This window comes from Synchiropus splendidus, chromosome 3, assembly GCF_027744825.2.
Source record: "Synchiropus splendidus isolate RoL2022-P1 chromosome 3, RoL_Sspl_1.0, whole genome shotgun sequence".
In the NCBI taxonomy this organism is placed as follows: Eukaryota; Metazoa; Chordata; class Actinopteri; order Syngnathiformes; family Callionymidae; genus Synchiropus; species Synchiropus splendidus.
Genome location: NC_071336.1, coordinates 25,369,845 through 25,622,506, shown reverse-complemented (window position 1 = coordinate 25,622,506; position 252,662 = coordinate 25,369,845). Strand labels below are relative to the sequence as shown.

Sequence of the window (252,662 nt, the reverse complement as noted above, 5' to 3'; positions counted from 1 at the left end):
CAACAGAAAACAGGTAAATACTGAACTTTTAATACCGCAATTTATGGCAGCAATAATGATCCGTTTTGGCTCAGCCTTGTTTCAGGTAAATAGCTACTGTATGATGCAGATAAAAAAAGGGAAAAAATATATATTTATTTTATAAATATATATTTATATATATATATATATATATATATATATATATATATATATATATATATATATATATATATATATATACAATTTACAATAAAATATTTCTATTTCAGTACATTTATCTGTTGAAATCAATGTGCACAAGTTGTGGCATCCGATTCTAAATCAATCTTGGCGTTATGCATGGACATTAAACAATATAAGGTTCTCAGCCGTCATTTAGAGAAGGAGCGGTAGTTAAAGAGGAAAAAACTTGAAAGACACAAAACCACAATTCCACTAATTCATCTACCTCTGTGTCCCATTAAGAATCTAATTGAGCTCTTTTGCGGGATTGAAGTGAAACCCTCCCTCTTTTTCACAAATTAAAACAAATACACAATGTTCCCAGAAGCACCTGCTCGCTCTTAGATGTTCAGAGAGTCAAAGCTGAATAGAAAATAATAAACAGAAGAGCGGCGTCTGCTCGCTCCTCGACGGTTGGCTTCAGCTGTGGATCGCAGCGCTGATGAATCGCAGCTCACTGGGACCTATGTGATGATTACATCGCCTCACCATGCCTCTGACCTCCACAGCACTCCATTAACACTCAGATTAAACACACACATTCTGTGCGTGAGGAGGCAGAGCGCTGATGAGGAGGTGAATTACCGCTGTTCCGGTTTTTTAGGGAGTCAGAAGGCACATCTCCTGCACCTTTGTTTTCATTTCATTTAATCCAGACATGTGATCTGATGTTTTCCTGCCCTTGTTTTCATATGCAGCACGAATAGGAGAAGGGGTCAAACGTCCGTCACTGAGGAGCGCCACGCTTTACATGCCACAAAGACAGAGAAGGAGTGATTCAGAGACGTAAGAACCTGAACATTTTGGGCCATTACCATTCAGTAGTCCCTTCGTTTTTGAAGGCGATAAAAGCTGAAGGGACAGAATAATGAGAGAAGCAAGAAATGAGAGATTAGAAAGGCAAAAAGAGAAAGCAGATTAATGGGACCCTGACAGCACTGAAGAGTAAGACCAGAACACACTGTGGAAACGGCACCGTCTGATTGGACTGGGGAGGTCCGCGTCCTTTCTGAGGTCAGATAAGTGCTGGTCTCTTCAGTCCACTGAAAGTCATCGAACAGTGCTGATTTAGCAGGAAATTGAAAACATATTTGCGATGATTTTGTTAGATCATTGAAAAAAATAAATATATTTTCCTTCACTTACAGCCATTAAGGGTCATGGGGTTATTAGGCATTCAGGGCATTCACCTCTGTATTTTTAGACAGTAGGAGGAAACCAGAGTGCCAGAGGGAAACTTAACAAGGACCCGAACCAAGAGTTGCTTCAAGTTGGATTCAGACCTATAACCGTCAACTTGCTCTGCAAAATGTCTTTACTTATTGGCATGATACTTCAGTGGCTCCTCATGTGGCTCAAGAGGAAAATTACCCACCAAGCATTCAGCCAACAGAACAGCACAACGTTCTTGACAAGCTTACTTTGGTCTGAGGAGGGATTTATTCAAGCACATTAGTTTGGTGGAGCTACAATTTGACTGTCTCTATCTCAAATCTGCAGCTCACCGTCAAACAGTCACGGCTTCCATTGATGCACCCTCAAATTCTCTGCGACCAATTTCTTTGCGAGGAGTATCAACAGTTGTGCTCCATATGGACACAGAGCTGTAATTGTGGCTTCCAAATTCTGTGTATTTCAAATGGCATCACTTAGTGCCAGTGCTTTCTTTGGACCAGACGGATGCTTGTCAAATATAGAAAAATGTAAGATTTATGGCCCGAGCCGAGAAATGTTGACAGGCCCTGAGCTGACATGACTTTAAATTATTTATTCCTGTGGTACAGCCCCACACAGCGACATCCAAAAGGGTAGAATAAATTCACTTTGGAGCACCAGATCTACAGTTTGAAAGGATTGAAAAGTACCGGGGATGTGAAGTTTTTACTTGCATTTTCAGGGGCCACACAAGCAGCTCCTGGAGAGTTTAAAGGACGATAAATATTGATATTATGGACGGTAAAATTATCGCTGTAGAAGATTCTAGAAAGTTTTCATGCCTTAAATAACCTTAGTAAATATGGCAAATATCATAAATGTTACAGGCAAGCAGACTAAAAACATTGCTCTCCTGACAAATCTTGGGCATCTACCTATAAAAGATTAACCCTGGTTCCTAAGGTGTCATATATAAACACTCCAAGGAACCAAGGGATCCGATTCAGCCATCTCTTTATGATATTTTAGAGAAGACCGCTGAGGGGACTTGTGAACGGGAACCTGCTCAGGATTCCTTTGATCGAACCTTTTGAGTTATGGCAGGTTTTTCTGATGACTGAATTTACGTTTGGCGAGTACTTAGCGGTTGTTATTGCTCCTCTGACAGTGATGTTAATGCAGCCAGGATCAAGTAGATCACCTCTGACCACTAACAGGTCTCTCTAAAGGCCATTAAGAACTCTCAATGTGGTTCAGGTGAGGATCTTGACCGGTTCACCATTAAAAGCCCCCCCAAAATCCTAATCCTCCCTCCTTCTTTTCCTGCCCCAGAGAGAGCAGCTGCTTTTACTCTTTCAGGATGAGGAACAAAACATCTTTCTTCTGCTGGTGTCCTCCACCCTCACCTCCTTGCTCCTCCGTCTCCCTCGCCGCGTCTCCTCTAGCGTAATTATTATTTGAAAGTAGCGTCTGAGAGCCTGTCCGTGTTTGGCTAGGCCTGCCTCACTAACACCAGCGGAACACTAATACAGTTTGACTTCTGCTTCAGAACTCTCCAGGAAGACATCAGGGCCCCTTTGTTCTGACTGTCTCCCTCTCAGACAGAGGAGGAGATAAATGCGAGAAGTAATGACCAGCAGGGGGAAGAGAGGGGGGAGAAACTCGGACCGTTTTTAGAAACAGCAGGGAGGGAGAAAGCATAGGTAAAAAGAAGAGACTTGGAAGGAGGTAAGTGAATGGCGGAAGGTAATGGAAACACGGGAACGTGAGGATGAAGTGAGAAGAAAAGAAGAGTCAAATTGGTTTCCTGTGAGCAGGTGTTTCCTTTTGTTTCCTACACCAGGATGTCATTTTCATCTCTCTCTAAAAAAATATTGACTAAAGATAGAAAAATATCTGGTTCTGGTCACTCTCTGGGTGAGAAATGTCAAGCTGTTCAGATGACGCGGCAAAGAGTTCAGCCATTCCTGGAGCACGTCCACCCTGACGTTAAAGCTTACGTGAATGGATCCACCTTAAATTTGATGAATCGGGTATCAAATATAAAAATGTTGAATTAATCCTCAGATTTGAGTAGACACATTTTTATTAAAATCTCACCCTAAATATCTACTGCGCAATTAAATACTGCAGTACAAAAAATACATTCTAAAACCACAGGAAGACTCACTAACGTACACAAAACAGTTGAAACACAAGGCAGAATAAAACCAATAAAAGGTCAAATCAGAAAAGGAAACCGCAGAAGTAAAAGAACAAATAACCCTTCACTTGAATAAATAATGTGAAGATACACATGCACAATAAGGAATCTATCTATCTATCTATCGGAATATATATTCAGGACATATATACAGATCCAGTAAAGCCCAATAGAAAACTTGAGGGGGAAAAGTCTCTTCACCTGCTTCAGCACCTATGACTTGCATGGCAACCAACAAAGTACATGGAGGGATGAGATGAACTTATACAGTGGGTGTCGCAGTAACCCTAAAATACAGATCGATTAAACAAAGAGTAATCCAGTCTCGCTGGTCGATCCAGAGCCAGAGGTGAAAAGAATCCCTTCCTGAGTCCTCTTTCACGCTTCCTCCCGGAAAACCAGCGACGATAACCAGCAGGTGGCATACTTCCCAACTGATGGTCCCTACCGGACTGGCGCTTGTTTTAAAGTTGTTGGCAACAGAAACACTGGAAAAATGAAAGAAGATGTGTTTTTTCCCCCCAGAAAAACAGTTGGCCATCAAAGGAACCAGCATCTCCTTCTAATGACAGATCAAAGTACCTTTTGCCAAGTTTCTGCATCACAGCTAGAGTTTTTGAAGCATCTCTTCCAGATACATATAGAAGTTTTGTGTATAGAGTGATAATGGTTTAAACGTGGTTCAGGCTTCTCTCTCTTGAATAGACTTCATGATGGCAGTGAGTCGTTACTGGACTCCAGATCATCGAGGGGAAAGTCCAGCATCAAAGCAAAGGCTCAGGCAAGCAAAGGTTGTGAACGTCCATCGTTCACAACCTTAGAGCGTCTCTGACACCACAATGTTCAAGTCCATTGCAGTGCTGGTTCAGTCATCCATTCACATACTCACTGACACCTACAGCTATTTTGGAATCGCAAGAGAAGTAGTAAAGTGAAGTTGCCCCTCCCTTTGATTCCAAAGACAACATGCTGTGAAAGAAAATGGCCGACGCAGCCAAATGGTATGTCCTGTCCAGGTCGTCTTCAGGTAAGTGATACCCGAACGTTGTAAATCTGCTGAGTTGGCGAGGCCCGGTCACGAGAGAATTTTGTTGAGGTTGACCTCTTGCCACTAAACTACTGATTCCTGAGAACTAAGATAACAGCATTTTAAATCGTTTTTATTTTCACTGGGAGCACAAACGGTCGTAAAAACAGACCCCACAGATTTTACTATTGTGGCCGGCACATGTTACTTACAGTTCCACGCTACATGATACATCAACGTCGAGTCATAACGCTGACACTTTAGCGCTAAAGAGGAGAAAAAAAAGGTTCCCGAACAGTAGCCTTTTGAGCGTTGAGTAAAAATCGACAGCTGTAATCGGGTGACATTCAGCTTGAAGCTGTCAAATGTTTGAAATCTAATATGTTTTTCAGCAAATTCTCAAGGTTGTGAACGTCCATCGCAGGTCCACCGTTAACAAGGTCGTCTAATTGCGAAGCTCGGAGGACTAATCAGTCTGTCCGCGGGCCCCGCACACACTGACGTGGGGCTTTGAGTCCACCTCTCAGGAGGACTGTAGATCTGTCATGCTGCCAGACGGCTGGACTTTGGACGGTGGGCATTTCCTTCTTTCAGAGGGTTTGGGCTGAATCATTGCTCCGCTCTTTCAAGCCCTGGCTGCCTGTAAAGCGGCCTCTGCAGAACATCACTCAATAGCAGCATGTAGTCCGCCGCCAAAAACCTTAACTGCTCCCCGAGCCACCGCAACACCCCTCCCTGCCATCAACACCTGAGAACACACGACACGCCGGCTCGACCCACTTCAGCCGGGGTTTTTTCGGCTAACAAGGCCCCAAGCATCTCTTTTCTTTTCCCGACACCTCGCTTGTCAGGTGCCCATTTCTGACCTCATGCTGCATTTCCTGAGAAACACCTTCCAAAAGCCATCGCACGTCGGAGTAAAGCTAACTGTTAATAGTTGGCAAAGTTGAACCTCTTTATGGTTTGTTTGTCTTAAGGCCCGGCCACATGGTTTCTTTCAGGAGAGTCACGGTTGCTTTGACAGTTTAATGTGTTGTGCGGAGCAGATCTGTCCTCCGTCCGCCGGACAGGACCTAAGAGCCTCGTCGTCTTCCTGCTCAGCGCATAATATACTGGCATCCTCATTAAACCTGTGGCTCTCTGTGGGAAATCACGTCACTTCTTAAAGGGACACGACCTTTACTCTTTCGTGCCGCTGCTTTTTTTTTTTTTTTTTGGTGTGTGTTATTCTTCCTTCGCTGGGATGAGAGCAACGCCTGCTCCCATTTACTCCGCTTTTATTCCTCTCGCTCCTGATTGTGTTTGTTTTTTCCATCACATCAGTTCCCATCATGCCTCCCAGGTGGGAAAACTGGCCATCAGCAGTGCGGACGCGGACTTGATTAGAAACACAAACAGCGCGCGGCCGGCGTGTGCGCTCCGCGAGCAGACCCCGCCGTATGAAACCCAATGACATGGTGTCAAAACACGGTGTGAGGAGTGCGCCGGTTCAAGGGTTATGAACAGGCTTCAGAGAATATATTGCACTCTCATGGCCAGGGTCTGGTCCTGCTGCGTGTTGATATAGAGACGCCAAACCCTCCAAACATGTCAACATGTTTCCCAGAACACAGCAATCACAATGAGATGTCCACATGTCTGCTACAAGGTCTCCGCAGCGAGAGGCCATCAGTGAAAGATATACACCCTGTCAGCTGCGCGGGTTGCAGGGGAGCACTTGTTGCATTAATGAGCACAGCGCTGAGTCTGGTCAAGGAGATTCATGACTTGTCGATACGCAGCCATGACGCCGTCCAGCTTTCATTGCAGCTTATGTCTTAACCAGATCGCTGAGCGCTAGCTGAGATGCTAAGTAAACCACATGGTATTTATCCAGATATCATTGATTTACAGGTTTTAGTTTGGAAATCTGAAGAAAAAAAATATTCGAAATGAAATCTGACTGACAGAGCCTATTTTTTTTAAACTTTTCCAAGGCACAACACTAGAGGCTCAAGAGTTGTTTTGGTGGGTGGACATTTGAACGTGCAACTTGGCCCGCTGACGTCACTCTGGGACGCAAAAGTCCACTTGCAAATAGTCAACACTTGATGCTTTGGGACCGAGAACATGTTGGTTTAAGATCGCCCACATAACTCACACAGAAAATTAGGAACAGGATTAGGAACAGTCAGCTTTCTCTCGACCCAGAGTGTAGTTTCAGTTTATTTTAAATGAATATAAGTCGTCATCTTTATTTTGAGCTCAATAGCGGGTCAGACTGGAGTCATCAAATGAGGGTCTGTAGTATATACAATACAGCTAGAAACAGACAAAAAATAATACGGGTGCAGCGGTGCTGCCTGTGCCGTAGGAAAGTCAGTGGTGCACCCGGCTTAAATATACATGAGGATCACTTCTAAACTAGTTGTGAAAACGGGGTCTTGCATCGAGACTGACAGGTGAAACAAACTTGGTAATGTTCTAAACCTGAATCGTGAATTCCTCACATCTTTTATTTAGATTAAAGCGCTCAAAATGCGCCGGTTTCACCCGACAACACAGTTCGTCTCAGCTGCTGCTTCTCGTCTCCGGTCCTCCAGGAGATCAGCTCTGTTGTCGGAGCTGCAGACACAGGCGAAAACAGCTCATTTTGAGCGCTTTACGGTAAATAAAATGCCTATAATTTCATCGGTTTGATGTGATGAGGGTCAATATTTTGGCAGCATGACGCTCTTTAGCCTGTAAAAATCCATATCTTAGCCGCATCGTTGTATTAGCTGCGGGGTTTAGACCGTGGGAAAAAAAGTAGCGGCTTACTGGTACATGTTCTCCGCGATAACCAAAGGATTCACACATAAATGATTTGCCTTGACTTTCAGTCACATGCTCGTAAAATAACCTGCAACGTCTGCCGTCGATGTTGTGTAACCAAAATGGGTCTAGTCTTGAATTAAAAAGCCATTAGCGTCGGCTGCTACTTGACTGAACCCAGCTAGGCAACTCAGGAAACTCATTTGGCTTTTTCAGGCTGTAATTTTTCACCTCGAGTCGTTGCCCAATGTTTCTGACAATGGATAAGAGTTGGAACGCAGAGGCAGTGATGAATAGAGAGCTTTGCTTGATATTGTTAAAAAACAGAGACAGCCATGACCGAACGGGTCAGAAAGCAGAGCTTGCTTATAAAATGTTGGACAGAGGAACACGCTGTGTTCAGTGAAACGTCAAAACAATCCGTCTTCCATTGCTGGTGATTATGTATTTGTATGTTATGGTTCAAAAACCGTACATGACGTATACGTTTTCCAGAAGCTTCTCTCGACTCCTGCCAGAGGAGCTGCGTCATAAGCTGCCAAGATGACCTCAACTCTGAGATCAATTAGTCTGGAAAATGATGGGCCAATTAATTGTCCCGATTTAGAGATCTTCCCAGTCATGGAAAGGTCGGAAGAAATGAGGGTCTCAGGTGTCGCGGGGGTCCCCGAGTTTGCCCCAGTGGCCTAGCTTTTGCCACTCGAATGGAACTGCTGCGGTTTGGATATTAACAACCGGTGACCAGGACCTTGTAACCCACTTCCAGTCGGGTCAGTGTGGCTACTGCTGCTGGGCTCCGGCTCCACAGCTGGATGCTACGCTACATTCCATTGGAGTGTTGTATGCTTGGAAGATGGAGAAACACTGTTTTGCTACTTACACTTGCGTGTGTTGGATGTTACAAAACTGAACTTACTTGTTTAAGTATCACAGCTGGAAATCAGTCAGAGTCGGAAAAGAAAAGCAACAAAGCTGGCTCTCGCAGGCCGTAACGTCAGCTCACATTCATCTGCAACACATTCAGGAGGGTCCAGTCCGTGGATGACTTGATGTATAATTTTCATATCGGAGTGGAAAACCTCTCAAAGTAAGAGTTCCATTAGAGAATTTTACCTCAACTTTTCTTACCGGTTCAGGACAAAACCTTCCAGACAGTCCCAAGACTGGTTCATAAAAATATAATATACAACTTTATATTAAGGGAGGCAGTATATAACTTTAGTTTAAACCAGGCCGTGCCATCAAACTCTTGAACCTCCCACTCAGACAAACATCACCAAACCACACAGGCCTTGTCAACACTGCTACCCATCTTTTCTCACTGATCCCTTCCAGCACTGTTTTCCAATGAGGGTGCTGTGAAGACGAATCAATTTCAGGTATCACAAACCACTGAAAAATGATGGATTACAGAATGAATGGATTGAGGAGAAATCGACAAACATTTAGAGGAGCCAAGGACGGGTGGTGATCTGGGATCAGATCTGTGGAGAGGTGCATGCCACATGCACCACTCTGAATGTGGCTTGTACCATATTTCAAGAGAATCATATCAAGGAGTAGACTTGTGTTTATGCTTGGCTTCTCCTTTGAGCGTGCGTCTCTCAACCCCTTCCTCCGCGTCCCATCCGAGAGTATGTTATTCACAATGGCCTTTTGCAGCACCTTCGCAACCGAACTGTGATGTCAATATTGCCAATAATTGTTGCTGGTCTAGCACGAATCTGTGGTAGTTGTTTTGGATAACTAGAGTGAAAAGCTAGAAGGATGAGGCTATAACTGGCGGAAACTGAGACGCAGAACCGGTGTTTTCAAATCTGGGACTGGGACTTTCAAAAATGCATGGTTCTCCTGACTGAAAATGGCTGTTTCGTGTGGATGAACAACCTATCCGACACAGAACTCGTGGGGATATGACCAGCTCCGACTCTGGACAAGGTTTGTGGTCACGACTTGCGAAAAATGATACACAAACAAACCCTGTCCATGGGAACAGAACTGGACAAACCCCTAGAATAAAGGGGCCATTGAAAATATAACCATGAGCAGTAGTAAGCCTGGACACGAGTAACTGGTGAGTAGGTTTTGCGGGGGAATTTGAAATATTATTCTGTAAAACATCCATAAATCTCCAACAAGGAGGTCATGTGATCATCTACATTTCACTGTCTCTGTCCATTTGCAAAATAAAGGATGGATTTAAATCACATTTCCAAGATATGTTGGTAACAGGAAGATACCGCCACCTGATGTCCCATTGAGCTCACTGCGACCAACAGTATTTCAAATGCTAAATAAAAGTATCAAATTATGTGGATAAAATAAATGGACGGCAAAAATGTTGGGTTAAAAAAAAGACACGATTAAGGAAGAACTCACAATTCAACTGGGCGGAGTTCAGATCTCTCAAGTACTTTTCAAGTTTCTTCTACTTTGATCGTGTCCTTGTCTGTCATTCGTCCCTCTTTTTTTACAGAGGAAAACAAAAGACTCCATTCCCTCTTACTGTTTTTGTGTGAACATGTTTCAGGAACGCTAGTGGTTTGTCCTGAATTTGGGGGGAAAAAAGGCGAATGAATCAAACACGGATCAGCGCCGAACTCTCTTAGATGACAGTTGAGATCCAGCGTAATTAAAAATGCTTCAGCGAGGAGGCCGGCGAAGCTCGGGGGAAGGCTGCAGCGAAAGTTTAAGAAAATACAGGTGGACAGCTTCAAGCTGACATAGTCAATGCCTTTGTGTAGCCTCGGCCCCTGAACCCTGCTTTAGCTCCACATATGTCACAGGAATTTTCAACACCCTCCAGATGAACTTTTAACCACCGCATCTCATTTGCCAAACAGTTTCATGAACCCTGGTCGTGTACAAACGTGCCACCCTGAATTAAAGGCTTCACTTTCTCGTCGGCTTGATGTATGGTCTCGCGATGAGCATCACTGAGAACAGCCTCTCCAGGCACCGTGTCCAGAGGACCTTTGCCTTCAGACATGAGGTAATGGCTGGATAATTGGAGCGCGTCCACATGGCGGGCGGACTCCCGTGCCTGTCTGCAGTTCCTGCTGCCTAAGTTCAAGGGCACTTAGTGCGGGATGAGGAAAACAGAGCGGCATCTCTGGTTGGCTCCGAGAGCTAAGCCCTGGTGATGGCCTGAATCACCACATGAAAGGCCGGCAGAGCGGAATGCCAGGAGGAGGAGAAGCCAGCGGAGAAATGATGAGAAATCTCAGCAGGAGCCTGAGATCCTTCCGCTGTACCAGGCTTTCATGCTCAACACGGACAATTTGTCAAGTTTCAGAGGCACAGCGCCACTTTGAGCCTTGTTCAGGAAGCCTCCGAGATCACGTCAATACATCAAAATAATTACAACATATATTGTTTTACAAGACAAGGACAAGTATTTTATGTGTCCCTCAACTTCCCCAGCGAAATCAACCCTCCCTCCCCCCCGCTGTTAGACAATCGTTTAGCTAATGCGTCATTTTATGGACCTGGAAACAAACACATCAAACGGTTCTGAAAAAGAGCCGCTCACGGGATGTCAAGCGCAATTAGGGCAAACGTTCGCGGCCGTAACTCCCGACAACACAAACCTCGTGGATTAGACAATTAAAGCCACTAAACCAAATGAGAGCGGCGGCTTCCACATCTGAGCTGCAGAAACCATGGCGGAGCTTCGCTCACACGACACATGACGAGCCTTCCGTGGAAAGACAAAGAGGAATGAATCCAGAGGAAGAAGGAGATTTGTTACCTTAAACCAGTTAGAAGCTGCATTTAGACTTTATGAGATTTATGAAAGCGGATCCGTCCTCGCTGCTGCCTCCATTAGCCCACTTCTTCATCTTGAATGTATATACAGGAAGGAAATGTTCACACGCTGTATTTGGAAGTGTGACATCATTAGACCTCCTAAGTATCCTGGCATATGTGGCCGGGCTGCCCCCGTGCCATCAGTTTTCATGTCAGGGGACAATTCTGGTGGACATCTGGGAAACCTGCTTCAGTCTTGAGGAACAGCGTTTGAGCTGAAACGTGCTGGGGTCGATGTCGAGTCTCGGAAAAGAAAACTCTTTATGAGGGTAACACTTTTTTGACCATCTTCAGATTGGTTTACTATTGTGGATTGCCTTGAGTAACACACCCAGTCACATGAGGGGACCTCAATCTTAGACATGGTTCAAGCTGAGGGATGGACAAAATGCACATTTATTTCAACAACAACTGGCAACAAAGAGTATAAATAGAAAGTGATACCAGCTTCACAATTTTACATTTACAATATAGTTCTGTGTGTGTGTCATAATTGATGCTGATCTTTATTTGCAACTTTAGTTTGCTGGATTTGGTTTGCAGGCCTTGCGTTTGACACAGGCTCTTTGCAAACACTATGTTCATGATATATGCTTTTAACACAACACCCCTGTTCCCCACCTCAACGTCTTTCAGCTAGTCACATATACTTGTTTACCACATCCCTGAACCTCAGTGGTTCAGTCCGAATTTTGCCTCACAAGTCCCCTGTCTCTCCTCTCCACCTATCCAAACCATGTTACTTTGTCTCCAAACTTCTCAACATGACACTTCTCACTGTACACCAAGTGTGACGGTTCACTAGTGATTTGGGCGTCCTCTCCAGGGCGTCTTGGTGAATCATGAATTTCAGGAACGGCACAGCATTTGTTGATAGAACAACTGCCGGGCATTGAAACGCATTAAAGCTGCAACCCTGTTGCCCCAAATGTGTCGCATCGCTCCCCTTCCATATAGTGATCTGGCTGCCTCGCGTAATCGCAGCTCTACATTGAAATTCAACCGAAAATCGAATCTAAAATCATGTATGGTGTGAACTGGCAGAAGAGCCTACAAACCCCTGAACATCCTGGCAAGTCTCCTTTAAAGTGTCCCTTTCACTCACCTCTCTTCACCTCCCTTAATCACTCTGGATAGTGGCTCCTAAATAAAAAAAAAAAACTTCTATTCATACTTTAATTCCAGCATACTGACCTGGAACGACCCTCATCTAAAAACTGTTAAGTGTCTTATGCTGCAAAACGTACGTAAAGTACCTCAAGTCACCTCAAATTTCTCTCTTCCACAAACAAGTTCTTTAGCGAACAGCTTTACTACATTCTTGTTGTGGTCACAGTCACAGACCGATGAGGCTTCGAAACGCAGCGCTCCTTCACTTTCTTTCCTGCCATCTGATCGATGTCAGATGCCATTAAGGAACATTCTGTTAACAAGAGGAAATGTGAAGGCTGAGCCACTTGATTTGGGAAATTCATAAAACCCAAATCTGGTCAGTCTTCCCCAGAGCCCTCTTTTACCACCCTCTGCTGACTCCACTCACTACCGTTTTAGAAGAGTCCAGAACGTCTGAGTTAGTCATTTGGACGAGCGCTCCCCACGACACACACACAGCGGGGTTCAACCACCTCACCTGCTCAACTCGCAGAGACTTCATCAAAGCGAAAGCTTTACTTCTACCTATGTTTTGATACAGAGAATGCGACAAACACTGGAGGGGGAGGAGTAAAATCAAATACAGATGGCGCAAAGGTGAGAAAAACATTTACTTCTCTCTGCTGATGTCAGTCACGAACGACGTCAACTCTTATTACACAACTGTGAGCTGCACACTGAACCTCAGCGGGGCAGCAAAAAGAACCAAGTACTTCCAGAACAAGTCAAATGAACACAGACTCTCTTTAATACAAAACATAGCAAGAATATGCAAATCCATACGACTAGTAAACAGCATCCCATTTATAGCAGGACATGAAAAGAGCTGTACGAGTCAAACGCCGAGCAATAAAATAGACGCTATAGTAAAAAGCTGGTCGGCAGGAATTTAAAAAAAAAATAATAATAATTTACTGAAGTGACTGTATGCCCTTTAGTTAGTGTGCTATTACCACTTTTAAAACCCTGACATTAAAAAAAAAACAAAACAAGTTAAATAGAGCTAGAACAGTGGTTTATGGCTACATTCAAAGAGTTAATTTTGGATTCTGAAATGTGCTAATGTTATTCAATAGATTTTTTTTAATGACTACAAACTTAAATATTTAAAATGTTTGGATATGAAAATAAAGATATGAGAGAGTTGATTTAAAATAAAACTGGAAAAACGATATCAGTCGATATGCCTACTGGCTGGACTCGATGAACGTGATTTAAATCCCATGAAAGTTATAAAAAAATCTGTTTTTGCTCTTCCATTTTGGGAATATTTGTGCAGCGAGAAATAATACTCAAGTTAAAGTTAAGATCTTGTTCTTGGCTTGATGATGAGTGAATATAAAATCGAATAAAACAACCATTTAAAATGGAGTAAAAGCTGTGTTTGGAAAATACTTAAGCTAATTTGTTTAGCGTCCTGAAGTTTGAAGCGAAAGAGAAAACCTTTTAGTGCAACAAGAGACGGACAACAACAGTTCTCCAGATCAGACGGATGTGGAGAACGGACGGACAGTTCTCCGGACAGATCCCCAGTTCTTCCAGACATGATGATGATGAAGAAGAAGGAAATATATTACTTTATTTAAATAAAACTATTCCCCTTTTTGTACCTGATGTTTTGTTTTTGGAAGAAAGTATGTAACAAACTTTAAAGACAGAAGGCAAACGTGTTTTCTTTCCCTCCAGACGCTTGTAACAAAGAATGTCAGTCCCTTTGGTTCCTACAGGTTTGATGCTGAGCACACAGGTTGGCAGGGAGGCCGATTTCTCGCTCCGTTCTCTGGACTTGTGACCCAGAGCGAGATTAATATCCACGTCAGGACTTTCCTGATCCGAGTTCCAGACCGCAACGCGGGTCTGCATCCAATCTGATGGCTGGTCAGTGAGCGCAGACCCTCTGCTCTCATCACAACACAGTCTAAATAAGTATCTGCACTTGCAATTTTCTGCTTCTCAGGAGTGAGTCCAGCTGACCGGAACCCAGTGGGTTTCGCTCTCTACTCTCTTCAGCGCCAGCCGCAGCTCGCCGAACGCCTCGGTGAGGTCGTCGTTCACGATGATCTTCTCGAACAGGTGACCGTACTGACTCTCCATCGTCTTGGCGCTGGCCACCATCTCCTGAAAGTCCTCCTCCTGTGGACAGAGAAGGAAGAGGAGGCCGGAGAGGCAAGTCAAGTTTGGGCGGCAGAGAGAGAGAGGGAGGGAGGGAGCGAGACGCCACACTAAATGAAGAGCTGAGATAAATGCACAAAGCGAAACACAAATTACACAGGCTTTTACACACAAATAAACATGAAGCGGTCGAGGCTGAACCACTTATGACATGGTCGCCACACTTGAACCCGGACACTCTAACCTCTCTGTCGAAGGAGCTGACCTCAAAGAATTTTCTAAATTTCCTCTTTTGAATACAAATAAGCAGAAGACCATCATTTACAGCCACACAAAACATACTTTTGTGTAGTGCGAGGACAGAGGTCAACGTGAACCTGCAGCTCACTGGAGCTGGTTCTGAGCAGCCACTTTTCTCAGGCCATGTTGTTTCCAGTTTGGGGCAGTAGGGGGCTCGAGCTAATCCCAGCTAATAAGAGTGTAAGAGTAAGAAATCCATGGCGCGCACACACACACAAAGTCTAATTCCTTATGTTTTGTGGGGACATTTCATTGACATAGTGCTTTCCCCAGCCCCTCACCCTAAACCTAACCACCCAAAACAAATGGCTCACCCGAACCAGGACTCTGAACCAAACATAAACCTATCTTCATTCTCAAAATGGGGCGTTGATTTGTGTGGTCTGCTCAAATGGTCTCCACAGAGGCTTTATGGCCCCCCACAAGGAGGTGTTTAGTTAAGAATTGGTCCCCTCGAGGAAGAATAAACCAGGTGCACACATACCTATGGACAATTGAGATGAGCCAAACTCAAGGCATGGGGGCTAGATCCGGCCCACCAAGTACCTTGATGGAGCCCATGGAGCTTTCAATTCGATGCAAATTTCAGCAAAAGTTTAACCTGCAACACCTGTCCATATCACCACCGTGACGCGATGCTATCCAAAAGCTATTTTATTTCATTTTTCTCTGAAAGCAGAGGGGTGTATATCTCTACAGTTAATCTATTGACTGAAAGCGCAGCCCATTGTTTACGTCAACAGAAGCAAAATTAGCCAAAAGTAAAAGTACATTTATTGTACGGCGATATGCCTTGAACTAGGTTTGAAATCATCGAAACTCAGTTTGGTATTGGACTGAGGGAGGAAACCCAGGCTCACACGGGGGAGAACAGACAAACTCTACAAAGAAACAACCAACTTTAAGTTCGCTCCAAGCGTTGCCTCAACTGGACTGACACCTGTTAACCTCAGGCCATTATGGTAAGCATGGAAAAAAAAATCATTCCCTGAACCAAGTTATCACTTGGCAAAGTTGCAGAGAGCGACAGTAAACATTGTTTTAACCCAAATCCCAAGCTCTTAAACTAGACATCAGGGGCTGAAAAAGCTGCGCAGGCTTTGATCAGTTGGGTAGCAAACAAGGAATTGGGAGCCCAGTCCTCAGAGGTCTGTCTCATTCTGCTGACTGAAGATACTCTGATGTACTGTACACATGACGGTCATGACGATCAAACTGACAGCATGTGTCTCAACCAACTCTGGCTTGAGTTTTCTGCTGGTTTTCTGCCAGGTAATGGATTAGTCGTGCAGCTCAATGAAAACTCTTTTCCCTCTGTCACTCAGAGGACGAGTGTCCTGGGTTCAGACACTCTCCTGACAGTTTTAGCAGCCGGTCTCTTGACAAGTTGACAGCAGCAGGTCAGACCGGTCGTCGCTCAGTCGAGTCGTCGCCTGCATTGAAGCTGCTTCACATTTACAAGTTAACAGTGGTTGGTCGAAACAAACCTGCATGGCAGGTGGAGCGTTCAACTGTTATAAATGAATCTGGAAACAAAGATTTGATGCCGATTGAAGGGAACATGTTGACAGATGGGAGAGCGGTTTTATGCTCAAACAATAAGTACCACGTCATTTCTTGGACTATGAGGGGATTGGACTGACTCCAGACCCTGGATTTTAGTGATGGGCTGATGAGGCTTCATGAAACAATGTCCGCATATTCAGAGCTGCTGTCCAATGAGATCTGAGAATAAGGAAACGGTTTCATGAAGCCTCACCAACCCATCACCACCTGTTTCTTGTTCAAGCGTAACAGTAGTCTTGTAATGAGTTATTGTTTTTGAGTTGCTGGAGTTGCGGATCTAGCCAGCAGTTAAAACTCATGCTGGTGCAGCTGTTGTTTTGAGAGGACCACTTAGTTTTTTGACTTCTCAACTCCACCTAAGTTGTTTTTCGGTCAAACGATCGTCCCCATTGAAGCATCGGAATTCACTCATCATTCTCATTACGGACGCGGCCCTTAAAGGTGAGCACGACGTCCAACTTCTGGAATTCAATTCTTGGCATTTTTGAATAAATCTGGAAAAAGTGTTTTCAGTGATTTTTCCATGTCCACTGGCAGGTTTCTGCCTCTGTCTCTGTTCAAGACGTTCCAGCGAAAAGAACATTAATCACAGCAGGACGCAGGCCGACCCAGGAACTGAGATGGAAAAAAGCTTTTTTTTGAAAGAGGAGAAAACAATATGACTGATGGATGATGAAATAAAGCTGCAGATAAATGAGTCTAATGAAGGCGGAGGAGACACGCGGACGTGTGCGAGCGAGTCTCTGGCTCGGGCCCGATCATGATCGTCAGATGGCACCGACGGTGCAAGAGAGCAAAACTCCAGAGTCTCGTTCAACCTCCGAATCTATCTGCCTAATTTCCACAAGAAATGATGCGGCATCTTGTTTCTGCTGAAGTACTTGCACTCCGGCGATAATCAGCTACCGAGCGTCACACTGTTTGTCTGCTCCTTCTCGGAATCCACTCGATTGTTTTTATGGTCTGGGGTTTACTGCGCTTTACTGGGAGTTTTACCGAGATCCATTTATGAGACTTTTGCCGATTGACGGAAAATACTTTGCAGCAGGTATCCTCATTAATACAACAGTATATGAGTTGTCCTGCAGTCAGACACAAACATACACAGCAGAACTGAAACATGTGACTACAAAACGGCGTTCAATTCTAACTGGAAATGTTACGTACAGTTTCCAAAATTCTATATTCCTGCCGACTTCCAACATTCTTTTTCAACGTCTGCTGTGTTTCAACATTGCAAAGGAACGACGTGGACATATTATAATAATTGTGAGCTCTTGTGTTCGCTTGATGAACCCCAGAGGAAGATGGGAAACACGCAAAAATGAGCGAAGAATAAACCATTAACTCTCAACAATGAAATTCACAGTAATGAGGTCATTTTTTTCACGGGAAGGAAATACACCAAGACTCATGTTACAGTTAGTGAAACGCAGGTATGATTTCCCCTGGCGTTTTTGGCTCATTAGAATAAATTAATAGCTCATTTAAATAAGATGACAATGCTACAGGACTGATGTGGGACAATGACTTTTCTGTTTGATGTGTCTCTCTAAATATGTGGACAGAAAAAAATGAATCTCCCAAAACAAAAAAATTATATATATATATATATATATATATATTTTATTTTTTTATTTTTTTTTATTTCTTTTTATTTTTTTAAATTAAGTTTTTTTTTTTTGAAAGATACATTTCAGCGACCCATGTGGAAATGGAAATATGATAAAAGTGAGTCTCATATAAGATTTAATTGTAAACATAAGGCAAAATAAATATTTTTAAAAATGTTTCAGCTCATTACAGTAGATACAGTGAAAGGGCTGCAGAAAATATGTGGTCAAAATGAAGATGGAATAAATAAATACATAAAAATGAAACAAAAAGATCAAGTGAATAAAGATCAAATAAATAAATAAGTAAAACATTAATAAGTAAAACAAGACAGACTAAATAAATACAAATATTATGGGTTTATATTCCCATTAATAATGACAGATGCTCCACAGACCTAAAACCAACTACCAATCGGAGACCTGACAGATCCAACTTTTACTGCTCGGACTTTTGAGCAGCTGTTTATGTTATGGCTATAAAATCTTTATTTATTTTGCTTGATGAGCATCCGTGCTAACCTCAGAGCGCCACATCCCAACAACAAAACAGTCAAGGTGCTGTTTCAAGAAAGGTACCGCTGATCACCGGGATACTAATCTGTTCCACTGCCCGCGGGTGATGATGTTCAGGATTTCGCAGCCTCTTTTTCTAATCCCTTCCAAGTCCAGTTGGGGTCCTCGTGGGGAACGACACCAGCTGACTTCATGTCTGGAGAAAGGGCTTTTAAGGTTCTGCCGGCGAATTACAGAGGTGAAGTTCTGGACCGACGATGGTGGGATTGGGTGGTAGCTCCGCTGCCAGCTCGACTTGAGATACAAACAAATGACCGAGCGTAGTGAAGGAGGGAGAACCCTCTTTTGCTCAGCGCTTCAGTTTCTAATAATGACTTGGATCCAGCTCCGCTGCAAAGTTGCACGAGATCGTTGTGGGGTCATGTTATTAAATAAATAGAGCGAGGAGGGGGGAGGGCGGAAAGGGGGTTAGACTCACTTTATGAACCAAGAACAAAGAAGGAAAATCAATATTTAAATGATTTTGTGGTTCCCCTCTGAAGCAAAGAGCCGATCTATTCAAACAACAGGCCGCCGCATCCTCCATGACTCGCCTGGAGAAACTCTCATTAAATCCAAAAAGGGATTTGTGGTTGATCCAACGACGGCTTTGTGGGATCAATAGACGGGCAGATTTAGCTTGAAGCTTTACCTTTCATTGTGTTTTAAACCCTTTTTATTTAGTGACAAACTTCCACGTGGCATAATAGAAACCTCGCATCAGGGAATGATCTTCGCTGGAATTTTTCTTATTTCAATCGTCTCCCTCTTAATGGAAAATAAATGCCCTACTAGTTAGTGTATTTGAACAACATAAAGGAATTTATAAGACATCATTTTTTGTATTTTAAGTAGAGGTGGGACAAATTAATGTAACAAATTATACGTTTAAGAATCAATTGCGCTTCAGTGACTCTCAGTACCTGCATGAGGAAAACCTATCAACTCCAGAAAACACCTGACAGAGCCGCGGAAACAAGAACACATCTAATGGTTCTCATCTGGATGCTGAGCCGGGATAAACCCGCTGTGTTAGATGACCTCATCACCCGCGTTGTGAGATTTACATCGAGTCAATTATCTTGCCGATATGAGCTCATGACTTTCCAAATGGCGATACAATCTTTCGTTGGCTGACACAAAACGCTTTTCTGGTGATAAAACATCATTAAGATAATCGGACGTATAACTGTTTTTCCATCACTCGTCAGCCCATCTGGCACTTCAGTATTGTTTAACACTATGATGTGAGTCATGCTCATATTGGAAGTGACGTCCCTGAAGCAGAAAGTCAAATCTTGTTGTTGTTACTTGTTGCAACTCACCTAGATAACCTCGTCTTCACTCACCGTGAAAGGCTTGGCGGTTCCCTTGTCGTCCTTGCTGGAGATGATTTTACCGTTCTTCCTGGTCTCCCGCAGTCTGTCGATGGGCGGCGGCTTCACGAACACCACGAAGGGTTTGAACTCCGGTGTCCTCAGGTGCTTAATCGTCTGCGAGAAGAGACACATCTTGAGGTCCATGTCCCACTTTCATCTGCAGCATCTGGCTCTTCACTAGGCCAGACTGCAGATATGTTCTGAGCCAGTGTGAAGACCAACGGATCTTTCTCTTTATTCGAGAGAGTAGGAGAAGACACCAACCTTTTAAAAACCAAATTCATATCATTGGACTTCGGAAAACTGCATTACTTAGACGGTCTCAGTCTCTAACAAGTTAAAGCTACGTGGACAATCTCATTCACCATCTCCTATTCGTCTTTCCTTAAGCATATTTCGAGAAAGCTCCACGGCCATTATGGTTCTGAGTGTCTAAAAAGATGACAGTGAAGCTTTAAATAGACACTTTGAGAATGGGGGTGCTTTAATAAAAAAAAAAAAAGAGGGTGAAAAACCACACTCTTCTGCCTTGATACTGGATTCCTCACTGGGGGCACACAGAGGTTACAACGGGTTAGCGGTGGCGTTGGGTTCAGGGCCTCTCGTTCTGACACCACATTCGTGATTCACACTGTGCTAATCGCTGGTGGCTTCTTCTACCATAACCGAGGGGTCCATACCGAGAGGGAGGTGCAGGAAAGGAGCAGAAAGGAATGTCCGTAATAGTAGGTGGGAGAATGCCTTGTGGTGTTTGGTGTGAAATTATGTCAGGAAAGCAAGCCTGCATTGTCAGAAAGATATTATACAAGTACTAAAGATAAAGTAAATAGCGACATAAATGAAATTGGATTTGTATTTTATCTTCTGTGGCAAATTGCCATCATGAATTAAATCAAGGTTTGGCGCAGCACTTTAGCAGCATTGAGGCCCCTAGACTGGCACTTATCAGCTGTTTTTGTCAACATATGGTGAAGTGTGACATGCAATGTCTGCACCAAAGACTCCACCCTTTAAGGTAGAACATTAAAAAGAGGACCGACTAAGATATATGAGACACCCCCAATATTGGGACGGAGCTACGTGGCGGCCAACGGTGGCTATGGCCACCCCTGGCATCTCCCCAGCGATCCCACTTGCCGCACCCAGTGGCGGTAATGAGCATGGGCGAACAGGGCAGACGGCAGGGTTGGCATTTTGGCACAGAGCATTATTTATATATCATCAGCGCATAGTTAGATGAGACGGTGCGTCACCTCCAGTAGGATTGGGCAGTCGGAAAGGCAAAGCTGTGCGGCGCCTAGGAACAGCTCACCTCAGTGTCAACGAATGGAGGGAAAAGGACTTAGTGCAGCACAGAATGGCACTACTTTTCACAATAATGCTGGACCTTAACTGTCGTTCAAATGATCATGTTATTTTCAATACAGACCTACAACAGCTTATTTTGTATTTCATATTTTTTCCTTGCTTGTGGATAAAGACTACAGAAATGTAGTTATTTAGTCTATTAGTAAATTATTGTCAATTTATTCTGTTCTCTGATGTCATTTTTAAATTCTATTTGTTTGAAAATGTTATTTTTTGTGTGCGTATGTGCGTGCGGGGGGCACCCCGACAAAAAAGTTCTGGCTCCACCACTGTTGCTGTGCTTTATGGGACCTGATGTCTGAGTGACAGGAGTGCTTTTTTGCAAAAATATTGGCCAAGATTTAAACAAGTCCAGCTTGCTAAATAGTGCTTAATATTATTTATAATATAAATGATCTGTCCTTGCATTTCTGTTGTAATTCACTGGTTAAATAAATATCCCAATATTAGCCGGAAAAAAATCAGAAGAAGCAAGAAATGCTTTTCTTAAAACAAGACATTTACTTATGCTCAAGATGCTGACGGATTTTTTAACTTCCGACAGAAAATAAAAGTCTTATAAAACCATTCTATCTGACGTTTATTTGAATAGAACCTGGGGTTAAGGTCAAAGGTAAAGCAGAGTAAACAAGAGGGACCTCAGTCATCAGACGCTTGCTGTCGTGTTACAAAATGTGGCTTCGGGGTGATATCAACCACAAATCACAGTTAAGTATAAGGCACTTTCCATAATCATGTATAACCTTATTAATAAATAAGCGGCCATAAACGGAGGCTGCAGTTGCATTCTACTCGCAGTTCTGTTTGTCGACACTAATCTGATGTGTGACTCATGTCGTGTAATGGGCTCATTATGAGGGCAAAGACTGATGACTACCATCTTACACAAGCTCCCTAATATAAGCCAAAAACCTCATAGCAGACCCGATCACATGATCTTCAACCGAAACACGAGCAGAGGGCTGCAGGCCACAGCTCCGGGTCAGGGTGGTTTTAGCTAATGCTGCTGGCTTCCTGCGTATCATACAGAGCCTGTTGCCCAGCAAGGCACGTAGAGACCATTTGGACTCGACCTGGGTTAATGGGGAATCCTGCTCAGGAGATTTTTGAGGGCTCAGCGACAAGCTGGCCATTTGGGCAAAGTCTGATCGCCACCACCCAGGACATTTAAGCCAAAGAGGAAATCTCGGAATAGAGGAAATTAGCAGTAATTGCTCCCTGAAATGCCCCCTTTTGAAAAACGGCTAACCCAGAGAGCAGCCAAGGTCTGAGGAAAGAGTCGGACCAGCGGCGGCAACAAGGGCTAAAAATACAAGCAGGTGATGGAGAGAGAGGGAGAGAAAGGAATGCGGAGAAACGGACGCAGAGGAAAGGTTTGTGTCACTCACATGAGGCTGGACATCCAAAAGGCACACTTTGTTCTTGGAAATGACGGAGCGTATGGAGTCTAGACTTGTGCCGTAGTAATTCCCTTTATACTCGCCATACTCGATGAACCTGAGAGGTGAGATGGAAAGAGATTTATAAAATAAATGACAGAGAAATTTTCCTCGGCGACGATACACAGCAACTCAAAATGTGTCTTTATCAGAAATTCCCAACACTTCTGAAATTTTGGCTGGACTGGAAGCTGAATTGAGGGGTCGCCAGGAGACGCCGTGTCCACTGTAGCTACACATCCACGTCAGGTGAAGTTAAGCTACTGACATTTTCCTCTCAAGGGTCAGCCTCCGCCACCTTGCCTTGACTTATTGTGCATCCGAGCCACACCTCCTATATCACATCCATAAACCTCAACAGTTGTCTCACTTTCATTCTTTTTCCGGTAACTCCACTTACAACATTCTTCGTAAAACAGCTACTTAAGTAGTACTTATTCCTAATAATCAGTATCACTTAGTAGCACGAAAGATTATTTCATCAGCTGAGAGATTTTTAATTCCAACAGTCATGGTCCTGAACTGACTGTCTAGCTACTGAACTGCGCAGAATCTGTACTCATTTAACAGGAAACAGTCAGAACAGAGTGCAATACTAGTTTTCCTTCTGATTACTGCAAGACACATTATGTAAAAAGCATCTTTGTAGTTCAACACCAACTCCACCTTATAAAACTGGTTTTCTCTTGGAAATATAGAGTCTTTCCCATCCTTAGTCAAATTCTTCCTTTCCTGGGTCAACTTTTTTGGTGTTAACCGCTTCCACTTGCAAGAAAATGACTTGTCGAGGAGCAAAACTTGGTTACGATAAGGACATCTTTAGCGGTGATCTACTTTTTGGGGTGCTCTCAGCTAGCTGTACATACAAAGCTCAAAAGGGCCACATAGAATAACTCAGTGGGAGTGATCTAGCCTGAGGGCCTTGCGTTTGACATGATCTTCTGTCCTCATTAATATGTTGATGTTGCGATGCAAGCAACTTTCCATTTGGATATTCAACGTTCATGGACAGCACAGAAAGCATCAGCGGTGTATGACCGTCCAAGGATTTTTGTTGCGTGTAACAGGCTAGTCGAGCATGAGTGGAAATGGATCCATGGAAAAGAAGTGATTTAGTTCTTCAGATGGCATTTGTCTGGGTCAAAAGGACTAAGAGCAAAGACGAAGGAAACAAACACAGCCGCAGAGCAAGGAAAAAGAAATTTGCGTCAACTGCGCAAGAAATTTAAGACTCCCCGATTTCATTAGAAATGAGGTCAATGTCTCAGCAAGGCACTTAACAGCACCTTGAAAAACTTTTATATAAGGGGCTTTTGCTATTTTCTGATAGCTCATGAGAAATCCACGCAGTTTATGACTTAACTGATTTTGTTTTTAAGATTAAGACAATTTTGGGCTGTTTTCCATTTCTATAACTGCCCTTTCAAATGAATCCGGTTTTGTCCAGCTTGGGGAATAAAACTTGCACCTGATGATCTTATCCAGGGAATTGCCACTGCACTAGAGCGAAACCCACGTACTCAGCTAAAACAAGGTGGGTAAGCAAGCAGCAGCGGAACAGCAAAGTGGAAAGAATTCTTACTAATAGGATGGTGCTCTGTATTCATGACAGGCTGCCACTGCGACTGGCATGTGAAAAAAAGGTCGTTTTATAGTAATTGCCCATGTAAGAACGTTTAATTCAGCTTTTTTTGGGAGCCAGGATTAAGACTCAAGGAAAGAAACACTTACATTTAGTTATGGGAAATTCATTTAAGGGCTTACAGTAGTCTGTGTTTAAAAAGTCACACCTAGAAGAGACGGCGGAGAGATTAGTTTGTGGCGTGCAAATGGAGGTCTGGCCGGTCTGACCAGAGTGAATGTTGCAGATGGAGAACAGGGCTTCCCTTGGGAAAGTTGTTCGCGCTAAACACATGTTGTCGCCGCCCCAAATCAGAGAGCATTTATTTAGCGCTTCTGCTCAGGGCACATTGTTTCTGCTGCATGCAATGAAGCGTAACGCAAACAAGTTCATCGCACCCTACGTCTAGTTTCCAGCCTTGTAATTTCAGGATGGAGTGTCCCACGCAAGCACCCCACATCACAGCTCTTCGCACACCCCTCCGACTCCCTGAAAAACATTGCATGCCTTGACCTTCACCGCAACATGTCCTAATTATATGGCCCCCCTTTCCCATCTCCTCTCAGCATGCTCTGACACTCTAGATGCCCTCACCACCACAGGCATCCCTTGTCACATGTGTTCGACGTGTTTGTGTGCAAAGATCTTATCGTGCCAGAGAATCCGCTCCCTTTCCATCCAGTGTGTAGCAGATGAAAGGCATCAATCAGTCCTTTCCTTGACCGAACTTCCACTTCAATCTGTTGGCCAGAAATGTCAAAGCGTATCGCCATTGTGACTGGACTGCCAGAGCCCGCCCCGGCAGAGGAGGAAGCAGAGGCAGGAGACCTTGGGGCCAGTGTCTGGAGATCATTTACCAATCTTGGGCCTGGCCCTGTCAACACCAGCTCACGCTCGCTTACAGACAGACACAGATGACAGGAGGGAGCTGGTGTTTTTAGAGGGCCAACAAGTCCAGGCCCGGTCGGGCGGCTACATCGCCTCCGGTGGTTTCAATAGTAAAAATGACAAATACAGATGGCCATAGATCGATTTGTTGTACATGAGACTTGATGTTTTGCAGATCAGATTACATAATGTGATTACTTTGTTAAAGCACTTAAAGCAGCAGAAATCCGACACAATTCTGAAATTGTGTAACACAAGCTGGTCAAAAGATTTCACAGTGGACCAAAATCTATGTTTGTGTGAGAGAATTTAGATTCCAAAAAAAGGAATAAAAACAAATCTCTGGGGTTAGACCCATTCTAAAGATGTCCTGAAGACCACGGCGTCCAAACAAGGTTGGACTGGAAGCCTGAGACAGTTGTTTGGCCTTCCAAATTCAGACTTTTATATCTACTGTGCAGAAAAACAACAAAACCTAGCATTATAATAGTGCCCAAACTTTCCAATGTGGCTTCCAAATGTAAAAACAAAAACAAAGAAAAAGGTTTCAGGATCAATTTTTCATCATGGGAAGGATGTTGATGATGATTTGTGATGGGCTATTGAGGCTTCATGAAACAGTGTCTATATTTTCAGAGCCCACTAAATGGCACTCTCGGCTCATAAATATTTGGATTTAAACAACCATTTCAATGAAACCTCACATCAACCAATTGCACCTGCTGAACTCTGAAAATGAGGACTCTGTTTCATAAAGCCTCATGGAGGCCCATTCATGCTCGATTTTACCGTCATGCTTCCATGCAGTCTTTGCGTTGGTACTGCTGTTCACCAGGGTAAGCAGCCCAGAGTCAAAAGTTTAACATCAAACTCCCAAACCGAGTTTTGAAAACGTAGATCTTACACATAAGAGAAACAGAATTTCCACCATTGTTAAGTCTTCTTCATGTCTCATTTGAGCTATGCATCAGGTAGTAACAGCAACACTGCTGCCACCGCTTCCAATGGTACTGCTCTGTTTGGTCCGTCTCTGTAAGCTATGTGGGAACATGCACAAATACGGACGAAATGAATGCAGAGCACGGACAGAAGGCTCAATCCGTATCTGGAGCCATACGTAACTTGTATAAATGGGCTTTGAGACTGTCTCAAGTGACTGGTATTGAAAGTAAGGAGGTTATAAGCTGGGGAGAAGAGAAATGGAAGTCAGTGGAAGTAAGACGAAACAGACCAGGGGGATCACGATGAATGAAGAGGAGAATGTAGGCACAATGGGACAGTTGGAATAGAGTGTCAGGGATTATCTGTCACAGAAGTAGCATGAGTGAAAAGGACAGTCGAGAGTCCTGCCATTATGTATGGTTTAGAGGCAGTAGTGCTGACACAGAGGTCAGAGGTAGAGATGAGTGTCTTGAAAAGTGATCATGTCATGTCTAAAGGTCAAGTTTTAAGTGCTTTAAACCAAAGCGGTTAGACTTATTCGAAGATAAAAGATAGCTGAACGGAACGGATGTCGAGAGGGAAAATAAGTCAGAATTGGGCCAACATAAAAATTATGGCAATAATTTGAACACCAAGTCATATTTCTTTAAATTCCATTTTTAAAAATGAACTCATGCTTTAATATAAGGGGGACATCTTGGGATGGAACACAGCAGAGAGTTGGCGGACAAGTGCAGAAGCCCTCTAAATCATACGGCTCTTTTCCACCACGACTGTGACGGACGGTAATTACAGCGAGAAAATATTCGACTCTTCCCGTTGCTCTTCGCTGTTGTGTGTGTTTTATGATTTCTGTTTCCAGTTCAACTCCACCAACATTTGTTTCTTTTATAAAAAATATTTTCATGCTATTTTCACAACGCTGTTTTTAATGAGCAATACACTCAATCCGATGCGTAAAAAAGCCCTTTTTAAATAAAGTTTTATCGACTGATAAGTGAAAGGAGGGTGAAGAAAACATCAACACTTTTTATTATGAAAAATGAAGTCACATTTTAAGTGTGTTGAGCACAGGCTGGTCTTACTTGTTGTTGTGAATGTCAGTCTCAAAGAGATGTTTGGAGATGAAGTGGTACTCAACACCGTCGCTCTCTTGATTCTTCTTGGCTCGACTGGTGTCTGAGAGAAGGAGAGGCGGGGAAAGAGAAGAGAGGGGGGAATGATTACCTCAAACGCAGACCGTCTGCCACATAGCTGGGGTAGTACCCAACTGACGTGAGCCCCTATTAACATGACTGGGAGTCTGAAACACAGCAGCACTGTGCCAACCCTTGTATGGATTATTGTGTAACGACACAATTAAATACACAACCTGCAGCAGTGCTTGGACACTTAGCTGACATGCAGCAGAGGTTTACTGGTTCTTATTAAATTTGTCTCCTGTAACGTGGCTGCAGGAACAGAAGCCGGAGCTTTCGCTGACACTGCTGCATGGTAATTGAGTTTGGTAGCTCCGGTGAACATCAGGTCCACACATTACCGTGACCATAAAGTATAAAGACTTGCAGTAAACTGTGAGGTGTGCGGGCCAACGCATTGCATTTTTCACAGAAACAGTTTGTGTTCGTCGGTTGAAGTGAAGAAAGAGCAGAGCTGAAAGGTCATATCCATGGTCAAAAAGTAGGAAGCAGTTAGATTGAGTTGACTCCTCCCAGAGGCCGGACTCTCCTGTGGATCTAGACTGAGAAGCTCAGCCATCCGTGAGAGGCACAGAGTGGAGCCATTACTCATAGAGAATGCCTCCAGGAAAGCCCCAGTATTCCAGGCATCACCCACTGGTAGGAGGGCTAGGGCCTGAACCAGGACCCCCTGAAGAGGTTAAGTCTCTCAGTAGACCTGGGAAGGCGTTGCTGGCGCTAGAGCAGGGTGCCAGCTGGAAGATTCAGCTGGAAGAAATACACAGACGAACATTGAACTACCATGTAAACTGAACATAATGACACCGCCTTAACACAGCAGTCTAGTGTACTTCAGCAGTGATGGAGAAGCTACTGTGCAAGGGTAGCTTGTAAAACGACATGTGGTTCAGTCTGGTAGAAGTTTGAACAAACTACTATTCTGTCCCTGAAAAGAGGTAGCTTGTAAAACTACATCCAAAAGTAACAATGGAAACTACGTTCAGTAATTTAGTCACACTTTTCAATTTCCTTGTACAACATACAATGACAATAAAGTATACATCCATCTTCATCAAATTAAATCAACATATCGTAAAGGTGAAAGAAAAAAAATCTTTGTGAAAATGCCACTGTCATTACGAAGTTTTTCAAACCCACAATGGCACACACCTGCGGTATAAAAGGTTTGACAGTTGGTAGAGTAGCATAATGGTTGAAGGTGGAGTGTAGACACGCAGTACAGGGAGGATGTTTTTGGGTGAAACATTTCAGTCATTCAGTGAACAAATGAATGACTGTTTTTTTTATAAAACATTAACACTCTCCTGTATAAGCTGAAACGGCTCGGCCCGAGCGCTGCGGCCCAGACAATAGCAACTTAATAAAAACTATGCTGCCGTCATTTATAAAACATTTATCTTGCCCGCCGACAGCCGTGAATTTGGCGACGGTCGAGAAGAGGATCAATGGTGTTTCTGATTAGTACCAGATGACAGCAGGAGGAAAAATGTGTCACAACTGCCTTGTTGTAAAATAACATGCATTTAAAACGGCTCAGATTCAGACGACGGAAGCCAAACTGTCCTTTGGTTGTTTAAGCATTACGCGCCAGGCGTTTTGTGGCGGAGGAGATAATTGCAGATCAACAGAAGGTGCATCCGTTCATCACACTCTTCATGGAAACTATCAGTCATCTTGGATGGAGCTCAAAACGCCTTGCCCCCAACAGAACGTCTCCTGATGTGTCAGAAAAGGCTGGTTCATATTTTACTGTGACAACTCAGTGGGGCGGAAAAAAAGAACAAACCCCAAACTCCTCACCAGGGCCAAGAGCCGGTGGTCTCTTCACATGAGCTAAAAACTGGGTGAGGGTCTCAGAATTAATCTGAAACAACAGCAAGTGCTAAACACATCCATGTGTCCATTGGCACCGGTCAAAATGCGAGAGAACGAGACTTTCCGAGTGTCTTTCCTCTCCATGAAAGGCAAGCCGGTGCCCTGCCTCCTCTATCTGGGTCACAATCACACCGTCTGGGACTTTTTCAACACAGAGTCACTGATTGTATTTGAGCACATAGAACAGGCTCCGTGGAAAAAGAACATCAGGCAGAATTCATTTTATAAAAATATATCATCCTAAAACCACACATCCCAAATACAGCTGTGAGCGTCGCTTTGCACGCACGGAGCGGAATGATACTCTACTGTTGTGCAACAAGATGGAGCTCCTAAATTCTACTTCTAAAAATACTCGATTACATTTGGAAATAACGTCTTGATTCCAGATTGGGCTTTGAAACAAGTTATGTCAGAGACAGGAAGTCAAACTACTTAGAGTTTGGCAAAAGCATGGGGGAAAAAAATGTCTCACTTTTGAATGATGTGGATGATTGCGATTCACTTGACAACATGTGGACAGTAGAGTACCAGGCAACACTTGACAGCCAGATGTAACGTCGAGCTCAAGTGCTCTTAAACACATCGCTGCTCACCACATTTATTTTTCAATTTTATTAAAAGCATCAAACTGCATGCATTTGTACTTACTGTTTCATTCTTACTCCATTCTGGCCCAATTATTTTATTCATTATTTAAAGGTAGAATATCATTTTTTTCATATTTTACTGACACAAGTTCATAATTTTATGTACACAACAGTGGTGAATGTATTTATTTATTTGTTTTAATCTTATTTTGACTGTTGATTATACTCATGAAAATTGCTTGAATAACAATAGGAAAAAAATGTAATAGTCATAATTTTTCACAATCTAATTCAGCCCCATCTATTGAAGTGGCACCCAGCAGGGATGAGTGAATTATTTGGAATTTTTTGGCCATAGAATTGCTAAAAGACACGAGTCAGTGCTTTTGTCAGTCATTTAACATTACTGTGAATTTTTGCAGTGCTTATTGCTTTATGATGATAAGTATGAAGTACTTCACATAGTTACAATTAGACATTGTCACTCTTGGCATTATATTATTCATTTTTGTTGCTGATAGACAAGTACAGTGTCCAGGTGGCTTTAGCTGGTGTGGTAGTACTGAGCAGCTGAGTGGTCTTTCGGATTGTTTTCCAATATCAGAAAGTTATTTAGAGGTCTCTAGTATCAGGTGTGAGTTTGGGTGGTCCTATTGCAGAGGGGCTGTGGGCTACACTTGTATGAGCGCAAGGTCTCGCTTCTCTGCTTCTAAATTGAGGAGTTGTGGTAGGTGACACCATATTCCATCAAATCAATGGCCTTCAAACTGACTCACGTGGGATGGTGACGCTGAAGTGTTGGGGCTCACAGATCAGCAGTTTTCTCTTGAGCTCGTTCAACCCGACGCCCGTAGGACCTGTAAAAACAGAAAAACAAAAGCAGTCCACCAGTGTTCACGACTGAAATGCAACTCAACAATAAACCTTTTTCTGTTGTGTTTTTGGCCTGGATGACAAAATACTTATGTATTTTGGGATGCAACATCGATCTAAATTGAGCAGACCCGCATCAGCCTGGACAGGATAATCGGTTACAAGTGCATCGCTGGAGATGCACTGCGTGAGCAGGCAGCACTTGATGGGCCTTTCAGATTCTTAGCATGCCTCGCGTTCTGGGCAGGCTCCACAATTGTGCTTTGGAAATGTGTTCCTCCAGGCAAATGTGTTTAGCAGGCCGGCCTCCAAAGACAAACGGACAAAGAGTTCGCTCATTGATGTGGATTTATGCTGTGAGGATTACCACGGAGAAAATCTCTTTCGCATCGAGTGTGGTGAGCCGTCGGGTGATGAAGAACCGGATGAATATGTGTGGACAACATGGCTTTTTGGGTAACGCTCTGACCACTACCAGCTCATGTAAAACAGAAAATCTCTTCCCACTCTTCCCTCCTACAACAAGTAACAGATGGTTATGTGGGACTGTTGGTGATAAAGCTGCTTCCCCTGGAAGTCTCGAGCACTTCATTTTTAATTCAAATTCCCCCTAACCTCTTTTAGGTGATGCTGCTCAAACCAACCAGGAGGAAAGGGATTCATCTCGACTTGACCAGAAGAAGAAATATGCTTTTGTATCGAGTTTCAGACTGTGCCAGGGATTCCTCTGCATGAGAACACAATCTTCACCCACCCACATGACGCAAAGCAGAAAGACGTCTTCAGAGAGCTAAAGTCTGCCAACATGGCCCTCCACCAGCTCTTTAACAAGGAGAACCAGCACCACTGGGTCCTGTCCGTCTGACCCAAAACATGCCACTTCTTTGTGTATTGTTTGCTTTTTTTTTTTTTTGTAATACCTGTAGGTCACGACAGCGATGTGCCAAAGACATGATGTGGTTAAAATACCCTATGAACATAACATTGCTCTAACTATACAGGTCTTGACCTGACAGGCTACTGTAGATTTGTGGAACAGTTGGGACACCCTTTCTATAAACCAATGAAATGAAACCAACCTTAAATTCCCAGAAACAGTGCCACTTATAAGAATAAACAACTGTCGAATCAGAGAAGTGTGAATCCTTGAAACACAATTTATCAAATGTCTAATTTTACATGAGGCGAAGTCAAGATAAGATCTTGGCCGGTCTTTCACTCGGACCTCAGGTTGTGCTGACTCCTTCATGAGTGGGCACTGCTGAACCACAAGCTCTCCCAGACGACAACGTTAAAACATGAGGAGGTGGAGAGATGCCTGATATGAAATAACACTGAGGACGTTGTTCCAGAGCCAACCAAAAAAAAAAAGGACCCCAAAATGGTTTAATTCTGGTCGAGCAGTTCCTGAGAATAACCGAGGCAAAGTTGAAAGGAAGTAGCAGAGGAACATAAAGCAGACCTCACCACTGCTTTGTTACGTGCAAAACGGACCAAAGGCTGCCTCCAAATTACACAATTTAATTAGCAGTATTTACATTAGGAGGACATGCTAAAGAGGCACGGAGCAAGTCGGGAACATGGCTCGGTCTAATTTGAGAGCAGCCTCTTGAGCTAACCAAACATGGCTCAATCAGGACGTGAGCAGACAGTGGACCACACATCGGCTCCAACACTGTGAATGTCAGTGGTGTAACAATCGATAAGAGTTGCCGTGCTCCTAAATCCCTCAAAGAACAAACACTCTTGAGCAAAGGAAGACAGGCCCGTCTCAGACATTTTGGACCGGTCCTCTCTCAGAACAGTTTTCCACCACCTTCATGTGAGCTGAATCCAACTCCAGGCTCATTGGCACATACAGTAGTAAAGCTCAGTATAGAGCTTTGAGAGGCGGCCGCCTGTGGCTGGTGTTAACAATCAACTCGCCTTAAGAAATTGAAAAGACGTTGAGAGCAAAGTGCCATAAATGAACGTATTAAACCTGACTGATTAATGTGCAGGCTGCTCTGTCCATTCCAGCGGGTGCTAAAAGTATAAATGGCCATGTTTTGGTTGATTGAGTTTTCACGTTGGGAAGTTCATTTGTGGGCTCTGCTAGATTTAACCCCGCAGGATAATGCGGGGCCACCAGGACCTGAGCCTGACTCAGACATAGAACAAGCATATGTCATTATAAAAGCAGGAGAGGTTTTTAAAATACACGCCAGGTTCAACTGCTCAAAACCATGTCATGAGTGAGTCAGAGTGAGATAAATTACTCACCTACTAAAATGACCAGTCTGTGCTTAGCTCCGCTCTGCCTGCGGTACTTGGAGACTTCTTCGTACGTGGGCACGTCAGCCATGTCGTACATTTCACTCTTCTTGCACTCGTACATGGACTTGTTTGTTTTCTTGTCCCTTCGACTGAGACGGAAGCTTCTCCTGAACCCAGCTGCAGGACAGAAGGAAAGAGAAGACACACTAACATTGAGCAAGCAGTGATTGAAAGGAGCACGTTCAATGAAGTCTAATCTGAAGTTGTTGCAGTGCATTATGGGCCTTTTTATGCCAAGTCTTTGATTGAGGACTGTATGAAAATGGTAAGGAGCACCTTGTACATACGCAAACACTTCTAGAGATGGTTGAATTTAGGGACAGCAACATGTTCCTCCAACACCAAGGCATTGTTCCCCACATTTTTTGTTCTTAGAACCATCTTCTCATTTCACTCAGAATTCCAGCGGATCAGTGGGATGGATGACACCACCATCCATCCCCCTTTGGCCATCGATAATAACAGGGTTCCCAGCAAGGGGGTGTCGGTGCAGGGTGAAGAGCGGCAGAGTGCATTGTATATCCTTGACAGTTCTACTTAACAGTCTACCTTGAAAGTCTGAGGCTTCGACTGACAGGTGATGCACTGTTGACATTGGGGGTCACACTTCACAACATGAAAGAAAAGACAACTCCCCCTAAACTGGGAAAATTCCAGCCTTGTGGGGTCCCTACGCCGCCAAACCGCTGGTGAGAAGCTTGAATAAGATTTAGCTTCGGTCAGATCGGCAAATGCTGCTTACTTATATGAGCGCACAATAACGCATCATCTGCAAAATACTCTAAGAACTAAAACAGTTCCCACGGCGTGAAAGCTGCTGCACGTGTGAATGAGCTCAGCATTTCAAGTGTCAGGGCAGTGGCCTGGTGTTCCAGGTGAGCTAGCCCTTTGACCTCCCACTATTCCTGCTCAAGACATACCACAGAATTCCAATACCTCGGCCTTTCACCTCTGACAAGGCCCATGTTGTGTTTTGAGCTCGAACCATGAGGAATGACCCATGTCTCAACAGTCATACCTGGGGCTGACGTGGAATTTTATTCCATAAATTCCATGACAGCAAAAAAAAAAAAAATCAACAGCAAATAAGACTCAAGACTTTTTTTGGAATCACAGCACGTCCAATACCAAAATCAGGTGGCATGACAGTGACATTCCACAAGAGCTACACAGTGCTCTGAGGATGAGTTGCAGACTGAAGGTAAACAGTCTGCAACTCCTCTTGTTATTCTTCCAGTGATCCTTAATAGAGCTCTGGACCAAAGTTAAGTTACAAATAAAACACACGGTAATTCCTTGGAGCACAATAACGGCGGTTTTGCATCAGCCAGTGTATATGTAAGTGTCCACACGTGCCAGTGGACTCAGTATAATGTTACACTGCACCGTTTTAGGGCAGACTTTGTTCCACTGTGGGCAAGTTGTGGCTTACGTCTACTGTGCCATTCCTCCTGTGGTTAATCCACTCATTCAGCACCCTCCTCCCGCCGCCCCCCCACCCTCGGAGCATTACCTCCACCACACTGTGGAAAACATATACCACCTCATCTGCATTTCTCGAGCAGAGACATCAAACTTTGACCAACATCCACCAAGGTTGACATCATTACAATAAACATTAAACGTATGATGGAAATGATATCCTTTTGAATGTGGTCCATTTTGTGAAAGTTTAGACCCAACCTTGGTGGCCGTTGGGCTTAAAGTAAGCACAGAACTTGCTAATTTGGTATAAGAACAGTCATAAATCCCGTCTCCTGGTGTATGACAAGCTGTCATCTACATCTGATTAACTTAACAGGCGAGGCAGGTGCCCTGGGTTCATTTCTTTGGTCCTCCGGGTGGCACTACAGCCAGACAAACACCACACGACTTCAGCATTTTTAATTCCACCAAGTTAGAAGCAAGAGTGCAAAGTAGACACAGTGGCTGAAACTTCACAACTCGACTCAAAGAAGCCCACTTTGCAGATTCTTCAGAGAATGACACTACATATCACGATTCACAGATCATGTCCACAATTCTTGGGTAACTGAGAGTTGGAGTAGAACTACTTCATTGCTGTGAATGTTCGCAACCTTATAACGTTTCCTAGAACAGTCGTTCAGAACAGCAAAGTGTTCTCCAAGGAGCTAATTCACTATTCACAACTACTTCAGTGTACCTTGCTGTCCGAAGGGGGTTTTAGGCTCCATCACACAGGGATTACCTAGAGACCACGACTACCTTTTGTGGTTCACACAAAGGCAGCTTTTGGGATTCAGTTCAGTTCAACAACTATTTAAGGGTTTAAGTAGAAGCTCTGCCAAAGGTACAGATTTGTCTGTGTTTATCTTTCATGAGTAACATAGCGGATGTGTCTTTTTTGCAATTTTGGTGGTATTCTGGAACATCATCTGCGAAAAGTATGGCTCTTTGTGATGTCAAAAATACAAAATGACATTGTAAGCTTTCATCATTCAGTAATATTTGAAAGATAAACAAAACTCTTTAGGTCTATATTTTCTGCATTGTTTGTGGCCCAAGGCTGTTGATAGTCATATCAAAACATTATATATATAAATAAATAAATAACCTTTATCCAAAATGAATATAAAATGATTTAAAACATTATTTTTAATTTAAAACATATTTGAAGCATGTAATGTCTTGGTGTAATTCCATTTTGCTATGTCAATCCGTCCGGATCAGGAATGAACGGAGCTGAAACATAGTGGTTGATCTGTGTTCCTAGCCTCACCTTCAGCAGACAGCTTTGGATAGTGGCGACTGACAGAGAATGTGTGAATACAAGCAGACTAAACAAGATATTTCGCATGGTTCCTGTGCTCTCTATTCGAGATGTGGCAGAGCATGGTCATCAAGGAGAAGCTCAAAGTAACAAGGTGGAATGCCTTCAGGTTGACCACAGAATAATGGGGGGAAAAACAAAACCTATAAGACAATCAATTCCTCAGTTGTCTTTAGATAACTGATATTCCACCAGGGGAGATTGAGAAGGTATCTTCTGTATGCTGCACATCCTCCAATAGGTGATGGAAAATTGAACTTTAAATAAATACAGATGATAATCTTTGTTCAGGATTCACTGGCAACATCGACCAACGGATTTACATCCTGCAAACATGAGAAAAGACAGCAACAGCGCACAGCTATTTGCTCGAGCGTTGACACAAAACCATCATGAAAAGACCTACAACGTGCAAAAGAAAAGCTGGACATCTTGTTAATCGCTTCACCACACCTGAATAACAAATGTGAACACAGTAAAAGACAAATGATGATGAAAAATAACAGATGAAGCCAAACGACATCAACCAATGGAGGTCTGAAAGCGGAGAAGCCTGAGAACAATACAAGCAGCAGGTCCTCCAGATGTCATGTGTAGGCGATCGGCGAGATGACAACGGGCTTGAGAATGAAGAACGGCATCTTTCCGGCTATCAATTGTTAATTGGTGTTGAAAGCAGAAAAACTAACTGTGAGGATATGTGAAGTAAAGTCAGAAAAAAAAATCAAGTTTCCCCCTCTTTTTGATAAACCTATTTAAGGTGGTAAATTAGACGAGATTTAGTGCTGCATGTCACATCAGGCTGAGGAGATCTTTGCACCCACCACAGCACCTGCGCAGCCTCTGGAACACATCTTAACAAGCGTGTGTTTAACTGGACTCAGGTGCATTGCTGCAGTCCAGAAGAAACCGGTGAAAGTTCAATAGTGTCACATCTGAAAAATCTGCTCGCAAGCCGACCGCTGTGCTGAACTCCTTAGTGTTATCTGGGGAGAACACGGTCTGGGAGCAGTTTCCACTGCCCCCGCAGTACCTGGACAGCAAGTGCAAGTGTTGCAGACGGAGGAACAACTCGGTGGACCTCTGGCTTGAGGAGGTCTTCTTGATTCTCCTACCCCGGAATTCTTTGGGCTAAAGAGTGCCAGGTCTTTTTAACCGAAGATGAACGTCCACTTTCCGGTTTGTTTCATCACGAGGCACACACGTCCTCCAAGACCCCTGATAAGCCCGATGTGCCGTTTACTTCAACCATATGCCGGATATTAATTGAAACGTATGTAATATCAGTCATAAAAATCAGGTCTATTTTGAAGAGGAATTGGGGAAAAACTTAGCAATGTTGGCTCTCGCACACCCGCAACTAAAACCTTTAACGATTAAACCTGCAGCCTCGTGAACTCATCTCATTCCGGACGTACAGAGATTCCTGTTTTTTAAGGCTATTTATTTTTTCCGAAAACCGACTGGGGATGGTTTAAGGATGCTGATGGATATTCCATGGCCTATTTGTTCAGGTTCCACCATTTTCTAAAGCTTTTCGACGCTCTGAATGGCGTCCAGTTTTCCTCTTGGGTGTCCAGAGTGTATCCGTTGAAAACGTGAAGGATTAAACTAGCATCACCAAGGACACCTTGGACTACACGCAACCAAGCGAATGCACTGCTCTGCCGGGGATTTACAACACTGCTTCACGATATATTTTTTGAGGTCACCTATTATAGATGTGCTTGAGAACAGATTTTTTTTTATTTTCTAACATTCAAAATTTGAGAACACAACTTTATGATTCATAAACTAGCTTATATATTGTCAATAATTAGTAATTCTGATGTGGTTTAAAATGAACCTTTGGTGACCAAGTCTGGGTCAGGCATAAGAAGACACTAATAAATACTTCATAATGATTCATTACAGGGTAATAAGCTACTGATACACATGCAAAAAAAGTAGTCTATTTATGGTAATAAACATTTCCTAATCTAAAGTATGACCTTGCAACATAAACACAGAAGTTATGTTTGTATTTTTCACTCATTTCAACCCCAACTGCAAAGATCTAAATCATTTCTATTGCAGATGAGACAAAAAAGTATGACACACATACATACGTCTTCCTATCTTAGTGAGGACTGTCATTGACATACATTAACATAATGCTTTCCCCAGCCTCTCAACCAAAACCTAACCATCGAAAACAAATGGCTAAACTTAACCTTTACGCTTAACCAAACTAAAACTCAATTATAATAACCGAGCTATTTTGTAGTTTTAACCCTCAAAATGAGGCTTAACAAAGCGAGGACCAGCCAAAATGTCCTCACTCTGTTGATTAAAAACTCATACAGCTTCTCACAAAGACAGAAGTACAAGAACACACACACACGCAAACAGTATATGTTTATATGTTTTCTGGGGACATTATACTGACCGTCATGGTTTCTGTGGATCTCACCCTAATCCTAACCATCCAAAACAAATGGCTAAACTTAACCTTTACGCTTAACCAAACAAAAACTCAATTATAATAACCCAGCTGTTTTGTAGTTTTAACCCTCAAAATGCAGCTTCACTTTGCAAAAATGTCCTCACTCTGTCCATTAAAAACTGTATGATGTAAATTCTGCATCACTCACTCATATGGATTCTATGCAGTTTCTTTTTTTGGGACGAGAAACTCCGAATCATGCCATACTTGTCTTATTTTTTGAGCATAATTATCGACTTTTATTGGACTGTTGGCGAAGAAAATATTGAAATCTGAAATTATTGAAATTGATTTTGAATGAAAATACAGGATGTGTAATTCAATTGTAATATCACTTTGAATCCAAACCATCTGGATCCTTTTGTGAGGCATGAGCATGAATGCTATTGCTACAACCACATGCTTTCCTAAAGAGGTCATTGTGATCAACGATATCTAAAACGTGAAAATGGTAACAGATAATTAAATAAATATACACCAATGACATTGAGTTAAAATTAAAATAAAAACATATGTGTAGATGACAAGCATGGTGGACTGCTTTTTTAATCTGTATCCTATCATAATTATTGATCACAACTCTGGAACATTTTTTTTTTAATTTTCATGTTAGCATAAAAAACAGAGTTGCCTCACACTGGATTTGAACCCACACCGCTGCTGCATTTATAGTGAGCAACCAACACCAGAAAGGGTTAATCTCGGTTACACACTGAGGCAGCATTTGGCAATAGACATCACAGACATTGCATCATTGATACAGGCATGAATAAAAAACATCTCAAACTCTTGGGACAACAACTGCCCACCACATCCCATCGCCTCACTTATTTCCCCAAAGCAACCTCAGGAGCATTACAAAAGCATCAGTGAGTTCTAGGATTTCAAGCTGTGAGGTGAAGGGCCAGCCCTAAATCACACAACCACATCCAACAGACCGGGAAGCCATGATGCAAATGCTCAGAGAGAAGATGTTATTATAACTCGCTTTTTTCCTTCTCCCCTCGAGATTTTCTCATTTCACAAAAACCTCATTCGGGGCTGCTGCAGCTCAAAAATGCTACTCAGCTGGATGTTGTTTGGTGCAAAAGAAAGAAAATGAGATCAGCGACTTGAAATAGAACGAATGGAAGCAGAAAGGCCAGGCGTGATGGAGATGTAGAGGTATGCAACACAGAGCTTCTTCTATAAGAGATAAATATGCAACAGTAGGACACGATGACCTTTTGCCCACACTTCATTTTCTCATCGTTATTGTGTGTTTGTTTATTGGGATTAATGATGAAATTGCTTGTTCACCTTTAGATCTTTAAAAAATAATACATACATTTAAAACTTTTTCCTCATATTTGTTGATTTATAAAGAAAATCAAGAAAATTGATCATGTTTTCCCCTCTTCATTTGATAAAATGGTATTACTATCTTTATTAATCTAATCATATTTTGTATCAAAAACAGACAAAAAAAAGGAACAGTTTTAAAGTACAAGTCCCCATTAGCATGTATTAAAATTGTGAATGTAATTCCTTATTGACAAAAGAATTTAATAAAGAATGATTTAAAAAAATAACTTTTAACTAGTTGGAAAGTTAAACCGCTGCATTAAAAAATGGGTTATAAAGCGGTTGATCGGTTGGCGCCAAGACCCGTTTGGTACGATGATGCTAAAGACAATAACACCACCGACTGTGTCAACTATTGATACAATGATGGGTCAATCTTGAAGTACAGAAATGAAGACAGAGCAAAGGTTTGTCAGAGTCTTCCACGCCGCATTTATTACTTTTCCTCTATGGATTCCCTTATTTAGATGATGGAGGTCGGGTGCCTCTTCCCTGCAAAAGGGGGAGACACCCTGGAAAGGTTGGCACTCCATCCCCAGGCACACACTGACAACCACTCACATTTTCAAACAACTTAGAGTCATCTATTATCCCCAGTTTTGGGCAGTGGGAGGAAACCAGAGTGTTCAGTGCAAAGAGAAACTAGAGCTGCTCCAAGCTGTAATCGAACCCACTATTTCTTGCCATGACACTGCAGTATTAACCACTTGGGGACTGTACAAGTTAATGCCAAATCATGTTGAAAATCAAAGTCACCCAAAACAATGTGAAGAGGAACCGATGACCACATGGAAGGGTAACCCTGTCATTTTGGGGTGAAGTGGTGATCATGGCGGAGATGGAGAATGAAAAGACAGTGTGTCTCACCTAGGTGGAATCCGCTACTATAGTCGGCATCCTCTGGTGATGAAAGGAAGAAAGAGACCAGAAGAAAAGCACAGCAAGATGTTAGAAGAGAGAAACAGATACCCAACCAGTGAATCCAAAAATGAAGGAGAGACACAGCTATTTTCGGAAAATTCTACACACAATACACAGACAGAAAGAGACAAACAGAAGTCGCCGCAGAATTAAATTAGTTCTGAATGTTATTCAGTGAAGTCAGTGTCCGCTGTCATTCTTTATTTTGGGAACATAAATAACATTTCAAATAGGATATCCAAGTACTCAATTATACGAGTGAGCTAAGACTGGATTACGGGAAGACAGGAGGGGGTTCTGCAACACACACCAGCTGAGAAGACACGTCGGGGTTAGAGGGAGCAACCAGCATGTTTAGAGCCTAATGTGGGAAAGCAAGCGATGACTGGGATGCCATCGACTGTGAGGAGCGACACGAGAAGCGAGGGGGTAAAACCAAATCACAAGTTAGAGGGGGGTGATGACGGGGGCTACTGAGACGAAGAAGATGTTTACACCTACCAAACTCTAAAGCCACTTCATCTTTGAAGTCAGAGGAAAGAAACAGAGAGATGTGTTTGAAAATTGAGACGTTTCATTGAGTGCCATTCAAATAATCAGAGCTCTATATGGTTACAGCTAGAACTCAAATACTCTAGCTCAGTCACCCCAGGATTTTGAGGGCCAACATCAAATTCTGGTTGATATTTCTTAAATCTTTCTTTCTCTTTAAGTAATCGCGTACTTCTTGACTAATATAATGTTCATTTAACAGCGCCTTACACCCATATACTGAACTGTGTTCACAAATTCATGGTTTTTCTTTTGTACGCTACATGTCATTATGAACGTGATCAATCGTTTTGCTGTCTACACAGTCTAGTTTTTCATGGAAATATTTCAGTAGGATTGTGAAATGTCTTCAGCTTATCCAAGATCAGGTTGCTGCCGATTGAGGCCTGGACTTTCCTTTTAGTTTGTGGCAACACAATGCAGTGATGCAAAAAGATCTGCTCTATACAACAATGCTTAATAATTCAGATGACACGTCGGATTAAAAGGAAAAAACTAAAGAAGCTTCCTCGCGACAGCACTTGGTATCTTCCTTAAGGAGTAGGTCAATCTCAGAATCTCAGAACAGAATCTCTGATCTGACTTAATGAGCTGGTTCTCTTGGCGATGAATGAGTGAAGGAGATGCTGAATGTAGCGATGGTCAGATTTGTCGCATTTACCTGCCAGTATTTATAAATATTTCGTTTTTCTGTGAATACATTAGGAAATATTGAATGAGTTGCATGAGTCAACAGAACTCAGACGCCGTGAAATCCTGGTGGGACTGAGAGCTGCTACTTCTAAATCTTGTTACCCAGTGAGACGCCGTGCGCCGAACAAGTCTGAGACGTTCCAGCTACATGGAGAGAAACAATGAGATTCACAAGCAGTTGCAATATCGCAGTTCAGATTAAAATACTCAATCAGTTTCACTTGTGAAACGACGTCCAACGAGCACGCTCCAAACAGCTGCGACTGTTTCGAAATAGTAGCCGAGGCGGGAGCTGGCTATGTGAATTTAATTTAAGAACATTTGGAGACACTTAGAGATGGCTCTTGCTCCGATTTCTGACAGGGTTTCAAATCAAAACATGGCTTCATAACCATCCATCACAGTTTGCCTCTTGCCTCGCAGCACAGACACGGAGGCTTGTTGAGAGACGCTCCGAGACGGCGACCAGCCAAAACAGCAGTCAGAACTGATAGCTGCAGATGTTGCTTCTGACAAGAGTGAGGTGAAGTGTGAAGACTGATGCGTCTGCGCTCATCCAACAGTGTTCTCCGAAATCGACACGTTCTTCCCCGGCAAGTATCAGATTTAAATTAGAAGCAGGACAAGATTGTGGTTAAGTAACTTTGAGAAAATATTGAACAAGAAACGCCATTTACTGTAGATAGAATTTTGGTTAGAAACCATGGCACCGCAAGAAAAAGCGCTTGGACTTTCATTGCGTTTAGTTTCTCTTGGATTGTTCACATTGTGTTAATAACACTTGTTGAGTTTCCTGCTCATGAGCAACTGAAACATTGGATGTGGATCTCAATCTTCTTATGGGGAACTGAGCTTGATCTGTTAAAAAAATGTGAGAATAATGTATAAACTTATATATAGGAATAAAATGTTTCTCCTCAGGAAAAGTGCAAGTTACGTTCAAGAACAACTGAACAATGTCAGAGGGATCTGTTTGAACAGGTTCTACACCACAGAAACCACAAATGGAAGATCAGCAATATCAGATGATGCATAGCTCAGCTTTACTCAGTTGATAGATATTTATTGTGGACCAAACACATCTGCAATTCCTAAGGTGGCCAAAATATAACACAGCCCAAATTCCCTCAAAACAATATTAATGACTTGTAAAATATGTGCTGCAGTTTAAGTGCAGGAATGTCAAACCTGTGACTAGCAGGCCATATACATTTCACAGTACAATTACATGTTGTCTGTGGCATAATTAGATATTGCTTTTATATGGCCACTCGTTGAAACCACCCATTATTCATGCTGAGATTTTCCAAGAAATTTAGAGGGGCCCATTGTGTTTTTTTTTTTCTCCAATTCGAGGCTCATATACTAGTGGCAAGTTGCTTCAAGTCAGTTTTTTTTTTTTTTGGAAAACACTTGCATTTCCCAAGTTATACTGAGTTTGAGTTTGCAAAATGGCTGCTCGAAAGACGCTATGTTGCAGATCATATCTGTGAAATGTTTGCAGCACAGGGAGAACTATATCTCGCTGGAAAACTCTGTATGAAACCGCCCTGAGGAAGTCGCACCATCAAGTCTGTCGACGTGGTAATGGAGGCATTTATATACCTCAATCCTTCTTAGGTTACGTAACATAAATCTGTAGGCCAACTGATCGGGTGGAATATGACAAATTGGTCAGATTAAATTAAAAAACTAAATGAGTATGTGCTCAGGTGAGGCTTCATCTAGCTAACACTAAGTAAAGTTTAAGGTTAAAGGTGAAATGACCTGCTGGACGAACCATTTCTACCAGCCAGTGTCTGCGATTGAGTTTGGCAGCTTTTTGGACAATCCATCCTCACGTCGATGGTGCGATATATTGATGTTGGTAAGCGAATTTTTTTTTTTCCTAAACTGACGACAAATCAATTCCTGGACGTCAGTTGCTATATAACCCCTGAAGTGGCTGTCCTCCTTATTTGACACCAGAAATGCACAGCTGTTTCAGGGGCTTTACATTTCAACTGACCTGTCCTCATGTGTGGAATAAAAAGAGCACCATCCTCATGCTAGACCTAACTCAAACCTCTTTCTTTCTTTCATGTGACACTCTTCCCAGGGCGTCCCAGCGCTGTGGAAGGCGGAACAAGTGCTTCAATTGAAAGACTAATACGCCAACATGTAACGATGAAGGCTGACTTTGGCATCAGAATAGGGCACAAAAGTCCAATTCCCAAAGTCAATATATGCCATGGGAGTGAGGATGGGTTGCCTTAGACGAGCCGTGGGAGGTCGCAGCATCAACCTGCGAATCGGCCGCAAACTTCACTGGAGGCGAATAAAATCACTTTGCTCACTATTAGAAGTGCTCAAGGTCCACGCCATTTTCTCCAAACTTCTTGGTCAACTTTTGATAAACATTGCCTCCCAGATTGGTGCCAACACTCTTTTACCCAATTACGTGTGTTATATTTAAACAACACCCCTGGAACAATAGTAGCAGTGTTAGCGTGGGCTGGAATTGTTGCCTCACAGTAACTTGCCAGACCAGAACATGGGAAGTGATTGTTGTGGCTTAAGACACAGTAGTTACTGCGGCCAAAGACAAACCTAAAAGCAGGGACAGAAAAAGCTTTAAGGATTAGTTTGACCAGGCTTCAGTCAGAAAGTGGCTCAACAGGATACCTCAAAAAGGCCCCAAAACGTACCATTGTGATAAAATCGGTGTGTTTATTTGGACTTGAACAGAATATTTGGCTGATATGAGCTAGCAGCAACAGACTTCTCAGTGCTGCCTGGAATCACAAACAGGTAGCTCTTGTACTTCTAAATCTAGTATAACTTAAATATATGCCTCGCTGAACTTCAAGTCAGTTTTGTTCAGTGCATTTTTTTCTGCCAAAACTTAACTATGACTAATTCATGTGTGGCTGAATTTGGAAACTGTTATTGTTGTTTCCAACTAAGCTATTAGACCATGACAATAGAATTTGCATGAACAGTCTCCACTTGTTGTTCCGTTTACATTAGAATCCACTGAAGCGGTGTGCGGAAAGCCAACTTTCCAAACGGTTGCCACTGGATGAAGCACTGCTGATATTAAATTAAGGGCAGACGAAACTGAGGGACCACCCCAAACACGCACATTGTGAAAGGGCTTAAAATATAAGATGATGTCATTCTAATGAGCATCCGCAGACACATGGTCTTCTCTTCGGACGGACTTGGTGAGGTCATTTCTCTCTTATGAGCAACCTGTGTCTCTCCTCTGAGAACATGGGACCTCGTTGGAGCCAGTCTGCTGTAAAATGCTTGTAAGGGAAACTTCTAGTTCATGAGTTTAAAACTTTTATACCTTTGTCAGTAAAGGACGCCACCTTTTGGGGAAGCCACTCAAACTCCTTTCACTACATGTTAAAATAATTCTACCCATCCTCCAAGGTGTAAAGAGGCCTACACCGCAGAAACCTTCTCCAGCTCTTCCAGGGGACCACAGAGGTCTGCCCAGGTCAACTTGGGGACGAAGACTCTAGGTTTAGCCCTGGAGCCGCCCATCGTTGGACATACCCGATTACCTCACCGGTGAGACATCCAGGAGCCATTTTCAAAAGGTGCCCAAGCCAGACGGAGGAGCAACAATTCCATGTTGAGTCTCTCAAGGATGAGTGAACTCATCACTCTCTCTTAGGGAGTGTTAGCCAACCAACAGAGAAAAGCAATATTGGCTTCCTGTATCAGCGATCCTGATTTTTCAGTGACTATCCTAAGTTTGTGATCATAGGTGAGAGTAGGAACTAACAAGAGTAAGGTGAAGAAAAATTGATAGTTGTGCCGCCTCTTCACCATGGCATACGCAGTCCTTAAGAGTGACTAAACAATCTAAGACCTTTAGGGCTGAAAGAGTTTCATATCTCATTATTCATGTTAGTTATGTCGTATATATCAATACGATAAAATATGATTATAGGTTTAGTGAAATCACGTTTTTTTTATAATTATTATTTCTATATAACATTATTATGATACAAAAGGATGTAGAAAGTCAGATGTTTGCCACTGGCTGGATTTAGCAGGAAGGAGGAGGTGGTGAATGGTTAGCTGTAGTTACCTGTACATTGGAGGACAGGTGCGAAATTGCATTTGCCACAGCTTTACATCCAGGACAAGCGGGCTGATTTAGTGATGGCAACATCTTAAATGTTCATATCTGTATATAGACAATAACGATACATTATTGATATGGCGATATTTACATATCTTGATATCGATACCATAACAATCTTTAAGCAGTAGCCTTTGTGCACGTCAAGATGGATCTTTTCCTATCCGATCTTTTTCCCAGCCGGTTTCATTGTCGATTCCATTTTCACAAGTGCTCTGTGAAAATGGAAGTGTTCACCGAAAAGAACGTAGTGCACGTGCTTGGCTTGTATGTGGTGTTTTACTGGTGACGCAACAAATACGATGGCAGGACGCATTTGCATAACAGCGCAAACAACGGTTAAACCGTGTGACTGTGATCACAAACAAAGGTATTACTGAGTAGCTGAGGATGGTGTCTTGAACAGATCTGTGGTCACCAACTAAATTCTGAACCCAGACTAGCAAGGAGGCAACCAGCATGACTTTAAATCAGTTTTGATGTGAAGCTGGTTTGAGGAAGTAAATGTGAGCTGCTGCTCATTTACTGGTCATTGCAATGAAAGAGCAGAAGACTTGTTGTGTTAATATTTCCACTGAGGTAACCAGCTGCTGCTATACTGAGTCTGCTGCTGCTGTTGTGTGATGACAAAAGAGGACGCTATGACATCATCAGCTTAGAAAAACAACTTGCAGATCTGCCTTTGTGGATCCAGTGAGTGAAAACGCCAGATTTTTGATGAAACACACAACTTGTGCTGATAAGACCAGCTCTGTCTCCCTGTGGATGGGGCCTGAGGCGTGAGACAGAAATGCTCTTAATAAGGATGAAGAAAACTAATGTTTAAAACGCATTAAAGAAGAGACTCCCAAAAACCTCAAGGTGAGTGTTAAGCGTGTCCATGTGTTTTTGGCAGGCCGCAGGACCAGATCAGATAATCAGACAGTGAGGAGGATCGCATGTGGGATGAAGAATCAGACTGGAGGAAGCCCAGAGAGCCTTCGAGAGGTAGAAGGAGCAGATGGTTGGAGAGCAGCCAGCTGTAGATGGAAATGAGCTGAGGGGCGGAGAGGAGTCAGGTAGACCATGACACCTCAGATGTAAAGTAGTTGATATAACCTCTGTAGGTGACTCATAATTGGCTGTTAGCAGAAAATAGATCAGACTTTAAAAGAGCAGTTTCATAACTGGGAAATCTATCTAGCTAAGCACTACAGATTATTTATATCTCAAAAATGTTAGCCACAAGTGGTCATGGTTAAGCAGCGCTTGTCTCACTTGCCCGCCAAGACCAATATTGTTCCAGTTTAGGCAGGAAACACAGAGAGAGCGAAGGACCCCTTTCCTCAATCAACACCTCTTTTCTGCGCTCTGTAACAATGGAGCCTGCTCAGCGTCCTCTGCGTTTGTTGTACTTTATGGCTCTGAGGCCGGAGCCAGGTCCAGCCGTTCGCAGGACCAGGAGCCAAGCTCTATCTCCCTCCATCTCTCTTGACACAGCAGCGCTGCTGCACGGGGCCACATCTGCTACTGAATGTGACCCGTGGACTGCTTTCTCTTTCTGACTGTTCCCCCTTCCAACTGTTCATAACTCCTTTCACACTTGTCCGTTTCCTGTGTAACAATTGGACTTTGATTTTATTTGGTTTAGGAATTACAACACACAAAGATGGAGACATTTGGGGAAGAAACATTTTCCACTTTACTCTACTTTAGATTGCCCGATGGATTGCTGCGGAGTGTTAAGAGCTTAAAGGCTACTCTTTTGAATACGACCTCATCTAAAGGGTGGAATTAACAGTTTTGATGAACCAATTATTATGATCTGAACTGGCCTGATGCACTTGCAGAAACCATGACAGTCAAGAGTAGAGCAAAGGCCTTTCCAAAACAACCCTGACCATTGTGCTCACAGTTGCGTTCACCATATACTCATGTTCAAGTGTCACAACTACAAGAGTCTGTTGCCCACACCTGAATAAAAAGGGCCGATAATCAACTCAACTTTCACCTGCCAAGCAGCAATTTGGTTTGTATATGGTGGGCAGCAGCTCTCGAACAAAGTGGTATCCAGCTGGCACGCCGACTGTGCGTTATTGTATTACTGCCACGGGCTGCCGGGAGAATTGGATGAATTAAACTCCCTGCCAATATCTGCTCCGGGGAGAGTTTAGCCAAACCATAAATAGCTATTTTCTGTTACGTTCCTGCTCGTATTGATCGCATTCTGCCATGAAGAGGACGAATATGGATTTCATCATTAAAATCCAATTTCCTCCAAATTAAATTTGCATACCTACGGCACTCACTACGATTGTGCTCATTCAGTTCGACTGTCATCCAAGTAAATGTCTTCGGTTGTTGGAAGAGCTGAGCAACTCCCAGCCTAATATCCAGAAGTCAGCTTTCAATCCCTATTAAAGTAACCCGACGCGATGGTATTGATTATGCACCCTTCCAGTTTCTTATGCTTATCCGAGGTCGAGTCGGGAGAAGTCAAGGCAAAGAAATCCTTTTCTGGGACACTTCTTCCAGCTCTTTCACAGATAATCTAGATCCCTCCAGCGTGTCCTGGGTTTGCACTGTGGCCTCCTCCCAGTTGGACAAGGGCCAAAGTCCCTTCAACTAGATTCTGTCAGTGTGGTTCTACTCTGAGCCTCACTTGGATGGCTCAACACCTCACACTATCACTTGTGGAGAGTCCTGATAGTGCGACAAAGAATTGGAGCTTGTCCTTTAGGTTGCAAAATAAAATTTCTGCTCAGCTCTTTCTTCAACAGCACAGACCGATGTCATGACAGAAGATGCTGTACTGATGAATCTGTCGATCTCACGCTCCATCCAGGCTGTCACTCCACCCTTTCCTTAATGGGAACCATGGTCTCAGACCAGAGTTGGCCGTTATCGGAACCACTTCGGAGGGCTTAGCCAATAGCCAACACCACCAACACAGACAGAGATGGCCGCCTTTTGACCACTAAACCCTGTATCCAGGAATTGTGATCCAGACTCTAGTCTCATAGGGAACCAATATGCCAATGGCCCCTTTCCACTGTCACCGTTTTATGTGATTTCACCTTTTGGATGGGTTCTTCGGGAAGGCTGACACCATCTGTGACATCAATGGCATCTGACTGGCCGTTGGAGTGACAGATCATCAGAGCATAACCACGACTGATCAGAATCAGCGAATAGAAAGACCATATTTGAAATCTTGAAACGAACGACCCTCCCACTTTGATAGAGAACTTGTTCAAAAGGAACCACTGCTGTGTGTAGTCGTACCGCTTAGAGTACAGTAGAACTTATTATGGAAAAGTGCCGTTAGTTAGCATCATATTTGGGCACTTCCCACCTCATCTATTGGATATAAATGAATCCCCCCACCCAAAAAAAAAATCTTGGCCAACAAGTTGATGTCCTACATCTTGATCTTGTAGCAACACTTCACAGTCAAGTAGACTTTTTATTCGGTTCCCTACGAACCCGCTGAACCTGAAGCATGTTTTCATTCGCCATATTTTTCTTGTAGATTACCGCCTTGAGACAGACGCCCTCCGTTGGCTACTTGTTTTCCTCTGCTGGAAGCGAGCCCTTAATGTAACACAACCGTTCAATATGTAAACTTAAAATACCCGACAGAACTGCGCTGACCACCTCCGAACTTAGCCACTCTTCCTTCACATTCATGTCCTCTGCTAAAATATGGATGTTGTCATTTCCTGGTTATGTTCGACCACAAAGTGCCATAGATGGAGTGAGGCATCCAAATATACTCGCGCAGTTATGTTCTCTTTGTTTTATTTGAACGCTTTAGGGCCTTTTATTACTAGTTAGAAGACTTAAAACCCCATCACCCTTTTCCTTCCACCATGGGCACCATGTTGGAAAGAAAATGGTTTAAGATGTGGTGGACCAAAGATCCCAACTGTTAGCTTTACTGTACATCATCCTAATGTTCAGTCCTCAACTCATCTCTGCCTTCATGCACCTGCAGCAAGATGGCAAAGACTCTAGGATGGAGCAGTTCTATTAAAGCCTGAAGTGAATGACTATTATATTATACCAATTGCACGATGCCGATCTTAAAATTAAAATGTATGAATGATGAGTTTTGTGGCGACAACAAGATTGTCCGGTCCGAAACAGAAATTGTTTTCACCAACTACAAGTCTTGGAGATTGGACGGACAAGTCTCAGTTCATGAAGAAAAAAATACATCCATAAGACAAGTGCCCAACTGGTAATACTTGAACTGTCAAAAGGAACACGGAGCTATGTTCAACTCTGTATACAGCGATCATGCTGAATGGTCAACTACTAACTAATTCAGCTTTCTGAACTCTGAACTATAACTGTTAGCAGAGAGAGATGACAAGAAAGCGTGTTGTTCACTGGCCTGCTTAATGATCTACCTTAAAGGGCGGAGTCTGGCTCGACAGATGTGCCAGTCATTCCGAGACAGACTTTACTGGCTGTCAACGGGGGGAGACAACCCATTGGGAGGTTTTGATGTTGCCATCATATGGAACCGGCTTCTATTTCATGAGTAAATGAAGCATAATAGAACTGTTCCGGTCCCTCGCTGGTAAAAATGTGCCGTCTACATTCTGTCCTGTTTCATGCTTCCGTAGTTTCCTTATTCACGATGAGGAAGCTGATCGAGGCAATTGTTTTGCACTTAATCTTAAATATATATCCACTCTACAGTTACATTGCTAAAATACAAGGGAATATATTGCTGTTAATAATAATAATAATAATGTTATTATTATTAGAACCTAGAAAAGACATGCAGTATGTACTAGAATACTAGATGAATATGGAGGGAAATATTTTTTCATTTAACGTCCTAAAGCGTGCTGAAATACTTCACCGACTGTTGATACAGATATGGACCAATCCCGTTTCAGCGCAGTTGGAAGGGAACCCCAAATCCGCTCTGATACATTTTGCCACCCATGAAACTACCCAGACAATCGCAGCCTGCAGTCCCTGTGTGAAAGTTGTTTTGTTCCCATGGACCTACTTTTGTGCAGCTCTACTTACATGATCGCCTGCTTGAGTTTCTCTGAAGAGGGAGGGGAAGAGTCGCCGCCGGCCGTCGCAGTGCGAATCTCCTTAAAGTGAGCAGAGAATATGCAAAGACAGTTGAAATAAAACCATCACTTTCACAGCGGGGGGAAGTCATAAACCACTCTCAGCTGAATGAGCACGAGGCTTCAAATAAACGAAGGACACTGGTGTTGACACAAATGTGGTGTTTGTGAAATAAACGTTTCTCTCTCTCTGCTCTCCTTCCATCTTGTGTGTGTCTGCGAGTTTTCCTTCCAGTCTGCTCTCGGACACGGCCAAAGAAACTGCCCCAGCCTCGGCAGCTCGCTGCTGCGCCGAGCGCGACCATCCCAGCGCACACTGATGTGCGATTTTCCATCCCGTTGCTGTCCAAAGTGGATCAGTACCAACGCTATCATTTTCTGTCATTACTCATTCAAAGCCAGACGCGGCGCAGAAATCCAGACCATCGTGGAGAAAATGGGGTAAGGGAAGGGAGAGGGTGAGAGATTTGTGTTTGTGACAACACTTGGTTGGATCGTGCGCAGAAGCTGGGAGGAAATGAACAGTTTGTAGCAGCTGGGGTGACGTCTTACCTCTCCTGGAACTGCTTGGATGGAATGAGACCGGCACGGGGGTTGGCGTCACCTTCGTGTTTGGCCTGCCACCACGTGGGATCCTCTTGGCTCATGATCTGGAGTATAGAGCCCTTTTTAAAGGCCAGCCCGGCCTCTCTACACGGGATGGCGTTGTCCTCTTTGGGGTCGTAATCAAAGAATGCCTTCATAAAAACCTGGCAGTCAAACAGAGTCAATTTTAGTATTTTTGGGGGTAATAATACAATGAGAAGAATGCAATACAATACACAATGCATTTCCCTCTTCAACACTATTTTTATTTATTTATTATAAATGTGTATTATTACTCTTGATATTCTCCAACTAAACTTCAGTCTTTTCTTCTTTTGGAATTGCATCTGCAATGTACTTAATAAGCTTTATACGTAAAGTTTTCTCTGCCGTGAAGTGTCCAACACTAGCAAGCGAATCCAGCAGTCAGGACTGAGTCACTAGAGCAAAACAAGATGTGCTGCAGAACTTCAGGGACATGACTGGTGAAGGAGCACACTGCCCTGGCACGGCCTCAGAGTTCCACTATCCAGGAGACTTAACATGCTCAGAACGACTGTGCTCACTCATTCTAAACACAAACACGAGTGTTTTTAAGCTCGGAACAAACCGATGGTTAGACAGTTGCTCTCTGTCATCAACCGGCCTGGCAACGATGGTGTCGGAGAGCTCATCGACACAAGAGATGACTCTGTCATGGAAAAATCCTTTCCTGTTGTGGGCGGCGGGTTTCAACCTAAAGCAGCGTCATGATGAGTCATGAGTTCGGCTCATGAGGAAAGAGCTGACTTGAAGAAAGTGTGCATGTGAGTGTGTGGGAGAGGCAGGGATAATGATTGCTTTGTAGTTCATCTCCCTTTAAGATACAAGACAACTTTACACCTGAACCCTGGGAACATCACATCGGCACAGCACCTGATGAAAGCATTTGTGATGATAGAATTGATGAGACCACTTATTCAGCATGTAAGTGGTCCATCATGTCCTGCTGTAACTCAAGTGACAAATGACAGCTGAGCCTTATACGGCTGTAAAGCTGCCTTTGATAGACGAGTGTTTTGAGAATAGGGGCTGTGGGCCACGATGGATGACACAGAGGACAGAACCATACAATAATGATTACAAATAGTGATTTGAAAAGTATGTCAAGATCCACAAAGGACGACTCCACCATCAAAAATCGGATTCATGCTAGCACCGACATGTCGACCCCATTCTCTCACCCCTATTATGCCACAAAGTAATGCTGGCAAAAAATAGTGACCCACTAATAAACTATTAGTCCATCTTGTTTCCTCAAACTACAGCCTTCAGCTTGAGTTTTCGGCCGTAAAAAAGTATTGTCATTGAAGAAAGCTACCTCTGACACATTTGATTTGAGGCAGCAAGAAGCCGGTCACTTCCATGTATTCTGAGGTTGTGCAGTCATCCTTACAAGCTGACAGAGACAATATTGATATCATATTTTTCACAACATTGTGACTCAGAAGAAAAACAAATGCACCTACAAAAACATTATTGGCACCAATTAGCACCAAACCATGAAGAAAAGCCGAGTGGATTGACACAGTAATTTTTTTTTTGAGAAAATGGACTGCTTAGTTTTGAATTCTTTCTTTTTATTGTCAGTGTTATTTACATTCATTTGCTGAATGATATGTAGTAAAAAAATGAAAAGAAATCTAGAATATTAAAAAGAAGCTTTGATCTTGCTAATTTTTTTTATAATCCAGTTTATTTGTTTAAGGGAATTTGCAGGAATGAACAACTCAAAGACAGACACTGTTTGGATCAGAACGGACCATTTTGTAAAAACTCCCCCTGTCGGCTTGAATGATTGGTGAATGAATAGTTCTATACACATTCTATTACATGTCAACTTAGTAGGTAATGATGGCCTTGTTTGGCGTTCTATTTAAATCACATCTAGCATGAAATGTGGACCTACTTTTGACTCCTTGGTTGCGGGCTCCTCCTTGGCACCAGGTACCACCTTAAATGTGATGGCCCCTTGAGATTGGGCCTGAGAAGAGGGAATGAAAAGGTGGAACGCATGTGAGGCACAGTTTTGAGCATGAAGAGGCTGCTTGGCAGAAATACAAAAGTCAATGTGGGAGTCAAGAGTGATCTCCTGTTTTGGAGGAAGAGAAGAGACTTCCTTCTTCAGGTCCCGTCACCCCCTGGGGCAAAGAGCTTCATATATTTAAACTCCAACAGGGGGACGGTCTGGCTGACTGCTTGTGGTTTAAAGGTTTGGACACAAGCTGCTGGATGAAAACAGCATTTGCCATCACAAACAAGGAATTTACAGCACAGGGAGTGGAGCTGAACCTCTGGAAGGACGATGAAACGGCACACACAACAGAGACACAGTGACAAAGGAGGCTTACAAGAATACGAATGATTTCCTCAGGCTTTTTGTCATCCACTGGAATTCCATTGACCTCCTTCAACTCATCACCAACATGAATAAGTCCTGCACATAAATGCTATCGGTTAAAATGCGTCAATTTTCAAAAAATGAAAAGTCATGAAAATACATGTTCTATTGTCAGTTTGAATTTTTGATTACTTGTCTTTGATGGAACAAAACCATTTAATCAATTAGTCACAAGATTAAAAGATAATTACAGTTTAATTACATTGATCTATTAGTACACACTGTAATGATTGGTTACTGACCGCTTCTGTCCGCGGCTCCGCCTCTCATGATTCGAGCCACGAGGATGGCTCCAGTGCGTTCATCCTGCTTTATTGTCGCTCCCTGAAACAAACGGATGAAGAGAATGGTATTCAGAAATGTGGTATACAAACACAGTAATGCACAAGGGCCAATTTGTAACAAAGTAAAATAAGTCTAAACAGAGCGCGCTTCAGTGCAGTGTGATCCAAAGTCTACAATAAGTATTCAAGTTTTCAGTTCCTTTAAAGTGTTGGGCAGCGAGAACAGAATTGCCGTTTGCAATGAGTGTCCAAACCAAAAATCTAGAGCCTTCGGTTTATAGTATCAGCCTGTCATACAATGGGAAATTGAGCTACATTCTATTATTATTTATTATTTGACAAGTAAAATCAGAAACATAAAAAAATATATATAACAATTATTAAATCATCTAAACATAAACTGTCTTTGACAAACATGTAACATGTAAATATGTTATGTTCTTGACTATTTATACAACATTTTAAAAAACAGTCAAAGTCTTAACCCTAACATTGAGTGTTAGTCGGCTTCAGCCAAGCATTTAAGTTTCTGTTCAGCTTCGGCCTCATATATCTTCTATCATCAAAAACATCATCATCAAAATCCCTTTCATGACAACATTTTCCTGAGCACTTCTTGGTGAACTCATATCAGATATCTGTTGAAAGATCAAAAAACTAAAACGAAGAAGAGTAAGTAAGGCAAAGAAGATGACGTAGTTGAAGAGGTAAAGAAAAATTTGAGTGTATTTCGCATTAAAGTTATGGATTATTGCTAGACAGAGATATGTTTTAACAAGAAAAACACCAACAAAAGCTGTTGATATGATAACACAAGAAGGCTCAATGAAGACACACAGACAGACACGTATGACCACATCTGAACCCGTCTTCACCCTTTATGAATTGCAAGAAAAACAGAAATTATCAATGACGTGTTCAGCCCTGATGAATTTACCAGCAAATCCGAAAAGAAAATAAGGGGCCAGGAGGTGCCAACATGTCAAAGTGTCTCTCGACACACCATTTCAGGTTTAAGGTTGACAGATGACAGGCAATCGCATCCTGACGTATGGTGTCCTTCTGTCTCCAGTTGGAACATTCAAACCACACGGATGCACCGTCTGGTCGCCGCACAGTTTATAATGGCTGTGTCTCACCCTACCTGCTATTCCAATCATTACCAAAACTGTTTTCATTGCCGCTCAAAGAAAAGATTCGCTCATCCTGCTCCGCAGATGTGCTTAATTTTCAATATCCCTTTCACCTACCAGGTTAGGCTACTGACGTAAAACAACGTCTCGCCATGTGTCAAGGCGCTGCCTTTGACAGGCCGTTGGCTCGCCAGCTCTGCCTGCTTTTATCGCACCAAGAGGAGAGAGATAGCAAAGTAGTCCCACTTTAAAAAATACCATTATAGTGTCATCTCAACTGTTTGCACAACCTAATCACACCTAATGGTTTTCCTCTTGATAATGAGTTCCTCAAGGCCTTGGGGCATAGCCGGGGATGAAAACTAGAAAAAACAACAGGGTTTAATGATGAAAATGGTCGCACTCTAATAGAACAATTGGGCTCATAAGGAAACACGAGAAATCAAAGGGGAAGAGACAAGAGAGGAGCTGCAGACGAGCAGACAGAGTGATGCTGGTTTCTGAAATGGGCTACATGGACTGACAGACAACAGAGTGCGGGATCTATTACATCCTTCTGGTTAACCTTCTTTAAGTTGGATGATGGCCAATGGTATTATGAATGCTTTTATTGTGTCTCCCAGGATGTCTGGTGGCTGGTGGCGGTCTGAAGGCTAACAAAACACGAGAGAGAGACGGTCCTGAACTCTGTAATAACAGTATGGTTTCGCTATAAAACTTGCTCTTATGAAAGGTATACACTGTGCCATTGAGGGCAGATGAAGGACGGACGATGGGAAAGGCACGCGGTGACTTCGCCGCAACGGGATCTCATGTTGTTCTGTGTTCAATCATAGGGCTTGTTGTGGTTTAACTTATCCACCTGATGTTGCGGGCTTTATATTTGAGCCGCAAACAGCATGGGCCGTCAAATAACCGGATGGGAGTCACGCTTAGTTTTGGTTGTTGACCCATGGGGAGAAGAAATCTGAAGACAACACAAGGGTTTTTTTTGTCACACCTTGGGTCTTTCAGATGAAATTCATTAAAAAGCCAGCGATAGAAAGACACTGGATTATTTTATTTCATTTTTTTTTTAATCTGACCTACTGCTGTCCGACGTGATGGGACAACAAGGGCCAGCCAAGACTGCAGAAAGGAAAGTTTGGGATCATTGGAGGGGAGCGGGGGGCTCTGGCAACCTGCAGTCTGGAATCAGAAGTGGCAAGGAGGCCAAAAAAGCTGTGTCTGATAAAAAACAAAAAAGGATTCCAAGATGATTGTCTGGCAGAGAACGCGGACTGGAAGGTAAGTAGAAGACCAGACCAGAGGAAAGGTTTGTTGAGTTTTACGAAAGAGGACACAAAGGTCAGGCGCTCGTGCTGGAGTGGCTGTATGGGCTAAAATCCGTGGACTGTGATGATAATAAAATAAATAAAGACAGGCAACCACTGGACAATCAAAACATGTCCACCAATAATAATGAATTTTAGTAAATCATTTTTAAAATATATATTCATTTGGACCCCATAATTCAAATCCATCAATCCCATATTTGGTTGCCATCAAAACCTAAGCCATATTGTTTTGGCTGTTGTGCTGTATGCTCACTCCCTTTCAGTTTCATCGGTCATCTATTCTTGTAGCTCTCATTTCTTCAAAAGAATCTCCAGGGGAACCTTTGCTGTAAAGCCTGTTTGCTGGGGAAAAGGGGGCTAAATTCAACCCCATGAACTCTGCATCACCTTCCGCTCAGCCTCAATACCCTCTGGGTGTGATCATCAGCAGCCGGCCATACCTTGCTACTAATGAGAGAGCCGCTGCTCGAGTTAGAGAAATACATAAACAGTAAGACTAGAACCTGCAAGATGTGCCAGTGCGGGGGCCAACATGGAGATGAAGGTAGCGGGTTTACCTTCTTCAGGACCAACATAGAGCCAGTAGTGATGCAACGAAGCATTAACACATAATAACAGTGTTGTGATTGAGATGCTTGTGACTGCTGGGGCATGGAAACTATTTCGGCCTGAGTGTGCTGCAAGGAAAAGGTGCAGGAAGTCAAAAGGGGAATGAGTATGTCAAGTATTTGGACAGCAGTGTTTATGTGCGCTCACCTAGATATTAGTTGGGCTTTTGTATTATGAAACTGGTGCCATACCTGTAATTATAACCTGAGTCACCAAACCACCACGTGACACATTTGGTGGAAGATGACGATTATCATGACGTCTTTAACACCTTTCTTGCAGGAACATGGGCGTTCATTGCTGAGACGAAGCGAACAAGAGTGCTAAAACCTCACCTCTGCTGTACTCGCAAAGCAACAACTCGATCAAAGCTTTGAAACTCAAAAACAAGTGAAAAATTGCCCAACATTTTCAGCGAGCAGTACCAAGACAAGACCCCTGTAGATTGAAATAAGAAAGATGCTGATGAACACAAGGCAACTGTCTTCTCTCGTTGGGTGGGTTCAACACATTCATGCTCCCAAGGCATAAAATATTGTCAGTTCTCAAGGGAACTTTTGCTGTGATGCTGTAGTCAGCTGCCTGCTTTGCAAGTTGAAATACGTCCAAACGTCTGCAGTGTTTGCAGACATCAAGGGCAGTGTGTCACATAAAGGATGGCGGGCTCTTGGGGTTGCACTCCAATAGCTCAGGCTTTTTAAATCTGACGATCAAGTGAGAACCTCTGTCCTCAAGAGAACATCCCACAGCTGTTTCACCTTATCCAATACATTACTATTACTATTGAGCCTGAGCCTGAGCCTGAGCCTGAGCCTGAGCCTGAGCCTGAGCCGACATGCAATGCACACAAAATGACACAAGATGGGCAATTTTTAATACATAAAAAAACAGGCTTGAGTGTTCGTAGCTCTCAATTTCTATGTGACTAAATCAGGCACCAATTTTCTCTATTACAATATGGTGCACTATTACTTTTTTTCTTCAAAGCTAGCAGACCAATGATTCAAAAACTGTGAGAACCAAGTCCAAATCTATGGCACTTGACAAACATTATTTCTCCCACCAAATTGAGAGCGACAAGGGAAAACAAACTGGAGCAGCCTGCGCGAAGGGTCCGATGTGTTTTGACACAATGTCACTTAACTGCAAAAGTGTAACGGCGACAATAAACTTCTGCCCACCGCTGTGTTGACTGGTGTGTTTAGAGGTATAAATAAAAGTGTAGTGGAAACACATGCTGCCGTTCCTCACACCAGATGTGGGCCATGGAAAAACGAAATACGAAGTGAGAAGGGGGCCTCCTGGACAATAAAATACCATTACATCCAATCATATCTGGTGTGAAAGTGTGTCATTTAAATTTACCACATGGCGCTGGCAAGCTCAAAACGAAGCTCTGGATGGCATCACAAAATGAAAATAACTTTTATGATGAAGCAAAAATACAACCGTACTGTACGGTGTAACGGTATAAACACTAAAAACATTTTAGATTGACATTAAAACATATCATTCATTTAACAGCTTGTCTTGTCTGAAATTACTCTGGAATGTTATTTGGGTTGTAAAGTGTGGGCATCAGAAACTCAACGTTCTGACGATAGAAGACTGATAGACTTAAAATCTTGAGGTTTCCAGTGTCACTATAGCACTGCAGCACAACTAGAGACTGAAAATCCAAAACATTCTTATTGACTTGTCCATGACTGTACATGCTTATTACAATGATCTGGAGTGTGAGTTGTTGCAGTGCATTATGGGACTTGAAGTACGAATGGTGGGAAAATGATTGACAGGCATTGTTGAATCATGGAGTGCCCATGTATATCTATGACTTCATGATGTAAGAGGACCCACAAATGGTCTGCACTACACAGAGAACCATCCTAAGACAGTAGTTTAGGGGCTCTAGAAATAACCTTCAAGCCCAAGGCCCAAGCTGCCTTTTCACCTGTTTTATGAAATCACTTCTGATTGCAACCAATAAAAAACGCCTTTTCCAGACAATCATACTTTAAAGTTTCCCTTGGATCAAGTTTCTCTTTGTGTTTTTTTAACCCCGGTCTTGACCCCTGAGTTGTAACGAAGGAGTACGCTGAAGAAAAAAGGAAAATTGCAGACCATTATTACGATAATTACGGTAAGCAGGAGGGATTGCAAGGGAAGCTGCCAACTAATGTAACACAGACGGCCCTGTGATGAGTCGGCTCAGCTTCGTTCGTCCTCTCTGTTTGTTTAATGTTGAAGTTTCACCTCGCCGATGTTTTTGTGTGTGTGTTTGATTCCATACTGCCCACACCAGGCCATCTCAGTGGAAGATTTATGGCCATTACACCCTGTATGCTGTCTACGACATGAACATACACAAAGAGACACTTGTGTACGCAAAGGTAATCCCTGCTGGGATTGTTGGTGTTTTTCCTGAAGTAATCCAGAGCAAAGAAAACAGCACTTTCACATGTCACAATTCATTTCCAAAATGTGCGAAGAAAGGCGGCCACATCGGAGCACGAGACCTGCTGCTCCACAATGCCCACATTCAGTCCAGCGGAGTGCAGAGAGGAAAAGAGCGAGGATGTGTGTCCGTGTTAATGATTACACATGATGGAGAAAAGAAATTTTGTTTAAGAGGGCCGTGAGATTAGCAGCTTGGAAATGTCTCAGATGTGGCTTTTGGAGGACACAGTGTCCGTGTTTTCACATTCGCAACTCAGCAGGCTGTAGGGCAGCACTGCAACTAGAGAGACTAATAAAGATTTTATAGACCAGCACAGATTTAGCTTTTTTTCCACTTTATGATTTGGTGAGATATTTAAGCTACAGTCTAAATTATAGTGTTTCACACAACTATCCAAAAGTTCTCATGAGGATAAAGCCTGTTAGCTTGAGAAAAGCCAGACAATGGAGCAAAAAAAAAAAATCTAAAACATTGTATCTGACGACATAAGATGTGACTAGTGAGGGCGCTCAGATTTTCGAAGCACGCAGACACGTCATTCAACACATTGGAGCACATGTTGCACCTTCCGTAGTGTATCCCGAAGCCTAGGGCCGTAAGAAGAAGCAAGACAGAGGTTGGTGTTAGTCTTACCCTTAGAAATTGACACAGTCTCAAATATTATCTTGAAAACTCTTGGAAAAACTAACCACACAAAGTCAACAAATAGCAGAGAACGTGTTCAAAAACTGAACAAAAAACAAACCATCGCATCATCAAGTTAATATTCAGAGTACCTTGAGAGCATGACTTCTGACTGACTTCACCATCAACACGGGACATAAAAGTCCACTTGAAAATAGTTTGGGAGCGAGAATGGATTACCTCAGTGTAGCATGATCAGAGTGACACAATAAAAAAGCATTTGGTTTTCCACCAGAACCTTTTTAAAAAATAGCAATCCACAAGGCAACTATATATCATTGGAATGAGTGGCTCACTTCTATTTCAACTCGTCTTCATATGAACAAAAGTTTCTTGGCATTCACGTACGTCTCACACACAAAACAGCACTCGACTCAAGCCGTGGGTTTTTCGGAGGCCAATTTAGCTATGGCCATTAACGCAATAGCTGTATGCAATATTAGCTACTGGCTAAAGACTGTTTCATGGCATGAATTTATATCTGCGTGTTCATATTTATGAGTTCACATCTCCAGACTGGTTGTGACTGTGCAAGCCACATGACTCTCTGGCTACGAGTGCAAGTCATCAAGTCGTAACCATGGTTCATCTCTTAACTCATGGAATCTTTACAAAGTTAAAAAGAAATGTTTTTATTCTGCTGAATTCCAGCAGAAGTCTCGCAGCAGTTATTAATCATTTAATAAAAAGTGTATTTTTGGCTGTACCCTATTTGTGGACAAATGAGGCCCTACAATGTACTTTGCTTGGCCCTCGTACCCTGGCCGATTGGCTCCACTGCGTTTATTTAAAGGGTGAGAAGTGCTGATATGATCTTAAATTTCCAAAAACAAGCTAGAATTGATTTGTAGGAAAGCAGATCAGCCAAACAAAATCATGTATCAAGCATATTCAAAGAGAAAAGTGATCCGTATCAAACATCTGGTTCTGTGGATGGGGACCGATCATTTTGGATTCAAACCCTGTGAAATGCACCCTTACACTGTGTGTGTGGCGGTGTGTAAATCACGTGCTTTTAAGCCAAACCAAACAAGTCTAACAATGTGTCTGAACATCAGGACCACTCCAGCAGCTTCAAGAATTAAACCTGTATGTCGCAAATCCACGCCAGACATGATGATTCTGGCATTAACCTGCACTGAAAAATCAATAAATACAAACTCAACAACGATGCAACATGCCACATAATAACTAGTTTCAAACAGAACCCCTGCCACCATCGTCTTTATTGCGAGAGAACAAAACGCCGCCGTGACACAGATGAGAACGCTCATTCTGGCGACTGCCAATTATCGTGTTTGTCACAAATCAAACTGATCACAACCATTTTCTGACCGGCCACAATTATCAGCTCCATTTATTAAATAAAGAAACTGGCCTGACATCAATCTCGCATTTGGCACTCGGACAGTGGTAATATCAGCGCAGCAGATTCAAATTGCTTTTTGTGGCGCAATGATGAGAAGACCATCTGATTCAATCTAGTTGACGTGGTGGCCAGATCCAAAAGTAGTAGAGCTGTATTGATTGGTGCGAGCGTTCGTCCAGCCGGGATGCAAGACACGAGGAGTTTGGCCAACTGGATGGCAGAGAGCATGCAGTTTAGATTTTCCATTCAGTTGAATTCCATTAGGAGTAATGAGAAAACCAATTGTCGCTGGAGCTCCAGAGCATGAACGAAACAGACATCAGGGAGGAGGGATCTGACACGACGCCTGGCTACACGAGAGAGGAACTGACGGGACAATGACGGACAGTGTGTCAAATTTAAGCATCCCATTATTGACTTAGACACTTTGATTGTTAATCCAGAGACCTCAACTGGATCAACTTAGTAAAGAGAAAAGGCAGATTTCCATTTTATATTGAATCAGACATTAGTATTCCTCATTTCATTAGGCATTTTTTAGATTTTCATCCAGATATTCCTGAAGATTTTACCTTTTACAACAATAGAGAAATGCACCTCCAGTTGCCCCCTTTCTCAGAAGACTATCAGCCCAAGTGTGATGGACGACCACTCCATCAACCCCAACATCAACCACACATTTAGAAAAAATACCCTTATTTGGCTGCTTATTTTAACATCTTACTCCTTCTATCGTGACCCAAAGTCCCTGAACATTAATGAGTATAGTGAGGAAAAATAATCTGGAATTTTATAGAGGTTCCCCTTCTGACCAAGCCAAAGCAAACTCACTACCGCCGGTCAAAATCGAATTTTATGCCTCATTACTCAATGAATGGATGGTGCAATTGTTTAACAATTAGATGATTTTTATTTCGAGACAGGCCACACCACAGTGAGTGTGTGCTACGGTCAGGGTGAAGGTGTCCTTGCCACAACCATGTTTAATGAGTGAAATGTTTGTTAGAATCAACAATCTACATGATAGTAGCCTTTATAAGATGGTTTTTCGCCCATTCTCTGCTAGACTTTCACCGCTGAACGTCAAGTATATCACCAAACATCAAAAAGGAATAAATGAATAAAATAAAAACATAAAAAATATCAGGTGAAAATACATTTTCTGCTGCTTGTTCCAGGTATGCCAAGAAAAACAATGTTTTTTTCTGCATGTCGCTATGTAGCCACTCCAAGAAACACACAGAAACAAACAAAAGTAGTTTAGATTAAAATCTCTAATAGTGATTCACCTTGTACTTTTGCCTTCAGTTGGCGGGCAACCGTTAAACACAACAATGAGAGATGTTTTATCCACTTGGAAAGCTTTTAACATGGTTTATTTTCTGACTTATGGGTCAAAATGAGGAAGCAAATCCATTTTTTAATATAACAGGACAATGTTGTGGCCATCCACTTTCTTCAGTTCGACTTTTTGTTCGCCTATTCTCAGGCAGTACTGCTTCGTCCAGTGTTTCCCATGTCTCCCCAGGACTCCTTCCAGTCACACATACAGAAAACGGCTCACCAGGGAGGTGTTTAGGGAGAACCTGCGAAAGCCGCCTCAACGGGTTCAATAGGGAGAGGCAACGGTTCCAGAAACAGAGAAACAAATTTCTATCACTAGCATCGAAAACTAAACAAGTGTATCAGTCAACCACAAAGCCTGTCTTCTGGCTCAGCTGTCTTTACCACCTTCTCATGACTGAAGACGCAGTACGGATCGGTCCTGCTACACTGGCTGGCCACAAAATGAATATTCTGTTGTATCTTACCTTCAGTTACTGCATACATTTAATAATTCTGATCTGATAATTGTCTGACCCCCGTGTGAGACCTTCTCCAACACATCCAAAATATTGACAATTGGGCTCAGGTCTGGACTGTGGAAAAATGATGGTTTGTGCTCCACTCTTTCACAATTCCAGCCTGTTCAATTCTGGCATTGTCTTCTCGGAATAGGCCTGTCATATCCATCGATGGGAAAACTTGGTCGTTCAGGTGATCATTAGTGAGTCGCTTGGACCCAAACCTCAACCCAACAGGAGACTCATAACTATTTGCTTAGTTCAATCTGGGTGGCAAGTTTTTTTGGCCAAAGTAAATGTTATGTAATGTTTTGAATTAGATCAGCAGGTTCAGACTGAAATGTCGATGAATACATTTTCTGTCATTTAAATCAAGCGTCCAAAAATGCAATCACAGTTGGAGAGAAAAACCACGGGACTTTTTAAAACTCGGACAAAGAATAGAGATATCAAACTGCGAGCAGGGGTTAAAAGTGGAAGTCAAGAAAACCGAAAAGGAAATTAGACATAGCAGTGCCAGCGGTAACAATGAAGTTTGAGCACTGTAGAATGGACATGACACGCAGAGTACAGGGCACTTCCAAATCCACTTGGTTCAGATGTGATAGAGAATCTCACATAATGAGAGTTTGTAGTAAAATGTACCGGCTTCAGCAAGGATCTCTGCTGGGCTCGCAGTTCAAGTGGCCGGCTCATTATTCTCAGTTTCTCTTTAATGATGGATGGAATGACAATACTTGGCGTGTCAGCCAGCCAGAGGTGGAGGGGTAATGACAGAAACTCAACATTTACCGGCATATTAGAGCCACGCAGAGCCGAAAGCAACGTGAAATGAGCTTTTGAGTTCAGCACTCAGTCCAAGGGGAAGAAAGTTGGCGAATCACAAAAGCAAATGAGTCCCAGCACGAATGTTGCTTAAGATATAAATCTTATTGTAGTACGCGGATACAAAAAGAACATCTATATCTTACACAAAATCAAAATATAGAGTAAGAACTTTATTGTATGGAATCTGGAGTATCACCTTAGGGATCTTCCAAGCAGTCCATTTAGCTGAGAAATTGAGATGTGACCACTAGCAAACCAGGATATGGTCAGGTCAGTCTACTGGGAGTGGTGGAGTTGGTCCCTCACTTCCTGCAGAAAGGGGTGTGATATTTTTCTCAAGGCAACTCAGAGCACTTTTAGGATATTTCTAATTGATGATCCTCAAATATCGTGATAATTGATTGTGCAACATTGCATCGATATTTTGCAGAAAAATCGCTTGACTGTGTGTTGTCTTGATATTTTAAGTTGTCTATATTGATATTTAATGCATGGATACTAGATGCTGCATTTGAGGCTTGTTTAATACGTTTTATCAGAGCTATTTTGTATATTAAGGGAGCAATTCATTCCATCGATGGACTGTGAAATCTAACTGAAAGTCTACCTGGACTCAATCTACAACAACACTGAGTGCGTCCTCAGCTTCACAGAATCTGACCTTATCTTGACCCAAACACATAATAAACCTTTCAGACTATAAACGAAAGGCGAGCCACAGTCCAGAACGAAAACATACAATTCTCACTTTCTATCATGGCACACGGATACACAGTGTCACACGTTGTAAACGTCAGTTTAAGATATCTTTGGGAGCCAACACGGGAACCAACTTGTGTAATGGAACAACACCAACAAGATGATTAAGGTCATCCATTGTGGTTTCACAGACTCCGGACCAATAACAGACTCAGATGAGATCAACACAGGAAATGCCCCTAACGGTGCCGGCGAAGAGCGAGAATTCCTACCAGCCACATTAAAACACTGAGCAGCTCCGTGGAACATGCACAAGTCAGAAACCCCAACGCGGTTTAGGTGTGTGCCACTTTCTCCAGGGTGTGGTAAGAGAAGTGCACCGGACTGGAGCCAAGACGGAGGTTAGGGTGAAAACCGCAACTTGAAAATAGAGCCAGCTGGGGCCAAAACATGTCCGGTCTAGATCAAACAGAGGCGGGGCCACGACACACAACAAAGTGCAGTGATGACAGAACGGGGTCTTCGACAGGCCATTCAGGGTTTAGGCAGAGGAGTATTTGAGTGTCACAGAGGTCAGTGGTGAGAACTCACGACAGTGGAAACATTCGAAAGCACGGGAGCACATGGCAAAAGCGTGCCTGCAAACCAAAGGCGCCCCAATTAGGTTTGAAGGGTTTGCAGAGGCCCGGAAACCAAATATGACTGAACAGCTTACAACAAGGGAATGCATGGAATGACTCTGAAAGGAGGGAGCAGATAGACATTCTGGATGGTAAACCCTGAGAAAATGATCGGGTCAGTCCGCCACTAAAGAGTTCAGGCCTTGGACTGAGAGCTGGATCGCTGACACGACGCCCGTGGAGATCTGACACGCGGCGCGCGTTACTGTGACAGAGTCGGACAGATGAGACACTCAGACTAGACAGACTGAAAATACTTGACCGAGAGCAGGGTAATTGTGGTGGAGCTGGGACAACTGGAAGGTTGTGGGCTGCACTCTGACATGCAAGAATGCTAACAGTATGTTATTGATGGGACAGTACATTTTAATCCATAAAACAAAGACGAAATTAAAATGTTCATTAAAATTATTCAAAAAAAAAATTAAAAAAAAAAAACACTTAAACATGTTTAACTAAAGAAAAACTGTGATCAAATTGTGTACGGGAGACAGCACAGCCCACATTACACACAATCCAGATACTATTTTATTGAATAAGCTTAAAGATACCGTCAAGATTTGTTCAATGAAAAATAACCTTAAGTCGATGGGGTTTAAAACACTTCACTACAGCTACACTGCGTTTAGACTGACTGGATCAGCACGCTAATAGCTACACCCAAGCCCTGTGGTATACTTTTTTGAGGATAAACTGAAACAAAAAGGAGAAGCAGAATGATTGCTCAAAAATGGAAGCGTATGCTTGGCTTCTTTTTCTGCAGTAGTTGATACCTCAAATTATTTTAACAATTCTGTGATAGTTTTTTTTTTTTTTAAGGAAAAGGAGACTTACAAGAGGCTCCTTGTTCTTGACCAGCCGTATGATCTTTACAGAGTCCTCCTCCTCGTCCAGATCGTCTGGCAGCGGAGGTAGTTCAGGGTCGAAGTTCTTCCGGGCAACTGTGTCATGGACTTCTAGAAGGCTCTGGAAGAAAACAAAATCTGTTTCACTTAAAAACAAAGCACAAGCCAAGCAAATCGAAAGGAGAAACATTTTTATTTATTTATTTTTATGAACTGGCCTTTCAACAAAAATGCAACTTTTCAGATTTCAATAATTGGCCCGCAGATATCGCTAGAAATCAACCTGCAACTACGACCTACATGGCGTGTTGCGTCACTCAACGATATATCATGAACACCGTATTGACACTGTCCAGGAAAACGGGCAGGGCACATGCCACATACTTGAGCAGCAGGGTTTAAGTAATGCAGTTCTCAGAGGCCTTAGATATGTCACACATTCGCAAGTGAACATAAAGATATGAGCAGCAGACAAGAATGATGCTATTGAGACATTTTTTCAAAAAATATTTAACGACTCCATGTCCTAAGCTAAGAAAGAGCTGGACGTGTGCTTCTGTTTCCGTCAGCGTGGGGAGAAGAAGTGAGAACATCTTCTCGACCACTTGCCAGAAAAGAGACAAGACGGGAGGGATGGTGAGAAGAGGAGGCCGTGAGTTTTATGACACGGGAGCTCGCAGCAGCGTTCAACACGCTGCTAACTGGAAGCAGATGAGAGGAGGGGATGGCGCTGGGGGTTTGTGGCTGGGTTCCATTGAGGCGAGTTGACCACGGCACAATTTAGTGATAAGTTTGAGACCACCTAAGTCTCAAAGTTAAAGTGGGGGTTCAAGCACAGGTCAAAACCAACTCTGCAGGTCGGTAACAGTTGAAAAGGTAATCAACGGCAGCAGAGTAAAACAAGTCCTTAGAGAAGAATCACAGAAGATTTCCCTCCCATCTTCTGCCCTGACCAGGCTCTGGAGATGGCTTATATCTTCACCTTAGAAAGCCTTCAAGGAAAGTGCTGACTTTTTAAGAGATTTATAAAGATCACTTCATAAGATCGCTTTTCTTTCATTAGAAAGAGGAAAATGCATTTTTGATCAACTAATTTTCACACAAAAATTTATCATTTATCTTTTTTTTTTTTTAAATGATAAGAAGTGCAGGGTTTCTAGCGGGTTCCCCGCAGCTAACGATTTTGCGTCAGGAATGAACTTCAAAGGTCAGACAGCACAACACGAGGGGGAAAAAAATGAATCACATTACTAGTTGCAAATAAAATGAACAAATGTCCTGAAATCACATTTGAAGTTGCATTATGTCCGTGAAGGCGCAATAACAGCATTATGTAAGAATGCTTGACATCATTGATCCTATTGATAAATGATGGGGGGGGGCGTGGTTTAGGGGCCGCTACGTATTCCCATCACTTGAACTTGAGAGTTGCAAGCCACGGAACAGGAAGAAGCAATGCCAGCGTTGGCTATAAAAGCTTATACAACAAAGCAGCCAAAGCAGAAGACAGATTCTCACCATAGGGAGAGCGGATTGCATCAAAACAGAAACAAGCCCAAACGGTCTCTTCTGAAATGAAGCGGATTTATGAAATCTAAACTGATCTTATGGGTTGTCTCCATGTGACGCTGGATAGGAGATAACAAACGACGACCCATCAGTTAACTGATGCAAGTGGATAGCCTTCTGCTAACTGCAGCTTCAGACCATTGCTGTGGTTTTAAGTATGCAGTTTGAGGGGTGTAGGACTTTAAACGCAGTATTGGTGTCATTGAATCAGTACAGAAAGCTGCACACGGTACAAGGCTGTTCAATGAGACCCTTACCCATGTGGATGAAAGATGAGTTACCTACTGCACCTTTAATGTGGCTCTTTGGGAGACTTAATTCCCCACCATTTTCCAAAGGGAATCTCAAGTTAACACCCTTTAGCGCGGTGCACCTGACAATAATAGCCCTCGCGAGAAAGTAGGTCAGGAAAAGTCATTCTTTAAGCCACATTTTTCATTTCTGGCACCTTTCTGAAATGTATCATCAAGACTTTTAGGTTTTAAGTGTTCAAAGACAAACAGTTGTTAAATTCTGGGTAAACTGTAGTGAAAAATTTCCCCGGAAAGTAAATATACTTTAGCAGCGCAAACATACTCGTCTTTAATCCAGCATGTTTTCTCAGTGTTCCTCCCTCTTTTCTTCTTGTTTGCACTTCAGATTTATTGTTCGTGAGATTTCCCTGAAATCTCACAAGAAACAGATTGTCCATTTCTCAGAAAAATCCATTCTGCCTTTCATCTGCGCTGCACGTAAACGCGCACGTTAAGTTGTAGCGCGCGTCTGGGGATGCCATCAATGCGGTATTGAAGTATTTTTCTGGAAGACTGGAAACCAAAACTGTTCGCAGATGAAAATGATAAAAGCAAAGTGAACGGCAAGTCCAAACCTGTGCTCAATAGAATAGAAAAGTCCTGATCTGAGAACGGTGTCAGTGCGTGAATGAAGACTTGGCAAAGGTTGTTTCCACAATAGCTGTGATCTGGCATTTCTGGACCATCAGAGTAGCCGAGACGGCTTCATAATCAAGTTACAGACGGTAGGTTGGAATCTTCCTGCGTTTAAGCTGCTTTATATCTTCTTCTGACTTCGCAGAGCCAATCACTCTCACCTGTTTTTGCTTACTCTTTCATTCGCTGAATTTTTTAAGGAAATGTTAAAAAAGGAAGGGCAAGATGGGTTAAGGTGGAGGACCCTGACTTGCTGTGGCAATCCCTGCTTAAAGTTAAAAAAAAAAAATAAAATCTCCCTCAATCTTTTTCGACTGCAGATGGAAAGCAAAGTGCTCAGAGAAAACAAGGTTAACCCCAAACACAAGGGTGACGTTGAAAAAGTCAATGGATTTTCTGCCGTCGTGTTTTCGTCTGATGCAGCAGATATTTTCTACCTTCTGCTTCTGCTTTCTAGTTTGTACTTTTGGCATCGACTTAGACATTAACCAGTCACAGACAACGTGGCTGCTCTGGAAGGAGAAAATTATTAGTAAAAATATGCACTACTTGTGTTTGGTTAAATTCAGATTGTGTCAAATTACGGGAGACAACTACAAACAACTGCAGAGAAAACAATTCTGCGGTTGATTAGCTCACTGGATAGCAACACGGACAACGGAGTAGTTGCTGATTCTAATCCTATGTTGGTATGAAGAGGGACGAGGCGGACCCCAACAGACAGAACTTTACTTGTGAGACAAACTAGACATAACATCTTTTTTTCAATATGGCAGCTCAAAGACATTAATCTGAATGTGATTCATCTGGACTCACTATGTGTAGACATTATTCGCATTTTACTGTGAAAGAGCGGTGTGAACATCAGACACATCATAACCCACGAACGTGACTCTGAAGTAGTCAACGGAGGTCGAGCGTTGGCCTATTCTATATGACACTCGTCATAAACTAAAAGACAGCTTGCCTCTTTCAACACACAAAGTACTGCGGGATTGAAGATTCGCTCATGACCAGGTAGATGACAACCACTCTGTTCTGCTCCATTTACCAGTTCTGGGGGTTAAATTGAGACCTCAGTTTCACAACAACTCCATGTTCCCTCCACAAACGTATCTGGTGGAAATTCAGGGGCAGATTTGCAACGTACTGGGTGATGTTTGTGAAACTGTCTGCTGTAAAATGTTTGAGGCGTGTGAAGACTTCTGTGCCGCACGTCTTGAATAACCAACTTAATCAACTAAGCCAGGTCCTTAGAGCAAACGCCAGTCCCTAGCCCTCACAAAAACCTTCAAGGCAATAGCCGCCACGAAAAAAGTTGCAAAAATATGTAGGTGTCGCTATTTAAGCAGTACAGTTTGTCTTTGATGCCATGACTCATTGTGGGTTATGTGAATAGACTTTCATGGGTTGAGTTCTGGCTACGTAATTGAGATCTGTAGGCAAAAGGAGGTAGTCATTTAAGATCCATATTTGGTATTTTTTTAAGTATATTTCATGGAAATGGATGAACATTGTTCATTCACACTACAGTGTATGTTAGGGTGACACTTTGTGTTGCGAATACTGAAAACAAATATACTAAATACTCTGAAAACATCCATAATATGCGATAATATGCAACCATAATATGGCCTGTTTAAATATTCCAAGATCAAATCGGTTTCAGCCTGGTAAAGACTTCTCTCTGAAGGTCGAGCATGTATGAACGCCCCTCTCCATGTTCACCCCAACCTTTCCTCCACAAACCATCCAGCCAGTTTCCCCTTTCCCCATCCATCACGTCTAATATCCTCCATCCTCCCATTGACGGTACTTCCTTAACTCTGGCGTTGCACCCCATCCCGACTACACTTCCATCCACGGTCGTGCCCAACAGCCCCTAACAGAGCCACGGCTAATTCCTTGTAAAAACATTCTGTGAAGGCGCAATAACAGCTGTATGCTAATTGATCTAATAGAGAACACGTGTCAGGAACATGGCAACTGAACAGGTATATAGATTTCCACCAGTCAGCCTCACATGCCATTCTGCTCTGTGCATATCTTTCGATCGAAGACAAGAATCACCCTTATCTTCCATGTCCAAGATGAGTGTATTCTCATCAGTTATAATGGTGATAGCAGATGACCCATCTTAGAGCTTGACTAAATAAACCAGCCGGTCTGTTGGTGAACTCTCTTCGTCTGTCGTTGCTCTGTGCATATTTCATTTTACGCTACAGCTTTCCTGGAGGGAGGACGGCCCCCCACTGTGAGGTGCTCAGGTTGGCTTCAATGGCAAATGCCCATCCTCTCTTACCCTTGACCCCCAGCACTCAGTCTCCATCCACTCTGGCGGAAACAGACGGCTGAAATAATTGGCACTTTCATCACTGTCAATATTAGTCTTTCTGAGGGAGGCTAATAAGAACAAAGTTGTTTATCCATGTGCGAATGGTAAAAGGGAATGTTTGCGGCAGAGGGAGAGAAAAGGAAGGCGGGTTTTTAAAGAGCATGATTTATATCCCCACCCTCGGAATGGATCATTTCAGCCATAATTAAGAGTGATACAGTTACTGTTGCACAGAGACGCCATTCAAACACGGCGGCCATCTGCTTGCGTTTTACACCCCCGGCTCTGTGATTTACACAGAGCTTGGCTGGTATCAAATCCTCTCGGGGACAGATGGAACCAGAAACAGCAAGTTTTAATAATAGTGGGTTCTTCAAGCATGCTGTCTGCCGTTTGGAGACAACCGGGCTTCGGTCCCATGTTGTGACTGTTAAACCTCTAAATCCCCTCGATCCAAAAGTTTGTGATGCACCATCAAGAGGTTCAGTCACCATGGTCACAGATCGACTCATTTAGATTTGAACTGTTGGTGCGTCCATTATTTTATGTCATGACACTGAGCAAGAAAAAAAGTCTCTTTAAGATTTTAAATTACCTATACTTTTTCAACAGTGCCAACTTGTGTTTGATACTGTTCATACTCAAAATCACAAGAATTATCAGGCGTTTTTCTCATTGCATAGCCCACCAAGAACAGTTGAGTGGAAGGATGCAACTGCAGTGGGAAACAACTCAATGGGCCATTAAATGAAGGTCAACATACTGATGAAAGAAAAGTTCAGACGTCAAAAATCAGGGGCCAAGTCATATCATGAGGTGCTTCAAATATAGACGGTAATATCAAAATAACATTTATCACTCATTTACATCACAATGAAAACTTGCATGTGGACATAATGACTCGCTAACATTTAAGAGATCAGGACTCCTCATTTTTAGTCTTAACATTGCAACCAATTCATCAGCAATTGTTGGCGTAGAAGGAAGGAATTTAGAGGAAAGATGGGAACGTGATATATATTTGTGCTTAAAGAAAAAAAAGTCTGACTATAGAGACGCAGACAGCTAAAATTCCACTTTCTTATGTCCAGCTAAAGGACTGCCGGAGACAGAAGGTCAAGAAATATAAATAAAAAATTAATTCATCAGCAAATGACACCACGTCTTGGACTGAACAGTGAATTCTTCAGACTATTGAGTGGACCAGGGGGACCGCTGCCACCTTACTGCCACACTTTAAACCAGAAGCTAGTCGTCTACCTCCATCAAGGACGTTACTGTATGTTTTTGACTTGAAAAAGTTCTGAATGGCTTTGGATGACATTTGTGCTGGCATCTGGATGGAGGATTTATTTTTGTTTTTGTCAATGGGAGACTGTGTTGGCGGAGGAATGACACTGCTTGGCAGTATTTGCGATCCCTAAGTGCTTATTTAGTTATGATAACTGGAGTGGTGGAGTGTCTTTTGTAAAACAAGGAATGAACCATGGGTGACGTTGTCATGCTCGAGTAACAAATGACAAGGATGGCAGAGCTCAAGATGCTTCGAATAGCAGTAGTACAACGCTGGACTGATGATGAGATGAAGCTGTATGTCACACTTCACAAAACACAAAAACAGAAGTGACTGCTTTGGGGTTCCAATTTCTGATGGAGAACTCAAGAGTTCCAGTGAGAACCCTCATTGCCACACATGAAAAAAAGACTCGTCGGATTAGTTGGGTTAACTTGAACATGTGAAACCAAACTACCTTTGTTTACTCTTAGATTGGCTCATTTTATCTCGAAATTTCATTTGAAATGACAAATTCACAGTGTTCTATAACTATGAAGCACAAATGAGATTTATTGTTTGTCTTAGCTTTAATCAAAAAACAGGTATTTCACAGTTAATCCAGTTCATTTGTAAAAAAAATTGAGATCACCAGCTTCTTGTCTACTCAGTTTAAGCAGCGCTGGGTCACGGATGAAGTTTCAAAAGTAAATATACAAGTAAATAAACTGTTTTTTTTTCTGGTTGTTGCCACTAAAAGAATTATATATTACATGATTACTGGATCCATCCAAATCCCTTCAGTAGATATAATAATAAACTTTATTAAAACAATGTACGTAGAAAAATATTTGGTGGTTTGCGTGTGAAACAACTCCCATATTCTCACCTTTCTTCACCCGGCAGTTGAACCAACAAAATTCCTGATCACGATCGACTTCTCTTTTGATGAATCGACTCTGGAGACCCTGAATACCGTTACTATCCGCTAATTTAGAATAATAAATGCTCGGTCTGTGACACAGGCCGGCTTCAAGGGGAGCGCAGCCGTCATTTTCCGGCGCATTACACTCTGGGGTTGACATAGACAAACTACAGATGGAGTCCCCGTGTAGCGTAGTAGGAGAGCAGAGGTGTGATGGATTCCAGCTATTCATCTTCAAGATAGCCTGTTTACACTACAGCAGCGATCACATGTCTACACGTGGGATTTATTCAAGTTGTCTTGACCTCATTCTCTTCATTTTTTCCTGCATCAAACGGTAAACAACCTCTGATTGACGCTGAGATCTTGGATGCACCTGCAAGTGCGTGCTGCAAATTAAGTTGTTGTTCCTGGCAGAGTGATGAACCTCCTTTTGTCCCGCCGTCATCGACGCCCGAGTTATGCTTTTGAAAAACATGCACATTTATTTTGAGGCCGTCTGGCTAACAAGGTCTCTGGCAGCAGCCTGAAAGGGCGAGAGACAGAACAGGGTCTGGATCCCACTGCGATATTATTTAGTGCAGTGTCGCCAGCAACAAACAAAGAACAGTGTCTGCAGTGACATGATGGGCTTCTACAAAGAAGAGAAAGCATTCTTGACTCACCCTGACGTGTTTTTTGGCCAGAATCTCCAGAAGCTCTTTGATTTCTGCAGTGGCTGATTTCTCTCGTAGCACCTCAGACAACTGATGAAGAAGAAAGACTTTGCTCAGACAAAAATATTTACAGTTCATCAGGAAGTTTATGAAGATGAAGTCAAACAGGGCTCATGATTATGATTCATTGCCAGACATTCTCTTTCGGGGGTGATAGTTTAGAGAATGGCCAGAGCCAAGCCGGACTTCTTCAGAGTCCCAATCAGATATTTCAACTGTGTTGTATTCGTTTCAGCCATGATAAGCTGCTGTCGGCAAAATCATCAGCGTATCGCTGCGGAAAGATTTGGGTTTCTTAAATGATCCCAGAGTCACGAAAAACAGGGGTCAGACGCAGCGGGTTTTGAGGAGAAAGTCGACTAATACAACAGATATTTATGACTTGATAGTAGGTTCACCTCATGACGACAAAGGAGCTACCTCAGAAGATTGATGCGTCTCACTGTTGTCAAACTTAAGGGTCATGGGTGCAATCTGGGCGGATGAGTGTTCATATGCGGCCCATTACAGCAGGATACGAAAAGCCGAATCATATCAGTGGATTTGTTATCGCTCTTCTTTTCTTTTCAAGGCTTTATGCCCTACAATTACATTTAGATCATTTTTGTCTGGATGTTGTCGCACGAAATTGTGAATGACATTCTGCATCCAAAGGAAGCACAAAATCTGTGAACAAATACCGGAACTATCTTATATATAGACTCCGCTGGCACTTACTTTAAACAACTACCAAGAGTTTAAAATGTAAATTAAACTACAATATACATTGATACCAAGGGAATAAGCTGACAACAGGAAAGGAGACGAAGACATGTCACAAAGAAAAAAAACAAGCAACAGAGTGACGCAAATGGCTTCTTGCCATTTAACTTGAGACTCCATGTTTGCAAGCATAAGAAAATGACTTACTTTTTCACCTTACTTATTGTCAAAATCTGCACATTATTTTTCAGTTAACCTTTCACCAAGTAACTCTTTCCAAAACAATAGGCACAAGAGCACTGGGGTTAAGCTGGACTTCATGAATGATAAATGTTTGGTCATTCTGAGACAAGCGACTGCATCTTAAGCCCCGGCCACACTCCTCTGTCGGCACCTTGATTTATCGTTGATGCTCCTGGATGTGGTCGGAGCGTGCAGAGGAACGGCAGGCTGAGACACATAAAGCTTTGTCTGTTGCTGAGCTAATGTCAACTGCAGAACCATTGCCAGAGGAGAACACAAGCCGACGTGCATTCAAGTGTTTCTCGATGGCTGTGGGGAATTATTACAGATTATGTTTTAAATGAGGGTTTTGCACCATGAACACTGCCCCAAAGTCAAGGCATCGGCTACAGACTAGACCACAGGAAAACATATGTAATAAATCAAGACACTTCACAGTAATAAGTTCAGCTTTCTATCCACTTGTTAATACTTAAATCTTGCAACAAGCATCAGAAGTATGAGGAATCTGTGTGAGATATAATATACAAATAATCACCCCAAATTCAGTTTTCTCTTCAGGATTTCAACTGCATTCTGATCTCATATTTTAGCTGAAACATCATGCCATTTTTAGAGGGGAAAAAAAGAGTGGACCGCAGAAATGATTTTCCCCAATTTTTAAGAACACAGATACCTAGCAGAAACCCTTTGAAATATCAGTGAAATTATCTTAAGAAGTTTCCTTAAGATTGGCTTTATATTTTTATACTGTATATTATATTTACCAACAGATATGCATCCCATTCCTCCTCAGGGGGAGCATGAAATAAATTGAGTGTCAAGAGGAAAGGAATTTAAAAAAATAAATATATAAAAAATAAATAAATAAAGTAAAAGAAAAAAAAGAAAATAAACTCTTAAAATGCCATTTAAATGGAAATAAAGTGTAATTATGCCAGGACGTGAGACATGATGACAAAGATATATACACTTTGATTTGATCCACATTTCATTCAAATATAATTAAAAAAAAAAACCTTCAAATCTACCTCTGTGGAACAGTCCTTGCACAACATACTGGTAAGAGGAAGCATATAGGGGTCAACATAAAGGTTTAGGATTTGAACATTGTGATGGCCGGTTACATTGCAACAATCTCCCTTCCAAATTATGAACAGTTGAAAAAGTTAAACATGGTGAACCAGGCGCAAGGAAGGCTGGCCTGTACGTAGTGATGATCTGATGAGGCTTCATGGAACAGTGTCCTCATTTTCAGAGCCCACCCGATGGCACTCTCTGCTCTAAAACCATTGGATTTGAACAACCGCTTCAAATGCCATTCCGAGAGTGACACCAACTGAGCTCTGAAAATTAGGACACTATTTCATGAAGCCTCATAAGCCCACCACTGACTGTATGGTCCAATAGAGGTGTACTGGAGTTATTTAATGATGGCAATGAGAAGGTTCTGGTACATGTCTTTAATCTTTTTCATGAGCTTTAATTTTCCCACTTCACCACTGCAGTTGTCATCAGAAGAACAACAACATTAAACCTCATCAGCTCTTGGCGGCTCCGACAGTGAAACAAAGAAGTAAACGCTGGGACTTGCAGTGGGGGTTCCGTGTTGTCATCACATAACAGATAATCTGACCAGGGACGTCTCCCTGAAGAGAGCGCTGCTCCTGACAGAAGTTGGAAAGATCTACAGTTAGTGTGACTGACGACTCAGGTGGGACAGGAATAAGGCAACAGGGGTGATGTGGGGGTGAATTGAGGGGATCGGGGTGGGGGGGTTAGGCAGGACGCTCCGTCACTGAAGTCGGCAACTACTTTTTATTATTTCCATTAGTTTAGACCGGTGTACGGAAACCAAGCAAATGAATGGTCGGGTGAATGCAGTTCAGGCGTCCACGTACACAAGGGCCGAAGAGAAAGTAAGAGAAGAGCCAAGACAAATAATGCATACGAGTTCCACCAGTCAGTCAGCTGAAGACCAAACTCTGGCACAGCTTCTTCCACCTTTTCACCACAACAGTATTTACAGCAAGAGATGGACAGAAAGCTGTATATTTCCAGCGCCACTGTAATATCTGCTGCAGCAACGCAACATGGAAAATGAACATCTAAGCAGGTCCTTCCTGCGAGAGGAATCAGACACGATCTCCGACCCAGTAATCCGTTCTAAGTCAAACAACCACTCAGCATCATGCGTGGTTTACTTTTGCCATCTTCATTTTGCCGCTCTACAATTCCACATCAAACCAAAGAACAATGTTAGCAAATTAGAACAGAACATCTTTTGAAAATCAAAGCTATAGCTAAATATTGAGAACGAATGTTTGCAGCAGTCATAGTTATAACATGCAGTTTCAAATAATTTCACACACACAAATGTATCCAGGCCAGCAGGCTGTTCTCCGCTTCCGGATCCAAAGGGTGTGCCTCAAGGCTCCGCTTTAGGTCCAGCCTTGTTCACAGTTTGTGATAACTAGTCCGTGTCCCATTTTATGATGGTAATACACTAATGGTACATGAGATATACACGTGCAGGTACAAAGGTTCTGTTTTCTTTTAAATTCTCCGCTCTGTCTATATGAGCCAACAGACGGACTTCAAATTGGTATTGGTATCTGACAACTCCTGGAGAATTCAGAACAACAATAAGGGAGAAGAGAATCAGGTCTGAGGTAACTATTAAATTCTGTTTTATGCTGCCATCTTAGCCAGGCCCCACTTATTTTTAACATGGCTAAAAGATATCAATTGATTGAACATGCAGGTGTATGTTTTTTATTATTATTTGCAAAGCAAATTCTTGTTAGAAAGCACTCATTTATTCCTGCAAACAACAACGGTAGCGAAATTCTTACCTTTATTATGACATTCACCAGTCAAATGCACCACACAAACTGTTGCTGATCGTTCTATATCTTTAAATCGGAGCCAAGTGGCGGCACCTAGCGGTTCTTAATGGTATCGTCAGGACAAAAATTACCAGTATATGGAGTAGAATAACTTCAGATGAGGGTTTAATGAGCGGCCACTTGATGAGCGAGAGAGTGAAGATGAAGGTGTATTTCAGTCCTAATGGCCTCAGTCGAGAAACTCCATACATCTGCAGGCATGTTTTCATAAACACTATTGATTGTCTTTCCCTTTCGGAGCAGTGGCAGTCACCTGCTGTGTGAGTTAGACAGTGCAGTCGGGGGCAGCCGGAGGTTACAGTGTCATTTTATGTTAAGCAATATTTTAAGCCTCCATTACCTGAAACCTGAGAGCAAAATGAATTTAATCCAACGGTATATCTCTCCCTCCGCACTTCGGTCCTGAGCCGCCACATCAATAGCCTTCCACTGGAGCAGCGTCATGGGTGAAAAACAATCCCATTTTAAAAATACTCTTCAACGCTGTGGTGGTGAAGCTTTTTTTTTCATGTTTTTCTTTTCCAGGGTCCAGAATGTGGTGTGTAGCAGCAGACTTTGATACACCATCACTGGGATGTATCCTGGTACCTGATAATCCCATGGAGACAGTTTGTGGGGCATTTACCAGGAAGCATAAATTTGAAAGTCTGTAATTTGTAGAGAATAAGAAAGAAAATCTGGGGGAGTGAGGTCAACGGCTTTGTGCCGCAAACCTGGGGGCAGCCAACAGGGATCCTTTCTACGCTGCTAATTGCTCTAATATGGTCTTGTTTTGGTCGATGCTGCTGAGATTCGAGACTAAAAATAAAGCATGACAACAGAGATCAACCAAGTTGACCTTTGCGTCTCACAATTGGCATCTGTGGTGGTTTGTTTTTGAGGGTTTGTGTGCACCTCAACAAAGTTTGGAGCTTAGCATTGGCTTCTCATTTAAGTGGTTAAACTGAAAGCTACAAGATGGTTGAGACTTAAACCTGAATAGCCACACCACCCAGACTCAAAAGAAACAATCAAATCTTCATTATCTTCATGACACTTGTCATGAAATATAACTTATATAATGGATATATTAAACAACAATACATTAATGGGCCTAAAATGGACTTCTGCTGTTTCAGCGGGCAGCAATTTTCGGTCATTGGCGCTGCAACATGCATGTGAAAATATGAAACATGACATTCCATATAGTTCTGAGGTCAACACAGATTTCGAAAAGTACCCTGTGGAGCAGCTTCATCTGAATAGCATCGATTCTCCTCCACCTTAAATTCCATCAGACACAATGACGAAATTTACATTTTTTTGGTTCAAAATGTTTGTTTTTATTTAGGTTCTAATTGATCGAATTTAATTCATGAGCTTGTGTTGCACTGCATGACAACTTGTACGCTCTATTTTGACTGACAACCTGACCCACTCCGATATTTCAGGTTCCATCAACTGTGCCCATTGTATTAATTCACTTGTGTATTGTGTCCCATGATGATTTGTTTGCTTGTTTTGCAAGCTAGAACACTGCGATGCCACCAATCGGCCTGGCATGTGTAACTGCAACAAGCACGAGTGACTCTTTAACTCATGAATTTGTCATCACGACCCTTCACAAATGCAAAAGAATAAAAATAATAACCTTTGGCTTTTGATCTCAGGAGGGCAGTACATAAAAAAATATATAAAATTATATTTCCTATGCTGAGGATAGGATCGGATTAATAAAATAGAGCTGCAGCAAAATATATTGTGCCCATGTTTTGACCGACAATCTGTAGGGGTGAGGGTGTAAAGTCAGTTTTAATGTCAATCGAAGATGTGACGATTTTATGATTCCAGTTCAGAGTTTGTTTCATGAGTCAGTCTCCATGCTGAACCCCGCTTTCAAAACCAGGTAAGAAGAGCTCCTCAGGTATTTTTAACCTTGACGCACCACTGCCCTTTCTACGGCGCAGACAGCACCACTGCACTAGCGGCTTATAGACCGGTGCGGCTTCTGTATGTTCAACATCATTTGTGCTTCTTAAATGTAGTGGGTGTGGCTAATGTTCAGGAGCCCAGAATTTATGGTAGTTTGTTCCAATAAAAGTATTTCAGTTGTTTATTTATTTTGAATAAATTACGACAATTCCTTTTGCACTTTGAAATAAATGTGTGCGTCTATATGGGTCTGTATATGTGTCTATATGGCAAACAGATTTATCCCTCTGTATTTAGTATTGTCTTGGTGTTGGTGTTGGCCTTGACTTGTTCTCAGGCCCTCTAAGTTTTGGTCTCAAATCTGTTTAGGTTAGGTGAGGGGTCTTGGCCACAACACGACCAAACATGTTTCTCCCATATTGTATCGTAACCGTTTACCATGAATAATCCAGCCACTATAATAATGATCACTTGCTTTCAACCACAGGACAGGCAAATGTCTCCACAACAACATGACCAGGAGAGCTGAGAGAAATAAACTTCTAGAGAACATAACGTATTTTATTTAGAGAAATACAAGCCCCATTTGTAATTATCCGGAATCTAAAAAAAATTTAAAATGTAATTATCTTATTATGGGACCTTTACCAATGGAATGTGCCGTAAACAGAGTTGAAATACCATGTGTCTTGAACAATAAATGAAGGTAGAATAAATACTCACATCATTGGACAGAGCAGTTACGTTGTCCAACGCGGGAATGGGTTTTCGTGCCTCATAGTTGCGCAATCGCTCATGGATCTGAAAGGGCAAATTTCATTTATTAGTGCGTGAGAATGAGAAACAGGAGGATGAACTACGAAGAGGAAGGAAGGTGTCTTTAGTGGAAAAGCATCCCATAGCAAACACGTGGTTTTTCTGCAGAACACACCGGATCGTTTTTAAGTACTTTACATGACTTAGCTTCTTTAGAAACTGTTTTCCACCGTGCAACCGATATACCCGAGTGGCCCTCTGAGTAGCCCAAATCATTTCAACAGCCGGGGTATATTGGTTAAACATTTCCTTATCGGCCTCAACGCGGCCTTGGTATAATTGCGAGAGACAAGGAAGTATCTCTGGAGAGTTACTAAAACGGAAAGTAAACCCAACTGATGTGTAACGTTTACTCATTTAAACACACAAGAACACATCATCACTCAAACGTTGATGTATGGAGCAGAGAAGGGATCGCTTCCACATACTGTACACGAGCGCCCACACACTCGAACACTTGCCCCGGCCTACACACACACACACACACACAGACACACACGAGAACAGCCCATCCATCCTGTTTGTGATTTAGGCCCAGCTGTGCGAGAATGCACTGACAAGCTGCAGGCTGCTGTCAGCCACCATCAGCGGACAGAGAGAGACAGATCCTCCGACAGCCAATCCAGAGTGTCTCAACACGGCGCAGTGGATCCTAGCTGCGTCACATCTCTGAATGACTGATATTTGGTCTGCAGCCGGCACTTCCAGCTGGACGTCCGAGAAAGCGTTCCAGTGTGCTGGTGGAACTGGAGCAACTGTGAAGATCACTGGCCCCAGCGCACACATCCGTCAGTGACAAGTTGCAACAGATTTATCGGCAGAAGGAGACAGCGCTGTCAGACAGCAGGCTGATTCAGTTGTCGCAATTAAAGCATCTGTTTCACGTTCTTTTTACAAAAAGCCTCATTGATACGAGTATCAATGCTAACTGTGCAGTGTCTGAATTCCCCATCGTGATGGATTGTGGGACTATTGGAGTCTCAGAATTCACTGACAGACACATGATGCACCCAGATGAAAACCCCAGCAGCACTGCTTTGACAAACCCGGCTTCACTCACTCACTACCTCTACTGTTTCCCCGTTTGTCCTTTTGTTTTTCATCTGGCAGCTCATGGGTTTGAATTTGTCATCTGTTTAGAGATTTTTTTGTATAGCCAATGATCTAGTGATGTAGGAAACTTCCTTTATTTTTATTTATTTATTCATTGCGTTTTCAACATTTCATTCGTTTCCATTTCTGTCAACTCACTGCAACGGCCAGCTTTGACTAAAGGGGGAGACCGGACTCTGAAAACGCACCTTTGAAGGAAGACGACCAGGTAAGATGCCTACTTTCAAGGAAGTGATGAGCTCAATGGGGCCTGTGATGGCAGGAACTGGCTCAGTTTCAAGTTGCAGACTCAAGCAAGTGAAGCCAAGTTTTTCACTCTTGGTTACTTGAAGGCCAAAACTTGTTTTTGAATTTGTGAGGCTCATAAACTTGTTCATTTCCAGAGAGTTGAATGCATCTGAAATCCTGATTAATGACAGACTCTGTCATTTCAATAGCTATTCTGAGATCCTCCATCCATGGGGCAAGTTTTCTTTTGCTTTGGTTGATGTGTAGCCAAGCGTGACCAGCAAAGACAAGGCTTTGTCGTCATCAGAAGAGGAAGATTCCTCCCTTAAAAGGAAGACAGTTAAGGACAGACAACTCATTCTGCAAGTCTACAATCCTGTCCAGAATCCCGCGTTCCATCATACTTGCTCTTGCTTTTTCCACATCCTCTGGAGATGACTGGAGACCTATTACCTCCGAAGTTAACAATGAATTTCAGTATAGGAAACACTGATAAAGAGACAAGGTAATATATATTGGTACCATCCATATTTGCAATGCTTTTGAAAGACTTGTCACTCTCTATCGAGACTCGAACTCCAGCACACGCACGCAGGTATTGGTCAGATTTCAAATGCTGAAAAAGGGATCGAAGTGAACAGACTTCACACAAAGCTGTGCACTTGCAATGCAGGTGACAGCCCCAACAGCTACTTCAGTTTGTGCAGTAGCTATCCTACCCTTTATTATCTTGCCCACACACGACAGTAACTGCATATAGAGTCCATACTGTATAAGCCAGATTTCCTTTATGCAAGAAGGATTTAATGGTTTTTCTATTTGGGTTTTATGACCACATTGTTGGGCACAAAACCAGCAGTGCTATCATGGTTTTCACCACAGTCCAAACAGTTCATCAGTCTTACGATTTGATCACAGTGAATTTTTTTTTTTGATGAAACACGCCTCCCATGATTTGCATAAAGCCTGTCTGTTGTTTTTCCAGTCTACTTAAACTATAATGGTGAATCCATTTTGGCTCAACTTCTTGACACAGTCTAGTGTGATAAATTATAGCCTGTAAAAAAGTGGTGAACTGACCAAAAGAGCAGTCATGTTTAAAGGTCAGCCTAAGAGGTTCAAATCCTTGTGTAAAGCCGACATTACAGAACCATAAAACATGGTGCATTAGGCATGTCGCGATCTGCTCAGGACCTAATGGAGTAAAATGCTTGTTCGATGTAGACCCCAGAACAAGACATTTGGATCAGGAATCGGCAAAAGACGGTGAAACACAGACGGCAGACATTTTCAACCGGAGAAAGACGTGTGCATAAGTACCAAAGAGGCTTGGGACCGAGAAAACATTAGCTGGAAGGATCTGAACGCTTAAGTGGTGCAGTGTTAAAGTGCAGTCACTGTGTTGTATGTTTTATGGGATCAAATTAGAGACTGCCATTCGCTTGAAATTCCTGGAAATTTTTCTCCTCATCTGTTTAATTTCACATCACCACAACATATTTGAACAGTTACTCTCTACTGTTCCCAAACAGCTCCACCCTCGACTGAAACGTGTCCTAAAAAAGGACAAACAGGACTTTCGGTGACTTCATCTCTACTCATTGTCAGCTAAAGAAAACATCTGAATTAGATGGATGACGCCACCAGCACCTTCAACTTTCAGACTGTAAAGTCGCAACGTTAGTTGGTGAACTGAAACGGATTTTAAACTTATCACGACATATTACATAAGTTAATTTTTTGCTGTGATCCCTTTCAAAAATAATAAGGACAAGAAAAGAAATAGCATACATTTCCGACAGCCCGATGTCTTGCACAGGGAGGCGGCTAGTCAAACAATAAGCCAGCAGTTGCACCCTAATGCGGGACCAAATCAGTCGGGCAGACCTTCCGTAGATGCCTTTAACAAGACCCCTCAAACTTCCTCATCTGCTCAACATATAGCATGCTCCCTCGTCTTTAGAACCTCCACCAGTGGAGCAAGGAATGTTGGTCATTCGTCACCACTCCTACGCAAACATCCAGTCGGCTGCAAGGATGTTTCAGGTGGCACCATGACTATTTCCTGAGGGAGATAGAAGGAGTGCTGGAGTATCAACAACAGGGTAGCAAATGGGTTTCACCAACATTCTGATTCTCTCATGTCTGACATGGTGAGATTGAATATATGCTCCTCAATGAGCAGGAGGATGGAAGCTGTCCACGAGCCGAAAAAAGGCCAACCACAAGCCAACTGAGAGCGGAATCTAAAGACGCACAATCGAGTTTTGAGAAGGAGAGAGGACAAGTGCAGGGGAAACGGTGAGTTAAACCAACAATGGTTCCCTTTCTGCCCCATTATGAGTGACAGGAGGTAGCAGGGAGACATCCTTATCACTGCTCTACCACTGGCGGATGTTCCAGGATTAAGCACGTGAAACATTGTTGACTGGCAGTTCCTGGCTGAAGAAGCTGAATCTGACCACAGGTGCATCCAGCAGCAATGCCGAGAAGGCGTTTCCGCCCCCTTGTACCGACCACTACTAGTATAGTCACTGCCTTTACTAAACATCCCTCCGTCCAGTGAGCTAATTTCTTAAACTTATCAGAGGCCCGTTTCTGGAAGCAGCAGTCTTGATGAAGGTTCCAAGAACGCGTCACCCGGTGAGTCAAAAACATTATCTTCCTAATTTTGACAACGTCACCTCTAGATTGAAGCTTCCGGAAATACCCTGTAGACTTCCCCAAAACACAAGGTGAAGGACATCAAAAACAAAAATACATGAGAGAAATATTTTAATGGGAAGGGACTGGAAGAAAAACATAACTTCAACTTCCCCTCTATTAAGACAAAATACTTTGAGGACCCAGTGCTGCAGGGTGAAGCATCAAAAGGAATGGCCCTGAAAATATTCCAGTCATTAAATTCAGTAATTTCAAACTCCATCCACAGTAACTCCTTGATCAAAGAACATGCCAGAGTGAAAAGAACAATGACAGTCTTAGGCATTGATTGTCATGAGGTTAGGAAACGTGAATACCCTACACACCAAGCCAAACAGAGAGGAGGCAGAGTTTGGGAAAGGAAAAAGAGGAGAAAGAGCATACCGGAGACTAGGGCTTGATAGATGGAGAGCTGTGCTGATGGAAGGAGAAGGAGAGGCCTGGAGATCACAAGGCTGGATTGTGTTTCTCCTCAAGACTCTGGTTATTGTTGACTGTCCAGAACATTTTTCGCTAAACAGTTTAGCCGGACGGTATTTTTCTCACATACATTTGTGCGTCGTCTCACTCTGAAAAGATCCATGATCAGGTGTTCTACAGGGGTTCGATATGATCCAATATACAGGCAGTATACAAGGTATGAAGGTGACTGAAACCTGTTTTCAACTGTACAAATATATAAAATGTCATAAAAAAAAACATTTATCTTATCTTAAGACTAGTTAATTAAATTCTTCCTCCTGCTCTCATGACTCAGTCACATGAGCACTTGAGATTGGCAGATACATTGTGGAGAACGCACTATATTTGAACAACAGACACGCATGACCAGATCAAAATTCCAATGACCACCAGCCCCAAATATCCGCAGTCAAATACCTCTACTGCTCCAGATCAGAGCTTAGAGCTCTTGAATCGATTGACTGTCACTCCATATCCATGCCGTTTTATGGAACAAACAAAAACATGACCCAACTTACAGGAAGCTGCATAGATCTTGGAGAAATCGTTTTTTTTTCTGTTTGCTGAAGAGATTAAGGTTAGCTAACAGGTGACTTTCAGCTAACCAGCCAAGATTTTGTGGGTGTCGAACCAGTGTATGCCTGTTTTAAATGTCAGAAATCTAATGTAGTATTAACATCTGGGTGGTAACATCTAAAGATGTTACACTTTCGCCTTTCAATAAGATGCCACTTAAAAAACATTTTAGCAGGCCACATTTTAGGACACTAAACCTACTAGTTACACACTGTACCAATACCACATTCATCTCAGCGAGAAATATATAGCAGTAATGTCAAGTTTTGGGGAAATTTTCAGAATCAGATCAGAGTTCCTAAAATATGCAACAATCCCTAGTTCCAAATGTTATTCAATTTTGCAATAATAATAACTAAAGCAGTAGCTATGATCTAATAAAAAGACTTTGTTCACAAAGACAAGTGACAGGAGTCATTGCTCTTCTTACTTGTCCCAAACGGCAAAAAAACACCTCCAAAAAGCTGTGGTTTCAAGAGGTTATATCAGGGTGTCATATGTAATGGGTGCACGGTGAAGTGGTGAGAAGGTCTGAGCTAAGCCTATGAAGTCTTTCAGTAACTCTCCACACACAGCAGGGCACAGTATCACTTGTTTCCATATTCCCCATCTACTCCGTCTGCTTCACGACAGCCCTTCTGGTTTCACTTTAGGCTTCATTGCATAAGAAATCCAGAATCAGGGTCACCTAAAGTGACCTGGAAAACCACTACAGTCATATGACAGAACTTTTCCTTCTGTCCCAAAATAGACTTTTTACTGATAGAAAGGGCAAAAGTTGTCTTAATACCTCAAGATTTCCAAAGGCCATTACTTCCAGGGTGCGTCGACGATAGTTTTTTATTTAGTGTTGAAACTTTAAGAAACGCTATTTTTTAAATGGTATTTTCTGATGAAAAGGGACATTGATGCACATCCAGATCTCAGAACATGTATGTTAATGCGGGTGCAAAGCCACTGTTGGCCTCTCAATGTGACGCAGTCACAGGATATAGAGCAAGTTTGTGACTGTCAAAGGTTGACGCTACTACAGGCTGAGTCATTAGACTTGGACCACTTTGTAGCCAGTTATTCATTGGATACCAAGTGTTGGTCTTTATTGAACACAGACTCGCTTGTCTGAAAATGAGCTCATTCATCAACATAGGTGAAATTTTCCATCAAAACAACAGTGGCAGCCTAAGATGCCATCAAAACGCTTCCGTGTGGAGGAGACAAACTGGCGAGCGCCCATCAGTACTACTGCGTAACAAAGACACAAGCGCCAAGCCTATTAGCGACGAACAGGAGCCCGACTTAGAGGAACACTGAGTGACCACAGAATGAAGGATTTCGAGACTCGGCTTAAGGCCTGTTGACAGAAACTTGGGCTGAAATGGGAGCCCCACCTGAGACAGGTGGAAATTGAATATTGTATTATATTTCCTGTGGCTTTTTACAGCACGGCGACTTGGCAGAGTTTGAGTGAGTGCGGGGGAATACAGTAAAGAAACTGTCGCCTGGACTGTGCAAGCAGCATTTCCAGTCAGCTCAATGAAAAGTCTGCAAGGTAAGATGATACAGTGATTCCTGTCTATTAAAATGAGATAATTCATTTCAGTGTTATCAGAGACATGATCAGACGAGGAGTCAAGCGTGAGGCTACAGGCTTCTTCAGATCAGAGCAGACAATGAGAGACAAGAGACGTCTGGTTGAAATCAGACATTCATTTTCTGTTGCTTTCAATGTGAAACATAATGACTGATGATCCACAAATATCCAGGTGAGACATGAGCACTTCCATATGGGAGATTCAGGCCGCAGAAACTGTCATATTAGCATGATGAGTGTGTTTCTGCACTCTGTCCTTTTGTCTGTAAAGAATCCTCTTCGCAGCAATTTGAAATCGAATCTGTGGTGCATTAGAAGCCATGGCTTTGGGGAAAGAGACGATAAAGGTTTTATTAATGACGTGCCATTGATGTTAGCCATGAACACATGAATGTTGGTCTTTGCTGTAAGGAGAGACGCTTGTTCTGTACGACTGTGTGTTTCCAGGTCTGCCCGTCCGTCCGCTTGGCTCGCTGAGCGACAGGCTGGCTCGTGTCTCAGGACCAAGTCGAAAGCAGAGGAAACGCACAGTTCTGCTTGTCTGGAAAGGGACACTCTGCTCTTGTCTGCGCTCTAACGTGAGGAGACACTAAAAGCGGCTCGCTTTCTCACCGTCAAATTTCAAGCGTAGACAAAGGCAACCATCTTTGATGTCTCGTTGTGACACCATGATTTCGAAATCGCAGGCGTGCGGAATGACTTCTTGTCCAGCATGAAGCCCGCGTTTGTTTGAGCGACCTGAGCCGTCACTTTAGTTGGCTTCGGCTGCATTACCTGAAGGTGACGGTCCAAATTTGTAATCAAACCCAATGAAGAAAGGTGCTGCCTCTTAAGTCGTTGTGACGCCCAATCAGGTTTGGGTGTAGTCGGACACTAACATTTAACATCGTGGGTTGTGTCTGATCTGTGAAGCGTATGCCAGACCAGGAAGAATAGGGGGGTGAAAATTGGCAGGGACTGAAGAACAGACTTCAAGCAAGGTTGTAGTGTACCATATTGGTTTAATCCTGAATAAAACCTGTTGTTGTTTTTTTTCTCAGGACGTCACTGACTTACAAATACATAGCATAAAAGAGACGTGCGCTTGCATTTAAGCCCCCGTAATATATAACATTTTTCAGAATCTCTGCAAACTGAGCCCTCTTGAATCAAGATCAGAAATCTAGTCAGATCAAATATTAAATTCAGTTTCTGAAAACACATTATATGATATTTCATTCATTCGTACGGAGGTCAGAACAAGTGTAAAATGAAGATCATGAATATCAGAATTTAGAGCACCAAATGCAACGTTTTTCTCTGAGATATATATATATATATATATATATATATATATATATATATATATATATATATATATATATATACTTAATTCCTGAACCGAGTATGAGGAGATGCTTCTGAATATGGAAGCAATACTCACAGCCTGATAATGAGTAATGAATTTTGGGAACAGACCAATTACATGTATGTAGACTATTGATTTGTTTACGTCACAGAACCTAAAATAACCATCTATATCAAATGCGCGCAACAACACCTCACCAGGGCTACATTATACTACATTACACAGTCCAACAATTTCTATTAAAAAAAGGACTGTAAAACTCTTTATTTTATTTTTTGTAAAATAGACAAGAGAAAAATGTTTGTTTGTTGTTTTGGTCGGAACGATCAAATCAAAGACTGCATTTTTCCAAAATAGTATATTGAAAGAAATCAACATCAATTGTTAAACCTATCGACACACAACACTTTCGTACAGTCACACCCACATTGATTAAGGATGGATGGGAGATTTTGGTTAAGAATTATTGGTCAAAATAAAAATAAAAAATAACAATAAACCGGGTATATTTACATTTTGAATACATTCATACATGAGCAGAAATAAAGTTCAATAAAGACAACCGTTTATGGTAATGCGAGAAGACTAAGTAATTCTAAGTATATTTAAACTTCCATCAATAACAGGATAAAAATATGAATAATGGGAAAAAAAGATATCACTGCTGGCCTGGACAATTAGATATTGCACCAACGACTGCCAAACAAAACAATGTAATTGCTCACGTGGTCAGTTTTGTCGTTTTACACTGACCTCCTAAAGGAGAGATAAATGTTGCCAAAAGGCCACATTCAGCCCCGTGCCAAACTTTGCCCAAGTCTGGACTGTATTTTAAGTATTTTCTTTGGAGCAGAAAGGAATGAAACGCTAACCCTGTCCATCAATTGCCTTCCTAAAGTTTCTCCATTTTTCAGCCATTCATAACAACTTCAGTCTCAAATGAAACCCTCTGATTTACTCCAGCAGATTTGAGGGTTCAGCTCCAGCATCTGCGGTGCTCCCTAGTTCAGCGGCTTTTACATGCTCACGTTAGTGTGTAACAACCCTGGATCCAGAACAAACGGGCTTTCACGAGGGAGACTGAAAGGGAGCGGATTAAATTCCTATCAAAAATATTTGGTCTGAAATCTCTCTGTAACAAGTCTGATTAGAAATCGACTGAGAAAGGGGGACAATTCACCGCACAGACCCGGTGTCTTTTGAGGAAAAGGAAACAGAGGATGCGTCTAAATTCCAGTGTCTGTATTAAACTGAGCAGATTTATGTATGAGTCGAAGCAGATATGGTATATTTAGCCGGTTGATTGTTTGAAAACAAGCTGATTCAAAGCAGAAAATCTCCTCTGATTCCTCTGGCAGCAGACAGAGACAAAGGTACGCTGCAGCGTGCAGTAAATCCTAAGTGAAGATGAGCTTTGGACAGACAGACCCAACGTGTTAAACTCATTATCCACGGAATAAAGTTATCAACTGTTCTCGTCTTCCCCACAGACTCAGAGCTATCTGGCCGAACAACAGTACATAACCATCGACGCTGGCTGGGAGGAGGTCGAACGTCTGGGTGGGTAGACAGTTGGAATGATAATAAAGTCTAATGATGTAAGAAGAAGACTGGAATTAGAGATTGTGATTAGGGCAGCGTCGCATGGACGTGCATACGTGTGTTTTTATGTGAATCAGAGACGTCACTGAATTAAGGGGAGCGTAAAAGACATAGCTCTGCTCGGTGCCAGATGAAGAATGGAATAGTTTCTGGCAAAGAGCAACACCCTTTGTGCCAAGAGGTCTAAATCTTGAAACTTGACTTGACTGTAGTCAAAGAAAACACCAGGCAGAAGACGAAAAAAAACAAAAAAAACACTTTTGTGTGATTGTTGAGAACGACTAAGATAAGTATGCATTATTTTGTTTACCTTTAAACCTTTGACGACACACATTTGGACTAAAACTCGGACTGGGAAGATTAATGCACTAGAGTTTATTAAAGACGGGGCTTTGTATTGGCCGGTATGTTGCAATACGAAGCATATCCCAATATAGGAGTAGCGATACGTTACGTTATTGAGATACATTGCAATACTGCAAGTTCAGCAATACATGCTAATATTTGTTAACAAGCATCATCATTTTAAGTTGATAGTGATGAACTCAGTTTATCTAGATTTTCAGTTACGTTTGTGGAATCAATAGCTCACTTAATAAAAAAATAACTACAGTGTACAGAAAGAAAATGTTAGTGTTATTAAGCATGTCACAAATGGAGCACTAAAATATGTATTTTTGTTTATATAATGAGGTCAATTATACATAGATTTTCTATATGTTTATATTGTAGGAGTGCAAATACAAAACCTGAAGAGGTCGCCCATCGAGAATGCTAAAAGTACATGGATGGACCTTAGGCCGATTAGACACTGCAACACTAGAACTGCAGATACGATGAACAAATTTTAGAGTGGACAGCTCCCCAGAAAATGAAGACAATTCCTTACTTTGACAAGGGACTGGAGACTTCGCTCTCCAAACATGTGATGAAGGAAAGTGTTGTCTTCTGGTTGGTTGACATGATGCTGGAGCTGGGAGGGCAGAGCGGCCAGCAACTCATACAGACCTGGGACAGAAACAGAAGCCAAGGGTTACCGAAGAAAAAGTGTGGATCAAACTTGAGTCTGAAGTCAAGTTGGAGCCGCTCCCACAATGAAGACGGCTCAGACTGTGAATAAAACAAAGAAGCTTTTTCATTCCAGTTTAAAAGTGCACTGATCTAGCACATGAATAATACGTTTCTATTTCTGATCAGGTCTCTGAGGATTTCGAAAGTTTGTCAGGTTCAAGAGTTGTTTGGAAGAGACACACAAATCCTAAACGGTCCTTTCCAAACCAAACAAAAATTCCAATAGTCCAAATACATACAATGTTTTTGTATGATCTGGCTCAAATATAAGCCAGCCCAAATGGGTTATCAAAAATGTCTACAGTAATCCAACTGTGCCGTACTTGAAACTCTTTTAACCAACATGTTAAGGAACTCTTCACATCCAGAGCAGCGCCATCAAAACGTCAAAACAAAGTGGAGTGGCTTGGCTAGCTCAACGGGAGTGTCTTTCATCAGAGGATTTAGAGAAATTGAGGAAACACAGAGAGAAAACATGGCTGCGCTGAGAAGAATACTTAATCTTAGACAGAGATGGATAGAAATCAAGCGTTTAAGGAATGGCATGAGTGTACTACTGGCGTTAGTGTGTATTAGCAGGTGAGGGTATTTCGGATAACAGCCCGAAGGAAAACAGATCTTGTTCCTGCATGAGCCGCACTGGTCTATAAGCCGCGGGTGCAGCAGTGTTACCTGTGCCATAGAAAGGTCAGTGATACACCCGGCCTAAAAATGCATGAGGATCACTTCTAAACTAGGTTCCGCCACCACAGCCAGTCTCAGCTGCTGCCTCCCGTCTCCGGTCCAGGAACCAAAAATGGTGCATTTGGAACGCTTTTCGGTAAATAAAGCGCCTGTGATTTCATCGGTTTGATGTGGCGAGGCTCGACCTCTTGGCAGCATGAAGCTTGTTTGCCCGTAAAAATCCATATATTAGCCATGTCGTTTAAGCCGCAAGAAAAAAGCATCAGTCCGGAATTTATGGTCATAACTTCTACGTTGGGTTGTCATTACATCAACATTAACCTTAATAGATAGCAATATTTGCCCCTACGCTGAGAAAAAAAAATCATGGGTAGAACCCTGAAGCATAGTGCCCCTCTGAGTCTCAAACAAATGACCATTCACCATCACATATTCAGGACCATAAATTTACACTATGAGCTTTGAAGTTTACTCTGGAAGGAAGCGTGTCCATCAAATCCAAAACACATGACGAAGAAACAAGTCCAGCCATCACTGGGTCAGCGCAAACTTCTTGACCTGACGAAAACAGCTTTTTAGAAAAACACCATGAGCTAAACAAGGACTCAGCAGAGCTGAAATTAAATTCAAGAATGGATGAGTGAAAGTGGATGAGCCAGAATGAGACCACAGCAGTGGTAAAATATCTTTGTGTGGACACTATAAAAAGAGATAGAACTTCATCCAAGCCAAGATGTACAGTTGCATGAACAGATCTGTAATATCCGTAACCGTGTCCAACAAAGACGGAGGGACTAAATAGGAAAGGGATGAAGAACACAAAGGAAAGTGTGACCGTGCCAACACTTGACCACGAAAGGGTGGACCGCCCTTTTTCTTGCACTGCTTGTCTGGCTGCATTTGATTTGTTTTGGCCAGACTATTCTGGACCCTCTCGTGTGGCGGCCGTGTGAAGCGGATCTGGCGATGTCTTGTAGTGGACCACTTTATTCAGTTGTGGCTCAAACTGGATCAGCCCGGCGCAGAGGTCTTGAAGTCAAGCATGTTGTTGTGCAGAACGATCTTTGGAGAAACCAGCAGGGCCAGAGCCTTCAAAGCTTTCCCTGCAGAGGAAGTCGGCGCTTCGTATGCCAAACAGCAATTCTCCTCACACACCCACACGTCCACTGTGTTCTGTGTCCTCAGCCGTAGAACAACTTGACAAGAAAGCCATTATGTGTAATATACATCAGATTGATGGTTCAGTATGTCAACAACTTCTGGGGAGTAAAACTAGACAGCAGTTCTTGCTTGGAGCCCGTGTTCAGGGCAGAGGGACCGCTGGCAGAAATATTTATCACCATGTCCATAAATTTACATGGCGGACAGAATGTCCAGATGCTAAATGGGGGTCAACTTCCATCTTGTAACCGAAGAACACATAGAAACATAAACAGTCGTGAGAATGAACTTGTTCGGACAGAGGAAATGAACACAGGGTTTTGACTTCATTTCCTCCTCTATGCACCTTCTCCAGGTGCTGAATGAGTTAGTGACACCCATTGTATATCTTCCATACATACAGAGGGTACTATGTTTTCAGGGTTCGCCAAACAGCAGGGGGGAGACATGTAGCATTAAAAATTGACTGAGGAGCTTGTTCATGAGTGAAATGATCAAATAAATCATTTGCCATATACTTAGCTGCGATTACATGCACACAAAAATGTTACAGAATGGAATAGATTTTACATTCTCGGGCTGCATTGTGAGTGTAGATTTGGTTGCTTTCGGCAAACATCGACAGACCTTTTTAAGGGGTTTGTCCTCATCTACTTAACTAGCAAATTAAGAAAAACACAAGCAAAACAAATACTTGAGGAAGTTTAAAAGTGCACAAGAAGGAAGGAAGGAACTTAAGAAAGTATCAGAAAACCAAGTTAAATGATTTAGCTGCAAGGTTCACAGCTCTTCTACTGGGGACGGCACAGTTTTTGGAGGTTCCTGCGACAGACAGCAGAAAAGAGAAAGTGTGCGCATTAGTCAGCAATGACTGAAGGTTAAGAAATAAGACAGAATCAAAAGTGTCCTTCTTTAAAAATCCATGAACTTCAGTGCATAAGACCTGCTCTTGTTTAACAGATTTGTGCGAAAGGAGAGAATCCAGACAAACTGAGAAGAAAGATGGATGTAACTGAGCAGAGGCCGAACAACAGGAGAAGAGCTTTAGCTCGGCTGTTCACAGCCAACGCAGGTCATCAACCCACGTTCCCCCGCGTGGCTTCTATTCCATTTCAAAGTCTGCTCACGTCACACTGGCAGGAGTCAAAGATAGTCCTGATTAAGTGTGACACATGCAACCAGACATTGAAAAATCGTGAACTTGTGATGTATTAGCTCTGGAGATGCTCTGATCTTGAAACAACACACAATGTGTCTAGCAGTGTTTCTGCTCAAACAGCAGAGAACTGATCTCAGTTCAAAACCACAACTTCCCTGAAGTCAGTGGCCAAGCTGTTTCCCCACATGAATTGACTTTTCAGTGCAACCATCATTGATTTTCCTTCTTTAAATAACTGCAGCTTAACTTTTTTACCAAATTACCATCGAGTTGTCCAGGTGCATTCAAGCATTGCTGTGATCTCATGCACATGGACACTGGAATACAAGACAAACATAACATGGCAAATGGCCTTCACCTCACCAGAAAGTCTGAGCTTATTTTAAGAAATGCTTTCGCCTTGTTACCAGGACATTCAACCCACTTACCGCCATATCATTTTGGTCATCTGCTTTTTGATCCAATTACATTTTATTACGCATGCAAAGCTTCCAAGTGCTACACAGTGCACTCCATACGGAGTACCAGAGATGAATATTTGGTCCTAAGCATCAGTCGGACCACATCGATTTTGTCAAATCAGGTCTCATAAAATTGAATGGACAAACTTCTTGCTCTTGAGAAGAGCCTTAGGTTCAGACAAAACCATATGTGGGAGAAGAGGTGGTCCCACAAACAGGACCCATCTTGCACAGTTTCCCTCAGGTTCAATAATCGCCTGGTTCTCCGCTTGGAAACTTTCAAAAGGACCCAGGATTCTCCCCAGCATTCCAGCAAAGCAGGGGTCCCCCTCTACTGGGTGCTTTTTTGTGGTGGACCAGTACAACTTACAACGTCAGTGCTACCTCATCGTCAGTCAAGGAGGACTCCTCTCTCTAAGGACCACTGTCATAAACAAGGACAGTGAATGGAACCTGCCACCTCTATTCCATAATGAAATATCTTCTCACGTGATCTTAGACAAATGATAAATCCCTCTCTCGTCATTGTGTATGCACTCAATCTTTCCATTGCACAGCGCTATTTGGTTGGTATACAGCATTGCTAGTGGGTTAATTCGGATCCGAAACACACCTTAGTTAGAAACAACCAAACACACACGTTTTTCCTACTTTAACAAGTGGTTACACGGGGGGCGCAGTGATGTTAATTTGCCACCGTCAAAGTGCAGTGACGTTACATTGCAGAGATGTATCGACACGTCTAAGATTAGGAAAAACTGTGGCGTGTTCCTTTAAGAACATTCGCCAGCGTTCAAGCGCCACTAGTCCATGGCCAGCTAATTAACCACCAATTACATGAGATATATTTTATTAAATCGACTTTTGAGTTGCTGTCTGGATGATTTAAAAGTGAATTATTTTCCCTTCTCAACCTCTGACACAAAGTACAAAGTAAATAAAATAGTTTTCACCGTAATCCGGCTGCAACACAGTGATACAGGGGATAATAGTCGGCAGTTCATATTTAGGCCAAAGATCTATTTCTTTCAAACCATGAAAAGAGAAATTGTAATGGGAGAGCAACCATAAACCACTATGTGGGTCCTGGTGCCACAGCAAACTCACAAATTCTATGGTGGTAAGTTGGAAGATGAGAAGGAATAGAAATAAGACATAAAAATTAGCATGATGTTTCACTGCTTCATTCAAGGCCTCAGAGTTTGGCAGGAGACTTTTCAGAGCTGTTCTAAAAATAAAAGGCTGCTGTTTGGACCCGTTTGAAACTGGCAGAGGATAACTTGACTCGAACATGACGACAAAACACACGCACCGCACTGACTGATGTCGGCCAAAACGTTGTTGAGCAAGACTTCATTGGAATTAGAACGAAGAAAGAAAATAAAATGAAAGGGGCTTTGGGACACTTGGGAGGACGGTAGTGAGACCTGTCATGACGAATGGTTCAGACAAGAAGACATGATGCAGAATTAGGTGCGACAAAGTGAGGATACTGAGTTGGTCATTGGGAGTAACTAAGAAAGGACATGATCGAAAATGTGTATGCTCGACAAGCCAGGTCACATGGAGAAGTTTGAAGGCAAAGTTAGGCCAGATGGCTTGGACACGTGGAGAGGAGACATAGCGTTGGACCAAGAATGTTGGAAAGGAAGACAACCAATGAAACTTGTGGATGTGGAGAATGAGGACATGAAGTGGATGGAGATGACTAGTGCAGATGAAAAAGACGTAGGAGGAGGACCAAAGACAAAGAGGAAGATGGTGCATATTTTGCTTGCTTGATGACAAGATGCTAGTCACACAGTTCATGCAGCTACATTGTAAAAGAACTGCAGAGGAAGTAACTATAAAATGAGGGCTAAACAAAAGATGAATCTATAAGCAAATAGTTAAGAGATGAAGAGAACACATGATCTATAAAATGTTTTTCAGAACCATGATTTAGTCGTTTGTGTGATTTGGAAGCAAACACGAGAGGATGTCATCATACTTCAAAAAGCGAAAGAATTATATGTAGTCAAACAAATAAAAGTCAAGACTCTTGTCTCAGTCAAACTTATTCTCTCTTTTACATCTGCTTTTGTGGACTTTTTATTCTAAGATGTGGAATTTTTCCTGATGTAACTGGAAACAGGGAGCTCTTCCAGAGGCAACAAATCCAAGCTTTTCAGTTCGTGTGGCAGTGAGGCAGCGACCAGCCAAAGACTCCGAGTGACGGCTAACACCAATACGTCCTCCTGGTGAACGGAGGCAAAGTCCTGGAGGATCTCTTAAACCGCCCACAAGATAGCCTCGTTCATTACACCAGATACTGGAATAAATATAGGCTCGGTTGACATTGGGAGAAATTTACCAGACTATTTATGCATTAATCTCACATCAGAGGATGTGTAGGTGGAAACAATGAGTGAAATACTGGACTATTGGAATATCTGTATCATATTAGGTGCTTTCATTAGAAAAACATTCAACTAGGGGTGGTCATAATCAGACAGAATCAAATAGCTGGACTCGCTCATCCATCACTCCGGCACAAACATGCTCACGCAGCCAATGAGTTATCAGCTCTGGTAAACGCGTTTGTCCCATCGCAGGATTTCCATATGTTGCCTTTTCATGCGACTTTCGCCCACATAGTCCACAGCTGCGCCAGGTTGAACCACCCTTATCTTTAAATGCCGCAATGGGACTATAAACCATGATAGAACACGCAGGTAAGGCTTGAAATAACACTGTTAATGTTAATAAGGTCAATAAAAGGACACTGGCTCTTTGGAAGAGTCTGTGCGCGAGGTTTCAATCCAGGCTTAGGCTTGCGTTTTAAAAGACACCATGCAGCGTTGGTAAATGGATGCACTAGGGAGAGCTCGAAAGAGAAAGCTGGACAGGTTGATGGTATCAGGCAGCAGTCAGTAAACTCACTTGCAGGTCATTCACCAGCACATTAGCAGTAATTAGCCATGACGTACTCATAAAAGTTCTGCGTGCTGGAGATGTTTCGGAAGAATCTCAAAGTCAATTACGGACGATAACTGTCAAAAGTCTTAGTCCACTTTGCGAGATAAAGTAAAACTGTCACAGGACATTACTTTAGATCAGTGGTTCTTAACCTTGTTGGAGGCACCGAACCCCACTAGTTTCATATGCTCATTCACCGAACCCTTCTTTAGTAAAAAATAAAATATGATACACTAACTGCAGACTAGACCGAGGGGTGGACCTCTGCGGCGGAGGCTCCACCGAACCCCTGAGACCGACTCACCGAACCCAGAACCAGTGCTTTAGAGCAACAGTTCTACGTGTAGGGTGTGTCAGTCCCTAGTCAGGTACTGGCCGGATTCAGGAAACAAGACTCACATTGCAATGTTGGCGTAACAACACAATATATAATGTAAATAAAAAAATCCAAGCCACTGTGGTGCAACACAGTTTTGAACATCTGAATCAGTGTGGCATAATTGCAGAGTTTGAACAGTTGAGATGAAGTCAGATCAGGTACATGTCCACATGTCCTATATTGAATGAAGTCCATTTCGTCATGACCTAGATCTCATGTCCATATACGAGGACAGAAATGAGAATTCATCAATGAAGAAGTTTACTTTTAGATTAAAGCAAATACACTTGTGTCGAGCCCTTACTGTGAACAAGACAATCCCCCACTGTACCGAAATACTGAAGGCAGAAACAGCTCACAGAGCTCTTCAGGAAGACGTATCGTGTGGTGCGGCAATCTGGGTTTGCAAGGCTGACAGTTCCTGAGTGGGGACTGAAATATACTGAGCTGATCTGAGCCAACAGAACAGAACTTCGACCGACCATAGCAGCAGGTAGATAACCCACTAAATAGCAGTCATTAGGAAGAAGCCCGCCGGGTTAGATATGACGGAACCGTACCACCACGTTCCGGCAGGGTGTTGCTTTAAAGCAGATAATAATAGTAGTTAAACTCCAAACTATTAACTCATTCTAAGGAGATGTTCCTTTAATTATTAGTCTATAATTCAAAGTTTATTTGAAAGAGTGAGCAATAATGGATGAGGGCGAGGTGGTGCGATCTTACATGCACCCTTCATTTGTTTTACTCACGTGTTTGCTCTCCAAACACTCCAAGAATGACCTTTTTAAGAGCACTTTTACACACTGCTGGCCAAATCTAGTGATGAAATAGGAGTGCTGCTACTGAAGGATAGCAGCAGTAATTAACTTTTCCCTGTGATGTCCAAACTCTTAGCTCATGCTTTATCTGGTGTGTGTTTGAATGTGGTCAGGCTGGTGTTGAAAAGTCGGGCGATGGCAGGGCTGCTGGAGGAAAAGAGAGGTGCTGTCAGGATGTTGCAAAGTTTCTGTGATTGTTGGACGCAGACTCGTGACAGGAGAGTAAAAGATTTACAGATAGTGGTTGGAGTGTGACTACCTATATGCAGACTGTACTGGCTACATGATCCAGGCTCGGGTACAAAGAGACTCTTGCCCTGCAGAATTGGTCGTGAACGGAAAAAAAAAGCAACCTACAAATTACAACTACGAGGACACTCTCCCTAATCTGGGGTGGTCTTAACTAGGATACCTTCAAAGACTTCCTGGATCCAGGAACCTGGAAAGCCACCCAAATTTCATCATCTGGTCCTCGTTTTGGAGAATCCATTGAAACCCGTTCATGACTTTTTCAGCAACATCTCTTAATAGCGTTTGCACCCACGGTTGCTGCAACACAATCCGTGTATCATTTGTTCATTTGTTTTTCATAATAAAACCAAAACTACAGAAACGAAAAACAAATGAACGAATGATACACGGATTCAACACATTTGATTCATCAATATCTTATAAGCATTAAATAATAAGTGATAGCAATGAGCTCACTCGGGCAGCAGGTGGCAGTAGCGGAACACACACAGAACAAGTGTTGAAGAAAGTAATGCAGCTCTCAGAAAAATTGATGAATCCTTCAAAAAGTTTGTGGTGCCAGATGGCAATCCTGAACAACACCAAAACCAAAATGCAATAATCTTTCAATCGTTTCAAAAATGTTATTGAAATCAAGCCGTCTGTTCTTCAATAATTTTGTGTAAAAACAGTACAGTTGCAGCAACAGTAGCACCCATTAAATGTGGATCAATTTGCAGGACGAAAACTGCAGCAGACCTGAGCCTTCTTGAGGCAGCATCTTCACAACAGTCAAACTTGATGAAGAGAGTCAGCAAACTTATGTTGGCTCTCACGAGGAGTCAAAGTGAGTGCCTTACGTACACGTGACAGCAACAGGTGACCTTTTAATTGTTATTACACTTTCGAAACATACATGCTGTAATTGCACGTGAGATTCAAATGGCTGGGGGAAAATATGTTGGGGCTGAATATATGGACAAAATGTCATATTTCGATATTCATTCCAGATATCTCGATTTCAGAATGATGCGAAATGACAATGGATTTAGAACCACTTTTTTTGTGCAAAATAAAAATAATTCAAAAGGAAGTCGAATGTTTGCCCTTGGTTGTCTTCAGCTGTCAATCAATGGCAAGTAAGAGACGATATTGGTGGTTGGCTGATCTCTGCAAAAGTGATGTTTGCCACTGCCTCAGCCTTACATGCAGGACAAGCGGGGTAAATTGATGCAGTCAGTTTTGTATTATTAATAAATTTGAATGTGCATATCTCGACATAGATAAGATAATGATCTTCAGCACCAAAATGTGTATCTCCCAAAATCGGAATACAGAGGTCAAGGCTTCCCAAAAATTTGGTGATGTCCCAGAAAACTCTAAAGAGCGTCTAAGAAAGACAAGATCCAAAGAGTAAACATGTATAGAATAAGGAGATTAAAACAACATACATAACTGTGTTGGCTACCACACTTAACACAGCATCAATTTGAAATGAGCCACCGTCAATGAAAACTCACTAACCAGAGACGAACTGTCACTCAAGAGTCCTAAAGCTACAAAGTTCTCGATGAGAACAACCAGTTCTGGCCTGTCAACACTCGTGCCAGTCAGCGGAACCGTCAGTCTAGCCAGAATCATTAGGGACTTCAACGATGATCCGGGGCAAATTTCACCAGCACACCAACACACCCCGAACTTCACAGGACCATCACGAAAGAATAAGCAGAGATGGGCCAGAGGAGACTTTATGCGTTTTATTTGGAAACCCAAGTCTTTGCCGGTAATTGCCTGAAATGACGCTAACTGTAATTGATGGTCTGGCCTTTTACTTAACACAGGCCTGCAGGATGACAGGATATTTGGTAAGTCTTTTAAAAGTCTGGCGGCACAAACGCACACATTCTTTATCCATCAGGGCGGAAATCAATGTCGTCCTCTTTTTGGTCCCCTCCGTGTCCTGCACTTGTTGGGAGGTGAGCGTGTGTGTGAGGAGGTAGCAGGCCATTAGACCGCAGCGAGGAAGGAAAGTGCTCCTTCGGGGACGGGACGGGATTTATCGCATTAAATGACTTGACATGTTTCTTACACACGTTTGGACAGAAAGAAAAGAGATTCTGTTCAGACTATTTTAATCAAAAAGTGAAGCGGTCAGACTGCGACGACGCTCCTGATTTCCACTGTTAAACTTCACTCTGTTACACACGATGCATCATGGAACTTTTGCAGCAGGGTTATAGATCACAGTCCTGGCTGAGTGTCTGATACCTGGCTCGTGGCCGGGTCCCGTGGCCAGGGCAGGCATGACTCCTGTCGGCTGCTTCCTGGTTCCCCTCAGGCTGTGGAAAATGGCAGTGGGGCGTCAGGATTGTGGAGCCCACAGCAGCTCTCCTCAAACACCGACTCAATCGTTGGACAGGGTTTATGCCATGGAGAGCTGAAAGAGAAGCAGATTTTAGGACCTTCTTGTCAAATTGTGGGACAGACAGATTCACGTGCGCGTCCATCGCCACGAGTACCTGGTTGCCACATCAAATATCAGCATAACTGTCACAGTAATTATAGTTTTCCATCACAAAACTGAAGAAAGATTGACTTGTGTGACTAGCAGTCGCACAAGTCAAGCATTGCATTCACACCTTCTGCACACAAAATCTACGGTACATGATGACAGAACATTCTTAGTTGACGAAAGGCGCTTCCAACTACGCACTTCTCGAGTAAACTGTGGCACATCCGGCTATGTGTTAACATGGAATGCGAAGGCAGAATAACAAAACAGACCACATGATGTTAAACTATCCTATTCTATCATGTCGGTTATAATCACTACATATATCTGTCACACTCCCTAAAGACAACAATGCTTCAGATCACTCACCAGACAGCTAGTCATCTGTGTTACAGCAGTTTAGAATAATAGTTTAACATCATATCACTCTGGAGTAAGAGACAACACATGCAGTAGCACCCTAGAAATCAACTATATCATGGTGAAATTTAGTGTTGTCTCCAGGACTGAAATATCTGAATCTCCTGTTGGGCAAGATTCATCGCCACAATATCCTCATCTTCAGAATAATATTTCTCAGTGTGAGACAATTATTGACTTCCATTTCAGTTTGAACGGCACAGTTGTGCTAGAAATGTCAATGGCCGAATTCGCAGTCCTCCGAGGGTCCCCTAAATTTTGAGTCCAACTATGGGGCCAAATCCAGCCTACCAAGTCAATTCGTGCAGTCTGCAGCCGCAATAAATGCATCAAGCTGAAGTGCACACAAAAATACGATACATTGACTGACAAAAAAATAGCACTTCAGAATTTGGACCCATGGGTCAGTTCACTCCTGAAAGTGCTTGTTGTGCAGTACTTCCAATGTTAATGCCTTGGGCGCTGTTTCCAGATACCATGAAGGAGTCAAGACGACTTGCATTCAAACAAACAATCGCTGTTATTTCATCTGTTTGCACTCAATACACTTAGATATACACTTGAAGTCATGTTGTGACACACGTTTGTTATGAACAGACCATTTATGTTTGCTTCTTTAGTTTAATATGTAGTTAAATTATTGTGCAACAAGACTTGAAAGTATCTATAAATAAATAAAAATGACCCTCTGTTTAATGTGTAAGTAAGCAGCCCGGACCTGGGGTCAGGAGGTGGAATTCGGAGGCATTGAGTTTTTTCTGATGGCACTTTTCAAACACCTGCTCTTGGTGAACGTCCTGCTGAAGGCATCCGCTATTGCATTTCGACTGGGCTCCGAACAGGCATCGTTGTACCGAGAAGAGATCTGACAGATTCATAAAAACACAGATTTGTAAACCAGATTGTTGGTCATTTGCATGACTCTAAAACACAGACAGAGAAACTGATAAAAACCCTTTGTGCACTGGTCCGTTAAGACGACCGGCAAGGATGTAGCGGGGCCTCGAGCGTTGACCACAAAATTTCTAAACCAGGCCTGTTTGAACCATGGACCGAACCCAACGTCCTCACGCCAAGACGACTGATACACAATAAATCTGTGCAGTGTTTCACAGAGAGGGCTATAGTTGCACTCCTGTCAGATGGCTTTGTAAGTGAAACGACAGACTTAAGTAAAGACAGGTGAAAGATGAATAAAAGAGGGGTGGGCTGTGCTGCTACATCACTCACTGCTCTTTGGTTACAATGAAGGACGAATGATAACGTACTCCCTCATCCGAGTGTGCCTCTATCTTTCCGTTGCTCCACCGGCCAAATAACATGTCACCAAAATGTGAACACCTGGGACCTTTTACAAGGTGCAGAGGGACCATGAGCGTCCCAGTTAAAGAACCGTCCCCCACTGTCTGTATACTTTTACCACGTCTGCTCTCATCGTATGGTATCTCATGACCATGGGTGAGGAAAGGGACACTTTGCCATGTGGCAAAGCAAGTGTTTTTTTAAGGGGTGGTGGTGATGTTTTTTTTTTTTTTTTCAAACCTCTGCTGCCATCTAGTGACCACTCTCTTCACTGCAGCCTGTTTTCCTGAAAAAGACCTGAATGTGTCACAGATTTGGTCTGCATAGTCTTGTTCACGGCATGAAACTTGAGGTCTGTAAAGTATTTGATGAGAAAATAGCCGAGGGTGAGGGATGGACGGAACGGTGAAGGAATGGAAGCAGGGAGGTGTTAGTGACTGTTGTTTTTGCCTTCTTTTCAAAACACCCATGTGTTTTACGCCGGAGGGGAGCCGGGGCAGAGCAGTCCGACTCTCAGCTGGACGCTGATAAAGTTAGGGAGAGCAAACACAGGGTGTGTGAGGAGGGGCAAGAGACTGACAGTGGAAAACACAGAGCCGGGACGTTTCCTCGGGCCAATCAACAATCTTGATGTGCTTTGAGTTTGTCTCCGTTTTTTACTACTTTTGTTGCTCGACTTCCTCCCAGGAGTGGGCTGGATTCTGATTCATTGAATCAGCCAGAAATTCCAAGACATGAAAAGAATTTGAAGAGAAAAACACGCAACACCTCAAAGCTTTCACCTCGGACAGTGAGTTCTGTTTCGGCTGCACAATATATCACTGAATTATCTCTAACACGAGATGAAAAGTAATCCGATCAGAAGTCCATAACCTTCTTCAGACACTTCTGTCGAATAAAGCCAGAAACCAAGGTTATGTTCACATTCCCCATTGATATTTTTGTCTTTTCTTTGTCATAATAAGTGCAGGATATAAATCGTGCTTTATCTGTGGTCGCCCAAGGACATGAGGGCTGCATATAGTTGATATTGTGAAGGTCACAGTTATTCCCTTTTTAGTCACCTTTACTCGGCTACAGGACTGTTTAAGTTCTCTGTAATAGTACACAACTATAGACAGAAGAGTCTAACAAGTGGCCAGTTCATGGAGCTTCATGAAGCAGGATGATTTTCAGAGGCCACTGATGGCACTCTCTGCGCTTTGAACAATGAATCCTGACTGTTTTTTTTTTTTTTAAACCAAGAGCGCCACCTACAGACCACTGAAGATGATGATACTGTTTCATAAAGCTTCATCCGTCCATCTGACGCCAGACACAATCATCCAAACTGTCTTGTTTGAGTCATTTTTCTTTCGTGGAATATGATTTCTTATGTGATGAATTGAAGCACTGTGATATTCTGCTGGTCGACACCCTGAGTTGGCAATCTTCTTTTACCTCCTCAAAACAATCTAAATGAACAACAACACGTTTTAAAGCCACAGCCATGTAAAAGTTGTAGTGCTCTGACTGAATGCTGGAATTTTTGCTTTTGTTCTGATGGTCCTGAACGCAGCAGAAGTATAAACAATTGTTTTGTATTATGGAATTTCAAAGACTGATCATCGCAATGAAACCCAAGCCCCAGCAAGAAGCATTCAAAAACCGTATTAGGAGATTTAAACTGAAATAAGCCGCCCCTGTTAGTGGAACACTCGTTTGACTTTCGGCCCCTCTGGTTAGTAAATGCATTTTGGGAGCTGGTTTGGGGCAGCTGTGCAGACAGATTGGATGTTAAATCAATTTGTACTTCAGCTTTTCAACATCACACTGGCTTGTAAGAACCACAGCGAGCCAAGTCAGACAGACGTAGATGGAATTACAGCCACACACACGCACGCTTCTTGACACAATCATAAGAGTATAATTACAGTGTATCCAACTGTGGTCAACAAGAACATTCATTTACACGTAGCAGCAGAGCGCGGCTACGTTTCAATGGTCTGTGTATAATTGCAGTGTATTAAATAGAGGTCCAGGGGAGGAATGTTCACCCACAGGACATTCCAAATGGAAATAATGTTTCATCCAACGGCTAAAAAAAGTATGTGCCAGTATGTGGACTGTTGGCTTTTTCTGTTTCTTCAGTGGAAAAAAATATTATTGAGTAATTTCTGCTTCTCAGCAGCGCTGCCAGAATCTCACCACGCCGGTTCTTATTAAGCGTGAAGGAATTGATGCTGGCGGGACAGGGGTTATGTTTTCAGGCGTGTGCCATATGACTTTTCAGAAATTGCAGTTGGACTTACAGGGACTTAATATTAATGGTGCCTGGCATGATTGATGGGTCTGGAATGACTGACAAAAAGAGGAAGAAGCGATGAGATGGAAACAGATCCACGAGCAAATGTTGAATAAATCAACTTCATCCCATGAGATATTAAAAAGAAAACATGTCAACACGAACTTTTTCAGCTTTCCAGCCTTGAAAAAAATATTTTTTGAGAGGGTGTGGGGAGTGGTTACATGTTTCGTTTTTATATCATAAGACAGAATTATGTTGCTCATGACATATTATGCATTTCCATACAAATCTGTTATGCTTTGAATGTGTGCGCTTGGCACACACAAGATCTGGTTCGGTCAGTGTGCCATCTCCACAGTGATTTAAATATGGGAAGACACCAAAAAACAAAACTGAAATTTTGATTTAATGCCCTGAACGGAAAGTTGTTGCTGACCATAGAGTGATGAGTTGTCAGTTTGAACAGGATGTGGAGGAGAAGCTGGACCTCAAACCACAGCTGCCACTCGAAAGGGTGCTCTAGATACCGCTAAAGGAGGAACAGGCTGACATGCAGTGGCCTGACCCCTGATGGAAAAAGACCAAAGAAGACGAAAGAAAATGACTTTTGAAGAATGTTGTAAAATATTCAGCGTGCAAAAATATGAAGGGAAAAGTGCCTTTATTATTGCTGCAATTCTCACATCATCCACCAGGGTGAGCTAAAACCCATGGCTGAGAGAAGTGTTCCATTAATCAAGTTCTTAGGTTTAGAAAAAAGTGGAGCCCTCAGATGGAAGTTCACGCCCAAATCCACATTCAATAACAAGCATGGGTGTCAGACAAAACAAAAATAACGTGGCATAAAATCAGTCACAGATAGATTTTTTGTTTGCCAAAAGCACAACATTGGAAGAGAAAAAAAGGATGATTCAGGGCAGATTTATTTTCACTCCAAACCAGTGAAGTGTGGCTCACTGGAGGATCCTAAATAAAACTGTCAACTACACTAGCAGATGTACAATGTCCCTGTTTAACATGGATCTGACAACAAAGCTTTACATCATGTCATACAAATCCAGAGACGGAAGAGAGTCGTGTTAGTGAATCAGTATAAAATAAAAGCATAAAATAATAACTTGCTCCAGTGTAACTCACAATTCATCATGAACTGTAGATGTGGAGTTTAAAGTGGTGTGTTTCTGTTGCTGCACTGACTGCTTGTATACATGTTTAAAAATAAAATCTACAGTCAAAGCACCTTCCAAAACAATAGTTCTCGTAAGGCTCCATGGACTGAATGAGTAGTCGTCCAATGGTTGTATTAGGATGCCGTTTTGCTTTGACAATCCTCCAGTGACGTGTTGTGCTAGGTCAACACAAAGAATCCTTTAAGTTCAGATTCTTTTATGTATATCTGTTACGGCTTCCTTTAAGTAAATAAAAATAACTAAAGTGGTGAAACCAAAAACGAAACTACTAAAATGCATGAGGAGTGTGGAGCTAAAATACCGCCTGGGAGATCTGAAATAATTTCTCCTGCACATTCAAACACAAAATAAATATGGTCAGAAAAGTGTCACAAAGTCAGGCGAACAATCTCTTATCGAACAGCAGAACTTACCGGATCTTGACGGCCCTGGCTTCATAGAAATCAGCAGTCGGCGCTCCTACTCTACCACATGCAAACACAGGCTGTGCTGTGCAGGAAGTGACACGCCCACCAGGTGGATCAACTCACCTGACCAGACTGGAAACTCGGGTTCTTTTTCTAAAAGGGTTACGACGCTCCACCCTTCCCACACCTCACTTCATCTCTTAGCATAAACAAGTGGAGGACACTCATGAGGGGGAAACATATTTTAAGCAAATCTTTTAATAGTTTAAACAAATCAGAAACGGTGTCTTCTGAATAAACACGTAAATCCTGTCGAACAGTTAACAAAAAACCCAAAACAGTGACTATTTTTGCAGAAACAGTAACACATTTCGGTCATGAATAGATATGCTAAAGCCTACTTTAAGCAAATAAACAATCAAGAAATGAACTAGTAATCTAATCGAAACAACACATGGAATGTGGTGGCCTAAACCTCCAGTGACAACACAACTATTTTATTACCTAGATTATATATATTTTACCTTTACATTATGACCTTTATTGTTTTAAAATGAAGTTAAATACTGGAAAGAGTGCGGTCATGTTTTATGTCTGTAATGACAACATCTAACCACTGGATGGAGTCCTTGAACCATCTATTGCTTTGGCTAAACTTGAAATAACGGCACAATTTTTTTTCATTATTTGCCACTTGGCTTTCTACCTTTGTTTGTCTAGACCAGCAACTTGCCCCTGAAGTACAGCGGGATTGGTGGCAGAAAACGGATGAATGAATTTAGCGAGGAAATATAAATCATGACCATATCTTCCTCAGATGCAGCCACACCAGATGTAGCGGGTCAGATGTGTTCCTGGTTCCTCATCTCACCTCTCTAGTTCCCGTGAACACACAGCAGCTCTTTGTGTCTGCAATCCATTAACAAGGGCGGACTGCAGTCACCGTCAGTCATCATCTGGTCATCTCTCATTCATGATCTCTTTTTTTTTTTTTAAAGCAGTGTGTGCGGTCCTCTAGTGAGTGAATCAATCCAGGACGTGCTGAATGCTCAGCACCAGAAGTCAACAAAAGGACAGGGACCAATGGTGACAGGAGGGCGACTGCTCAAGCCAGACAATAAATATTGAAGGTTTACATGTTTCAACTTGGCACTTGGAAATCTTTGTAGTTGTTTATGCTTCAGGCAAAATGTACACATCCATTGTTCCCATCAACTTAACTTTCACTGATGGAAAGTAAGCTAGAAATCATTCATAATTGAAGGGAAGTGGTTTGATTTGAATAACAATAGTGAGGTCAAGTGTGACAAACTAGTCAAGGTACAAAAATATGAGGGCAATGCACTTCAGAAAGTAATATAAATCAGCAAATATTTGGCAAAAGAAACATTAACTAAAGGGGCATTATTAAAAGAACATTGCTTAATTAAATAAGAATCAGATGACATTCAATAATGTATTGTTTAATATATTTTTCTTTGTCATGTGCTTCATTGAAGATGAGCTCTTTCGAGGTGGAAGAAGAGGAGGTGTTGCAGCTCTCACAGACTGAACTAGTGTGTGACTGTTTCTTGTCCCAGCGTCAACATTCCTCCGCATTCAACTTTTTTTGCCTGATTTTTTTGCCAGATCACCTGGGTGGAGGTGAAAAATACGAGACTACAAATATCGAAAACCATAAAAAGCATGCACAAAACATGAGAAGCATTTCCATCATGGCTACAAGAACCATTGAGATTCATAGATATGGTGACGACATGAAGAGGATGCCACAAAAATAACTAGTAATAAAACAAGAGATGGGCAGGAGACAACAATGCTAAAACCTTTATTAAAGGCTCCTTTGTTGATGCTGGTGGCCCCCTGTTGTGGCACACAAACATCCTTTGTATGTGCTGTCACTAAGCAGCTTATGATAAAAAGCAACAAATGACTTGACACCACCGAGGCAGCCAAAGAAGAAGCAAACGAAACGAAGCGCTGTTATGGTGAGGAACCGAAGCCTGGTTGAGTCACAGCCTCCTCGTTTGTGATCCAGAGTTAGTTAGTGACGGCGGCTGATTCACAGCAGGGGGGCGTTTCACTTTCATCCTCATGAACAGTGTGACTCATGGTTCTAACGAATCAAGCCAAAAAAAAAAAAAACGAGTGATGGAGTCACTCAGCCGACTCATCTGTAGTGAATAAAAATACCACAAAACCATTTGCAAACTCCTGGAATGACTCACCTTCTTTCAAGTACATGATCTAAATATCAACAGGCCACAAGATAGCATGACGCCATCCAGTGTAGAACCACACAAGAAGTCCTGCCACCAAACAAGCGTGGAAACCTCACCCCCTGCCTGTCCAACCATTCCGGTTGGGAAACTCCAAAGTGCTGAGAATCTTCAATGCCACTCAATCCTTTATCTTTTTTCTTGACACAGAGTGCAATATTTCAATTATTTGACCTCAAATATGCAATTGATCTTTTTTTCCTGCCAAAATAATTTACATTTCTGCCGAGTTGGGAATACAAATTGGACTTACTAATTCCAGTGCATGCGGTCAGAAATTAAATAAAGTTATTATTATATATATATAAATATATATATATATATATATATATATATATATATATATATTGCCACTCCCGTATCATAACTCAAGTATCTTAATGGGTATAGTATCATGAGGTTCTCGCTAATGCCCCTACTACGAGAGAGAATCTTTGTAGCATGTCAGCCTCTTTCATGGCCAGAGCTCTTTCGTCAAGTCTCGTGATCTCCTAGGTCGGAATCCATAGCCTTGCCTTTTGGCTCAGCTCTTTTTTCACTTGTCATTTAAATCTCAGCTAGGTTAACAGTGAAGGGGAAACACTGCCGGTAGCGAGCATGAAACAAGTTCAACATTCGAAAAAGCCTCAAATTTAAAAGAAGTTGTGGGGTAATTTAATTCTCACAATGATGCCATGATAGTCGATGAAAGATTTGTGCAGTGTGTCATAGTAGAGTAGTGTGTTGTCTGGTGTTTAAATAAAGATAATTGAAAGTATGAAGTCATAGCAGCAAGAGGCTACTGATCATCCATTTCTAGTTTTTAACTCGCTAAGAAACGATCGTACAAACACCACACACACACTAATTAAGTTCAACTTATTCAAACTCAAGACGTAACCTGAATCTAACCCTTCTGTGAACCTTTTATTTCGACTCTTTAACCTCAAACATTTTGACCAATTCTCCCAGGACAACTACTCAAGACTGATGATCCATCCATAATGAAGCCGGCCTTCTCAATGACCCAGACATGACCTGAGACCAACATTGGGACAGATGGGCTGCAGTGAGAAACAGTCCCACAAATGCAGCATGAGAACCTCACACGCCATTGTGTTATGACAACTGCCACCGACCACATCAGCAATAAGATAAGAATAGTGAATCACAATCTCTTATATGATGCATGTGTACTTATATATGCACTTATGTACATATTGAGATAAACAATATTTGGCCCACCACATGCTCTTGTTTACTTGCAAAGACAATTGATCAAAGAAGCACTTTGTGCATTTGTGTGAAATGAAATTTCCCTCATCAAAATCCTGAGGGGGGACTTTTTATATGTTTTTTTCTGCATTGTCATGTTTTTCTGACTAACATAGAGAATAATAACTTCACTAACAGTGTGGCCCATTAGGGCAGGGTGGACGCCCTTGAGAGGACCCATCCTTCAGTCATGACAGGTTTGTATAAAGCATCTTGCGATCATGGCTCAGCCAAATCAAATCAAATTACACATGCTTAAAAATATAGTTAAATCACAACACACTCCACATTCTTTTCATTCATTGTGTATCAATAGCTGTCTCTCATTTATTATAATGCCACAGGCTCGAGCCCATCTCACTACACTTGAACCCAGGACCTTGAAATGCACTCGATTATTCATAATTTCCCACATGGAAAACACTCCAGCAGTTCCGCAAAATAGCAAGCCACATGATTACATTTGTCCACATTTTAGAACATACACAAAACATACTGAGAACGCAGGTTGAGTCGCCTCACACAATAAGAGTTTATGTACCTTTTAAACCATTAAAAGGCTAAAAAATAGATAACAAAAGGCCATAACTTTATGCAACACACTTTCATTTCAGATATAAAGTTTTGATACTAGAAACTTCACTCAATGATTCCAAAGGCTTGCACTGCTTAAACTACAGAAACACGATTCTATCAACTCATGAATCATTAAAGCGGAGGACAAATTAGACGTGTGTTCCTGTGCTGCGGCTCATCACATGAAATTTTAAACGGGCGAAACACGAGACACAAAAGGCTGCGGAGTTTATGTGTTTAACAAAATCATTACGGATTAATAAGAAGAGGAGAGGCGACGTATGAACTTCAGCGCAGCAACAAATTAGCATCAAAAGTGACTGGCAGGAACAGTGAAGGGGCCATTTGATATCCAACTATGCTATATTTACACATGCTCCGTGCCTGCTTTATAACTTCATTAGAGGTGGTGGACTTCAGCCCACTTGACAGCTCTGTCACTCAACATGAAACAGATGAGTAAGACTGTAAACCATTTAAAATGGAACCTCCAGTGCTAAAGGCTAATTACATGTAGCCTCATTCACGCTATTTGAATGGAGGACAGTGTTGCACTGAAGTTTATGTCAGGAGTCAAACTTTTCCGTCCCTGCCTATTTCTTTTAAGACATCTCTTGTCGTTGTTATATTTTACAATCATTATTTCATATCCCATGCTATGCTTCTGAAATAATAACAAATAAATGTCAATTTAAGAATTCCACTTATGCTCCTCATGAAGTCTTCAGCAGTAAGTGGAGATGCATTCAGGGAGCTCTTTCATGCCTGCCCGGGCTTGAAGATATGGAAGCGATACCTGGCTCTCGTCCTGGTGTTCCGTTGCAAAATCTGAGGAAATACCAGTCGTCCTGGGTGGATGTGTGTCTGAACAGGTCTGAGGTAGTGAAAGATGTAAATGATTTTTGTATTTTGGAGCTGTACAACAAGTCTGTTTTGCAGCTAAATATGAATGACAAGTGTGTTAATTTACTCCAAGTAATGAGTGATGCCACAGGAATTAATGACAAGAACTAAATGATGAATAGGATGAGACAGAAACCACTAATTTTCTAATTGTTTTAATCAGATGGGCTCCGTGGAGACCTCAAATTAATTACAGCAACAACTGAACCGACGCTCTCCCTCTATAAACGGAAAATGATTATATCTTCCATTATTCAAACAATAATCGCAACAATTAGGTCCACCAATTAACACATTCCTAATCTCCGACTCGGAATTCTCACTTGGGCCGTCACCCTGTTTGCTGGTATGTCAAATCATTTTGCATACCTCTTGGCTGCTATTGACCGGATCTAAGGGGGGGGTAATACAATGGCTCACTGTGTTTCAAAGGGTTGTGCCACAAAATGTAAATGAGTCACATAAGTGAAATGCCATTGGTCTGTAAGTGAGGAGCACTGAATTGAAAAAACCCTAAAAAACAGGAAAAATGTCAATTCAGCTTGAGACCAGTGGGACAGAACTTGCTAGCACAACATGAAAAGTAGAAGCCTGTAAGAAAGGGACTTGGTGCTGGTCCCTCTCCACCACATAGAGTGACAAATCCTTAAGGGTTTGTGGATCCAGAATTGCATCCAGAATGACGACAAACTGCACACGTTCCTTCAAAATCGTCAACATTTCCTGAAATTTTCATTTAAATCCGTTCCCATTTTGCTAACAGACAGACCATCTGTTCTTAATGGGTCACTCCATGAGCACCCCAACCATCACCCCCCCACCCAGTCCCTACAAACAATGAGTGTTCTTCAAGTGTAACGGTGTCACTTGCATCTGTACTCCTGTCCAGCCTTGGCTGGCATGTCAGTGAAATTCAAGACGTTTGAAGGTTTTAGATTGGAAAAAAAAAACTGAATCAGATAAACAGCCGATGCACACAATATGATGTGGGTTGAAAGCGGAGGGTTTAGTCAGGCCATGGGAGCCAGTGACTGTGGGTGTGAGAGAAGAGAGCTGTTAAAAATCATGGCATTAGATTTCGAATGATTATATCATGTATTTCAACTGACTGGTCTTGAGCAAGAGTGCAGTAGCCGCCATTAAAACCTATGTGATCTCTGGCAGAATCGCACTGGCACCTGACTACAAGATAGATTCTGTAATCCTGATCCGTTAGATAGATTCAAGTTGTAATAAAAATAAAGAGGAGAGAACTGATTCAAGCTCATGATGGTCTCCACCAGCTGTTAAAGATGATGAATGAACAAATATCACGTTTTGTTACCAGAGTTACATGAAAGTTGATTTATTTTAGTGACTGCTGTGGCAGTCACTCTAGTGACCAGCAGGGGAGATAAAGGATACGTGCAAGTAGGTTTCAGTGGCGCTAACAAGGACGCGAGCACGCAACCATGGCAGTTGTCGCCTAAAATGATGTGCAGCAGAAGAGGTCAAATCACTCTCAACACTTAACTCAGTTACGGTGACTTCCCATGATGTTCGGCAGCCTAGTCAGTTAATCAAAGATATAAACAAATGCCGCCAAGATTGAGGCTAGTCACATCAGACCAATGAAATTACAGGTGTTTTACTGACATGAAGGCATCAAGTGAGTCATTTCCGCCCTGGCCACTCCTCCACAGCGCAGACACCACAGCCCGTCTCTGCTGCAGCGTGAAGCTCGGCACGGAGGGGAAGTTGCCCAGACAATTTGAGTGCGTCAGTGTTGTCGAAGATGGTGTAACTTTCATTCAATTGATATAATTATAGTGGCAGAATCCCGGGACCACTCTGTCATTCCTCAATCAGCATCTTATCATATATATCAGCTTCACAGATAAAATATGACTAATATGACTAATAACTGATTGACTTAACCTACTTGTAGATCAGCTGACAAAGCAATAGCACTTTATCCTATTACAGGGGCCTATAATCAAAAGCAAAAGGCGATAATGCCCCAAATCCTCTCAACAATGGCATTATTATATTTACAGGTTGGCAATATGTCGCTATAATTTAACTTGAAACAAAACAAAGGAGATATAAAATGAGAATAATCATAGCAGTTGCCGCCAATCATCAATATATTTTACAGCAGCATTCAAAGTCAGTATTACACCACAGTGACTTGCCTTATCGGTGACATTGTTCTGCGAGTTACAAACACATAATACTTGTCTGTTCACTGGACGCCAAATTGTCCAGTCTTGAGCCCCATGGTAACCCCCCCACCCCATCACCACAGACATAGCTACTCTTTCTGCCTTCTCTTTTGATGCATCTCTGTGGTCGGTCGCCAAAGATAAGGCGGCACAATAGAATACAAGAGCTGCTTTGTGCCAGTCATGACCAAACCCGGAAGGCCGGGAGGAAATCAGAGGAACACAGAGAGCATTTCAGGAGCAGGGATCGTGTGAAGGTGTCTGAAAGGTACTTTGGCCTGAACACTTGGTGGGCTTCCCATCAGAAATCTCAGTCAATCTCCAAAGGTGGCTCATTCTTTCAAAGGCCTTGCCTAATGTGTCTTTTTCAGACCTTCGCAAACGTCTTATTTAAGGGGTGCAGTTCTCGAGTGACAAAGTACACTGCCATTGCCAGTCATGTGACGAAATATTGACAAAAACAACAGTCATCCCATTCTCATTCCCAAAGTGTCAAATAGGAAGCAAAAGTCACTAGAAGATGTTGATGTAAAGAAGTAGAGTAAAGTCAACCTCCAGGTGCTTCAGTGAAGTAAGAATTTTCCTTTCCTGTGTCATGCTTCAAGTGGGAGAGTCGGGACATTCTCGGGGGAGAACGATCAGAAGCCTACTTGAGTATATCACTGCAGATGTCACTTGGTGTATACATTGTATGTGACTTGGAGTGCCACCCCATAACTAACTGACTAATAAGTTCAACCTCAATCTTCTTTTTATGTGATTCACAAACCACAGCAGGTGGGAATTGTGCTTCAATTGAAAGCATGATGCATTCCATGCTGATGGCTGACTTCTGCGTCAACATCAGACATAGAACACACTGACCATGGCAATAAATTTGATTCTGATTCTGACTCTGAAAAACACACGCCTTGGGAGTAAGAATGTGCTGCACCAGTACACTGAGATTTCCCCTTCTATGCAGTTAAACCACTAGGTGGAAGCCCGAAGGAGCTAAACTCTAGTGTTGTTGCGTAATTCAACATTATTGTGATATAAATCAGTCACATTTATTTGTTATTTACTGCGACGGTAAGGCCAATCGCTCCATGTTCAGAAAGACCCATGGAGAATTCGCTCCCAACATATTAAGTCAAAACGACAATATTTCAAACCAAAATTGACAATAACAAGTATAACATTAATGAGCATTACTCCCTTACTCATCTGTTCCATTATATGAACACAAAGGGAAGAGTCATTTTGCTGGCGGACCATATGCTTGCTGTTATCAAAGCTTGACAGTCCAGCGTAAACTAAAAATATGACGCTTTGATTTAACCACACACCGAAAAGTACCATTTCAGGCCATTCATTTCCATGGAGGCTGCTCAGCAATTAGTGGTGGTAACTGTGTAAGCAGAGAATCCGTTCCCGTCACACACCAGCACCAGCAGAGAATCCCGACTGCCGTTTACGTTTTACGGGAGCTCTTTAATAACAGGACACACACCAAATTACAAGTGTAGTGAACATGATACCAGCGGCACTCTTCGACCCACATATCAATGCTCACCCAAGGAAAAAAGCAAAAAGCCATGGTAACAAAGACAAAAAAAAGAGTACATTTAATGATCTCGATTTTAAAATCCAAAGCAAAGCCACAAAATTCAACCACTAAGTAGGTGAATTAACATGACCCGGTCATACTAAAGAGTTACTCATTCATACTTAGCAGGGGGCATTCCCTGTTAAATGGCTCTAATTGGTCTCAATAAGCAGAAGGGGAATACACACAGTGGACCTATTAGGCCAACCACGAATGAATGCCTGTCGAAAGCATGCACACACAAACATGGAGGTACAAAAGACTGTGCCCATGCTTTCAAGCAGTGATGCAAAACTATGCACTCACACAAACATAGGCCTCCTTTTTTGCCTCAGAGAACATTCATGTGGAGGAGTGAAGAAAGGAGGTCATTGAGGAGGCTGATGTGTTAACAAGCAAACTAAAATGCAGAACCAAAAGGTCTGTAAACAGAGGAAAGCTGTTAGAAATGCAGCAACAAGTGTATTGAGCTTACCTTGCTCTAACTTGAATGCACTAGGGGTTCAGAGTCTTTCAGTGGAACAGAAGCCCTCCAGTCCACACCACGAGTGACCATAAATTAAGATGATCAGCAACATTCATCAGTGTCTGAGGTACACCAAGGCATTCTGAAAGATCCAACCTCTTGTCTCATGTGGCACAACTCAATGCAGAGGAGGAGCCGTTCTACTCAACTCACGCAGATAGAACTTTTATCGGCAGCTTGTACAGTCGTGACAGTCTTGTTTTTTTGGACATTGCCACAAGAATGTGACACATCAGCATGGGTAGTGATGATGCAGCAAATCTTGTGCTTTTGTCTTTCTTCTCTAAGGTAGAACACAATGATTTTCACTTCTTTCATGTCGACATACATTTGCACATGGAGGTGTTCTGCACCTGATTCACATTTTATTGTTTGTTTGTTTGCCTGGAAAGCACTTTAGTGTATGCAAACAGAGTAACTCCAACATGGACAAACAAAGTTCAACCCAATTTCCAGGTTAGAAATGGGCTAACTTAGAAGTCATTTGATATTGGGGGTGTTCTGTCAGTTTGTTTGGACTTGCAAATGCCAAAGGGATTTCCATTGAATCCATTTGCCATTACCAAGTGAGGACACACAAGAGGGGTTGGGTGTGTGAGCAGGGATTGCTACAGTTTGACAGATTTATGGATTCCGTTCACTGCCTTTATAGTTTCATTATTGTTACTATAACAACAGTGTCCTCTTTACCGATAACTCTGAATAGATCCATTTAGACCACTTATCTACCTTCCTTCATTGACTTTCTCTACCAGTTGCACCAGCTGTCTCGCAAAAGGGAGTGCCTGAAAAGACTAGAGTTGTCGAAACCAGAGCATACAGACATCAAGCCCAAGACCAAACTCAGTCCAGAATACAGCACCCTAAGTCGACTAGTCATATGGGAGCAAAAATGTATTTCTTACCACAGAAGAAAAACTGATTTTGTTTTCTAAATAAAAAAGATAATTTAACAAAACTAGTAGTTTGTACCATGTTTGTTTTCTCACTTCAAGCTGCTAGTTTTTGGCAAAGCATGTAAAGCAATTTTGAAGTTTTTCCAGTCACGTGATTGATTTGACTTCAGTTTAATGAGGTCAAAGTGGGCTGGCTTTTACAATATTACATTACCTGCGGACAATGCATTTCATGTCACACAAATCACTTGTCTTTACTGCAATGTTTGTCTTTTAGAAGTACATTCCCAGTGCACCTTAAACATCAACACTGGCTGTATTAATATCGAACGCCAGGCCTCAAGACTTCCAGAGAGGATCTGTTCACTGTCCAAGAGTCTCACAAGCCCATGAAAAAAAAAACACCCAGCAGGCAGATCAAGTAACAAATACAGTAATGCAGTACTCTGTACAAAAATATTACCAAGCACACTTGCCAAAGACTTGGGAGTTCCACATGAGGGTACAACACCGACACAAGCCAGCAACAAACGGAAAGGCAAGTGCATTGAAACTGCTTATGAATAAATCAAGATTTGACAGATGACCTCACAGTTCTAAAACCATGTAAGGCTATACATCCTCTCCACCAGCTGACACATAGGCAGCTTGTTGCCCGAGTCCGATGCTGTCCTCGTTGCAAACATTTGAAACCTTCATCACTACTGATGGTGGGCCATGGCAGTTGCTTGAGAATGCATGCTTCATGTATCTGCACAGACAATAAACAAGCACACACAGCAGGCTTTTAGCTAAGATTTTGGGACAGGGTGTCCCAATGTCCGGCGACCACTGAGGGACATTTTTGTTTTTTTCCTGATCCACAGACAATTATCACCGAAAAGCCAGAAAACGGCCAAAGCACTCCTCAGATTGAAAGGCTTTTGGTACGTTTTGTCAACACTTGTATAAAGCTTCGAACTCACTAAGGTTTCCTTCCAGACAACAGCATCAGACATTTCATCAACAACAGTGCTCTTAGATTGCAGCATCCAGTGCCATCTAAGTGTCACAACCTGCAAGATTAGATGTCATATATTTGTTCAGAAATTCAATGAGTCACAGCAGCCAATGACAACAAAGACACAAAAGACATCCAAGACATTAAAGATACAAAAACATTCACATATCATCAGCATAGATAAAACACAAAGGTACAAAAAAAAAACATAACGGCGAGACTTCACAAAAAAACAATAACAAAAATGGCGTCTGCAATGGCATAATCCAGGGCCCACTGAGGAATGAGAATCTGTGAATTTTTATATATTTAAGCAAAATTACCAGGAGAAAAACAGCCTTTTCATGGAAAGTAGTATGATGATAACGATTATGGCACGATACAGAAAGGTTTGGCGATAACACCTCAAATCAATATCAAGATAAATCGGGCTTGTTCCCCTCAATAACGCTAAATGCACAATTAAGTTTTCACACACACTTTGCATTCTGCGTTCTATTGCTCAACATCATCTTTGTGGAACCTGAAACATGTCCGAACAACCAATGTTGGATTTCTTTTTGGAACTAACAGGATCAACTTCGACTACTGTTACTTCGCCTACACCCGTGTCAGCTCGCCATTTCCTTATCATCTGTTTCTCCTCTTACTCTGACTGGATGGAGTCACGGGTCTACACAAGCATTAGCCCATCTTATAGGGGAATGAACATTGCCTACCAGAACACACAGAACAAAGACATTTATGTTCTTTTTACTAAACTACTTTCCACCACAATGTGAGGTGCCACCTGCTCGAAAATTCATGTGCATGAAAAGGCATCTTCAGCTGGTGTCAAAGAACGTTTCAAAGCAACCAATATTGACCGTCTGGTGTCTTCTTTTTTCAGCGATAATTCCAGAGCAACTGCTCTAGCATATATCTTTTATATTAAAACCAACTACGAATTAACTGCATAAAAGATAAAACCCCTTTATGTACACACACAGAAAGGTGTGATGATCGGCTTCGACCTGATGGATTATCATTAAGGTACCGTGTGACTGGTATTGACCAATCAAGGTTGGCGTCTGTCCAGTGTGTTGCCTCGTTTAGTGTTATAGGGCTTTCGTAAGTGTAGTTAAGACTATCGTAGCCCAACAGAACAAAATTATAGAACTGTACAAAGTCCATCTGACCAGTGGGAGCACTGTTTACTGACGCAGGAAACATACACCTATCACAGCCAGCATCCCAAATTGGCCACATACAGTATATGAGCATCCTTGGTTTGTACTTGGTTTTGACAGTTCTGCTTCACATGGCAGCAAAACCATTTTGACTGTTTTCAATAGCAGAGTGCAACCTAAAAGTGATATACAATGCAACCACTTACAGTCAGTATCTGGTGTCTGTAGACAGCTAGCTCAGCACTTCCCACCAGCTTTCTGCAGTGGCTTGCAGGTTGTCAAGAGAAATCCAACACCATAGTTGGACCAGCAGGAACCAAGCAACTCGGCATCTCTTGTGATGATGCTCATAAAGCAGAACACTTGTGCAGATCCTACCAAGTGCATCACTCTAATCTCTGTGTCTAGGATCAGCTGAGCAGCAGGTGGCTCACAAGTCCATTGCAAACTCGCAACAGAGATTAGTGATGGCGATTATACTTGGAGAACAGGATGGATGGATAAAGGGATGGATGAACTGAGAGCGAAACCTGGAGATGAAATGAAAAAAAAAGATTGCCCACATTTAGAGGTTCTACAAAGATGCCAGATTTAAATGTTATTTATCCCTAATTAAAAACAACCCACTAAAATGGCTGTTGAAAGACTTGAATATTTTTATCAAACCTGCTGTAAACGTGGCTGTAATAAGATTAGACTCTGGCAGCAGCACACTTGTATTCATATTTCATTTGATGCCAAGTTTAGCTATGGCTGGTTGCTGCATTACGGCACCTCAATATGTCAGGAGGCGGCACTCACAGGAGATGAGAGAGCACTCAATGCTTGAGAACAGAGAACTTCCCACTGTGTTACTGGAATTGGCATCTTCTATTAAAAGAAAACACGACATTTCATACACTCAGAACAGTCCATTTATTGATGACACTGACTGTTTTGCATGCAGGAACTGAAACTCAAAGCATAACCATAATACCAATATGCATTAATATATTTGTCAGTTTAAAATCTGTTGGTTTCTGAGCCGGTTGGTTTAGCAGTCTCGCCACAATTACCTCAGACAGAGGGATCATGAGTGCTTACCTGTGAGAGGAGTTAATCCTTCCAATCGGTCAGCCTAATTTTCTCTAGCTAGCTTGATTGTTCTTTTTTTTTTTTTTTTCGTATCCTTGTGTTTTTATGTATCCGGATTCTCTGTAGACGTCTTTGACTTCGATGTTTATTGTTTATATTTAATGTCTTGGGCTTCTTTTGTGTCTCTTATCTTTGGCTACTGTGACTACACTGCGCACACAGAAATAATTCATTCAGTGTGTTCAAGGAAGGGGTGAGTATCAGCAAGAGCCTCACGATACAACAGTATCACAATACATCACAATATTGTGACAGTCTGGGATAGCCTGTTTAATAGATGAAAACATGTTTGAGTCACATCAGCGAGCTGCTGGCAGCTAGCAGCAGCGGCTAACATGAATGCGGGCCACGGGACAGACGGGAACTTACACGTTTAATGCAGGAAGTTAACAACGAACAGGAGCTTTGTGAATCTGTCGGTAGTTATCATGATAAATGTGTTGTCGGTGTCGACTGTGGTGCAGCCAAACTCTTTCCACCGGTAGTTTAGAGAGGGACGTTGGTTTTCGAATGCTGTAACGCACATGACACTAGACTGAAACTTCATTGTGACCTTGCGTGAGGAACCACAACTCAAATCTTATTGACCCGCTACCCTCTTCAGCTACTGTGTTCAGCGTAATTCAATCAACAGGACAAGCGAAAAGGTGAGCTAAGTAACCAACATGCCATGAGGAAGCACAATTCCGTGTTAGCCATGGTGAGCGGACAGTCATTAAAAGTCAAGCTTGGATTAAGAGCCTTAAACCTTGGTGCACAACTCTTTGTAAAGCCTGGAGATAATAGCCTTGCTGCTGACGTGCACTTTCTGAATAACCTCTTTGGCATCATCAGGCCCTGACAGGTCCCATCAACACGCTGCTGCAGTGACACGGAGCATTCTTTTAAATCAGCAGGTTGCTCGGACGGGTTCTCAGGGTTGAGCCCTACGGAGTCGGTTCCCACACCTCCCTCTTTCCTAGTCAGTTAGCCAACATGCCAGGAACAAAACCTTGGGAATGCAAGCTATGCAGTACTCTCAGCTTAAGACACCTGTTTAGACGGCCGACAAAGAGAGAGCCCTCGAACAAGGGTCCGCAGGCAACCCTGCTCTGACCTCGTCTGACTTCTACCCTGAGAAATAACCTGCAAAAATCAAGCACACACAAAATGTCAGACCATCTCAAATAGAATCACCAGAGAAAACGCTAGGGGGCACAGGCGAAACATAAAAACTGTTCAGTCATGCACTACTCATCTCAGCTTCGGATTTATTGCTGGTATAAATGTGCTGTTGTTGATATATTTGCATAAAATATTTGATTACTTGCTGGTATACTGACCACATACCATACAGTACTGTATTTTCTACAACGACCATATTTTTTAACAAGTAAAGACGCTATTGAATTGTTTAATTCTTTTGTTCTTTTTGGTTTATAATGACTACAACACAGCACAGAGCTAATCCCAAAACTGCAGGTTCATCGTTGAGATATGGGTATAGTTTCTGAATGATTGGTGGGATGACTTTTTATTGACACTACAGAGTCAGAAATATTAAGCTCAAATTCTGTTTTTTTTTTAATTACATGGCATATTCTGTTTTGCTCTGCGAGAATACCTTGGTTTTCTTAAACTATCCAAACACAAAATTTGTTCAGTCTAAAGACAATGGATGCATTTCTCGCCACTGTATTTCAGAGTTCAAGTTTAAATTAAACTGAAACCAATATATGTTGTCCAATTCTGACCAAATATTTGTTTATTGTCCCCCACATTGTAGGTCATGTATAAGCCATAAAAACAGAAACTCCTTGCTTTGTTTATTTGCAAAAGCTGTCTAAGCAATGCTGAGTTATCCTGAGGTTTTTGTGGTGCGGTTTTGTCATCTCATATTACTAGAAAACACATGTTTGCTTCTCAGTGAGCTGCTGTAGAAATGCCATAATCTGACAGCAAACATTCCAATGAAATAAAAAGGGTCAGGCAGAGGGCATGTGGCAAGTAATGATGTTTTGTGATAAAATTTCATTTGGATGGCAACAATAATCAAAACTACTTTTAAAACGGGCTTTACAAAGGCACTCAAAACAAAAAACGATGCCACTCGCAAACTCTTTTCTTTAGGCGTTCAAGCCAACACCAGCACAACAGAGTAATGAACCAGACAAAAATACTTCTAATGAAAGTCTCCTGAGAGTCTCACTGCCCCCGACAGGAATGCAAAAGCCTCCCATTTTTTTCTAGACAAGCTTAAATGAAGAACTGGGTTATTCCCAGAGAGATGATACATCCAAAACATGGAGATTTAAACAAAGAAATGTCAGGGCACTTCTTTATTAACTGCAACCAAAAGGCAAAACAAACAGAACGGCGACACTGTGGAATTATTCATGAGTAGTTTTATGAAAAATAAAGAAGCAAATTGGAGGGCGTTGGAGACGATTGGACACCAGTGGAGACAATGCAAAACAAATGACTGGGGTGGAATATAATGGAGGGTTGCGGCACTGTTGGTACAGTGACAGCTCTGTTTCACCACCCTGGGCTCTGCAGGGCACAAGGGGTCAGTCCTCGAGCTGACCGCATGGAGCAGTGTACTTCCTGGACCGCGGGAGCTTTTTGTAAGGCGTTAGGGTTCGGTGTGTCACCAGGAAATGTTGTCAATGCGGTTAGTGAGCATGTTGTATGTCACAGAAAAATCACAACACATGGTTTTGCAGTGGCACTATCTCTTGTTGTGGACTCGGAGGGTGGCAGTTTCAGCAGCTACGCCCTCAATCAGAACACACGAGGGGAAGATTTCTTGTATTAAATTCAGGAAGTAGGTGCATTAAAACTCAATTCGGCGATGCGCAAACAACCACGAATATTCAAAGTTCCATGGCAAGATAGCATGAAGGTTGTATGGAAGTTGGGCGTTGAATTCGGGCATGCTCCAGGTACTCTCAACTCAATAGTAAAGCGCATTACAGTAACATAAATCCCTACATTACTGCGAACCATCCCTCCGTTTTTAACACAGTAAGTTAAGTTATGAAGAACATACAAACGTTTTTACTCACTTTTAATTGAAGCTCTCGGCTGGTCCGCGAAAGTCCTGTCTTTTCCCACATGAACGACTTTAATTCCTCAGTTTCGCCTCCGTGATTTGCTCCAAAATGCCACTTTCCCTCGCTCCGATTCGGCGCGGCGAGGAACCGAACATAAACCTTTTAAAATGATACGCCTCCGCCGTGGCACTCTCAGAAACGTGCTGATTCAAGACCAGATAGTATGTTCAGATATCTGGTGTCTGGAGTGCTGCTGCGTTCAAGCAGAACTGGTCTGGGGTCTGTTTAGGGACAAAAAACGTCTAAGCCGGTCGTTCATTCGTTGATGTCGAATCAAGGCGGGGATGTGAAGTATTCCGGCCCTTTCATTGGCTTCGGATACTGTCAATCTTGATACAGCCCGCCACTCATTGGTCACATCTTGTTGCGCCGGTATTATTATTTTTAATGAATGTTCAATTTCCCAGATGCAGTCTATGATTACGAAAAAAAAAAAAAAAAAAATATATATATATATATATATATATATAGCACCTCAACGCCTATGTTTGTGACTTTGTACATCTGCGGACGCCAGGGAAACAATCGTGACTATTACTCATCTTTACCTGCAGGAGACACCTTTCTAACTCGAGATCGTTTTTATTTGGAAATTGGTTTCGTTTATCACTTTTTCTGTGCATTTTCATGTACTCTCTCCTGTGATTAGTATTTAACATTTGAAATATTTGGGTTTAGCCCTGATTTATCTGCACGTATACCAGATCATGTTTAAATGGTTTAGTGATTTATTTGTTTTAAAATTTTGTACGATTTCCCTTTTTCTGAATCAATTTAAGGTTGATCTCATAATCTTATTATTATTGTTGTTGTTGTTGTTGTTGTTGTTGCTGCGATTATGAATAATAAAAATAGTATTTAGGAGGTCGATCTAAAAATAAAGACAAAAAGGAAAGAGGTAGTTGTGCATTTTGGTAACATTTAATTAAATTAAAATGGGGCTTGGACTGTGTCAGAGAATGCATAGATATGCGATGACAATAGCGGGGCTCTCTTTTGTTCCCCTTTGTCCACCAATTAATAAGTGGTGTGTGCTGAACTGCTGAAACACGGCTCCTTTGTCCTCATCCTGCGATATACTGTGGGATATATTGTCTGAGAACAATGATGAGAACCCCATGACAGCCGCTGAATCACGATGGCCACTTGAATAATGCGGACTCCACGGTGTATTCTGGTTCCTGGTCAGTGAAACACACATTTTCTGGGAAATATATAATTATGCATGTGTTTTTTTAAGTCTCGTCGTATTCTTCAATTGTCTTAGAACAAATATTGTTACCCCTGAATATCTGGCGCTAACAGGTTCCCAGTGATGCCCGAGTATCGCCACTAGATGTCAGAGTAAAACAAGTTACTGACCAGAGTTTGACTGGCCTTGTTTACTGGTAGGTTATTTTTACGGGATGCGGGCAAATAAGATAGCAAAATCCCCCTGTTTTTTTTTTTTTTTAATCGTGAATCTTAAAGAAGCGATCGGAATTGCGCACTTTAATCGCTTATGATTCAGCACCTCCAAGTCCCGGATGTTGCCATGGAAAAGGGGGAGGCAAAAGTGGTTTGCTAGGAAGGTTGCCAGATTGTTGTAAATACGTAAGCATTTTTTCTTCTTTTTTTCTGGAATATAAGGGCGGATTTACCACTGAGTTGTCGCATTTATAAATCTAAACTACGTTCTAAAAATACAATTGAACAGAGTTGTTACTTTTATGATTGTCCTTGCCATGTGGATTAGCGCCACTAATGGCTTATCTGGCAACCCGCGGCGCAGCACTTCCACTGCTCATCCAGACCGACTGTGTGTGCGAGCTGGCTGGGATGGACTGAGGGAGGGCGCTCTTTCAACTATAGCTCCCTCTTGCTCTGAAACAAGCTAGCCCGATATAATTGAAGATTCCAGGTCTCTGAATCAACAAGACAACAAAGTATATATTTTAGTCTTTCACAGCCCACTCCAAACACACTAACACGGCATTGATGGTAATGTATGCAAGGAAACAACCGAGACTCGGCGATGGGTAAACAACTATTTTATTCTGATATTTCTCATGGCTACGGCTTGTCACTCCGCCATTTTTGCCTAAATAAATGTCACTAAACAATAATGTATGTGTTTGAGCCATAGATTGTTGTGTTAACTAGTGTTTTGTTCTGTGTATTCGCAGGTGCGACCGAAGAGATTCTCAGCCCTATCAGGTACTACTAGATTAAAATGGACACTCTAGTTCAGGCTTCTGGGGAGCACAGCAGGCCCCAGTCGGTGCGGAAAATAAAGTGAAAAGTACTCGGTCGCACGCGAATAACCACCTCAACTGTACGAAATGTGCATCAATTCAGGCTTCGTGTGACAAACACGACGTTCAGCGAGTCGTTTCGTCGAGACTTACGGTCAAGGAAACCTTCGAGCCGAGTTTGATGTTGATCTTAGCACGTTAGCTTACTTGCTAACTCGAACGATTAGGGCCTGACCGCAGTCTGACACTAAATTGAAATAGCAAAATAATATGATCACGATAGATGAACAAGCACAACGCTAATCTTTATTTATTGTGCCGTTGAAATAATGGTTAACTAACTGAACTTACAAGGTGCTTGTGTTTTGATTGCTTCAGTGTAACTTTGTATTTGTATGTAATGGAATACACCTAAAATGTTTAGAACTATATATTTTGTCAAAATGCCCTACATAAATAATTTTTACACAACGCTGTGAAGATTTGTGCACTGTACTTTCACTTGGATAAACAGTAATATCACTGTCATTACATGCACACTGATTTGGTTCTTTCTAGTTTTTTTAGGGTTTTTTTTTTTTTTTAATAAAACGGTTCAGTTTGGCCCTTTTACTGGCGCATACTAGATGATTGGTTTCTCCAACAGACTCTCAAATACTCATCCAAGAGCCATCCAGGAGGTGACCATCGACATGACAAGATGCGAGACAACTCAGATGTTATTCCTCCCTGCAAAATGCTCAGGAGGTCTGACAGCCCTGACAAACACCTTGACGGCACCGGTCACAGCAGAGCTAAGGCTGTCCACGCACACCGGGCTAGGGACAGAGATGGAGGTGAGATGGGATAATATATAACGTTTGTCTTGGATGATGAGGCTAAAGTGGTCTTGGAGATGTTGGAGAAGTTCTCCATAACAAGTACAGTATCAGCTAAGGTTTGTGACAATGCAAATTTGAAACAGACCGCCTCGTGACCATTGTACGGATTCAGTAAATAACTACCATGACATGATCGTCACAATGTAGTGAACAAAATCTGTTGACCTAAAATGAGGCATTCCAACATTGAATAGTTTGAAGTACAATTTAAAAAAATTAAAACTGTCAGCAAATTGTTTAAAAGATACATCCAGAAGAATACTTGTGAAATGGTTGTGATGTATTAAAATGTCTTAACCCCAGTGATTGCCACATAGTGGTATAGCTGAAGTAATAGCACAATGACTGCTGCCCTACTGCACTGTCGAAAAATTAGCTTTTGTTTTCAGTTGACGAGGGATTGGGTTGAAATCTGTTTTCGTCATCGCTCACAAGATTTCTTATTTTTCAAAAAAGTATGAGAACAAATCACTGACAAAGTTTAACATGGCTTACTCCAAATGCTACCATTACACGAAATGTCACTAATTTTTTATTTTTATTTTTATTGCAGCCATTGCTTAGGTTATGTTTACCATTAAGGCCAATGTGTTGATCAGTAATTGGGCATCAAGTTTGGCTGATAACTGAAAGGCCTCTTGTTCTTGAGTCGGTACAGTTGCCTTAATGATTATATGAATGCTACTATTACTTTAAAATGTCGTGTTCAGTGAGACCAACAATTACACTGGCAGTGATTAAACTTGTTTGTGTTCCAGCTGGTGAATCAGATATATAGAGGTATGCGTCTGGAATGTACTGCGCACATTAACTGGATGAGTTGTTAAACATTCTACAGTGTTAAGTGAAGCATGTCGACATTGTCTTTATGTGAGAACTGCGTGGACGAATGAACACGTGCAACAACATATTCAAAATTATTTGCATTTTATGGAATGAAAGCAATTCAGTTCAATTTAAAGGGCTAACTTGGTAAAAGATTTGTGAGATCACAATAAGAAGAAGCCTGTGAATTTGTTTAATGTTATATTTGTTTTTGAAAAACACTTAACCAGCAAAATTCTGGCCACTATCTGTTTGGAATTTCTGCTTCCAAACTGGAACAGAGACCACTTGTCGCCTCACTAGGTCTGGGTGGGTAGTGGTGTGACTTGCTTGATAAAGCTGCATCACTGCATTGCAGGGAGTTTATTTCTAATAAATGTCTATATTGCGCGATAGTGGCAGCGTAGAGTTGGGGAATAGTGGGACGCAACACTTCACTCAAAACCCCTTAATATTGAAAGGAAAAACTTGTGTCAGTATCTATGAGCAGAAACGGAAATGTGGGTATATTTTGAAAAACAAGTTGTGTGTAATGAAGGAACCATTTTCAATTCTGTTATTTGTCAATCAAGAATTCATTGTGTCAAAGCAGCTACAGACTATTCTGTGGCTCTTCAGAATGCCAGTTGTTTGAGTTGAGTGTTACTTATTTAACCATAGTGTGTCTTGTGCAACTGTGCAGCAGCTGGCAAACTCAAGCTCAAATTCCTGTAGCATTTGGAAGCACCACAGCAAGATAAAGGCGGTTGTTGTTGCTCCTCTGACCTTAATTGCTTTTCCTATCTGGAAAGTAATGTTTCTAATGTGTGTTGTTGCAGGTACCAGTCATTCACCACAGGAAAACTTGCACAACCACAGTAGTCTCCACAGTTCTAATTCACATTCTAACCCCAGCAAGACGTCAGACACGGTAAGTTTGGCTTGCTGTTCTAATTGATTCTTCCACACGTCTGTTTTTCGTGCTCGCCGAAATTACACACATTATTGCCAAATCCAACAATGATTACTGTTTTTCAGGCAGTTAGGGAAATGGGATGCACAAGTTGAGCATTACTGTTGTGCAGTAGTTACTGCTGGTGCATGCTAATTACCAAATGGAAAAGTACAGGCTGATCTAAGGATTGTAAAAAGAATCAATCAGTCTTTTAATACTCCAATCGCTCTCTAATGATGACTGCAACTGCAAAGCTGGAAGACGATCGACAATGAAAACCACTTACCGTGGGTAAAGTCAGTGCAGCAGTCAGAAGAAATCCAAAGTGGCAAAGCTTCAGGTGTTAGGTGACTTCCATCCATCAATGTATTTTATGTTCAAGCACGTCCAGGCTGAGACACCTCTAAAGCATCAGTCTGTAATCATGGACAGTGTCAGCGGAGTTGGAATGAAAGTAGACATGCTTCCTTGAAAGAACGTGATTTAAAGTCGGCAACAAAGCTGTGGTTTGAGTCTTCAGAGTACATTTGTTCTGTACTTTAAAGAAAAATGTTGAAAGGAAGATGAGGGTTTTTAAATTATGTTTCATTAATTTTGAGTAGGATTATAATAATGTGTTGCACACTGCCAAATGATTGCTTCTCAACCCAGTGGAATTGATGGCAAGTGGAATAAGGCTGTCGCCGGTCATTTAAAAGTGAAATAAAGATGATCTTATCTAATATTTGTTTTTCCACAAATTGTATTTTTATGTTTCCCATAAGTTTTCCTGTACTCTTTCACTGTCAAAAACACATTTTTTAAATAAATAACTTTACACAAAGTCATAAATTTAATTGACATTAACTATAGTGAAGTGACGACAATAACTTGAGTACTTCTCCGAACAATAGATATAAGTACTTCAAAAACAAACAGGGACTAATACTGTAAAGTCAGTTGTTTCAGTTACTGGACAAGCTAGCCCTTGTGAACTACTCTCCATTTAAGTTTCCCACCTGTCAGAGACAACATGGTTGACAGTCATTCAAAACAAAACTACAATTCACCTGATTCATAGAAGTCCTGAAACAGTTTCTACACGTTACAGGCAGAAGTGATGATCCTTAAGATGACTAATCGCTCCTTTAGTTGTAGTGATTTTACTTCTGCAGTGTCTCAACTGTGTTAAGCAGAATGATACACTGGGCACTTCATTTATCCACCACAGCAGCCGATTACACTTGAGTGAATGTTCATATCCACTGTGAATATCTCCAAACAAATGGATTTTATTAGGGCTGGGTATCGATTCTAATTTCAAGAATCGATTCGATTCCGATTCTCATGACTTAGAATCGATTATCACGATTCGATTCCATGCGATCCGATCCAATCTCGATTCAGGTTAGTATTTAAACCATTTTCTGAGCTGTTGCCATAATCACATGACAAGTAACGCAACGTATTAATACTAGTATCATATTGACATTCAACAGGAAATTAATGAAGGATTCATAGTAAATGATAATAAAGATATATTATCAAAATGAAAAAAAGATATTCTCAGCCACTGAAAATGTAAACAGAGTGCTGGTTACTGACTTCACAGCAACCTGACGGTCATTGGTCAGTATGTAAACAGTTCTCTGTGGTCTGTAGTACGTACGAGTAAGAGCTTCCACTCATCATCAATATAGCGAGTTGTCAGATTCGTGTAAGCTTGCGAAGATGTCCACGTATCACTTGTAATGCCCACCCTAACTGCTGACTGAAGCTTACTTTACACGTTTTCTTTTACTGACTGCTGCATGTTTGGGATAACAGAGGTTTGCGAGACACCATACCGTAAAGTTATTTTGACAGAGCGTGCAGAATTAACCGGTAGTGGTAAAGTTCGCTCGAGTTTCATTTGTTGTGGCCCGGTGGATGGCTTGGAAAGGAGCTCTGGGTGATGTCGCATCACGTGATTCGTGAGGTGGGTCATATTTCCGCAATACTGCAACACTTCCAATACCTCCATTAGGCATAACATGCTAATTGCCATGCTTTTGTCGAGCGCATTTTTGGTTTGGTTGCGTCTGAACCCAAAATGGTGCCAGACCATTGCTTTGAGTGTTTCAGGCGTTTTCACACCCGGCACGTTGCTAGTGTTGCCACTGTGAGGAGGCATGTTGTTTTGACTTTGGTGTCCCAGGTGCGCGCCTGCGTCAAAGGGGTTGGACTTCACCCGGAGAATATGTGTTAAAACGTAAATTAATTAATCCGATCTTTGGACCTACGAATCGATTTTATGGAATTAATGTACGAATCCATTCAGAATCAGAAAATCAATTTTTTTAAACACAGCACTAGATTTTATCGTTTGTGTTCCTGTGCATTGAAGATGAGGGGCTTAGTCTGTGTAGTGGGTTGTTGTGCCACCCAGATTTGCTTCCCTCCATGCAGACGTACATTCCTCTCCCACTCAAAAACAACTCGTCCGGCAAATGCTGTATTTTTTTGTCGGCTCAATCAAAATGTTAATCTTTACATTAGTTGTAATGATGGTAAACGTGTCATTTATAATGGCACCTTCGGGCTGGTCTCGGTTTGTTTATCAAATATATATATATATAAAGAAATATCTAGAAAATATAGTTCTGTCCACCTTCAGCAACAATATATTCAAATTAGATTTCAAGCTATTGCATCAGGCGTCTTTGTTTCTCTCTTGCATGTGTGCACACACAGGCTATTTTTGATCTGCTGATTTGCTTCTATTTCACAGCCTCACGAGCCAGCCGATGACTGGTCTGAGCACATCAGCTCATCCGGGAAGAAGTACTACTACAACTGTAGGACAGAGGTGTCCCAGTGGGAGAAGCCCAAAGAGTGGTTGGAGAGGTAGCTGCTGCCACCCAACAATTTGTCTGGTCATTTGAATATTCTCTAATTGGCTTAAGTCACTCTCATTCTCAGAGAACAAAAGCAGAAGGAGACTACCAAGACGGCAGTTGTCAACAGTTTCCCGAAAGACAGGGACTACCGAAGAGAGGCCATGCAGGCAACAACAGTGCCGGCCTTCACTGGTCTTAGTAAGTTCTTAGCATGTCTACTGCAACTTATTGAAATGAAGCACATTGACTTTATGCTTAATATTATGAGATTTATTAGGTTTAACAACTGCTGTTCTGGTTTGGAGACTGATGGATTTATGTGTCTTTTGTGTTACTCGACGTAGTGTGGTGACGTGAGACAGGCTTTCATCCTGACTAAGGGTGTAATGATTGCCGGTGTAAATGACATACCGTGGTAACCTTTGTGACAGTGATACAGCATCTTTTAGAAATAGCCGGCAACCAGGATATCTCACTTCACCAATAACTCTTGGTGACTTCTTATTGCCTGGGGGTGGAGCAGTGGTTACACTGAGTTCATCATTGGAATCTGCTTCAAATCAATATATAGTGATTTTGTGTTGATATCTGGTAAAATAAAGGCCAGACTTCTCAGGTTCGTGTGTGTGAGGTAGCGGAGTGATCACGGCAGAGTGTGAACTCTAGCTGCATGCATTACAACAGACCGAATATGTTTATTTAAGTGCTTTATTTAAGAATGCAACTCACGGACCTGCTAATGCCTGAGCGTGTCTGCTGCTGAGTGCATTGAGGTGACGATGTGCTCTCTTGAGCTGGTGTCAGCATTTGTGACTGCTCAGCTGAGTCGCTGTGATCCCTCAAATCCAGTCTTGCCAGCATTTTCCTCCAGTCAAATATATGACATTAAAATGTCGCCCCAGTTGATTAACATTTGAACAAACAAGGACATCAAGACAATGGCTTTAACCATTGTTCCATCATTCTGCAGTATAGAAGAGTTTCATCACTGACTGTGGTGGTAATGTTGGTTTCTTGTGTCTGTGATGGTTCCTCAAAAAAATAAATAATTACATAACATAATTTCATCTGTTTCATTTATTCACGGAAACAAGTTAAAATATGTTCAGGGTTCAAATTAAATCATTTACAGTGCAGTGTCACACTTCCTGAGTAAATTTAGGTTCTTTTGTTTTGTAAATATGCACAGATATAGACTTTGTATGAATAATAACAGCATTCACATTTTTAACTTCTAACAAAAGATCATAATTTTGGTCTGATCTAGTGCTTGATTTCAGTCAGTTGCACTTTAAAATTGTCATTTATTTTTTTATTTTTGATTTATTTCCATCATGCTAATATCATAGTAGTTCAGACTATGAACTCTGATGCGGACCGTGTGTGTGAGGAATCAAACAACCTCATACAACATTTGTAGTTTTTTATTTTTATTTTGGGTAACCCACGCATTGAAAGACTTCAGGCATTAAACGGTGCGTAATCTCATCTTAATTTAGTCAGCTCCAAGCCACAGCACAACTGTTGGGTGACAATGCAGCTGATCAGTTTTAAGAAATGAGTGACTCTCCTCATGCTCAGACGCATGACCCGATCCAATGAAACGAAATCTGAAATATCTGAAAAAAAATAACCCTTTTCTGATTTGTATATCGCTCTGTGTGCATCTCTAAAATATTCGTTGTTCTCATAACCCCTCAAATAAAAATATATATCTTGTATATATTCTGTACACGTCATTAAAATAAAAGTCTATATTTGGAAGATGTGCTACATACATGAATGTGTGAAGTCATTTAATTATTTTTATTTTTAATTATTACTTTCAACACCTCAGTGACCTTTAATAAGCAACTTGTTAATGCACTTTGTGAAGTCCATTCCCAGATTTGTATATAATAAGAAGGTGGAAATTATATCACAGAAAATGGTAGGTTTGAATTTTGGCGGTAGCGAGATCTGTTGCTCAACCAGTGGAAAAGTTAATTGTTTTGATTTATTCAGGAATATTTTTAAAACTGGGAACCTATTGCAGCTACAACTGTGTTCTGCGTGTTTGTTGTGTACCGAGTTTGAACCACTGTCTGCTAGCATGCTGTTGCTTCAAATGAAAAGGTTGCACATGAGGGACTCAAAAGGTCATGGTGCCACCCATCGTCATGGTGACAACATTGCTCAATAATTTGATTCAGTCTACGCTGAATGTTAATCAAGATAAGAGCTGTGGGGCTTATTGCTTTTCAGCTATTTTCTGCATGGTAATGTGGTCGGTGTTTGCAGTTGCATACCTAGGTCCTATGTGGACGTGTATGCACCGTTTTCCACTGGACGCTCCAGTTCCCTCCAGGTTGCCTTGCGCCCCCCACCCTATGGAGTTACAATGGGCTCCAGGTCCACAGCTCCCACATGGGAGTAAGCAGAAGCGAATTAAAAAATGAGGAAGAAACTAAATGAGGAAACTAAAATTATGTGGTTCTTCAGACCTAATGATACTGCCGATGACTTGCTGTGTTTCTGGAACAGTGAAGTTAAAATGTTGGTTCACTGCTAGTCGTGCGAGATTTATTGGAATCCTGGTGTTCAAAAATGGCAGTTGAAATGAATTCTATGTGTTTTACTGCTGAAATTCATCATTTACTCAGTAGCTGGTTTTGAGTTTGTTTTTCTTGTCTCTCAGAAATATTTCTGTACCCGCATCTTATCCGGTTCCCTCTTGTTTGTTTACTTCAGAGTCAGCTCAGGTGGAGAAGCCTGCAGCGACCCTCACCAACCAGTCGCAGTCATCATCAAGCTCTGGCAGCTTAAATACCTCTTCTGCGCCACCCGGGTCGTCTGCCTCCACAGTACCAGTGTCCCCAGTCCTGCAGTCCCCAGCCCCTCCTCTGCTCCAAGACCCTACGCTGCTTCGCCAACTTCTCCCTGCACTTCAGACGGCCCTGCAGCTCAATAATGCCAGTGTGGACATGTCGAAAATAAATGAAGGTGTGACATGTAGAAGCAGAGAAGACAGTTGGAGTGGACAATTGGCTTTTCTCTTCACCAGTTTCATTTATAAAGGAATATGCTCCTATTCTTTTCTGTGCAGTTCTGACGGCCGCTGTTACGCAAGCTTCATTACAGTCAATGCTTCATAAGATTTTTACTGCTGGACCATCACCTTTCAACATCACTACTATCCTTTCCCAAGCGGCTCAACTCTCCAGTCAAGGTGAGACGCAATCCATCTGTTGACTAATTTCTTGAGGTGAACTGATCAGTTTCCTGGTTGATGGTCATTCCTCATCTTGTCGGAAAAAAACCAACGGATTCAGCAGTACTTTGCCTTAAAAAATAAAACTGTCTTGAGTTTCAATCTGCTCTGCTCATTATATCCTGGGCTCAGGTGCTGCATTGCCTGTTCTTCAATGGCCGAAAAAGGCTGGTCGTATGATACCATGAATTCAATGAGTTTCCTCATAGCTTTGCACTGAGCAGCTTCAAATGCTGTGTGAGTGCGTGGTGAGCAGAGGGTGAGTCTTGGAGTGAGAAATGAGATTTCTTGTGTTGAAAGATTTGACTGTGGTCCCTCAATGACTTATATGGGCTTTGCATAACTTGCATATTGCAAGTTACTGACCGCATTGTAACAGATTGACACATGCTACGGTCTGGGAATACACTGGTCGGGGTGAATAGTGTGGTTTTGTGTAGTTGCAAAGTTTTTGGAGAGAGGACTGTGATAGATAAGATCAAGATCAAGCAAAATTAAGATATCAGTGCCAATCGATCAGTGCATCCCTACTAAGTTCATCTGCTTTGATCTCCTCAGTTGGTCTGTATTATAGTGTCCTCATCTCCTACCTTTTTTCTTCTCAGCAGCTCAGCAATCAAACCAGTCACCAATGTCATTAACGTCAGACGCTTCATCGCCCCGGTCGTACGTTTCTCCAAGGATCAGCACGCCGCAGACAAACGCTGGTCCACTGAAACCCCTTCTCAGCACGCAGTCGGCTTCACAAACAAAGGTGAGAACCAGATTTTGTCATTGTGTTGTCGCCGATTTTATTGGCCTTAGATGTCTTCCCAATGTCTCAGAATCAAAACATTTTATACTAGTTCCAATACCTTCACCTCAATACCAGTTCCTCAATGATGCTTTTTTTCTATACACATGGTATGTACTGTATAAGTGAAAATAAAAGCATTTCAGTATTTTCATCCTCTATAGATTTGTTAAATACATGTTTAACTGATATAATCTAACTAGTATATATAACACGTATATAATATGAACTAACACAGCTCTAGGATAGTGAAAATAGGTAGGCGCTGGATTGATAAACCACATGAATCCATCATAGTATGGAACTATTACTTCTATCTGCCACCGAACTCTGAGATCGCCTGATGAAGACTATTCTACTACTATTATGCTATTATGCTGCCTGCTTTACTTTATGTCTCTCATACCTGTTGAGTGGTTTCACATCAAAATTAAATGTTCTGCTCTGACCAACACTGCAGTCTGTTTTACTTATGAAGGGCAACAAGGTCACATAGGTCATGGCATATGCACTGTGCCTGCAACTCCATAGAAGACTGACTCATGAGCCACCTCGGTTAGATGTTTGTCGCTCCATTGCAACACGTAACGTTAGGTAGACATCACATGGTTTCAAGTTGAAACTTCAGTGTGACGTCTATTCGTGTGTTGGTGGAGGTATTTTTCCAATGCAGTGCGTCATCAATCATATGATCCTTTGAGTGGGTTCTCATGAATGTTCTGCGTCCTGTGGTCGTATGGAAATCAGTGGTCAGATAAATTGGTTGATCAAAGCACTTAGGGTAGGCTTATTTTTAAAATTAAATGACTCCCAAATGGATTATCATCATTCGTTCACGGTCCATTCATAAGTCTTAAAATTCTTAAAGCATGAAAAAGCAAAATAGGACCCAGGAGGATAGCGAGGATTTTGAAATGGGGTGTCCGAAGCCACGCCCCCAGGCCATTCCCCTCTAGACATGCCATGTCCACGACTGACTTTACAACTTGCTTTGTAAAAAAAAAAAAAACTGTAAACATCTATTTGTACAAAAATGAGTTCTTATAGAAACAGACATCTGAGTCAAATAAGAAACGTTAACAGAGATGAACTCAGTTGCTGATGCACTTTCAGATGCAGGGGTCTCCTGGGCAGTTGTTTTACTGACTCCTATTGATTTAAAAATACTTATTTTTATCATGATTCTTTCTCTTCCTACAATCGAAATGTCAACAGTTTTGTTCATCTTTTATATATATTTCTGCAAGATCTGTTTTCTAAACTTTCACACATTTAAGCGTTCATTCACTCGAACAAAATATATATGAAGGCTTGCTGCTCGATTAAATAAATAGAACCATGTGATTTTTTTTTTTTTTATATATTTTTTTTTTTTTGTCCTTCCTAAACTATTTGTGCCATGCAGCGAACTTGGCGTTGGGGAGCGGGAGGCACGAGCTTCCTACTAAAAGAGACATCAAAAGTATGGCTAGTATGCAGTATAAATTAAAAAGCTATGAGTTAGTTTTGCAAACAATTGTTTTAGAACTTATGTGCAGTTTAGTCCTCTCATCGGCATCAGACATCCCATCGATCACAGTGCGCTTCCATGTCACGCCACTAATATGGCAACAAATTTGTCAAAATTAATGGGCGAAAACACTTTATTAAATGGAAACTAGTGTGATGACACTAGGAGTGGGGCATTATACGGGCACCAATGATCAGACCTTTAAGGCGTCCTGCTGCGGATACAAGCTCCTAGCTAAAAGCCTGATAGGGCCGCTTCTGTTTTTGCTGCTCGCATACCTCTTTCTAGTTAAAACACTGCAAGTTATTGTAGGAAAGCGTTTAAACTTGTGACTTTGGTTTGCAGCTGTCAATTGGGAAGCAGGCATCTCATCCGCAGCCCACATCCCAGCAGCCGCTCTCCAGCGAAAAGCAGCACAGTCACGATGCCATCACAGCATCACCTCGCACCCTGCAGCGTCAGAGGTAAGTCTGGTTCATTAAAAGCACCATGAACAAGGTTGTTTAAGTCAGCTTCATAGTTGCTTTTGTCATGTGCGTTAAACCCGATATAATCTTTTTGTTGTGAACGATTTGGGGAGAGCTCATTGCCTGAGAGCCAAGGCGAAGTCTGGTAGAGTTGTTGTAGCTCCCCCTGCTGATCAGTTTTGGAACTCTTTGAGGCCTTGGAGCTCAATCGTGGTGGTCTAGTTGTCAATGCTTAGTCTCAACTTTTTTCAAAGAATAATCTGTGACTGTAGCGCAATGTATATAACCAGTTATGAGGCTAAACCCTTTCTCACATAAAGCACTGAAGTGTGAATTCTTCTCACCAATGCAAAAATGTTTTCAATAATGCTCATCCAAGTCTTCTTCACACAACGGTGTCACTTGCATGTTTGGTTTGTGAGAGGAGAGACAAGGGTCAATAAGTGAAGCGGATTTAAAATCTATAATTACCTTCTAGTTGAAGCTTACATCAGAGATGAGTCAGCACCTGAGGACAAAAAAAAAATCGATGCTCGATATAGTGCGGCACAAGCTTCAGTCTTCCTAGCCTCGATGGCCGACAAATGGATTCTCCAATTTTACCTGTTATTATTGACAAAGCTAAAGAGTTAAATGTTTTGACGTCTAACTCGACTTCGTTATTCCCTTTAGCTATTTCCTGTTTTACTCTCTTGCTGTCCTGTTTCGATGCACTGTCAAATGACTGAATCCCCTCAAAGGTTTCTGGAATCTCCAAGAATTTTCAAAAAACTGGAAGGCAGGAAGCATGGGCTTTGTGTGTAACACTGTAGACAACATGCGAGATAATCGGAAGCAATGATTTTGACGGGCCACAGCATATTGGCTGGTCCATACGGTCATTTGCAGAAGACAAGCTGATGAAAGAGTTAATGCTGGTCATCTAGTAAGGGTGTCAGACGCAGCTGTGCATCACATGTAGGCAAGTTCCTTACATTTTAGAGCAGTGTCAACTGACCAACTTCGTATGATCCGATGACTCACACTTCCTCCCACATCACGTGAACATTTTTGGTCATTGCAAGCTGTGGACTTTCAGCATGGGCACCCTCTATCGTCCGCAGGCAACAGCCTGAGTTCTCCGTGTGGTTGGTGGTTGTCGATCACATTAATGCGAAGGGTTTCAGCCCTCAAGAGCAGCTTACTTTTCACATGCTCTGTTAAGTGTGTCAGATCCAAATTTGTTGCTGCTGGACTTGCAACTATACAATTTTAATGAATGACCCGCGAATACAATTAACACGTGTATAATTTTGTCCAACGAATTTGATGATGATTTATGGCTTCTTAGTAACTGAGACTGTGACTGTTGCTCTGCTGGCTTTTGCTGCCTCATTCCTTAAATTCCTTGGCTGCAATGCCATCTGCTGGAGACTGTACAGCACTACCATCCAGTAGTCAGTTCTTTCAATTGAAATGTTGGTCATATAAAATGATTGTCATTGAAGATTACTGTTATTCTGTTCCATTTAAAAGTCTTGAAATCTAAAACCTTGGCACTTTCTTGTGGTTTCTCACAGCAGCAGTCAGAGGAGTCCCTCCCCAGGCCCTAACCCCATTGCACCGAGCAGCAGCAATGCCCCAACTTCCTCCTCCTCAACCACGAACTCCACTACCGCCCGGCCCTCCTGCTCCTTCACCCCCACCCTCGCTGCCCACTTCAATGAGAATCTCATCAAGCATGTGCAGGGTTGGCCTGCAGAGCACGCAGAGAAGCAGGTGAGAGTCACTCTATGAAACCAGTTCTGGTGACCGTAGATATGTGTTGTGACAGGCGCATGCTTTGTGGTGCAGGCGTCAAGACTACGTGAAGAGGCTCACACGATGGGAAGTATCTGCATGTCAGAGAACTGCACTGAGCTCAAAAACCTCCGCTCTCTGGTCAGAGTCTGTGAAATCCAAGCAACGTTGCGTGAGCAGAGGTAAGACTGAACTTCAGTCTCTCTGGGTTTGTGTAAACCTGTTAACTAGGGGTCTCAAACTCGCGACCCGCCACTAGACACCCAAATATAGCATGGGTGTTTCAGTGTTTCGTGAAATTGAACGAAGGGAAGCCACTCCGGAAGGCACAATTGAGCCTGCTACACAGACTGAGCCTCTTTCTCCTTTAAAAATGTAGCATTGTGCAAGGCAGCTGTGAGCAGCGCAGCCCTCTGTTTACGGGAGGGGGAGCGCTAGTATCATCCACCCATGAGTCCCGAACAGACACTCATGCAGGGGGGTCTGAGTCACAAAAGCAGAGATTGCTTGTTAGAGATGTTTTGAAAACCAATGATTTTTTGGCAGTGGCCCGTGCCGTGTTGCTATTGCCGTAACCTGAAGGAAACATGATTCATGTGGTGATGCCAATACACTTTAAGGAACAGATCATTCAGGATGCCGTTGCTGCTGTGACAAAGTAACCAAACAGCATAGAAATTTCACAGATGCGGTAACTTCTCTACTCGAGCACAACATGCAACGAACAAAAACAGCTGCAGTTGTTTGTGTCACAGAGCATGTCATAAATCGTCTGAGGTTTAATCAGTTTAACATCTCATAAATAACCTGAATAATCTGCACTTGTTCTGTTGCATGAGCATTAGCACTTTGCTGTTCAAAATTAATACTAGGATGACTAAAAGAATACCACAGTTACATAAAGGGAACTCAATCTGCCAGAACTCACCCTGGTAACTGATTTTTTTTTTGTTTTGTTTTATATCTCAGATTTTCATCATTTTTATCTACTTGCCAATGTGTTGCTTGTTTGAGACCTACTTGTGAGAATGGACCCAATTCATTCCATTTGTCATTGCTCAGGTTGACTGGTGGGAATTCTTCTTAGTTTCTGTTTATATTGCAATAAAAAATGAATGTCACTGTCATTTATTCTATATCATGCAGCTCTATCACATTTTGTTTTATATTAGGGCTGGGAATCCGTTCTCAAGATTCGATTTGATTTTTGATCATTTCTGATCTGATTTGTGCTTCCGACACATCTACGGGTCAGATAACCATGAACATAAACTTCGGCAGTGGAGACTTTGTTGGTTCCCACCAGAGACATTTGAACAGTAACATTTGCTTGTTTTGTCTCTCCCTCCACAGGATACTCTTCCTGAGACAGCAAATCAAAGAACTAGAAAAGTTGAAGAATCAGAATTCCTTCATGGTCTGAGGACTGGGCGAAGCAGGTGACGGGGGCGAGGTCGACCCATTGCACAGAAGGAGAGTTCGACTCCTCTTGAGTCCAGTCTTAAACACACACAGGAGCTGTTGTTGCTTTGTATTTGGACCGTTTGGGCTGGACCGCCAAGAGGAGATGGAACGCAGAGCTGTGAGGAGGAAAAGGGGTTGTTGGGGGCTTTACAAGACTCTGCTCTGTAAAACCCCTGGTGGGAAAACAAACTGTAGACTTCTTGTAGATGTTGTTACCTATGTTGTACATATGTTTTGTAGATTGAAGCCATGGAAAGCCATGCCTATCAAAGCTTTTGACATCCAAATTAATCGACGGCGAGGCGGCTACACTGGTTACCAAGCCTTTTATTCATGTTAACTTGTCTGCAGACTTCATTCGTCAGTTCATAGATCATTGAACCATCGAGCACGTACGCGCACGCATGCTCCCCGAACAGAAACCTTCCAGTCCGCTTGTTCTCGACACAAACCGGGCTTTAAGGCAAGAACTCTTCGTAGCTTACGCCCCTCTGACGTCGAACCTCTGTGCTGTGGTGTATCGCGCAGCGCGCTCGCCCGTGCTGGTCCACCATAACTGCTCGCAATGGTTCAGTGGTCTATTTGCAGCTTGTGGTGGCCCTGCTTTCCCAGTCTGGACAACAACAGTGCCTGGTGGTTGGTGTGGTGGAGTGAGTGGCTTCTTTTTTTCTAAAAACTGAGGAGGCGTGATGTCCTGCTGCTTGAGACTCTCCGACCCTTGCCCCCCAACCAGACCTCCTCCAGTCTGTGTGTCATCAGTCTTCAGTTGAGGAATGATGCACTGACTGTTCCTCCCAAGTCCAACCTGCAGAGTGAAGATCACCGGTGCATTCCTTTTTTGTACAGTTGCCACAGCAGCAGCAGCAGAGAGATGAATGAAAGGTTTTTTTTTTTTTTTGTTGTTTTTTAATTTATTTACCAGAGTGAGGTTTCATTTGCACTCGGTTGAGGAGTGATGTCACCACTGGCCACGGTTCCGGTCAGAGCAGGGCGGTGAGAGGTGTGTTCTAATAACCCGGTTGGACTTCATTAGGACCCGGTTCTGTCACTGGAGGGTTGCTTCGTTCGAGCTAGTGCCTTGTTGAAAGTCTTATCTGTCCACACGCCCACTTCATCCTTCGACCGACTACTACAGGTCTTTCAACAAGCATCGGGTGATTATTTCTGGTTTTCCGATTCCGTTCCGATGACTTCTCGCGGAGGAGCAGGGTCATGCTCGGCTGCCAATGGTCTTTTCTTCCTCACCATACAATGTATCAGCGCTTCACCACATCTTCAGTACAGTCGACCACAGCTTTGTATATTGTTTCCTGAAGTATATTGACAGATGTAATAAAATATGTCTCTCCAGGCTGGAGCGTGTTTCTTCATTTTCTCCTGGCTGTCGCGCGCAGGTTTGACCGGGTCGGACTCACACTTGCCAAGGCATTTGGAACGGTGGGAACTGCAGTGGGCAACCTGATCTGAGAGGGCCTCAGCTGGGGAGGGTTTGTTGGCAGCCTGCATTTACTGAGGGATTCTACAAGGGGGAAAATGTGAGATTTTTTTTTAATGGAGGATGTGTTGTGTTTGGGGAAAAAACACTACAGTCTCTGACTGCAGTGGGGAAGTGACAGGTGACACAAACGGAAGTGATGTGTCCGGCTGGACAACATCACAAGTTATTGGTGTTGTAGTGGTCGCTGTTTGAACACGTGGGGGCACTGTTGCACCGTGTTACCGAGTTGAAGAGCTTGGAGCTTCATCACCATGGTTAGTGGATGGATTCTGACGCCCCGAGTTGAACTTAATCGAGGTTTATATATTATTCATTAAAAGACTGAGATGATTCAAACATTCGTAGTTTATCACCTGAGTTTTCGTACAGGTTTGTCATTTTGCGCACTTACAAAACTTTTCTTTTTCTCAAATATATTGAGGCAAGCCTCACATTCACATCAGTTAGTCCTTTTTCAGAAGCGTTGTGAAAATCCCTGGGAATATAAATGTGTGTGTGCGCATGTCCTCATTTTAACAAAATAAAGTCAAAAACTGGCTTTGAAACAACTTGTCTGTCATCCATGTGAACATCAAGAGAAGCGAAGAAATTGATCAAAATGTAAAAGCCGAATTTTGGTGATTTAAAAAAAATTGCCCTCCCTTATCCAAAATGACAAAAAAACGTTTTTTCAAAAGTTAAAAAAATAACTTAAAAGCAGCTTGTCCGTCCTCCTTGGACCACGTGATGATCAAGAAAAGAGAGGGAATTGATCGAAATTGAAAAGTCGAATTTGGGCGATTTCAAATAATGCTGCTGACCAGTGACGTAGTCTATGTGATACATTGGGAGCTATGAAATGAAAACAAACACTTCCTCAGTGTTTTCAGAAAATGTCTCCGGCAACCGCTTCTGGGGCCTAAGCTCAGGATGAGCATGATAAGTCTCCAACAGAAGGGATTCTAATAATGCTGTCAAGGGCAAGTGTGCTCCAGCCTGATGTCGGCACCAGATTTTTAGGCGAGAGAATTGAAGAACAGGTATGAAAATTTTTTTTTTTTAAAACAGACATTGCTGAAGTCAATGAATGCACTCATTTTAGTTCATTTGTGGTTGTCTTAACAATCAAAACATCAGCAATAACTATTGAATTTAATGTAATAACACTATAAGATGAAGCTATTTGCTCTTGGTTTTCAAATTATTAACCACTGAAATTTTCTCCCTTGCATTTAGGTATAATATGATCATTAATCTATTCATCAGGTGTTGTTTATTCATTATTGGGGATTATTATTGTTATTGTTAGTATGACTGTGATGCACTACATTATTATTACTGTCAATGTCGTTTTCGGTTATTACACCCCCTTATTAAAATGGCAAAAGTGTTTTTTTTTTTTTTTCCAAAAGTCAAAAAATGACAATCTTGCTGTGGAAAGATAAAGTCTCTGAGACGTTGTCTGTAACTGCTCTGCTCACATCAAAGCTCCATCTCCACCACAAACAATATCGGCTGCATCAGCACGAGGAGAGAAATGTCATTGTGGAGACAGTCAGCCTGTCTGCGGCTTCCTCGCACAGAGACCTCCAATCTTGATGTGCCTCACATCAAAGAGAGGAAGTCAGGAGGTGTCAGAGGAAGTTCTGTCTGCCTGGGTGGGGTTCCACCCTGGATCCTCTCAGCTGATACAGCCACTGTAACAAGTCGTCTGTTTCAGCTCAGGGGAGCTCGGGCAGTCTTGACCTTTGGCCCCCACCCTGGCGGGGTCTGAGCAGCAGTCGTTGGTTGCACAGTTGGGGGTCTATTGTTAGGCAAAGTCCCTCACGTCTGGAGCGGGTCACACCTACAAGTGGCCCTTAATGTGTGAAAGGAGACGCATTTTTGTGGGTGTGATTGTCGTCCATGTGCCGAGGAGCTTGTTAATGCTTGTCGTCTCAGCAGGGAAACACACACACTCGCTCGCTTCTTGTGACGTTTTGATTCACATCTAGGAAGAAAACGAAAATGACGGTTACAACCTGTAATTTACCGCAGTGCAAACATCTTGGCCTGTTGTTAGCTTGAGCTTGATGTGTGTGTGCACAGATTTAAAATGATGCAAAACAATTATGAATTGGAAATAAAATGCTACAAATGATAAAATATTGCTTTTATTCTACCAGTTTTCCCCTAACTTTTTATTAAACAAAATTTATATTTTTAATTATTAAATGAAGAGTCAATAACAAGACACTTTATGTGATCGAAACTAGTTTCTTATCTTCTTATCTGTTAAAAAACAGCCAGTGTCTTTTGCTAGAGAATAAAAATGATAGTGTTTTAATCCTCATTTGCGGTGTTTTAAAGTCATTTATAATTTCACCCACTAGATGGAGTTGTTTCACCATAAACGTGCCGCCGTCGTGCCTGAAAGCCCGATTTCTGGTTTGATACTGAACTTTCATTGAAATATTAACGGCCGACCGTCGTCGGATTTGTTTGGAACTGTCCTCTGAAGCTGGGTAATCCGGGGTTACACCCAGAAATATCCGAGTTAGTGACGTTTGAATCCATACCAAGAGATACACTTCGTTGAGGACCTTTTGTTTCATTCGTGTCCTATTGTTGGTGGAGAGTTCTGACGTCATTCGTGTGAGAACATCTACAAAGTTAATGGCGAGAGATGTGAAGGAAGATATTTTGTTGAGTCATGTCCTGAGCTGATAATGATCGCGCGCTGCGGGAGATAATAGTGTGTGTGTGCGTGTGTGTGTGTGTGTCGTCTCAGTGGCGCCGTGCCTCTTTTTGGTTTGCTAATTTGCGCTGAAGCGCCGTCCACTCGCGCCCGCAGCCTCGGAGCTGCGTCGCCCGGAGGGACGAGAGTCTGGGCGGCGTCTCACCGGCTCCTGTGCAGGGAGACAGACTCACACTCTCCCGTGACAGCCGCGACTGCTTTGTTGCGTAGAGTTTAGAACTCTTGGTAAAAAAGAATAACATAGGTTCAAACTTTTATTTAAATTGTTTAAATCCTATTCGTATATATATATATATATATATATATATATATATATACACACCAAGGTACCTTGGTTTTCGAACGTCCCAGATTTCAAACAAATCGGAGTTCAAACAAAAATTGTGAGATTTTTTTTGCTTCGGATTTCAAATTTCAAATTCCAGAACTCGAACGCCGGAAAAAACAGGACCGATCATCTGACCCACGACGCGCTTTGTTATTGTGTATAACGCAGCCTCTGTATGCAGACGTGTCCTGTTAGCTACCTTTACTGACTGTTTTTTCTTCATACTGAGGTGTAAAACCTTTCCTGTCTCCGCACTGGACCGTGGTAGAGTGTCACAGGGGAGGTGCTCGCTCTCCACACCTCCGAGGCTGGAGCGCTCACTCCAGGGTTTGATGTCCTGTTGTCGGCTGGAGCTGGGACAGGGATGAGGCGAGTCTGGGACAGAGCGTCACTTGGTTTACGACTTTGTCACAGCCAAACTGCACAGAAGCGCACATTCAGAGCTGGACACGCACCGGGCACCTCTTCACTTCTGGAGAGACGTCACTCACTCGGCAACCCCTCCCACATGCAGCGACCACACACATAGAGGAACAGCGCACCTGCAGCAGACACTCTACATTCACTCCTACAAAAGACTATTTTAAGGCTTGGAACACATTAGTTCTTTTTCCATTCATTGTAATGGGAAAAAACATTTCAGATTTCAAACAAATTGCTTCTCGAACGGCCGCCTGGAACGGATTGTGCTCGAGAACCGGGGTGTGTGTATATATATATATATATATATATATATATATATACATATATATATATATATATATATATATATATATATATATATATATATATATATATAAGCATTTGATGTGTGCCTTAGACAAACAAAACAATAATAAACAAAGGTGGAAAAAAAACAACTGCGATCTGTGCCGAACAAAGAGTCATGAAAAAAGTCATTATTTGCAAGACAATAAATGTCTCGTGTCAGACATAACGCATATTTCGGCATCAGATTTAAGGTGAAAAGCAATAAAGGGTCATCAACATACACCTAAAAGAAAAGTCACAAAAGCCGCTTTACTGTGAAAAGGACTAACACCGGAAATGACAACCACTTCGGCAGCCGTCAATCTCAGTGCAGTAACCAATCATGAGTGAGGGGGCGTGGTCGTGCGACCACAGTTATTTCTTCTGCTCGGAGTCGCTGTGTGTGGAGTCTGTCGTCAGTCTCGGAACCAAGCGGATAGTTCGCCTTCACCTACACCGGATTATAAACCGAACCTTCCCCGTGCTTGGCCGCACCAGGGAAGTGCAACGGACTATTTTCCTCTTCTTCCTCCCGACAGAACAGCTGATAATGTCGCAGCGCTTTTAGGACCGAGCTTTCTTCTTTATTTTGCGGTGGAGTGTTTTGTTGGAGAAAGAAGAAAAAAGCGAATATTCTCTTTGGTTTTTGATTCGAGCGGACATGTTTCGCCGCTGCTCCGAGTGAAACTCGCATTTTGTCACTCGCGGACCCCGCGGCTGCTGCCACTGGACACAAGAGCAACTTTTCTATGCGACAACTTGGTGTCAATGGATCGACAGTCCAGTCTCATTTCCATCTGGCTACAACTGGAACTGTGTGCCATGGCCGTGCTCCTCACCAAAGGTAAAGACGACGTGAAGCGTTCGAACGTTTTGTTCAGAAGCGAGATATTCCGCACCTTATCTGACACAGTAGCGCCTTAGCTTAGCACATATGCTAGCCCAAACTCCAGCAATAATAACGATAACCAGGTGAATGTTTTCGTTTGAAGTGGGGGTTTAGGGATAAATAGTCGCTTTTCATTAGGAAATAACGTGCGAAACGATTAGAAGAATATGTTCCTAGTTGTTAATGCGTCTAAATCTTACTATTTTTACCGGTTTTGTATCAACTTAACATGCCGTTTGTTTGTTCTAAAATAAATCTTAAACACCACAAGGAGCAATAAAGCCTTCTGTAAACGATGGTTAGTCAATGTACTTTCATGAATTTGTATCTTGCAATGACAGAGCTTTATTAAAAGGAAAGGAAAACGTTATCCGGTGTTGCTACCTTACAGCTGCTATAGCAAGTTACTTTGTTATTATTGGAGTTTGAATGAAACCCCAAAGAGCTCCTTCTTTTTTTTTTTTTTTGCTTATTTTTCATATCACAATCATTCCTCTGGAATGTCCTCAATCTTTTTGTAAAGTGAACCCGGGAAATGTACCTGAGTAAAAGCACAATTTGGTCTAAATTGTTCAGCTCAGTGGTGAAGCCTCCATTCATCCTGTGCCTGCTCGCCTACCCCCCTCCCCATCTCCCCAGCCCACCGAGGGGCCTCCTCTCTAATGAAATATTCTCCAAATGACCTGGCCGGTCCCCGCTGCTCCAATCTTTCCCAGGGATAACACTGATCTGATGAATGTGCCACTGCATCCAAAGAGGCAGCGGCTTATGTTGTCACTTAAGCTCGCAGAATCTTAAAACTCCAGGCACGGCGGAACACGTCGCAGCCGCCAGACACCTCTTGGTTGCCCTCGCTCTTCCTGTGTGCTGCAGTAATGAGTGGGCCCGCGTTAAGGCTGTAATGATAAGGTTGCTGGAAGCTTTCTAGATTGGACCCCCTCCTTCCCCCCAGGCAGTCCTGACCACAAGTGAAGCATTGCGTGCAAACGGGGGAAGAGAAGTCTCCTCCGCCACACTCCTGCCCCCCCCCTTCCCTTTTACGAGTTTCCATTTGGGTTCAAAGAAATTTACTCTGGCAACAGAACCACAAATTATAAGTTCCTGTTTGTAATCCATATACGAGGTTGCTCCTAACTAAGCTCATATTGGCCGCACCGATCCAAAAACTAACACGGAAGAGTCCAATCACCTCTGTTGTCTTTTTTTGTGTCTCCAGGAGAAATCAGATGTTACTGTGATGCCCCGCACTGCGTGGCCACTGGGTACATGTGCAAGTCTGAGCTGAACCCCTGCTTCACCAAGGTGCTGGACCCGCTCACCGCCAACTCCCCGCTCACCCACGGCTGCCTCGATCCCGCCACCAATGCCGGGGACGTCTGCGGCGCTCAGAAGGGGGCCGACCCTCAGGGCGAGGGCTTCACGCTGGAGTGCTGTCATCACGACATGTGTAACTACAGAGGCCTTCACGACCTGGCGCACACCAGAGACTCAGCAGGTACGAGCACCCCCGGGCTGAATCTTCTTCTCAGTAAATATTGTTCTAGAAGGAACACCTTGAGCCTGATGGTGAAGACCCCCCCCCCTCCTAGTTTCCTCACATACCCTCTTTTGGATTTAATGGTCTCCAGCCTGGGAAGGCAGCTAGTTTACCTAAAGCACTTGGACGGAGATCAGATATAGATCTTTTTATTGCGTGTTCACCTTGTAATTTTCCCACCGAGCAGGAATGTAGCTGTGAGGGACAGAGAGCGCTGTCCGTTCATGAAAATGTGTGTTAAGAGACAAGCGGTTTTATAGTGTGACCACGCAAAGAGTTTATTAATTAATTTCTGGCTCTCGGTTGGGACAAGGTGACTCACTTGTTTTTACCCAGCTCCACTTCCTGACTCTGGTCTGTCTCTTATTTTCTCCCTCTGTGGTTACTGGGATGATTGTAGAGCAGGAGCAGCCTGGGAAAGCTTCTCATTAGGCGGCAAACAGCTGTTTGTGTCCTCACAGGCCGTCATTTGTGTTCCTAACTGACGTTTGTTTCTCCCCCCCCCACCCGAGCAGATCATGGCCGGTATCAGCCGGAGAGCAACAACCGGAACCTGGTGACCCGAGTCCAAGAGCTGGCCTCGGCCAAGGAGGTGTGGTTCCGGGCGGCGGTGATCGCGGTGCCCATCGCCGGCGGCCTCATTCTTGTACTGCTCATCATGCTGGCGCTGCGAATGCTGCGCAGCGAGAACAAGCGGCTGCAGGACCAGCGGCAGCAGATGTTGTCGCGACTCCACTACAGCTTCCACGGACACCACACCAAGAAAGGCCACTTGGCCAAACTGGACCTGGAGTGCATGGTGCCGGTCACGGGACACGAGAACTGCTGTCTGACCTGCGACAAGATGAGGCAGGCCGACCTGGGCAACGATAAAATCCTATCGCTGGTGCACTGGGGGATGTACAGTGGCCACGGCAAGCTGGAGTTCGTATGACCTGTTGAGGGTCCGTCCGGGACTGCTGCGGTCTTGCTACTTAAAAGTCATTCCCACATTTCTGGGTCCAGTGGACTGCTGGGTTTGCGTGGCAGGAGAAGACTGATCTCATGCCGTGTGGTTTTTTCCAGAGGAGCACTTTACTTGAAATTGAAAGGCGAAGCGACGAGAAGCTGTATTTAAACTTGAGGTGGAGCTCAGTCGCCGCTCCTGAGGATCCTGGACTTCTACTTCGAGCGCTGAAGGATTCCAAACGATTTGCACATTTGTATAAAGAATAATTTTACACTGACACCAGGGTACAAAAGAGGACTTGCGTGGGGAGTAAAACTCAATCAGTGTTGGACTGTAGGCGTGCGCGCTCCTCCGTGCTGACGATTCAAGTGTGTTGTAAACATCTTAAATATATCTCTATTTTTGTCTGATGGAAGCGTCCACCGTGTGACTCCTGGGTGAATGTCCAACATCTCTCTGTGATCAGACTATAAGCTTGACTGTGAGTGTGAATGGAAGAACAGCTTCAATTAAAGTGACTTTTTATTTATATTTGGATTTCTGTTTGTTTTCCTGCTCACACCTGTAGCACCGAGCTAACCACTCAAACATTTTTATTTCATTATTTGGGTTTTAGTACATGCACAAAAGCTGATGTTTCCAGGTGCACTTAAAGGCATCACGAGTGCTTTTAATGACTGACTTTACTTTTTTTGTCCTCTCAAAAATGCTTCTAAAAACCACCATCATATTCAACGCGTATCTTAGCTAGTGACTGTTCACTGCATCTAGTTGGGGCTGATTCTTGTTTAGAGATCTAGAGTCAGAACCACTTCCTGCCTAGCGGCTTGAATCACAGGGACTCACTTAGTTGTGTGGGACTCAGTAGCGAGTTAACACTGTTTTTGAATAATTGTATGTCTGAGTCGACTGCGTATTTAAATATGTTTTGTGATATGGTGGAAAAGTTAACCTGGGAACTAACAAGTAACTGCGGTCCAAAACAACCCACCTTTGGCTTCGTAAAAGTCTGATAAAGAAGGAATGTTGATGTACTTTTTTCTCCAATGTGCACGTAAAAAAGCTTGACAGTAGCGAACATGCATGTGGGTCATAAATACCGGTGACGTCGGCGTATCATTCGTCACCATCTAAGATTCCTCAGTCGCTTTATGGAATCCACCAACCAATCACGGTGACGCGAACAATAACAATCAGTCCTGAAGGTAGTTGGTTTCACTCCTGCTTCTTCTGGTGACCTGCGCCGAGCATTTACATTTCTGAAAGCTCGCCTGTCACAGTAATCGTGATGGAAGTGCGGTGGCGACGCTCGGGTTGAAAAGTTTACACCTCAATCACCATGGTAACCACAAGTAGGCAGTTAAAAGTGGAAGCGCACCTCGCCGAGCAGAGTGTGTGTGTGTGTGAGCTCTGACCCTTGTTTCTTTCCATTAGCAGGACAGGAAAACACTGTTAGCAGCCAAGCACTTAGCGGCAGTTTGCATTAGCGAGGCCGGGCCCAGCGCTCGGGGTCTCCCCGTGGACTATTACCCAAGAAATAACAACAACGTCCAGCGCTTGGCCAGACTAATGTGACGTTTGTTTGCTTAAGTCAGACTCAAGTTAGCTGGATCATCAGTTGGTGTCTGGTGTCAGTGGAAACTTGAGTCCAGAAGGGTCTTTTTTGGGTCAGGGAGGCAGCACGTCTGGCAGAACCTGTAAATGTGATGCTTTTGTCCTTTTTATCCTTCATTTCACATCATCGCTAAAAATGAAGATTTTTTTATGAATAGTTGGCAGTGATGAAAAGGCATCTAAAGACATTTCAAGCTTATTTAGCATTCTAGCGGTCATGTTTAGTGGATAACCTGTGTCACAGGGAATGCAATATATAATAATTCAACAAGCTACACTTAGGCGTTACTCAGCTACATCACATTTAACAGTTTTCCGGCGAATAAAACCGTCTTTCTCTCAACTGCAGTTTAGATTTTTCTGGGTCCACACAACTATTAACTTCTTTTTTTATAAAAAAAAAAAAGAAGTGCCAAATATAAATATCAAACCTTTATATTTCAAACAGATCCAAATATTGTGACTTCTAGTTTTCAAGGATATAAAGTTCACATTAAACTGCTACTTTCTAATTTACAACTGCATATCAACAAATTGATGTGTCACATTTGTGATATCCTCACTCAAGACACCACATTCAGAAAAAACAAAGGTTTACGTAAAAACAAAACGCTAAGGTGGTCGTCTGGTAACTAATTTCAGGATTTAAATAGGATAAAAACAGACAGAATACTGAGGTAATATCTGTAAATTCTGTAAAAATTATAGTCATGCTGTCTTCAGGCTACGACAAACTGAACATTTAACCATTTGGGGCTAATAACATGCTTTTATCTCCTCATATCAATTCAGAGCCTTAAAAATCCATGAGACAGGAAGTACAAGTTGAAAAACTACTCTTCCTCAGCAGTTCCAGAGCTCAAAACGATGGTTAAACCGGCAAGCGTACATTAATATGATTATGTTTTGAATGCCAAAAATTGAAGCTTTGGGCACAAAATTCACATTTGATAGAACATTTTTCACGGTTCTCTCGCTACACTCGAAGGAGAATTTCCGCAAGTGAAAACGGAGACCCCTGATTTTAAGATCCTACATTCAACAGGCTAAAAGTGTTGGCTGTGACAGTAGCCACTCGTGTGGGAAAGTGCCCCAAAATCTCACCTTCACAGCACGCAAAATCTGTGAATAAAAGACTCTAAATATTCTTAATTTTTGCAATACGGTATGTCAACAAAGTATGTTTACCATTTAAGAAAGGTATCACAAAAGAATGAGTCATCAAATTTTAAGTTGATCATGCACTTTAGTCCAATCGATAGTACACATTTTAGTACAATATTGTGACAGTAATGAAACCCTGTTGTTACATAGATATTTTTTCTGCTTTCTTCATGATTGCAGATGTACAATGTTTTACTGCTAACTCAGCTAAAAAACTGCCAGAATGTGTCCTTGAAGAACCTTGAAACTTGTGGTTCAATCTTAAACAGCAAGAACAGTTTCGTTCTCTGTTTGATGGACGGAGTGCTTTTAGCATGAATCAGAAAAATATGCAACAGGTTTTCCTATTCAGAAGGGCAAACATGTTGTCTTTACTCACAGGCACTAACCAGGGTCACGCATCAACACATGCCTCTTATTGTGCGCGTTGCTTTGGTTGAATCACACGCACCTCAGGACAGGGCCATCAACTGGCAGCAGTCACGGCTCACAAAAGCCGGAGCCGACAGCGGCGACAAGGCCATTAGCATTGAGTATTTTGCGCAGCGCTGGGCGATCGAGCTCCTCGCTTTCACATGCAAATGTAATGAGCTTGCCGACTGGCGGCCATCAAAAGAGCCCCAATTTGTCGTGGAGCGGCTCCATGCTGCCACACGTTGATCTCCAGCTGAAAACGCACTGCTCTTTATAGCGTGCCCACCAGCTCCACTTTCAACATCCCCCCACCCCCAGGTCCTCCCCCGCTCAGGTGGGTGACACCCCTAAAGTTGGGTTAACAACATGCCGAGATTTAAGAGAGCGGCGCCTCAGTTCTTCCCCTCACAATCCTGCTGTAATAGTCCAGGAGAGACTCGGCTGCAGCACCGCGTGGAACAATATATGAAGTGTAAACACACATGGAACGTGTTAACACCTGGACACGCTAATGGACACCCACCTCCCACTGTAGCACGGGGGCTTTTCCTCCGCGCTTCTACGTTTCTACCTCCCTCATATCACTGCTTTATTGTGGTTTTATTTAGTCAGAAAAGGGGTAGGAGTTCAAAGTCAACAAGAAGTAGCAAGTCTGGAGGCTCGAGAAGCAGAGTTAGAGGAGTCGGAGTTGAAGATACTGAGGTTTTCACTGGCACCAACCAAGGACAAGAGCAGAAATGAGTATCTCAGAGGGACGTTTGGAGATAAAGTTTGGGAGGTCAGGTAGTTGGGACAGGTGGAGAGCGGAGATGGGACATGGTGGACGAAGGGAAAAAGAGAGAAGGAGGACTCCCAATGGATGAAATAATGGAGACATGAAGAAGGTAGGAGTGTTTAGTTGCTTACCCAGAAACATGTTACGATCCCTGTATGGCACCTCAGACCAAGGTGCCCACTTCCAGGTATTGTTTTTTTCTCTCAGCAAAAGTTGAAGTTTGAATGTTTTATACCAGATTTCTGAGGACACAGGTCTATCATGGGGGAACAGGAAAATTGCAGCTAAAGTAAAGCCCACTTTGTCATCACCGTGTTGCCTCATATTCAAAGATGAACTTGTCAAGACCAATGACATTGTGTGTTGGTTGTATGAAGCTCAGTTTTCCAGCTCCAGGTTTTCTAACAAGAAGAGCTTAAAAATATTGGTGCAGACGCTTCCAAAACCAGATGAAAAAGGATGCACAACGACGGAAATATGATGACAGGTGGAAAGTGGACGTACGTATGATATTCAAGGAGAAAAACTTGTCTTTATATCATGGTGAGGACAATCTGTCTGTTCCCTGATATGAGTAAGATAACATCAAGAATAAAAAGGCAGACTGATATTGTTGTTCCTGTTATAGACTGGTACCACAGTCCTAGACAGATGTGAAACCTCCTTTGATAAATGACTTAATTTCCCCACCTCCCATGTGGATCTCTGGGAGGCTACCTGTAGTAAAAGGTACAAACACAGAAGACTGTGGCCAGATTTGGGTTTTGAGCTCTGAGATACTCCAAAAAGTAATAGGTAGAAGAGATACTAAGCACAGATATGTCCTAGTTTCAGCCTCAGAATGTGGTACAGTCAGCTTGATATAAGATATGGAGCTAATTCAAAAATAGTTATTCAACTACAGGTTAAAAAAAAAGAACTGACAGCCTTTCCAGGATGTCCTTGACTTCTCTTAGAGTAGCTCATGTGGGCTTATCCCCATGTGACCCCAAAAAGATGGCACACTAGGGCAACTGGAAAGTCTTCAACACACGGGTTTTCACTTGCTGATGTCAGCAAAAATTTGACAGAAAAGTTACACGTTGAAGAAAGTGAAGGTGCGCTCTGTGGAGTGTGAAAATGGCGCTGTGGTGAGGATGAATATTAGAGTCCACAATGTCTCCACTCATACTGTCAGTGTAGCTTCAGTGTTTTCATGACATTGAGTATAAAATAGAAACACTTGTGAAGAACTGAATCTATTTTGCCCTCTTGCCACAGACGAGCTGCTGTGCAGTTAAAATTATGGCACTAACACTCCAGCACTGTTTACCAGCTCATCCACCCAAAACAAATTGAGACATCTCAAAAATAAACACGGTGGTTTGTCTATTTTTAATTGATACATAAGTGCAGACACAAGTCTCCATCTGTAATGACAGACATCCTTTGGGTCCAAATATTTAGCTTCTTCACTTCCGTCCAGTAGGATAAAGGAAGTTTTTTTTTTTTTTTTGTGGCTGCTGTTAAGATGGAGATGCACATCTGGCCCAGAAGAAAATAATAATGTTGGGAATGTTTACGCGAGAGACCGAGCCTGTCACAGTGGAGCGTTTACTGTCCATCAGATCGATGCTACATTTAACTTCGCTGAGTCAAGAGAAGAGGTACTTGAGGCAGCACGGAGGATTTAAACCGGGTCAATAGTGTGGGCAACCTGCGTCTGCGATGTCCTGTGTTAGGATACAAACTTTATAAAAACTAGTTTTAAGCCATGCTTGTGTAAACTGTTATCACCTGAGCCGCTGCCAGGACTATAGATTGAAGCAACTTGGAGTCTTATAAACTATAAATCATCTAGTTGCAGTGTTTTTCCAATGACAAATACAGGACTGCATTTCTGTGGCTTTAGAAAACATAAATAAGGACGAGGGAAGTTTTCAATCCCAGACCAAATTGAGAGAATTAAACAAGTATGATTTAATTCGGACAGTTTCCCTGAACTTTTCTCTCTTTTTTGGCCATTGCAGAAATGACAAACGTCCCTCCTGCCGTCACACTGGAGCTGTAAATCCAATTAGAAGTCGGCCACAGACTAAATAGAGTGGACTGCCTGTGTATCAACACATGTTTTATTGCTCGCTCTTCATCCACTGTTTACTCTGGCTTTGTCCGCTGAAGATGTTGAGGGAAAAATGTATTCTGGAAGGAGCCGACGCGCCACTTCAGGTCTGTGAGCGATAAAAGCCAATGGAGCGCTGAGCAGAACCTTCAACCTGAATGATCTATTTGTTTGTGTTCCAGTCGTCTTCACCGGACACAGCCACCACATGTTGAGGGCGGCACGTGAAAACTGTATCCACACCACTGGATAAAGGCGCCTGGCTGAGGATCTTAAGGATGTTTAGTTGGAATGGCGAAGTGGCATGCAACACCTCACTTGAACCAAGACAGAAGATGACTTGTCCAGCCAACACATTCTCACTACTGAAGCGTCACATATTGACAATTGTCTGGCCGGACTTAAAAGTAAAGTCAGTAAAAGACACTTCCCTTCCTGTGCAGCATTCCAGACAGGGGGTGTGGATCGGGCAGGGTGCAGGGAGAAGTTCAGAAGCTCTGTTCACTGAATTATATTGGATGTCAATTGCTACTTTTTTTATAACCCGTTTCGTGGCTCTCCTCCTTATTGACAGTGCCACACCAGAAGTCACTGTGACAGGCGGTTTGAGGAAATAGTAATTGACACAAAGGAGCACCATTTCATCGCTGATCTAACCCCAACTGCTGTCTTTTTTTTCATGTGACACGCTACCCAGTTCATAGGTGCTTGAACTGCTGCAGTACGTTATGGGACTAACAGTTCAAGTGTTCTTGAATTTAATTGGTTTTACAGCAGCAACAGTAAAAGTATGTCTCATATTTGGCCCACAGGTCTTGAGTTTAACCCTTTTTGGATGCAAAGTTTGTTTCCTAAAAGCTTGTCCTCCCATGATGTCTGTGAAGCTAAACCAAACTAGAGAGTATGATTTTTCAGTGGATTCAACTCTTGAGATGAAAGGGTTAAAAAAAGCGATTTATCATTTGGGCTTCAGCTCTAAATCCTCTGCGCTCATCCCACCTCCAGCCCGAGGCCTCTCTGAGCTCTGTGTCCTGTTTAGAAACCTGAGATAAGCAGCCGAGCCCGTGCTTATCTCGACTGTCCGTCCCCGCATGTGTTATTAAGCAGCTACCAGGGGAACCGCCTCGGGGGTCAAACCGGCACCCAGAGGTCCGACTGGTGAAGTTGGACAGGTTGTGCCTTCACTCTGCGGTGCTGCGGCTGTTTTTCTAGGCAAGCGTTTGTGTGGCCGAGCGGTGTGAAACAACCTCAGTCTAACCTCAGTTGTAGGAGCGCTCAGCAGGACACCTTCCTGGATTTCACTGCTCAATACCACTGGTGGAACATGGTCACACCTAATATACTGGTCAGCGCAATTGGCTATCGTTTTGTTGGAATAATACAAGTGGAACACAGCTTTTTGATCCAAAAATCCTCCCAGTGTTCCTCCCTGAGAGGACAGAAAGGGGAAGTGGACTTCCAGACATAAATATTGTGGACATAGGCTGGGTCTCAAAGGAGCGCATCGGAGCAGGTCAAGCTAAACAAACAGGGCACTTCCTCTGCCCGCTGCTCTCTGACTCTCGCATCAGCAGACGCTTTGAGAGGGAAACAAAAACGAGCGTGCTTCTGTTGTGAGGACAAACAGAGTCCACCGCCTACGTCCACTGGCTCTTCAGGTCAGCAGCGGGTCAGAGTTCTCTGATGAAGCCGCAACCCCAACTGAGGAAGTGACACATCTAAACTTGACACGCCATCTTTTTGTTCTCACGTGGGTGACATTTGAAGCTTTTGTGAGGGGCGGTCCGACTGGGCACAACTAAGATGCCAGTGACAATAAACATCATACCAGAAAAGCACTGAGAAAGCTCATACCTCTGCCAAGGAGCTCATATCCAAAACTAGTAATGAATCAACAAAATCTCTATTTGAAACCTGCAGATGTCACAATAAATAAAATCTAAATATTAAACCTTTTACATTTGTAAAAAAACATTATATTGACAGAAATGTAATGTCGCGATTCAGATTCAGAATGAATGCATTTGTCAATGTATGCTTCAAAGTTTCTTTGGTGAAATCGTGCCGTGACGATAAATAGCCTCATGATAAAAAAAGAAAAATGAGATAAAATGTTAGTAAAAAATATATGTGTAATGGGAGCATTCAAATGTATTCTGTTTGATAAAAAATAATTTTCCTTTTTTCAGTGACTCATTTTATTTTGCTTTGAGATACAAAATTATAAATGATTCATGAACAAATCAATGAAAATGAATGATTAAAAAAAATAAACTAAAAATATAATACATTTAAAAAAGATATACAAATACATAAAAAAAAAATAGACGAATAAAGCACCTTTATAAAAAGTTCACATTGAAATGTGTCTGAAAACAAATGATGAACAATAATGTAATATTATGATTGTATAGTAACATATTTTTCGTCATATTTTAAGTATTAGTTGCACCAACAAACAAACAAAACTTACATAAGTTGTATCCTCTCGCAAACTCATTTGTATTCATTGTTGCCCACTTGAACGGAACGCAGCCCAGAAATGAGTCCACTGAGAAGCAAGGCAGCAAAGGGGAGGATTTTGACTTTAAATGCACTGAAGACAGTACAAATACTAGCTTTTAAATCTCACTCATCTGCAGCTACTCTCACCCAGTCCAACCTGTCAGGCGTCCAGGATAGATGCAAACCTTAGTTCCGAGAGCAACGGTGGTGTAGTGTAGTCTGCGGTCAATTTGTTTTCATGCCATTTATATCCATTTCTAGGATAGCTGAAGATTATCAGGGTGTAATGTTTACTCCTTGGTCACATTGGTCACTATGAAGTAGTGGTTAAGAACATGTGAAATTGTGTTTGCTGATATATACAAGTTGAGTATAAGTTGCAAGACCAGCAAAACCTTAACATTAAAAAAACAAAAACAAAAACGGAGGCTTACAGTCCGGAAAACACGGTAACTATGTTTTACTCAGGGTCACTGATGTGGACGGAACATTCTGCTAGTTAATGAAAGAGGAAGTTTCACTCACAATCTTCTTTTATTTGAACTGCAATGGAAAGTTACCTAGGGCTTGTTCCTTGTCATATGAAAGTCACATCAATTTGAAGTCCCAACTGTGATCAGGAGGCAGGCGGGAACACATGGTCAATCTGACCTCACAACAGTTCTGGGATCATCCCTCAGGAGTCTGTGGGGATTACCAGGGATGCAAGTGTTTGAAATCAAACAGTCTTTTTCATTTTAAATTTAAAAAAAAAACGATTAAAAGAAGGTGATAGAGTGAGGTTTATTTGGAAAACTATTACTCTGTCTTTTCCAGCAGCTGAGACATCAAGCAACAGAGTAACTCACGTTCATAAAGTCTTGAAAAACTATACTAACTGGGACTGAATCTAAACTGACAATTTGTTAACTCATTTACACTTGTAATTACTGCATCATGACGCTCTTAAAAATCTTTATTTCACAGTATAAGGCCTCAGCTTTAAGTCCTTTTGGCTGAGTATATCTATGACTACACAGTACCAATTACTGGGTCTAATAATTTTGAGCATTTATCGACATTAAAACTTCATTATCACATATTAAACTGATCATTTTCTTTTGTTATGGCTCTTTACTGTTGTGCTGTTTGACCACACATAGAAGTCCCTTGATAAAACGTCCTGCATTGGACACAGTCGACATCATCTCAGCGAAACACTTCCTGCACACTGGTCCTGGTGTTGCTCAGCTGCACCGCAGAGGCAGAGAGAGAGAGAGAGTTCTGCTATTCATCATCAGGTGGAGAGACTGTTTACTGCCGGGGTCAAGGTTCCAGGCACATGTTTACAGCTCTCTCAGAAGGCCCATTGTTTTTACAGTTTACTTGGAGCATGCAACAGAAGATCATATCTGACCGGGGCTCCGGGCCCCGCCGACCAAAAGAAGCCCATGCTAACTCGATTCAGGAGTTCAGAGGGAAACCGCTCAAGACTTCAAGGGGGTCAGCTTGGTTCGCTGATTTTGGTACCGTGGGCTCATTTCTTGGCGCGGAAAAGATGTGTTTTCATGTGGACAAGGCAGTGACAGTAGAACGCTGCATTGACGGATCGTTCTGAAAGCAAATTTCGGTGGAGGAATGTCACACTCACAAAAAGAAACACAAAACAGTGAGAGGAAAAATAGACATCTTGAAAAATGCCATGGGCTGCTGCTCCATATGTGGTTAAGTTGGTATGAAAATAGAGGAAAATGTCTCTTTGAGGAAGCACAATAGATGTAAAAAAAAAAAAATAGGGTGTTGTGGTGGTTTGGTCAGCAGAAGAATTTCCCAAAGACAACTTCTAGTTCTCGCTCTGCTGTGCAGCGTAATGACCTGGTGAGAGAGGAGTGGGCATGTGGAGGAGGGTCCGTGTGGCAGTCTGGGACAGACAGACATAATTCAGACCAGAGGTGGAACCTGAGAGCCCTGCAGTCTGACAGGAAGCACTGGCTTAACTCCTGCTCCATTAACATGACAGGAGGCCGAGCCTGGGCCGAGCTGGCTTTGATAACCCCGAGATCTGGACCGGCCGGGGCGCTCCCAACTGATGGAAGCTGAAACCACTGATCAAATCTGGGGGGATATGTCAAACGTGGGATCATATCTGGGTGGTTGGCATCAATGGGAGCGTGTTGTACCACATCAGTCAAATAAGAATGTACCTCCAATGATCACCAAATATGCTCATCATATTACATTATATATGTGATCTGCAAAATGACATCCATTCAGTGTTAATACATGACAAAAGAAAGTGCATCCACAGTCGGATGATCAACTTTCAGTAGAGAGAAACTTGTGCGGAGCCTTGTCAACCAGAGAAACAGCGTGTTGTCACAAACTGTTACTGAAGTTGCTCTCCCTTCCACGACTGTGACTGTAAATATACAATGACAAAAACACTTTCTTCAGCTGCTCATTCACAAGACTACAAGTGCAGCTCATACTTCAACAGTGAAGCTCTAGCGGTTGTGGACACCACTGCTATTATCATATACGCATCAATTTTCCGCTGGTTGTCTCTGGTGCGCCAGAATGAGAGACTGGTGCTGTTACTCCAAGATTTTTTTTCCCTAACTAAATGTGAATTTAAAAAAAACATCAATTCAATAATTTCAGTTCATAAAAACACTTTTCAGTGCAAGTTTTTTTCATGTGCAGTATTCTTTGAGGATTACTACCTTGTTCCCAGAAATACAGCTTTATTACTTTCCTGAAAAACTCAGTTCAGTTAAAGGTAAAAAGAACGGCTTGTCGCTGGATGCTGGAGAAATATTTCACAATGAAAAAGAAAGAAGTCGCGTCTCGGTACAACAGAGCGACTGACACCATCAGCGATGCTCTTGTTAATAAGTCCATAAACACTGAGAGCTGGATGACTAACAGACTTGTGCCGTGTTGGAGTCTCCGTCTGGCGCAGTGGGGAGAGAAACTCGAAAGCCTCTTTAACTGCCTGTGTGCTTTTTAATATGGTGTTGTCGGGAGAATCTGCTCCAATTAAATTAAAATTACATGCATTTAAAGTGGAGCTAAAAGCATCAGCTGAAGCCACGTCGGAGGATTTTTTTCCGCGTTTTCTCAGGCTACTGTGGTGCTGGGATGTTTGCTCTATCCCAAGTTGAAAGTGAAGCAAGATTAAAAAAAATGTATTTTGGAGTGTTCGTTCATCCATTAGAGGACCAGAGATGTGAATTTGTAGCTTCATCGCGAATTATGAGGCTCTACATATTCACTTGGACTAAACAAAATTTATTTGAAAATCTGATCTGACACTCAAACCTGGAGTGATAGGACGACTTTCTTCATTCGAAGGGTAAAATCTGGGGGCAGTGTTGCTGTTACTACCTGATATGTAGCTCTAAAGACACATGAACAAGACATAAAAATGGCGGAAATTCTCGATCCTCCAGTCGCGATATATTTAGCAGCCACACCGACCACCGCCTCCTACAATGCTGCCTCTGTTTCAAGGGGTACATGATCTTTACTTCTTCCACAGTCGCAATATTGGTTTTGTACGTTGTTGTTGTCATAAATGATCGACTCTGGCAGGCGCCCCCTAATGGATATATTGGTAAAGAGCAATATAAACGTAAAGAACTCATAAACAACAATGCATGTGATCCGCGACAGTAACGTTTGAAAAGGATGAATACATTTTTGTACGTAAAGAGAGCATAAATGGGCCTTTAAACTCGCTGTATTTCAGGGGAAAAAAACGAAATCCAATTGCCTAGCTACAATTATGGCAGTTTTGCACTGAGCAACAAATGACATGGTTGCAACTCCAAAACAAAAAGAGACATCACATCATCTGCAACTATTGTTTCTGGTTTTGACCATTTATAAACCTTCAGCTTTTGCTATAAAACTTGCTCGATAGCAACATAAAATTCATCTATAAGACACATATCACAAAATGGAGGTCTGGGGACCAAATACTGACCCACTAAAGCATGTTAAGTGGTCCTCACAAGCTCAGAAATTAAATTCAATGTTTAACCAGGTCACACCAATGCAGGTTGATAATGTGGCCGATGAAGTCTTCAGGATTTAGCTGTCGAAACAAATATAAAGCAACAAAAAACAAGCTGGAATGGATGGAAGGATGGGAAAGTCAGTCATTGCACGAAAAGAACAACATCAGGCTACTTTACACACAGCCATCTTTTCGTCGCACACTTGCTGGTCTGGAGACAGAAAAAGCTGTCAGAATTCTGAAACAGTAATGGACGGATGGGAGCCTTGTCTACAGGCTGTGTGGGCTTTTTTAATTAAACTTGGATTTACAGGCCAAGTTTGTTTGTGTGAAAACCACCCACAGTCATGAGGGTGGAAAAAGAGCCATCTGCATACAAAGACTCGCAACTGTCACAGTTAGCAGGAGCCCTGTTAGAGCCGCGTGACCTGCAACTTAAAAGTGAGATTTGAATGTTTTTGTACGAGCCCAAAATATTCATTTCTCTTCGCTTTGCTTTGGTGAAACGTGTGCGAACAGTGTGCGAACAATTACAGACATCTGCATCTATCGAGCAACACCACAAGGACAATTACGGCTCCACTGAATCCTCATTAAGTGAAACAAGACACGGTCACACGCCGATGCATTGCAACTGGTTGATGTCTCCTTCTCTCATACGTTCACAAAGGATTGTTATGAACGAGTGAGGCGATGGTGGAAGCCTGGTGAAGAAGTCTGTGGAGCTATAAAAGTGTAGAGAACCAGATGAAGTGTCATTGTTGCTGACAGCAGACTGGTGCTGACAGCACCAGAGCTTCTGAGGAGCTTGAAGTAGTCATGCTCAGTACTGTAAGCAAGTCAAAGGAGGAGATCAGAAATACAAGTACATGAGAGGGACATGTGGAGAAGTGTGGAGACAAAGTAAGGGAGGGTTAGTGCTGAACCGTAGATACTGATGATGGACTGAGGGCACGAAGGTGTGATGCTGGAGGATCATCAAGATAGGTGGAGGAGGAGGAGGAGGAGGCTGATGGGAAATAATAAAAGAGAAAAAACTCAATGAATCAGTCAGGACAGAATCAGAGGGTTGGGAGGATGAACGTTGCACCTCTGACGTAATGATGTTCTCATGATCTTCACCCAATGGTGCTGTGAGTTATGGAGAATGAACACTGTGTTCCTAGTTTATTATTATTGTTTGTTTGTTCCAATTTCTTGTCGGGTCTCCACAGGCAGGTTTTTATGAGGAGAAAGTGACTGACTTTATTTTGGATCCAATGAATTAATTGTAGATAAACACATTTATTAAAACAGCATTGCAAATAGGCTGCGGGCAGCGTTTGACTCCTGACCTGAACTTTCAGTCCTGCCCGAAGTGACCTAGCTGAGACCACCTGACCTGACACCAGAGCGTGCAGAGACCAAATGAATCCAGAACAAAGTAAAGGTTTGTTCAAATGAAAGCATTTCAGTTTGTGAGTTGTTTTGAAAAACAGAAGAAAATGTGTGTCTAATAGACTTATACTTCTGTATTGTGTATTCAGTATGGGCTCTGTCATTTGTCTTGACTTGGTGTCAGGTTACAGCACCATTGGCCCATTTAAAAGTCTTTATTTTTGGACATCACTTTGACCTGTGTTATAAGTACTTTATGATTCCCACACAGAGAATGTTAAATTCGTGGTTAGAAATGAACAAAAACAGGGCTTTACATGACAAATACTTGTAATGAAGGCTGAACAGTGCGTTGCTTGCTTCTGGACAAGCCTGTTGAATAGCTAAAACTATACAACAAGCACTGGTATCGGGTGTCGGGCCCGATACCGGGCTTGAGCACTCATACTTGTATTCACGGAATGACCACCGATTCCACGAAATCAATTCAGTTTTTTAAAATTTGTATTTGTACTGCAGTGAAACTTGTGACCGTCACCCATGTACAAGTAAAACATACTGAGGAATATTGTTCAAATATATGTAACTTTATGTGTAACGGCATAAGCATACTGCATCAGTATCGGAAAGTACTCACATGGAAGTACATGTATACTGCTCATTTTGGAAAAACTGGTATCGGTACAACCCTAGTTAAATTGCAAATCTCAAGAAAACAGTAACCTCTGCCATCTCACTCGAGAATGGTTTGTTGAATGGATGGTAACGGATTCAAAAAGGCTCTCCACTGAGCCTAAAATTCAAGCTATTCAATTTTCAACTTTGCAGCTATGATGTCACTGTGGCACAGACAGAGAGTCAAACTAAAACGTACACTTTAACCTAACTCCGAAAAAGGCCGGCCACTACTTCTCGATAGCAACAACCATATCTTCACATAGAAAGTCAAGATTCTCCCTGAAACAGCACTTGTGCAGCCCGCAGCAAGTCGTGGGCACGAGTTGCTTGTTTTCCCAGTCATGGTGTTGATGAAACTGTCGTATTTAGCCGGGCCGCGCTGCTCCGCTCCAGTAGCAGGGTGAGTGACAGGGGCCCGCTGAGTGCTCCGCTAATGAAACTCATTCCCCTGCTTGTCTGTCTCCACGGTAGCTACACCTCCACCCCGGCTTCACCTTCCACAGGAGCTGCCTCGGTCAGCTGACACACACACCAGCGACAAGCTGCTTCTCATAAAGATTAGCTGCAGTAACCCCTGCAAAGCTTCCCCACAAGACGCGCTTTCTTACTTCCTTCTCCTGCACCGATCCAGGAAACTCACTCGCGGACCAGTTGTTGGGTGGGCTGCATGTGGCGGGTCACATGGGGAACGTCAACATACGCTGCTAATATACACAGATCCTGACAAGTTTGCGTATGGACGGCATAATTACATACCTCCCGACGTTGCAGTCGACATATTATTCCTCGCCACATATTTGTGGGATGTATTGGACGGCCACAGAAAAATTGCTTTCAGCATCAGATCAACTGTGGGATCACTGGTCGACATCTTTAATAACGACCAGAGCCAAACCGATGTCGAGGTTAATGCGCAGCACGATCCGTAGCTCGCATTTTGAGAGGTAATGAAGCTCAAAAACAAGCAGCAGCGGCTGCATCAATCTTTGCACACGCTCAAATCGCATTGACCAATGTACAGACCAGGACGGATGTTCACTCCTAAATCCTCCGTTGTATTTACGTGTTCAAATAATTGGTCACTATATACGTCGCTGTTAAAGGACGTGACTAAGGGGCTTTTCACACAGTAGAGTTTGTCCCGGGTGCCGAGTCCGATTTGCCCCCTGCTGAGCACCTCAGGCTATGGCCTTTTTTTCTCCCAACTGGTGGCGCTATGTGCAAAATAGCTGCTTTCTGATCCTCGAAGACGCGACACTAGCGACTAGTGGAAAACAGGATGTTTATCAGTCAAACAAGAGTATAACCACGAAAATTATGAAGCAACCAAATACATAAAATACAGTGAAAATATCGCTGTCCTGGGAGTTTGGGATTTTTTAATTTTTTGGAACAGCTCCACAGATGTCAGTGTGGAGTCGTGCTGCATATGTAGCTTGATGATGTCCGTGGCCAAAACCTGGGTCGCTTGTGTTCACATATCAGACTTTTGAGCCAAACGGACCGAGCTTCAAGACGTGATGTTAGAGCCCCATTATAGGGTCATTTTTAATGTGGATTAGCATGGTAGGTAATGTGCTTTGAGGTGGTAAGATACATCTTTTGAGGAAACATATCACATGAATCTTTATTTACTTACTTACTTACTTTGCAGGGTCATAGCCCCTCTACAAGGGTAGGGGACACAGTGGACAGGTGTCCATCACATGGCACATGTGAATAGTCAACCATACATTCACACTTGAATTACAGGCAACGATTAGCATCTGCATGTTTTTGGGCCGTAGGAGGAAACCAGAGTTCCCTAATGAAACCCACACAAGCAAAAGGAGGACAGACAAACATACAGAAAATACCTTGTCCAAGTAAACCCCTAAAATTGGATCTGTTGTGTTGAAATAATGAGAGATTGTCAAGTTGTGTATTTTTATTTTTTTGTCGATGTTTTCCTGTAAATAATGTCATTGGATTAAGATTTGTTTCAATTGTTTTAATTTTTGTACCTCTAATGAGTACTTTATTGTGTAGGTTAAAAAAAATGCTGAACAGTATTTGGTTTCAATGGAACCAAATCTTATACTTAACAAATAAAGCCATGTACTATGAATAATAGTGGCAAATGGAAAACTCTAAAAACTACAAATATGGATGTTTTTAGTTCAAGAAATACTGCAGATACATTGATGCTAAGCTAATGGAGCTCACAACATTAGCGTTTATAGTTCTATTCTGTAACTCGCAGCAAATGCATACGACTAGTTTGAAACAGGTTTAGTTCATAGACACATTTTATAACATTTTAACATCAATTTCAAATTAACAACAAACTTTTCCAGACATGCAGTACTTTCTATCGGCTTGATAAACATTCTTTGCCGTAACGCATCTTATTCAAGTCAGAAATCTAACAACATCTAAGTCATTTTGAGTGATCAAATTAGTAAAAAAAAAAAAAAAAAGCAGTTTCTTTCTGGAGAGTTTTTGCGGTCACGAGAACCGAATCTCAAGTTTCAAACATCCCAGTAGCTGCCCTGCCATAAACAAGCATTAAAGAAACACTCTGGCGGATGATGGTCTCAGTATGACTCGGTTTCTGAAGAACATGAACAAAGGGATCATAAAAGCAAACACTGAGTGAGACTGAGACCAACAATGTGAGGCTGAGCAGACACAGGAAGAGCTGCCCAGCAGGAGACCAGTTCATTATGATATCCAGTTTCAGGCTGGAGCAGACCAACAGTTCCAGTTTGGTTAGCATTGCTGACTCTTATCTCTCCGCGGCGGCACCGGCCCGGCCGATTTGGGCCTGCCCCTTCTCATAACAAACCCTCTTTGTTTTGTTTTTTAATTGTCTCATTTTGCAGTTTGCAGTTTTATGGCACTCAGTAATTATACATCATTGAAGCGGCTCTACCTTTTCATTTCACCAACGCTCAATTATGTTCATCAAAGATGGCGGCAGGGGACCAGAGGAGGAGGAGGGGCCGGCGGTTTCTAGTCGGGGGGAAGTTCATTTTATTTCCTAAATGATAAGAGGCAGAGTTTGAAACAGATGGTGGACAGTGAAGCCGAGACACGGCTCCACATCAGACAATACCGTCGATCTTGTCCAAACCTCATCGAGTGTCTGGTGACCGAGAAGTGTGATCAGAGATGATAAGGGTCGTCATTTGTCTGAAAATAAATGCTTGGATCTCAATGCAAATTCTCTGTTTTCATCTAAAACTTAAAAAATAACTAACTCAGATGAGAGTCCGAAGCTTTGGAGTCAGTGTGAAGGTGGAATCTGTTGCTCTGACTCGTGTTTGTGGTGGTGATCGCAGACTTTTTAGTGCGTGGCCTTAAATTGTCTTAGTACTAAAATTATATTATTATTTTAAAAAATCCCAGCCAGTTGAGCTCAGCTAAGTCACACATGCGGCCCAAACTTGGGCACACACTTCGAAAGAAGACAATTTTAGGCCAGAAAAAAACTCTAGTTTCAGTAAATAGTCGTCATTTTTAGTGTCGAGTGTAAATGATTATTTTATGATGCTTTATCCTGCTTTTTAAGATATTACTACTACTACTCCAGATTAGTTAGGAACTGTTTTGGGAATTCTCCACAAGCAAAGTTTGTTTTTTTTCTTTTGCTTAAACCAAGAAAAAAACAAATTTGAGAATATGTGGCAGATTGGTTGAATACAGTCTGTATGTTGCTGTAGTTTTTATTGACAAAAAGCAGGATGAAAGTGGATGCTAAGCACAGAGCTGTCCAGTAGTCAAAGGCTTGCGCTTTGCAGGTCCATTTTGAATCATTGTTGAGGTATTTTTGGTGGTGTGCTATTCATACAACAATATAAAGTGTTCCAGGTTTGGTCCCATGCCTCGAATTACAAATCTAACGTGAGGTCGCCCATCTCAACCAACAGGCCGAGGGGTCACGGTGTCATTTAGTTGTGCCTAGACAAAGAGTTGAAAATGAACTGCTGATTCAAGGCACAACATGATGGTATTGTGAGCCACAATAATCACAGTTTGTTCTTTACGGATAAAAACCAACGAGGATCTTTTCAGATAAATCGACTTCAATTACACGTGTAGAACGAAAAGCAGATTTTGCATTTTGGCAACAAAAACATGACGTCCTCCCATCTATTTAGGGGGCGGGTCTGAAAGGAGAGGGGCGGGACTAAAGTCTGTCATCAAAGTGGTGGATTGTTGTGGCAGAAATGTATCACCTATGGAAGTATATTAAAGGTTAAAAAAAGGAAAAATAAAAATTTCAATATGGACCTTTTCACGTGGTATAAACTTCATCCTAAAATAATACATCAGTAATCATTTCTCATAAATATGATTGTTGCCAGTCCATCACAGGTAAGACAGACATGCATTCACACCACAATGTCAGTCTCCAACAAACGTGGACTTGGACTGTGGGAGGAAACCTGAGTGCCCAAGGGAAAGAACATACATACTCCACTGAGAACTATATATCAAAAGTCCGCCCCACTCAGAAGCTGGTTGGCCTGATGGCCCCTCCAGCACTGACGCGTCACTCCTCCTGCTACACTTTGGTCTAGTTGGCTGCCGCCGGTGAAACAGTTGCAGTTTTATGTCAGCCATTAGCAGAGGTGCTGAGCGGCTCGAAAATATAACAAGTTCTTCGACAAAGCCGCAACTTTTATGAGTTTTCAGGAGAGGAATTACCACACAGTAAGATGCTGGGGGAAGTTTTTTAATCATTATTTTCATGAGTCTGTGTGAGCTTGAAGAGCGTTTGGGTAAATAGCATTCCCACTGCCTGGATTTGATGCCACAGACGCCAAGCCCCACTATAATGGCATGGAAGTTTATGAGGTCCATTTGGTGTACTGTGTGATTTGGCGTCATTAAGGAGTGTGTGTGTGTGTGTGTGTGTGTGTGTGTGTGTGTGTGTGCAGGGTTCAATCAGAAGCCTTCCTTCACACGTGACGTGGACCTCAGCATCCTTGCACTCTTGTGAGAACAACTGTCGGTACAGTTCAAAGAAGATGTCAATATCTTGAACAAGATACATTCATGTTTTTCAGTTTGTAAATGAACTCAAATTCTAGACTTTAAATATCATTTGAATGCGACTTCAGATCATCTCACCTGTGTGACATAAAGGGGCCGGTTGGCGTCCAGCACAGGTCTTCCAAAGTTAATGCATGTTATGGTGAGCAAGTTTGAAATATCAAACTAAATCACAAGGCTATTTATTGCGTTTCTTTTAACACCAAAAAGATTCTAATGAAACATGCAGATGGTCACTCAAACACTGCGTCTACCTCTCTGATGCTGCGTGGCATGAGGAGCAGTGGGAGGGCAATAGTGCCGGCTTCTGACCTCCATGGTGCTGGTCAAATACATTTGGGAGGAACTGACTTTTTCTCAAGAATTTAAGAATGTAGGAAAAGAAAACACCAGAGAGGAGGGCTGGTGCTGGAACAGCACTATGGGTGTATCTGAACTCTGATTTATTTTCACTTAGCAACAAGAAAGTGGAGCACGGATTTTCTGAAAACAAAAAACAAGTATTTTGGGATTCATTTTTGCATGTGAAAGGACAATTGGAGCGATGGGAGTGGTAAGCGCTAAGTGCTAAGCTAATCGCTAACATCTCTTCTTGCCACCATTATAATCCCCTCAGGCCAAGAACAGCGTGTCATCAGAGCTTCAGAGACTCTGACACTACTATTCACTGTGGTCAGCTTGAGGCCAAACATTCAAATTTGTTTCCAACAACAAATTGTGATAATTAAGTGCTACATTCCTACATTCCGTCTAATCGACTGGAGTCTTCTCTGAAAGCCAGACTTCACGTCCCTCACCGTCTGCCTTCGTATACAGAGGTAAGCTAGCTTGCGCCCTGACCTCGCCTGCTAAACTGGTGGCAATGTTGTGAATAACGTTGACACATGGCAGGATTCATTTTGAAGAAACAACAAATACCAAACTTCTGTCACCTCTAATGCTGCTGCTTTCTTGAGCAAACTCTTGATCTGTAAACACACTTGAGTCCTGCACAAAAGGGCTGAACAATTTCGGAAAAACAAATACTCAATGGCAAGAATGAGAAATTAAACATAGTGACGTTTTGATTTAATTTAGTAGCTACATAGATGCACATTCAATACAACTAAAGGACTGAAACAAATTGTATAGGGTTAAGTTGGGGTGGTTGTTGTTACTCTTTGTTTACATCTGACATTGATGTGGTGCCATAAGAGAGATGCAACAAACGTGTTAATAAAAAATACATACATAATTTTATACCGGCTTGTGGCGGCCAAACGTTCATAGCGACGTCGCTTTTTGATCCTTCGATGTCGGCTCTTCCTATCATTGTGAAGCAGAATTCACCAAGCGTTGGATTGTTCACCCACTAATAGGGAACGTGAGCTGGGACAGGTTAGTTTTACCCTACTGATGATGTGTTGTCGCAATAGTAATCCTGCTCAGTACGAGAGGAACCGCAGGTTCAGACATTTGGTGTATGTGCTTGGCTGAGGAACCAATGGAGCGAAGCTACCATCTGTGGGATTATGACTGAACGCCTCTAAGTCAGACGCGATGCGACGATACCGGAGCGCCGTGACACTTCGGTTGGACACGAGTAGCTGACCCGCTGGAGTCGGCGCACAGAGCCGATCGACACCCTGCTGCGGTGCGGTTCGCCGCCCCTCTCCGATGGACGTTGACAGCATGTTGTGTAAGTATAGAATACAGCCCAACTGTGAGAGTCGAATATCATCTTATTGCTTCAGAGTCAGCAAAGAAAACTTGCTCTGTCATTGACCATAATAAAATACATTTTAATTTAATAAGTAGATGCGCTTCTGTGACTCAGCTGTGGTAGGACACGATCATGTTGGGACGGCCCCGAAGCCAACATCTCCTATTGGTGAAGAGCTCCGTCATCTCTCAGAGACCTTACGTTGTTCGGTTCTCTGAGCACAAACTCAGCCTCTCTAGTCACTCAGATCGAGTCTGCGCTGACGCAGCTGTCAGGCGTCGGAGGATTAAAAATAAATCACGGAAACAATCACAAGTATGGCATTGTATCCTGAAACACTCACTATGTTTTCCTGACTGTCAGTCTTCCATGAGAGGTGCTTATTACGAGGCGGTGACAGGTGGAATCATGTCACTGGTTTTGATCATTTCAACCATGTTTCTCCTGATATAACATGTGTTTCGTGAGGAATGAGCACCAAAGCAGGGAGAGAGAGCACTAACTGTGTATCCACCTTGAAGGATTCCGGACAACAAACTGATGGCAGAGCACGTGTCCTCCACACCTTTCTAAAGGCAGGTCTGTCACAAACGTAGTAATTTCAGCAGCTCCAAACCTGCCATTAAACCCTGAACTGGTTTCAACCAGCCCAACGGGACTTTCTGACAACGTGTTAAATGCTGACACGGCGTGATGCGCTCATTACCCTTCAACTGCAAACAAGCACTGATGGCGTCATGACACTGAAGCGTCGCCGCATTCTCATTTACGTCTCCGTAATTATGAGTGGTTAATGCTAAGCACCAAACAAGCAGAGGCTGATCACTGGCTTGGTTTACACGCTTGCTTTTGGTTGGTTTTATTTTCACTTCGCATGGAGTCCAATTGAAAGTGTTAGATTTCTGCAGCGTACAAATAAATACCACAGCCAGTGTTTCTTCTTGATGTTAATAAAAATAACCCGCAAAAACACAAGCAACTTAATGGCAAAAAGTGAGCAATGGAAAATAAAACTGTTTTATGTCAAGAAAAGCACGACTAATTATTACAACAGGAAAAACCACAGGATTATCGAGAGATAAGAGATCTCAAGGAAAAGTGCGGATATAAAATGAAGATAATAATATTGAGCATTTACACGACAACTCAGAAAACCTCATTTAAAAATTCTCTCAGTCGGACGACACGACCTGGATAATGCTTTTAATAGCGCGACTAAGCTAACATTTAGCCGTTTAGCTAGGCTATGATGGGACTGTGGAAGTCAACCAACTGCTCCTCAGATGTAAAGACGGTCCAATAACACTATACTCAGTAGAGAAGTGTAGCTTGTCAATGTCTATGGTGAATGTAAAACCAACCTGACATCATCACTGGAGACAACACCGATCTGCAGATGTGTAGATTTGTCATCAACTCAGGACGTCTCAATCCTTAGTTCTAACTAGACGATTAGAAGACGTGGTTTCTTGGTTCAAGGCAACATTACCTCCGTGTTAGAACCGTTTGCATGGTTGCTAAGTTAGTCTGGTCTCACATAGGTGACTCTGTGCCACATGTAAATCGGGGGCTTAATCGAGCTATTGCATGTAACTGTAGTCTTTGATACAAACAATAGGAACTTGACTAACAACATATAAGACTTATTTTTCGACTTGGATTATTGTGTCATGAGGCCTGAAGAAATTCCAGTTGATGATGCTTTGCAGGTCAAAACCAAAATAATTAGAAACCTAAGGGAAAGTTGACATGTTTTAGGAAAACAAAGTGTCTGATCTTGATCAAAAGTGCTATTTTTTCCCCATGAATCCAGCTTTATACTCAGCATGTCAATGAGGGCTACAGCTCGTATCATTCACTGTAGTTCCTGCACTGTCTGTTTCTGTAATAACAGATATTCTGTAATAACTTTGCGTGGACTTTAGTAGGACTCTGTGGTGGTTTGGCCCAACATTTACCACTGGCCCAACATTTACTGCTCAGATTCAATGTATGACGGTCTTGATGTTAGACTAACTCGGAACCGGCCTATTCTAGCATTGATTAGCTTTCATTCCAGGAATGGCAAAATATATATATATTTTTTATGACGTTTTTCCATCTTTGTTAGAAGACTAACTGGACTAAAGAGATTTCTGCACAGAAAATAACCAAATTTGTTTCAAAACAATGTTTCAAAATCCCATGCTTTTTCAAGACTTTATCAAGTCCCGTGCAAACACCCTGAAACTATTTGTGAAAACCGTATTCAAAAATCCTAAAGAAAACACCACAAAGCTCATAAAAAGAACATACAAAAAAGTTCTACTTTGAGAAATTGTTTTCTGTAATAAAAGTTCTCTTCTCAAGTGTTGCTAGGAGGATCCAAATGATCTTATTTTAAACAGTGTTTAAAGTGTGTTGTACTTTGTGTACATTTTTCAAAAGCATGAATCCACAGCAGAGGTGATCCACCTAAATCTCTACCATCCTAATGCAGTGGCATAAACCTGTGCCAGCGCTGAGAAGTGGCGTATAACGTCCAACATTCTGAGCTCAGTAAGTGTTTGTGGCTCAGCGAAGCGCACTGACACGCTTGGCAGTGGTCACATTTCTGTCGCTGTTTTAGCGATTAGCCACGCCACCATCCCGGCTTTAACAGGACGTTAGAGGACGTTCTCTTTTACACACTCTGTGAACGTGGAGCTCATAAGATCACAATTTCCACACAGCCCGAGCAGGATGATGTCAGACAGAGGTGCCAAACATCAACATCATGTGGTCTAAATCTGTTTAACACAGAGCTGTGAAGTTACCAATGTGACGCTGAGACGGACGGATGATAAATCATGTATGAATGACGGGCTGCTACTTCAAGTCTAAAAATACATCAAGCAGTTGAGTAACAGTGGAACCTCAGTGAAGCAAAATGAAGTGTGTTTGGCCTCAAACCTGATGTGTGAAGCTGAGGGTGCGATTCCCTCAGGGTATCTCTTAATGACGTAAGGCAAGTACACATGGCATGTGGACATTTGGATACCTTTCTTTGTAGTCGACATCCAGACCTTGCTGTGGACGACCGACTCAAAACAGCTCACATTCACAAACATGTCTTTTGCGTCCACTAACTTTCATTGCTTTGCTTCCCAGTTCACCTCCTCTTTACTCTCACAGCAAATCACTATATGCTCAAAAACATCATCATCCAAACCTGCCCTCGTTCTGAACGATCAGGCCCCAAATGTTCTCGCCATCGTCCACTCTGGGCTCGCACACTCGCACACGCTCTCACTATCCTCATACATGCCGTGCAACTCCCTCACACACTTCTTAAGGTATGTTCGCACCAAAACAGTACTTGGTATCACCTGCACCTGAATAGTGACCAAAGCAACTCACGCACCTGCCACTGAAGTTGAATTAAAAAAGTTGAACGTTAGCCATAAGTCAACATGGTTTCAGCAGTGCTATCGGCTCAGTGAGTCGGCAGCGACTGCTACCATCAGCTTCTCTTCCATCTTGCTTCATCTTGTTGATAAATTCTCCCACTCACACATGTCATTGTGTGCTCTTGAGCTCTGATTGGTCAACGCATTGCAAGTGAGTATGGAAAGACACGATTGGTGCTCATAGATGTTGGTAAAACACATACTATAACACCAAATTTGGACTCATTTACGGCCTGAAGGTGAAGTGGTGCCAAATGGACTGGGACCTGACTGCAGAAGGATCTGTGCTGCAACACTTCAGGTAGTGAGACAGACACCTGTGGGTGCTTTGTGACAGGGAAGGGGTTCACCACAGGCCCTCTGCCTGCTTCTCACAAAAATCTGTGGGGCAAATAAATGACGCCAAACGCATTGCTAGTCGCTATTTCCAACAAAAGTCAGCAAGGGGTTTAGAAAGTCGTCTCATTTAGTTGCAATTCTTCAACTTGGAGTTTGATGAGACAATATGTCTGGCACGTGACGCGTCCCTCGCTCCCAAATTTTAGTTTGTCACATGTATTTGTGCCTCTACCAAGTCGGTTTGGACACATTGGTTGCATCTTGTGTTAGCGTATATTCAGATGCTCCTGACTTCCTCAAACAGACTTCTTCTCAGGTTCACATAAATCTGTCAATCTCAACTGTTACTTCCAGGTTCTGTACCCTGTTATGGCAGATGGGAACCAAAATAAGTGCAAAATCTTGACTCTTTGCAAAGCCTTCCGTGAGTCATAATTCAGTCACCACCGTGGGACATTAGTTGAATTGCACAAAAGCCCGTCTATAATTCTGCTACATCTGGTGCCTCACGCAGGCCGGACAAGGACACCCAGCGTCCAGGAAGTGGCCCAGGGGCCTCGCAATGTCTGTTTACTGTCCGCCAAATTAAACCTGGATCACAACTGCAAAGGGAGGAAACAAACCAAAGATTTATTCCACATGCATCAGGAAACGCTAATAAATAAATGGAATGGAAGTTCCTCTCGGAAATATGAATGTATATATTCAGCAGGGTTTTATTCATGTTTTAGAAGTGACACTAAACAACAACAGAGGAAATGAACAAGAATTGAGAATGTTTTCCGGCCTTCGGTCGCGACCATAAATCAGTGTCTACATCATGTAAATAAGCGTGCGATTCATTTTGGTACAGCTGCTCTGTTCTCAATACAGCGCGTGTGAGTGTGTGCGTGTGTGTGCGAGGGTGTGTTGCTGATGCTGATCTACATGTGTTCAGGCTTAACAAGCAGCTCTTCAAATGTTTACCCTCAGCGTTCTGTTTGTCCTGCAGCTTTCCTTCTTCATTTGCGGAAGATGAAAGATGGCAGAGAGGAACGGAGGGACGTCTTCGGGGAGGGAGGCTGGGAGGTGGAGAGAGGGTGTGGGTATCTACATCAGCATCAGAGGGGAGACAGATAGCAAACATTTCCAGCGCTGTCCGGTTCACTCCCTTGTCTAATGAAAGGCCAGGGGTGTTTGTAGGAGGGCGAGGTCGCTAAATTAGCTGCAAACAGAAGCTCCTGCACAAACATGCAGCGAGCGGACAGCGTGTCTCTGTGTGTGTGTCTTGTTTTTCCCACTTTGTGAGAAACAATTCTGGACAAAAACTGTCTACTTGTGAGGACCGTATGACTTTGTGAGGACATTTCGCTGTAGGTCAAGCTTCAATTTGAGGATGAAGCATGAAAAGCTTAGCATTTATTAGCTTAGCTTAGCTTAGCATTCAAGCACAATAGGCACAAAGTACTCAACATTCAGTTCAACATTAAATATTATGATAAAACATCATACCAATAATTGTGTATATTGTATATTCAATATTTAGTGCCGGCTATCACGTAGCGTTAATGCTACCCAAATAAAAATCCACAATTATGGTGGTGTTTAAAGCTAACTTTCGGTGACTGTTCCAAGGTAAAATCCAGTCAGTCTTAACAAGACACTAACCAATACTTTATAATGATTGATTCCTGGCTAATATGTTGCCAATACACATATGAATAAGTCATTTAATTTAGGGTAATAAATGTCCTTAATCTAAAGTGTGACCTGTAAAAGTATGTGTAACTTGAGAATGGAAAGATTTCAAAATCTAAAGTAATAAATAACATAATAAATTTGCCGAACCCTTTATACCATTATTAAAATATAAAAAACAAAGATAATCATCAGAATATTTGACACGAATAAGATCAACTAAAGCGAATTTAAAGGCCAGCGTGATCAACCATGTACATCTAATAAAGACGCAGATGTTTCTGGGCCGCTCACATAACTCAGTGTCCGAGGGCCAACAAAAGGCCAATTGCTTTGAGATGCTGCTCAGTGTGTGTGTGTGTTTGTGTGTGTATTGAGGGGAGGTTGAAGGTCTCTCCGGCTCTTCATTATGTAAACAGTGTTTATGTTGTCCAGTGAGAAGCCCCAAGGGGATGTTTAGACTCAGACTTCATCAACTAACAGTGGAGCCATTAGGAGCAGCAAACACACACACAGACGCACCAACACACTCACTTGCATTCTCTCTTAAAGGGAGTTTCCATTCTGTCATCTCACATGACACTTGTGGTGGTGACACAAGGCGACTCTACCAAGAACTGAACTGACATCTACGATAGCTTCTGCAGCTGGACTGTAGTTATTTAGCTCAAACTCCTGCGTCAAACTTTGTGACACATTGTCTTACTACTATACTATCATGTCTTACTACTCTATTACTTAAAACCGTCTTTGTTTAAAAGAGTCTATTTCGAGCGACAATATCTTTTAAAATAGATAACTGCAAAAAAGTTTTCTGCGAATTACAAAAAAATTACATTATTCATGAAAAAAAAAAGAGAACGTATGATGGTTGGTTGTCATAATATAACAAAGTACAAAAAATAAATAATAAAAAACAGGCAATAGCCAGAAGATAATGTACATGAAAAACAAACAAAAAAACGACCAATAATATGTTTTCAAATGTTATTTATGAAATAAAAGAAGACATTTTTATAGAATTTTAACATCCAATGTGTCTACATGGTGCAACATCTGCTATTTGTTTTTGGAAATATGTTTTAAAAGTTTTGAAATAGACATTTTCATTGAGAGTAAACATGCAGTTTGGCTGCTCCTCCTCAGTTTCTGCAGTCCTACTGGAGCGGCAGCACATTTTTTTGCATTATTTTCAACAATATCTTGAGTGTCATCACAGGGAAGAAAAGAAAAAAAGGACTTGAGTGAGAGGATCCTTCTCTGTCTGGACCACACCGACCAGGCGGCTAACAAGGAACAGGTAAGGGGAGACATGGGTTCAATTAGTTGCACCAGAGGGTGATTCATGGGTTTGCGAGCCACTTCGTGTCACTGTTTGTTGTCCAGCTTCAAAACAATATCTCCCCTGCTGCCCCTGAGGTGGCATCAGTCACATGTGCGTCTGCTTTGGCGTGTTTGCGTGCTTGATCACGACAGCGACTGCACGAGTTGCGTGACACTCGGGTTGCATGCAGGAGGGGCGGTCGCTCACAAAGCCAGGCGTGACTCAGATGCAGCACCTGCGGGAGAGATGCGACTCATGGAGGTGGAGGAGATGAGATTGGAGGCTGATGGACCTGATAAATCTGGCTTGTCCCTGATGCTCTTGGTCTTGTCTGCTGACACTGAGCACACACTGCTGGGAAGAGGGGGACTTGGCAAGTGATTCATGTGTCTCAGTCCCACACAGAGCACTATGTATTCTGTGGCCCTCAGGTATTCCAAACCCCAACACGCCATGTTGCGTGCTCTTCCTGTGTTTGGCTGTTAAGAGTCCAGGAAACGCCCCTCCTTTGAAGCTCCTTAAAAAAAGCCCACCATGCCTCCCAGCATCTCCTCACTCTGGGTTTGGGCTGCTGCTGTATGGATCCAGTTAGTGCCCAGCTATAGACCCTTTCATATTGGCTCTTTTATGGGCATGTAAAACATGCTGTTTATGTTATTACGTCCCACAGAACTGTCCGCTGCAGCGGGATAATGAATAAAACAAACAAAGGGTGTATTCATCTTTGTCTGCTGGAGTAGAACAGAACCCAAGATCGGGCTGATGAAAGTGTTCAAGTGAATATTGCAGCGACTTGAAGCTATAGAGTTGTGAGAATCATGAATCACGGCCAGGAGGAGCACAAACGTGCCATTCTTCCTGTATTACAAATGCTTTGATTTGCATTGTGAGTCCTTTATTTATTGTTGAAGTTTGTTATACAAAGAGATTAAGTTTGTTTGCCCCGGCAGAAGGCAGGCATCTTTCTCAGGCAACGTGGAGAACACAGTTTAGCTCATTGTCTCTTCTCTTTTAGATTCGCTGATGCTTCTTCTAAAGCACCAGGGCACGGAAAAAAAAGATTTTAAATTTTATGGGGAACAATTTTTTGGGTGGGTGGGATTATTTGAGTTCACTATTATTTATACTATTTCTTTGTTGTTACCATTTTCTCTTCTTGAAGTGATATTCCAAACAGTGGTGCCATGTTTAGTTTCTCTTGTGTTTTTATTTTGTTATTTCGTGTGTTGGTTCCTTTTACTTGTTTCTCTCCAGCTTCATGGCAGCGCAGCTGGAGCTCGTCCTGATCAAGCCTCACTGATTTCTACACCTGAGTTCCAGTCTGCGCTGCCAGATGGTTGCTTCGCGTCCTTCACGGAAAACTCTCTCGACCCTCGCTGCTCTCATGTTTCTGAATATTCTAAATTCTGCACGTGCTTCATTTCCTTTTCAGCCTCCTCCTTAGTTCTCGTTTCTCTCGCTTCGTTTCAGCTTTCACTTTCCTTCTCCGGTAGGTTTCCGTGTGTGAGTGTTTTGTTGATCTCACTTTTTGTTTTCTCATAAATATAGTTATATCCTCGTGTGTGTCTTGTGTTTTCCACCATCAATTTCCACAATCAGTTATTTCCGAGTGCATTTGTGTTCTCCCCGTTTGTAAGGCTCGATTATAATGTCCGTGTTCTGGTTGAGGCGCCTTCCGCTCTTTGTTCCTGTTCATGTATATCTCATCTGTTGTCTATTAAATTATTAATGTAATCTCATCTCCGCGCCTTCTGTCGTCCAGTCATCATTTTCACCCGGGTCCAACCTCAAACAGCCATGACAGATGGTCACTATAGGTGCTTGCTTGAAGTTTCACCACCTCCCAAGCCTGTCACCACGAACAACACATGGCAGCATGTGATCAGTGACGCTAACATCATTTGAAAAGGACAATGTTACTTTCGTACGTGACGCAAACATGCATGGGCCTAAACACAAACACTTTGGTTTTGTCTTGGCAAAAACCTTTTAAGACAAAACAAGCAGCGGGTGATTATTATAACTGAGAGATGCATCCAAGTCCAAATTTCAAAAGGAGGAAATTCTCTAAATACCTAAAACAAACGCACTATGCGCGGCTTACATAAACAGCCCTCTGTTCTGAGTAGAAGTGATTGAGCTTATTCGCTGTGGCGTCACGACAAATTCCTTCATGTTTTGTTGGTGAGCATGAGGCTTTCAGAAAGTTGACCTCAGACTCACCTCTGAGCAAAACGCCCGGCGGAGGGAGTGCACTCGGCCCCAATAATGAGATCATTACCAACAGTTAATTAAAAGCGATGCGTCTTCTGAAGCTTTGCTGCATATCGCATTGTCTCTAAACAATTGTGTCCCTTGTGGGTGTCCGAGGATGACAGGGTGAGCCAAATGGAGGAGAACGCCCATTGTCTTTCTCCTGAGAAAATGTCTTCCCTTGCTTTTTGCCTTTCAATGAATTCTTTGTGTGCACGCCGGGCAGTCCTCCGGGGTTCAGAGGGACGGAGCCGTGCCAAAGCGAGATGTACTGGGCCCGAAGGCCAGAGATGGACACATGCCTGGGGAGTGTGACAGAAAGGGGAGATGGACTGCCAAAATGTGTTCCCAGTTTTGGTCAGTTTTGTCGGTCTGATCGACCCGTACAGTTGGGACAGAAGCTGGTTTTCTTGTTTTATTTTCACCCAGCAGACCACAAGGATGTGATGTGTGTGCCAGAGGATGACATTTTTTACCCGAATCTGGAACCTCAGAGTTCGATCAATATGAAACTTGGAGACCATGTGGCTCCCGGAAACCAAAGATTGCAATGATAGAGTTTTAAAATTGAAATAAGCAGAAGAAAAACAGACTGTACTGAATGAAAATAAAAATCCAAAAACCTGAAAATAAAGAAGAAAAGGGCTTGTCTCCTAATGTCCATTTAACGAGTCCAAGCAACTTTTAGTCCAGACTGTCTACAGTCGATACACGTTTATTATTTTCTCCCCCAGCAAAGTTATGCTGCTCTAATAACACAGATGAATTTATCTAGGTGATAATCACATTCTGGACTTCTGAGCAATACCTCAAAGAGATAAGACTGTTTTCTCTTCGGACACGTCTGCAGACTGCGACCACCCACTCATTATTTTCCTTCTCACTAGCACTTTCTCCATCATGATCTGCTTATTCATGGGATATTTCAACTGTAATAAGACTTCTTGACAAGGAAATTGAGAATGTCTTCTGGAAAATCGCCAACATGTTCAACCCTGAGACAACCTTGAGACAGCAGAATCTCAGCAGACACACGGAAAGGAAAGTTGCCTTTGCAGATAACAGATGGAAAAGCAACGCTGGGTAGGTGAACAGTGGGTTAACTTGATCAGGAACATATATTATCGTCATAGGGAAGTTGATCAACTCAATCCAACTGGCCTAGTTCTTAGGTAAACTTGATCAGGACTCACAGAGCACGGATCTCCGCCAGGTCCATAGTTTCCACCAATATAGGGGTTTTCCTCCAATTTAATTGCCCTACTTTTATTTTATCTATATGATTATCTATATGAACTATTACAGGGTTTCTGCTTTTTAAACTGTGGCGGAACCCCCTCCAAAAACACAGGATGGAGCACAGTCTCCAAAGAGGCGATAGAGAAACATGGAGGCAGATGGGAAAGTTTTTATTTTTTACTGAAATGGTAATGATAAAAATGTTAATTTTTAATCATGAGAGGCAAATCTCTCTCAGAATATCAGTCTTCATATGTCCGGCTGGAATGACTGACTTGAGTTAACACGATTGTTTACATGTAGCGGAAACCCTGCATAGCAGGTGAGTGTAGCGTTCCAGAACTCGCTTGCACAACACACACAGTAAGCGTGGAGGAAAGTTCGTAGAACCCACGTTTCCACTTACGCTGAACAGACTGATGAGTCCCTTAAAAGATTTGCAGAAAAAGCATGGAAATTGTTAACATAAAAAAAAAATAAAACTAAAAATAAGAAAGAAAACAAAAAAATAAGAAAGAAAACAGTACAACCTCAAAGAACCATATAGCCTGCCCCAAAATGTCTGAAATCCAAAAAAAAGGATACTCCAGAAATATGTTTTAAAAACTTGCCGATTTGGCCCCTGTTGTCATGAATTCAGAGGCAAGACCAAAGGAGCAAGCACAGACTATCCTGGGGTCAGTGGCTCATGTCATCCTTAGAGGAAGCCAAAGGATTTCTGTCGTCACAGGAAGAGACAGCTGCTGCTGCTTTGAAGTGGTTTTCTTAGGAGACACTGGGGCGAGGGCACAGGACACAGCAAGGATGGAGGAGGGAGACTGTACCAGTGCCACTGAATGTTGCGTGATCCCACAGGTAAAGCTTATCAGAGGAAAAAGGGGAAAAAAATGCTTGATAAAAACAAAGCATAGAGCATGACATGTTCTCATCTTCAGAAACTAGCCACTCAAAATACATAAAATTAATATATAATAATATAGTGGCATGTTCGTGTTCTTGTGGCATTTTAAGATCCGTTTCACAAATGCAAGTAATGCAGTAATAATAATAACCTGCCAAATGCACATGAGCAGTGCAAACACACATTAAAGGGGTCCGTCTGTCACAATAGGAAAAGGCGCTAGACAAGCCACCAACAATTTGGGAATGTCAAGCAGCGACCCGGAACCAGATCCCACAAAGCCGATTAGTGGCTCGGCGACAGGTACAAATAACAGTGTCTCAGTGTCCGAAAGAGCATCTGTCATTTTCCAACAACCGGTTCATCGTACTTGATGGGGAACAATGTGCGGAATGGCGAGGTTTCCTCCTTCGCACCTCTTAAGCTTGGTGAAAGGCGCAGTGTCGGCGCGTTTGTGCGGCCGCTCTTTTGTCATTCCTCGCATTCTCTCCGGTCTTCTTCATAAACAGACGAGAGCATCAGCGTGGCGCCTCTTCACCTCCTCAGCCGCCCCGCAGGTGTGTAATTAGGGCCTAACCTCGCTTGTTCAAACAGCGTAATGACATGATTTACAAGTGCGGCAGGACAACAGCATCACAACAATGTCAATGTTGCAACTTTGAAGTGGCAAGCGCCGACGCTCTTTGACTTCCAGGCGGATTTGTGAGGCCTGAGGAAACTTCATTCATAATTGAATATGCATAAGAAATGCAGGCGTCTATTCCATGTCTCTGGTGAATGACTGCCTCATTCGCTCAGGATGTGAATACACAAGTGGTGCATGGCGTAATATATTGACATTGGGAAAATGGACGTTTGCGTCCAATGCTGACGCCAGAGGAAGCCATCAGCGTTCCAAGTTGATGCATTAGGTTTTCAGTTGAAGCACATGTTCTGCCTTCTGTGGCATATCCTGACGAAAAAAAAGATGGCGGTTGGGGTTAGGTAAGCCATGGAATGGTGCCCCTTTCATTGTACAAGTTAGAACGTGTCAATTGTTATTGAAGCCCATGACGACAGACAAGCACCTCAGTAAGGGGTACAAGCCACATTTGGGGTCACATACAGCAGCTGACACGCTATCTTTCATTCAGTGAAGACAGCTTCCGAACGTCTCCCTGAACCCCCTCGGCACGACACAAGATCCACCCCCCTTGCCTCGAACTCCATTGAAAGACATCTGTGGCAGCATGCAATGCCAAAGGCTTTAGTCTCAGTACTGGACGCAAGAGTGCACTTTCCTAACATCAATATATTATGCCATGGGAATGAGGATGGGTTTGAATACAAGTGAACTGGGGTTTGTTGCGAGACTTGAGTTCACCTGGAGATTCACATCAGATTTTCCTAGAAAGTACACTGCGAGAGGCATGAACGTTTACCTGAGGAAAGTTGTCTTCAGATGCAAGAAATGACGTGACCAGCGGAACCAGTCTGCGGGGTTTAAATACATTGCGTAGATACAGTATGCACCATTGACCTGGTCTCCTTCCTGTTCATATTATGCGGTGAAAAAGGCCCTCTGAAAAGTGAGTTGGGTTACGCTAATACTGACTTTAATCAGATCCTCACAACCTTCAGCAGTGCGAAAAGGCTGCAATGCGTCTGCCGCAAAAGTGGCTTCAACTTGAAGAGATGACATCAGCTGCTATTATTCTGAGGTGCTTTTGGAGGCGAGGAGGGGCAGTGAGAATCTGCCTCCAGCGACTCGTTGAAAGCAGAGAAACTCCCAAACCCGTATTTAGAGGAGAAAGACAAAGAAGTGAAAGAGGTTATTTTGCGGCAGTTATGGCTCACTAAACCACAGTTTTGGGTCGTAGAGGGATTTCTTTAAAACACACAGTTGATGGCTGATCATAGAGTTTAGGGACAGGCAAGTACATGTCCAAGAAGAAAATAGTGATCAGACAAAACATTGTGACCTGTTGCTGTGGGTGTGTTAGTCTCAGTTCCAGAACACAAAAAACACATATAAAAAAAAAAACGTTGATTAAGGATGTTATCGGCCCAAAACCTTCTCTCAGGATATGAAAACAAAAGTTAACACAGAGCAGAAAGGTGTGTAGGCCAAACTTGATTCTGATATAAAGATACATTCTAATGCTGTGAGAGCGCTGCTTTTTAACTGGCCTGAAAAGTTACTTTAGGTTTTGTGATATGTGGTCGTGAACGACAGCCTCTCACTCAATCGTCGGTCAAGTGAGAGCCAGCAGGCGGGACAAGATAGTTTAGTATTTTTAGCATCTGCCTTAGCACCGGAGCAGTCGGACTCTGCTGTGACGTCAAATATGCAACATTTGATTTGCAGTCGAAATAATTGTTTTCACAGGCAAATAAATCATTAGTTACACAACAAACATAGTCGGAACTCACATCATTATTTAACATTTAAATTGAGGCAAAGGGCATGAGGCAAAGTGGACTTTTTTCTCCCCATAGATGTCCATTCATTTTTTTCTTTTTTCTATGGAAGGGACGGTGACTTCGGCTCCCTGTTGGGAATAAGATAAAACAGAATGTCATGCTAGTTCTAACTATCAAGGCCTAATTTTAGCACAAAAGCTCTCTGTGGTTTGGGTCCAGTTGTCGCCACTGACTCATAACACGAGAGACGCGCCAGACTTTTCGCCTTGAAGCATGAACATTCATCCATTATCAACAATTCTCCACTCATTTCTATTTTTCATATTGTTGACATTTCTAATCTGCTGCTTTCTAAAAAAAAAAAAAAAAAAAAAAAAACAGCATCCTGTTAGATAGAATGGACTACACACGGAAAGGTGCTGCCCACAAGATAAGACACATGGCCATCAGCGAACTGTGGTCGCTCTCTGAAGAAAATCTCAAAACATGTGCTCCAATAATGTTCAGACAAGATGTTAGCTTATTGACCAGCTCGGTGTTATTGATACAAATATCAACCCATTTAATAGGCGGTTGGCAGTTGGTAGAGTAGGCAACCATCACACAATTCAATGAGGGAGGGACAAGTCTATTGTCATAAAACATACATTGTCAGATTGATGGCGTCTGGTCAATTATGATGATGTATCAAACACATTTTGGCCACTGAATCTGATGGCTAAATAAGGCAGCATACATAACCAACGATCTCAAATTCACAACAAGTGAGATGAACTTTGTATTATGACATGAAAGGCAGCCAGCCCGCTTTGAACAGCCCCCTCATCCTGAGCCTAACCCCAACCACAGTCTCATGCAAAGGGTTGGTTAGAGCATTTGGACCCAACCAGGATGCCCGTATAAAATGGGTTATAACAGCCTTTGGTGCCAACCAGCAGACACAGGAGGAGCCTACTGGTCCATCTGAATGTGTGGTACATGTATGTACTCTTCCATGTTTGCATCCGTGAGTCTTCGAACAAATCACTACGACCCCATGAGGTTTCTTTCCAAGCCCTCTTCTGAAATTGTGTCATTCAGACTTCACTCAACACTTTCCTCCGAGAGTCAGTATAGTGTCACTTTGGTGTTTCATATCATGTTTGTAGACTAAAGAAGTATTCACCCTGAATAAACAGATTCACCCATGATTCATTTATTGCATGATTTTTAAAAAAATACAGTCCGTTTTATACATTATCATGAAACAGAAGCAAACTGATCCCTTTAAAGTTTTCCTGTTTTCCATTCACACCATCCACCTCGATGATCGAGCCTTCAAATCAGAAGTCCAGATGTTTTTTTTAGTTGCATTCTAATGCTGCCTGGTATTTCCGAGACTCTTCGAATTCATCTCTTTCAGGACAGATAAAGATATTTCCCTGGACATCTGGTTGTAATGCAGCTCCAGGCCCGTAGCAACAGAGAGCAGGAAAAAGTAAAACAGCCATTTCCATGACATCGGATACAATGCGGTTTGCACACAACAAAGAAAGACGACATAATTCCCCATTTCCTCTTTGAAAATGATGAAATTAAAAAAAAAAAAAACATCCTGCCTTTTTCTCTGACGCACTCTAAACCTCTGAACTGGGACATTAAAAAATACCCACCGTGATTAATGTGACATCCCTCTATTGAGTCCCTGTTTCGAATTGAAGCCTCTTTTATAGAAACAATCGCCAAACGATGTAGCTTAACGTCCCAATTGAAGCGATCCTTTTGTTGTTCCTCTCGTCTTCTGAGGACACATCCGTTTTCCATTACCTTAATGCTCAACACCCCTAATTGGACAAAGGACAGCGAGTCTGGAGGATGACGTGGGACGACTCTGGAACATCCCTCACATGACAAGATGGAGATCTGCGCTGGCAAACACATGTCTGTAAAGAGCTGTTTGTTTTGTCTTTGGGTGCGTTGAGACTCCTTATCACACACATCTCTTGAGCAGCGAGATGATGCACAAGCGTGATGCTCTCTGTGACGTTATGGGTCAGAACTCTGGCTCCAGCAGTCTGGATTGAATGACTGAGCAGTTTGTTTCCTTTAGAGGCATGAAATACTTTTCTTTAATGGTTCAGTGCTCGCTGGAGGAAAATCATGTTTGTCTCTTTCTACTTGCTATCTACTCTGGTTTCCTCCCACAGTCCAAAAACATTACTTGGGGACTCTTAAAAATCTCAAGCGATTGAACAGAAATGGCCTTGTTGTGTGTTGATGGAAACTCAGCTGAATAAAAGCCCGTACAATCAAAGGAGGGCCGGTGTCATGTCGACTTTACAGTTTAAGCATCAACACGATGGCCTCTGCGGTTGCAGTGTGATGATAGTGACAGCAAACTCAAAGTCAGTGCGATTGATCTACAGCGGCACGGCAGACAGCTTCAGCTGGAGATCAAAGCGAAGCCTCTCCTGTGCTGCGAAGGAGGGAGGAGGCAGGAGGTGCGTCCCGCCCCCCGTCCACCGCTGCCAGATGTTCCCCTCTCTCCGTGTCCCATCATGCTTGATAATTGCACGCCGCACCGTAGGCTCCGTCCGTGCCCCCATGACATTAAAGTGCAGCGCCTGGCGGGACGCTGGGTCCAGTTGAGCTTTGAATTAGTCCTGATGCAGCAGTTACACATGCAGCAAGAACTCACAAACACACACACACGCAACCTGCCTGCGTAACCCTCAGAGGCCCAGAGTGGTCTGTCGATCCTCCAGGCAACATAGCTATGATCCTCTTAGCTCCATTACTGGCCCACGGAGGCAGATGTTTTTGGGGTTCACGTGTCCCTACTGTGTCTGACTTGCTTGATGTTTTTTGGATTGAAAAGTCCAGATTGGTTGCGTCCCTGCTGAGGGTGAGTCACCACCACATGCCCCGAGGCCTGTCTCACCGGCACCAACGGTGCTTGCTCCCATCATTATAGGTGCACTTTGTCCTGTGAATCTGTGGGAGTGGAAATTATGGCATGTAAGGACAGATAATGACAAGGCAGGGACGAGGCAGACACGACACTGGCTGTTAGGGATGCGAACCGGCTCCATCTGTCCAGTCACTCGTCTGCTGACCTCGCAAATGTGTGGTCTGTTCATCAGTCCGCTAGTTAGTCTGGTTGGGTGGTGCTTACCTCTGCGCTCGGCTGACCAAAAAAAATGATATAAAATTAAATTGCCACCCAAGAACATGCAAGGAAGTTGGGTTATCATACCCTTTGGTCCGTTTCCACTCTTCCTAGACTGATAAAAGCAATGTATATACGAGGGTTTTGACACACTGACTCATTATTGTGATACATGGTATGAAATAAAAGAAAGATACATTTTATTTCAACTTGTGTCCTGGTCTGTGTTCTAAATTTTTTTGGCCCTTGAGTTCTAGTCGACCAGTTCACCAGCTTCTCTAAGAATTTGGTGGAATTTTCTTTTGGCTGTTGCGACCAAAAATGCCTGATTATGAGGCAGATTTTGTAAAAAAAAAAAAAAAAAAGTAAACAATGCTGAATGAAGTACAACGTTAAGATGTAATGTGAGTAATTTTCCAGGCTGACAGCAGGTTGTGTGCGCTCATTGTTTTGTTATGGAGCTCCTCACAAGGGCGGAGACTGACAGGTGTTTGAGTCTGAGAGGTAGAGGTGGGGAATGTTTGTATGTGGGTGACCGGTGTTAATACATTAATACAGCCAATAAAAACACCAGGTCGGGATGTAGAGTGTCAGAAATAGCGTGGGGAGAGATAGATCTCGCGGTCAGCCATGTTTGTTTACATCCGCCCCCGACAGTGTCCGGATGACTGCTTTTTATTTCTATTATACATTTATATAAGCCAAATTTAGACATTTATGAATCAATTCATGACAATATTTATGTGCAAATTACCATTACACATGACTTCATCTCAGGGTGGAAGTAAGTATGATGCTGCACATGCTGTGTAGAGGGGCACAACTGTCTTAATAGTTGCGATCGCAACATGGTGATTTTCAACTACTGTTTGTTGTTGGTTGTGTTTCTGAGTCAGTCCACCTCGCAATTATCTTCATTATGAAAAAATACTAATCATTTTAGAAGAATCAGTTTGAATTTCATTTACTGATCAACAGTAGAGAATGAGTCTCCTCGCAGCTGGTGTGGAAGTGCACACACATCTCAAACCTGTCTGTCATCGCTGCCTTGGACAGATCAGCCTTGCATCCTATCATTCTTCCTTGACCTTAACCTTGGTGCACCTGCGCTCGGGACACATCCCACTGGTGTTGTTTGTTCATTCATCGAAGGCCAGTTCGCCACACAAAGAGGCGGAGATGAGCCCGGCGAACAGATCGGCTATTGAAAGCTTATTTTGGTGACTGAATCCAGATGTGAGGAAGAACGAAGCAGCTCAGGATGTGGTTGAAGCAATTTTATATTTCAAGACGCATCATAAACGTAACACTTTAAGTGGCCTTGAAAAAATTTTAGGCCAATGTGAATTTACAAGTTTGCGAATCAGCCTAACAGCATGTGCTCGCGGAACGACTCCGAACCTGCCAGCCAACGGGAGAATGTGTTTACGTAACCAGGAGTGTTACTCTACTGGAATTATGTTTTGATTCTTCCCACATTTCCCTGCATTGTTTCCAAAAAAGCCTCCCCCTCCAAGGTCACACACTGTGGTAAATCACTAACAGAAGCTGTAAACACAACCTGGAAATCTACCCGAGCAGCCATCTGTTGGCACATTCCCACTCTTCCGACGCATGTTTCGGCACTAATACGATCCGACCCGTCTTTCCCTCCTTACACATGTTCCCGGCTGCCTTCTGCTCAGGATTCGTGTGAGGGAACCCGGCGACGGGGGCCGGTGTCTGCAGTCGCACCATAAAGCTTCCATCTCCTCAGAGATCCTGTGGAATCTTTGATGGTATTTCAACATTAATGCCGCTTCGCTCAGGGTACAGTGAGCAGGAGGAACTGTAAATGGAGGTCATTGTGTCAGAATGCTGCGACTGTGTGTGTGCAGGAATGTGAGAAGGTCCCGGCGGTTTAACATGCCACATTAAATAATACGCTGTTGTTAAATGTCGGGAGGGAAACTCTAAACATTCTCAGCACAGGAGGGTGTGAATGTGACGGAGCAAAGAAAAAAACACTCTTTGAAAGGATTTTATTCTGAATGAAATGCGAGCTGTGCAGATTGGACACTAACGCTTGCTTGAGGGGGGACGAATCGAAACCTCAGCTGATGACTCATGCACTTCACTCCAATAGGATCCAAGTGTTATCGTACTTCAGGTTCAGTTGACTGTATTTGATGGCAGGGCAGTGTGGTGACAGAAAAATGGGCAAGGCTTTTCCCTTTTTGGGACCCGAGTGCTAAAAATCGAGAAGGTTCCAGTGGTGGCTTGAACGTTTGCATCGTGACACAGTTGACCAAACTAGTCATGCAAAAGTAGTTTAGCAAATGGGTACAGAATCATTTACCTCGTGGCATGTTTTCAGTTGAAAATAAGGTTTTCGTTTGATCAGAGCTTATGACGGTAAGTCGGTATAATTTAACATACTGTGTAGCCCTATCCCAGGATTGAGGCCAGGATTTAGGGTGCAACCTGGTCTGCGAAATAAGGAACCCCTAGAAATGCGGAAAGCCTATTTGAAAAATTCATACTGCTTAAAGATGTGAAGTTTTAGTTTCAGTTTAAGTTTCAATTTAATTTATTTCTTGACTTTTTTTTATCATCTTTACTCAGATAATATTTCCTTCCAAGCCAAATTCAAGGTCTATTGGATACATTTGGCCCTCAATATGCTCACATTACGCGATGACATGGTCATTCAATGTCATTCAAGTGTGGCGGTAAACACTGCCCATAATGGACAGCAACAGTTTAAGCTCCTACAACAAGTATAAAAGCCAAATACTGTATTCTTGCTGTACCACTAGATGTGAGTTTTATAGGCTGATAAAGTTTCTGGTGTTGGATTGAAATTCAGTCCGTGTGACCACGTATGGCTTTAGCTTCATTTTCAGTTACAAGGCTCAATGAAATGGACGCATCAAGTCTCCAACTGCTGCTAAAAGCGCTAAGCGTATTTGTGAGAAACAAATGTGACTGGAGTCTGTGCCGACAAATGAAATGAGATAAATATGGTGTATGGAGGGTTGAAATTCTTCTGCTTGCAATTAAACTGAAGTGGAAGAGCGAGCCTTCAAACAGGACTACAGGCTTGGGAGAACCAGAAACGATTCTTGTGTCATCGCCTCTCTTGATTTGTGAGTGAGGATGTTTTCTTGAAAAGGCATGAGAGATGACATTTTTTTAACCCCTGAATTAGCATTGCCGCTTCAGCAACGGCATGAATCGGATGGCACAAAACTTAGGTCAGTACTCAGAATGTATTTGGACACGATCGAGTGCTGAGTCCTAATAAATTCTCAGGTTCAGTTCAGGGTGAGTGTGAATACAGCAACAGTGTGTTGGAGCAATAAAATATTTTTTAAGTGACCCCAAACTTGTCCTGGTTCACGCTAACATAAACTTTAAACCAGTTGGCGTTGTCTTCCGACTTATTCACGCCAACACACAGTTCATACATAAAACCCACCCGGCGCTCCTTTTGATCCCCTCAGCGCACACTGGCTCTCTTGTTCCTGTGATCCGGGTGCCGTACACTGTGGCGTCTAAAGCTTGGCCGTCATGTTCCAGGGGAGACTCGCAGGGCCCGAGGTGAGACTCTGTTTTTCAAGCCAGAGGAGCGATAGGATCTGCGCTCTGATCTCACCGTAATCACATTAGCTGTGTTTGAACTGTGTTTTTCTTCTCCTCATGGGGATTCACTCGAAGCAAATAAACATTTGACAAAATGTATTTACAGAAGGTCCCGAACCGGTGGACAGAAGACGCCGGAGATGGGATTCCGTTTCATGTCGCCACCCACCAGCGCCACCTTTGTCTCCTCTACTCCTCTCTTTCATGTTGTCCCTCCACTCTTTCCGCGTTTGCACCTTGTTCACAAGAACTGCTCTGCTTATTAAAAACAAACACAAATAAACCTTGATCGAGCCCAAGTTATTCATCCGCTCACAGTCTTCCACTTATCAGCCGTCAGACAGCTGTGGCAGCAGCAGAAATCCCCTTCTCGCTCAGCAGAAACATCTTCCACGACTTCTAGACATCAGAATGTTCCCAGACCAGACGTGAAGTGTAATCTCTCAAGCGTGTCCTTCACCTAACCGTGGACCTCCTTCCAGTTGGACTTACCCCAACAACAAAACAAGCCAACCAACAGAATAGTTGCAAATTGTTAAATCTGTTAACCACTGCCGTGGCATGACCATGTTCCAAGATGGAGCAGCAAGCAGGATCTTTGGGGTGTGCAGGTCTCCTTCTGAAGCTAAGAAGGTCAGGACCAGTACTCAACATTCTGTGACAAATGGTGTCGGAAGTGGGATCATTGTCTTAAGTTTTCAGTTCACATTGCAGGTCCACTCCCAGATTTCCACCAACCTGTCAATAATAATTCTAATACTACTACTACTACTAAGTATATGTATATGATGATGAACCTCTAACTATTTTCACAGTTACTGACAGAAGACTAGGTAACCTGTGACCGTGTGTTGTTACGTGATTTACTGTTTCATGACAATACTCGTGGCTGGAGTTGAAGGTCATACAGTCATAGGAGGCATCAGGTTTTTCAGCCTGCTGGTCTTTAAAATGTCTACAGCACAGATGTTTTTTTCCCGTTGTGGTTGTATTTCTTAGGCACATTAAAATGACACCGAGGCGACGATGATGGTACTGCAGATGTGCTTGCTATAGGGACTAGATTGTGGAGTCAATACTTGTACTGAGATGTGATGTGGTAATGGGCTCCCGTATAATTTATTCTGCCCCCCATTAAACAATGAGAACAGCTCTGTCTATTCCAAGAAGCTGAGTCTCTTACACACTTCCATCTCTTGAAATTAAAAACTTACTCCTGACAGTTTAAATACTCCCACCTTACTCTGGTCATCAGAATTATTTTAAGGTTTTAAGTAAATTAAATCACTGAAAACTTTCTTTCACAGGGAACCGCATTACACAATATGATTTCATAACCAAAATATTTGTGATGAAATTGCTCCAAAGGATGAAAAATTTGGGGTTTAAAATTTCACCATAGAAGCACAAACACCACCACCCTGATGTTTCAACATAAACATAATTCGTTAATTCAGTATGAAACTTAAATAATGAAATTGTTTTAATGGTGTGCCCACCCCTGATATTTACGTATTTGTAATGTTATCCCCCTTATCCACCCATTTTTTTCTCTTAAAAAAATCAACAGTGAAGTTTGTTTGACTGGTGAATCCAGAAATGTCTTCACTCCACTGAGGTCATGGTGAAATGAATTTGAAGACACATGTTCCTCCCTGAGCATAATGACTTTTGAGGTGAGTTGGAATTCAGTGCACAAGATCAAAAATAACAATATAAATCCTAAAAAAAGACAGCGCAGGGCAGTAACAATAACTGGCAGCCCGCCCGTCACCTCAACTGCTCGGAATAGAGCGAGATAAAATATCAAATGAGTGAAGCGGAGCAGTTATAATTTAGCTTTCGCAGCGAAGCCTCCACTTCAGTTCAGAAACAGAAGAGAGGGGGGAAAAAAACAAAACAGCGAGAAAGCCAAAACCATGTGGATGATTTAGAAACCTCTCCACTTGGTGTGGTCGTAATTATGGCTGTGTGAGATTGAAGGGTTGGAGGAGACGCTGGAGCCAAAGTCGTGGTTGTTCTCCGGATGGAGCGAGAATAGAGGAGAGAGAGGGGGATCAGACGGGGATCATATGTGGATCTATATGCTTTATTTCTCTTCAGTGTTTGTCACTGATAAAATGATGTTTAAAGATAAAATAGTTGTTCAATTTTCCACTGATGTCTCTGGTAAATCTGATAAAGCAAAATCATGTTTGCGCAGTGATCGACTGGGGGCCTGTCCAGGGTGTCCTCCACCTCTGTAAAAGGAAAGCAAATGCCAGAGGTTTTAAGATGTTTAGGTACAACACAGTCATTTCTCCACACACATTTCTCAGGTGGAATTGATGAAGGGTAGAAAATAAAAACCGCATTTTGGGCAGATTCCTCAGGTGAAATGACAGGAGACAGTCAGGAACTTCTGGAGGCGAAAATGTTGCACATTATCCTCCATGACAACGTAATAGTAAGGTAAGGTAAGGTTCAGGTCGAGAGAGGATTAAAATGGTTGAATAGTGAATGAGCTTGTGACAAAGATCAAGTTGAAATCCTGTCTTGGAACAGAGGAGCCAGAATCCTAGATAGGAACTTGTTTCATTCGTCTTTCTCTTAGGGGTGTATTCTTGAGACACGCCTGTTCACCTACAAGCATTCATGTTCCCAAACATCATTTCAAAAAATACATTTTCAGATGCAGAGAAACAGCAGCTTACTGAACAGATGCTTCCATGCGTTCTTTATGTTCTTCATTGCTGTTCACCAATATATCCACCAGGGGGAGCAGCCCAGAGTCAAAACTTCATGACAACGACAAACTCCGAAACAAACATGGCGACTGTGGAGGAAGTATCGATAATGCACAATCGACGGAACATGGGCAGCGTTGAAGGAGGTGGTGGTCGGTCAGGCCGTTAAATATATCACGACTGGAGGACGGAGAATTTCCACCATAGCTATGTCTTCTTCGTGTCTCATTAGAGCTGCAGCTGCAGCAATACTGCCCCCCATGGTTTCCAGTGGTACTGCCCTGTTTGGTCCGTATCTCCAAGATTTGTGGAAACATGCAGAAATATGGATGAAATGAACGTAGAGCACAGACAGATCCATACGCAATGTTCAACATAAATGAGCCTTAATCCAATGACTAATGATATAGATGAATTGCAGAACTGAGCTCAGTTCAGCTCTGGGAGCTGAATATATATCTGGTGTGAGGCAGAAGAGTTTTTTACTTTCATATTCGAGCCATCTCCTGGCCTGTCTTGGTGGTGACCCCGGGGGGAGACCTTGGTTTTTCTAGCAGGTCCTGGTGGGAGATTAAAAGTGGTTATCTGAGCTTCTCCTGGAAGCTCCTCTCTCACTCTCCCCACAGCGTGCCACCACATGCCTTTCGTGGTTCCCTTCCCGTGAAAGCTTGACCGCTTGATAAGTCCAATTACTCACTGTCTTGTCGTAAAGCCGAGCCTAAACAACGCAGGGCCCGGTCCAGTCCAGTGCCCTCCCTGGCTTTCATCAAAGTCACTGGGAAATCTGCCTGTTTTTTTCCCCGACGAGTCGCAGGAAACTGTTAAAGGAGGGGAAACATGCTTCTAAGGTTTCATAATTTATGTTTTCCCTTCTTCCACGGTGGGAGAAGTGTGTGTCTGTGTGTGTGAGTGAGGGGGTGCCGGCCACATTAGGAGGCTCTGTCTATTTCTCCAATCCCACAAGGGAACTGCTCTTAATCTGGCTTGTGAGTCGAGTCTCTTCTCATTCATACTTACCGGTGTTCACTGTGATTGTGGGGCGGAGGATGATGAATGAGATCAGACTGGAGAGAGTTATTTACAACTTTCCTTCACGTACTACAGCATATTCCTGTCATGCAGTGTTTAAATAGCGCATAAAAAAGTCTTAAAATCCTTAATGGCATAGTGTCATGACATACAGTTGGAAGAAGAGTTGGGATGCGCTGATACCAGTTTTTTCCCCGTGTTGTGTACAAGTGTTTGCACTCCGAGTACTTACGCCATTACTTTGAGTTTTTGTCCATGTATATTGTTATTTGAACAACATTGCTCAGTATGTTTTACTTGTACATGGGTGATGGTAAAGTTGCACTGTAGTACAAACACAAATTTTACAAAACTGTCATAAACTGACATCGGTTTCGTGGTATCGGTGGCCATTCCATGAGAACGAGTACTCAAGCTCGGTATTGGACCGATACCCTACACCGGTATCTGTATTGGCATTGGCGTATTCATAAAGAAAAGTATTAGTATTAGTTTTATACAATGTTTGCATTTGTTTTGTTTTTCAAATTCACTAGATTGGACTGTAATTTTAGCATAAAGCATCTCAGTGGTTCAAAAACTTACAGCGCCAGTGACATTGGTTTTTATTCTTCAACTACAAACATGCATCTGCTTTCCCTTATTTCACCTGCAACAATGGGTTGTTTTTTTGGAGCACATAATTGGACATTTATAAACTAGCACGCTAACAGCGAACTGGATGCCAAGGCTTTGATCTACATGGATCAAGACATCAAAATGCAATAGCGGTGCTTTGGTTTTGAGCATGATGGCCATATTAAATTACTTAGCTGGTTGGATTTGGCCCCCGGGCCTTGAGTTTGACATGCATCTGGCCTATTTGGTCATTTACAACCTGCAAATAGTAAACTACAGCTAAAAATGAGGAGCTCTAAAACCTAATTCAGTCAAGTTTTCAGAAACTCGTGGCCACTCTCACTCAAGGATAGGTCCTAGTTCTTTAGGAGGCGATCATTTAGTCAGGGGCTTTTTTTTCCAACAGGATTCCTTCCGTGCTGCTGCGTTTTTCAATAAAGGTTGACAGTCTGCAAACACACACACTCAGTGACAGCGGACAAGACGGAAAACTAGTCATGTATTTCGGTCATAAAATATGTCAGGGAGTTGCCAATACCGGAATTTTTGTTGTGTCAGACTTTAAAGGTCCGCGCCATTCTTCCTAGCACTCACGCCACTTTGTGCCCCAGTGACTGGAATTTGAACCCTCCCGCTCTTATCCGCATTATTTCCCCACGTGAGTGTCCAACACGAGAGCGGACCAAGTTTCCCTCCTGCATCAGGCGGCTGCGACCTTGTGTCAGCTTCTGCGGTTTAATGACTGATATCTCAGGAACAGCAGACGGAAGCGGCTGTAAATTACCTCAAAAGTCAGATATGATGTGTCATAACGCCCGAGTGTCTCAGCGATAATAACAGCGCAGAGGTAGTAAATCAGGCGGCTTCCGATGAATCACCAGATAATTGTGACATAGAAAAGGAGGCAGTCAAGACCTGACACGACTGAGGCCGACATTAGGGCCCGCGAGGACGATTTATGACGGCCTCATTTGTTAATCATTAATAAAAGATATTAGCGCTCTACGATCGTGGCAACATTGCTATGATGGGAGAAATAACCTCAGCTTGGATTAGCCGTTGACCACAAACAAACACACCCCGCTCTCACACCCTCGCCACCACACCCCGGCAGATGAATGGCTGAACGCATCATAAACCGTTCAGGTTACTGGCGGGACAGTAGCGCTTAGTTTCACAAAGAAAAGAGAGAAGATGCGTCATAAGTCATGTACGACTCTGTCACTCTCATCCACAAGTTTAGAAATAAAAGGGGTGGAAGCAGAGGAAAAACATGCTAAAAAGAAAATGATAAAATAAATATGAGAGGGTGAATGTAGAAGTACAAAAGACTTACCAAGTTACAAGCTGATTCTTCAGTGTTAGGTTTTGGTTATATGGATTTTTGACTGTAAAATGCATATATCATCATATAAACATCTTATTTTAATTCAAGACAACAGGCAAATAGATTTTATAAGCAGCTCCTCGCCATCTTGGAGGTGTGTTTAGGATGAATAGAACACTGGCCACTATATACTGTAGCTGGTGACGTCTGGTGATGTTCTGGGTCCAACTTATTATTCAAGACTTGATGCAGCTGTTATCAGTGCTCCAACTAGGAGTCACTCCCATGGGGAAGAAAACAAAGCTTTTATTGAACATCATATATTGTGGTTAATTAATGTTCTTTTTTTCCATGTCTATGTTTGTGATCTCCTGGTAGATTGTGATCTACATCTACTGTACAAGAGCTGTAGAGCTCTTGTACAGTAGGTCTTCTGTCTTACTAAACAGGACAAACAATTCAGTGTAGAACCGTGTAGAAGTATTTGTCACAGGAAGCCCTATATCTGCACCAGTGACGCTATATGTAGAAGGAACCCATTGCCACATGGGATGCTGGTAAAAGCAGACCTTTCACAAAGTCTTATTGTCTTGCAGGGCAGACACCGCAGATCTACTACTTAAAATTGTGTTTTGGTTTATTGAATTACATAAATAATGATGCATACTTCGTAATGAGAAGTGTCTGAAGTCAAACTTTGGGGTGGTCGTTCCGTAGCAGTAGGAGGCGATAAATGACCAAGGTAGAAGTGTATGTACGCCAACGTGTGTCCGTCAGCAGCCTATCAGCTGCTTCCCTCCGACCCTCTCACTCTCATTCGTCTTTCTTGAACGGCTGGATTCATCTCTGGGCGGCTGAGTGGTCATCTGGACTTCCTCACCCGTGCTCCCTGTTTGACCGCACACTTCTACACAACCATTAAAGACGACTGGCACTCGAGTAAACCCAAGTTTACGTGAAGGCACGGCCGCCGGGTACAAAGGAGCGAGTGAAATTCTCAGGTTGTGAATTCCAAACCAAAATAAAGACGTGTTTTTCTTTCTTGTTGACTGTTAACAATGAATCTTTGACATGTAAGTTAAAAAAATATCTCAGTATAAATTCACTTTGGGTTGCCACAGCAAGTTATCCTCCGCCACCTCAACCTATCTTGCTCATCCTTCTTCATGTACTCCGTCACCACATCCTTGATCGATTCTCTTGCTCTTCACAAAGACCTTGAATAAATCCCAAATAACATTGAATAAAACACCACATCATACCAGTGTTTGGGTTGAAGTCGACGTCTAAATCTACATGTCTTTTTCTACAACAGCGAAGCTTCAGAATGTGCTGGGCCTTCACTCCCGCCTCAGGCTGCCTCTCTTGTCTGCGGTCTTTGTCTCGGGAAGCTTAGTCCCTGTCTCTCAGGTGTCCCTCAGCTAAGACTTTAATCGCACGCAGAAATTAGAGCCACGACTGCACTGGCAGCTTATTGTGAGTTCGGAAAACACACAGGGCGACCATTTTAGACGCTGTCCTCCAGGTCTGCCTGGTCTGGCCACTTGTGAGGTTGTGAGTTGCATGTATTTTTTGCTTGTTTACCTACTATTAAAATCAATAATAATAATAAATAAATAAAAATCTTACTCTGCATTCAGCACTTTTCAAATAAACTTGAACAAACTTCAACCAAGAATCTGATTTCTGTATTTTTTGCTTTTTATTTTAAAGAGATTAAGAACAGAATTTTGCCCCAAATCTCTGTTTCGTTTTCCTTTTCACAGTTTTGTATGTGCTTTTTATATATATCAGTAGTGTGAAATTAAATAATAACAATAAGAAAGCTGAGTTAACTCGTGATCAATGGCAAATTAATCCCACATTTTGTATCTATTCTACATCTTCTATATCTTCGACTAGCAAATAATGCTCACAGTGTTAGCCTTTTCGCACATTTGTGCGTCTCTTCAGTGCCTTTGATGTTATTCCGAAGAATGTTCTCAACACTATCTGTTATGTCACGTCTGATGAGGAAAGCATTATCGGCTCCTCTCCTGTGGATAACACCTTCCTTCAAGTTACATTGAGAGCTGACGCAAAATGTGTGATTCATTTGCTATTAATCGTGACTTAACTTAAGCGTCAGTGCAATTAATTGATATTTTTAAAAATAATAATCTGTTAACAGCACAAAATACAATATCACAAATTACATTATGGTACGAACGATGCGAACATTGTATTTTATGCCTTCACTCACATCATTCATGGTCAATTTTCCAGACAGATCCGGATACGGCGAAGCCTTCTGCTTGTGCTCTGCGTCCATTTCCGCCGGATTTCTGCACGTTTCCACAAAGCTTACCGATACAGACCAAATGGATCAGTACCACCAGAAACCATTTGGGGCAGTGCTGCTGTTACTACCCGATATGTAGCTCTAAAGAGACACAAGGAAGACATAACAATGATGGAAATTCTCCGCGCTCCAGTCGAGGTAAAGCTCAAAATGCTTCAAGGTGTTTCCACTATTTTGTCCAACCCCCGTATGTATCTGCCTCACCAAATTACACAGGCATTATGGTTCGCAGATTAAGGTGAGCCCACCCAAACACCGCCTTCTGTGTTGCAGACTCTTGTGCAGGACATCTCCTGTTGGCGAGACTGAATATCTATTGACTTCATTGACCTGGACCCGGGAAGTCTCCAATCTGTGCCACAGTTTTAACAACCACAGCACAGAGCCGGGGTGAGTTGTATGCTGTGACACATGTAAAAGAGGAATTTGGATTTTTGACATTTGAAATACTTACTAGACACAAACACACACGCTCACACACACAATCAAATCCCTTCATCCACATTAACCCTGCAATAACGCAGGGTGTCATTAGACTGTCTGACTACATTCCTGCACAAAGCGCTCCTGTTAGACACCAAACGCTCGTCTGGCCTCTCTACCGCACCATTATCTGTACGTCTGCTCACTTTTCCATCTCAGCTGCACTGAAAAAGAGGGTCAACACGCGAGTGTATTTTTGTTCACAAGTCTTGACTGTATATTTCTAACATGCTGGAGTCCACGCTGAAGCCACACCCCCCTCACGTCACCCGTAACAGACAGACAGACACACATACTCAGCCGTTCCCTCACACCCCATTCACCACACACTAATGGCTGTAGGGGGACTCAACTGGTCTCGGACAGCTCTTTTGTCATGTGTGACCAGATGAAAGCGAACTCTCTCCGGCTCGCACACATCCTGCTGCAGCTCCTGTGCAGTAATCTCCCATAATCCCGCCACTGCAGTTTTTACCCTGCAGCTCTCCCGTTTCTCTCCCTCCGTCCTGATCCTCCACTCTCCCTGTTGGCTAATCTCCACCTGTCACTTTATCATTCCGAGGACGTTGACAACATACCTCGGGATTCACAAGCAAGTCATGTTTTAATTGTCAACAGTTCGATTTAGTACTTCCGCAGATTTTTATCCTGTCACATTTGCAGCTTCTTTTTCACCCGCACAGTATCATAGGTCAATGACATACTCATGCACCTCGTGTACTACAGTTTCAGAGGATCATTTAATCCCCCCTGTCTTATTTGAGGCCCCACAAAATCCCTTCACCATTATCACCGGGTCAGGTATGAAAATTACCCATCGATTGTGTTACCATTCTCCGTCTGCCTGAGGCCCCTCAGATTATTCCCTTTTTGAGGACAAAAACTCTTGTGACATTTAAAAAAAAATCGATGGAACAGCCACACAATTTGCAGTATCATCATTATAGAAGAATTCCAGGAGGGAGAAACATTAAATATGGCTCTCATGTTGTTTACGGCAGAAAGGCTTTAGCTGTTGCAGTGCACAATGAGAGTTTTGGTATGAATGGTGGTGGCTCCCTTTTTTTTTCCAGCATGTTGTGAATGTAGGAGTGAACTGAGTGTAAATGTACACTTGACTGCAGAGATTATATTGAGAAGGAGACATTGCTTCAATGAAAAGTGAAAGGCTGGATTTATTTTCAGTTTCACAATAGTTTTTAAGGACATTTTGTCCTCACAAAACTGAAGTGGAGTGCTGTTTTTTTTGTATTTTATGCCTTCAGTCACATCATTCATGGTCAATTTTCCAGACAGATCCGGATACGGATGAAGCCTTCTGCCCGTGCTTTGCATTCATTTCTGCCGGATTTCTGCACATTTCCACAAAGCTTACAGATACAGACCAAACGGATCAGTACCACCAGAAACCATTAGGGGCAGTGTTGCTTTTGCTACTCAATATGTAGCTCTAATGAGACACGAAGAAGACATAACAATGGCTATTATATAGGTAGATATTCTCAGCCCTCCAGTCGAGATATATGTAACTTCCTCGCCGACCTCCACCTTCTACAATGCTGCCGCTGTTTCGTCTTTTGTGTAAGAGGTACATGACAATACTTCTTCCACAGTCGCCATGTTTGTTTTGGAGTTTGCTGTTGTCATACACTTTTCACTCTGACCTGTTTTCCCAGGTGGATGGATTGACAACATGCAACAAGCAATGCAACGCACCACTCAGAGCACATCACAATTTGCAGGTCTTACTTTACCATCATGGAAAGGTCATCTTAAAAGTCCGTCTGCTGCCACATCTATCGCTTCTCCTCCTTCAGCCTCAGTGGATCAATAAATAGCTGTTGGTGTTGTTGTGTAAAACACAATCTCTGATTCAAACTGACTCGTCTTTGTCCTGCGAACCTGTTTCAGATGGTACGTGGGGCCTTATACACCACTGTTGCAACATACTGCAAAACCAATTCAGAGTATTTGCAGGATGCAAGTTGCAGCTCTTATAATCCTAATAGTTCCGGATGTGAGAAACCGGGTCTCAGTGAAGCGGCTGAGACTCAGAGGCTCCAGCCGAGACTTCAACAGCTCTTTCCTCAAGTTTCCCTCACGAAACAATTAGTATTAAACCGTCTCTGTTTTGAGGCTTGAATGTTTTTACGTGTGATGCATTTGCCCCAGCGACCCTGGCCAGGTCTGGCTTGTGTATTGTTTTCAGACAATAGAAGCTTATGGAGGTCCGTTCTGACCATGTGACCTGAAGCTGTGGCTCATCAGCCTCCCAGCCAAGAGCGGCAGGACCATGGCCGGCCCGACCTTCTGCCAGCGCTGAGAGAGCGGACCTGACAGATTTCTCAGCGTTACCTCTGGTGTCGATGAGGAGGACTTTGCTCCCTTGTAATTTGCCAAAACAAACATGGCGCGGATACCATTAGCCGTTTCCTTGTTGTTTTAATAAATCAGCAACATCTGCTTCCACCTTTGAAGTTGGCGGAGCTTAGCGGCGGCCTCTAATAGATCCCTCGCTCCTTCATCTGTGGCGTTAACAATCCCGACTGCTGCTTGTCAGTATTTAAATTTCAGCTCGGATGGAGAGGTTAAAACGGAGCTGTTATTACTCCGCTGCAAATGACTCCAGAGGAATTTGATGTTAAGGGAAGAAAAGGATTTGGCAAAAGGTTACTCCTGCGTTTGCTGAACGCAGTTTCGGGGATTGTGTTTCTGGTAAATGAGTGTTGATGAGGTTCAGACCACATTTTTGGCTTTTATAGCATCTCAAGGCAGCTACTTAATGCTGAGCAGGAGCTGAAATGTCAGAGTGAAAAGTGTGCTGCTGCAATGAGTGCCATGCTTTTGGGCTGACCCGCTTTCCCAGAGGTTTCTGCCAGATGACAGCTGGGACTGGGACTACTCCGACGGCCCACGGAAAGAGCTGGATGACGCTAACAGGACTGGAAAATGGTGGTAAAAATACACAACTTTTACTTTGTACACAACAATAATTGCTCTTTTAGATCAAAAAAATATTGGTCGAGTTAAAGGCGCCATATTTTCTATCCATAGCTTCCTGTCACTGCAACATTCCGCTCCCACAAGTGTCCAAGTATTCCTGTCTGCATGTCCGACATTCCCAGCTGTACGTCTGCCCAGAATGAAGCCATAACACTGTCGTCTCCTGCAGCCAGTTAGCGGTGGGAATTCTGTGTGCGGTTGAGGTGTGGGAATGTGAGCGCATCCGTATCCACGCTCCTTCATGTGCGATGATGACTTCATCCGCGTTCGCTCCCATGTGTCGGGGTGTATTTTTACACCGCATGTGTGGGTTTGGAACTTGTGAATGAAAATGGCCGCTACGGAGGCCGACGCTGTTTTAAATTACAGGAAAGCTGGGCTTAATTTCCTGTTGATGGACGCGACTGACTCGCTGATAGAAATGGCGCGAGGATTAAACAGCTGCTGTGGCATTCAGCTGTTGAGAAGGTGAGACTGGTAGCTGAAGTGTAGCAGTAAATCAGAGCTACTCGGTCGGCGTGTGGAGGAGGACTGCAACATGGAGGTTTAGGTTGCAACACTGAGAAGAATCTCTCACATTTCCAACTTGACACCTAATATCTTGGATGCTTGGCGCATGTTTTTTAGTTGAGATCCAGAACCATAATATCACTTAAGGAAAACAATCGACCAGGAAATGACAGAGAAAAAAAGCCTTGAATCCCCACTTGAAAACCAAGTGTACAGATTCTGTTTCCGGAATTAAAATGTACTGCGCTACACGTAAACTCAACATAGAGTCGTTTAACAATGAAATTCCTTGCAAGGCCACATTACTTAATGCGTCAAGTGTAATAGGCCAAAAAACAATCTATTCTCTATTTCTATTTATCTCTATTTATTCAATCTATTGACAGTAGTATGGAATAAAGGAAATTTCCCCCTAGGTATTTACAAAAATGAATGACAGTCCCTTCAGGATTTCGACTTTTTTTAATTGAATGTTGCGAAAGTGCCTGATTATATGCCAGTTTTATGGTTGTGGAACAACATGACAGGAAATATAGACCTTTGTAAATTATCTTGTGCAAAAACTAAGTCTGTTTTGTAGCCTAAATAAAGCTCCAGGCTGAAATGATTTCAACCAAATATGCTTTATACATATTTCAAGTGCAAATAACACTCAAACTACTCAAAAATATAATAGTTTAATAAATAAATGTGCATATAAAAAAATAAATAAATAAGATGATAAAAAAAGTACATATTTTTTATCATGCTGTTCCACAACTAGTTTCCAGGCTGGCAGTGTGTAGTGAGTGGTTGCTGTTTTGTTACGGGGCTCAACACAAGGATGGGCGGAGTCTGACAGGTAAAGGTGTGGAGTGCTTGTGTGTGTGTGGCCGGAGCTGTTCAGTGGCTCATTCACATGGTGAAATAAAACAGTACGTGCTAATATGCCAGACATGGTCGGAAAGTGTCAGAAATAGTGTAGAGAGAGATGGATCTCGCGGTCAGCCATGATTGTTTACGTACGTTATGGTGACGGCGCACTGCAGTAGTGAGTTCCACCTTTCAGTCATTTATGAATCTATTTGAAATCGTTCATGTCTGAATCGCGGCCCTTGTGTGTAAGGTATGTGGGCAAATGTGAGCATTTGGCGTCGACTTCATCTCAAAGAGCAGGGAGTGAATAAGATGACGCACATGCCGCATAGAGGGATGGGTGGAAGGAGACCAAAGTGAGGGGTGGAATTTGCAGAAAAGCGACTTTTAAAATGAACACAACCCATGTGAAGAACCCAAATTAAACAGGTAAAAGGGAAATAAAGTTTCTACGTAGAACTTGAACAGTAATGAAAGAAGATGAAAATGTTTTGCTGACAAGGGCCGCATGAATGCAGCATCACTGACAACTAGCAGGTAAGGAATCTTTGTGTTGTTGTGTGTGCTGACGGAAGTCAATTCATCTAGTGACTCAGACATGTGATTGACTTCTGAGAACAGCTGATGATGGATTTGATTTTGTTTCACCCGTGTTTAGCGTGTGGAGAATGCCATGTAACTATGGGTCACTATGACAAATGTGTGAGGAAGGCAGTTGAGTTCACACAAGGAACTTCATTGGCCTCCGTGACATTGCTACGGCTGAATTATCAGAGCTTTGTAGCATATGGAGGAGAACAAGGTGGTCATTTTGAAGGCATTTGATCTGACACCAACATAGAAGCCTCCTCTCTCTCTCATGACTGAATAGATTAGGTGTGATGAAGCATTTTCGTCACTGTTTTATGGCCAATGTATTGTATTTTGTTGTGCATTTCTGTGAGTTTCAGTCAAGAAACAGACTGTCCAAAAGTACATACACACACAAAAAAGCGGAAGTTAGAGTTTCTTTTTTACAGATGGAGGCAAACCAAGAGCCTAAATGTAGCGTGGCTGCTGACTGGGTCTGATCTGGCCGTCAGTCCAGGACGTCTAGAGTAACTCGGCCTCCTGTCGTGATTTAAAAGCAAACAAATCAGCAACAAACACCGGGACGCACATGTGGTTTTGTCTCTGCGAGTAATTGACGGGGCCAGTCGGCATCACAAGAGACGTTTAGCTAAGTACAGAAGGCCAATAAGTACATGGTCTTCATCTCAAAGCCCCTGCAGGGATCCTGCAGGAACCCCATCTTTCATTTTTTTTCTTCTTAACTGGGGGCAAAGTTTTATAAGGTCATGACAGAAGGTTTGTGTTAGCGATAGCCGGGTTTCAGAACCATTGTCTCCACTACCATCTCACCCCTCCTCTGACGGACACCTGGGACTCATTCCAGCTCACGGGGCCTCGCCCTGAACCAGGCGGAAGACAGGGGGCTTGATTCAACACCAGGCTCTGTGAGCCTTTCAAAATGTAAAGAGCTTTTAAGGAAAAACAAAGATAATCTGCTCTGCATGACAATACAACGCCAGCTTCTAATCTATAAACCATGTGTAGTGGAAGGGGATGGAAGGCGGCAGAGATGGGATACAGGTGGAATTATATCTGAAATAGAAATCTTCAGGGTAAATTCCGAGGAAAATGATTACAGCCTGTCCCAATACGCGCTGAATGGCGATGCGGTAGGTGCAACAAGACCTTGAAAATCTGAGGCCTGGAGATTGTTGGTTCTTCAGTTTGAAGTTCTTTGGTCGTGTCCCCACAATCTGGTTATTGGGTTCATACAACCTATAATGATGCTGGAACACGGGTCTGTGTCTGGACTATTGGAGGAAGGCTTGTTCTGTGTGATGATCACATGGTCCATGACAGACAGTTTGTAAGTGTGTAACACATTCTCACCCCAAAGGTGCAACATGTTGACCATTGAGTTTGATTCACAGTCCAGTAGAGTTCGAGAAGAAGTTGAGTGAAGTGACACTGTTTTTCAAGAGGACACTTTTCTATGCTAATGGCTACATAGCCACCATATTTCAGACTACGTCGCTGCGACAGTCTTTCCTCAACCTCCAAGTTTTATGCTTATTGTGCAGTGTAAGAATCAAAAACACAACAAATCATGAAACATTCTCTCTTCTTCTGGTATTTTCTAGGCGCACTCAAGGGGTCCCGCCATCTGGTGGGCGACTGTGTTCAGTACATGCCAAACAGATGAATCTTTTGTCGCAAGTGGTGCCAAGAAACATGACCCTAACCTTGTAGGTTTTTTTTGAAACTTGAGAACTGAACTGACTTTCAAAAGAATGCTCTTCCATGACATCCAACCACAGTGTCTGGAGTGAGTGACGTGACCGCAAAGAACATGGGAGTGTGTTATTTGTGCGACAGCAAGCGTGTGAAGCCTGCAGTCTTCAGTCTTCACCACAGTCTGCTCATGATCCCTCAGCCTTCCCCCTATATACATCCTATCATCACCACCCCCTTCCACTTTTCCGTCAGCAAAAACTTCCTAATCCATCAGCCTGTTCACCTTCCTGCACCCCACATTCCTGAATTTCACTGCCATAAACAACTATTAACTTAATGGTTACAAAAATCATTAAAGGAGGAACATCTGTGGATTCATTCTGGCCAATCAGGGGAAGCCGCCGGCGGGACACTCGGCAGCCATTGGCTGCCTGAGGTGCTTGCACCTTGTCGAGACCCTCCTTCTACCCCAAGTGCTCTTTATAGTCTGTGTAGCGGGAGGAAGACGCAGCGGGACACAGCCTGGAAAAAAGGGGAGCGGGCGGGTTGGGGGCTTTAGCAAAGACACAAGGACACATGGAAGTGGTTAGCATCTCTGTGGTGGCAGCAGTTCTGTTCTGCCTCTCTCTCTGTTCTCTTGCTTTTTCATTTGCAGTCTTTTACGTCCCAAAATAGGATCCAGACTGCCACTGTGGCTTGGGCTTAATTTGAGCTCTTTCACCATTTACGGCTGTAACTGGAAATTGGGGTAGACAATTTCTGTCATAATTAAAGACGCAAAGGCGGTTAGAGCGCCCCCCTCCTGGCAAAGTCCACACGCCTCCGTACTCCAGAAAATCGACTGCATTCAGAGCCCTGAGAAATAACCATTGATTCCCAAACATTTTATTCCTCTTCCAAACCAGAACGTAGACTATCTTATGCTATACAGTACCAACAGGTTGAGAGACATCTGCTACACACTGCCCACAAAAGCTCTCAGCTCTCTTCGAGTATCTGGCACTGAAAGGGATGCAGACGCTACATCTAAACACAATAACCCTACTCTGTACACTGTTTTATTCCCGTGTCCTTGGTTTTCTAATTCAGGCACACACAAATAAAATCCTTAAAATAATAACCCTACCTTAATACTACAACTCACATGCGGAATTTTAAACTCAACCGCAACTCAACCATTAACCCGTAACCTTACCTTACCCCGTAACACACATTTAGACCGTCAATCAACTTTAGGATAAACCTGACTCAATGGTTCCCCAATGTGGTTGAGCAAGACAAGAATGTGGTAAGAAGAAAATAAAGCCGTATACTAGTGTGGACGCTGCCAACTGGCTGCTCTGGAATCATCTCCATATTTGGCACTTTGCATCACCCAAAGTGGAAGTACAATAAAACCAACCCACGTTCACTCCCATGGCATGATATACTGACGTTAGAACAGTTGACTTTTGCGTCCAATACTGACGCCAAAGGCTCAGCCTGTCTTTTATGTTGTATAGGTTTTTATAGGATTGTAAAAGGTTTTCAATTGGTTTTCAGCACGACATGTAAAAAAAGAGAGGGGTTGGGAAAGTTATGGGATGTATGTAGCAACGTGTCAACTGGTACAGCTAGAAGGAGAGCCACATAAGGGGTTATAAATAGTGAGTCAACAGCTACCTAATGTGTCCGATGCTCCTGGCCCCAATGTGATCTACCTACCCGCCTAATACACGGGACGGAAAACTCTATTGAAACGCCTATGTGTCAACATGCAATGCTGAAAGCCGACTTCTGCGTCAGTATAGGACGCAAAAGTCAACTTCCACAATGTCAATATATAACACCGTTGGTGTGAGGATTGTTTGAAACATGATTTGTTTGTATTTTGCGAGGTGCCCTGAATGCTGCCAACAAGTACCTGCTCTTATCTCGCAAGCAGGACATGTCGACTTCAACATAAATGATGCAATTATGTCAAAATGTAAGTTTTGATTCTGCATTTATTTTTTCATGGATGATCTTGACTTGTTTACTACGGCCACATCAGTATAGTTAATACATGTTTCCACTACATATATGTATATATCTATATATATACAAATGTGACCAGTGACAACCCTTGATCTGGAGCTGGAGGTAAGAAGGGTCTGCTGAGTACAGCTGTGACAGCAGGAGACGTCGAGTTAACTGTGTGGGCGCGGAGTTCCCTCACACTTAGTCTGCGGTTCAGCGATGGAGGCAGGACATTTTGCCCAAATTAAAACTCTGCAAGCTTCATGTTGATCTTTCAAAAGTGTGTTTGTATCAGAAAGCTCCCTGATCAGACCTACGAGGAGGAACATTTGGAAGAAGAGACTCAAGTCCAGACCAGAAAATGGCTGCTGCTTGAACAAACATAAACAAATCATAAAAAGACTCTTCTGTCTGACTGTCGGGACCCAGTCAAGTGCACATCTACAGTTTATAGATTTGGTTTGGAGCAAGCATCACTTCAGCTGTCCCTCGTGCGGAGCGCGGATTTAGGAGATGTTCAACCATGTTATAAAGTTTCATTTGATGCCTCGCAGGAAGTCGACAGATGAAGAAAAGTGACCTGGTCACAGTGACAAAGAGGAGGTCCAGGATGCATGACATCAGTGTACTTTCTTGTCCAGTTAGAAAAGTTGGCTGCAGAAGGCAGCTCTCCACACCCTGCGTGGCAGGGTGTTGGCACCGTCGCCCTGGCAACAGGTCTCCACCTGACCTTGGTCTGGCCTCGAATATATATAACACAGATTTGTCTGGTGAATAATTCTATTTCCACAGAAATGCTGTTCAGTCATGCTGTGCGTCCTGGAAGTTGAGGCCGTGTGTTTTGGACGCTTGTGTGTTGACGCTGGCGGAGGGAGGTGTAAAAATTATGCCTTCATACCACAAAACTGTAGTCACTTGTGACATTCAAAGAACTGCGTTGTTCAATCTGCCACCATTTGTGCGTGAAATTGGCAGCATGCTTGCACTAATAAGAGTCGCAGGGAGAAAAAAAACATACAAAGCTACATTGTTGTGACATGTGAACAGGTCCACGAACAATACATTTCTTTTCTTAAGCTGCCTGTAATGAACAATGTTTGCTTCTTATAATGATATGATAATGAAACATGTTTGAACTGGTATTTAAAAAGGGGAAGACAAGCCTCCCACAGTATTTGCCTGAAGCATCATGGAGAGAATACACTTGGTCTGGGACATGTATGTTGCATGCACGTGAGTGTGTTGCACCATCAACTTCACACCAGTGTGACTCTTTACAATGGGGGGAGTTTAATCCATTGTGGAAGAAAGTGAAATTGTGAGGTTTGCTAACAGAAACAGCAGGTTCTCTTTTGATTTTTTTGTTTTTTTTAACCATTTTTATTTTATAACAGCCTGCAGTCAACATGGGCGAATCAACACTTACTGAAAGTTGGAACACAAAATCATCCCCTGGATTATATACTTTTTTTCTGAGGCTGTGGTGACTTGCTACCAGGGAAGAGTTGCAGTAAACATCCACTACGGTTTACTGGGTTCATGCATATCTGTACATGTCAAAGTTCTTGACTGACTACTGGAGAGTGAAATTGGTTGACTAAAAAAAGCTCGCACTCGGTTGTGGAGTTATAAGATTACCATGTCTATCCCCTTCCCATTCCTTGCATGAGGAAAGTGCCCTGATATGAACATTTTTTCAGGACATTCTTAAATTCTTGAGAAAAAAAAAAAATTACTTCCTCATCATTTCCAAAAGAAATGTATTTAGATCTAAAGGTGCATTTATTTGAACATCAAACAGACAAACACACTGTAGCCAGAATATTAAAGTTTTGTAATTGTTGATAGTTTGTTTAAAAAAAAAAACATACTAAACTTTCCTAGTTTCTGAGTTTGATATGTCAAAATGACTCATGACAACAGGCACTAAAATGCTAACATGAGATTTGAAGCTAAAGCCTCTTGTATCACTGCATACACCCGACTCCATTTGACCTACAAGTCGCATTTAAATGAGCTCTGAATTCGAACCATCCTCGTGAACCTGCCCAGCAACAACAAAATAATATTTGTACCTGCCTTTTTCTTCTGGCTTGAGCAGCAGCCACCCCAAACGTTCTGTGCACGTGCCTGTGGGAGGGTAAATGCTTCTGGTTTTCTCCATATTTCTATATTAGTGATCGTGCGTGGTCGAGGTGTGCCGTGTTTTGAGCCCTATAGGTTGCCATAGTCAATGGATACGTCGATGTTCATGAATGGCGCAGCAGTTTGCCGTGCAGGGAAAGGCTGATAAAAGAAAACCTCTTCTGATGATTCTTGTTTTGGCATAAAAATTACTTCTAATAAAAGGGGGAGATGACAGGGGTGGGGGCGGGCATCGACCCGCATCCCCCTCAACTCTTTACCGGTTTTGTTGTTTTGAACTAACCTCAAAGCCTCTTTCATTTTCAACTGCTGAACCGCTGTTTTCTTTTGTTTGAGTAACTAGCGGATCAATTCCTTTTAGACATCCAGAGTTGACTTTTGCTCCAAGCTAAACTGACTATTTGGACTGGAGGAGGTAAATACAGTACAGGTAAACTACGCCCTGAAGCAAAAGAGGGTAAACTGAAGATGAACTTTGGACGAACCTGCGATAAAACCGGTGCCGAATAACAAAAATATTAATTCAAGAATGTTCACGGCTGAGTTAGACGGACCAAAAAAACGTATTGAACGTGAGCAAAGACATGATGAAAGATAAAAAGACACTGACACCAGATAAAGCCACACATAAAGTTATACCACAACAACGACTGCATTTATCAAGTCTACCGGATCCTACAGATCTCTCCAGTTTATCGTCACTTATTGACTGATAAGCACACGTTCATTGGTCCGTGCTCCTCCAGGATCTGCTCAGCTTTGCACCTGAGGACGTCTGGTAAACACAGCGAGCTGGCTGGTTTATAATTATTAGTTTAAGGCCCCTGCCTACCTCGTCCTGTCATCTCTGCGGCGAGGGTCAGCGCGGCTATAAAACATGATTAAGTGAAAGAGCCGCGGCCGTAAAGGACGTTCCAAACACTGGCGGATGAAAAATGACGCTGAAGTCCGTCGCAGCATGGGAACGTGTCTGGAGCCTGTGTAATGATTAAACAACCGGTTTGGATAACCAGTAGCAGACATACACACACTCACGCACGCAGATCTATGATAACAAGGAGAGCTGAAACATCTGCTGCATACTTTGTATCACATAAAGACTGTCACTGCCGATGAATTAGGGTTCGGAACACGTATTAGCTTTGTGAGTTATGGCCAATTATCTTCACTTCCAACATCGCGGCCAGCTTCCATTTCAACTTCACCAAGAGACTAGCCTTATTGGTGACCATCTTGCCTAGCGCCCCCTATCGCCCAAGACGAAAAATAAAGTTTTCACGGAATACCACATGCTCTGGCTCTAGTACTCCTTTAAAAGAGGGAGGGATGGGAATCTGTAGTTAAAAGCTGGGTGAATGAGGAGCCAATATTGGAACACAGTAGAGATAGTGTAGATTTTATCGTGTTTTAGGGCTTAAGTTTCTCTTCCAACAGTGTGGCGTATATTGCAAAATCAATCCAAACAGTGATGCTACGAAAGCTTGGCGTCCGATCTTGTGGCTGGATGGTGAAAATACATTCTCCTTACCTAACTGTTGTCAAGTAGATTTTTTACGTCCAATGTTGACACCAAAGTGTGTCTTCCAGTTTTTTCAATGGAATGAAACGTCTTCCCATCAGCATGATGCATACTTTAGATGGTACATACAGTACCTCACATGGCTTGACTCACAGTGTAGTTTTTCTTTTTCTTTACGTAACACTCTGACAAAAGCAAACCTTGATTCGGTTAAAAACCTTGAGGCTTGAGATACGCACTGGGTTTTGTCACACAGAAATTCCTCGTGTACTATGTGCGCCGAATCAGAAGGCCATGGGTGAGTTTCTTTTCTTCTTTTCTTCTTTTCTTCCTGCTCCGATTGTATGTTTTTTTCTCAGACTGTGATAAGAGCCGCCCCTTGTTCCCTGTGTACACTCTGCTACTGTAAGTTGCCTCTTTATCCGATAAGGCCGAAGCAGTAAACAGATTGTCGGTCACATAAGCGACTCTGAAAGAGACGCTTGCCTGTTGGCCCACACCGTAATTTCCAACGGCGCACTGTAACATCCGGATCAAACAGGGAGCAAACCCACTGTCTTTTGTTTGCGTCCCTGGATGCCAGAAGTAATTACGGGTAATGGGTGGAGACAATAAGGTGATGACATCCGTGGAACCGTTACAAAATAAGGGCAAGGCTCAACCAAACCCGCAATCCGAGCGGCACCCTCACCTCACTCTCCACCGCCGTCACAATCCGCTGGCTGCAATTAAGCCGCACAATAACCTTTTTGTTGAACCCTGTCCGCCACATATCAACATCACATCCAGAGTGGGGAGCCGAGCCTCATGCCCCCCTCATTTTTTCCACCTTCCCTCTCTCCAGAGAAGCATTTATTCTAATCAGAGAAAATAAAGACGGCAATAAATGTATGAGAGAAGGCGACATCGCCCCAGAACCATATAAATGCTTCAGAGGTGTAAGAAAACACTGTGCGGACAGAGGCGGCTTGGATTTAATGGTTCCGCGATTCCAGAATGTGGAAGTGTGGCTCGGCTCCTGAACACTCCCATGGCTTATTCCTTTCACTTTGTTTCTGTTCGCACAAGTTTAAATAAACATCAGTTAATTTCATTTCGGTGGGTTTTGGCAGCAGATCTGGTTCCTTCCTTTCCTCTGTAAGTCAACTGAAGGATTTGGTGGTTTCGGGGAAAAAAAATGGAATTGATCGTCATTGGGTATTTCCTGCCAAAAATGCTGAGCCTGCTGCTTTCGCTCTACAATACATTAACCACTGTGTTCTTGTGTGGGAACCAAGAAGGGAAGAACCACAGCTGAATAAATCAGAAAGCAAGAGCTTCTCTTCGCAAGACAAGAGTAAAGTCGTCACCACCATGACCCTCTCCCACGATTCCAAAGGGGTTGATGTGGAACTCAAACATTGAGGAGTCTTTTGCGGTGAATCAAGTTTATGATTCCATCATTTTTCTGAGTCAGTGAAAACATAGTTACGACACTACTGTTATATATCATAATGTACGTTCATTTTATAAAATGCCGACAGAAGATTTCGACATAATAACCGTCCTCAAGCTACGCAAAACTTTGCAGCGCTTGCACTGCACTGTGAACTTGTGAACACTTTAGATCATGAAAGTCATGTTCACGATTAAAAAGTGACGTACTTGCTTATGTGCTGTTATTCTCTCAAATTATGCTGTTCATTACATTGAACTGCCGGCGGCCATTTCAGGGCAAAATATAGTTTGGTTTAACAAGATGCAACTCAATACTTTATAATGACTAATAACTGGATAATATGCTGCTAATACGCATCTGAATAAGTAGTTTATTTAGGTTAATGTGGTATATGTTGCCTAATCTAAAGAATAACCAAAGATAAATATTGGTCTGCCACAAATCACAAGGGTGATATGGTCCGAGTGACTCAGACAGAATTTGTTTCACACACGTCAGTTTTTGTACAAGCCAAATTGAAGAGCATCGGCTTGAATTATATTGGTAAATTTCATAAGAATTCCACAATCTTGGTTTATACTGGCAAGGAAGCAAACAAGGAAGACTTCCTGTTGGAGTCACAGATGGGCTGTTGCAGAGGCTCCACACACTTAGTCAGAAAGGTCTTGGAGGGTCATTTCAAATGTATTTAACTTTTGGTGACAGAAAAAAATGAAGAAATTTGCAGTGTTTACAAAACAAGGTTTGGTTGTTGTCTGAGGTTATATGTTGGTCTCTGTGTCTGCCGGTGAGCAAAACCCACTCATGGATGAACACATTACAATGACATCTTCATTAAATGTGTATAATGGGACAAGGAACAGATGATGTAATTTTGGTGGTGGTCTGGATTACTGTACCATCTGGACCTTCTGAGAGCAGCACTCTTCTTTGTATGCTGGCACGTATGACTTCGGGAAAACTATTGCCCCCTGCTGTCCAAATGAGCTCATTGATATCAATTATATTTTCAACTCACTTCAACACTTACTGTATAAACGCTTGGTGGATATCTGCGCTCCCTGAGTGCTCTTCTACTTTGCTAAACGGCTTGATACTTCCCAAACAAAGTGTAATACTTTGACCAAAAAGTTTGGTACATAAGTACATAAAGTCTTAAAAAAATTGTATATATATATATATATATATATATATATATATATATATATATATATATATATATATATATATATATATATATATATAAAGATAAACTTCAGTGTAACTTGAATATTCTTGTGCACGAATCTACAAAGACAGTATGTTATTCTCGTCTTAAAAAATGAGGATGTCCATCAACATTCAGCATCACATCACTGGTTTGTGGTCTGACCACGAGGGACTTTGAGGATGTTTGATTTATTATTGCTCGCAAATCCAAGAGTTTACTTCTAATGCTATTAACACAACACACTGAAGTCATTGTTTACTGGGCGGCTATTAGCTGATGACTGGCCAACGAACTTTGGTCAGACGAAAACACAGGCGCCACGTGACCTTTCACCTTATAGATAACATAAAGCTGATCAAGAATGAAGCCGATAATCGCACTGGGAGAATGCTGACGCATGCTTGAGGCCACTGGAGAAAACTATCAAGAGGAAAAGAAAAAGTTTGGTAGCAGCTTGCATTAGCATGCAACTTGAAACTTATGTTCGGATTACATACTGTTCTGGTGTGTTATGAAATGTATGGCTAATCCTGGGAGAAGAGACACCAGTGAGAACATCCAGCTGTTATTACTGACGCTCATCTCGACAGAAGAACATCGGAGTGGAAATGTTTACAAGCACGCAGCAAGTCTGAAGCTCGCCAGATTTATGGCAGTTGAGTCTGAATGAAGGAGATGTTGCGCATTTGTCATGGAGTTTTAAATAAGTTTTAGCAATGTTTCCTGAACTTCTTTTATGGTACACTACACTTCTGCATGTTTAGAATATTTGAGTCATAGATCCTAATTTAGCAAACGTGAAAAAACCTGTGATGTTCTTTTTCAACTTAAACAGAAGCAAGTGATGTCATTCACATGTAACTATAGAGAGGCCTTCTTCAACCAGAACCTGGTAGAATCAGTGCTTGTCCGAGTCTCCTTATTCACCTCAGGCACTTGAGTTCTGCCTGCCTCAGACCCTGACTGACTCACTTGCAAGCATTCAAATCCATCGGATGGGGTCGGCAACCCGCGGCTCTAGAGCCGCATGCGGCTCTTTAGCGCTGCCTTAGTGGCTCCCTTGAGCTTTTTCAAAAATGTTTGAAAATGGAAAAAGATGAGGGAGGGAAATATATTTTTTTGTTTTTATATGGTTTCTATGGCAGTGTAGAGCTGCCATTAAAAAATAAATCAAATAAACTCTCATATCATGTAATTACATGATGCTTCTATATTATGTAATAACGTGACGCCACTGCATCATGTAAAAACGACATGTATCAGCTTCATGTAAAAACGTGATAGTTCACTATTACGTTTTTACATAAAAAAAAAAAACATGCCGGAAACACTCTGTGAACACTTCCGGTTGGTAGTAGGTAGCGTTCTTCGAGTAAACAGGTTACTTGCAGAGCCAGATTTGGACGTGGAGACAACAAGGGGGCGGCGCCGCGACACTCTGGTATGATTTGTTTAGCTCATTCTGAGTCATAGCAGATAAAGCGAGACTTTCTTGTTGAAGAAACAGTTTGCTGAATCGCTCACTGGTCTCACTCTGTGTCTTAGCTGTCCATGACTTTCTCTGTTCACTTGCATTCCGTATACAGGATGCACAGTAGGCTAATATAGCTATTATAGATACATACAACATGTGTTGCCTTCATTTTAAGGCTCATATAAGGCTTTTTAATTTTTGGAGGCTCCAGACATGTTTGGTTTTTTTGGTCCAATATGGCTCTTTCAACATTTTGACCCCTGCCATAGGAAGACAGTTGCATAACTCCAGTAGCAACTCCATGAAAACCACTGCTTACTGAAAACAGACATCAATCATCCTAAGGTAAAACAGAAGGAAACATATATTAATTTGGCTGCTGACTCTCCCAAACAACCTTCAGCTATGGATCACTGCAACCATGGAGACAGACAGAGAGGGAGACATCTCTGTCATCAGTGTTTGCTCTGTAGTGTCCACACACGCACGCACGCTCTTATCTCTTCTATCAATGCCGCATGTGGGTGTCCCTCCACATGAGACTGAAAGGCCACAGTGTCGCCAGTGAAATGTCACCAGGATGCTCTCCGCCCCGCCGGTCAGACGGCTCTTCAAAAGAAGCTACTGTTGTTGACTAACATCCAGAGGTAGGCACATCTGCCACTGGCCGCGGTATCTTTGGGAATTTTCAGTTGCAGTGACTCAGCACAGTAACTGAGATCTTTTATTGTCCAGCGTTGTTTACCAGAGTCGGCGCCGGAATAATGCACATAAAGCCCTCTTGTTCGAGGCCTCTTCCTGCCTTTGTGGCAAACAATGACCATTTTTGGGGAGAAAGAAATAAAAACAGGGAATGAATGGAGGGAGTTGGGTCAGAATGCGCAGATGATAAGCTCGGCTAAACATGGAGACAATCTCGGCACGTTCGGAGACAGTGTGGGAACGAGACAAACTTCGCTGTGGGAATGGTTTGATACTGGACTGCGGTCTGCTATTATCTATGATGGAAAAGTTCAGCCCGGTCTGAAGAGGGGCCGAGCAGAAAGAAGGTTTTTGTCCGTGCGTGACCCCGTGTCATCCACATGAGCCGAGCTAATAAGCGCGACCTTTGAGGACGCTTGATAAATCGAGCAGATGAGTGTTTCGATGCAAATCTCAGCTGAATTTTAGCTCCATTAGGACAGAATGAAATTAATAAGCACAAGTGGAGTCGGGGCCTAAGAAGTCTCCCTCTGTCTGTCCACCCTCCCTCGTCTGCTTCTTGGCTCCAGGCCGCAGTCACATGGTTGACTGATCAAGTCGGGGTGTTGAGGCGAACTCAGTGGGTGAAGCACAGGAGCTGAGACAGGTTTCTACTGGGGCTGAAATCAGTCTAAGTAGGCCAGTCTTTTCAGCTTGAGAGGAGACGAGGCAAAGAAACCAAAACAAACAAAAAAGCTAATCTCCGAGAGGCTCATCATCTCACCCTCGCCATGTCTGATCTTTATTCAGGTAAATATGGCTTATGTTTTATATACTCACAACTGCACAAACTGTTAAAAAACCTTTACTCTACAGCAAAACTGAAGAGAATCATTAGGTGACCTGCGTCAAACAACCCTAACATACATGAACAGGTGATCCTCTCCTGTCGCCGGACACTCAATTCGCACACATTCACAACATGATCTGAGCGAAGGATTATTTTCGTTTATTTCATCGCACTGAGGATGCAGTGAGAGGGTAGACGACAAGTCGAAAAGTAGCTGGGTTGAAGCTCTTCATTTCTTGGCAGTATTAAGGTGTCCACCGTTTAATCATCACCGTGTTCAAAATATCGGAATAATCCGATGAAAAACAACCACAATTTCAGTATGAATGAGGTTAAAGTGGGAGTTTCTCAAGATGCTTCAGAAAGCAGGCAGAGAGAGTGTGATGCAGCGGCCAGTGGTTGTGCTGCGGTGCCGTAGATTTCCTTTTATCCAGCGCTCCACAGGCTGGTGGGCTGTGCCCTCTCTTGTTGGGAGTGTAGCTCTATTTCTTTGAGTTCATAGGTGAGCTGAGGTGAGCTTTTAAATCAGCAGCTTGGAATGAATTGCAAAATGATCTTAACATATCTGAACTTGAAGATCTAAATGACAGTTTAAAAGACATTATGCTGCGGCCATCTTGGCTCGACCTCTTATCTAATATGGACTTTGGACTTCTCACCTGGTTACGAACAGGTTACTCTTTGGCTGATTGGTTGAACGACATTATCGAGAAATAAGATGGGAACCAGCCAGGACGTTGAGCATCTGAGCTTGCTGAGGTTCGTGAAAGACCCAAGGATGATGTCAGTCAGGATGTTGTCACCATTGTTGAGAGGCGATCAGGGTGTGTGGGGAACCCATGGAATTGCTTTTTACATTGAAGTGTAGTCCAAGCTTATTTTAAAACAGAAAGAAATGTGATGAAAATAAAGAGAAAATCCAAGTTTTACCACAGACTTGTAACAGAAAAGTCAAGGCGGAAGCCAGCAAGATTCGATTCATCAGATGGTGATACAGTGATAATGATAATAAGTAGACTACAAGGACAGGCTCTTCTTATGTATCCCAATTGAAACCTTCTCTATCTTGAGGTGTGGTGTTACATGTTGACCAGCTTTGCCCACATTATCAAAGACCTGACAAAAAACAGGACCCTTCATCCATCATGTTCTGACAACATGAAGTGACCAGCAACGCCTACTTTATTATTGTTATCCTGATCTCCTCCGAACGAAGCAATCCTGCTGAATCTCATGAGACGAAGACCTTTTGACACGAGATTCCAGAAGGACAGGCCCTTCCATGAGTCAAGTGACCAAGCTCTCCCTTCAGACTCAGACATGACTCGTGCAGCTGAAGGAAAGCTCAGCCAATAGATGTCATTCTTGCGGAGTTCATTACCGCTTCGATGGAAAAGCACCTTGCGTATCTTCTGACTCGCACCAATGCAATGTAAACCCAAAGCATTTGGGGGTCTTTAACGTACGGTATGTTTCTGCTCAGCTATAATTGGAAAAGAGAGGCAACTTCTCTTGCTGCCCCATCAGGACTCCCACTCCTCCTCCTCCCCCCCATCTAGGCTCATTAACTCAATTCATAATTGTCCCTTTTTGGCCCCCCTTCGTTCACCCCCACTGACTTGCGTAGGTAGCCGGGGGAACGTTGGGGCGGTGGGAGGGGAGGGGGCTCATTAGGCTACTGCTCACTTCACTCTCAAAATAGCTGCTGATGCCAACGACTGCTCACCAGGCCGAGCAGTGCTGACTGGGCCCCGCCTCATTTGTCGCGCCTTCATCCTTGCTTCTTACTTCTCCACTCTCCTTTTCGCTCATATCAGAGCAGGGGATGAAGAGGAGGTTCGAGGGCGTGGCCAGCCCTTGTCTGGACAATCCCCTCACACAACATTCAACAGATTGTTCCTGCTGACACAACAACCTCAGAGTGGCGAACCGTATTTAGCACGCGGCCACCGACGGCCACGTCAGCTGAACTTGTATTCTACAAATCGATCGAGGGTCCCTCTGCCCCAGTGACCCCCCCTGTGTACTGATCTACACTGAAGTGACCTTTTTTTGTGTTTGGACTTGAAGTTCTCATCGAGCTTCAGATCAATGTGTGTTTGCTGTCTGTGCATATGAGACAGAAGGTCGGTCCGTCTGAGGGGCCCAGCGCGAGCCTGGTTAACCATCTCAAGAGAGTAGTCTCCTCTTCACCAACAGACACACCTTATTTTTAAGCAGAAATAACTTAGCGAACAGAAATAACTTAGCGAACAGAAGCATTATCACTGTACAACTCATACAGTTGAAGCTGACAACACGGGTGAAACACTGAAGAAACACAAGCTTGAGAAGGAGACACAACAATCCAAACTTCATTGGACAATGTCTAAAATATTTTAAGAACAAAAGTCAGATAAACAGTCTTAGGAAAAGACTTTGATCTGTGTTGTATTTCAACATTGGTAGAGTCACTATTACTCATCATATATTATTCAACTTCGCTGTAGAGATGTTTCCGCTCCTCCGTTTTCTTAGAATTTTGATTTCTATTTTCATTTCTCCATGTTTCACAGCTCAGAAATCCAGATTTAAAAGCAAACAAAGGAAGAAAATAAACACAATAATGACTCTTAAGAGATTAAAAGGATCTCTTATAATAAAACACATGCACACACATGCACACGGATAAACTTTTCCTGACACCATGTACAGTAAACACGAGCCTGTCAGTCAATGTTTATCTTTCCTTTAAATTCTTAATCCTACGCTTCTTTGTGTTTACCTACGTGTTCACAATCTTCCGCCTGATCTCTCATTACACACTTTCAGGCGGCCTGCAGGCTTCGCACAACTCACAGTTGCAACTGGCCCACTCTGTTTGCTTTACCGTCAAAATCCAGAGAGCAGCTCTTCGGTGTCTCTTTTCACTCAGGAGACTGAAAATGATAGCACTTTCCAATATCCATGTCACAGATATAATATTGTTTTGGTAAATATCGGAGGTCTTACTTCAGTATTTTTCATATGAACACAGCACAGTCGTGACAAACATGATGGCGACTCTGTCCAAGCAGCTCTTCTGTCCTTTGATTCTTTTCGTAGTGTTCTAATATTCATTTAGTATTTGACAATTGTACCAAATTAACATCTGGGTTCAAACATATATATTTCAATTTCAAGTAATTTCTTGCATTCATTGAATCAGAAGTAATTTTCAAAAACTACTTTTGTAAATTTTTTCTTTAACCTTTTTGATCTTGAGGCACAGCTTTTCCAGAGCAAATGGGTTGGGGCCCATTCATTTCTGATTTCAGAAGTACTGATTTCATTTGTGTTCAGTAACCATACATGCAAACAAACCAAAACCTTATGAAATTACATGAAACTATGTGATCAGTGCCAAGATATTTGTCATCAAAAAGTCCAACTAGTAGCAGAACCCGGTGCAAGTCATGTTCTCTTGAGAAAATTGGAAAAACTGTACCTCATGAATAAAATTCAAAATAAAATAAATACAATAAAACAAGGTCTAAATGTCATAGCATATTTTCTCTTTCATGAACTCGAAAGAAGACAAGTAAAGTGTCGATGAAAGTATCGCCATAAATGTTGTACTTCATTTTAAAAACTGCTGAGACGTTTTTACTGTTGGGGCGACATTACTTTATCATTTTCAAGAACTTCTTCATAGCTGGTAACTTAGCTGGTGAAGTCAATGACACACTTCTGCCGCCATATGTGGCAAGTGTATTAAAACTGAGCGTCTCGCGGCCCTCACTGCCCAAAGGTACAAAACAAAAAACTTCGTGTCCCTCTGATTTTTTTTTTATGTTAAGAGGCCTGTACAGTAAGATGGTTGAAGTAGAGGAGTGTTTAAACTAAGCTAGTGGCCGTTGCTGACCATCCAAAAATGGAAAAACTGTGAGGGACTGTAGGTGGTTTGGTAGGAAGGAGAATGTCCACTGCCAAAGTTAAAATGAACTTTGTTCGACTGGTTCGAGTCTGACACGCATGTCTGAGGACACACGCCTTAGTCCTCTGCTGAACCGTGATCATCTTCTTACTGTCCATGCCCAGGTAACCCTATCATAAAGCATCAGCCATGTCCGACCTCTTCGCAATTGTCTTCCTTCATGTTTCTCTCTCACGCTCTTCGACGATGAAAGCAGCAACAACAATCAGTCGGCTGCTCACTGGTGCCACAACTGATGCAGATATTCAAGTCATTCCTGTGAGACATAAATAGTGGCTGTGTAGCGTCACAGACGGATTCATGTGAAATGATCCTTCACACAAAACATCTCAACAGAGAGACTATGTTGCAAGGGTCAGTCTGGGCTGTGACCTGAAGTCATCACTGCGAGAATTAAGAGCCTATGTCAGACAGAGATACAGCGCAGGCTGCTAGATAGGCATCAGTGTAAGTGATACTGCAGAGATGGGGGCGGAGGGAGGGGACAGGGTCATCCAACTGCCCTGAAAGTGATGACTGAAAATCCACCAAATAGTCTCGGAGCGCTAGTAAAAGTCTTGAAGTGACGTCCCTTCCTGCTCCGTCCTCTCGAGTGACATTTGTGTCGCAAATGATTTGAGGCCCGTGTTGTGTTTGTGTGTGCATACATGCCTGAATATGTGTGTGTTTGTTGTGCGTTTGGCGGCGGTGGGTGGAGGAAGTCATAATATCAAAGGAGCGGCAGTCAAACATCGGCCGTGCAGGAAGTCCGACGCGAAAATCAAACAGCCCATTAAGCCGTCGCACGCTGCCAAGCGCAGTGAGATGGCAGCTGCCGGCCGTCTGTCCACACAGGCGCAGACAGAGAGGCGGACACTTGTACACAAACACAACTCACCTTGTTTGACGCGATGGTGCTTGAGTCAGCGCCAGAGTAAAGATTTAGAAAGTGGGAAAAGGTCTTTCAAAAGACTCTTCTTCTACAGTCACCGTCATGATTCTCAAACCTGATCAGGTGTTTCGCATTTTCCGCCACAATCAGAGTTTTCTATCTTCGTCTTGTAACCCAACATTGTTATGTGTCAGCCTGCTTCACATTAACTGTTCCCCTAAGAGGATTACCGAAGCCTTATCTTATCACACATCCCGTGTCCTTAAAATGACGAGTCAACCTCTCCTTCTCACGGTGTATCTGTCTGCATTCGATTTCAATGTGAGAATCATTTCACCAGAAAAACAGGGGTCATAAAGGTCAACAACTGAATATTAACTGAACATACAAGTTGACCAACTGACTAAACCTGATCTGAACACGGATGCAATGGACAACGTGTCACAGTGAACTCGGAAAGATACAACTCCAGTTGAGTGACGTGGAAAAAGTGGCGGTGCTTGCAAACAGAAGTAGCCTCTGGTACGCTGGCGATAAACGCCATTCCACATTAAACTCTGTCTAATCCACCTCATTCCAACCTCATGCCCTCTCTTTACCTGACACCTCTGGGGCTTCGGTTGCTCCTCGCTGGAGGGGGGTGGGCGGACGGGAGTCAAGTCCGGTGGATGGGCAGGGGTCAATTTCGCATGTGACCAGTGTTTCGTGTTTAATGAGAGGCGCTGTCACTTCGAGTCAAAGCAGCCAACAGAGAGAGGGAGCGAGCGAGCACGGAGAGGAGGAGCTGCGGAGACAGAGCAGAGAATAAACAGCTTCAGTCCCAGGGTGACTGAACAGACGTTTGAACAAGAGCATTCAAATGAGACTTGAGTTCACGTATTGACTTAGTCACATGATTCTCTAAGGCACTAGTTGGAACCCTTTCTGGAACAACCTCCACTTGGAGCTCACTGAAGTGAAAGATGTTAGGTGTATTCAACATTGTCAGAAAACTTTTGACCTGGTGCTGCCCACACACCAAAAGTCAAGACATGAAGAATAGGACAGATCTACACCATATTTATGTACTGTTTTACTTGTGATGGTGGCTGGTTCGGTGAATCCACATGAGGTTGGAGTGAATGTGACAATGTTGCACTCAGATTTTTGTTCACACAAATGATGATGTTCAAAAATAGTTCCGTGCACAACTAGCTGTTAACAGAAAACGTTCACACCGACAAGTGTATGTCTGCTGCCATGACATTCAAAAAAGGGGCAGCGCAAACAGCCGAACAGAATCCCGAAAATACCAACGTCAGCAATGCATCATTTCCTTTTTGTCAGTTCTGTTGCATACTGCGGCATCTACCACCTGTGCTCCTCTGTTTTGCTCCGTTTATATGCAAGTGTTCTTAAAGATCTCCACTTTGGTCGTTTTTCAAAAGCAGTCTTTACGTAAGTCTCTGTTTGCACAAAACAAATAGTTGAGTACATGGGTCACATTGTCTTTTTATGGTGAGACTTCATATTTCTATTGACTGAGAGCCATGACTACATGCTCTCGCTGAATCACCAATATACTATGAATGTACAGTTGAAACAGGTGCTAAGTATGTGAGACGTGTCCATTTGAATTCACCTTCATGGGTTGGAACAGGTTTACATGAAAACAACATTGTAAACCGACACAGTCTCAGATACTGTCCAACACAGAAAAATCTAATGGAACGCTAAGTCACTTCGTATATATATAGTTCCCCGTCCTATTGTGAAAAATTATACTGGGACGTCCCAGAAGAGAAAGACAGGCTTCAATTGAAAAGCCAAATGCTGACTTCTGCGTCAACAAAATGTCCATTTGACACGGAACGGAACCATAAAAACAATTGAATGAGGTGTGGCCCTCATGAAAATCACACGCACTTTGGATCAACATTTGAAGCATGTGATGCTATAAAATTTCTGACATGTTTCATACATCTGAATAAATGAATTTGCACTTCCTCCTCCCAAAACATGAAATACCGCACTATATTTTCACTGCAGTAAATGCAATTTCATGCACATATACAGCGTTTTACACCTTTAAAAGTCACGAAAAATTACAGATAAATCCACAGCTTATATAGATAGAATTCATCAGGTGAGGTACGACCCAACACCAGTTGACATATATCCCTCTGGAAGCGATAAACAAGCCGAGCCTGAATCTACGTTCCCTGAACCCTTAACCCTTCAAGCCTCCCCCCCGGCCCCGGCCTGCGCGGCTCCCTCATTAGGTCATGTGTACTCAGTCCTGTTGTTCCTGCATCCCTTAATTTCCACTGTTATGAGGACAAAGAGAAGCACAAAGCGGATCACGTCCTCGGGACCTTGCACTCGACCTCATTCGCTCATTACCGTCGCCATAGCAACTCCCTCCCATCATCACCTTCGGGTGACCCCTCCCACGGTGTGCCAAGCTGGTCATTTGTACATGAATGGAATTTTTATTGCCCTTAAGACAGAAGAGGAGCAACGGCGAGGTGCGTGTGAGTCAGAGCGCGTGAGGTGAAGGGAAGCTGGCTCTGTGTTTCAGACGGACGTCATAACTCACGCTGCTCCAAAACCTTCACTCAGCGGAGCTATAGAAAGTCAATATTTTTATACCCATTCATCTACTGCCATGATGTCACCGATGATGATGAGTGTGCGTTTCATTTATTCAAAGTCTTTGAAGAGCCTCAAAATGAAGTTCTCTTAACTCAGTCATCACTCCAAGTTGCGGTTTTGGAGAGCAGGAATCATATAAATGTATAGTTGTGTCTGCTGGAAGGGAGACTTTATTTTCTCAGAGCCATAGAGCAACCACTGGAAAAAAGGGAACAGGAAATAACATGGACCGGCTCACTCTCGTTTAAGAGTTCTGGCTTCCTGAGAAATTCATTTCTGACTGCTTCTGGGGGAGTGCGCGCACACACACACGCACACACACACACACTCCAGCAAGCACACACACAAGAAATGGCTCCCTCTATTGAGCAGCAGGTATTACAGGGCAAGCAGAAGTTGTTAGCAAGATGGAACAGTGATACTGACAAGGAATGCAACATTCATAACTGTACTGTGAAAAAAAACAACAACTTTATTTTCCCATTTTAACAAAATATCTGGAATGACAATACCATACCATACTTTACATAATGTATTTACACATACAAGAAAGAAAAAAATAATGAGTAAAAAATAAAACGATTATTGTTATTATTATTATTATTATTATTATTGTTGTTGTTGTTGTTGTTGTTGTTATAGTGGAAAAATTGTACAAGAAATTAATGGATAAATCAGTATTCAGTTTAGTGTTTAGTTTCATAATAGTATCATTAATAAAGCAATATACAAACGAACAGACTTAAGCAACTATAGTAAAAACATTCTCACATGAATTCATCATAAATCCAGTATCAATATCATCCATTATCATCTATCACGACTCTCCTGTTACATACACCCAATAAAACCTCACCAAAATAATCAAGTTACTTTTTCTATTTCACTTCACTCCACAATGGATGCGGTAAAATATAGTTCATGTTTTGCACCTTTGAAAGTTTAGGAGTAGTGAGGGGACAAAAACATAAACTACTACTTTGACTCACTTTCTTAAACGGCAGCAAATGTTCAAATGTACAAACTTCCCTCCAAATCTTCATGCAATACGTCTGTCACTTGAAATAGTATATGTGGTGAATACCTCTCTTTAATTTCACTGCATGTAGAACCCAGCCCCTCCTCTGTTTGCTAAAACTCCAAAATACACAAAGTATTTTCGAAAACATGACCTCAGTGTCTTGACGAAAGTAGGCACTAAAATAAGTGTATTTACCTCCCCGGCCTCAAAGCCACATCCTCTCCAAGTGGCGACTTCCAGCGTCACAAATAGCCGTGTGTTTGTGCAGAAGCTGAAATATGTCTGTTTCTTTACGATCGTCAATATTTTCAGGGAGAATTTACGTGTTCTTGAAGCAGCGAGGGTCTGGTAAATATTGTTCTGGGAGTGAAACAGTGAGAGAAATCTGAATAATAAATCTGCAGACTTTAATTAAAGCTGCTGAAAACCTGACCAGCCTCCTGAAAATGACATCTGTATTCAGAGCTGCCTCTTGTATGAGCCTGTCAAGGACTCAATTGTTGCAGTGCATTCTGGGACTTATAGTGTCAGTGGCAGGACAGTCACTTATATGAAAAAAAAATGTGTTTGTGGCCAAGTATGAATTTTTGGTGACACTTTAGAATAGAAAACAAACAATACTGTAGATAATCTAGTTAGTCATTTGTGTATAAACAAGTGTACTTCCATTAGGTATCAAGGTTTTACACGTATTGAGTCAGTTTAATCCTAAAAACTTGTCTGTAACATGTTTTCAGAATAAATGGAACATCAAGTTGTGAGCCTACGAGTGGAACTCTACCAAGTGCCCTTGAGCAGGACACTGAAGCAGCTTCATGTCTGCAGATATTTTTTTTTCTGATGCTGAATATCCAGTGCCAGCGATAAGAATCAGCGACGGCCAGAACTTTGTGCGTGTGTGTGTGTGTTTGTGTGCGTGCTTCAGAGCAGGCTGGACAGGCTGAGTGTCTGCTGCGATAGAGACGTCCAGCCTGCACAGACTCGCCCGAGCCGGCTGCCCTCAGCTCCTGCTCATTATCTCTCGGGGAAACAAAAGGCAGATCAGATCGACACGAGAACAACAACGCAGGTTCTGAAAACACGTTTGATCAGAGATACCTGGTGATCCACGATTCAGTGCTATCTATGCTATCGCTCATGTTCTCACAGCACATGACTCAGATCTCCGTAATACAGAGTTGTAACTTTGGAGTAACTTTGAACAATTTGGAGGTAAAACCAAAAGTGGGTGCGTCCCACTTTAACTGTGATGAGGAACACACACCTATCAGTGATGACACACAACTTGACAATATCCACTTTAATATTTCCCCAAATAGTCTCAGCTGTCTTCAGGCCGGACCATATTGTAAACAGACCCAGAGATCCGCCCCAACAGCGCCTGGTTCGAGTCCAGTGTGAGGGAAGCACAAGTGGAGTTGAGGGACATTAAATGTAAAGAATAAAAGCGATCGATGTTATTAAGATCAGATGTATTTTTAATGAGGCTCCAGACCTGCAGGGTTTAGAGAGCAGCAAATGGGGAGCAGAGACGAGCCAGTCGGGCCACTATTGATCACCGGGCGGCTGAGGGGAGGCTGGCACCACAGCCGGACCAGGGGGACACGGCAGGGCTGGAGCTAATGCTGGACCAGAGCTATTGCTGTCTCAGACTATCAATAAAACCACTGATACTTCAAATAAATATAGAATAAATGAGTACCAGTACGGAAGCCACATTGGCAATAAATGTACCTTACTTTTCCTCACAGATGTCTCATTGAATATAATAAACTCTATCTGCTTGGGTCCAAAAAGTCATGCAGGTCCAAAACATGACTTGAGTCTATTCGTTTCAGATGTAAATTCAGATGTCTTAATAGTAATTGCTCAGTAATTACAGAAGGCCAAATTAATAAAGAGCAGATGATATTATAACTAATACATGAAAATAACATAATAATTCATGTTATAATTCACAATTCATAATATCAATGATATTTCAAATGCTAAAACCTGTGTTAAACTGGAGATAAAATTGGGGGCAGCTTGTGAATAGATTTCATCATGACCATGAGGCCATCACAGGGCCACATGTGGCCCCTGGAGCCGCACAGTGTCCACCTCGGGTTTATGCCATGTCACCATTATTTATCCGCTGAACTCGTCTACAACTTTAAAAATGCAATTTTGGCCGTGTATTGAAAAGACAAGAGAATTCCACAAGTCTTGAGCAGCGAAGCCACATTCTCAGAGGTGTGACCGACAGTCTAGACGGGGGTCTCTGTCGGTGCGACAGGACTTTCATCACGGCTCCAGCAGAGACCTCCACCTCACTGTCAAGCCTGTGCCAACGGGAACAGTAGCAGTAAAGATCCCGAGGCAGGATTCTGGGGCCAGAGCGACTTCAGGGAGGATGTTGCGTCCTCCTTTAATCATTACAGAAGCAGGAAGACCCCCTCCTCTCTTCTAACCTGACCCCTACCTATCAACCATCATTACCGTTTAACCCCCCTGGTCTGTCTCTGTAGCCCCGAGCCAAACAGCAGCAGAAGCAGCCCCCTCTCTCACCAGTGGAGACAGACCAGTGTCTCCACCGGCCTGATAATCGATGTCTGCTCCGGCAGCACCCCGAGGCTCGTCCAGCAGATACACACACACACACACACGCTCAGACACACACACACACACACACACACACACACACACACATCCCAAATAAATATGCTTGCTACATATACATTTACTTGCTCTATTCATAAATTCAAACTCCCTCGACTGCATCAAGAGGTGGGGGTTTTCTCCCCAGCGTCTCCATCCCTCCACTGTGCAGACACGACATTGACTGCTGGATCACAGCCCCTCAACCTGAGTCAATACAGTCCCTGCACCGAATTGATTTGGCAGCACAAGACATGGAAGTTGGGAACTGGGGCGAGGAGGAGGGAGCAACGGGACGCCTGAATCTATACATGGATTTTTCACTCTTTGTGTTCAGCGTTGTCAGTCATTTGCCTTGGTGTGCTGAGACTACGAACGGCTCTCGAAAAGATGGCTTTCTCAAAAAGACGCGTGGTCATAAAACCGGAAAGTCAAATGTACCTTTCTCGAGCCCCAGAAATTCCTTTATGCTGACGACATAGTTATTTAAAGTGATTAAAGTGACATGTGATACCGAGCTCCCCGAGTCTGAGCCCGAGCGGACGCCGTGGCCCCGATGAGAGCGTTGAGTGAACCAAGCAAGGACAGAAAGTCACTCATCAGATGTGAAGGTCCGCCGCTCACACGGCCTTGACCTCCGCCTTTCTCCAAAAACATTCTGGAGTTTGTTTCAGAAGGACTGGACAGGTATGAATGGGAGGACTGTTCAGAAAAGGAAACTGAATAAGAACATATTATGATTAAACTGCTTGATTTATTGACTCCGCATAATTTCATTTCAATGGTTTTAGTTCAACTCGGTGGTGATTATTCGCACAAGACGGGCTCACCACGATCCGAACGGGTCATAGAAGATAATTCTGTCCTTGCAATGAATCGCAGATGTTAAATATTTTCAGTATCGTGGTGGAACTATGGTACTATGGCTTTACTTGGATAATGAAGACCCACAGCGAACAATGCAAACAAGAGCTGGATCGGACCATTTCCAAAGCCCCAATTTCAAACACGCATCCATAATTTCCAGCATTTGTTTTCGTATCATTTTATCTGCTTGAATAATTCCACCTTTTTAAAATTCTATATGCGCAATTTTAACTCAGAAAAACATTTCTTTTTACATTGCCTTTGAGAAAAAGAAAGCTCAACTCCAAGTCTCAGATGAATGAAGTTACTGATCCTATCTCCATGAGGTGTGGCTTCCCAAAGAAATCCAGCTCCCAACTTGGGTTGAGGAACGTCCCAAAGCTTAAGTCAATGTTCGCTGACTAGTGACGGGCGGAGGAAGCATGATGGAACACTGCCCTCATTTTTGGTCCTATGGACCTCAAAAATGGTTCTAGATCGTAGTAAAACAAGACTCTGCGTCAAATCACTGCACTGAATTTGACCACTACCAAAGGCTAATGGACGAAAGATAACTAGAGCTGACCGCTGACTGCAATGCTAATGGTGTTTATTGTTTTGGATAAGCAGCCACGTTCTGTCGTCTAAGACCCGAGCTTTCAGCAGAAAATAGAGAAGCTGGACCCCACGTTCATTCAAGTAGCAGTGTCTTCTATACTGTCTTGTACAGGTTTGTGTATATATAAACAGAGACTTGATTTAGTGTGATTTAGTTGTGGAAAAAAAGAAGAAAAATACAGCGATCTGCGCACCCCTAATGTGATGAGCACTGGAATGGTTGTTCAAGCAACCAATTCACTCCTATATTTTAGAGTAGAAAGCGCCATCTAGTGGGCTCTGAAAATGCAGGCACTGTTTCATGAAGCCTCATAAACCCATCACAATGTGAAGAAAACCAAAAGGCCTATTTCTCCTCGCCATGCCAGCCAACTTTGCAGCAGGAACATGATCATGCAGAAACTTCTCATTTTGAGGCACAACTCTTTGCAGCACACAGAGAATACATACACTCCAACCTGCTATGTTTGTTGGCTGCTAGTAACTGCCGTCATTCAAGACCCACCCAGCCCTGTCTTCATTCAGCATCAGCCAGTCAACTTTTCTTTTTTGACATGGCCTAGTGAGACGGACGATACCTCTTCAGACAGTCATATAAAAAGCACACAGACGCACCCTAAATAGGCGCCTGAGCGAGCCAAACATCACACAGACAAACTGCCGAGGCTGACACATGAAGCAGCAGATTGTGATGGAAAAAAGGGGGAAAAATCATCTATAGTGTGCTGCAGCCTGTTGTTGACAGCTCACTCACTTTAAAATATGTATCACGTAATAAAACACGAAAGCTCCGGGTGAACCGGTATTAAGAGAATCGTTCTCAGATGTGGATTAACACTTCTGGTGCGTCCAGGAGTCTCCAAGTTCAACAGTGCAGCTTGTAAAGCGTGTTGAACATATTAAATTAAGGGGCTGATGGAAAACCAAAGCACAGACATTCTCCATTAGGAGGATCAATGTAGGTGTTTCCTCACAATGGCAGAAATGAGGGAATCTTGGAGTAAACACCATCTGTTCCCAGTCAAAAAAGGCGCGTCCCGCTGGATGGGTATTGACATTATAGTGGAGTGTACGTTCAGTAGATGCAGACAGGCTCGCTCGAGCTGTAACCAATGAAAGGACTTCATGAGTGGCGACAGCTTATCTCTCCCTGCGGAGGGAATCAATAGACTGGCGCGCTTGCTCTCTTTGTTGACGTGGAACCTCCGGGACCGGCTGTCCACTGTACTGTAGACCGGGTTCACCCTCTCCACCCCAACAACGTTATATGCCTAATACGTATAAATCAGTCAACACATTATGACCACCTGCCCATTTGTTTTGCTTAAACACATAGTATGTCGCAAAGGCGACAGTTTACCGTCATGTTCTACAGGCACAACGATGCGACCTCATCGAGCACAACAAGCCTGACACCTGAGCTCTGTGATGACATGAAGTATCCTTGTAATTCAGGAAAAATAAATGCAAAAAAACAGGGTGGAATTTTTTTTTTTTTTGAGGAAAACATGAAATATAATAAATAGGAAAATATAAAAAAAAAAAAACTTTTCTTCAAATGAATGCAGTATGCTTCTGTAGAAACTATTATAAATTTCCAGTAGATTTGATTTTTAGTGAAACAAAAAAAGTACATTTGTATGTTTCTCTTTCCAACTCGAAAGACAAAAAACACCCTTTTATTGATTCACAATTTAATAAAACAATAAGTACGCAGATTTATGAAAGGCTTTCCAGGTCCACATAAATCCATATTATTTTTACATATTTACATAGAAGGATTTAGAGAATATATACATATATATATATAAGCTAGTCAAATTGGGCAGCGCCCCCTGTGGCCACACTCAGCCCGTAGCAGTGGACAAGGACACAAATAAAATAAGTTTTACACATATTTAAAAATAAATAAATTAAAAATGTACCATTTTAAATATGAAAACCTCTGGAGAAAGTTAGTAATCAAGTACCAGTAGTGGAGGTAGTACTTTGAAAAAGAGGGTTTTGGTGGCAGTTTAAAACGGATGATGGCAGATTGAGGACACACTGTAATAACACGTAAGGATCAAATGAAACGTAGCTTTCACGATCAATATCCTAAAGTAAGCATAATAGTCGGAGGCCTAACGTCGAGATTTATTGCTTCCATCCTGACTCCAAATCAACATGTCACAAGGATTCGGAAACATGACCTCCAGCATGGATAATAGCAGCGCAGATGAAGTCCCAGACAGGGATTAGAGAACGCTATTGTGAAATCTGGACACCCTCCCGCTGCAGAGCTGTCCGGCTCGATCCAGCCCAATTCCATTGGCTTTGAGTAAAGTGAGAAGACGTGCTGAAATCCTGCGAAAAGTTATAGCATAATTACTGGGGCTGCACCGAGGGGAGAAGCTGGGATCCTGTACAATAGGTGGCCACTTTGGCTGTCTGAGAGGGCTCCATATCACATGCACCATTGTGAGGCTCCTCACAAAAGCTGCGGTGAGAGATCGTATGTTGCTGAGCATGGATGGGGTTTTTATCTGGGGGGAAAAAAAACAGTGCTGGGATCTAGTTTAATGATATCACGATCGCCATCGCCTCACACGCCAAGGGTTCTTGATCATACCTTGCGGCTGAAATGGACCCACATGTGTACATGCTACTGAAGTTACTGTAACCTTTTGACCGCGCCGGAGGAACAAAGACGCAGACGCCACCGTGTACACAGACGAGCATATGCCAACACCATGAGTAAACACGTATAAAAAAAGGCGAGCTCTTCTGTCTATACACTCTGGTGAGGCGCGCAGATGTCATCCAGAGTTTAACAGCTTCTATAAGAGCACAGCATGATTATGTTAGCGCGATGCTTTCTTTGACCGTACGTTTGGAGCGACGACAGCCTCTGAGGATGTTTTGGACTGTTTATCTTCTTTGCCTTTTTGAGCTTTTTCATGTCAAAACAGTGCCGGCCATCCTCTCGCCGTTTCTAAATCACTCCATTAAACAGACGGTTCAGTTCGAGGTCAGTTTTAGGGACTTTCCTGTCTGTCCTGACGGTTGCTGAGAGTTAATATTGAGAACTTTTGCTTCTCTTTGAACTTATAAACAAGTGTTGCAACCATCTGACCATACTCATCTCGTCGTAGAGGCAACGCTGGAATACTGAGACTCTTTCATGGCAACTGTTGGGACATACATGTATTTTATTGATGGGTAGATGAGGCCTCATGAAACAGTGTTGCGGTGTTGATGAAACACTGTCCTAATTTTTGGATGCCACTAGATGGCGCTCTTGCTTTCGAAATGATGTGAGGTTTCATTGAATTTGTAGTTCAAGTCCAAATATTTTAAAGCAGACGGTGCCATCTGGTGGCCGCTGAAAACCAGGACACTGTTTCATGAAACCTCATCTACCATCTGTACTCTCTCCAACATGTCTCTGTCCTCCCCAAACTTCTCATAATGCACAGGAGAACTAGCTGTAGTCTGAGTCAACAACTGTGTCAGTGAAACCACCCATCAGCACCATCTCATGGCCTCTGCAAATTCGGACACTACTGTTTTTATTAGTCAGTGTGTGTTTTGAAAGTGAGTGGTTTTCACTAAAATAAACTTGAAATTCTTATCGTTTACGTAATAAGTATTATTGTTCTCTTGTAGTTTACACAAATAAGGAATAGAATTCCTATCGTCCCATTTTAATTGTTTCTCTTCTTATTGTTTCTGTACAGAAATTGGTTTAAAACGGGTGCAATTAAAAGTGTATCTCTCGCAACTGTTGTAGGTCTTTTGGAAAGGTGTTCTTGTAGATCGTGTAGCAGTGCTTGTGTCTGTGCATATTCACCGGCTTTGTGCTCAGAACAATAAGAAGACGTTCCTGCAACAAATCTCAGTCAGCCGTTTTTTTTTTTTTTTTTTTTTTTGCAAATGCAGTTGCATGTGTCTGCAATGATGGACGACGTGACCAACCCAGCCTATCATGTCACCCTGGTTTCAGCACATTCCAGCACAGCCCAGCCTGCGCCCACATCTTCCCCTGAAAAAGGAAGGAGGAGATAAAACCACCGGATCATATTTTCTTTTTTTTTGTGGCTGGCTCCAGGCAAATTAGATTGAATAGGCTGGAAAACAAGTTACATCAATCCAATTAGGTTATGATCAGTCACTGTTATTGGGTAGCAGGGGCCACAGCACGGCCGCTTTGTACTGGACAGTGGATGGATGAAGAGGAGCCCGGGCTGGAGGCGAGAGACAGGGCGAGTGCTAATGTCTGCTCTAACTCAATAGAGACGCTGTCTCGCTGCTCTGGCTGGCTGCTCTCACTCGGTCTCATTGACCACTCCATTAAATGTGCACTGACATGACCACGGTGAGTGTGTGAGCGCGTAGACTTTCACATCCGTCTCCTTTAATATCGTCGTGCGACGCGAGAGAAGCATCATCTCCAAAGTCATCTGAGTGACACTGCAGAAGACTTTTACATTTTCCTATTTGCATCGACTCTGTGTAAATCATGGGTTCTGTCCCGCTGCGCGTGTGAGATGCGAATAGCGGGGTAATTACAGGAAGCAGGCCTCGACCACTCAACATTTTCCTATCCAGACTAATGTGGGAGAGGGAATCTCTTTGGAATAAGGCGGGGGTGGTGGTGGAGGAATGATGGGATAACATCCAGGCCACCAGAGTCGTCCTCCATGTCTAAATCACGTATTATAGCCCTGTTGAACTGAGACAGTTTGGGCTGATGAACTGACCCGAGCACGGTTGGAGCGGGAGGGAGACCCCCGGGCAAACCCAGGAGCGCCGAAGGATTCCTGAGGAGAGCTGCTCCCAGTACAGTCACCGGAACACAGACCCAATAGTAGACTTTGGATAGGAAGACCTCAAACTATTTTTGGAGTACTGTCTGGAGCATACAATATTAAAAACTTCCTCTTTGTATTGTGTTGTGTCTTTGTATTGAGGGCCCTGGGGGTGGGGGGATGAGACCAGGTCTGACTAGAGGTCCTTGGCACCAAGTGTCAGATGAACTTCCTGTCATGGGTTTGTATGTTCTAACCACGTTTGTAAGGGTTTACTCTGGGTACTAGGTCTGTATGCCACTGAGTGCTTAGATATCTAAAGGAAAAAAGTGTCTGTGGCAGAAAGGGCATATACACAACGGATTAAACAGCACAGTGAGCTTCTTAATGTCCCGTAATTCCTGGACCATTAAGCACACCGGGATATTAGCCACACCCACAAAATTTAAGACGCAAAATAGATGTTGATCATACATCAGCTGCACCGGGTGCAGTGGAGCTGTCTTCACCGTAGAAAGGTTTAAAAATGCATGAGGATCACTTCTAAACTAGTTTTGAAAATGTGGTCCAGCGTCGAGACTGACTCATGAAACAAACTCGACAATGCTCTGAACTTGAATCATGAACTCCTCACGTGTTTTCGTCCGCATGTCAGCAGTTCTGACACCACAGCAGGTCTCACTTGCTGCCTCTTGCCTTCGGTCCTCCAGGAGATCGGTTCTGTTGGTGGAGCTGTGGACATGCGGGTGAAAGCAACGCATTCCGAGCGCTATAAGGTCAATAAAGCACCTGTGTTTTCATCGTTTTGATGTGACAAGGCTCAATATTTTTGGAAACATGATGCTCTTCAGCCTGTAAAAATCCTTATAGCTTTATCCTTATACTGTAGTCTGGAAATTACAGTAAAATTAACTGTCATTCGATCAGTCTGATATGACTGAGCTACATGTATCAGCCTGTTAGCCTGTAAAAATATATTGGCTGCATCCTTTTTTAACCTGTTGGCTTAAAAGTATGTGGAAAAAAATGGCCTAGTCATCCAATAACCAGTTTATCCCAGGTAGCAATGGCCTGTCCTTAGAAAAAAAGGAAGCATGGAGGTCAACAAACTGTTAGAGTGTGAACAATCGGAGGCGTCCCGCAGGGCCCGGTCATCCCTGGGTGTCCGAGTGGCAGTAGATGGGTCAGGAAACGCTAAACAGCTCCCGGGCGACCCCTGAGGACCCAAAGGTGGCATTTCCCCTCCGATTATAGCAACAAATGCTGCAGCAGCTCCAAGAATGGAGGCCCCTGGGTGATCGTGACAGAGTGCAGGAAGGAAGCTGAATTTCCTGCCCTCTTCTCTCCAAGCTCATTTGTCATCCCTCTGCTGTCCTCTCGTTTTGACTTCATGCTCGAGTAAACAACCTTCTGAGGACATAAGTAAAGCAGCGATAGTGGTGGTTCAGCATCTGGCTCTGACACACTCCTCTATTAACCATTGATGTTTGCACACAGCAGGTCACACTTGGCCCACAACGGAGTGAGACGGATGGTCCAATATGAAAACAGTCCAAATTAAAACCGATTACTCCTCACGCAGGATCAGGTTTCCCGAACTTTGGCACTTTCTATCGAGGCAAAAAGCGTCGTACATGTGATTTTATGACCTGAGAGCACGTCTCTCTAGAGGTGGTTTTTGAAAAAAAAAAAAAAGGAAAAGTATTGCGTAAATGATTACCTGAATGATTGGTGTATTTGCAGAAGATTTGGAGCGCTGCAGTGTTTGGCAAAATCCTGGAATTTATGTTTGCAAATCCGGTTTCCTCATGTGGAAATGTTTAAACTAAAAATATCGGCTGCTGCTGGAATGTTTTTGATGACGCAGGTCAGGCTCCAAATTTAATTCAGACGATTCATCCTTCTCACAAAATATTAATTTGAAGCGTCAGCTATCATTTGAAGGTGCGGATAAAGTATTTTGGGCTTGTTTTGATTGGAATGGATCCTAATTTGAATTAGCCAGACCACTTTACTGAATTGTAAAATGCTTCGGATCTCGACTAATGATTATGGCTCAGTGGTCCAACAAAAGCTCCTGTAAACTTACTGGCGTTGTTAACATCTGCTGCTTTCATAGTTTATGTTTTGCCCTTTTATTTGTGAGCCAAGTTTCACACCTCAAAACAGAAAGATAGTGATGGGTAGATGAGGCATCATGAAACACTATTGAAAGTTTTATGAAACAGTGTCCTAATTTTCCCAAGTCACTAGATGGCGCTCTTGGTTTTCAGTCCAAACATTTTACAGCAGACAGTGCCATCTGGTGGCCTCTGAAAATCGGGACACTGTTTCATGAAACCTCATCTACGTATCGCACTGAATGGTACAAGGAGAGCATTGCCTTCTGGCTGTGCTCTTCACCCCCACATTCAGGAAAACAAAGTTTAATACGAGACAGAAGCGTTTGTCTCGAACACACAAGCGAGTCTTCAAGTCTGTTTCATTTCTCCTTCAGGACAGACTGGTGCCGGAGAGACCGTTGTGGCTAACCCTCCACCTCTGGACCCGCCAGGCCCTTTGCAAACAAACCACAAACAGATCCGGCAGGTCCCCCGGCACCGGCTCAACCGCCAGACCCCCAGACTGCTGTCAATGCCGTAAAAATGTACCATTAAAATGATGCATAAATGAGGAGATATCGGTGAATTGACTTCAACTTTTAGGTGTTGATGATTTATTGATGTAAAAGCTGGAACCAAAGTGTTTTTAAATGAGTAATTCTCAGCTCATCTTGGAGCATCTTGCTCGGCTCTTTGGTCTAATGAAGCTAATTACAGTAGGTGTTGGGTTTACGCTGCGCTGCTGTAGACCAATAAAACACAGTCCCATTAAGCTTTCATGACTGTCTCTATATAACTGGAGACAGCTTTTATCATGAAGTCTTTTTCAAATGTCTGCTATCGACACGTCTCCTACTTTTGTCAGTTTTGTATGGATTGTTTTTTCATCAGCCTTTGTCTCAGTTTACAACCGAAGGAGCACAAGGAGAGCGATGTCGAGTCTCGCGATACAGCTGAAGCCAAAATGCACACAAGAGAAAGTGGTCTGCAAAATGTCAGTTCTACTGTATAATAATAATAATAATAATAACAATAATAATAGTAATAATACAACACAAAAATGTAGCTATTCCTTTGTCAACTTTTTTTAGAATTTATATTTCCAAATCGAAGCTATCATTAGTTATTTAAATATTGACTTTTCTGTCAACCTGAGGTGCCCATAGCTACAAAAATATAAATAAGTTTCATTGAGCAATCATGAGATTTCCTTGGTTGGAAACAATATTGATGACCTTATATTGGTGCATGGCCATGAATTAACTAAATGACTTCAGTCTAACATGTTAATGTTCCAAAAAAAGGTAGAAATAAAAAAATACAGCAGGGACAGTTTGAAAATATTCCTTTCAAATTTACCAGGGCCTGGGCTGCATTTAAGGCTACAGCCCATCATTTATTTATTTATTTTAATTTTTTTTATTTTTTATTTTTTGGCTGGATTTACAGACATCGTCTTGAAGATTCCATAACACATTCTCACAATGGTATTCTCAGACTTGTTTGGACTTGCTGAGGCACTCTATTAAGAGGTGTTAAAAAACGGTCCATGGAAATTATTTTTGACATTTGGAAAACTCTGTTCTGTATGAGCAGAACACGCCCTGTGTGAGCACAGATGAACCGGCGGGCGCCTCCAGAGGTCACAACCTTCCTGATATTTAAGGGAAAACAAATAGAGACAAGTTTAACAACACACAAAACTATCACTAATGTCCACTTAACACACACACACACACACACACACAGAGGGGAAACTCAAGTTAGGTGGCATGTCATTTGAAGCAGAAAATTCACAAGCATGAATCATGCTCCAATTACAGATAACTCCACTGTTGAGTGAAAATATGAAATACAACAACAGAAGTCTGGCTATTTTTATATTTAAGCAGGACAGACATGTTGAGGAATGTTCACTGAGAGCAGTGGCAAGGTGGATTCAAAATGATTGTTAAGTGATTCATTTAAAAAAACAAGAGAAATCAAATAAAGGTTCTGAGTTAAAAAAAAAATAAAAGAAAAACATAATAAGACATTTTGAATATGGTCCTCTTTTTTACATTCACAATTTACTGATGAATATATGTCTATATGACATTTTTGTCAGTATATGCTTTTTTAAAATTCTGAACTATTTTATTCATAACTTTAGTTGCAAATTCACATTTTGATTTTTTTTTTAAACATTGCTCAGTTATTGAAGTTACTTTTTGCTTCAATTGAAAGACCTTTAGTTTACAATTTCTTACTTTTTTTATTCAAGACTTGATAGAAAAAGGATGTTCATATTTGGCCTTAATACTAGGACTGGATCATTCTCTTTTTTGTTTTATTCATTTATTTTTTTTAACAATGTCCAATTCAGGGGCGACAGAAGTGTCACACTCAGCACATATGAAACTAAAAACATTAAATTGTTCACCTAGTAGAAGTCACCTAGTAGATGGCCTTGTTTTTAGTCTTATAACATGAACTATAAAAGGCACAATTGTTAGGTGGCACGTATTGAATGATTATTTCTGGTGGCTACTGAGTAACTAGCTTAGTTCTATTTACTGTGAGTTATTTATTTCCCCCACATTGTTAAAAACAATAACAACAAATGATGAGCTTGAGTCACCATGATGATTCTTTGTTCTGTCGCATTCCATTTCTGACAGTGTGTAGTGATTCTGCGTCACTCAAAGTCAGCCTCATTCAGAGCACTGTTGTTGTTGACAGAGCAGTGCACAACTAAAGAAACACCCCTTCACTCTTCCATGAGAAAGGACAGCCACAAAAAAAAAGTCCTCCCTCTCTCGTCCTGTAATCCAGCTCTATGTTGAGCCTGCTGATGCATCAGCAGTTGCAAGTCAGCAGCATGAGCAGAATATAAAGTATATGCGAACCCGGACAGTGGCTGCCCAGTTTACATCAATCTCTTGTCGGACACAATGGAACCAACACAAGCAGAAACCTAATATCTCTGCGCTGTCCCTGTGGCCTCAGAGAGAGACAGAGAAAGAGAGAGACAGATGCGTTCGCGTCTGTGCGTGTGCCAGCAGAAATTGTCCGGTCAGCACTTTGCAACAGTTCAAAAACGATATTTATGGGACGGACATTTGCAGGGAAGGAATGCAGCTCTATCCAACACTTTTACGATGACATATTGGGTAAATGGCCGCACGGAACGACGCCATCCTTTTAGATAATTGATAATTGGGAAATATTTACGGTGCTTCTTTCTGGTAATGGGTCAAGCTTTATTTACCTATTGATAAGAGTTCAGAGCTTTTATGGCGGGCAAGTAAAGCAATTACCTGCTTCTGAGCAAACAACCCTCCCAGAACTCGCCTCTCGGAAACATCTGCCTTTTTTAATATCCAGCGCTTTTGATGATGCCGACGGCTCTATAATATTAATAAAGCTATAGACCCACTGTGGTAGGTGAAGTTGGGGCACTTATTCTCTCTGACAATTATCCTCACAAAATGTAAATCTTGTGGAGAACAGAACCAGGTTAAAGAGCATGGCCATTATGGGTAATAAGCGGTGCGTGCGTCACTCCTGGCCGAGCGTCAGTTATGGGTTCGGCTTCGGGCTTGGCCTCAGACGAGCAGCAGGGTACGGAGCGGTGGGTGTCTGCCGACCTGCCAGCGCACATTTACTGTGGGCTTTATGTGTTTGCAGGGAACAGCAGGAGTGGCAGTGTCATGCTTGGCTCAGCTCGCTGTCAGCAAAGAGCCACTCAACCCTCAAGTACTCTTCCGACCGCACTAATGCACTCATTATATTTTTAGACTGCTTGGCCTTTTCCAGCAAACTCCTGTCTGATGTTTAATGAGGGGCAGGTCAGGAAAACGTCCAGGTCCATTCGGCACCGCTGTCAATATTCACCGTCTTTATACCAGTGAGAACCGAACGCGGCTCATGGCTCACCCGTTAATGTCAGAACAGGCTGTTTATTTCCGAAAACAAAACCCAGTGACCCCTCCCTCTCATGCAGACGCCGAATCGTTCGACACTTGTGGCGGTCTGATGCAGCTTTAGACCCGGAGGTGTGAATTTGTGAGCCAGTTATCGGCTTCGGCTGAGCTATGCAAGACTTCCAGACAGGCATGTGTTGATGTGAAAGTGTTGTGCTCACCCCACCCCCCACGCCGTGACCCCACAGCCGAGGGGAGCGGGGGGGGGCCAGGTGGGGCACGCCGATCCCTCGCTGAGATGGTTATCTACAGGGTAGAGTTACAGCAAGTGGTGAGGAAGCATTAGAGGCTGGTAGGTGCGGGGCGACGCCCCCTGTCTGCTAACAGAGGGAGCCACTGTTTCCCCCAGGAGGCCTCAGTTCTTGCCCCCAGCAACACCAGCTGACCCCACCTTCAGTCGCGCTCCATCCAACGTGCTCCAGGGAGAGGAGGAATCTTACCAACTGCTGTCTTAAGTCCTGTCTCTTGTAGAGGGACACATTCTCGTGCATGACGTTGATGCTATAAAAGATGAGTGACTCCTTTGATCGGCCTTCTGTGTGGTGGAGACAAAGGCTTAAACTGAAGCATGTTTAAACCCATGTCTGTTTTTTATTTGCTATTTTAGAATAGAATTAAAACAGCTGTTTTCCAAATTTCATTTCAATCTGGAATCTAATAATACTAAAAACGGTAATAGTAATAGACACAGTCGTGAGGTAGAACATTGGCATAAACTAGATTATAAATACAACAGTATAAAAGGTTTTAATGGCCATAGACAAGTAATAATTTTCCGTCTGCTTATATTAAATAGTATTAGTTGTAGTAATAGTACAGCATCAGTACTGACTATCTTGATCACCTCCCTGATCTCTGATTGTTTGCGGTGCTACGCAAGTCTTTGTAATAGCAATAATAGAAAAACTGATCCTCAGTAATGGCAGTCGACAGTGTTGTTGACGTTGCAGCATATTCCTCAAGCACGTCATAAACATAATTAGATTTACACACAGAGCACTAAACACTCAAAGACGATAAATATCACTTATTTCAAATCTTTGTATATATACAGTCGTTGTATAAAAGTGCTGTTCACAAAGTGCTTCACAGACAAAAGAGAATGTTTTAACATTTCTCCAAATCGGCCTGTGAGAGTTTTATTTTAAATTAATGTGATGGTTCAAATTGTCATACTTCGGTTTTTAGGTGCTTTTATTTTGTAACTTCCTGTGTTCCATGCCTTGTTTCCCTGTTTTCATCCCACTCTATCTAGCTTAATGGCAGCGCAGCTGGATCTCATTCCACTGATTACTCCAGCATGGATAAACTCTCCTGAGTTCCAGTCTGCTTTGCCAGATGGTCACTTCGTGTCTGATGGTAAAACTCTACCTCTCGACCCTCCGATCGCTTGTATTTCCAAATTTGATTCTTGTTCCCGCGTATGGTGATTTTAGTTTTTGATTCTCGTTATTTTGTTTTTGTTTTATTATTTTGTACTCGCCTTTTTCTCCACGTTATTGTCTTTCTTGTCTGTGTGTTTGTAGAACCACCACCGAGCGCTTTAAGTTGTTTGGCCTCGTGAGTTTAGTGTCCAGGTGCGTTTCAGTTGTCCTGGTTTTCAGGTTAGAGCTTTGTTCACCCGTTCTTTCTGTTTTCAGGTGTTGACCCTGCCCTACGTATGTAGGTCCTCCTCGCTCCGCTTCTGCTGTTGACATCTTCTTTTGTACATTTTTGTTTGATTTATTTGTGTTGTTTGTATTAAATTATTGTTAAACTTGACTCTCGTTGTCTTCTGTAAACCAGCTTCGATTTGCAATTGGGTCAGACTCCTTTCGCGATCATCACACAAATTAGATGTGGAGATTCAGAGCTACGCTGGTTATGTTTCTGAAGACGGGAGCAAGGCTGCTATCAGGGAAGCTAGGAGAGATTGGTGAGGGAACGACTGATGGTACTGTCTTTGAGTGGTTCAGCTGAAGGAAAGTTCGTGCCGTAAAGCTGGTGATATCATCAAGACATGCGAGAACCGCAGTAATGGACTGCAGCGGAAAGATATGTTTGGACAAAGGATGATTTGGCCAAGTCGTAGTGGGTAGATGGAAAATAGAATGGGACCTTAAATAGAGCCATGTGGAACACCACATGGTTATTTGAATTAAGAGCAGTTCCCACAGGTGACTGACTTTGATTTCCACTCTGTAACGAAGGCGGTCCTGCAAAATTCCAGGATCAATTGGTCTGGAGGTTTTCCAAAAGAGATCGTTGTTCAAGAACCGCTGACCGTCAGGTCTGAATAAACCAGCGGCAATGAAGTGAGTGACTCTAGGTGCAACATCATCATCAGTGACCCGGATCAGTCTTTATATCGGAACATTTACTCTGATGACATTTACAGGAGCTCACTCACATCAACAGGCCGCTCGGCTCTTGACTGATCCTGTTAAAAACCCATCCATCACTCAGGACAACCACTCCCATTAAGAAATTCTGCTGGGGAGGGAAAAGTGCAGGCAGCGCCAAAAGCTTCAACAGCAGAGAAATGTGGGGATGAAAATAATGGCTGGATCTCAGACTGAGACTAGGGAGGTAGACAGGCGTGCTGCAGTAGCCAGAGTGTGTCCTGGCGCGAGAGTGGGGAGGGAGTATAAATCTCATCTGTCGAAATGTGATGCGTGCAGCCACTGGTTAACCAGGCTGATCTGCCCAACAGGAAGCGGATCATAAACACAAAAGGAACTGAATGTTTTTTGTAAGGCAACTTCTCCGTTGCTTGGCAGCTCGATCAGATATTGGTGCGGCCAGGACTCCGGAAGTTTCAAAGAGCCGCTGTTTTGATGACCTATTCTAAACACGACAAGTGAAAAAACGAGCTAAACCAATTAACAGCCAAAATCAATCGCCACGCGCTGGAGTTTCCGTGGACGGCGGAGGCGGTGTACCCAAACACTATATTTACCCAGGCACGAGTCAAAATGGCTTCTCCCTCTGGATTGGGCCTCTGTGAGGAAACAGGCCCGGCGCTGTGGCTCGTCCACAAAGATCTTGTTTCAGTCGGAATCGTAAGAAACCACCAATTATTTTCATTCAAAGTTACTTCTGTTATTTGGGGTAGAATGAAGACGGGAACAGTGAACCACATTAGGAAAAACATAACTTCATTGAAATCACTGAAACTTAATGTGAAGGTTGATACTCCGCTTTTTCTCCCCACTGACTTCGAGATTGTCTAATTTTAGCTCTTAAACCTTCTGTTTCTTGCTTATAAATTTGCTAACCGCAAAACAGCAGTCTGACTAGTTCCTGGTTGAACCATGCCAGCTTGATATCCTCTATCTGTCAAGTCTTTCAGCAACTACTGGTAAGGGACCAGCAACCTTGTTCTACACTGCAATTTGCAGAGGGTTTGATCTGATCTGGTCGGATGGTGATGTGGAAAGTCGCTGTTGGCCCAGAAATCGCGATATGAAATCATCACCTAATTTGCTTTATGACTGCGCAAGCCATTTACCACCTGAAGGTGGAGCAGTACAGTATTCATCTCTGACTGTGGCTCTTCAGTGAACCCTTGTGAGAGCGTTGTGATGGCGGAGGGACACAGCGATGGTGTCACTGCCTGCTGAAGACGGCGCAAAGACGTGCTTCATAATGGAAAGTGGGATAATAAAGTCCCTAAATATGCTGCACCTCACTTTTCAAGATAAAAGGCGCCAAGAGGGTTCGGAAAGTCGCTACGTTTTGCGGAAAAATTAGCCAAGTTGGCAACACTGTCTGGGTCCACACACATCAAGCACGATTTTTTCCTCAGGAGTGCGTCGTGCAAGCAAGTTCTGCAAATGCCACTGCCACCTGCTGTCCCACTGATGTCACTGCTATAAAGCATATTTCAAATGCTAAATAGGTTCCAAAGCATATCAATAAAACAAACGTACGGCAATAATATAGGCTTTAAAACGTTCAGATGCCCTTTTCTAAACACAGCTGTGACGTTACTGTCAACAATAGTGCTAAGGTTTTATTTTGAGCACAGCACAGCATCACAGCTTCCATTGCAGCCCATTTTAAAAGAATCAGATTGAAATTTGGATCAAAATAGGAGCAAAAATCACGCAATGTGAGGATAAGATTGGATTTAATCTCTTGGTATTTGGTTGTTTTGATGGACTAGCAAAGCAGTATAGACATATATCCAACAAGAATTCACTTAAATAAAGTCATTAAATATGTCATACGGTGAAGCACGTTTCTGGCAAAAGTAGGTAATGAGGTCCAATATGAAGATGAGAACAATGCACAAGGTAAAGAGTGTTCGTGTCGTGTAGAGAATGAATATGTTCTGTGGGGCTGTTTCTACAGTTGTCATTCAGGCGTGACTTGGTCGGCGTTTTATAAGCGCAATAGCTCACTTTAAATGCATGACGTAAAGCCCAGTGCCTCGGTTTACGGTCGCTTGCGTGTTGACTTCATTCCTCACAAGGACAAACACGGATGTCCCAGAGAGACCTGGACAGCCTTGAGGCAAAGACATGTATTCACAGTCAGCGTTGGCCCGTGGGTAAACAGGAAATGGCCCGTTCTTTTAAGCCAAGGCATTGAAAAGGAGCCCACTCCTGTTCAGGGTCTTTTCCTGGACGCCAGAGAGCCACGCATCAAAACTCTGGAACGCTGAGTGAATTATGGCTTTCCGCTGCCAACTGTCCACCAACAACACTGGTGGAGCTGTCCCACTTGGTGCCATGCTGGTCCCCCGCCCCTGTCATTGCCTGACCCAAACCGGGGACTCAGCCAAGTTTCCACCTCAGCCACCAAGGCCAAGTCTCCTTAAGCTGCTACTTAAAACTGAGGGACAGGTTTGTTCTTCTCTCCGTGCTCAAGCATCTATGTGGTTGTGAAAACAAGCAGCTCCCTCTGATGACATATAAATGAATGAATGTTTCAAATTCTCCCTATAAGATGGAAGGAGACTTCTCTCCAGACACTATGTAAACGGCTCCTCCTTCTGCTAAATGATGTCATGGTCAGAGTGGTGCCATCGGTCCCTCACTGGAAAGATCGGGACCGTGGTGGTGGACTTGATGGGTATGACACAAGCCTGTATCGCACCTATTAAACTGAAGTGACATTATTTTTAACAGCCTTTTGATGACTAACCCACTTGTAAATTATAACATAAAATACTGTAGTCTGTATATCGGTGTTTTCCACCACAAATCATGGTTGTTTTAGTTCTTTATCTGAATCGAAATCCAACAGCCGCTACAAATGTTTTCATAGCAAATATCACCCATTCATGTGGGTGAGTAGGCTTCAACTGCGTGTTCTATTTGGTACTGCAGTTTTTCTTGGTCACGTGACGTTGCTCTGGGCTCATGTAACTGAAAGGTCCGAACATACTGCTCCATATGAATTGATGATTTGTGCTACAGAAATGGTCATTTAATGGACTGATAAACTCAGTGTTTCGCTCAATAGTAGTGAGAGTTAAACAATACAACAGGTTGTGTAAAAGCAAAAAGAGCCCTTTATGAAAAGAGGTTCGTCATCACTTCATTTTACTTTGCATCATTCATGGTCAGCACAAACGCGAATATTCAAAGGAATATTTCAGTCACAATAATAGACTCGAATGCTTGTCATTCAGAGGGTGAGCTGAAGATACAGACCTTTTGAGCAACAAGAGCTGACCTGAAAACAGATGTGACTCGTGCAACGGAGAATAACTAATGAATTGAAGTCAGTGACTGAATCATAAACCACAAACATGTATCTTGGATGTAGCTTTGGCCAGCAGACAACTGCTACCTCAAAAGACCCACAAATAGTTCTAGGTTCAGGGGGTTTATTTCACTTATTCTATGAGCAGTTAAGTAGATGTACAGTGTGACTGATAGGATGGGAGAGTCAGCTGTAACTTTTAGAGTACTGTGTTTGATTCGACTGTTCCCCCTTTGTTCAGGACCTGGTCGCTCACTCCGGCAGTTGCACAGACCACATCGATGGAATGGTCCGGCTAAGTGCAACCCTGGCAAAGCTTCAAGTACACAACAGAGACTTGTAACTGTAAGTGAAGTACTTGACTGGATTATGCCACTGTTCAAACTGAAACTTCAGTATTGAGTTGAAAGAAGTTCATCAGCTTCCATCTCTGAGTTGAAACATTCCCACATGTGGTTAACATGCATCTCTTCTTATCTGGGGATGTTTTGGGGTTTGTAGTGCACAGAGCTGCACGCGTCTGAAAGTAGCCATGGTCCCTTATCAGGTTTGGTGGAGATAAAGGTGCAGTGCAGCGAGGTGTGACTGAGTCTCTACAGAGTTCCCCAGCAGTGGTCTACGCTCACTATCAAGCCTCTGGCTCTTTTTCTATCCCACAATCTGCTTCTATCTGCGACAGCCTTCACTTCCATCATCTCAGACTCTTTCTGTTCCTCTAGATCCGCTCTCTTGTCTTGAACTTCTATCTTCACTTCAAGCAGGGTTTTTTTTTTTTTTTTTTATCTATACTCTCCTGAGCATCCATCAGCCTTCGCCTCCCTCAATCCACTGTGGCCGAGCTCTGACCTTCAGCCAAGTAAGGGAATGGTACCAAAGCAAAGCGTCCGTTTTGGAACCACTCAGACAAGATCCTTTTTGATAGTTCACTATTAGATAATCCAAGCATTGACAATGTCAATATAGAGAACTGCATTTGCCTTGCAAATTCCTTTATCAGACTTGTCTTTCAACATATCTCAAAGAATCTAGGCAGCTTGTTACTGTCACAGATTAAGTACTGCGTCATAGATGATGGTAAGGAGTCACTAAAATCTATTCTCTCAGTCTCTACACTGACTTCAGGTCACTTTATTTTGCTTTTTATTTCATCTTCATTGAGCGTATTTGGAGAATTGCAATGCAAAAATTGCTTAGTTCTTAAGACCACATATCCAAGCTCAAGGTCTTTTGTTACTCAAAAACCACCATGAAAGCACTACTTTTATTTAAGGTATAGATGAGGTGGAAACACAGAGCTTCTCCTGGTATTGACTTTGTCTTACGCTTGGTGGTTACGACTACAACTGGACCAGAAGCTGCTATTCAGCGTTGCTAAACAATATTTTTTTGTGGACATTAAAGTTCCACACCAAACTGGATCATAATGGATCACTGAGGCAGGGAATCGGTCAATTAAAAATAAAGTGGATCTGGAACATTTTCAAAGCGCTAAACCATCTGTAGACTTTCAATCACATTTTACCATAAGGATTGACATAACATGTGCTTCAGTTAAAATATGTTCCCAATGCTGGTTTGTTGTTCCCTTTAAATGCCCGTTGTGAAGCGGGTTCAACGTAACATTGCAATCCTCACATAACCCAGAAAAGGCCGGTGTGGCGCCAGCTGGCACATGTTGCCAGGCGTAAAGATCTCAGTTTGACCGCAGTGATTCAGTTTTTGTGGCACAGTGGGTTTCAGGTTCCATTTTTCTGCTCATCTTCAAATGGCTCTTCAGCTCTGCATCACTTCAGAATCCCATAACATGTCGATGAAGATTATTCAGAGCCATTTACCTGATCAAACCTAACCTGCGACATATGGAGGTACCCCCTCAGATTAGCCACATGCTTTCGTTCCCCTTGTTTTCCAGCTCATACCAGGCAGTGCAGATTTCAACAGCTGTTGCGGCTTCCGACCAAAAGAATGAAGATTTAGAAGGACAGAACGATGATCCTCCATTAGCATCCTGCAGAACAGAAGTGTCCAACGGTGCCAAGACAAGATGATAGGCTGCAGTAAAACCAGCTTCAGGCTCCTAATTTGGGAGCCCTGGATGGATCACAAAATACCAAGAGCTAAAGCAGGGGAGCTGCCTCAGACCAACATGGAAACTGTCTGGGAAGAGCTGCTGCCAGTTCAAACAAAAATGGAAGTGATCAACATTTTCTAGATATTTGACAGAGGAGGGCTTATCTGTCCAGGCTTGGGTCTCTGTCTTCTGGCGGAGCGGCTCCATGTGCTAAAGGCCTTACACAGAGCCAATTAGCTGAGTGAGGTTTGATAAATGAGAGGAGGTCTCCTTGGACCTGTGTGGAGCTTCACTTCCCGTTTTGTGGTTCCTCACTCTCTGCAGCCCAGGGACATCTGGAGAACACATTCAGCACAAACAGTGTAAAATGCAAGGTTTGTCTTAATTTACCAGCAGAAGTAGGAGGTTAAGGACTTTGGACTTTCAAAGTATGAAGCTGGCTGAACTGCGACAGAGAGGTCAAAGGAATGAAAGGAGCCCAGTCAAACCACCAGAACCAGAAGCTCAGGGGGACGCTGTCAAAATCCTGCATGAATTATAAACAGTAAACTGTAAAGGAAGGATCAAAAACAGGACATTTTTTTTCCCACAGATGCAGCTTATAAAGCAGCAACCAAAGCACACAAGACAATATTTTACCATAAGAAAGACCATTGACGAGAGAACGAAATGAAAACTTGCAGCAACCTTAACAGCCCCACTTGACTGCCATGGAACCAAATTTAATTCTGACTTCAATAAACCCCAGCAGGCTTGTGGTTATTTAGCGATTTGTGGATTAAGGCTTCCATGAAAAGTGACTAACAAGATGTTGCATGTGTGTTTTCAAATGGGTTGATGAATGCCCTGCCACAGAACAAAATGCATATATTAACTTGCAGCACTGCATTGTTTGTGGCCTCTGAGATTAAGGACTGTTTTCTCTGTGTTCTGGGTTGAAGATCGTCTCGGCCAGGAAATCACCTTTAACTGAGTAAAAAAGAAATGGAGGATGGATGGAGCATCACCACCTGGATGGATAGCCGCACTAAACAGGACTTATTGGCTCTGAAAAGAGTGGCTCGCTCTTCCAGACCTGCAGGACACCTACACCAGACGATGCAGGTCGAGAGCTCAGAGAATCCTCGGTCAGCCCCAATCTTGAATCTTGAGGATGGTAAGTGTCTCTTATACAAATGTAAAACACAGACACGCCTTGAAAATACATATCCACCTCATATTTCAGTATTGCACTTCATAACAATTCTTTTCTATACTGCCACTGGCAAACCACACCACACCAAAGCATCATAAATATGAACATTAAGTTATATCTTCCCCTAGAAATGTGTTTTTTAATATATATATATATATATATATAGAAACAGCTACACAAAAGAAATCTCATGTTTTTGAATCAGCATATATATATATATAAATATATATATATATATAAATATATATATATATAAATCTTAGAGAATAAAAATATTGCTGATTCAAAAACATGAGATTTATTTTGTGTAGCTGTTTCTGAGGCGTGTCATCATCATCCCCATCATCATCACTCGTGTTTGGCAAAGGGCGGGTACCGCAATAACGCGAGGACGGTTTCGGGTTGACCCACCTGGGAGTGTCGAGGAAACCAGATGATTACAGCGTGAAGCTGGAAGGCTGAATAATGATGACGGAAGCGCTGAGACATGCGAAGGAAGTTTTTTTCCTGCTTCCAAACAAAACCCAGCTCACCCAAGACTCAGCCCAACATCTCATCAGCACACCGCACACTGCTGGCCTGCACTTTCCTGTCTGTTACTGCGCCACAAACACGCCGCATCAGTGTGGACCTGTGAGCCTTACGCATCTGCGTTTGTGTGCGTTTGTATAATAGACTGGCGTGCGCTCTAATCTAGCAGGAAAAAACAACAGGAGACCTCGATTTCTCTCTACCATAGCATACAACATATTACTTTCACTGGAGTGGAACGTTTCCCGCCGTGAAAAGTCCCATGTCTCAGAACTTGGACGCCGTCTTCACCACACACAGCGCAGAGGGGAGTTGAGACCCTTGCTGTGCTTTTCTTTTCCCCGCTGATATAGAGGGCTGATGACTAAACAGCAACACGAGCTTAACTACCTGCGGCTGCACTTTCCATTATTTAGCCGACTTGTACTCCATGTTAAAGTAACTTTATAGGGTGAGCATGAAAGCTGTTGTAACATGCTCTAAATTTAGGCTTGAACACAATGAAGACATGAAGTCTGTCTCATGCGTATTCCAAATACATGCGATATAGCTCTTACATCTACTTAAGGCAGTGGTTATTTTTAAATCTCTTTCATACTTTTATGTTTATTTAAATATTTTCTAGGTTTGTATAAGTCTCCAGTGAGCATGACAGCAGATCCTCGGATAGTGACTGAAAAAGGGAATGACCAGATTTCATATGGCTAAAGCGCAGCATCAGCATAAATTTGTACCCCTTGGTTTGCACAGCGGAGTATGGCGTCGCATCTGCAGCAGTTAACACAAACTTTTAAGAACTCAGTAGGATTCTGCTGCTTAGATGCTGCAGTGTTGAGCAGACACATTGTGGTTAAGGTCAATTTACCTCCACTATCAGAGTCTTGACATGAGCAGACGCACGTTTTTTTTTCCATCAACCAATCCACAGACCGTGTTTGTCTGGCAAAATACATAAATAAACACAAGTGTCCTTTCCACCGACCCCATCAACCAAGCCCCTCTAGCATCATGATGGTCTGGGAGCTTGATCGAGTGCTACATGGAATAACAATGTAGAACTTTAGAAGCACCTGGTCTGAGGCCATGGTTCTACACAGTAAAACAGTGTATTGTTTACTCAGAGTCAAAACATGTCTTTGCCTGCAGTGGATGAATTTAAGTATCTCTGGTTCTTTCATAAGCAAGAATCTAAATTTACTGGTCGGTAGTGATGGGTAGATGAGGTATCATGAAACAGAACTGCAGGGTGGATGAAACAGTGGCCTAATTTTCATGGCACTTGGTTTAGAAATGATGTGAGGTTCCATTGAATGAGTTGTTCAAGTCCAAACATTTTGCAGCAGACAGTGCCATCAGTGCCATCAAAATCAGGACACTGTTTCATGAAACCTCATTAAAACTTCAACACTGTGTCATGAAACCTCATCTGCCCGTCACTACTGATCAGTCTATGCTCCAACCCTTCGCTGT

At 42.7% G+C, this 252,662-nt stretch overlaps 3 protein-coding genes across 10 annotated transcripts; 2 read left to right on the top strand and 1 right to left on the bottom strand.

Annotated features, from left to right (window-relative positions):
• Positions 1-11,641: 11,641 nt before the first annotated feature.
• Positions 11,642-124,584, bottom strand: mpp7a (MAGUK p55 scaffold protein 7a). Of its 5 annotated transcripts, none has more exons than XM_053858353.1 (20): positions 124,351-124,584; positions 101,925-102,093; positions 91,621-91,739; positions 81,016-81,093; positions 74,477-74,557; positions 66,770-66,901; positions 54,253-54,334; positions 53,961-54,046; positions 53,519-53,593; positions 51,538-51,734; positions 50,936-51,006; positions 41,869-41,910; positions 41,023-41,043; positions 40,468-40,500; positions 32,927-33,097; positions 30,568-30,648; positions 27,213-27,306; positions 22,626-22,734; positions 19,840-19,983; positions 11,642-14,477 (listed from the first exon to the last, which is right to left on the bottom strand). In XM_053858353.1, the coding sequence occupies exons 2-20, from the start codon at positions 101,959-101,961 to the stop codon at positions 14,298-14,300; spliced, it is 1,833 nt and encodes a 610-aa protein (XP_053714328.1). In that variant the 5' UTR covers positions 101,962-102,093; positions 124,351-124,584; the 3' UTR covers positions 11,642-14,297. The 5 variants fall into 5 exon arrangements, with proteins under 5 accessions (XP_053714328.1, XP_053714329.1, XP_053714330.1 ...); XM_053858354.1 differs by lacking the exon at positions 124,351-124,584 and adding an exon at positions 103,307-103,325; XM_053858355.1 differs by lacking the exon at positions 41,869-41,910.
• Positions 124,585-126,196: 1,612 nt separating this feature from the next.
• waca (WW domain containing adaptor with coiled-coil a) lies at positions 126,197-143,312 on the top strand. 4 transcript variants are annotated; one of them, XM_053858360.1, is made up of 13 exons: positions 126,197-126,416; positions 126,564-126,594; positions 127,279-127,468; positions 129,157-129,248; positions 132,022-132,137; positions 132,213-132,328; positions 134,861-135,112; positions 135,216-135,338; positions 135,986-136,134; positions 138,029-138,147; positions 139,713-139,908; positions 139,984-140,111; positions 141,283-143,312. In XM_053858360.1, the coding sequence occupies exons 1-13, from the start codon at positions 126,376-126,378 to the stop codon at positions 141,350-141,352; spliced, it is 1,623 nt and encodes a 540-aa protein (XP_053714335.1). In that variant the 5' UTR covers positions 126,197-126,375; the 3' UTR covers positions 141,353-143,312. The 4 variants fall into 4 exon arrangements, with proteins under 4 accessions (XP_053714335.1, XP_053714333.1, XP_053714337.1 ...); XM_053858358.1 differs by having other exon boundaries at positions 139,710-139,908; positions 141,283-143,298; XM_053858362.1 differs by having other exon boundaries at positions 135,989-136,134; positions 141,283-143,294.
• Positions 143,313-147,083: 3,771 nt separating this feature from the next.
• Positions 147,084-150,589, top strand: bambia (BMP and activin membrane-bound inhibitor (Xenopus laevis) homolog a). The gene is made up of 3 exons (XM_053859826.1): positions 147,084-147,529; positions 148,791-149,069; positions 149,627-150,589. Exons 1-3 carry the CDS (start codon positions 147,454-147,456, stop codon positions 150,043-150,045), a joined length of 774 nt encoding a protein of 257 aa, XP_053715801.1. The 5' UTR covers positions 147,084-147,453; the 3' UTR covers positions 150,046-150,589.
• The last annotated feature ends 102,073 nt before the right edge of the window (positions 150,590-252,662 follow it).

What these genes read in the sequence shown, in the direction of transcription:
- mpp7a (XM_053858353.1), bottom strand. Translation starts at nt 101,961, where the DNA reads ATGCCTGCCCTGGCCACGGGACCCGGCCACGAGCCAG. An exon ending in TGGCCAAAAAACACGTCAGG is followed by an intron (nt 66,902 to 74,476) that starts GTGAGTCAAGAA and finishes GTTTTCTTCCAG; the next exon opens with AGCCTTCTAGAAGTCCATGA. An exon ending in TGAAGTGGCTTTAGAGTTTG is followed by an intron (nt 40,501 to 41,022) that starts GTAGGTGTAAAC and finishes TTTCATCACCAG; the next exon opens with AGGATGCCGACTATAGTAGC.
- waca (XM_053858358.1), top strand. Translation starts at nt 126,376, where the DNA reads ATGGTAATGTATGCAAGGAAACAACCGAGACTCGGCGATGG. An exon ending in AGTCGGCTTCACAAACAAAG is followed by an intron (nt 136,135 to 138,028) that starts GTGAGAACCAGA and finishes TTTGGTTTGCAG; the next exon opens with CTGTCAATTGGGAAGCAGGC. An exon ending in CGCACCCTGCAGCGTCAGAG is followed by an intron (nt 138,148 to 139,709) that starts GTAAGTCTGGTT and finishes GGTTTCTCACAG; the next exon opens with CAGCAGTCAGAGGAGTCCCT.
- bambia (XM_053859826.1), top strand. Translation starts at nt 147,454, where the DNA reads ATGGATCGACAGTCCAGTCTCATTTCCATCTGGCTACAACTGGAACTG. An exon ending in GGCCGTGCTCCTCACCAAAG is followed by an intron (nt 147,530 to 148,790) that starts GTAAAGACGACG and finishes TTGTGTCTCCAG; the next exon opens with GAGAAATCAGATGTTACTGT. An exon ending in GCACACCAGAGACTCAGCAG is followed by an intron (nt 149,070 to 149,626) that starts GTACGAGCACCC and finishes CCACCCGAGCAG; the next exon opens with ATCATGGCCGGTATCAGCCG.